We start from the raw sequence: 288358 nt of genomic DNA on the forward strand, positions 1-288358 counted from the left end.
AGCCGTAGGCAAGTCTAAAAAGGCCCCATTATTAAGACCCAAACTTCCGAGGTGTGCACCATATTCCACATAGTGCGCTCAACAAAACAGATAATAGATCCGAATCCTACTTACCCTAATATAATTAACAAAATCAACCATTAATAGGCTAGTTAAGGACCTCTCTTCTTAAGAAAGAAAAGAGAAACCAAATGCTCTGATACCAATGTAATGGGAATGGCCTATGAACTTTGAGAACAACGGAATTAAGAGAATTAAGGTGAGCATTTTTGTGAGGTCACTTTGAGAACATAGAGGGTGAACTTAATTGATGGTTGCAACACAAACATAGTACTTAATTAACTTGGCATGAACAATACTTTTGCAAGAGAGAGAGAATTACAGAACATGAGAATAGTTGAGGACCGGATTTACTTGGGCCAGTCCCCCCTCCAAAAGGTGTTTGTATTATAGATTCTCCCATCAAAAGAGACTTTGTTACACTACAATCTTTGTGTTCCTTGTGACTTTGGTGATGCTATGAAGATAGAAAGCTTCATGCATCACGAGCTTAATATAAACTTTGGAAAAATTTTATGTACACGGGTTCATGTTCTTCCGTATCGATACAAGCCGCACATAGCTCGTGGTGGGAAAAACATCCGTCGTGTTCCTTGATCACACCGCGGCCCGCCGAGTGGGAGCTCACTGTAGTCGGTGCCCCGGCCCTGGACACGGTCCGCCATCACTTATTGCCTATTGAGCCCCGTTGGCCACCCCAAGCGCATTGAGCCCCGCAAGACCCGAAAACGGCTCGAAAGTAGTCAAGCCCGTTGGTGGAAGGTAGCCTTGGCACTCACCCAAGGGGGGGATTGCATCTCAATGTCACAAGAGCGGTGTGGCGAGTTTGTCGTCTCACCTCACCCATCCTTCGCTCCACGGTCCACCCCGTTCTCATCTCAACCGAGCACCACTTTCTTATAGTTGTACCAATTTGGCGCCGGCCGACAAACCCCCCAAGAACCATGACCCACGGGCCGACAAATGTGGGAAACCCCCTTGTTAGGGGAAGGCCCCAAGGAGAAGGTTTCCATGAGAGGATGCGATGACCGAGGGCACAAACAACACGTCCACCAACGACACTCGATGCATTGACGGGATGGCTCATGGTGCGGAGAGGGACCAAGCACACGGACGAGGGATGACAGGTGCTTGAGATGCCACCGTCGACTCCATAATGATGTGGCTGACTACGTCGATGGAGGATAACCAAGGGCATGGACACGATGGGACGGCGTGGACCGACGATTGGGTGGACGCTCCGAGTGTGTCGATGAGAGCTGATAGGTATGTGAAGCACGAAGTGGATGACGTCATTGCAATGACAATGTGACAAGGCCGATTGAGATCGAGTGCACCGACGGGGCCGACTACGTCAAGGGAGGACAATCGAGGGGTCATTCGTGCAAGTCTTTGATGACGGGATGGAGCGAGCCAATAGGGGTGGATAGGCAAACGGGTGCTTAAATCATGGAGCGGACGAAGTCACCGTCGACTGCATTGTGATGGAGTCGATCGAGGCCAGTATCGTCAACGGAGCCGACGAGCCATGCACGTCAAGGGTGATGGGGTCACGTGGGTCAATGTGTGATCCACACGAGGATCGAAGAGTGCGTGAAGGACGGAGCGAACGATGCTACCGTCGACTTCATCGTGATGGGGCCGATAGCATTGGTGAGGCCCATGGACCGTGCACGGGTGCAACAATGGGACATCATGGACAAATGGGTGAGCCAACATGATGGGTGTGTCAACGAGGTTTGACGGGTGCGTGAAGAACGAAGCGGACAATGCCGTGGCAAATGACACCATAAAAGAACCGATAGCATTGACGGGGCCACCTGTGTTGTTATAACTAGAAGGATGGCCATGAGACTTTTTAGGGGTGGAGAAAAGGTGTCGAAACCCACCCGTGCAAAGTCACGTGGCTATCCGATATGGTTTGGGTAGTTTTGAACTATACTATATGCTAAAATGGATCGTACAAGCCATACGATCCATTTTAATGCATAGTATGGGCCTTGACCACCCATAGTATGGATGCCTATACAACTTTGCACGGGTTGATAAATAGCACTCACCTCCACCCGTGAAATTTTTTGTGGCTATCCGATAAAGTTTTGGAGGTCCCAATACATAATATACGTTAAACTTGGCCATATGAGCCATACGAACCATTTTAGCACATAGTATGGTCCTTGATCGCCCAAACCATATTTGATCCTTGTGAAAATTTGCAGGGATGGTCTCACCTCCACACGTGCAAAGTGTCCTGGCCATTCGATATGGTTTGGGTGGTCTCGACTCATACTATGCTCTAAAATGGGTCGTATGAGCCATATATCCCATTTTAACGCATAGTTTGGTCTTTGACGGCTTATACAATACTGGATGGATGTTCAACTTTACACGCATGGGTAATTTGTGCTCAATCCCACCCATGAAAATTTTAAGAGCCATCCAATATGGTTTGGGTAGTCCCGACCCATATGCTACACTAAAATGGGCCATATGTCTCATACATCCCATTTTAGCGCATAGTAAGGGCCTTGATAGCCTATACCATATTAGATGGTTGTGCAACTGCATGGGTAGAGGAATGGCACTCATCCTCACCTGTACAAATTCTTTTATTCATCCGATATAGTTTGTGCGGTCCCGAACCATATTATTTGCTAAAATGAGCCATATGGCTCATACAATCCATTTTAGAACATAGTATGAGCCTTGACCACTCATACCATATCGAATGGTTGTGCAACCTTGTAAGGGTTAGATAATGGTTCTCATCTCCACCCGTGAAAATTCTTGTGGCCATCCAATATGGTTTGGGAAGTCTCGAACCATACTATGCGCTAAAACAGACCGTATGGCTCATACGGCCCATTTTAGCACATAGTATGGGCATTGAACACCAATACCAATTTGGATGGTTGTGCAAATTTGCACAGGTGGGATAATGGTGCTCACCTCCACCCATGAAAACTCTCTTGGCCATCCAATTTAATTTGGGTGATTAAGACCCATACTATGCACTAAAATAGGTCGTATGAGCCATATAGTACATTTTAGCGCATAGTATGGACCTTGATCACCCAAACCATATCAAATGACTTTGAAAAAATGCAAAGGTGGGGAAATGGTGCTCACCCTGACCGGTGAAAAGCCTCGTCGCCATCCAATATAGTTTGAGCGGTCTCGATCCATACTATGCATTGTAAACCCTAAACCCTGAACTCGAAACCGTAATCCCTAAACCATAAACTCAATACCTTTAACCTTGAACTCTAAACCTACATCGTTATCCCTAAACTCTAATCATATATCCTAAATCCTAAACCCTAAACCATAAACCTTAAACTTTGAACCAAAAACCCTAAACCTTAAATCCTAACCCATAAATCCGAAACCCTAAACCATAAACCTTAAACCTTAAACCTTAAACTTTAAACTGGAATCATAAATCCTAAACTTTGATACCCTAAACCCTAATCCCTAAACCCATAAATCCCAACTGGGATGATTGTGAAACTTTGGACAGGTGTGGAAATCGTGCTTCACATCCATTTAATATGGTTTGGGTGGTCCCCATCCATACTATGCGCTAAATGGACCGTATGGCTACCCTAAAGCATGAACCCTAAACCCTAACCCATAAACCCTTAACTTGGATGATTGTGCAACTTTGCACGGGTGAAGAAATGGTGCTCACCCCCACCCATGAAAAGTTTCACAGCCATCCAATATGGTTTGGACGGTTTTGACCCATAGTATGTGCTAAAATGGACTATATGGCTCATACGACCCATTTTAGCGCTTAGTATGGGCCTTAACCACCCATACCATATCTGATGCTTGTGAAACTTTTCACAGGTTGTGAAATGGTGATCACTCCTACCCATGTAAATTTTCCTAGCCATTTGATATGGTATGGGCAATCAAGGCCCATACTATGTGCTAAAATGGGATATATGGCTCTTACTCGAGGGGTACACTATGTAATCATGTTATGTATAATGTGAGTTTGAAAGGAGGGGTTTTAAAATGCAAAAATTCTAGGCAATTTATAGAGATACATCAAAATAAGGGGTTTCAATATTCAATTTTGGAAAAATTTCCTAAAATAAGGGGTCATTTTATTCATTCAGACATGTTAAAGAGGGATTTTTTTAATAATCCGCAAATGCACGTTATATAGGGGGATATTAAACGATGAACCCCCGAGGGCTCTTACAACAAATTGTAGCACATAGTATGGGTCAAGACCTTCCAAACCAAATTGGATGGCCACAAAACTTTGCATGGGAGGGTTTGAGTACTATTTTCTCACTTTTGAAAAGTCTCATGGCCATCCAATATGGTTTGGGTGGTCAAGGCCCATGCTATGCACTAAAATGGGCCGTATGAGCCATACGACCCATTCTAGCACATAGTATGGTTTGAGACCATCGAAACCATATTGGATGGCCACAAGACTTTGTACGGGTGGATATGAGAACTATTCTTCTATCCTTACAAAGTTTCATAGCCATCCGATATGGTATGGGCAATTAGGAACCATAATATGTGCTAAAATGGACCATATGAGACATACGATCCATTTTAGCACATAGTATGGTTAGGGATCATCCAAATCATATCGGATGGCCACAAGACTTTGCACGGATGGGGGTGATCACCATTACTTCACCCTTGCAATATTACACAACCATCCCATATAGTATGGGTAGTCAAGGCCCATATTATGCACTAAAATGGGACGTATGAGCCACACGACCCATTTTAGCGCATAGCGTGGGTCGAGATTGCCCAAACTATATTGGATTGCCACAAGACTTTGCACAAGTGGAAGAGAGTATAATTTTTCCAGGTCTGCAAATTTTCCTAGCCATCCGATATGGTATGGACAGTGAAGGCCCATACTATGTGCTAAAATTAGACATATGGCTCATACAATAAATTTCTGTACATAGTATGGGTCGAGACCTCTCAAACCATATTGTATGGCCATAAGACTTTGCATGGACGGCGTTGAGTACTATTTTCTCACGTGTGCAAAGTCTTAAAGATACTCAATATGATTTGGGTGGTCAAAGCCTATACTATGCGCTAAAATGGACCATATGAGCCATACGACCCATTCTGGAACGTAGTATGGTCAAAGCCTATACTATGCGCTAAAATGGACCATATGAGCCATACGACCCATTCTAGCACATAGTATGGTTTGAGACCACCGAAACCATACTGGATGGCCACAAGACTTTGTACGGGTGGAAATGAGTACTATTATTCCATCCCTGCAAAGTTTCATACATATCGGATAGGGTATGGGCGATTAGGACCCATAATATGTGTTAAAATGGTCTGTATGAGACATATGGTCCATTTTAGCACATAGTATAGTTAGGGATTGCCCAAAACATATTGGATGACCACAAGACTTTGTAGGGATAGGGGTGATCACCATTACTTCACCCCTACAATGCTACACAACCATTTGATATGGTATGGGAAATCAAGCAAGGCCCATATTATGCGCTAAAATGGGACGTATGATCCATACGGCCCATTTTAGCGCATAGTATTGGTTGAGATTGCCCAAACTATATTGGATGGCCACAAGACTTTGCACGAGTGGGGGAGAGTATAATTTTTCCACCCCTGCAAATTTTCCCAGCCATTCGATATGGTATGGGTAATGAAGGTCCATACTATGTGCTAAAATGAGACATATGGCTAATACAAAACATTTTAGCACATAGTATGGGTCGAGACCTCTCAAACCATATTGGATGGCCTTAAGACTTTGCATGGGAAGGGTTGAGTACTATTTTCTCAAATTTTCAAAGTATCACAGCTATTTGATATGGTTTGGGTGGTCAAAGACCATACTATGCGCTAAAATGGACCGTATGAGCCATAAGATCCATTCTTGCACATAATATGGTTTGAGACCACCCAAACCATATTGAATTGCCACAAGACTTTTCACGAATAGGGGTGAGTACTATTGTACCATCCTTACAATGTTTCACAGCCATCCAATATGGAATGGGTGATCAAGGCCCATAATATGTGCTAAAATGGGCCGTATGAGACATGCGGTCCATTTTAGCACATGGTATGGTTCAAGACCGTCCAAACTAGTCACAAGACTTTTCACAGATGGGGGTGAGAACCATTAGTTCACCCATGCAATTTTATACAGCCATCCGATATGATATGGGCAGTTAAGGTCCATACTATGTGCTAAAATGGGATATATGGCTCACACAACTCATTTTAACGCATAGTATGGGACTTGACTGCCCATACCATATCCGATGAATGTGAAACTTTTCACGGGTGGAAGAATAGTACTCACTCCCATCCATACAATTTCTCACAGCCATACAATATGGTTTGGAAGGTTTTGACCCATACTATGCGCTAAAATGGGCCGTATGAGTCATACGACCCATTTTAGCGCATAGTATGAGCCTTGACGGCCCATACCAGTTTGGATGGATATGTAGCTTTGTACAAGTGGAGAAATAGTATTCATCGCATCCTTGAAAATTCTTATAGCCATCCGATATGGTTTCGACGGTCTCGATCCATACTATTTACTAAAATGGGTCGTTTGGCTCATACAACCCATTTTAGCGCATAGTATCGACCTTGATCGCCCATACCATAGCGAATGGCTATGAAAATTTTCACAGGTAGAAAAATGATACTCAACCCCACCCCTGAAAAGTTGCATTACCATCCAAATTGGTATGGGTGGTCACGGCCCATACTATGTGCTAAAATGGGTTGTATGGCCATTTGAGCACATAGTATGGTTAGTGACCACCCAAAACATATTAGATGGCCGCAAGAACTTTCACGGGTGGGGATGAGAATCATTTCACCACCTTGCAAAGTTTCATAGCCATCCAATATGGTATGGGTGGTCAAGTCCCATAATATGTGCTAAATTGTGTCATATGAGCCATATGGCCCATTTTAGCGCATAGTATGGTTTGGGACTCTCCAAACCATATTAGATGGCCATGAGACTTTTCATGGATAGGTGTGAGCACCACTTACCCACCCCTACAAACTTTCACAGCCATCCAATATGGTATGGGCAGTCAAGGCCCATATTATACGCTCAAATGGGACATATGGCTCATATAACCCATTTCAGCGTATAGTATGGATTGGACGGACCAAACCATATCGGATGACTATGAGGCTTTGTACGAGTGGGTGTAAGAACCATTCACACATTCCTAAAAATTCACACAGCCATCCAATATGGTATGGGCAGTCAAGGCCCATATTATGCGCTCAAATGGGACATATGGCTCATATAACCCATTTTAGCGCATAGTATGGATTGGACCAACCAAACCATACCAGATGAGCATGAGGATTTGTACGAGTAGGTGTGAGAACCATTCACACATTCCTAAAAATTCACACAGCCATCCAATATGGTTTGGGCGGTCAAGGGGCATACTATGTGCTAAAATGGGACAGATGGCTCATACAACTCATTTTAGCTCTTCTATAATGTATTAGGATATGATCATTTGGTATTGTTGGATCTTTGTCCATGTGCATGGGTCTTCATATGGTTGTCTATATTTTCATATGTATGATTAGATTGATTGCCACATATGTGGACCTTTTTATGTCCATCTACATTGGTATCCTTTTATAATGGATTAGGACATGCTTGTCTATGTAATTTCTATATGGGTGTTTACATGGTCCTCTAAAAATGCATCTACAATGTTTTCTCTATGGTCATCTATACAATTGTCTGCATGGACATATACACGGTTGACTTTGTAAAGATTGGTTGTCTACATGGATCATCAATATGATCGGCTAATGTCATCAAATGGGCCATCTTCATTGGTATCTTTCTATATGATGGATTAGGATATGATCTTCTTTATATGGCTCTATGGAAATCTATATTGGACTCTTTATGGTTGTCTCTATGACTATCTACATGGGAATTCATATTGTCCTCTACATTGGCATCCATATGGTCATCTAAATATAGGGCTATCCTTTTTCCATATACCACATGTATATGGTAGTCTATATGGTCAGTTTTATGAAAGTCTATATGGTCAGTTCTACGATCTTCTATATAGGGATACATATGGTCATCTATATGGATGATGGTATGATCCTCTATATGGTTTCTTGTAGGATTGCTCCAAGCCCTTTTAAATGGTTCTTTGTATGGTAACTAGATTAGATTATTTTCTATACCATCATATTTATTGTCGCATATATGGTCAACTAGATTGGTGTATACTTAGACAACTAGCTCATCGTCTATATGGACAACTAGATTTTCATCAACTAAAATTTAAAAAACTCTGTGTGTGTGTGTGTGTGTGTGTGTGTGTGTGTTTTTATTTCTGTCGCCAAGGGGATCCAAGGGGGGGCGGAGACAACTATTTATCCCCCCCTTGGCGAGGGAGTTCGGGGGCAGCGTCCCTGACGATTGGAAATAGATGTATTTATGGATATGAATTTGTATATAATTTTACAAAAAATGATATGATAGTTATCATGTGGTAGAGGGACTCTTATACACGTTGTATGAGGAGAGAGAGAGAAAGAGAGGGAAAAAGAGTCTCAATCGAGACAAGGAGTGAAAGAGATTTGATCCAGTCATTCTCTGAGCTAGACACTCAATACAATTCTCGTCAAAAACGTCCATGCACGCATGTTGGTCATGTTCAATCAAATCTGCAAGTCTCATCGGAGTGCCACATAACTCATCGAGTTGCCTGTCATGCAAACAATTGGAGACGTGTCCACGTAACTAACCGAGTTACGTGGACATCTTACGTGTATGCCATGTCTTTGTCGAGAGTTCTTCTAGGAAGGCATCCACGTAACTCGCCAAGTTACGTGGCTTGCCTATGTGATAATCTAGTAGGCTTTGCCATGTAACTTGTTGAGTTACGTGGCTTACCTATGTTGGCATAGCCATGTTACTTGGCAAGTTATGTGACAATGTCGAGTGTGCATGTACGTGGAAATAACATGTCGCCTTTGTGACATGACCACGTCACTCGGCGAGTTATGTGGAGCTTCTTACTAGTAACTCGCCAAGTTCTAGAAGTATGCCACGGGTCGCAAGTTCCTGCTTCGGGAACGAGGGTAACTCGGCAAGTTAGCCGCATTGCCGAGGTCACACTTGGGTGCAGACTGCGAGAAGTGGGTACACTCTATCTTCCATACACCCGAAGCAATTCCTTTTGGAAATTGGAATGCTTATGAATTAGTGCAAATCAATCTAGTGAATGGTTTTCAATTGGCCTTACATACGGTGCATAAAACAATTTGTCTCAAAGTCCATGGGTGCATTTACTCACCACATGCTGAATAAATCCCAAAATTGGTGATGTTCTGTTGAAAAGAAGAAGAGCTTGGTGTCGAGTGTTTTGACTGCCCTAATCGAGATCCCAAACAAATTAATGAATAAATCTAATCTCACAATCCAATGGTTTCACATCTTTACACTTAAAGAAGAGATGCACATACTAGTGTAGTTGAAAAAGCAAAATTGTGACCATTCATATAATCAAGCTTACCAAATAGAATTTCCTATTGACAAAATATATGTGGAACAAAAGACACACATAAATAGAATCTATTGAATGTGCAATTGATACGTCTAAGATGAATGAGTCAAAATATGCCCAAAATATGGAAGGCATCCTATGACTATGAAGAATGTGGTTGATGTATTGAACTCCTATCTTGATCCTTCTTTTTGGTCCAAGGGAAAGGGCAGTCCCTCTTTGTATGTAAATTTGATAAGAGACAAAATACACAAATCCTCTCTCTTAGCTTGTTCAAAATCAATAGGAGGAGATAGAAAACCCCTAAAGCACGCGGTTCTCCTAATAGGTTCTATATTTGTGATGGGAAGTATTTGGTGTAACTCATTTTCCTCTACATCATGGACCAAAGCGTTTTCAATTGTGTCTTCTAGTGTCTTTGGATGCAAATGAATAATTGTAGCCTTGAAGTCAAGATGCAATCCTTGAAGAAAACCTCGAACTTTGTCGAGCTCATATAACTCATCCAACTTAAAGATAATCTCTCTGTACTTGTAGGTATATCAATCATGGAAAATTTTTGTATGTAACAATTATCCCAAGCCTTCTAATTCTTTTTTGCCTATTATTGCATAAAATTTCCATTTAGAATACAACCTTAAATTGTGCCCAATATTTGGGTTTTTGAGTTGCCAAAGGAGACATCCACCACTTGTAGGCCTTGCCTTCCAAGCCTAGACTATTTTCTAAAGGCCAAAAAGCATTTGATGTAGCTTGTAGTAGATGGTGAACATTTGTCCAATTATATGCAAGAATATTGAACATATCTTCATTGTGTTTGGGATCTTTGCCTCTATAGAATGATGGCTTAAGATTTTTCGTCCATGATAAAGTCCTTTGGTTGTTGTTCCCCACAACATCTTGAACATGAGGAGGCTCTAAAGATGGATGAACTCCGACTAGCCTAGCACTAGCCACCAATTGGATCTTTGACTTATCAACAGCTAAATTAGTAGCCAAATCCATGAAGGTAGTTAAATTTTCCTATGAGGTTATGCTCCGTGTGAAATTCGACACATGTAAAAACTTAACCTTTGCCACAATTGCTTTGGAAGAAAAATATTGGATAAGTGAGGCTTGCCAATTCAAGAGCATAAAGCCCTTGGATAATAGTTAGAGAGAATTGCCATGCCTAAGGCTTAGAAACTCAAGCCCGAATTTAAGAAGATTGGGAAAAGAGGAGCCTTGTTCAAAAAATTTCTCAAACTGTGATTGCGTTGCTTAAAATTCTCAACCATGTTTGCTTTGTTTATTTATTAGAGGAATCTACCTTTGAACACATCCTTGCCGCAAGTACTTGAAATCTTTGATGGCTTAAACTTAATGTAGGTGAATGTGTTTTTAATGATGATTCCAAAATAGATTGACCTTGCAAATTGTCTACAACTCACACACAAATTTTTAAGGGCAAAAAAATTTCAGATATTGAATCAACAAAACATGCAATTGTAACAATATTCTCAAAACTTGACTGCTTGAATTTATGGCCGCTTGCTTGTGAAAACCAAGCTTGTCACAATGGATGAGCCTATTTGAACTAGGAAACATTTCCTCCAAGTATTATCTAGTCTAGATAATAGGATATATCTCTCAACTTACCCCTTTTTAAGTCTAGGATATGGAGATTACGAAGTTGGATAAAAACCTAATTTCAACTTTAATTAACCAAATAACCATTTGTAGTGAATTTCTTCCCATGGATTAGTTGTTGCTAATGAATTTTATCGCACAATAATTTGTTGTTTCATCTTCACAATTCTTGGGAATAAACAAATTATCAACAAATATGCTTACAAAAATATTCAACATTCCGTATTTGCATTGCAATCATCATAATCAATGAAACTTGAATATGAATGCGCTCCATATGTGACTAACATCCTCCATTTTCTTCTCTCTTTGCTAAGCCTATTTGGCATTTAGCATTTGACTTTGGCAGTTCAAGACCAACCTATCAATAGTGCAACCCCTTTTTATGCTCAATGCAAGGTAAAGGAATGGAAGACATGGCAATATATACTCTATCAAACCCTCCAAATCCAATAGGATGCAGATAGCTAGTATATTCCTCCCAACCACCCATTTAAAGCTTGCCATATATGCCCATGCATGCTATCCTATGGCAACTCGTAGCCACTAAAGCCCTATTTTGATGGACCCTTCTTTTGAAATTACTCCCCCCTTATGAAAGAGTTTTTGCCCTTGAAAATAAAGGTGGGGTATGTCTTGTAAAGAATACTGATAGTTTCCCAAGTAGCACCTTGTCTCTATGTTTTTCAAGGTTGTCTTCCCATCACTTGACAGAAAACATGATGGTGTGCGCAATCCATGAAAGTCCATAATCCTTCTAGGCTCATGCGATAAACAATATGGTTCAATGAAGACTAAATACCTTTATTGTTTACATAATTGTTTTTTGATGCAGGTATTTCCTTGAAATTCTTACATAAAACACTCGATTTGTAAGCCATTTGTCCTCCTTGGTAGAGTATTTCAAAAAAAACTAGAATAAGCCGGTGAGAACTTAGGGGGTTGATCTTGTTTTCAAGCTACTTGACTTTTCTAGAACTTCTAGAAAAACTTTACACCCTCTTTCAAAGTGACTTAACGATGCTTAGCCGTAGCATCTTTTTGTATCTATCTTATTCTTGTTGAGTATTTTGGCGAGCTAGCTTCAACATGTCCATTTAATCTTAGATATATTCCTTTACTTGCTGAAGTTTTCCAATCACCAACCCTAGTGTACCTAGCAACCTAGGTTGAAATTAATGCATAAGCATAAATGGAATAAACCTTGTAGTCACATGCTTGGCTCTATTGTAAGAAAATTTAAGAATTGATAGATAATATCTCCAACAAGATTACTTCTTGCTTACATATGCTCTCAGCATATCCTCAGGCACTTGCTTGGTCCATTTGATTTGGCCATCTGTCTCTCGACGATCTAATGTAAGATTGAGTTGCATGTCCTATCTCATAAAAATAGCCCTCCAAAAAGTGATTACTCAACTTCAGATTGTTCTCACACTACAAGAGGTTGTGTGCACTTGTGACGCTGTTAGCGACGGAAATACATTGGGTTTTTATACTCCTCGGCGTCGCTAAGACCGTCGCTAACAGCGTCGATACGGGAACGTCGCTATATGTGCCGCTATAGCCGTCGCTATATAGCAACGCCTATAATGCCGATCATAGCGACGTTGAGAGGCCACCTATAACGACGTTTATAGCGACGTTGCAGAGCCTTATATAACGACGCTCATAGCGACGTCCGAGAGGTTTTTTTTCGGTGGCAGGCAGGGCATTCAATGCCCTGCCATCCATCAACCATATTGAATGTTTCAATAATTGAGTAAACCTAAATGAATCCAAGATAAGCACAGATTCACCTTTGAAAGAAAGTGCAACCTTAGATATAGACCCAAAGTAGTCACCCACAAGACAGTATAACCATTAACTCCCTCCATCATCCATAGTATTGTTTGCAGAATAAAGATACAAAACTGACAAAAGTAAATTGATAAAAGTAAATCAATGACAATTATACACATCATAGGCAAAATCACTTGGTTGTTAAACTTTGCAAATGTAATAGTTACAACACCATTGTCATTATTGAAAAAATATACATGGCTTTCCAATAGTTACAAAAAGACGTATAAACATCATCTCATGATACATATGCTATGACAAAAGGAAACTAATGCTATCTAGCTACGGCTAGACTGACGTTGTCTAATCAAACGTCTCATCGCGTCCAAGCGGCGTATCTGTCGGATTCTGAAAAAAAAAAACAATAAGACAGGTTTCTGTAAATATAAACATATAATTTATAAAACAATACAACAAATAGAAAAGAGTAAACCCTAAGACTAACCATGCCGCTGCGAGGGCTCACAATTTCCATCAGGGCGTTTAAGCCCTTCCTGCCTGCGTACTCGCACTTGTACGGTGTGGGGTCACGTCCTGTCATCGACCACTGTCAAAACATACAAATTAGAATCCATTATGTTAGAATTTAAAAACCCCTAAACTCTAAACTATCAAACCTAAAGAGCAATGCGAAAACACTTACAAAATCGACCTCAAATGATGCCCACCCGCCGCTCCCCAAGTGGTGCGAGCTCCCTGCCTCTACTCGCGCTTTGGCTGCCTCCTTTTGTTGCTTCCACTTGTCGGGATTCTCGTGCGCTGCTTTCTTCGCATTCTTCCAATCTTGTTTGGCCAGCCAATCTGGTCTGTTCCACCCATGATTGATTGCTTTTTGCACTTCGGAACGCTTGTGCTTGCAGTATTCACGCATTCGAACCTTCATCGGGTCTTCATTAAAGCGGTCATCCCGTGTTGAAACGAGAAACTCGTCATGTAGCATGATGATGACTCTGTCTTTTAAATCACTTCGTACTTCACTCCATGTGTTTAGTATGTAGTGTCTAAACACCTGAGAGCAAAGACCGCGCATGCTCGAGATCACCTTCTTGCCTTCATCATCCAAGATGATGCCACCGCAGAAGTCGACGGAGTAAGGCAAGCCGTCTCGCAAGTGACGCGTGAACCTTTGTGTCCCAACAGGGGTCTCTAGCGGCGTGTTGATGGGGGTACGGACGTCAGGTGTGTCCACTGGAGTCCGGGCCCCGAAGCGAGGAGTGTTGACTGGAGTGACTCCTAGAGGAGTAGCTAGTGGTGTGTGGCTGCTAAGAACGGCCGTCAGCCGTGCAAAACCTGGTGTATATGGTGATGTCGTGGCTGGTGTGGGGGCGGGCAAAGAAGGGGAGGGTAAAGAGCCTCATCGAACACCAGGCGGTGTCGAGGCATCGACGGCAGCATTCCCACAACAACCGCCACCGCCACCGCCACCGCCACCACTAGAGCGTCGGTGCCTAGACGAGTGTGAAGATCGTCTCATCGACACCAAAGCTTCAGAGCACGTTGAATGCTCCGAAACAGAGAGAGGCTCTAAAGGAGTAGGAACGCATGATGTTGCTCCAGAGCGATGACGCTCGAGGTACCATTGTCTCTGCTAGGGTGACAAAGAAGAAAGAAACTCATCATCATCCATACTTGCATTAAACACACGAACATTTAATCTTAATATTGAAAGAATAGAGAAGAAAACATGGACAAGTAGAGAGACAGAAACAGAGAGAACTCATAAAGGGGGAGGGATTCCTGTGTAGAGAGATTTCGTTGAATTTCTGTGAATTTGTAAAAGCACTACGCTTCGAGTGCGATGGAGACCGAAGCTGCATCGCGAAGGTCTGCTCATAGAAGTTGCTTGCCCATCCACTAAATCTAATTGATCGGGTGAAAGAGACGTTGAGAAGGAGCAGTAGTGCTTCTTAGTGTCTCTTTCACCCGATCAACTAGATCTAGTGGTGGGACAAGCAGCATCTATATTGAGCAGACCTTCGTGATTACAGCTTTAGTCTCCATCGCACTCGGAGCGCAGTGCTTGTCATCCCTGCTTGTGAGAACATACCTAGAGCATATGCATACGTACCTGGAGTGGACGCAAAGACCATTAAATACAATGGCACATATAGATAAAATGGACAAAAAGCCACGTGAATACAATATATATTGTAAAACGGATCAAAATTGTTCAAATACAATATTTATGGCTTTAAGAGGTCTCTCTCTCATCCTCACAAATCTCAGCATAACTTCCTATATCTATATAGAGCTCTCCATTTAAACAGATATCCTCCATTTCATTTTGTAGATCCTCTGCATGCACCCCATAGAGAGTAGCAGCTTGATGCTCATCTGGCACCACCTCAGCGGCTTCGGACTGAGTATCTTCTCCGATCTCCTCCATTGATGCCGTTGTGATTGGCACATGGTAGCCTTCATACGTCCGTGCACTACAAGGGGATACCTCTATGACGTTCCACCAATTTGATGCAGACTTTGTAGGATGAAATATCACCTACCAAAGCCACATAACTTACATGAGAGCTTCCAAGCACATAACTTCTAAAATTGGATGTTAACTATTTACATACTTACTTGTTCACAATGCTCGGGTAGTACGAAAGTGTCTCTTAGGTCAGTCCATTTCTTAGTTCGCCATAGCATGTCCCGGGCTTTATCAAATCCGTCTAGCCACTCTCCAATGTACACTAGGGACTCTGATACCAGCCAATCTTCTACCATGCTACCCTCTGGATGTGCCTTCTGATGCACATAAACCCTTGAGCGTTTTCATGAAACGTTCTAAAAAGAACATCCATCTGGAATGTACTATGCCAGCTATTTTCACCTCATCAACTATGTGAACAAGAAGATGTACCGGAATGGTTAGCATGGTAGTAGGAAAGTGTTTCTCAAACATGCACATAACCTCTGCATCGTTTAGTTTGGCGAATGGTATGGAGTCTATGTTGGTCTCCTTTTGTGAGATCCATTGCACCAACTTTGCAAGTTTGTAGATTGTGTTACGGACGTCAAGAGACAAACATCCCTCAATGGCTATTGGTAAAATAAAATGCAAAACACGTGAAACAATGATATTAAAGTCCACACACAAATTTGTTACACAATTTCCTCTATGATATATTCCACTATGAACATATTTGAAACATTTTATGCCAGTTGTGTGACTTCAAACCGGTAAGCTTTCCTTCTTTAGTAAAACACATTTGGAGCGAGTGCATTACGCTAGTGGAGGTTTGCACAGATCGAATGGTCTCTTTTACTTTGCATTCTTGGGATCCTGTGAAAATCCATGGCGCTTTAGGGAGATTTATCGATCCATCGGATGCTGTCTGCAGCCAATATTGCTCCATATGATCCACATCTCTAAGGTCAACCCTGGCTCCCAAAGTATCTTTCTTGCCGGTCAGATGGTCCCATAGCAGATTACCCACATTCTTGAATATGTGCATTGGATCGAGCAAGTGATTGATGATGAGTCAGGGCCAATATGGTAACTCGTACCATAGAGAGAGTCTCTTCATCCCTGGAGACAAACCGTCATCACACATCTCCTTCTGCTCTAAACATGCTTGTGCAGACATCCTCAGTGGCTCTCTTCCCAAAAATCCATCGCGTAACACATGATTCTCTGGAAGATACGCTTGATGACCTTCGTAGATTTGCTTCTTCAATGAGGACGCCGAACGTGCATTCAGTCTAGGTCCACATGTGACACATGCTCTGTATCCGCTTGTTTGAAACCCTGCATGTATACACATGATAATAGATAATCTTCAGAAAAACCAAGATGTATAGTGTTTGAGTTTGTGTAAGTCACCTGAGCATTCTGTTAATCCGGGATAGTCATGCATGGTCCACATTAGAATGCGTCTGATCAAAGCATTCTGTCGACCTGTGTGTCAACTCATATCCACCACTTTTATGCCAATCCACAATTGTGGTAGCTCTTCCAATAGTGGACGAAGATACACATCCATAATCTTCACTTTATACCACCCCAACACAATCAAGCTTGGTCATAGGTGCCCCTTCTTCATAGTCAACCCACGAGGGAATGTTGTAGTTGACGATGACAACGGGCCATACACTGTAAGATGTTGATCTTTGACCGATTGGATTTATGCCATCCATAGCCCAGGCCTAGGTGCAAACTTTGAGCTTCCCTGGCAAAATCCGACCATGTTTCATCTATATGTTTCCAGGCTGCACAATCTACAGGAATCCATAGCACACCATCCGAAGATTCATTCTCCTCATGCCATGATGCCAGGGCGGCCATGCACTTACATTCGAAGAAATGCTTGATACGAGGAAGCAGAGGAAAATGTTGCAAAACCTTTTGTGAAATTTTTGTTCCATGGAGATCTACTTGATATCTCTCGGAATCACATTTCGGACACTTCTTGATGTCTATGTATTCCCCTCTGAAAAGAATGCAGTGGTTAGGACAAGCGTGGATCGAATTGTAATCCATCCCCAACTTTCGCAAGATCTTTCTTGCTTCCTCTCTGGAATCTGGCATCACATTATCAGCTGGCAGTATGTGCTCTTTGAGCAATCTACATAGAGAAAAAAATGCGATACAATTGTGTAAAAATCTATCAGATCATTATACTTTTAGAGATTTTTATTAAAGTAAACACATTGTAATAGATCACCTGAAAAGCGCTGTGACGCTAGTGTCACTCCATCCAAACTTTGTCTGCATGTTGAGAAGAACTAGGAGTGCCTTCAATCTAGAAACATGTGCTCCATCATACAATGGCGTATCGGCTTCACTTTTCATATCATCATAGATAAGCCTTTCTGAATCCATGATCGTCTTAATCATTTCATCGATCTCGGGCTCAAACATTGCCCTTTTGGGAATGTGGTCTGCATGATCATCCCCCGAGTTGTGAGAGGCTACATCTTGTGGCCTCACATATACTGCTTGACCAAAGCGCCTGCAAACACGTCTATTGGGTTGCAAGATTGCTGCCTGTTGGCCAGTGTTAGAGTATGACGAGTTATAATTGGAAACAACTCGATCTATAATAGATGGAGCGAACTCGCCAAATTCGCGAACATGCTGCAAAGATACGCGTCTTGTCCATCGCACAACATGCTTGCATTGATTACAAGGACATAAGATCCTTGTTGAGAGATAGGCGTTTCGGTTGGACGGCCCCACATCCTCGTCACTACTCATAATGAGGGTGAAAATTCTTTTCTTTTTGGCAAAACTCACAATTGTGAGTGATTGTATTAGAAAGAGAACAAAAAATTACAGATAAATCTCAAGCCCAGGCCGAGCCTTGAGAGGCGGATATTACATCAGACTTTACAACATAAAGGCTTTGATCGAATGGCTTGTGCTGCCCAAATCCAATCATCTGAATTTTACTTTTTGTATATATCAATTCTTTGCTTTATTGAATAGTTACTTAGAAACTGGCCACATAAACTTCATTATTGAAGACACGGGAGTTCCTGACCTTCCAGATATTGTAGAAGAAGCAGAATCTAACAATTTGGGTACAGATTAGAAGGGCAGGACTTCGAAAGCGTTTTCCTCCAAGAGAAAGACCCTTCTTGAAGAAACCAAGCTTCCACGTTCTTTGAATCCATTTGCACACCTTCCCTGCCAAACCTCTTATGGTTGGACATTCCATAAAAAGGTGTGACAGGTCTTCACTAGCCCCCCGGCAGCCAGAGCATCTAGCGGATCCTATACCTCGTGCCTGAATCTTGACGGCGTCAGCAGGGCTCCCCAAAGCACCTTCCATAAAAACACCTTCATGAAGTGGGGCCACTGTGGCTTCCAAATGTTTAAAGTGACCTCAGTCCACCGAGCTTCTGTCCACTGTATCTTCCACTGTTTGTTTAAGGGGGTAAACCAGTCGTCCTTGTGCATGAGCTCCTGATATATGATCTTGGTTTGGGGTTTGAAAAATACCTATCTTTGGGCCATTTCCAGGCTTTCCACTCAAACGTAGAGTCTTGAATTGGCATAAGACCGTTGTTCAGGCCTTCAAGAACTCTACAGACAAGCATCTTCTCCATGCCATTTAGCTGAAGTTGATCGGCTAAATCTTCAGAAGGTTTCTAGTACTTGTTGGTTTCATCCCATAAGTGGATTGGTCATTGGAGGCCTTTATTGTTTAGCTCTCCTTCTATTTCCCTCCAGTAAAGGTTTAGATTAACAGCATTCGCGTTTGACAGCCAAATGGACCAGTGCGTAGTGGAGTTCTGAAAGTACCTGGTTAGTTCCCCCCATTCCAAGACCCTAGTGGCATGGTTGCATTTTTGAACCAGCTCTCCCGTTAACCCCCCCAATTTCAAAGTAGCCCATCCAGGTGCTAAGAGTTTATCGTGCATCTTGATCTCTTTCCACTGTCCTCCTTTAGAGACAAGCTTTGATTTGTCAATCATATCCTTGGTCATGATAGCCCAGGCTTGATCTTGCTTTGCTAAAGCAACCACAAACTTGGCACAGTAGACTTGGACATGCACGACCGGGTAGTGGATTCCGAGGCCGCCTTGGGAAGTCAGACGAGCAATGAATTCCCATTTTGCCCACTGCCCTTGCGATGAGACTTTGGTGTTGTTCTTCCATAAGAATCTCTTAACAGGTTTCAAGAACTCCTTCCAATTGCATCTTGCTATTTTGAGGAGAGGACTGGTGAAGGCAATGTAAGGGAGCATGAATGAGTTGATCACTTTTATTTCGCTTGGGAAGGGCAACAACACAAACTCCCACCGTTTCATTTTTTTTAAAACCTTCTCCAAGACCCACTGAAATCAATGTTTGTGAGAAACATCTACTCCCAAAGGGGCACCCAAATGTTGAAACATCTTTCCTTTAGTGACGACCTCCCCTGACCAGTCTGATGGGTCAAATGTGTCATCTTTCGTAAGAGAGATCAATCTTGGCTTCTCAATATTGCACTTCGAACCTGAAGCCACGACAAAAGTGTGCACGATCTCTAATGCCTTCTTGAGAACCTAGGGGCACGCTTTTAGGAAAAGGAGGGAGTCATCTGCAAACATTTTGGCTAGGAGTTGGTCATTGCCTGGCAAAACAAATCCTTGAATATCACCTTGTGCAGGTAGCTGTTGCTTCGAGCATTGTTAAGAGGGGGTGTGAGCCAATGACAAAAAGGAGCGGGGCCAAGGGACAACCTTGTTTGATCGATCTTTTGGCTTCAAAGGTGCCTACTATTCTTCCATTGAATAGGAGTTCAGAGTGACCACGTGCACCCAGAGTGTGTATAAAACGACAGAGGCGCGGACCAAAACCTAGAGTTTTCATGACTTCTTCAATGAAAGACCATACAATTCTATCATATGCCTTTTCTAAATCAAGCTGAAGGAAGATGCATTCCTGTTTTGAGAAGGCAGCATACTCAATGCCAACCATTGTTGCCAAAATGTTGTCATAAATCGACCTTCCATTAATAAACCCGTACTGATGGGGAGAGATAACCCTGTCCAGTAGGGGAGCCATTCCAAGAGCAACGGCTTTGGTGATGACTTTATAAGCAACTGACATCATTGAGATGGGGCGCCAGTGCTTGACATGAGAACAACATACCTATTTTGGGATGGGTTTAATGAGCCCTCTTTTCAGAGAGGGATCCATCCATCCCTTGATAAGTGCTTGGTTAACCATATACATGATCGGGCCCTTGAGATATTCCCAAAACTCTCTGAAGAATTCAATGGTCAAACCATCCCAGCTAGGGGATTTCTCTTTGCCAAGAGCTTGTAATGCCTGCATGCACTCTTCTTCAGAGAAGGCTAACTCAAGGCGAAAGGCCTCCGGTTGGTCAATTTTCTTTCTCGAGTACGATTGCTCTGGCCGCATCCACTTCTTGAGAACGGGTCTCAGGTTGGCCAATGATTTGACATAAATGATCCAGCATCATTCCGGCCATATCATCCGAGTCTTGCGTGGTGTGCCCCTCCTCGTCTGTGAGTGAGTGAATCGAGCCTCGATTTTTCTTGATTTTACAGGATCTAAAGAAATGTGCTTGATTAGCGCCTTCGGGCTCAAGAAAGATTTCCCTGGATATCAATGTTGCCCTTTTAACCTGATCGAGTTGTTGCTCGAGTGACAAAGCAGCTCGAGGAGGAGGTTAGTCATCTTACTTCAAAAAAAGCCGATGAGGGTGAAAATCTTATAACCTGGGCATAAATTTAATCTTCTATTGGCATCCTCCGTCTTTTATCTCTCTCTCTCTCTCTCTCTCTCTCTCTCTCTCTCTCTCTCTCTCTCTCTCTCTCTCTCTCTTTATTCACACTAAAACCTACCTCAGAGAATCCTCACATTCTCTAGTCATGTCCAATCCCCACACACCTCACTCTAGAGGTGCACGTAGGTCAGAACCACCGGGTTATAATCTCTTCTTTATTGGTCAATGCCTATATTTGTGGGTACAAGAAATCTGCATACCCACGTCTACATGATAGTGCATGTAGTGGACAAAACCCCTTTGCCTCTTTTCTAGCTGTAGCATTTCATAGCATCTTAACATCTTTTCACAGTAGATCTTTGTCTGTAGCATGCAGGTACGCCATTCTTGCAATGTAGTTGATGCCTTCTCAAAGCATTTAATTCTTACTCTAGATTTGACGGGCTGTGTAGTGTGTGTGTGTGTGTGTGTGTGTGACCCTTGGAATCGTCATCTTGCATCACTAATTTCTGTATAGGCTCAATTTGCTCTTCCATTGGAAGATCATGACGCCTTATTGTATGGCAGTAGTAGTCGAACATGCAGGTGGAATTGCTGGTCAGCATGGACTGTCGAGACTGTGAGCGTAGGAAATTTTCTCATGTAGGAAAACGGAGTTTTTTTCAGTGTTTTTCATATGAGAAAGTGTTTTTCATACGATGCTTAACATCATGAGATTTTGCTAGAGAGGCACTCCATATCTAGCTAGGTACGATTGGAGGCAGGGGACCACCAGGCCAATAGTCCCCTGCCCTCAATCGTACCTAGCCCGGTTGTCCCTTGCCCCCAATCGTACCTAGCTCGGTATGCGGTGCCTCACTCATAGAAGCTCATGATGTTAGAGTTAAGTCACAATTAGTACTAGTTCATGCATGACCATGCAGCATGGGGTATAGTATGCATTGCATGATATCCTTAATCCCAACTATTTCTCTAACCGCCAGCATTAAGCCAATCTTTAAGGTTTATTTTGGGCATTAAGGTTTATTTTGGCAAAGCGCACCTTCATTGACGTGCACTAAAATCTAACCTGAATCTAAAAAAAGCTAGTCCATCGAACATGAATCTAAATCTAATTTAATCTTAAACTCAAAATAAACCTAAATCTAATTTAAAAGACCAAAATGTATAAAAATGTATACATACAGAGGGGGGTGGGGGTTTTTTAAATAGGCTCACAGTGTAAGTATAGTATGTATATTAGGGTATTATTAATTACCTCTTGAACACAGGTGATATAGGGGTCTTTTGATAAGTGACTGCCTCGGGGTGGCAAGTGGGAAGGTTGGTCTTCCTTTTAGTATACTAGGAAATGATTTGTTATGGGTAATTGTAGATTGATTGATTAATTTATGTAAGTCTATATGTACCAAGTCAATAGTTAAGACTCCCAAACTAAGTAGCACAATTATTTGTTGAAAACATATAGAGGCTATATGTTTTTCTTAGTAACATAGTTAATGACACTACAAGAGGTACTTCACATTAGCGACGCTTGCAGTGCGACACTTAAAACTGGAAATTCACGGCGTCGCTAGTTTATTTGTAACATAGCGACGCCCATAGCGACGCGACAGGGGTAAAAAATAAAGTGAGAGCGCCCAAAAACTCAGATCTCAGATCTGATTTTTCGACGCTCAAGGAAGCAAAGAGGTAACCCACGCTCTCCCTCTCCCTCTCTCTCTCTCTCTCTCTCTCTCTCTCTCTCTCTCTCTCTCTCTTTCTTCTCCCCCCCCCACACACACACACACACATGCACGAGGAGAGGAAGGAGAGCCAGATATGCTCCTTCCCTCTCCTCTCTCTCATGTTCCCTTCCCCTCTTTCTCTCTCTCTCTCTCTCCCTCTCTCTCTCTCTCTCTCTCTCACACACACACACACACACACACACACACACACACACACATTGTGTTTTAAAGGCACACAACAGAGAGTGTGTTACTTAGTGTGCAATGAAAAGATAGATAGCCCTAGAGTGATGGGCGTATATACAATGCACGGGGGAAAAAACCTCCTAAAGAGGGAAAAAATGCCCCGGCGGTCCTAGTGTGTTCACACACATCACTACCACATGTATATGGTAACAAATCCCCCTTGGAGTAATGCGGTGAACTAGAGCTGGCACATGAGTAAAGGGAAGTGCCATGCCTTAAGGACATGATCAGTCCACAAAGGGGAGTAAGCCCGAAGCTTTGCGGAAAGCTTCAAGCTTATCACGAGACAATGCCTTTGTGAAAAGATCTGCAAGGTTGTCCTGTGTTGGCACATAAGCCAAGCTGATCTCTCCTGCTGAGAGCCTCTCCCTGACATAGTGGTAATGCACCTCAATGTGCTTTGTGCGAGCATGAAAAACTGGGTTCCTCGCAACTGCCAATGCGCTATGACTATCAGTGTAGATAGTGTTGGCAGTGTAGATAGTGTTGGCAGTGTCCTGTCCAACACCCAAATAAGCCATAAGGCATCTGAGCCATACACACTCAACCGTAGCTGTGAAGACTGCCCTGTACTCAGCCTCACAACTCGAAGTGGCCACAGTAGGTTGCTTCTTGCTCAACCATGATATACATGAACTGCCAAGCATGAAAAAAAACCACTTGTGGACACTCTCGTATCAAAACAACCAGCCCAATCCGAGACCGAAAAAGCATGTAAGTCTGGTGGCAATGATCCCCCCTGGGGATAAAACAAGCCAAGATGTAAAGTGCCACTAGGGTAACGGAAAATCCTCTTGACAGCCTGCCAATGCCTAGACCCTCGGCTATGCATAAATCTGCTGACTTGTGAGACTGCAAACTGAATATCCGGCCTCGTGTTGCATACATAAATGAGGCAGCCAACAGCAGTTTGGTCAAGAGTGACATCAGCAGGATCACCAGCATCATGTAGACGCAACTTCAAATCTGTTTCCATGGGAGTGGCAATAGGTTTGCAATCCTCAAGTCCAAACTTACATAGCAATGTCTCTATGTAACTTTTCTGACACAAGGCAATACCACCATCACACTGCTTAAACTGTATACCCAAGTAATGATGCAACAACCCCAAATCATTCATCTTGAATGTAGCATGCAATATGTCTCTCATTTGGTCCAGTGATCAGCAAATCATCAGCATAAAGAACCACAATGACAAGTACATCACCCTCACACTTTACATACAATGTGCTTTCTGTTGGACTGTTACGAAAGCCTTGTTTGACCAAATGAGTGTCACCTTTCTCATACCAAGCACGAGGAGATTGCTTCAACCCATACAAAGCCTTGTTACATTTGCACACTTTGTCCTCTTGTCCTTTTATGACAAAACCGCGAGGCTGCGTTACATAAACTTCCTCAAATATGTCACCATTCAAGAAAGAAGTAACAATGTATGATTGATGTACATCCCAACCAAAATGAGCTGCCAATGCACATAGAAAACGTACAATAGTCATACGACAAGTGGGAGCAAAAGTCTCTTCATAATCTATGCCTTTTTGCTGTGCATAACCTTTTGCAACAAGTCGCCTTATGGTGATCGATCTCACCATTCGGCTTGCGTTTCACCTTGTAAACCCACTTCGTACCAATGGCCTTTTTGCCAGGCACATAAAGTCCATGTGTCATTTTCTATGAGTGCATCATATTCTGATTGCATGGCAGCCATCCAATTTTGTGAATTCTGTGCTTCATCAAAAGACAGAGGCTCCTCAACATCATGTAAGCTAGACACAACCAAAGCATAACAATCTGATGCATAAGATGCATGGCGAGAGCCTGAACGAGTACGACTAGAAAAGGTGCATCCAATTTTCTGTCACGCAAAGTGTGCACCAGCCATTTTGGCATACCTCTAGCCTGCTCATTTTCAGACCTTTCCTCATCAAGTACATCATGTACATCTGCATCAGTAATAGGCTGATCTAAAACATTTTCAGAAACCCCCATAGGCTGTACATTTTCCTCATTGGAACTTACATTCGTATTTCCACCACTGAAAAGAGGCAACAAAGTGTCATAAATGTCCTGTGAGCTTACATTACTGTCTCTAGTACATGACAACAAGGGCTGAACAGAATCTTCCACAAACACTACATCCCGTGAAACCAGAATACGTTTTGTTTGTGGAGGATACAACCTGTAACCTTTGCTTTCAGCACTATAATCTACAAAAATACATTTGACAGCCTTATCATCCAATTTTCTACGTTGCACTTGTGGCACCAAAGCATATGCCAAACATCCAAAAACACGCATGTGCTCAATAGAAGGCTTTCTATCACGCCATGCTTCATATGGAGTAATAGACTACAAAGCTTTCGTAGGACACCTCTTAAGTACATAAGTGGCACACATGATGGCCTCAAGCCAAAAAGAATGCGGCAAAGCTTGACTTTTGACCATACATCGTGCCATTTTTGTCAGTGACCTATTTTTCCTCTCAGCAACACCATTTTGTTGAGGTGTATAAGGCACTGTACATTGGTGTTTTATCCCATGACTAGCCATAAATGCATTAAATTCATGAGACATATACTCCTTCCCTCGATCGGAACGGAGGGTGCCCATAGTACATTTTGAGACATTTTCAGCCATAGCCAAAAATTGTTTGAAGCACATAAAAACTTCGGACTTCCCTTTAAGCGGAAATACCCATGCATGTCTGAAGTAATCATCGATGAATGTCACGAAGCAAAGGTCATTTCCCAAGGACGGAGTTTTCATGGGTCCACAAACATTACTATGCACAAGCTGCAACCTGCATGTGGCCTTAATTGAACCATCCTTTGGAAACTTAGAACGTTGCATTTTTCCCAGAATATAGCCTTCACAAACATGTTTGACAAGTGATTCAAGAGGCGGCAAAGAAGCAACCATATCAGATTTTTGAAAACGCAACAAACTGGAAAAATTCAGATGACCAAAACGTGCATGCCAGAGTTTTGCATCTAAAATAGCCCTTGAATCTGCAACAGCATTTGAAAAATTTTGTCCACACTTGTCATACAAAGTGAGCTTATACAGCCCACGACACAAAAGCCCAGATGCAACAATTTCATCACCAAAACTAAGATCATGAACTGTACATTTGTCATCCACAAATTTGACTACAAGTCCAAGTGTAGCAAGTGCGGATACAGACAAGAGATTCTTCTTGATCCCAGGTACATAAAGTGCATCAACAAGAGTGAAGGAGCCGACACTAGCAGCAGTGAGCACAATCTTTCCAACTCCCTGAACTGGATAAGAGGCGTTGTTGGTACAAGTGACTGAATTCCCATGAGGGACAGACTCGAGAGAGGTAAACAATTCACGATGTGAGGTAATGTGCTTTGTAGCACCATTGTCGAAATACCACACATGTGAATTTGCAGCAACTGACAAGCATGCATCATGGACAACAGGATTGTAAGTGCACTCTGCGCTAAAAGCCCATTCTGCATCAACATCAACATTACAGTCTCCTTTCACAGAAGACTCAACAATGGCTGCATTTGTAGTGGAACCAGCATTTGCAGTGGAACCACCCTCTTTCTTCTTAGCCTCTTTGGCCTTCAACTTAGGACATGACTTGATCAAGTGATCATTGGATTTACAATAATGGCAACGCATTTTCTTTCTACCCTTATCACAAGAATTTCCAAACGAATTGCTGCCAGCAGAAGCATTAGGAACATAATTTTTGCCACTCGCAGCAGAACCATAAGAAGTGGCTACATTGCTGTTACCACCCTTTCTTTGAGAAGCAATAAAAGCCTGTTCAACTGCACGCTGTCTAGTCTTGTTTTTTCTGGAAAGTGACTCTTGCAATAGGAATGTGCATAATGCATCAAACTTGACTACTTCCTGATTTCCTTGGGTCATAAGTCTCCAAGTACTAGCAAAAGTCTGGTAAGAATCTGGTAAGGCATCAAGAACAGTCTGCACAAGGGAACTGTCTGAAATAACTTCACCTGCAGAAATAAGTTGCTCATTGATATCCTTGACACTAGCAAGGAAAGTGTCCATACCATCTTCCTCATGCATAATCTTCGACTCTAGCTCTTTACGCAGCAAAGCAATTTTAGCCTGATTGCGGCTTGCATAAAGACCTGCTAGAATATCCAAGGCCCGTTTTGCAGATTTTGCTGAACGGATGTGAGGAATAATGGTGCGCTTCATAGACAACGCAATCAATGCATCCTTAACATCACAATGAGCTTGTTCTGCTATAGGCAAATCAACTCTAATAGCTGCAATCCTTGCTGCAAGACCTGCAACATCCTCAACATCGCCTACATCCTCAAAACCAGGACGTACATCAATGCCCTGCACAATGTTCCAGACACCCTTTGACACAAGAACATGTTGCATCATATAAGCCCACATAGGGTAGTTGTCCCCATCTAACCTGTCCTCAGCAGCAAACATCTTGAATACATCTGTGTTGTTGTTGTCAGCCATGGTAAATGCTGCACCTGATGTGAAAACTGCCCCAAAATAGGAGAAACCGAGTGGTAACAACCTGTGCTATATAGCACAAACCGTAGAAGACTATAAGGCGCATGTTATGCAGAAAACGGCAGTGACAAAAATTTTGCACAAAATGACAAAATAGCCTGTGCAGTACTGCCTGTAGTGGAAACGGAGGCCGAAATGAGCCCAAATCAAAATGCTGAGCAGACCAATCTCTACGAGCTCTCCCAAAATATTGGGCGACTTGCGAACGCTTGCCAAAGCTCATTGAAATCGGAGAAAGTGAGCAGGCGTGTGCTGGAGAAGCTGGCGACTAAGCCTGGGAGGACGTGACCTGCTCTGATACCAATTGTTGGAATTAGGGTTGTAGAGAAACACACACAGCTTGGAGAAGACGAAGGAAGCTCAAGGCACACAATAGAGAGTGTGTTACTTAGTGTGCAATGGAAAGATTCATAGCCCTAGAGTGATGGGCGTATATACAATGCACGGGGGAAAAAACCTCCTAAAGAGGGAAAAAATGCCCCGGCGATCCTAGTGTGTTCACACACGTCATTACTACATGTATACGGTAACACTTTCTTGGCCATAAAAAATAACAAATTGGGCTCCATACAAATCATGTCTCCATTTTCTTCAAGGATACTCAATTGTGTAGAGTTCACTTTCATAAGTAGAATAATTTTGTTGTTGTCTATGAAGTTCCTTGCTCTGAAAAGAAGTAATTGTTCTACCATCTAGTAGGAGAAATCTCTCCAATAGCCCCATCACTAATATTAGTCTCCAACATGAATGTATTCATTGGAACCATAATGACTGAAATAGGTGTCATTGCTACCTTGAGATGCTCAAAACTTTGATGCTTACAACCCACCTCTCACTTTATGTAAAACAAAAAATTGATTGGGTAATTATGGAGATGCTCTTGGATCCATGCATGGCTCTGTGTGTGTGTGTGTGTGTGTGTGTGTGTGTGTGTGTGTGTGTCTATGTTTACTGATCAAGACTTGATATGGACCTATGCATGCATGTATGCCATACCATGACCTTAGCATCCCATCAAACCCTAAGGATATCAAACCCTTGCTCCTATTGATTTTATAGAGGGCTAATAAGAAAGGGACCAAAGGTGAAGGAGGAAAGTTGGTATTTTGGTGAAATTCATGAACTAACCACCCATGGATGCCCAGTGGATGAACTCTGAGGAGTTGATAGATCATGATGATCTGTTGAAACATTTGTATAAAGAAGCTTGTGGATTAACTTGATTTGTGTAAATTTAGATTAGACATTGTATGGTTGATGGCACGTGTTACTCATATCATGAGGGAAACATCATAGAAACTACATATACTTAGCACTTGAAGAGCTTGAAGCATCATAGAAACATGTTTCAAATCTACTGCTTGGTAATTGAAGAAGAGCCAAAATTGAACCTCAAGTATCCATACAAGGCTATCACGACAAGTATCTCCGTCCAACCCACCCGGTGTTAGTAATGTTTAAATAGATCAATGGAAAAATCTAAATTAGGGGAGTTCCTTCTTACCGATGGATCCAAGTGCTCGCTTTTTTGAATGGATCAGAGTGTTGATTCTCTTCTGTAGCACTCTAGTCTTTATAGTTCAATACAACTTGTGAAGAGATCAATATTTGCAGGCATGTCATGAGGGAGAGAGCGATCCGTAGAGCTGATCTTGTCGCACTTGAGTAAAAACAGGGCATAAACTCTATAGCAAGCCCACGGGTTCTAGCTAGGTGGTGGTCAAGACTTAAGCAGTGCTCACATTCACCTCTAGCTGACCGTGATAAGGTGTAGTTTCCCATCATGTGACCATGAAAGAGAAACTCAGACTAGCTATCATTATTAGGCTCTTTTAGTAAGCCTTAGTTATGCTCTTAGACAAAAACTCTCTCTCTCTCTCTCTCTCTCTCTCTCTCTCTCTCTCTCTCTCTCTCTCTCTCTCTCTCTCTCTCTCGCTCTATCTGTGTCTTGATGATGAAGGGAGGGTTGCGAGGGAGGTAAGTGGACTTGAGCTGATCACTAAGAGTTGTGGGGGGGGGGGGGGGATCAAGGCTTACAGAGATGCTGTTCTAGACAGTTATCACATGAATTCTATTTTGAATTGAAGGAGAAAACTCGATCTTTTAGAGTCACGTGCATGAGGTTCAGTGACACGTCTTCTATCCGCATGTGTGCATTGAAGGTCTAGAGGACGATGAAGGGAGGGTTGCGAGAGAGGTAAATGGACTTGAGCTGATCACTAACAGTTGTAGGGGGGGGGGGGATCAAGGCTTACAGAGACGCTGTTCTAGACATTCATCACATGAATTCTATTTTGAATTGAAGGAGAAAACTCGATATTTTAGAGTCACGTGCATGAGGTTCAGTGACACGTCTTCTCTCAGCATGTGTGCAATGGAGGACTAGAGGACACCAAGCCTAAGGCCTTTCGGTAAACACAATATTTGACATGGGTGAGAATTGACAAGGAAATTGCTAGTCTGTGATCGTTGGAGAAAGCTATCATGCATGGCATTTCTTTGGTCGAAGTGGATTTGTCTTGTTTGGGGGGTGGGTTGGGGGGGGGGGGGCGGGGGCGTTTCAAGGGGGCCAATTAATAATTATGTGACTATCATGTGAGTGTAATAGAAGCGATTATTAAATTGTGTTTTTTTCTCAAATGATTATCACATATAGAAGGGTACCATGACATAGAATTGGGAAGAAAATTTACAGATTAAATAGAAAAAGGGTTTATTTATTTGTAATTCTTTTTTTAGATAAGGAGTTTTAGAAATGGTAATTTGAACGCACACGATATACACAATTTATACATAGTGACCCCCCTCGAGGGGAGCACAAAGGGAGGAGGCTTGGTAGATTGAGAGAAAGAGGGGTGTGCCATGTAGGCTATAGCTTGTAAGTTGGGGGGGGGGGGGGATGTAACATTGTATTGATTTTTTTGTTTTAAAGTACCACTAGTAGTACACTAGTATAGAGCAAAGAGTACAAGGATATGGTTAAATATGCGAGGCTTAGTTTTCAGTAATCCTCGACATATTCTGACCACAATAGGTACGACAACTCTGAGGGTCAAATGAGAAGCGTGTAGTGAGAGGGACTGTGAGGCGCAGATAGGAGAAGAAAATGAGAGCTAACCGGCACATGATTGGCTTAGTTTGACAACTATAACTTTTTCGGCAAAGTAACACTATGAAGCCGGTGGAATGTACTCTCTTGTCAAAGGTTGTCGGGAACTGTAACAGAGAACTAAGCTTCGTGTGACCATGCTCTAAGTAGGAGGAATCTTGGGAGATGCTCCTAGTATTCTCAAAGAAATTGTTGCATGTAGGAATTGTGAACTATTGCATGGCAATTCACGTTACTCCTAAAAATCTGTGCATAATTCTTGAGGTTGAAGAATATCGTCCACGTACTCCTGACAATCCGTGCACAATTCTTGAGGTTGAAGAATATCGTCCATATAGTGGCAACGAAGCTCTCATGTGATCACCTATGCCGTTCTCCAAATACATCACACATCGTGTGACAACTCAATAATCACTAGAGCGAGAGAGTGAGTAGACAAGCTGTGAGCCTACCTTGGATGTGAGACAAAGGGCGAATCTCTCAAGTGAAGGCTCGAGGGTTTGATTTTACTGTGATGAATTCCATAGGAGTATGCTCGGGATTGCCAAGGCTTAGAGAGGGCAGTAAGGTTTGCTTGTAGGATGAAGGTGTAATAGAGGAAGCATGTGTGGTGTTTTGTGGGGGGATGTCTGCGTGGGGGGGGAGGGGGATAGAGATGTTTGTGTGTGATGGGGTGGGGAGTGCACATTGGGAAGGATCTCCTCTAGCAGATACACTTACGAAGAAAGAGGAGTCGCAATGAAGGAAGGATGTTTGTCTATGCTTGCTAATCACAATCTTGAGGGTGTGACCATAAGCAGAGGATGAGGAAGGTAGGAAGGGGGCATTGAGGAGGAAGATAAGGCGAGGGGAATTTTTTAAGTAATTGTTATATTTTTGGAGAGAGTTATTAGGTCTCCGCGATCTCGAAAAATAAAAAATCCTTTCAAAACATCTCCAATGCATAAGTGAAGGGTGAGTTTCGGAAAAGATAAGACCATGGAGGTAGAAAGTCAAAAGACTTTTTCAGTGCATATAAATAGAGATGGTCAAATGCACACAAAAAGTGTTTTTCTTCTTAATTTTTGCCAATAGATGGTCCCAACGTTTTTTCATTAGTATTAACTAGAATATGTGAAGATGCTCATAGGGAAAGTAAAAGGAAATTAAAAGATGAAGCAAATGGTAGGCCTCCCAAATTTTGTTTAGCCTGCTTTATTATAGAGAATATGATGAGATCCTCCCAATCCTTTTGAGGGGAAAAAGGGAGGAGCAGCACGTGGAGAGAGAGAGAGAGAGAGAGAGAGAGAGAGAGAGAAAATTGAATATATTATCATCCATGGAGGTCAAATATGACCTATGGGACCAAAAACGAAACATTACAATAGTCGAGGTATCATATACATCTGAGTTAAAGACTGAGGGTGCAACAAGGGATTATATATATAAAAAGAACAAGAACAAACCTAAGAAGGGACAAGTGAGAGGGAGGTCGACTTAGGAGTTCGAAACTCCTGGCTAATGGCTTTACCTCCTCGATACACTGCCCATTTTTCTGTTCTGCGTGCTTCACGTATCTTTTGTAGTTCTACCTTTTTTTGTTTGAGTTGAGTGGGTGTAAGATCTTCTGCAATCCAAAATCTAGTGTCTTTGAAAAGCCTTGATTGCTGAAGGAGTTTGATTCAATCCGCTTTAGTCTTGTGAGGATGGCATGATTGGTTCCATGCTCCCCTAAGTGTACTTTCGTATTGTGGAAAGAGCTGGCATCAGCCGAAGGACCTGAAGCCAAACCTGCTTTGCCATTGAGCAGTCCCACAAATTAATACAATGATACTGACTCTCCAAAGGATGGTCACAAGCTGCGCATGCTACCAAAAGACCACTATGTACTAGCCAGCTACCCACTGCTGTAGCTCTATGTGCAACTAGCCAATAGAACAGAGTGTCTCACCACGGATGTCTGGCGTCCCACAACCTCGCCCAAAAGGTTGACAGGAACTCAGCTATGAGACCCTCAGCTCCTGCCAATGAGGTGGGAGAGAGAGAGGGAGGGATTTTGTATCAGGCCAATCGAGGAGAGATAGAGATATATTTTTTCTTTTGTCTTGAGCTTATTGGAGCTTTTTCCTCTCCTTGCTGAGGCTTGTCCTCTCGTTGTGCGACTAGCAGGTGGTTGCATGTGTGTGAGGCAGAAGAAGAAGAGAGTTTTAACATCGTAGGAAACTATCTCAAGAGACATTAAAGATCTAGATGACGAGGAGTTGAACTCAAGACCGGTTATTCAAGAAGGAAATGGCATAACATATCTACCACACTTGGGTGATAGAAAGGTTATACCATTTTCCTCTTTTTATTAGCACAAACACACACACATCCACCCACACATGCACCCGAGAAGAAGAGAGTTTTAACGTCGTAGGAAACTATCCCAAGAGACCTTAAAGATCTAGCCGACGAGGAGTTGAACTCAAGACTTGTTATTCAAGAGGGAAATGGCACAACAAATCTACCACACTTGGGTTATAGAAAGGTTATACCATTTTCCTCTTTTTATTAGCAGGCACGCATGCGCGCGCGTGTGCACACACACACACAAGAAGAAGAGAGTTTTAACCAGACATAACCAATCTACCACACTTGGGTGATAAAAAGGTTATACCATTTTCTTCTTTTTATAAACGCACACACACACCCACACACACACCTGAGAAGTTAGAAGCCCAAGAAGCTTCTAACTTCAGAGACGGACATACAAGATGTGAGGAGGCAAGGACATGTTGTGCAAAGCAAATAGATCACTATGAAAATCTCCAAGTGTTTACCGCGCTGTTTTATCACGTTTTGTAGAGAGAAGGTGTAAATTCAATGAGAGAAACAAGAGAGAGGAGGGCGGGGGGGTATTTTGTGTGTTAAAGTATTATCGCGACTGACTGTATCCGCTGTTATTATCGCTATTATTACCGTTGTTATTACCGCTTTCCTTATCGTTGTTATATCCGCTGCCCAAATTTAGTGCCTAAACTTTCAAATCCTGGATTAATCCTCCCCCTCCCCCCCCCCCCCCCCCCCCCCCCCCCCCCCCCCCCCCCTTCAAATTTTTGTGTTTCCCTTCTCTCAATAAAAATTAAAGAGTATTGTATAAAATTTTCAAATATAAAAAAGAAGAGAAAGAAAGAGAGAGAGAGAGAGAGCATTAGGAAGAGAATGGGGTTTAGGAGGGCCTCTTTATTTGGCAGTTTAAGGAAGTCAAAGCTCTAGTATTAAGAAAGCAATCAAAGCAGATCTTTTGAATTCAAATAGGCAAAACAGCTAGTTTATTTGAATTCAAATTTTCCCCCCAAAATGAAATTTATAATTTAGTGGGCAAAACTATATCAAATAACATATCTATAAAAAGAGCTCGGCGTGTAGATTATAGATCTATAATCTCCACTCAAATCGAAGATTGTATGTAGGAGTTATGGAAGACTAAAAATCATAAAGTTATCCCTCCCTCTTTTTTTGGGGGAAAAGTGCATCGTTTGACCATTCTTACACCTCTCATACACCCACCATTCTTGCACACATAGCATGCACCTATTCATCAAAATGTTAATCACCTCCATAATCTCATGGAAAATAAAGAGGCCCTCCTAGACCTCATCCTCTTTCTAATGAAAGAGAAAGAGGGGGGAGAAGGAGGCGGGGATATAATGCCCGGTTTAGACGCTACGGTAGAAATGCTTCCCACAGGGGCGTTTAAGTTGCGTGGCAAAAGCCTATTTGCTGCAGTAGATATCACCTTCCTCCGGGCCCGCCATTTTTCTTCCAGAACTCCCTCCCCCCTCGAAAGATCTGCTGGCCTCTCTCCACCTCTCTCTGTTTTTCGCTCTTCTTCCTCCAACACCGTTTAGACGAGGCGGCGGTAGACCTGCAGAAAGCCTTTCTTCCTCCAGTCTCGTCTGAACCTATCCTAAGATTACTCTTGTTTACAACCAAAATAATCATTGTCGATTGATTAACATAATTGAGCATATTCTCAAATCTAAAGAGAGGAAGAGGAGGGAGAGAGAGGTGAATGGATTGCACGATCAAAAAACTTCAAAATGTTTATGAATCATCTTCCAAAAGATCTCTACATAAAGCATCATCGAATTCTAAGCCCATGGCTCCTAAATCAGTAAAGAGAGAAACGGAATTGTCGTTTGTGGATGCATTGCCGGTTTCATCATCTTCGCGTTCGTCATCCTCCATCTCATCATCGTCATCATCATGACAATCATCCTCGCTAAGACTTGCTGCTGCCAGACTTGATTCATTGACCTCCCTCTCCTCTGTTTCAACCTCATCCAAAGTCGGAGGTGGAAGAGGGTCGAAGATAGTCTCCACTTCATTAGTGGAGAAAATGGTTCTCCCCCGAGGTGTTATGGAATTACGAACCAAAGTTTTGGTTGGTGGATTATTGGGATATAGATGGCCTATAAAATAGAAGCTCAAAGTGGGTAACATTGGTATAAGTAACGCTACAACAAGTAAATAAGAATAAAAAAGGTACATGTCACTCACCTGCTCACAATTGCGCGGTAAAACTAAATTGCCATACCTCCCTGTGTGATGCACACTAGAGTCCACCATGTAGAGGCCATTCTCATGTCATCTAGACACATTTGCAAACCACTTGCATTCGAAGATGAAGCTATGAAAGGTTCTAAAATTAACCTTTAGTATCCTTTCAATAATTCCGCAGTACTTGGCTTCATCACCGTCGGTGTCAAAGTTGCCCATGATGGCACAATCCATGGTGGTTCTACGCTCGTCAATGTGGCGCGTATGAAAGTGACGACCCTTTGACCACATAGAGTTAAAGGAAAGGCACTACAAAATAGAAAAATATATTAATTTATTAAACACATATTAAAGATAATTTTAACAAATAGCGAGACAATATGGTTTAGGTATATGAGTACTCTACCTTTGGTACGTAGCCTTGTGCATACTCCTATTCTTTGTTGGTGATGTCTTCTCCGCGCGCTTTTGCCTCGGTCATTCTCTCATGAATCCACTCTGCAATAATGAGATCTGGAAAACGTGCAAGGTGTCTAGGCTTTGGGGGTGCCCTCCTTCCTCCATGTGCTTGTTTCCATGCTTCCCTCTCTTGCAAACGCCTGGACTTTGCCAATGTCCACAAGTCCACCCACTTGGTCATAATCTTTGCATTGAGAATGGTTATCGACCACTCGGGATAGATTCATATCCATGTCAAGTAGATTCCCCTTTCCACTTGTCAAGTGTGAAGTCATCCTTGAATCTTCCTCGTCTGACCACATGAAAGGCATTGAAGGATCAACTTGTGCCAAATACTCTGATATGTAAACAAATTCCTCTTGAACAATCCACCCTTCGGCCATACATGCCTCTGGTTGAGACCGTAGCCGCACAAAATCTTTGAGAGTCTTTAAAAACCTCTCTATGAAGAACATCCATCGTGCGTGCACTACTCCACATATAGCTATCTTCTCCACCACGTGAACCAAGAGGTGAATTTGAGAGAGAAGGACCGATCGAGAAAATGCATCTTCAATGGCACACACAATTTCTGTTGCAAGTGTTTGAGCAGCAGGGATAGCATCTATTTCGATTTCCTTGGAGCTTACAAATCTGCAAGAAAACACACAAGGATACACTAAGTGATAGTTTAAATTATTGTGTACATAAAAAAGGTGTAGTGGAGTGGAGTCTTGTGGTGTACCTTACTAGCTCTCCTAATTTGAAAATAGCGTCCCTGACTTTCTTGTCCTGACATATACACATACTCACCGTTACAGAATGGACTACAATGTAAATCAGGAAAAGGGAAAGTGAGTGATAGTCATACACACAAACTATAGATAGAATAGGGAGTATGAAGATTACCTGAAGAATCTTGTGCCAATCGTGGGACTTCAACCCATACAATTGAACGCTTCCACCCTTCTTCGCTTTTGTGAAAGCTCCCTTTAGCGACCTCATGTATCATGTTGGTGTGTGAATAGAGGCAATGGTACCCTTCACCTTGTCTAATTCTTCTTTTGCTAGCATCCATGGTGCTTTAGGAAGCACAATCTTTCCATTTGGGGCATGCCGTGGAGTGGCAGAGGCGGAGAGACCTTTTAAAAACCTCAAATCCTCCCTCACACCCAAAGAGTCCTTCTTGCCAATAATGTGGTCCCATAGTGTTTGGGCTACATTCTTGAATATATGCATGGGATCCAAGAGGTGTTGTATTTTTAAGTCCTTCCAATATGGAAGACTTAAAAATATGGAATACCTTGACATACCTTTTGGTGGAGGACATGGAGCCGGATTGTTGTTGTGGTGTTCCTCCCAAATGGTTGCCCAATCTGCCATTGTGAGCTTTAGAGGAGCCTTCCCATTTGTTGGAGCCTTCTGCTTGATATGCCCTTGGGGTAAGAAACGATGGTTGTTTGGATAGGTTACCTTGCTCAAGGAATCTGGCCTCTCCGTCACCAGCGATGGCCCGCAAGTAGGACATGCATTGTGGCCCGATGTGGACAACCCTGCATACATATCATATGGTTAGAGAGATGAGTGAATTAAAGTGAGCTAAAGGGAGCTAAAGGGAGAGAGGGAATGAGGGAAAGAGAGATAGAGGACAGGGGGTTACCAGAAATCTCTCCAAGACCATGATAGTCGTGCATAGTCCACATAAGGATTCCCCTCACTTGAGCCTCTCTCCCCCCCTTTGCAAGTGAGACATCCACAACAACAATGCCTCTCCATAACTCCTCCAGCTCCTCGATGAGGGGCTCGAGGTAAATGTCAATATTTGACACTTTGTACTTCCTTGGCACAAGCAAGGAAAGAAGTATATTGCCCTTCTTGGTTGTCTCCCATGATGGAATATTGTAGTTGATGATCACCACAGGCCAAGTGCTCCATGAAGTAGACTTAGTGCCGAAGGGGTTGACACCATCACTTGCTAACCCAAGCCTCAAGTGTCGAGGCTCCAACCCAAACTCTGGCCATTGAGTTTCGATGTGCCTCCATGCAGGTGAATCGGAAAGGACACTCATCATTCCATCATTTGCGCGATGGTTTGCATGCCACGCGAGAAGCTCCACAATAGACCCGCTTTTAAACATGTGTTGGATGCGAGGAAGGGACATGAGGTAGCATGTGCATGCTCATTGCGGTATAGCATGCAATCATTGGCGCACGCATGCATGCACTCATACTCCATTCCAAGTGCAGTGACATACGATCTAGCTCGTCGACGATCTAGAGGCATGTGGTGATCAACTGGCAACATTTTTTCCATCAAACTACAACAAACATGCGTATCAATATAATTCCTAGAAGACGACACCATAACGAGAGAGGGAGAGAGTATATAAAAGCCACATTCCATACTTACAAAAGTAGTGCATCGACACTTGCATTACTCCAAGCGAATTTTGCTTGCAACTTGAGTACGCAAGGACAAGGTAGTTTTTCCTTGAGCCAACGATCTCGCTCTGGGCCTCCAGGAGGACCACGATCATCCCAGCCAATGTCCTACACACGCAAAAGGTTGTTTATTTAGTCATGTGTCGTAAAAAATAAATAATTAAAAAAAAACTTAATTCCATTAGAAAAATTACATATAGTTAAAGTCAAAGGGAATAAATGACAATGAGTGTTAAAATTATTTTTTAACTAAAAGAGATTTTAAAAATTCAATTAATAAACATTTAAAAATACTACAAAATAAAGTATCCATAAAAAATTAAAAATCTTCATCAAAAAACTCAAAAGGGTAAAAAATGAAATAATGTATGGCTAAGGGTAGGGGGGGTGGTTTGTAACCTCCTCCCCCCTTGCAACCTCGGATTCGCATGTATCCGTTTGAAATGACTGGCCGCGGTAATAAGCGCGGTAATAGTCGCGATAACCGCCGTGGTAATAACTGGTGCCTAAAACAAGAAAGAAGGCAGAGTATGCCGCGTTTTTCCAACATACCTTGCCTTCCCTGCGTTTCTTGCTCTCCGCCATCGCTCCCAAGCTTCCCCCCCTTCCCTCCCCCACTCCCCATCTCTCTCTCCTTCAAAAAGCCCCCTCCCCCCCCCCCACACACACACACCTCTCCCTTCCCCCTCTCTCCTTCTCCAAGATTCTCAAGTTTCGTCGAAGAGGCCGGTTTCGGCAAAGGGGTATTTCGCCATCTTCTTTGGACGCTCAACCTATTCAAAGCTCAACCGTGCTACAAAGAAGAGGTAAACACAAAAGCACATCCTCCCTCTTCCCCTTTTGTTTTCTACTACTACTACACACACACACACATAAATTTAAAAAATAGAGAAAATAGAGAATCCATTATAACATACCTCGTTCATTAGGAAACGGTTGTTTCGCACGGTTTGTTTGAAATGGTTGTTTTGCTAAGCACGTTTGAAAATGGTTGCTTTGCTACGTATGTTTGGAAATGATTGATTTGTCACACATGTTTTGGAAATGATTGTTTGGATCATAGTGTTAGATGAAATAGAGAGAGAGAAAAAGATAAATGAAGGAAGAGAGAGAGAGAGAGAGAGAGAGAGAGAGAGAGAGAGAGAGAGAGAGATTTAAAGAGAGGGAGAAAAATAGATAACGAGAGTGAGAGAGGGAGAGAAATGTTAGATAAAAAGAGGTAAATGTTAAATAGAGAGAGAGAAATAGATAAAGAGAGTGAGAGAGAAAGAGGGATAGAGGTAGATAAATAGAGAGAGAGAGAATTAATGAGAGAGAGAGAGAGAGAGAGAGAGAGAGAGAGAGAGAGAGAGAGAGAGAGAAATGTTAGATAAAGGGAGAGAGATAGAGGGAGAGAGGGAAAGAGGGAGCGATAGAGTGAGAGAGGGAAAGAGGGAGAGTAAATAGAGAGGGAGAGAAAGAGAGGAATATAGATAGACAAAAAGAAAGAGAGGAAGAGATAGAAAGATGGAGAGAGAGAGAGTAGATAGAGAGGGAGAGAAAGAGAGGAATGGAGATAGATAGAAAGAAAGAGAGATAGAGAAAGAGAGGAAGAGAGAGATAGAGAGGGAGAGAAAGAAAGAGAGAGAGATAGAGAGAGAGGGAAAGAGAGAGAGAGTAGATAGATAGGGAGAGAAAGAGAGCAATAGAGATAGAGAGAAAGAAAGAGAGGAAGAGATAGAAAGAGGGAGATAGAGAGGTAGAGAAAGAAAGAGACAGATAGAAAGAGGGAGAGAGATAGGGAAAGAGAGAGAGGAATAGAGATAGAGAGAAACACAGAGAGATAGAGAAAGAGAGGAAGAGATAGAAAGAGGGAGAAAAAGAGAGAGATAGAGAGAGAGATAGAGTGAGAGAGGGAAAGAGGGAGAGAAAGAGAGAGATAGAGGGAAATAGGGATAGGGAAAGAGAGAGAGAGAGTAGATAGAGAGGGAGAGAAAGAAAGAGAGAGAGAGAGAGAAAAAGAGGGAGAGATAGAGGGAGAGAAAGAGAGAGATAGGGATAGGGAAAGAGAGAGAGAGATAGAGAGGGAGAAAGAAAGAGAGAGAGATAGAGTGAGAGAGGGAAAGAAGGAGAGAGATAGAGGGAAATAGGGAGAGAAAGAGACAGAGAGAGAGTGAAAAAGAGGGAGAGAAAGAGAGAGATAGAGGGACAGAGGTAGAGAGAGAAAGCGAAGGGCATCCCATCCCCAAGCTTGGAAGGTGTAGGTAGAAAACAATGGGTTCCACTTGTAAAACATGCTGACCTATGTTTTGCAATAACGCGATGAAGCGGCTACCTCACTTTGTGAGGTCTAGGACATGATGGATGTCCCTGGGGTCGCTCTTGTGGACGTACGCGAAGCCCGAAAAAGTGGTGCCCAAGTCCAAAGCCACCATGACCTTAGCTGAGATCTCCATGCCTCGGCAGAAGATGTCGTCCATGTTTGGCTTCTCATCTCTGAGAGTGCTTGCTTTACATGGAGGCGCAGACATGACTCTAGGATGGAGAGAGAGAGATAGAGTGAGAGAAATAGAATTACTTATTGCATTACATTAGAATTGTAATGTTACGATCAATTGATCACTTAGATGTTGAATTTAGGTGCAGCCAACACAAAATGATGGCTACATTTACAACCTTAACATATATATGTGTGTACATATATATCTGTTTATGCATGTATATAGGCACTAAGTACGGGAGCATAGCATCTGAAGGTTGGATGCTTCCTCTTGGGTATAGTCCTTTTTTAATTGTGGTGTTGCGATCATTGATCCACTCATGCATGGATTACCGCAATGTACCTTTGGTTTTACCACGGTTGAGACTGCAATGATATCTAAAGAGGTGCAATTGACCTTTGGCACTACTAGCCTCTACTTAGGTTTACTAGTATGTGTATGTATCTACGTGTTTGTGTGCTAATATATATATCCTCTGGGAGAGAATTGTAATGTTACGATCAATTGATTACTTAGACGTTGAATTTAGGTGCAGCCAACACAAAACGATGGCTACATTTACCACCTTAATTAACATATATATGTGTGAACATATATATCTGTTTATGCATATATGTAGGCACTAAGTACGGAAGCATAGCATCCAAAGGTTAGACGCTTCCTCTAGGATATAGTCCTTTTTTAATCGTGGCATTGTGGTCATTGATCCACTCATGCATGGATTACCACAACGTACCTTTGGTTTTTCCACGGTTGAGATTGCGATGATATCTAAAGAGGTGCAATTGACCTTTGGCACTACTAGCCTCTACTTAGGTCTACTAGTATGTGTATGTATCTACGTGCTTGTGTGCTAATATATATATCCTCTGGGAGAGAATTGTAATGTTACGATCAATTGATCACTTAGACGTTGAATTTAGGTGCAGCCAACACAAAACGATGGCTACATTTACAACCTTAACATATATATGTGTGAACATATATATTTGTTTATGCACGTCTATAGGCACTAAGTATGGGAGCATAGCATCCGAAGGCTAGACGCTTCCTTTGGGTATAGTCCTTTTTAATCGTGGCGTTGCGGTCATTGATCCACTCATGCATGGATTACCGCAACGTACCTTTGGTTTTACCACGGTTGAGACTGCGATGATATCTAAAGAGGTGCAGTTGACCTTTGGCACTACTAGGCTCTACTTAGGTCTACTAGTATGTATATATATCTACGTGTTTGTGTGGTAATATACTTGTGTACGTATAGTTAGATGAGTGAGTAGGATGGAAAACTTAATCTTATATTGCTCTTTGTAATGTAGATGTCAGACGACAGACCAACTGGTGAGGAGCAGCAAGCTGGCTCTTCTTTTGGTTGGTTCACATCTCCGGTGGGCTCCCACCCGGGGTGCACATTGCCGTGAGAGACGCTCATCTCGAGACAACGAGCGCCGTGAGAGACGAAGCGGTGACGAATCTTGTGGTTTCGCATGTTTTGGTAGTGGCGGGGGAACGAAGTCTCCACTTTCAGAGCGTGCCGCCCCTGACGCAGAGGACGAGGATACTGACGCACACGCATGGGAGCTACTACAGGGTTTAATATGGCGGGGAGGTTGATTTCGGCACAGCACAGCGCAGGGCATTTCAACACCATCTACAAATTCTTATACATTCAACGTTTAAGAATTGTTTTATAAAGTTCAGAGACCAACTGCCCGCTCATGCACGGTAAATTGAGGATGCTCTGTTAGCTAGATTTCCAAACGCCCCCGATCAACGTTTTTCACAACAATGGTTGGAGGGATACATAAAGACATTTCTAAAAAACAAGTAGTCCAATGTGCGGCGCGCAACAGCCAACCAGGTCAGAGATCCATACAGAAGTTACCGCGGTGGGCAACATGGCAGACGCGGAGTGGGAGTGGGCAATTCAAGAGAAAAGCGATCAAGCTGTGAGACGGGCTCATCATATAGACAAGAACGCGAGCCTCGTGCAAGACAAACTCCCACGCACTATGGCTCAGGAGGCAAGGGAGCTTGGAAGGATAAATATGTAAGATTATTTGAATTATAACATCGATTGTTGATTATAAAAATTGTAGTTGATAATTTGGTATTGTTATAACTTATTGCTAACATAGGAAAATGTCACTCTCTCTCGACCAACCTGAGAGATGGTCAAGTATCGGGAGCAACATACAGAATTTGATACTTGGCGATGGTTGTTTGAAAACAACCACATCTCTCGCGAGCAATTCGACGCGGCGGTTGGACCACTACAAGCGGTAAGTTTAAACAAGTGATTTTGTATCAATTGTTTTGAGCTATGGATAATTGTTTAATTTGGTTTGGGTTTATGTAGAGTCAAAAGTGATCCAACATACGTGCCTCTGGACGATGATGGGGATTAGATTAAAAAATGTTTGTCAAAACTTTCTCCCAATGCGGCACAATGTATATACAACTATTTACTTTTTATTATAACTTTTTTAGATAGTTGATCTTCTATATTTTTAATTGTCAAGGTAAAGTAAATTCAATTTCAGTTCTTTGGTATTCTTTATACTCTTCCAAAAAAAAATTGATGTCTTATTGTTTTATGCAGGTCAAAAATAAAGGTGCTCATTTGACCACCCAAATTTGGGTGGCTCAAATGAGCACCTTTATTTTTGAACTTGCGTTTAGCGGTAATATACGCGGTAATATCAGCGGCAAAGGTCGCAATGATAGCAGCGGGTATACCGCGACTATTACCGCCTTTATTTGCTGATAAACCAGTACCGCATTCATAGCCGCCCACACAATTTTTTCTCTCTCCTTTTTCCTTTGTTTTTCCGCGGCAATGTTAGCGGTTATAGACAACTCCTCTTATAGTGGATGGGGCCATTGCCATCACATGAAGGGAAGAGCGAGATGCACGTCAAGAGGGGGGGCAGAGAGAGAGAGAGAGAGAGAGAGAGAGAGAGAGAGAGAGAGAGAGAGAGAGAGAGAGAGAGAGAGAGAGAGAGAGAGACCCCCTGAGGGTCTTGGTTGAGGAGACCTCGATGTATTGCAGGTAGACGGAGATACAAAGGGGTTGAACGAGGACGAATCGCCTGATGATCTTGACAGAGGAGAGCAGGGGGTAATGTAGGCAAAGGGAGATCGAAGGCCACAAGGACCTACAGTACAGACTACGAATGCTTGGTGTCCACCATGCAATGTAAGAGCTGGAGTCGTTGGGGGGTGGGGGGGGGGAGTGTGTAGAGCGTAGGATGGAATCAACATGCAGTCTTTTGCTTCGTAGATGAATGGATGGGGGGGAGAGGGGACTTTGCAAGGTCCAAGCCCATGCAGTGATGGCGAGGTCAGGCGCAAAGCACAAGCCACACGAGGGACTCCCTTGCTTCAAAATTGAGAGATTCCGTTGGAATCCTCGAAGCAAATTAATTGGACTTTGCATTGTAGACGGAGTAGCCATTAGTAAAGCCTTTTATTTCTTTTAGAGCCATTAGGTATACCTTTTGAGCTAGTAGTAAGAAGTAGTGAATTATTAATAACAAAACTCAACTAACTCAATGTGGGACTCGGCTCTAAGCAGCAGTCGAGAATCGCTCAAATTTGAATTGGCTGCGCAAGTGACGCGACGTCTCGACTGTACGTGCAGCGCTTTCTCTGTGCTCGTGGACTCGCGCTTGAATCTGCATGCAGGTACTCTCTCTCTCTCTCTCTCGCTCGCGCGCGCGCGCGCGCATATTTAAAGACGTCAGCGCATGCAGCAAGGAATAGAATTTGACGATAGTGGGGGCCTCCTCCTAAACGATATTGTGCAAATTCTCCTGTCATCTTCAAGATGGTTGATAGATCATGGGAGCTTAACTGGCCACCCCATCCGGCATTCTCATCCACGGGATGCCAGGGCTGAAAGCCTGTTCCAAAGAATTGGGTGGTGCCATGTATTTCGCCGCTTGAATTGGGTCAATGTTCACACATGCATGTGTGCAGGACAAGTGAAGTTTGCTCCGTCAATAAGAAGCTTGGGCGTTGGTTATATCTTAGGGTGCTCGCCATCGTGGCAAGCACATCCCAGCCGGTATCCAGTCGAACTCAGCGGGCAGCAACCGGTTGATCAAAATGATAGTCAACGCGGGGTTAACTTGCATCAAACTCAGCACCTGCACCCTCCCAGCATGCGACTCTACCGTTGCACCGCATGCGGGCAGATGAGGTCTCTGTTTCTCCTGCTGTACACAATGCTGAAAGCGGTGCCAACCCTCCAAAAAGGTGCGTGATCGGCTCAGCCGGTCACCTGCACCTACACGGGGTCAAGCACCCCGATCTTTAACCATTGCCAGAAGCCTGCTTTTACATAAGGAAGGGTTATCTCAAGTTCCAAAGAGGTTCCTTGTTTGAAGAGACACTCACAAGAAAAATGCACCTTCATGCAAATCTTGGTGTTCAGATCTGACATCCAGCCACATTCAGTTGACGATCTAGCATGTGCCCAGATGCCTCTCCTTTGAGAGTTTAAGGCCTTAAGCTGCATTGAACACATCATGTCCAAGATTTTTACAGGACAATGAACTTTTGGAACAATTGCGCACACATGCATAGTGTTTTGTATATTGTTGCATTGGTTCCTTGCCAGATGCATGTGGCTTGAACTCTAACTCACGGCATGGGTTCAAACACCAATAACTTGAACTTCGACACATGGGTCCAAATTATGTATAGGGAGCTCCTTCTTCCCCTCAAGCCTCTCTCTCGCTGAATCATGTTGCGGCTCGGCACACACCACTGAGCTAGAAATCTAGCACCAAGGCCACTATGGCCGCCGCCAAGTGTGCCATGCCGATATCTTGAGTAAAATCACCGTCTCTGTTATACTCGACAAGATTGCCTTTGCCTTTGTCCTTTTCCGTGCTCTTGCAGTTGCCTTTGACTTTATAATCCCAAGACAAATTGATATGGACCTCCCTTGAGGACTTTGTGTGTGCTAAGGCAGCTAATCCAGAACTGGACAAGTCACTTTCCATAGCTTATTGTTGAGCTTGGTTCACTTTAGGATTTAACACAACATCGGGGACATTGTGTCGCTCTTCCCTGGCACAAAGCTGTGCCTTCAAAGCCCCTTTTTGGCATAGCGTTTGAAGAAGCTCACAAGATCCTGCCCAAAAAATTGCTCACCAAGGTTCCCTAACCCATGGCGTTTCAAAACGCTACAGAGAAAGGCCACACCGATGGAGCAACTCTAGACGCAAACGATTTGACAAGCCGAAGGACCCCCCTCCTTTTGTTTGTGTTTTATAATGCAACGAGAGATCTTACACGCCTGCAAAGTTCCTTCTCTGCCCCGTGTTTCAAGATGCCTCGAGGAGCTGCTGTGGCAATTGAAGCCTTCACAACATCTCACAATGCCACCTTTCCTTGCCGACAAAGACCTACCACCGCAGCACAACGTTTCAAAGCGCTTCTGAGAACTCAGCCCAAGACAACGGTGGGCCTTTCATAACGCCATTGCTTTTAGTTCATGAGAGAAATACGCAAACACGAAGAGAGAAGATAGATACTATAAGTGAAGGTTCTCTGAGGTTTTTTTTCCGAGAAAAAGATCCTTCTATTAGCTAATAAAACTGCCCATGGGGCTATAATTACCTCTACTAGAGAGGGCTACATCAACCATAAAGGGGAGACTCGCCCAATGAAAAAACAACATATGCACAATGAGGGCTAAATCAAGAGATGGGAGGAGGGAAAAGCCACACAGGTGGACGGTAGTGCCATCTGAGCTCACCTCGGACCATGGTGAAGAAAGGCCCAGGGTGCCAGAGTCGAAGGAACTCCTCTCTACGCTCCCGCATGCGGTTGGAGCTATCTTGAAGTCTCTCGAACTGTCCCCTGAGAGTATGGATCAACTCCAGCCAAAAATCTCATACAGTCTCCGCTGGTGGCACAAGGCGAGCCTCGAAGATGCGGAACCAACAGGCCCGTCAAACGAACCAGTGTGTCAGGCCACAAACGATCTCCAACACACCTCTCACTGCATCACTCCTGTGGAGTAAGCTCTGTAGCAGGTTGGAGTGTAGGTCAACCCCCCTGTATCACTATCATCCTGCTGGTGGAGGATAGCTCAAATTGTAGTGCAGGGCCTGTGAGAGTGGACCAAGCAGCTGTTGTAGCAAGACGAGCCTCTCTTCGTGCTACCAGTATGTGACGTCCCAGTCGAACAATGTACTGAAAGAAAGGGACCCCTGGATGGTCGGTTGAGGAGAAAGGGTCCCGCCAAAACCACTCTCCAGGATCTCACTGCACTCATGCCAGTGGACAGCTCTCCCAAGCCCAAAGCCTCCAGTGGCCTGTCTCAAGAGCTGTTGGGCCAGGATCGATGACACAAGTCCTCCCGCAAATACCCACTACTCGGATCCTCTGAAAACAGTACTCTGCAACTTGTGGAGCCTCTACTGAGACTCTATGTAGTCGACCCTTGCCCTCTATTTCGAAGAACATGGAGGGTACAGTCTCTGAGCAAGCTCGAACTGCGATGAGGACCTCCAGTCACGTGAAGGCTCCCATCCATGTGGGAGCTGCTGTCTCTAGAGGTGTGAGCCACTCAGCTGGTACTGCCTCTGTGATGTCCTGACACATGCTCTGCACCCCTCTCATGCCCTGCACAGCTGGATGCTCTGTAACTCCTCTGACAAACCTAAGGACTGAAGCTAGTCACCTAGAGTGCGTGCTGGATCCTCTGGCATGGGACCCCAATAAACATGAGGCCTACTACCAACCAAGTGACCTCTCTGAGTGCTGACCATGGGGTTTCAAACAAGGGGTTGTCTCAAGCGCTTCTCCATGCACGTGGGTTGGTGCTACTCCAGGTCTCTCTGTAGTTGCCTTCAAAAGCGAAGCAGGCTCATAGCGAACCGATCCTCCAGCCTCTTGCTCAGACCAACTCTGCACATCTCTGCAAAGATCCATCTGATGGAAGGTCTCCAAGGGCCTCATGCCTGAGGCACTCGAGCTCTAAGTCGCTGAAGCAAAAACTCCTTCCAAGGCTCCCCCCTTGGAAGCAGTCCTTTGACCACAAACTTCCCAAGAAGGGCTCTGCTCTGCTGTGCTGAGTCTATGATCCCGAACCCCCCCTGAGAACAAGGTAGAGTGATAACCTCCCATGCTACTTTGCTTGGGCTATCTGAGTGTCACGCCGTAACCAAAGCAAGTTCTTGATCAGCCTCTCTACCTGGCTGATGCAGGAGCTCGAGAAGATCCAACAAGATGTAACTAACAGGCATATTAATGACCTAGGCCAACATCGGAGCTGCTAAGCATTGAAAGCTAGATTGCATAGATTGCACCCGAGCTCTGAATCTTTTTGCCCGCGATTGTAAAGAGGTAAATAAAATTTGATGAAAGCCACACGGGATGGTGTGGATGAGGCAGTATAGGCCTTCGCAGTGCGAGAATATAGTAGGCACGTCACCCTTGCCCTTGCCCTTGCCGACTTTAGGATCTCTGACCAAAAAGTAATACTTGAAAATGGCCCAGAGATTTTTATTCCTTGCATAATCAGCATGACTCATACTAAGTAGCTCTTTGCATGCCTTGATTGTCGCATCTTTCGAAAGTTGTGAATAGGTTCTCGTAGCTGGTTTGACTGCCGGAAAGGTTGTCATCCCCAAAGCGTTACCAATGCATGTAGCAGTCAGTGTGTGTCCTCTGACTTTGGGAAAAAAATTAAGAACTGTATGCACCATATCCATGGGAATATCAGAAGGCAGATCAGTGTCTGCTAATGCTGACAGACCTAGCGTATGTAGTTGGTCTTTTGATAAGACTTCTCGAAGAGACGGATGAGGCTGCTGCAGATGGAAGTTCAAAGTGAACTTGGTTTGGGTCTTGGAAGAAGGAGGCCGAGGAATTTGATGACTCAGTACCTGCATGCTGGCTTTCCTCTTCTTTTGGTTTTTTACAGCTTCTTCTTCATCCTCTTCCTCTTCCTCTTTGCTAGAAGACTCTGAGTCGGAAGTAGAGCGTGAGTCGGACGCCTTGTAATTCTCATCACTGTGATCAGTGGAGGACACATTGGTGAGGCCATGGCTGGAGGTATCCACATCCTCTTCCTCTGCAGAACTTTGGGATGTCTCAGTTGGCCTCTCTGGAGAGAGCTTTCTTCTTTCTAACTTGTTTTCTTGTACCAGCCATCGTACAGCTAGCTACCTGGTTTGGCAGTGTGCAGGGTGAACTCTGGAACTCCCAGATTCAAGATGTAGCGCTGTACTGGAATAAACAGTTTCCTAGAAAAGCTTGGAAAAGCTGTACTTGGAAAAGCTTAATTACACAGGAGGCTGCACTTTTAAAAAAGCGATGATTTTGCATACTCTCGTAGGCTGCACTTTCAAAAAAACGATGAGCAGGCGGATGGATGCAGGAAGAGTAGGGTGGGCGAGGGGATTTGTGAGGACGAGGGCGAGGGGAGAAAGAGGAGGGTAGGTCGAGGGGTTGGGGTAGGGTAGAGGCGAGGGCTGGAGCAGGTAGGGGCGAGGGAGTAAGGGAGGGTAGGGGCGAGATCCCAAAATAGGAGGGGTAGGGTGCGAGGGTTTGGGGTAGGGTAGGGGCGAGGGGGTTGGGTAGGGTAGGGGCGAGGGGGAGTAAGGGAGGGTAATGGCGAGGGGGTGTGAGAGGGTAGGTAGGGGCGAGCAGTAAGGGGAGGGTAGGTAGGGGCGCGGGGGAGTAAGGGAGGGTAGGGGCGAGGGGGTTGGGATAGGGTAGGGGCGAGGGGGAGTAAGGGTGGGTAGGGGCGAGGGGGTGTGAGGGTAGGTAGGGGCGAGGGGGTTGGGATAGGGTAGGGGTGAGGGGGTGTGGAGAGGGTAGGGGCGAGGGGGTTGGGTAGGGTAGGGGCGAGGGGGAGTAAGGGAGGGTAGGGGCGAGGGGGTGTGATAGGGTAGGTAGGGGCGAGCAGTAAGGGGAGGGTAGGTAGGGGCGAGGGGGTTGGGATAGGGTAGCGGCGAGGGGTAGGGTGAGGGTAGGTGCCTCAGTTAAAATCTTTCAGGAAAGCACCACATACAGGGAAAGCAGGGTAAAAAGCAATATTGGGTAGGGTTGAGTGAAAAAGCAAAGCTAGCAGTAAGCAAGCTGGAAGCAGTAAGCGAAAGCACAAAGCAATATAGTAAGGAGCAACTAGTTGCAGCAGCGGCTTGGAGTCCAAGGTAGAGAGAGAGAGAGAGAGACATAGAGAGGGAGAGGGATAGAGAGTGTAGATGCTGCAGAATTTATAGCCAATGGCCTATCAGGGCTTCCACCTGATATAGTGCTTCTGAGCAGTGTGAGAGAGATGTGCCAGAATATCGAGAAGATCCATATTCTATTTGATTAGAGTTGTACTCGCCAATTTGAAGAAATCCACAAGGAGAGGGAGAGGGGTCAGTAGAGAGAGAGCTGTAAGCTGTAAGGACCAGAGATAGAGATACCCGGGATACAGATAGACACGGAGACAGAGAGAAATAGGAAGCTGATTATCTAATCAATTTGTGAATTCCAATAATTAAAAAGAAAAAATTCGAGAGTAGCTGGAATCCAATTCGAATTATGCCAGTGTGAGGTGAGAAGGAGTTTGATGCATGCATAAAACAAGAGAATTTTTACGATAACACAGATTACAACTGAGATATAAGGTAAATCTGAGAAGAGGGTTAATGGATCGATGGAGAGAGCCGAAAATTGAGACGGGACAGTCATACAGTTGTATGTGGGAGTTATAACACAACCAGATTCTATAGAGTCAGGCAAGTGAGTGATAGCACTTTATTCTTGATCCATTTACCAGTGGCAAAGGAACGCCTTCCAAAGTGACTAATTGCATAGCTCCCTGTGGCAAAATCTCTTGTACCTTGAAAGGCCCTTGCCAGGCTGGGATCAACTTCTTAGCTTTCTTCAGATACTTAGCTTGATAGAGTAGCACCAGTGAGCCTTGTATTATTTTCGGCCGTCGGAGATGGCGATCATGCGACGCTTTGCGACGAATCTGCTCGGCTTGGAGAGCATGTGAATCTAATCTCCTGCTTTCTTCTAACATTGAGAGACGAGAGAGGTTTGCTAAAGCACTCCCAGCTGTGACACGAATGCTTCCCACTCTTGCTGAACCTGAGTTGAACTCATAGGGTGCAATTGCCTCTAAGCCAAAAGCTAGTTGGAATGGGGTGTAGTTAGTGGTTGCCTTGAAGGAGGTGCGATAAGCCCAAATTGTGCCGAGGATAGCCTGATCCCAAGAGGTTGGATGCAGATGACAAGCTTTTTTAAGAAGCGCGATTAGCACTTTGTTAGTGCTTTCAGCCTGCCATTTGCTCTAGAATAGTAAGAGCAAGATTTGCGATGAAAAATCTTGTAATTCGTGAGGAGAGTGGAGATCAAGTCGTTGACAAAATGACTACCTCAATCACTGGTGACTTCCAGAGGACACCCAAACCTGCAAAAATATTTTCATACAAAAATTTTGCGACAGTGGCGACTATGCAGTCGATGGTAGCCACCACTTCGGCCCATTTCGTTGCATAATCTGTTGCTACCAAGAGATACTTACGATTTCCTGGTTGAGCAGATGGAGTAATTGGACCAACAAAGTCCAAACCCCATCTCTCAAAGGGCAACCACGCCATAGATACCTGGAGAGGGCGATTTGATTGCTTGCTAGGCTTAGGCGCACATCGCTAGCAGACATCACAGATCTTGACATGAGCAATAGCATCTCGAAATATATAGGGCCACCACAAGCCCGTCTGTAAGATTTTTTGTGCCGTGATGTGACTAGGGTAGTGTCCACCTGTAGGACCACTGTGTGCATCCTCCAGAATGTGGTCTACTTCATGAGGGGAAACGCACCTGCGCAACACACCATCTGGCCCAGATTTGTAGAGCTGTCCACCAATCAAAGAGAACGGTCTAGACTTCAGCAAGAGTCTTCTTTTTTGCAAGGGAGAAGCATTCTCAGGATATAGGCCAGTAGAGAGCAGATGTAACACATCTCCATACCATTCTGGGGTTGTGTCCACCTTAAAAAGATGACTCTCAGGAAAATCATCATCAACCCCAATATTGGGCTCACCTGTGTGTATGCGAGAGAGATGGTCGGCCATGACGTGCCCCTTGCCTGGACTAAGAACTACTTCGAAGTCGAACTCCAGGAATATGAGTAGCCATCTCCACACTCTTCCTGCAACTTGGGGTTTATTCAGAAGATAGCGTAGCGCATGATGATCTGTGATGATAGTGAAGTGAACCCCTAACAAGTAATGATGAAACTTTTGTAAAGAATACACCATAGCCAAACCTTCCCTTTCTGTGGTGCTGTAGTTGCGCTCTGCTGTGGTGAGCAGGCGACTTGCATAGTAAATAGGGAGATCCAGGTTGTACTCTTTACTAGGCTGAGTCAGCACAGCCCCCATAGCCAGCTGACTGGCATCCGTATGCACATGAAAAGGAAGAGACCAATCTGGAGCCACTAAAATAGGTGCTTCAGTGAGGCGCTTTTTGAGGTATTAAAATGCTTCCGCCTCTGGTTTTGACCATTGAAAAGGTATTGTAGCACTAGTCAGTCGGATCAATGGTTGAGCCACTTTCGGATTGATAGGAGGTGGTAACTTCAAGATTGCCACGATCTTCTCTGGGTCTGGTGCTAAACCTTTGGCAGACACCACATGGCCTAGAAGTGTGCCCTCAGTGACCAAAAAGTGACATTTGTTAGGATTGAGTTTTAGCCGTGCCTCTCTCACCTGAGGAAGACAGTAGAGAGCTGAGCCAGGTGTTCCTCTAAATTTTCCACTAGGGTTGAACACTGAGCACTGAGAAAGTCGAAAAATCGTCCATGAAGATGCGAAGATGATCCGTAAGCAGAGGACAAAAGATGAGATACACCGCTCGATTAAAAGAAGGTGGAGCGTTTTTCAACCCAAAAGACATTCTAGTGTAGATAAAAATACCCCAGGGAGTCACAAAAGCCGTTTTCAGCTGATCACTTGGATGGATGCCCAGCTGATTGTATCCACTAAACCCATCCGTGAAACTGTACAAAACATGCCCTGCTACATCTTCGAGCACACGCTCAGTGAAAGGTGTTGGGAAACCATCTGGGATAGTTACCTTATTCAGAGCACGGTAATCTACGCACAACCGGATTTTGTTGGACTGCTTCTTAGGCGCTATCACCATGGGTGATAACCACTCAGAGTGCTCCACAGGTACAATGATTCCTACCTCTTGCATTTTTTCGAGCTCTGACTTGACAGCCTCTGCATACTTTGGGTTGAGCTTATAAGCTCGGCCTCTGATAGGCTTAGCTCCTTCAACCAGAGGGATTGTGTGGAGACCCAATTCTCGTGGGATCCCTTCCAAATCCTTGTAGGACCAAGCAAAAACATCCTTAAAAGAGTGAATGAAAGAAACGACCTGGTCAAGTAATACGGGATGCTCTCATAACCATGCTGCTAAGAGGACGTGCTGAGGGTTGTCAGGGTCGCCCAGGTTGACTTTTTTGACCGGGTCAGGAGGTGTAACTGTGGAGGGTACTTCAGAGGTTGAAACATGAGCTACCTCTTGGAGCTTCGAGACATTATGTGCTGGCGTTTGATCAATTGGAAACTCCGCATACTCTTCTTGTAACCATCCAGGCGGAAGCTCATCAAAGGGTAAATCTTCAGACACAGACATAACCGGGTGCTTTAGAGTGGGCAGGACCTCCAACCTGGGAGATGTTAGAGGAAGGGGGGAATCACTGGCGAGTTCATGCAGAGGAGATTTTTTCCCGCTCCGGTGATGTGTGATAGGTTCCCTGAGGCCGATGGCTTCCATAGGAGGATCATCTGAATCATGAGAAGTTGGGGCTGACCCACTTACTACTTGGACTGGTCCACTGTCTGCTGTAGGACTACTGTCTAGTGTAGGACTTGTGACATTTGTGTCCGCCTGAGGAGTTAGAAGAGAGAGTGTTACCGGTACATGTGAGTTTTGAATAGAGACCATATAACATGGCATTGAGGCGGTAGCTTCCAACCACTGCAAGCATGTCTTCGTCATACCCGTCAAGAGGGATGGGCTGCTCAGGGTCGGGGTTGGATTGTACTGACAATGAGCTGTGATGAACCACTGGATCCATACCTCCTTTGAGCCGAATTGGTTGCATGGGGGAGCCAGGAGTATGTATCCACATGGAGTCGTTGCCCCAATCATGAAGTGCCTTAGTATGCCTCAACCATGGTCGACCAATCAGCAAAGGAAATCCTCCCTCCACCTGAGGAAGACTGACCACCACAAAATCCAAGCTAAATGTGAAGTCTTGTATCATCAGAGGCACCTTCTCTACCATGCCCACAGGGTAGACTGTCCTCTGGTCTGCCAATGTAACAGTGAATGGAGCAGGGCGGGTAGGCTGCAGGCCTAAGGCCAACATAGTAAATTCTGGCATCAGATTGATCCAGATCCACCATCCACTATGACGCCTGAGAATTGATACCCAAGAATAGACACAGTGAGATGAGGACTTTTATAGTCGGTGAGGAGAGCAATTGGATAAGAAATCATGTATGACTCCAAGGGCTGCACAGGTAGGTGCCCGCCACTAGGCCCTGCACCAGGGTACAGAGACTGGATGATGGAAAGGGCGTCACTTCTAAAATTTGCATCAAGTCGAAGCATGTCGTACAGTGACACTTGTTGAAAAGTGTTCTTCAAGATAGACTTTGCTGTGGGCTTGTTTCCTTTGATTAGAGCTTGCTCTGGTATATTAAGCTTTTGCAAGTCTTCTACTGCTTCGATGAAAGCACCATCAATGTCTGATAGAAGCGAGGTAGGCTGGCTCTTGACACTACCTGCTGGTTTGTCAGCTACTACTGGAGGTTGACTCATTTGTGTGACAGGAGATGGAAAGATTGGACCACCAGAGAGGCTGAGGCCAAGAGCAGCTCTTTGTGCCCGTGTGAGTACCCCAGCCGGCTCTTCCACTTGCTTCAACCTTTCTTGAGAGGCAACTACAAGAGTGGAAGGCGGTGCCTGTGGAATGGAGCTTACTGTGATGAGGTTAAGCTTTGGAAATGTAAACTCCTGTTGGCTTGTGCTTGCAGATGTGGACGCTCGTTGTTTTGGGCAATCCTTACTATAGGGATCCTTAGCTTCAGGGCAATGTCGGCAAGGAGGGGACCCTTCTGGTAAGGGACGTTTTCTCTGATAGTGTCCATACTCCCCGCACCTGTAGGACAAAATTGGCCTATTTGAGGGGCGAGGTGGTCTTTGCCCTTGCTGCATGGGACCGGAGGCTGATGTGTGGAAGCTTTGGGGAACTGAAGGAGTACCGGTATGATAAAAGCTGGGAGATGCAAAGTTATTGTGCATACCTTGCTGCATAGGAGGTGTTGTCAGCAGAGGTGGCAACGGGTTTTGATGGCCATAGGGTGAGACCATGTTCGATGCAGGTGCTAGCCCTTGTTGGAGAGAAGGACCTAGACTTTGTTGTATTTGCCGCAACCCCTTGATATAGTAGCAATGCTTGTCTTCGTGCCTAGATTTTTCGCAGAAGTGGTAATAGGTCCGCAGGGGACAGTCCTGTGGAGGATGCCCTGGAGAGCGATACGAGCTGCACCATACCATAGCCTTAGTCTCTTGTTGAGACCGAAGCTCTTCTAGCTCTCTCTTGATTTGATCCAAAGCCTCAAGATGTGGAGGTTTCTCTTGGCGAAGAGAGATATTTTTCTCCTCTTGAAGAGCGCGTTGTAGTTTTAGGGATTCAAGTTCTCTCGGTAAAGAAGTCAATGGATTAGCAGGACTTTCCGGAAACACAGAGGAGGTCTCTATGTTAAGGGAGTTGTTGAACAGCTTCCTAGTCCCCTCTATCCTAGTAGCAGCTGCGATGAACTCCAAAGTGGCGTCGGGCCGGATACTCTCACGGAGTTTTTGTTGAGAAGTTTTGGGAAGCGCCTTTTCCACCCACTTCTTCACCATGAATTCACCGGGTTGCTGAGGAAGCTTGGCAACCAGAGACTTGGTCTTGGTCATAAGCTCTGCAAAAGTCTCCTCTGGCTGGAGCACCATGTTGGCTAACTCATCCAACACTTTCTCCTGGTAGTCACCGGGCCTGAAAGCTGCATAGAATTTTTGCCTTAAGGCTGCCCATGTTGCAAAATGGTTCTCTGCAAACTGGCTGTACCATTTGTCTGCTAAGCCATCCAAGGTGGATAGAAAGAGTACCAAGTAGGCATCTTCCCTGTTAAGACCACGACCCCTATAGAGAGATACAAATCTCCTTGCATGGTCGTCAGCATCTTCTGAAGAGAGTCCTTTGAATGTAGGAAACTTGATGTTTACCTTAGTCAAAACGCTAGCCAACGGCTCCATGGCCCCTTGCTGAGCCTGTAGCACAGTAGCCTGTAGAGCAGAATAGGAGAGAGCTTTACTGGAGAAGGTGATCTGGAAGATGTGGAAGCGGATGAAGGAATGGGTGATGTATGTGGAGGGATAGGTGATGAGGTTGATGGACTTCTACTCGGTTCCAAAGGTCGTCTTCTGTTGTAGTGCTTTAGAGGGCTCAGTAGTGCACTTTGACGCTCGACTGACCGCCTTGTATGTGTCATGCAGTGACCACCAATCCAACCAACCTTTTGCAAGACAACCTTGAACTGGCTAGCTGAAGACTGGTCTAGACTCTACTAGACCAGGCAAGTGCTAGACCAGGCTAGGCTGGACCAAGGATGGACCAGGGGCGAGGAGGACTAGACCAGGGTCGAGGAGGTCTAGACCAGGGACGAGGACAGGTTGGACTAGGGCGAGAGAGGACTAGACCAGTTGGACCAGGCGATAGGGGACTAGACCAGTTGGACCAGACTATAGGAGAACCGTGCAAGGCAAGGTCGGCGAAGATAGGCAAGGTAGGCGAAGCTAGATAAACCTAACTAGCTTCAAGATTTGCACCTCACAGAGTGAGATTTCAGTTGAGGTCCACCGTGATCGCCAAAATGCCTGTAGCGCGGATAATGTGTCGTGCTCTCTATAGTGGGTGGTCCTCAGTGCAATGTACGTGACAATCTCACTCAAACAGACTGAACAGAAAGGAAATAATAGACATCAACAGAGCTCACAAAGACACAAGAGCAAACCAGAACATATGACTCGACTATCTCAAAGACTGATACAGACTCTGGCTGGCAGCACATACAACTCCAGCCCAGGACTCACAGGTACAATGGGGTTGTCGAGGCTCAGATGTGCAGGGATGGTGAAGCAGTGCTCTGTGCATAGACTCCCTCTAGACGACTACGTACAAGATAATCCCACTGGCTCAAACGACTACTCATATGTACAACCATAAAGAGCCACCAACGGCTCATAAATGTCCAGTGAGCTAAGTCTATCTCCAGACTGAGTGGTGGTGGTGACCTGGCCACGATGTCACCGTCGGTACCCTGCCACGTGTCACCCCCAGCCCAGAGGGTCCGTCCAGTGTGAACCAGACCAATTGTGACTAACTGTCCAACTGGCTGCCTGTCCTGTGAAGTGACACTGTAGCCCTGCTACAAGTGGCTGAATCCTCAAACTCAGAGCCTTAGCTAGAATTTTGTAGGTTGAGTTGAGGATGGTGATGGGCCGCCACTACCGAATCTCATCCAAGGAGCTACTCTCCTTGGGAATGAGGTAGATCAAGCCCTCACTCATGTTGTCAAGCATCTCTCCTGTGTGCAAGATGTACTGAAAAGCGTTGTAAAGGTCTGAGACCAACAAGTCCCAATACTCCAGGAAAAAACTGAGTCAAACCATCCTTACTGGACAAATATCTCGGGGAAGTGCTCTAAGGGCCGCATGGAACTCTTCTAGTTGGAGAGGCAACTGAAGCCTCTGGTGCATCTCCTCAGTCACAAGACAAGGCACTTGTGCCCAAACCTGCTCTCTGTATGCATCTTGACGCTCCGACTGAGGCTCTATTGACAATAGGTCATGATAAAAGTTAGTAGCAATTGCATGCATATCCCTGACTCTAAAGCAACTGACCCGTCTGGTCTCCTCAACTGGCTGACACTGGTGTGCGCATGGCAAGGTCCCACTACCTCAAAGAAAGACCCAGTCACCTTGTCACCCACCTGAGTCCACTGAGATGCGTGTTGATGGAAAGCAAACTCATTACGCCTCTCCTCTATGCTGACAAGCTCCTAGCGAGCCTGCTGCAACTGCTCCTCCAACCAAGGATTGTCTGGATGCTGCTCTTGTATCCTCTTCAAGGAAGCAACGCCCCGCCGGAGACACTGCTCCTCCTCCCTCACTGCAGCCAGGCGGGCCGTAGACTCTTGGAGAAAGAAATGACTAAGCTGAGCAAGTCCAGAGGCCACTCTGTCAGCAGGAGAGACCTGCGTGTCCAAGCCCCTGTTCAAAGAGCCACCACTCGCTCTCTGAGCTTGGAGTCCAACAAGATCCTCTCACGAATGCGTAGCATCGTGCTCCCCCTCCTCTGTCTATCTGTCACCATGAGGATCACTGGTGCATGGTCCGAAAAAGATGTCCCAGACAAGATGCAAACTGACTCACCCAAGTCACAAATGCGGTCACTAGTGTAGAAGCGATCTCTCCTAGATAGATTCACTCCTCCAACTCTACGATCAAAGTGAGAGAAAGCCAAGCTGTCATGAGGTCTCACAGAATGTGATAGCGGCCAAACATCAGAAACCCTCATAGGCATACATAGCCGCTCCCAAGATGAAAGCTCAGCCACGTGCACCGTGACATGGCCACCTCCAATCCAATCAGAGGGTCCTCCAACATGCTGAAGTCCCCCCCGACACACCACTGCCCTGCATGCGGCAAAGACTCCACAATCTGAGACCAGAACTCTGCCCGTGCACTTGCCACATTGGGCGCACATATGTTCAGGAAACCCATGAGGCAACCTTGAACTTGCATAGTAATCCACTGAACTCTGCCTGGTACAATAATACCTCTCACAATGGCCTGTTGCAAAGAATCCGCAATAGTCATACATACCCCTCCCTGGATGCCTCCAGGTCCAAATGCAGTTGACCAAAAACGTCTAATACCACGCAAAATCTGACCACATCATCTAATGCGGCTCTCACACAGAGGATGCTCTTGTAGCATAAGAATATCAATCTCACCACCCACAAGGCATCGCTGAAGCTCTTGACGCAGCCTACTCCTCTGAAGATGAAACTGGGGCCCTCCTAATCCGTGCACATTCCATGAGATGATCCTCATGGAGTTAGTGAGAGAAAACAGATGTTGCAACAGCAGCCAACCTCGCTATCTTTGAGGTCGGTTTGGATGGGGAGTAATCCGCATCCGAACGACCTTTAGACAAGCGCGTCTAGAGTGACTGTCCCACCCAGGCCCAAGCCGAGGGTGCAGCCCGTAGGGCTACATCCTCTGTCCAAGAATCCTCATGTACAAATACATAGCAAGGAGGGCTCTGAGTGTTGGCAAACAAATGACCACAATGTACCTGCAACCCACTGCATTCGGTGGTGTCACGCTGAACTTGGCAAGAGGCCAAAGTGTCTGTACCAGATCTGTCACCCCTAAGTCCCCTGTGTGGTGTGAGAACTCAGCAGCCTGAATCTGGAGCTAGTCAAGAACTGTGTGCAGGGTCCACTTTGTAGGATCCTTGCCGCATAGCGGGAAGGAAAAACCCACCGCTGTGTCCAAATCCTCAATGCCTCGAGCTGCAAGAAAGATGACGTGGACGCGAAAGCAAGCCTCCTCCAGGTCAGGAGAAGAGTCACCCAAGAACCGTGTGAAGCTGTAGTCGAAAAAGTCCGAGCGTCTACGAATGTCAAAGCTAGTCAAACCTCTAGGGACTGCTGCAAAAGGAGAAGTCTGCACCAGAAAAGACGGCCTCAGATGGGGCTGTCCCTCCCGAGCCACTCGGCTCGTATGGAAAGCACTACCAAGAGATTGCCTCAAGGCAGACGTGTGTCCAGTTCCCTGAGTCTGAGGAGGAGTGAGGGAGGGGTCGGGAGATGAGATTGTGGGCCCCACCGGGGAGAGAGGAGGGACGGTAGGCGGGGATGAAGGTGGAGAAGGGGGAGGAGGCGAAGCGGCGGCGTCTGAGGGAGGAGGAGGTGGAGGATCTGAAGTGGATGGGGCAGACTGCAGTAGAGGACGACGAGCTGTCAGAACTCTCTGAAGACCAAGAAAAATTTGGGTCATCCTTTAAATGAACACGCTTCTTGGATCTGCTTACCACCTTGAAAGTCGACTTCCGGTCCAAATTACTTTGGAAATCCGCTGATTTCTTCTTCTTTTGAGAGTGCTTTAAGCTTTCCATCAATCATTTCACCTTCTTTTCAAGAGCTTTGTCAAACTCTTTTTGCAAGTACAGTTTCTACTTCTTTGCACTCTTCTTTTCTTTCTACTTCGTTACCGTCTTGAGAGGAGAATCGACGGCTCCTCTTCATCTGTATAGTGAATCTTATCAATTTGGTAATTCTTCAAGTGATTCACATATTTCGGGTCTTTGCAGTACTCGATCAGTCTTTTCATGCATGTCAACCTGCAATTGACATTTGTACTCTGCTCTATCGAGATTCCACATTGGAAACTTGCCAAAATCTCCATTGGTTTCTTCTGTTCCCACACTGTGACTCAACTTTCCTTCATCTTCTCGGCGACCAACAGTCGAAGGGACGTCGTCTCTATCAGAACCCATAAGTGCTGTAGAAAGGATCGGATCCTCCTTAGAAGAAGAATCGTTTTGAGCTCTGATACCACTGTTACGGGCTTGGACACTCCAAGCAAGAAATCAATAGCAACACCTGAACCAAAAGTGAAAAATTACTGAACTCGAAGAGAAAGAGAGGAGGAGAGTCGACAGTGCATGACGGAGTTCCAAGCCAAGACCCGCGGGCCCCGAAGACTGCCGTCCCTTTCGGTATTTCTTTATTATTACTCTTCACAAAGTACAACTACTGTCACAAACGGGAGCGCATAACAATATAAAATATACTCGGATAAATAGAATTTATCACTTAATACTGAAGCCAAAGGATATAGAGAGAAATAAATAGAGAGAGAGAGAGTGAGAAGATCGACACAGTACTGGGGACCAGAAGATGGGTTGGTCCCCCCCCGTAATAGTATCTTTATTACTGAGGAGAAGTCACTTGAACCGAACGTATTACCACGTTTGTTCTATAATAAGACTTGATGGTTCCTGGAAGCCTCGGCTTCCTATTCCTAGGGCAAAACCCTATTCCAAGGAACTTCCGTTCCTTATTCCAAATCCTTGAGAACCAAGGTTCTCGCCTCTGGATCTCACCTTCCAGACTCAGGGCATGACATCCCTGCAACTCTCTTTTCCAACTGTGTTTCCAGAGTCCTCTTCCCGCAGAGCAACTCTGCTTTCCCAGACACGAAGTCCTTACTTGGGAATCCCAACTTCCGGATCACAACTTGAGAGACTACATCTCTCCGATCCGTGGATCTACTTCCCAAACTTGGGTACGAAACCCTTGGGCTGATCTGGCTCTAGTTCCTCAAAGTGCTTTCTCCTGCAGAGGCTCATGCCTTCCTCTGCTCCTACTCCCTCACGAAGAGGAAGTACACCTGCAATCAAATACTCAGAGATCATAACATGAAAATTGTTACCTTCAAAGTCTCGACGCTCGAAACGCAACTCGGTTCTCGAAAAGCAGTTCCCCGGAAGAGATTTCTACATAGAAAATCCTCTCTTCCAATCCTACACACAAGAGAGGTGTGTTCTCGGGTTCCTTCTCGTAAATCAGCCCCGTCTACGACGTTTATGGGCTGAAAACAGAGAAAAACAGCAACTTGTCGCGGTGGAAACACGCTCCGTAGGCACTTCTTTGCGAGGGAACTTGCGCATTGGATCTTAGCGACATCGGGTACACTTGGAGCAGCCGTGGGTATCACCGGCAAACGTCTTCTTTGCGGGTGAACTCTGCAGCAGCATCTCCTTCTTGCAAAAACTGATCCTCCCCTCTGAATGAGGGCCTGTGATGCTTTTTATAGCTCCTAGCCACGAGCACGAATAGCTGCTTGCGTAGAGATCGCGGCCTTTTTTTTTTCCGCTGTTCTGCCAGAAAAAGAGAGAGAGAAAACACTGGCTGATCTGTTGCCTTATTTATCAGATGGCTGCCCACTTATTAAGTGGGCGGCCGGCATATTTTAAAAATAGTCAGAATCTGCCCAAAAACTCAATAAAACCTTATAAGTTAAAAACAATGCTTTCACAGCACTTCCCAGGCGTCCCTGGATGCAATCACATACACAGTTTCAATGCAGACATAGACTTCCTCGTGAGAAAGCATCTGCTTTCCCGAAAGGCAATCCCGCTTTCTCAAAAAGCATCTGTTTTTCCTCAAAGTTTCCTCTGAACCCATGTTCATTCAAGTGCTTGCTTTTCCACGTGCACAATTCTAACACAGTTCGGAATTTCCTCTCGACTATGGATATCCCCTTTCCGATGCACCCGTCACCCACCTTGTGACGCATCAGGAATACCCGTTCCTGGTGGCCTTACAGATATTTCCGTTCTCAGTGCTCCCGTCATTACTTTGAATGACGCACTAGGAATACTTTGTACTCGGATGTCTACAGTGAGAAAAACCCTCTCACTTAAAATTCCAATAATTCATTTAGAATTATTTTTCCTTGGGGTTCCAAGCGAGAAAACCCTCTCACTTATAAATCCAATAATTCATTTTGAATTATTTTTATTAAGATAAAGCCAATTTAGCAACAACTACCGAGGGTCAAACTCTCTCTGGGACTCTGCGTCCAGATGCTCTCCGGAAGAGTTGCCCCAAGGGTCCTTATTAACTTACAAGGGATGCCCAAAAGCCGAGTCCCCAAAAGCATTAGCTCAAAAGCACAATCACCCAAAAGCATCTGCTCTTAAAAGCTCCACGTGAAAACACCCAACATGTGCCAGCGCAAAACGTGGAAATTCGTACAGCTTGCCATGTCATCATATCACCGCGATATCGTCCAACTCCACTTCCATGATGGGAAAAAGATCAGAAGGATGCACATTGTGCTTAATTGAAGTCTACATGATTGTTGACCAGTGGTCAGGACTTGATAACAAGCTAATTTTATGCTAAATGTATGCCAAATGTGGTTTTAAAGGACCAAACGTTGTCTTGATTAATGCTCAAAGAGAGTATGCTTTAAGTGATCACAGATGGCAGTACAGACTAGAATTGCAGTACTCAAGGTGCTCTACAGGCCTGTCCAAACGGCTCGTCGATTGGAGCTACGCAGAGGAAGTTATGACAGTTTGAAGTTTGAGCAGTTTGTAGATATGTATTGGATTGGACAGATGCAGATAAAGGGTAGTAAAAGCATGGACCTGAAGTGCTCATCTTGGGGAGCGCGTCGGTCTTTTCAGATTGGCAATCGGAGTTCTGGTTGCCAAGATACTGCCAATTTAAGTTTCACAGAGGGCCAGTTCTATATCATATTGATCGCCTTGGTTAATGTGTCATCTGAAGGTTTTGCAGTCTCGCAAGGGATTGTATGGGAAGTATGCGGTATTTGAAGGCCATAAGAATTTACAGCTTGTCAATCGGAGCCCGGGTTGGTGAAATATTGCAGTTCAAAGTCGGCGGCAATTACTCGTCGGATGACGTCAAATGATTTTTCCTAGTCTTTGTCACTAGAGTTGGAGGGCTCGACAATGTCCAAGAGCGGTGGAGTTGGCTTGGTCCGAAGCTGGTTAGTAGGGTTTTCAATAGGATTTGGCGGCTTGGGAAGAGGAGCCCCATGCACTCTGTGGCAAGAGATCAAAGCAGGAGGAAATATAAGCACTTTTTGGAATTTTATGAAGTTGTTGGGGGACATTGGGGACCAAATCAACCACGTGTTGCCACGTGGCAGAGGTCGGGGGGGGGCCAAGGGGGGGATCCCACATGTGAGGGCAAAACGCGAAGACAAAGGCTATAAAGCCTATTCAGTAACATACTATGGGCAAGCAAATGGGAGAGAGACTTGGGCTCTTGTGAGCTATGGCGGTCCTGTTGCCGTCCTCGCCTGGGTGCTGTGTGGCGTTTTTGGGAGGTCGGCGGTGGTGGGCGATGCCGTGCGCATTGGCGGCCGTCTGCTGACGTGGCAGTTGCCTACTGGCTTGTTCCCGTGCGCCCATTCTTTTGAAGGCAAAGAAATTGGGAGGGGGGGGGGGGGGGGGTCCTACCCAGTAGCGTCGGCGCTATTGCTTGCCTAGCAAGGGGGGGGGCCTCCCGTGATGCTCAAGAAAAGCCAAAAATAGGAAGCGGGGTATTACATGCAAAAAGCAAGCCGAAAATAGAAGGTGGGGCTCTCATGCAAAGAGGAAAAAAAGACACGCGCCCATAAGGGAAATTTTTTTTTTGGGAAAGTGACTAGTTCGAGTTTTTTTTTGGAGAACCAACACAGAGAGAGCTTTCGGAGAGCTCTTATGAGGATTTGAAGAGGAGAAGAACGACAAAGAGAGAGTGGAGAGAGCTCTTGTGTTTTGGCAATTGGAGAAGAAGAAGAAAAAGATAGAGCCAGAGGGAGTTTTCGAGAGCTGACGAAGCCGGTTTTGGGGCTCTTCTTTGCGACAAAAGAGGAAAGGAGCTTCATCACCAACACTGGGCGTTCAATTCCATTAACAAATGCTCTTAAACAGTGATTATTACTCTAACTGGGTTTAAACCCTTTGTTATGGAGCATAGCATTTTTTATTCAAACATTAATCCAATTTTAGGTGTAGTTAACGGCACCACTTGGGCAAACAAGTGTCGGTTTTTGTACGTGGTTCCAATTTCAATTGTTTTCGTGCTTCGTTTTCATTGCAAAGAGGTTCTAGTCTTTCGTGCAATGTTGTGCATCTTCTGTCTCACCTTTTTCTTACAGACAGAGGCCCCGTGCCTTCTGGGCTCGCCTTTCGAACCCAATATCCCCCGACAGCGACTTACGGAAGTTCAGCCTAGAGTTCAAGCTTTTGACCTTTTAGGTTGGGCCCCTTGGCCGGTGCTCCATAAGTTCTTCAAGTTGGTAGGGGTTAAGTTCTTAATTCCTAACCCCTTTTAGGCCTCTCGACCACATCTTCAGGGTTCAAAACTTCTTCAGTTCTTCTGAAGGTTCAATTTCTTGTTCTCCCGGCCAATTCCTTCCAGTTGGGCATTGCCACGTCACCAACTTGTGACATTATCCATGCGTATTGTGTATAGGTTTGTGTGATATCCTCATGGATAATGCAATTGCTCTTGTAATGAATGTCACCGGGAGGAATGCTATTTATTATGCTGAGATGGGAAAGCGTCTCCCTGCATGAACCATGCTGAGAGAACCATTGTCGTACCTCAGCATACCATGACTGGTGGGCTTATGCTGCTTTGTGGTTTTGATTGTATTGCCTGCATGGTAAAAATTCAAGAGAAAATAGCCAATTTAATGAGTAATTATCATCTTTATTTGTGGTTTCCATTAGCCTTACAACTCCTCTGTTGATAAAATTGAGAGGCATACATCGAATCTGGTGTGATTATAGTCTCAAAAAGCCAACCCTTTGTGCAAGGCTCATGAAAATGTTTCTGAAGACTGTCTCTCAAGCATAGCCAAGTCTACCTATTCTCCAACCACTCTTTCCTCTACCGTGCAAAGCTGCCCCACTGAGCTATTGAAAGTCACTCTCCAACAAACATAAGATTCGGCCTCCTCCATCCACTGAATAGTATTATTATGTCTATAGTCCTCTCTGATCCTCTCTATGGATGAAAAGACCATTGACGTGGGTTCTCCCAAGGTTTCTCTTTGTGTGCAAAACTCCCCCAATATGTGAATCTCAATCTGTTGCAAACTAGTTGAGTGCTTTGAAAATTGAAAAATGAAACAACACTGTCTTGTGCACATGAGATTCAAGGCTGGTCTTACCTCTCCAAGTTAAGTGTCAGCAAATAATTCATTCCTACAGCTACTTGGAAGTGATTCATTTGCCACATTTTCAAGTTGAAACACCCAGATAGTTAGTTATAGACAGAGCAATGTCAGTGTACCTGACCTTAGCCTTCTAGCCCTTTAACTTAAGCGTTGCAATACAGGAACCCCTGATATGTCAAAGCACCACCTTATTAATGTGAACCCCAGAAATTGCAAAATACTAGCTAAGGGACAATAGAAAACTGCGATTTGTGTTCTTCTCCAATTGGCTTCTTGTAAGTGTTTTATAACATATTCAAAGTCGGTGTTATTTCCGAAAAATTTGTCATTTTATGATTATTTTTCATATTAAAAAACAAAAATTGTCATGCTGCAGGATGTCTTCATAAAAGGCATTTGGCTGATCATACACTATGTCAAATCAGGTGTTAGAAACCAACATTCCGGGCCAATTTCGTGTAAATGGCAAGACTTGGATAGGTAATCAGCAATTGACTCTTGTAAGTGATATTAACATGCGCATGTTCTTCAATGCAAATATTTGAAAATGTACCAAATTTTCCACTTATCCTTTATGGGTAGAACTCATGCTGTGCAGTATTGTTTATGTGGCCCTCATGTGACATTTTCCAAGAATTGAAATACAATCAAAATTGGAAGGCATCAGATGTAAGAGTTGACATTGCACTCTCTTGAAGAGCCGCTTGACATCTGTGGCAAGAACAACAGTAGCAAAGATATTAAGGCTTTTCTTTTAGATTAGGTTTCCATGATCTCAAGGACTAGGTTGAGATGGGTATTCCAAGGATTGTAAGGTAACACCATGGTTCCGAAAGTAGCAACGAATTTGAATTTGAATTGACCCTTGAGAGCAAACTGTCAAAACTTCTTTACAAGATTGAGATGACGAATACAAAGCTTTACATGCACAAGACAATCTTATGAATGCAAATTGCACAATCTTTGTTGTCTTAGAGCATTTTGAAGCAAGCATACCTGCAGTCTTTGCACTGTTGGATGTGGTGATAGTTGATGGACATCTCGTGTTACAAAATGAAGACATGTCATGGCCGTACCTGAGGAGAGCACATCAAGAGCAGACTGGGCAGGCAGGAAGTCTTTGGTCCATAGGGCTTTGCAGATTTTCAGGCTCAGATCGTGCCTTTTATAATTTCACAAGAGAGGGAAAGAAAGAAAGAAATATTTTTAACATATATGTGAGGTCGAAGTCGGGGCTATGAGACAAATCAAATATAGATGTATGTATGTCCTCCATCTATCAGAAAAGACAAAACAATCCAAACTGGTACAAAGTAAGGATATGGATAAAATGGGAACGGAGCTCTAGTACAATTTGCCTCTTGGAAAAATGCAACCATAGTATGTGGCCCAAACCTTTAGGTAAATCTATGAAACTTGTACTGCATAGCCTCAAGAGATGGGAGCGAGAGGCGACAATCATGTAGTGGCCATGAGCACATTGTTGGACAAGGAAGCTCTACAAGAGTGCTGTATAACTGAAGTACTCTCATAAGATTCCTTCCTCTCAAAGGAAGATCAGAGGAGATGATGCCCAAACTCAATTGCACTCCAAGCTTTCAGCAACGGACAACTTTAAGCTGGTTTCTACTTTTAATTCCATCTCTATTTCCGTTGTTTGTTGGTGTGAGCATCTTGATTACTGTGCATCAGCTAATTGATCAGAGGAGTTCTGCTGGTGTGTGTTTCAGTTGGTGAAAGGTACAAACTGCATGCCTTCTTGGGAGCTGGCGCATATGGGGAGGTGGTTAAGGCAACGGATCTTCATCTACGTCAATATATTGCACTGAAAGTAAGACGTGCACTTATTTTCAGCTTATTTAACTTGAGTAGGGCATATATGGTCAGTCATGCCAATTGCATCTTATAAGAACTGCCCCAGATTATAAAATCAGGCTCATCTGAATGCAGAAAATTCCAGACATCATGTTTAATCCATTGCTGGCAAAACGTGTTTTGCGTGAAGTATGTATAATGCGCCGCTTGGTACATCCATATATCATTTCTTGTAAGTGAGAAGTTGATTTACTTCTGTTGATGAATGTCAGTTATGAGAGTATAAATGTACTGTCCATAACTTAAAAACAAATTTGGATTATAATTACGTTGCTTGCTTTGTTTTACTTAAGCCTAGTTCTATGTACAAGTGTCATGTGTGTATGTACGTGACACACCAAATTATATGTGATCATGTGTGAAGTTTGAACCAAAAGTCATGCCTAAAACATGAAACCAACATCTTCTTTTACCTTAAACCTTTAAACTATTTTTACACACTAGATCTATTAAAAATCTTCCATCTCTCATACAGAAAGCTGTGTAAGGTGAAGATTGTTTCGATAGGTGTTCTGGTTATCAGCTGATATAGGTGTGTTTCCGTCGAAGCAATCAGCGGCAATGTTACAAAACAACAGGCTCTTAAACCAAGCAAAAACTAGTGAAAGTGGTTAGGCCTGCCGCCTGAAATTCAGTCTCGCATGAAATTCAGGTCATGCATGAAATATGACCTGTATTATGCATGATAGTTGGGGTCGCAACAATGTCCGGGCTTAGCCCTTCTCCAGGAAAGTCTGTTTTATCTAAATTTGGTACAAAGTATGAAGCCCATGTATACTGATCACGAAAAATAAGCTCAATTGAATAGATGTTTTACGAGATCCATATTGTGTAAAGCCAGCACTGCTGTTAGAGTTGTCTTGCATCATTGAAATTAGATAAACTAGAGTGGTTCATTCTTCAATTAAGGGAGGTAGTTCAATACAAAATTGACAGCGTGCAGAAGATGACTGAATCAAAGAGAGAGAAAGAAAGATATATAAACGTCTCTTAAAGACCAAAAATGGCCCATGAGACCAGAATAAGGTACAACAGATGAAGGCCGCCATAGCCTCGTGACATACCCTCCTCTTGAAATCGCAAACATCCTCGATTGCATGCAAGACATACATGCCATAGATGATTTAGTGTGATTAGCACCCTTTATCATCACATGTATCCGTAGGAAAGGTCATGAAACATAGATACAAATGAATTAATGAGACCTTCATACTTTTGTCATCTCATCTACGATAGGAGTGAGCATAATACCTTTAGCATATACCATCATTCCCTGTTAGCATTCTTAGAAGATCAAAGATAAAATCCAGAGTAATGCTTTCCCATGGCTTATCTGGAATAGGTAGTGGTTGTAATAACCCTGGTGCCTTTTGCCTATCAAACATGACCTTTTGGCAAACCAGCATGCTCGCACAAAGGCATCCACATCTCTTCTCAAAGTAGGCCAATAAAAGAATGTCTCGACCGCTTTTATTGTTGCATCTATACCACGATGCCTTGCATACGGTGGGACATGGCTATCTACCATAACCTTATGTCGCAATGGCTTAGTGACACATAATCTGCCATGCATCATCATAAAACCATCCTTGAGGAGGTAGTGCTCATGGTGTTGCCCATCTTGCAACTGTTCAAAGATCCTTGCAAATTGTCATCAATAGCATACTGTTCCTTCATGTCATCAACCTCATGATGATAAGGAATTGACAGCTGAAATTTGTGGCTTTCTTGATAACACATCAACTAGAACATTCTTCTTGCCTTCCACATGCAGGATCTGAAAGTGAAACATGGAGAGAATGTTTGCCCATTGCATGTTCTTTTCGGATAGCTTTGACTGCGTCAAGAAGTATTGCAAGGTCTGATGATTTGTCTAGACAACAAAATCATCACCTAACAGGTAGTGCTTCTAGTTAGAAAGCTCATGAATCACGGCCAATAGCTCTTTCTTAGAGATTTGCATAGTCTTTTCTTGCCCTTGCAAGATTCTGCTCTCGTAAGCTACTACCCGACCATCTTGCATTAACACTGCCCCAATACTATTTCCACACGCATCACATTGGACGACAAATGACTTCCTGAGGTCTGGTAAGACAATTATTGGATCCGAAGTCATCTTTTCCTTTAAGACATTAAAAGCTGAAATCTCTTTTTGTGTTCACTTGAACGTGACCTCTTTCTTTTGCAAAGCATGTGGGGGTGAAGCAATCTCGGCAAAGTTCCTAATAAACCTTTTGTAGTAAGAGCATAAGCCCAAGAAGCTACGGACATCATGCACATTCTTCAAATCTGGCCATGTATTTTTCCAAAACCCTTTATGGAAGACCGTCGTGGGAAAACGGAGCCACATGCATGCCGATACGCGGTGAAGGAAATCTCGAGTAAAGCAACAATCACACAACAAGTGACAAACATCCTCTTCCGCAGCCGAGCAATGGGCACAGGATGAAAGGCGAATATGGCGCATCCTAAGAAGAGTGCCCACCGGGAGGACACCAAGCAAGCAACGCCAAAGAAACAACTGGTCCTTTAGAGGCAAATGGATTTACCATAAGGTAGATAGAAGCTTCGTCCACCAGGTCTGAGATTTATGCATGTGCTAAAGAGCATTATAATGATCAACAAGCTAGGGTTGAGGGAGAAGAAGAGCATAAACTCGACTGACAGAAAAATCCTGAAAGGGCGTTTCCCAAAGATTCCAGTCAAACACACCATCGGGCAAACGAGAAATGGGTCAAAAGTCAACCAGCATTTGCTGCAATTCTCTCCAAAACTGGCGGTAATGCATGCCCAATCTAAAACGGCGAGCAGTGAAGGGAAACTCCAAAGAGAATCCGACTGTATCCACCAATCCTCAACCACCTGAATGCCACGGCAAGAGAGGAAGTACGCCTGGCGATGCGAGCGGCCAACCAAAGTAAGAGAAAAAGCCCGGCTCCAATGAAGACTCTCGAGACAAAGCGGATTTCCTTACCTTCGAGCATTCCACAAAAGATGAACGTAACCTCTTGCCAGGTAGAGAGCAAGGCGGAAGCAAGCGGACATCCAGGACTATGCCCGTCCATCTCACCAAATACAACCTCCCAAATAGATGATTGCCAGTGACCAAATGATGATGTAACAACATGCTGACTCAAGAGTCCAGGCTTAGATTGTTGCGCATGTGTAGGCAGCAACATAGCTTTTCTAGCAAAAACATGCCTACGCAGGTCCAAGATATTTAGACCACCAAAGTGTTTGGGTGTACAAAGCTTCTCCATCGACATCAAATGCAGGTCTTTTTTGTGTGCATGAGCTCGCCACAAATGAGACAAAATGGATGATATAAGAGAACCAAGACAGTGGCGAGGTCAGTGCAACAAAGGCAAAAAGAACTGAACATATAGCCACCATAATGCTTTGAACGATTCATAGGCGAACATGCACAGGCCAAGTAGAAAGCTGCTCTAGTAATGCAGGTTGACATTCAAACGTTGCATAGCCCAATCCAGTTTTTGAGTGTGAGTGACATTTCATCCAATTGGATCCCAAATACCTGTTGATCACATTTGGAGAAATAATCCCAATCGCGGGAACGAAGTGGCAGAAGCTTCGATTTACAAAAGTTGATAAAACGAGTCGCAATCCCAAACAATTCCAAAGCTTCCATAATCTCTTGGACATCTTTCTACTTCTTGCGAGGCATAAACAACGAGTCATCCGCATAAGCCTGCCCAATAAAGGTATGACCCGAGGGTAGTTGCAAACCATGAAGATGCTCTGCAGAGGTCAAGTGATCAAGATACATCAACAAGGGGTGAGTGGCAATAGCATACATCAAAGCACTAAGGGAAACCTTGCCTAACCAAACAACCAAGTGGCCACGATTTTGTCAATTCACCTTCTAGGATCCTTGAAGACGTACTACAAGCATACAAGAAATAAACCACATTGGCCAATTTAGGACCAAACCCTAGACACCTCATCGTGGCAGCAATAAAGTCCCATTGCACAATGTCAAAGGCCTTTTCAATATCAACTTGCATGACCAACACATCTTGCTGCGTGTACTTAGCATACTCCATGCCAATCATAACATTAGCCAAATTATCCATGATTTGACGACGGGGAATGAAACCATACTGAGCCTCATGAAGTCCCGCACAAAGATGGTCCTTAATGCAATGCACCAACATTTTAGCCAATATGTTGTAAACCACTGGCATCAAAGGAATGGGCTGCCAGTGAAAGAATTGCTCACAAAGCGCTTGCTTAGGCAACAATTTAAGTAAACCCTCTTTCCATGATAGCGGCAAATCCTGTTTCTCCCATGCCGCATTTAACATGAAAAGTAGGGGCTGTTTAAGAGCATCCCAAAAGGAGAGGAAAAATTCCATAGTAAGTCTGTCCCAGCCGGGAAATCGCCAACGGTCCAATGCAAGAAACGCACTATGCAATTCAGAATCAGTAAAAGGATCCTCAAGGCATTGTGCATCTTGTGAAGACAGGATTGGACGAACATAAAAAAGCAAAAGCTGACGCGCATGGCAAACAACCGAAGATGCCTGAGAAGGAGCAACAAAGACCTGTTGATAATGTGAAACCATAACATCAGCAAGTTCCTGCTTCAAAGAAGTTCAAGCACCCGAGGGAAGCATAACCCGCTTAATTGATCGTGAGACCCTTGTATGATGCAGATGCTTAAAAAATTGCTTCGAAGAATAGACTTTATCCATAAAAGCCTGTTGGCGAGCACACGTCTGCCATTTAACAATTTTTGCTTATCATTTTTCTGAATACACACATGAGCTTCACATAGATCTGCCATTTCAGAGTTAGACACGGGCCGCAAATTCGCCAATTCTTGCAATCGTTGGCAAACCTGTTTTACGTCAACAACATTCCCCCGAGTGCACCGCATATAATGCGTGCCATAGTCACAAATAACACTTTTCACCCTCATGATAAAGTGATACCATGCAACATCCAGATCAATATGCAGGTGAGCTAGCAGCGGTGGAATAATGTTGGCAATCATATCTCGAAAAACCTCATGAGTAAGATAGGCATTGTTAACATGCAGCAAATGTTTCCTAGGAAAAGGCCGATCATCATAGAGAGACTGCCCAAAGTACAAAGACGACAAAAGAGGATAATGATCCGATAACTGCATGGTGTAATCTATCCTCATATCAAATACAAATTCTTCATATTGTTGTCCATTAAGCAAGTACCAACGATTGAGCCGTGCTCGATAAGAAGAATGAGCAGCATGCTGAAAGGTAAATCCAAAAACATTTGGATGCAAACAGTGCCATAAATCAATCATCTGAATAAAGGCAAAGAGATGGTCTCATTCTTGCTGTTCTCCAAGTAACATATGCGAATTATGTAACATACTTTTTTTTTTTCCGAAAAAAAGATCCTTCTATTAGTTAATGAAACTGTCCATAGGGCTACAACCACCTCTTCAAGAGAGGGCTACAACAACCATGATGGGGAGACTCTCCCAATGAAAAAATAGCATATGTACAATGAGGCTAAATCAAGAGATGGGAGGAGGGAAAAGCCACACAGGTGGTCGGTAGTGCCATCGGAGTACACCCTGGACCATGGTGTAGAAAGGCCCAGGACGCCAAAGTCGAAGGAAAGCCTCTCTGCGCTCTCGCATGCGGTTGGAGCTGCCCTGTAGTCTCTCGAGCTGTCCTCTGAGAGTGTGGATCAACTCTAGCCAAAGATCGTGAACAGTCTCTGCTGGTGGCACAAGGCGAGCCTCAAAGATGCGGAAGCAACGGGCCTGCCAGATGAACCAGAGTGTCAGGCCACTGATAAGCTCCCAACCTGTGGAGTAAGCTCTGTGGCAGGTTGGAGTGTAGGTCGCCCCTCCTGCATCACTATCATCCTGCTGGTGGAAGATAGCTGAAACTGAAGTGCCGGGCCCGTGAGGGTGGACCAAGCCGCTGCTCCCCAAGTGTACTGTCGAGCCGTGGAGAGAGCAGGCATCAGCCGAAGAACACGAAGCCACACTTGCTGTGCCAAAGGACAGTCCCAAAGACAGTGACACTGACTCTCCACAAGACGGTCACAAGTTGGACGGTCACAAGTTGCACATGCGGCCGAGAGACCACTATGCACTATCCAGCTCCCAACTGTTGTAACTCTGTGTGCGACCAGCCACTGAAACAAGGTGACTTGCGTCGGCTGTCTGGAATCCCACAACCTCTCCCAGAAGGCTGCCAAGAACTAAGCTGTGAGACCCTCCTCCTGCCAATGAGGTGCTGCAGCGGGGCGGGTCTCTCTGTGTGCTGCTAGTATGTGTCGTGCCAGTCGAACAGTGTACTGAAAGAACGGGACACCTGGGTGGTCTGCAGAAGAGAAAGGGTCCCTCCAAAGCACTCCCACTGTACTCGTGCCAGTGGACAGCACTCCCAAGCCCAAAGTCTCCAGTGTCCAGTCTCAAGAGCTGCTGGGTCAGGATCGATGACACAAGTCCTCCCACAGATGCCCACCACTCGGATCCTCTGAAAACAGCACTTTGCCACTTGCGGGGCCTCTACTGCAACTCGCTATAAGCGTCCCTCACCCTGCAACTCGAAAAACAGGGATGGAACAGTCTCTGAGTAGGCCCGGACTGAGATGAGAACCTCCAGTCGTGTGAAGGATCCCATCCACCTGGCTCCCATCCACCTGGGTGCTACTGGCTCGAGAGGTGTGAGCCACTCAGCTGGAACTGCCTCTGAGATGTCCTGGCACATGCTGTGCACCCCTCTCATGCCCTGTAGCTGGAAACCCTGCAACTCCTCTGACAAGCCTTTAAACTCTAACTAGTCACATAAAGAGCGTGCTGGACCCGCTGCCATAGGACCCCAGGAAACATGAGGCCGACTACCAACCAAGTGGCCTCTCTGAGTGCTAACCATGAGGTTCCAAACAAGGGGCTGTCGTAGGCGCTCCTCCGTGCAAGTAGGCTGTCGCTGCTCCAGGCCTCGCCGCAAGTGCTCCCAAGATCGAAGCAAACTCACAGCGAAGCGGTCCTCGAGTCTCCATCTCAAACCAACTCTGCGCATCTCTGTGAAGATCCATCTGGTCGAAGGTCGCCAGGGGCCTCCAACCTGAGGCACCCTAGCACGGAGCCGCTGTAGCAAGAACTCCTTCTAGGGCTCCTCACTTGGAAGAAGTCCTCTGACTATGAACTTCCCAAGAAGGGCTTTGCTCTGCTGTGCTAGGTCAATGATCCCAAGCCCTCTCTGTGAACAAGGAAGAGTGATGACCTGCCAACCCACTTTGGCTCGGGCTAGCTGAGTGTCACGTCCTGACCAAAGGAAGTTCTTGATCAGCCTCTCTACCTGGCTGATACAAGAACTCGAGAAGATCCAACAAGAAGTGATGTACCACATAGTCGCCAACAACACCTGGTTGGCCACTACTACTCTGCCAGCCAAAGAAAGTCGTGCTGAGCTCCAGTGTAACAACTTCCTGCTGATAGACAGGAGGAGGGGAGCAATCTGCTGCTCGGGAGACAAGTCCAAAGGTGGAATCCACCTAAAACCCTCTCTTGGTATCCAATCGGGCACAGGGAGCACTACCAACCGAGAAAGCCACTATCTTTCTCCCGTTGATTAGTGCGCAGATGCACAACAGAAGGTCTCCAAAGCCTGCTCACACCTGTGAAGGTTCGCCTCCTGGCCATCTAAGTACAAGGCTGAGTCGTCAGCACACTCAGCGTCCAGTAGCTCATCTCCCCGAATAGGGAGTGCTAAGCCCCGTAGACCAACCTGCTGCGACACCAAAAACCTGCTCATCGCCTCAACATAGAATAGAAAGAGGAAGGGGGCAAGAGGACATACCTGTTTGATCGAACGTGTGAGCATGAAGCGATCACCTCTACCTCCTGCCAAAAGTACCTGACTGTGTGCTTGTCTGTACAAAGTTGACACCCCTTTGATCCAAGCATCTGAGAAGCCCATCCTGCGTAGAGTACCCTCTATAAAGTCCCAGTCAACTTTGTCGTATGCCTTCTCAAAATCGAGAAGAAGAATCACCAGGTCCTCACCACGGAGCCGCGCTAGGGCAGAAGCCTCCCAAAAAGTAAACATGTTGTCAAGGATATTGCGCTCCTTGACAAAACTTGTCTCAGTCCCATGTATAAGGCTCTCTAGAAGTTGCTGGATCCTCAAACTCAGAGCCTTGGCAAGAATTTTGTAGGCTGAGTTGAGGATGGTGATGGGGCGCCACTGTCGAATCTCATCCAAGGAGCCACCCTCCTTGGGAATGAGGTAAATCAGACCCTCACTCATGCTGTCAGGCATCACTCCTGTGTGCAAGATGTACTGAAAAGCACTACAGAGATCTGGGCCAAGCAAGTGCGAGTACTCCAAGAAAAAACTGGGAGTCAATCCATCCTCACCTGGACAACTATCACGGGGGAGGGCACTAAGAGCCGTGTGCAGCTCCTCAAGCTCAACTGGAAGCTCAAGCCTCTGACGCATCTGCTTAGTCACAAGGCAAGGCATCTGTGCCCACATGTCACGTGACACATCCAACCCTATGTGTCCGTGGACAAGCTAAAGCATGATCAGGGTTCAATCAGTCCAGTCAGTCTAGATTAGAAGTGATCTGGCACTTTCGTGAGTCTATTCGTAGACCGTGCATGCCCAATCACTTAGTATAGATGCATATCCTCTGGTTGCACACAACATGATCATAAGCATTCCCATCAGAATCCTTCAGGGGAATTTTCCAGTGCATTTAGCCTATTTTCCCTATTTTTGACATTTTTCACTTATTATTTTTAAGTGACTTTTTTTGGAAAGTAGGTAGGGCAATTTTGCTAAGTTTGTATATAAGCAAACTAGAGCTAGAACTATTTGGCAGAAGAGGCAACAAGAGCCAGTCTCAGCAGGCAACTTCTCAACAAGACCCCTAGGCGGTTTTCCCCTCCAAGCAAGAAGAACCATCCCCTAGCGTTTTCTCCACAAGCACATCGCCATCACCTGCATCAGCCTGGCGTTTCTCCATCAGAAGATCATCGCCACAGTATCCCCATCAGCTAGCGTTTTTGAAGACCTTCCCTAGCGTTTTTGGAAACACATCAACCTAGCGTTTTTGCATGTCCCAGCGTTTGCAGATTTGCAGCATTTATGACCTCAGCCTGCAGCGTTTTTCAGCCATGAAGTACTTGCAAGATCAGCCCCTAAAGGAGTAGCAGATTCATCCCGGAAAGACCATCAGTTTTCAGCCTAAAGAAACCTCAGTTTTCAGCCCTAAACCTGCAGATTTTCAGCGACAAAGACCCACAGAAACAGCCCCCCAAATCAGCGTTTTTGGATTGTAGCAAATTTCAGCCCATAGCGTTTTTGGACAGCAGATACACGATTGCAGATTTCAGCCCTAGTGTCGGCCTGGTCATTTCCGTCGTAGTCGTCAACATAGTCTAGACTTGCATCAATCTCATGCATCACCATTGTACCAGATTGTGCAATCATAAGTAGACCACTCTCGCCGACGAGAGTGGGGCCTTCGGAGGAGGGTTTTACGTCTCTGGTGTCGTATCTCTCTTCTCTCTCTATCTCTCAGTCTCATACACTTGCACGCACAGTGTCCATTCACTTTGTTTGTGATCATAGCATTCTCTCATTAAGAACGGAAGGCTCTCGCTTCCATAAGAACAAAAGGAACCTTGAGCACAGTTCGGAGCACTCATCTTGAGCAAAGCGCAAACATTCATTCCGTTGCACCTAACATTGGTATCAGAGCGTTGGCAGTGTTCTGTATCACTCAAGGAAAGAACCACAAGAATCACAAGAAATTTTTTTTTGCTTGTTGCGGTCGCACAAACCCAAGTTTGCTTGGGCGTGTAGATTCCTAATCGTGTTTTTGAAGAGTGACAGGAATCCTAAGAAAAAAGGGCTTGTCCAACCTCCCCTTGTGTCTCTTTTCACTCATTGAGAGCGGACCGTGCACTTAGCGGCCAGCCAATCGACGTGAGGTGGGAAAAAGCAACCTTGGTGTGAGCGCAAGGCCGCCAAGGGGTGCGCCCGCAGAAAGGAGTAGAACTCGGGTGAAGAGAAGATCCTTCTCAACGCGGTTTGCAAGCGAAAGAAAACCTGAAGAACCTGAAGAACCTCAAGACCCTCAAGAACCCAAGAACCCAAGACTCTCAAGAATCCAAGTCTCTCGTGGACTTAAGAACCAAAGATCATAGTGCATGGTCGTCACCCGAAGCGGAATGGATACTTCGCATACAGGTGATGAGCATGAGAGAGGCGACGAAGAATTTTCCCCACCAAGAGATTTTTCCGACCCTCCCCTTCGCCATCTACGCCACAAAGTGTACCAAACCCTATGGAGGCAATGGTCAAGCAGATGATGGACATGATGGCCAAACAAGAAGAGGCTCCCATGAACATGATGTCCCGACAACAAGAAGCCTATCGCGAAGCGACTCGCCTTGCGCTGGCACAACAAGAAGCAAATCGAATTACGTTGGCACAACAAGAAGCAAATTGCATTGCTTTAGAACGCGAGCGCGATGAACGAAAAGAAAGAAAAGCACAAAGAAAGGAGGAACGGGAAGCTCAAAGCACGGCCTTGGAGGCTGAGTGTGCAGCTCAAAGAGTGGCCTTGGAGGCCGAGCGTGAAGCTCAAAGAGAGGCCTTGGAGGTCAAGCGTGAGGCTCAAAGAGAACTACGCACTCAAGAATTGATTCGACAAGTACTTGCCTCGAAGTACGAACCAGCCAAAGATCGTGGGAGTTCCTCAAGTGGAGCAAGCCACGATGTGGATTCCAACCATCCAGTCTCACAGAAGCCGACGAATTCACGCCCCCACGCCCCTTTCATTCAATTGGGCTTATTTCCAAGACAAGCTCAAGGCGCGGTTTATGCCACCTCAGTACCTCGCACGATTGAAGGACGATTGGCGCGCTCTCAAGCAAAATGGTATGCCGGTTATGTCTTTTTCTAATCGTGTTTTGCAGCTAGGTACCCAATTATGCAAGTCGGATGATGAACGCAAAGAGGCATTCCTTTATGGATTGGACGAGTATATCAAGTACGATGTCAAGGTGCTCGATCCAATCGATCTCAACAAGACGGTAGCGATTGCTCTCGTGCAAGAGATGAAGCACAACAAGGGAAAGCCTAAGGAGAACAAGACTTCCACAAGTACCTCGTAGACTTCTCAGAACCCTCAAAACGGTAAGAATGGTAACTCTTCTAACCAATCTTCCAACAGTCTCTCAGAAAAGAATTCTTCCAATGAACCTAAGGGTAAGGCTAACACAATTGCTAAACCTAAGCTTACTCCAGATGAAAAGGTAGCACAAGGAATTGTAGGAGGATACATCACGTCGGAAGAGCAAAGCACTTATTCTAAGGAAGGTGGTTGTTTTCATTGTCACATTAAGGGTCACATAAAAAGAACATGTCCTAAGCTTGAATCGAATGAATCTAAAGAATCCACAAAACCCACTTACTCTGTCAATGCAATTAATGATAACACGAGTGTGCCCCAAGTTTTTGTTGACCCTCCCATTGATGATTCTCTCATTAAATGTTATGGTCAGGTGTCGGGGTAGCGTTTTGTCATATTGTTTGACCCAAGTAGTATGCATGATGTGATCAGTCCCTCTCTTGTTGAGAGAGTCCGCCTAGAAGTTAGTCAGAAATCTCCTCTCGAGGCCTCTGGCTTTGTTCCCGGTATAGACTCTCTCATCACGCAGGAGTGTCTTGGTGTTTTGTTTACAATTCAACAACAAGCTGCCTTCACTAGAAGATTTTTTGTCTCTCCTCTCTCAGGATGTGATATGATTTTGGGCATTCAATGGTTTCGTGATCTTAACCCGCTCATTGATTGGGAGGCTAACACTTTCACTCTCTATGCCAAAAGTGATTCTCCCATTGTCATTCGTGGAGAGGACATTGTTCATTCTCCCTCTCTCATTGCTAATATGCAGGACAAGATTGAAAGGATTCATGAGAAGGAGACTCTCTCAGTCTCTTCTTCTCCAAAGCATGAGACACAGGATTTGCATGATTATGAGAAGCATGATGATGATTTGAATGACAATGAGAAGCATGATGATTTGGATAACAATGACAAGTATGATGATTTGCATGATCAAGATGTGATTTCTCACAAGCATGAAGATGATGTGATTGTTCACAAGGATGATGTGTTAGTGGATGCTTTTTCTAGCGAAGCTAACATCGTTACAGATTCGATCAATCACGAAGAATCGATCTTGGCTTTCGAGTCAAGGTCCACAGATCCCCCACAAGAAGATTCGATAGATCCCGAAGAACCAATCTTGGCTCTAGAGCCTAGGTCCAAAGAACCCTCACAGGAAGTATAATGTGTTCGCATGATTGATACGCACGCATTGTTCGAGTGTTTCATTCTTGATCGTTTCCTGTATTTTAGTCAGCGTCTTTATGTGATCCCTTTTACTAGGCATGACATATTGTACGTTGAGCACGTTTCACTCATGGATGAGCATGAAGGAGTACGAGCGGAAGTACGACGCGAGAGAGAGTGCGAGAAGAAGAGCACGACGATATGGTGAACTCGCTCTACTGTAATGTGTAGAGCATAGTGAGTTCTTATTAGGTTTTTACAAAAGAATATGTGTACATACCTGGCGGCCCGCCCACTTACCTGGGCGACCACATTGGGCTTTATACCCCAACAACCTCCCACTTTAAGTCCAATGTGGTACTTTAAGTGTGAGAGAAGCTACTATACAAGCTAATATACAAGAGATGTAGAGAAGTGATGTACTACCCTACACCTAACTGCTTGCGAAAATGCGCAAAGCTCTCTGAGGGAAGTCCTTTTGTAAGTAGATCAGCAGGATTTTCTGTGGTGTGAACTTTGACAAGCTGAAGTTGCTTATCCTCGAGCATTTCCCTGATGAAATGATACTTCACATCCACATGCTTTGTCTTTGAGTGATAAACTGGATTGCGAGCCAATTGTATAGCACTTTGACTATCACAATATAACACAGGCATCTCTTCTTTGATTCCCAAATCTGTTACTAGTCGATTAAGCCAAATTGATTCTTTGCATGCCTCTGATGCTGCAACATATTCAGTCTCTGTAGTAGACTGAGTAACACAATCTTGTAATCTAGAACGCCATGATACTGCTCCACCAGCCAATGTAAAGACATACCCTGACGTAGACCTTCGGTTGTCTAAGTCACCTGTATAATCTGAGTCTGTAAAACCCTTTACTACACTTAGCTCCTGACTCCCATAGCATATACGCATACTCTTTGTAGCTTTCAGGTATCTCAATATTCCTTTCACTGCCTCCCAATGTTTCTTGCCTGTGTTTGACATGTATCGACTTACTACTCCCACTGCAAATGCAATGTCTGGGCGAGTAGCAATCATTGCATACATCAAACTACCCACTGTAGACGCATATGGAATCTTATCCATTTCAGCCTGTTCTTCCTCAGACACAGGACAATCTTGTTTGCTAAGTTTCACATATGGTGGCAATGGAACACTCAATGCCTTTCCCTTCTCCATATTGAAACGTTGCAAAACCTTGTCAATATACTCTGTTTGAGATAACCAAATCAACTTCTTTGATCTGTCTCTCTCAATGCGCATACCAAGTATATGACTTGCCTCACCCATGTCTTTCATGTCAAACGATTTTGCCATCTTTGACTTCAAAGCTGAAATTTCTTCCAAGTGCTTGCCAGCAATCAACATGTCATCCACATACAAAATAAGGATCCGCCAACTACCATCCTTAGCCTTCTTTGTATACAGACAGTGATTGAACTTACTACGTTTGTAGCCTTGAGAAAGCATAAACTTGTGGAATTTATGGTACCATGCCCTTGGTGATTGTTTTAAGCCATAAAGACTCTTTAACAACTGGCATACCCAATCTTCCTTGCCTTTCTCAACAAACCCTTTTGGCTGCTGCATGTAAATTTCCACATCTAAATCACCATGCAAGAACGCTGTCTTGACATCCATTTGGTGCAACACCAAATCTAATATGGCAACCAATGCAAGAAAGCATCTCAATGTAGTCATCTTGACTACCGGAGAGAAGACTTCATTAAAGTCAATGCCTTGTTCTTGCTTAAAGCCCTTGGCAACAAGCCTTGCTTTGTACTTTGGCTGACTATCATGAGCGGTGATCTTATACCTGTAAACCCATTTACAAGGTAGAGCCTTTTTGCCTTGTGGTAATTTAACTAGCTTCCATGTCTTGTTTTTATGCAGAGCTGTCATCTCTGACTGCGTGGCCAATTGCCAATTCCCGGAGTCCTTCATTTGCATTGCTTCCTTGTAACATGAAGGCTCATTGCAATCAGTCAACATGACATAGTTCATAGATGGAACAAACCTATCAGGAGGTCGCGTGACACGTCCAGATCTACGCACAATAGGTGGCTCAGGCTCAACCACAACCTGTGGTTCCACTCTATCCTGTCCTTGCTCCTCTTGAGCCCTGACATTTTGTCTTGCACGTGCAGGTCCATCTTCTTGGAAGACAACTCTTCTAATCTCCTCAACCCTCTCTGGTTTAGAATGATATTTGGATTCATTAAAGTGAACATCATTGCTGCAGACAACCTTTCTGGATTCGGGATCCCAAAGTCTGTACCCCATCTCACCAGAATTACCATAGCCTAGAAAGATGCACTTTCTACTCTTTGGCTCAAGTTTGTTCCTAAATTCCTTTGGAACGTGAGTATATGCCTCACAGCCAAAGACTCTGAGATGCTTGTATGAGGGCACCTTGCCTGACCATACCATCTCTGGCACTGAATCCTTCTGCAAAACCTTGCTAGGAGATCTATTTACAAGATGAACAGCTGTTGATACAGCTTCAGCCCAAAACCCATTTGGCAGCTGTGCATTAGACAACATACTTCTGACCTTCTCTTGTATGGTCCTATTCATCCTCTCAGCAACACCATTTTGAGGAGGATTGTAAGGAGCAGTAAGTTCACGTTTTATACCTTCTGACTCACAAAAGTCCTGAAAGGCCTTTGAAACATACTCTCCACCATTGTCAGTGCGTAAGCATTTAAGCTTCTTGCCACTCTGATTCTCTACAAGTGTCACAAACGTTTTGAAAACACTAAACGCTTCATCCTTGTGCTTGAGAAAGTAAACTCATACTTTCCTCGAGTAATCATCTATAAATGTCATAAAGTAAGAAGCTCCCCCTAGAGATAGATTAGGCATAGGTCCACACAAATCACTATGAACAAGTGCCAACTGTGTATCTCTTCTACTGCTTCGATGCTTATGTGGCTGCTGTGTTTGCTTACCATACAGACAATGTTCACAGAATTCAAAATCATTAAATGAAAAGCCAGGCAAATAACCAGAACGAGACAAGATTTCCATTCCCTTCTTGGACATATGTCCTAACCGGCTATGCCACAAAGAAACGTTCGGCTGCTCGGTGACATTGATTACATTTTTAGAGACATTTGATACATAAATCATGTAAAGTCCTCCAGACTTTACTCCATGTGCTACTGTCATAGAACCCTTGGATATCTTCCACATGTTCTGTCCAAAAATGGTGACGTAGCCAGCATCATCAAGTAAACCTGTGCTGATCAAGCTCTTTGTAATTGCGGGAACATGTCTCACATTCTTCAGTGTGAAAGAAGAGACATTCTGAAACTTCAATTGAACATCTCCAACACCTAAGATCTCACATGTCTGCCCATTGCCTAGCCGAACATGATCTTTAGTGGTCACATAAGAAGTAAACCACTCCTTGTTTGGAGACACATGAAGTGATGCCCCTGAGTCTATAATCCAGTCACTCAGTGCATTTCCATCAGATGCTGTAAGAAGAGCCGAGTCCATTGTATTCTTCAAGAATTAGATGTCTCCTGACACTAGACTGTCATCCTCTGCAACAGTGTTTGTCACATTTATTTCTTGAATCTTCACTAAGGACTTGTTCTTCTCACCATGGTCTTCAGCTTTCTCTTTGCCTTTTTCTGCTTTCCATTCTCTGCAGTCTCTTTTCATGTGACCCTTCTTGCCACAATGGTAGCATTCTATGTCACTCTTGCCTTTAGCACTGCGGGACTTGCTACGAGACTGATTCCTCTTTCCACCTTTGTACTTTTCTTTGGTCCTTCCCCTGACAACTAAGGCTGTTCCTTTGCCTTTGTCCATTGTCTTTCTATTGGTTTCTTCAGTAAGCAGACTTCCTTCTACACCTGCTATGTTCAAACCATCTGGAGGTGCAGAATTACTCAAAGCTGTGCGAAAAGTGTCCCAACTTTCCGGCAATGTGATCAACAGGAACATAGCTCTAACAGGTTCATCAAACTTGACACCTTGAGCTGACAACTGACTGTAGATTGTGTTGAATTCATTGAGATGATTGGACATAGGTGTCCCTTCTTTCATCTTCAAGTCAACAAGCTTCTTAAGCCAGTATACCTGTGAAGCTGCACTCTGCTTCTCATAAAGATCACTCAGCTTTAACCATGCTTGATAAGCCGACATCTCGTCTGCTACATTGAAGTAAACGCTTTCTGCCAAAGTCAGCATAATGGTAGAAAGTGCCAATTCATCCATTTCGCTCCATTCATCTTCGTCCATATCTTCTGGTTTTATCCCCTTGAGATTTATAGGTTTTATCTGCTTCTTTTGTACCAACACGTGCCAAATCTGCTTCTTCCACAATGGGAAATTGGTTCCATCCAGCTTCTTGATATTGTAAAGAGCAGTGTCCTGTGATCCAGCCATAGCTACGCTTCACAGTAGTTTACTTTCCTGGGAAGAATTCGGCAGAGTTTCCCTTGTAAACTGACCTCTCAACCAAAATCAACCTGTCAAATGAACCAAGAAAGCTTCAGATTCTGCAGAAATTTTGACAGAGTCTCCTTTGTAAAATGAATCTGGTGTACTAAAAACAGACCAAAAAACAGCTCCAAAAACCACTGTCTCTCTGACATTGTAAGCTGCGGGTAAACCTGTCCTGCACCTGTACTGTCTCTCACTGTCCTGTCACTGTGCTGTAAGCATAGACTGCGACAATGCCTCAACGGCAGTAAAGCAAAGATGCAATCCCAACTGTCTGACTCACAGTCAATACATCCTAGCTGCCTATCTAAGGGTGCTCGAGGGATCGCTCCAAGACCTGTATCACCGAAAGGATCTCAACATTCGAGAATCCCCCAGCTCAATAAAACCTCACTCGACCCTCAACAAAGGCTGCAGTAAATCTGACAGTACATAGACTTCCCACAAAGTCATACATCCACAAATTTTCCACTAGCCAGCAAACCCTCAACAAACATACATCATCTCTGACAATACATCCCATGTGGAAGTACCTGCAATGTCAGGATGAAATATGGAATATCAAGCAGCAAACACAAGCTACCTGATGAACTAGTGGATGTCGCCTACAGTCTGTGTGTAGATGCGCCCGTATCGTATGTGACACGCCTCCAAGAACTGTGAGCCGTCCTTCGATGTGTAGACAGCCACAAATCAACACTCTGGGAGTGTCGATATCCTCAGCACCTGCAGTCGTAAGCCGAAAACCCCAAATTTGCAGAGTCGGATCTCCACCCGCTGAGACCACGTAGTCGAAAATGGCCTGCGCAGACCTTTGTCGAAGCCGAACGGTGGCCGAGATGACCTCAAGCTCTCCCACAGGATTTGGGGCCGTGTCTTTGCCTGTCGAATTTCACTCCAATCTGAGCTGGTGACTCTAGCCTCCTGCAGTGCTGCCCTGAGCCTCGATCTGAGCTCTGATACCAGTTGAAGGAGTACGAGCGGAAGTGCGACGCGAGAGAGAGTGCGAGAAGAAGAGCACTACGATATGGTGAACTCGCTCTACTGTAATGTGTAGAGCATAGTGAGTTCTTATTAGGTTTTTACAAAAGAATATGTGTATATACCTGGCGGCCCGTCCACTTACCTGGGCGACCACATTGGGCTTTATACCCCAACAGAGCACGAATGTATGCGGATTTTTCATGAAAAGCTGAAAAGTATGTATGTAAGGAAGTCACATTTCATGTCTCTTCCTTGGCATGACACATTTGTAGAAAGAGCACATGAAAGTACGAGCACCAAGCATGGGCATTTCCGTTGTGAATTGCCACAGTTGATTGATTTAGATCAGCACGATAAGATTCGATCTCATTGTTTGCGTGTGTGTGGTGAACGGTTTGGCACTCCGTCTCTATGTTCATCTACATTGCATACACAGTCTTTAGAAAAGACAAGATTTTTTCCACTCACTTTACATGGAATGGATAGGTTCACGGTTTTGTGTTGGAAATGGTTTCAGGAAATGGTTTCAGCCCTGGAGATCCTTGAAAAAGAAAGAAGCATGACTCTCGACGAAGTTGAAGCATTGAAGGAGCCACAAACGACTTTGTGTTGGTTTCAGCGCCGCCCAAAGAAGCAAGCGTTGCTGACCTTTATGAAGTTCAAGTACAGCACGACTCACACATCAGAGTGGGCCGGCGAAGAGTCCCTTCTAGGATTCTGGATGCTATTGATGATCTCCCTCGACGCCATATAGTTCAGTACCAGTACTCGAAGAAAAAACTGGGAGTCAACCCATCCTCACCTGGACAACTACCACGGGGGAGGGCACTAAGAGCCGTGTGCAGCTCCTCAAGCTCAAGTGGCAGCTCAAGCCTCTGACGCATCTCCTCAATCACAAGGCAAGGCATCTATGCCCACATGTCACGTGACACATCCAACCCTATGCGTCTGTGGACAAGCTAAAGCATGATCAGGGTTCTGTCAGTCCAGTCAGTCTAGATTAGAAGTGATCTGGCACTTTCGTGAGTCTATTCGTAGACCGTGCATGCCCAATCACTTAGTATAGATGCATATCCTCTGGTTGCACGCAGCATGATCATAAGCATTCCCATCAGAATCCATCAGAATCCTTCAAGGAAATTTTCCAATGCATTTAGCCTATTTTCCCTATTTTTGACATTTTTCACTTATTATTTTTAAGTGACTTTTGTTGAAAAGTAGGTAGGGCAATTTTGCTAAGTTTGTATATAAGCAAACTAGAGCTAGCACTATTTGGCAGAAGAGGCAACAGGAGCCAAGCTCAGCAGGCAACTTCTCAACAAGACCCCTTGGTGGTTTCCCTCTCGAAGCAAGAAGAACCATCCCCTAGCGTTTTCTCCACAAGAACATTGCCATCACCTGCATCAGCCTGGCGTTTCTTCATCAGAAGATCATCGCCAGAGTACCCCCATCAGCTAGCGTTTTTGAAGACCTTTCCTAGCGTTTTTGGAAACACATCAACCTAGCGTTTTTGCATATCCGAGCGTTTGCAGATTTGCATCATTTATGATCTCAGCCTGCAGCGTTTTTCAGCCATGAAGTACCTGAAAGATCAGCCCCTAAAGGAGCAGTAGATTCAGCCGGAAAGACCATCAGTTTTCAGCCTAAAGAAACCTCAGTTTTCAACCCTAAACTTGTAGATTTTCAGCGACAAAGACCCACAGAAACAGCCCCCCAAATCAGCGTTTTTGGATTGTAGCAAATTTCAGCCCATAGCGTTTTTGGACAGCAGATACACGATTGCAGATTTCAGCCCTAGTGTCGGCCTCATCATTCCTGTCGTAGTCGTCAACATAGTCTAGATTTGGATCAGTCTCAGGCATCACCATTGTACCAAATTGTGCATCATAAGTAGACCACTCTCGCCGACGAGAGTGGGGCCTTCAGAGGAGGGTTTTACAACGTCTCTGGTGTCGTATCTCTCTTCTCTCTCTATCTCTCAGTCTCATACACTTGTATGCACAATGTCCATTCACTTTGTTTGTGATCATAGCATTCTCTCATTGAGAACGGAAGGCTCTCCCTGCCATAAGAACAAAAGGAACCTTGAGCATAGTTCGGAGCACTCATCTTGAGCAAAGCGCAAACATTCATTCTGCTGCACCTAACACCACACCTGCTCCCTGCATGCATCCTGACGCTCTGACTGAGGCTCTGTAGACAATAACTCACAGTAAAAGTCAGTAGCAACTGCACGCATATTCTCGGGATCAGAAGCAATTGAGCCGTCGGGCCTCCTCAAGTGACTGACCTTGGCATGCGAATGCCGAGGTCTTACTGCCTCGAAGAAAGCACCATTCACTCTGTCGCCCACCACCTGTGTCCACTGAGATGCCTGTTGATGGAAAGCAAACTCATGCCGCCGCTCCTCTGTGGTAACAAGCTCCTGGCGAGCTTGCTCTAGCTACTCCTCCAACCAAGGATTGTCTGGATGCTGCTCCTGCATCCTCTGCAATGAAGCAATGCTATGTTTGAGACGTTGCTTCTCCTCTCTCGTTGCAGCCCGCCGTGAACCAAAGACTCCTAGAGAAAGAAACGACTAATCTGAGCTAGTCCTGAGGCCACTCTGTCAGCAGGAGAATCCTGCTTGTCCAAGCTCTCTGCCTAGAGAGCCTCTACTCACTGTCTGAGTGTAGACCCTCTATGGGATGCGAAGCATCGTGCTCCCCTTCCTCTGCCTGTCTGCCACTTTAAGGATCACTGGCGCATGGTCCGAGAAGGAAGTCCCTGCCAGAATGCCGACTGTCCCTTCCAAGTCACTGAAATGGTCACTAGTGTAGAAGCGATCTATCCGCGATAGATTCACTCATCCCACTCTGCTGTCCGAACGAGAGAAGGCAAGGGTGTATGGGGGCCTCACAAAACTAGAATGCTGCCACACATCCGAAACCCTCAGAGCCATACAAAACCTCTCCCAAGCTGCCAGCTCAACTCCATGCACAGTAGCATGGCTACCACCAATCCTGTCAGAAGGGTCCTCCAACATGTTGAAGTCCCCCCCTATGCATGAGTGTTCTGCCTGCGGCGGCAGAGCCTCAACTATCTGTGACCAAAACTCTGCTCGTGTACTCGCCACATTGGGCGCATAGATGTTCAGGAAGCCCACAAGGCAACCCTGAACGTGCATAGTAATCCATAGAACCCTGCCTGGCACAATAATCCCTCTGCCCACAATGGCCTGCTGCAAAGAATCCGCAATAGACATACATACCTCACCCTGGATGCCTCCAGGTCCAAAAGCAGCTGACCAAAAAAGTATCATATCTTCCACGCAAGATCTGACCACAACGTCTAATGCGGCTCTCACACAGATGATGCTCCTGAAGCATAAGGAGATCAATCTCTCCTCCCACAAGGCAGCGCTGAAGCTCCTGACGCAGTCGGCCCCGCTGACGCTGAAATTGGGGCCCAAAGGTCCTTGCACATTCCATGAGACGATCCTCATGGGGAGCGAGAGAGAACAGATGCTGCTGCAACAGCTAAACGTGCTATCTTCGAAGCTGGCTTGGATGGGGAGTAATCCGCATCCGAGCGTGCTCTAGATAGGCGTGACTGCAACGAGTGCCTGGCCCAAGCCCAAGTAGAGCGAGCCGTCCGTAAAGCAATCTCCTCTATCCAGGAGTCCTCATGAATGTGTACATAGCATGGCAAGCGCTGCGTATCGGCAAAGAAGTAGACCACAATGTGTCTACATCTTGTTGTATCTGGAGGGGTCACCGCAAACTTGGCCAGTGGCCACAAAGGTTGAAGCATGTCTGTAACTCCTAGTTCTCCCATGTGGTGAGAGAACTCTAGGACCTGTGTGTGTAACCACCCCAACACTGAGTCGAGAGTCCACTCAGTCTGGTCACTGCTGCAAAGGGGAAAAGAGAAGCCAACCGCTAAGTCCAAGGCCTCTATCCCCCTAGCTGCAAGGAACAGAACATGGACCCTGAAGCAGACTGCCTCATGGTCTGCTGATGGGTCGCCGAGAAAACGAATGAAGTCATAGTCGAAGAAGTCCTATCGGCACCGCAAGTCGATGCTCGTCAGACCACGAGCAATAGCTGCAAAAGGAGACGTCTGTACCTGTAGAGGGGGTTCAAGAAAGGCTGTCCCTCTCTCGCCAAGCGACTCGTGGCAAAGGCGCTGCCAAGAGATCTCCTAGCAGCTGGAGATGGCCCTGTCCCTAAGTCGGCTGTGGAACTGGAGCGGGAAGGAGGGGAGTAGGAGCAGGGATAAGAGGTGGAGAAGAGGGGCGGGGGGAGGAGGCGGGGGAACGATGATGAGGAGGGGAGGAACTCTAGAGGGGGGAGGGGCTGTCGAGGGTGAAGCTGAGGTGGGGGCTGGAGCAAGGACCTCATGCTGGTCAAAAGGACAGAAACGGTTCCCCGTGGGAACCCACTGCTGTTGGACAGGCGCCTAAGTACCACTCTGAGTGCTAGGCTGTCGCTGTGGCCCCTGCCGTCGTCGACCACGGACCTGCAGCCATCCCTCCTCCGCTGGAGCCCCAGGCTCGGAGGGAGGCTTTGCATGTGTGCACTATGTCTCTGCCTGTGGCTGCTGACCAGCCCTTGCAGGCTGGGGCTGAGTCTGTGGTGTATGTCGAGGCCTCCTCCGTCAGGCCTTCGCAAGATGGCCCATCTGTAGATAAATGAAGCACTGGTTCGGGAGACCCGAATACTCCACGCTTTGTCTAAACCAACCCCCACTCACTCGAGGCAGAAGAATGACCATTGGGAGCGTGTGAGTGTCTCTAACCAGAATGCGAACTAAGGGAATGCCGGCCGCCTTGCCAGCAACTGAGGCTGCCGTGCGAGGTGTCTCTAGGACAGTCCCAATCGCTGAGCCTATCCTGGACAAAAGTGGTAAGTACTCCCTCCGCAAACCAGGAAAGCATACGGAAATGGGGATGTCTACCTCCTCTACCAGAACATCCGAAGCAGGGTCAAAACCATGTCTCCACTGTCGAAAGTGGGCTCGAGCTGCTCGAATGGTCAATGGACTCATGGCGATGACCTTGGACGCCATCTCAGAGGTCTCAAACTCGATCTGATAGTAGCCTCGTCCGAGTATCTGTACGTCCAAGATCTTGCCCACCTCTACAAGTAGGCAAGCTTGGAGAAGGTCACGCAGCTCTCCTCTGTTGGGTTGGGTACCGAGAATCTTGCAGATGACAGAAGTTGCCTGCAACAAGCGCTCTACCTCTGTGGCTAGGCTCGCTTGCTCTGTCCGTGAAAGAGCAAGTCGAATGGTGGGCTCAGCGGGGTTTGGCGAGGGGGCTTTGGTAGAGTCTCTCTGTGGTGGAGCTAGAGCCTCCATCTGTGTCTGTTGCTGAGTCGAAGAAGGCGGGAAGGACGCGAAGCTCCCAGCAGGCTGTGGGGACAGACTCTTGTGAGCAAAAAAAAGGGGGGGCGGGGAGGGAGGCAATACAAAACGGGAGAATAAGGGTCGAGCGAGCATCGGGGGGGGGGGCGTCAGGCGGGGGTAGGCAGCGGCGGGGGCCGGCAGGGGCAGCGGGGGGGTAGCGGACGGAGCTGCGGGCAGGAGCAGCGCGTAGGGGGCGGGCTGAGGCTGCACACAAGGGGCGGGCTGAGGCAGTGAGGGCAGGGTGGGAGGGGGCAGTGAAGGCGCGCGAGGGCCGGGGGGGGGGAGGGGGGGGGAAGCGGGGGCAGCGATGGCGAGCGGGTGGGCGCAACAGCAGCAACGAGCGTCGTCTATGCGGGAGGAGTGTTCATCTACGGCTTTATTATGTAACAGACTTCGACACTCCAAGTCCAGATTCTACCACGACACGGGAGGAATTCACTTCAAAACAGTTCACAGTTCACAATTGATTCAACACGGCCCGGCGGAGTTTCGTGCCAAGAGATATTGGCCCCAAAGACTGGCGCCCCTTTCGGTATTCTTTTTGTATTAATCAGTCGCACAAAGTACACAGGAGTGGTTAGGTCTCACTCTCAGACTCTGCGTCCAGATGCTCTGAGAAGTGGGAGCCCAACTACACTTATAAAGGTTCTACAAGGGATGCCAAAAGCAGAGCCCCAAAAGCTTCCATACTTTTAAAAATAGGTTTTAAAATAAAGCAAAACTAAAAGCTCTCTCTTTTCAGCTTGCGTAGGATTTTCCTTGCTCAAAAAGCAGGCTGCCGTACTCCTGCCTGTAAATCACGGAGGTCCGTACGCTCAGCCATGTCAGCATCCTGCCGCAAATGGCACCGCAAATCACGGAAGGCCGTATTGCTGCTGCCACGTGGCAATGCTGGGGAGTGTGTGTAAGCCGCTGCAAGGGCCAACCACGTCACCAGTTTGTGACATACCCCCCTCTTGAAAGCATTGTAATCGCCCTCGATTACGCTTGCAAAACAGACAGAAGCCATAAACTGTCTTAGCAGACACTGACTGTTAGTACCGATGCACTAGAAACACACATCTAGCACATGTACTAGTCGACAGTCACATCACTTGACATCACAGGACATCACATGACAATCACATTCAAAATTCATTCGGATCTCAGACCATGATTTATCGGCAACGTATTTAGCAATCGCATCTAGATCCAGTCGGGACCTCACAGATGCCCGATTGATTAATCCTTATTGCAACCATGTCTATCGAGGTCGTTCAGACCAAAATGCTGCAGTCATTTCGTCTATCAGTTCCTACACTTAGTCAAGTCAAGAACAAATCAGTATCATATTATCGGGAATTCCGGTTCATAAAGTCATACAGCAAAATACTGTCGGCTCACAGTATCCCTGAAACTCAAAGAGACATTAGTGACTTTAATATCAAAAATCGAGGCAATCTGTTGACAAAGGAGTGGAGCGACTCCCCTCTTGTGCATACCCGCTGCACCAGATTCCGCCTGCCTGAGTTCGGGGTTCTATTTGGAATAGACTATGCTAAACCAAAAGCTTCAAGGTGAAGATTCACAAGCTGAGGAGTATCTGCTAGGTCCTCCTCCTCCATCCACTTCACATCCAATGCAGGATAGTTCTTGAATTTAATCAAGAACTGCCTTATCACTTTACCCTTAATCTTTCTGTCTTTATGTGCCAATATCTGTTCTGGAACAAGGATCTCCTCGTTTTCTTCCACTTTGGGTTGCTCATCAGGCTCCCCATCTTTGGGCACATCGCCTTTAAAAGGCTTCAGGAGACACATGAAAAGCATTGTGAATTTTCCAAGTTTTGGGCAGCTTCAGTCTAAAGGAGACATCATTTATCTTTTCCGAAATCTGGAAAGGTCCGCAATATCGCATACTAAGCTTTGGAGAAAGCCTCTCCTTTCCCTTTTTCTTTCTTAGGCGTGCCTTCTCAAAACGTAAGAGCACCCAATCGTTCTCCTTCAATTTCAAATCGCGATGATGGCGATCTGTTGCCTTTTTCTGTCTTTCTTGATATTTCCGCAAAGCCTCGCCGACCTTGGCAAAAGTCGTGTCCAAGTCACGCGTGTACTCATCGGCTTCAAAAATCTTATCTTTTGTGCTTAGGAAGGGTGGAACCTTCGTAGCACCTTCAATAATCTCAAATGGTGTCTTCCCCGTCGAAGAGTGTATCGTGTTATTGTAGGCAAATTCCACCAAAGGTAAATACTTTTCCCATTGAGTCTTTTGATCCGAGATGTAAGACTTCAATAAATCTAGTACCACTGGATTGGCAATCTTTGATTACCCGTCAGTCTGTGGGTGGAACGATGACGAGAACTGCAACTGCGTGCCAATGTTCTACCAAATTGCCTTCCAAAACAAACTCGGAAATTTGGGGTCCCTGTCGTGGACAGTAGTCTCAGGCATGCCATGTAATTTGAAGATCTGGGCCACAAATATTCTCGCTAAGTGATCCGGCTTGACTGTTTTCTTCAGTGAAATGAAATGAGCTTGCTTGCTAAATCTATCAATAACAGTCCAGATACCATCATGACCACTCTGTGTTCTCAGGAGATCAAAAATGAAATCCATTGCAATACTTTCCTAGGAGCGGGTGGGTATGGGTAAAGGCTGTAACAATCCCTGTGCTTTATGCCTGTCAAACTTGACCTTTTGGCATACCAAGTAACTGCATACCTTCTTGAGTCCCGGCCAAAAGAAGTATCTCTCCACACCTTTCAAGGTGGTAGCTATACCGCGGTGACCCGTAAAAGGTGGACAACGGCATTTGGTTAAAACCTTTTCCCTCAATGGCTGTGTAACGTATAGCATGGTTTTCCTCATCAAGTAGCCATCCCGAATGGAATATCCCGCTACTAACTCCCTATTCCGTATTCGAGTGAAATTATCTACAAAATCTGTATCTGTGGCCCTTGAAGCTCCTATGATGAATCGCGGAAATAGCCAGAACCAACGGCTTCCGAGACAAAGCATCCGCCACCAAATTCTTCTGTCTCGTACGTGGAAAATCTGGAAGTGAAACTATGACAAGATGTTCGTCCACCGCATCTGCTTTTCCGATAGCTGCTTCTGTGACCAGAAGTAGCGTAAACTCTGATGGTCTGTGATATGACCCAGACCTCCTTCAAGGAGGTGCATTCACAGTGGCGGAAAACCACAGAACAACCCCTCAAACCGGCGCTCAAGAAACCTCCTACTCCAAGGATGTTTACAGAGCAGGATTAGAAGAGGTGGTTGATACACGGATTTCTCAGCTTTTTGACGCACAAAACAAAGCCGAAAAGGACGACAAAAAGCCGAAGAAAGGAACTGACTTCCCGGGATATTTGGGTTGTCAGTCTACATTTTCCTCGGCAAGAAAGCAGAAGAAGCATGTGGGATTTGAAGGAGTACCCAATTCTTCTTCTTCTTCTGACAGTTCTTCTAGCTCCTCTTACTCGAGCAAAGAAAGCAGAAAAGGAAAAAAACGAACCAAAAAGCAAAGCTTCGGAAATGGCAAGAAAAAGGCAAAGAAGTCTAAGTCTCGCCCAGTTGTTGACAGTTCTAAAGAGGACTCGTCTTCGGATAGTTTGGACTCTGACGACAGCAACTTTTATGCAAAGAAGAAGAATTTCTATAAAGCCAACCAGTATGACTTTCTGGAGGATAAAAGCAAGAAAATTCGAGAGTTTAAAGAAGGTAGACAATCAATTAAATTTGATACGTTTTCTGGATATCGAAATGCTTCGAAGGCTTTGGCCTTCATACAGCAGTTTGACATAGCTTTCTCTGGAGGGCGTTACTCAAAGCACTCCAAGATTCGGAGGGCTACCTCTTACTTCAACGGAAATGCTCGAACTTGGTGGTCCGCGCTTCTATTTAACAAGACAGCGCCAGTTAAACGGCTGAAATTTAAAAGGCTCTTTATTTCTTCTTGGTTGACTCGGGAGTACGAAGCGCGACATACGAAGTGCTTGGAACCATTTTCGGATGACCAAGAAGGATACATTGGACGCATATTGTGAGAGATTCTGGAGATTTTTGTTACCAGCCTCTTCATTTAAGAAGATCTCGTTCAAAGAACAGATTGAGCGGTTTACCTTGGGACTTCCTACAGAGATCCGAGATCAGTGCTTATAGGAAAAGTCAGATTCCATTCAGGAACTGATGAGTCATGCGAAATGGGGTTTTGCCATTCATTCAGGCAGTTTGACCATAGTTACCGGGGAACGCGTTCCGTAGGCCCTAGAAGGCTGAAACGCCGTTCCCTCCCCCTCTACCAAGTTGGAACGCCCCGGAACGTTTTGCCGTTCCGGGTGACCACCTGATCTTGGAACGGCCTCGGAACGGCCAACTCTCAAAAATGGGAAGAAATAGGCAGTTTTTTGCAAATTTGCAGTGAACATTAGGTGTTTTTTTAGTGTGCAAGGACTCAAAAATTAAAAAGAACCCCCTCACACCCATTCCCTTCTCAAGCATTATTTGGGTGTTTTTTATGCCTCCCGTTCCGCGCCGTTCCTGTTCCCGACCCCTGGCCGTTCCCCCGTTTCGCGAGGGTCCCCGTCGTCGTTCCCGTTCCGCGTTCCGGGTAACTCTGAGTTTGACCTACCCCACAGATGAAATCAAGATGCAAAGGACCGAACAAACTTCGAACAATAAAAGTAGAAAGAGGAAGAGCAACCCAGAAAAGAAAGAAAAGGATGCACAACCCAAGCTCACTCTTCAGAGAGAGCTCTCTACATCAAAGAGGGGACGTGCTTTGGATACGGGGCACATCTTTGCGAAGTGCCCTAACAAGGCACCGAAAGAACAGAACAACAAGGATGAAGACAGGCCTGAGGTTTCGAAAGCAGCTGAGAAACGTGGATGAAAAGGCAAGATGAAAGCAGGACTGGTACCAGATTGCATGGATACTGACCCAAGCACGATTGACGAGAGTACAAAACTTTGCTGAGCTTGGGGCAAAGTGAAAGACCAAGAAGCCCTGATCTTCTTTGATGGAGGAGCCAAGGCCAACTTCATTTCACCTGAATTGGCGCAGTGTCCCAAAGAATGCAAAACCTATTGGTGTTCGCATCCAGTTTTGGGGGACAAATCACCTTACCAAGCTGCACAACCAACAACGGCAAGAAATGTCTCCACGTGAAAGGGAAATCAACAATTTCCACCCACACCGAGCATTTGTGATGAATAAGGCTTTGGTAATCTTTAGTGAGTGCCCACGGCAAAACATGCGTCATCTGCGTATTAAAGAAGAGGGGAGACATCTCAAGCAACAGGTTTCTGGCTTTCGTATCTGCGAGCAGAACCTCATAAAATCCACGCGCACCAAAGTAAACGCCGCGGACAGCTTGTCACTAAAGGAGAAAATCAACCCATTGCCCGACATCTTTCTTAGTAGGCATTTTCCCTGGGGAAAAATAGGATCATTGCATTCATAGCATACTGCGCCAATGGGTCCATGAGGTCCTGCACACCTCAAGAATAGGCACCTGACCATTCTAGGCTTTTTGTCGAGCCTCCTCGAAATCCGCATACAAGCAAGCTTCAATCTTCGAAGCTGCCTCCGAAGCAGGTTCCATTGCTTTCCGACGCTTAAACACGCACAGAGTGTCGAACATAAATCAACAAAACCTCGCTAGACAAAAACTAACGTCCATAAAAACTCTGTTGGAAACTGTGGAAAGCTACCAAAGCTCTGTACAAAAACTGCACCCAAAACCACAACAAGAATACATCAACTCAATGCTGTTCCTTTTTCCACTTCTGATCTTGACACACTGTAGACGGTTACCAAACCTCTGAAAAACTGAGAGAGGATACAACATCAGCTGCTCACTAAAATCCACCAAAAACCAGCAGATGAGGTGTGCAGAGAATGAGTGCTGAGTGCGCAGAGGCAAAACCACCATCCTGAGGGGGTACAACTGTGAGGAATTCCGAATCACGCACAGAATGTGCTGGACAGGTCGCGCTCAGAGCGTGTAGGTGAGGTTGCGCAGGATTGGAGCAGGTCAGCTCGTGTAGGGTGCGCAGACAGATAGCTAGTACATGGCGCAAGCAGGCAGAATGCGCAGGTACTCCACAATTTTTCCCCACACACTTTTTTTGGTAAATCAATTTGATTTATCTATCTGTGGGAAATCTCAAAGAGAGGAAAACCCACCAAAAAGATGTACAAGAGAAGGAACACAAAAGTGTTCGGCTGTACAAAATAGCTAAAAGCATTCATAGGAAAGCTGATGTATCTTTGCAGTGATATCACCAACTTCCAAGGCGAACCGTAAAGACTGCCTAAGGGAAAGCTTGAAGAAAGGCAGGGGATCTGCATGAATGCGATGGAACATATAGCCATTACGCCGTCGCCACAGGCTCCGGTAAGCCCAAAACCTGACCCACATGAAGAAGATAGCAAAGCGCTGCAATGCCGGTGAGAAGATACCAAAAACCCAAAATCGTTTATGGAAGACCGTCGTGGAAAAACGGAGCCGCATACACGCAGATACCTGACAAAGGAAATCTCGAGTAACACAACAATCCCACAAGAGGGGACAAACATCCTCTTCGGCAGATGAGCAACGGACACAGGATGAAGGGAGGATATGGTGGATCCTAAGAAAGGTACCCACAAGGAGCACACCAAGTAAACAACGTCAAAGAAACAAACACTCCTTCAACGGCAAATGGCTTTTCCATAATGCAGATAGAATCCTTCTCCACCAAATATCGGATTTATGCATGTGCCAAAGAGCGTTGCAATGATCAGCAAGCCATGGTTAGGCAGAAGAAGAGCATATGCCCGGCCAACAGAAATATCTTGAAAGGGAATTTCCCGAAGATTCCAGTTAGACATGCGATCACCATCAGTTAAAGGTGAAATGGGCAAAAAACCAATCAACATTTGCTGCAATTCTCTCCAGAACTGGCGATAATGCATACCCAATCCAAAACGGCGGAAAATGGAAACTCCAAAGTGAAACCAGCTGCATCCACCACATCCTCAACCACTCGAATGCCACGAGAGGAGAGGAAATACGCTTGGCGAGGCGAGCGGTCAACCAAAGTAAGAGAAAAGGCCCGGCTCTTGTGAAGGCTCTCCAAGCGAAGTGAATTTCCTTCCCTCTGAGCATGCCATGATAGATGAATCGTAACTTGTTTCCAAGCAGAGAGCAAGGTGGAAGCAAGCGGGCATCCAGGAATATGGCCTTCCATCTTACCAAAGACCACACCGCAAATGGATGATTGCTAGTGACCAAATGAGGATGTAACCACATGCTGACTCAAGTGTGCAAACATAAGAGTCCAAGGCTGAGATTGTTGTGTAAGTGTAGGCAAAAGCATAGCCTTCCTAGCAAGGACATGCCTATGCAGGTCCAAAATATTCAGACCACCAAAGTGCTTTGGTGTACAAAGTTTTGCCATTGATATCATACGCATGCCTTTTTTGTGTGCATGAGTTCGCCACAAATGAGACAAAATGGTCGACATGAGAGAATCAAGACATTGGCGAGGCCAGTGCAACAATGGCAAAAAGAATTGAACATATGCCATGATGATACTCTGAACAATTCGCAGGCGAACATGCAGTGGCCAAGTAGAAAGCTTCCAGTAATGCAGTTTAACATTCAAGTGATGCATAACCCAATCCACTTTTTGCGTGTGAGTGACGTTCCATCCAATTGGATAACCCAAATGCCTGGTGATCACATGTGGAGGAACAGTCTCTCCTGGCCACAACAGAGCATGCGAATCACAAGAACGAAGTGGCAAAAGCTTTGATTTACGAAAGTTGACTTTAAGACCAGTCACAATCGCAAACAATTCCAAAGCTTCCATAATCACTTGAACATCGCTCTGCTGATTGCGGGGCATAAACAATGAGTCATCTGCATAAGCCTGCCCAATAAAGGTATGACCTGATGGTAACTACAAACCATGAAGACGCTGCGTAGAGGTCAAGTGATCAAGATACATCAGCAAAGGGTGAGTGGCAATAACATACAACAAAGCGATAAGGAGGCAACCTTGCCTAACCGAACAACCAAGCGGCCACGATTCTGTCAATTCCCCCTCCAGGATCCCCGAAGATGTACTACAAGCATAGAAGAAATAAACCACATTGGCCAATTTAGGACCAAACCCTAGACACCTCATTGTGGCAGCAATGAATCCCATTGCACAATGTCAAAAGGCATTTTCAATATTAACTTGCATGACCAACACATCTTGTCGCATGTACTCAGCATACTCCATGCCAATCATAACATTAGCCAAATTGTCCATGATTTGACGACGAGGAATAAAACCATACTGAGCCTGATGAAGTCCTGTAAACAGATAGTCCTTGATGGGGTGGACCAACATTTTAGCCAAAATCTTGTAAACCACCAGCATCAAAGTTATGGGCCGCCAATGAGAGAACTGCTCACAAAGCGCTTGCTTGGGCAACAATTTAAGTAAGCCCTCTTTCCATGATACTGACAGATCTTGTTTCTCCCATGCCGCATTTAACATGAAAAGAAGGGGCTGTTTAAGAGCATCCCAAAAGGAGAGGAAAAATTCCACAGTAAGTCCGTCCCAACCGGGAGATCTCCAACGGCCCAATGCAAGCAAGGCACCATGCAATTCGGAAGCAGAGAAAGGATCCTCAAGGCATTGTGCCTCCTGTGAAGACAGGATTGGACGAACATAAGAAAGCAACAATTGAGGCGCTCGACAAGCTACCAAAGGTGGTTGAGATGGGGCAGCAAACACGTGACGATAATGTGAAACCATAACCTCAGCAAGTTCCCGCTTCGAAGAAGTCCAACCACCCGAGGGAAGCATAACCCGCTTAATTGATTGTGATACCCTTGAATGATGAAGATGCTTAAAAAATTTCTTCAAAGCACAACCTTTATCCATAAAAGCCTATTGACGTGCACGCGTTTGCCATTTAGCAATTTTCCTCTTATCATTTTGCTGAATACACACATTAGCTTCACATAGCTCCATCATTTTAGAGTCAGACAGGACCCGAAAGTCAGCCAACTGTTGTAGTTGTTGACTAACACGTTGCGCATCAACGACATTCCCCCGGATGAACTGCATATACTGCGTGCCATAGTCACAAATTACACTTTGTACTGTCATGATAAAACGATACCAGGCAACGTCCAAATCAATATGCATATGAGCCAGCAGCAGGGGAATAATATCAGCAATCGTGTGTCGAAAAACTTCATGAGTAAGATAGGCATTATTAACATGCAACAAGTATTTCCTGTGAAGAGGCCAATCACAAAGAGATTGTCCAAAATACAAAGACAGCAAAAGAGGATAATGGTCCGATAGCTGCACGGCATAATCTATCCTCATGTCACATACAAATTCTTTATACTGTTGCCCATCAAGCAAGTACCAACGATCGAATTGTGCTCTATAAGAAGAATGAGCAGCATGCTGAAAGGTAAAACCAGAAGCATCGGGATTCAAACAACGCCATATATCAATCATTTCAGCAGAGGCAAAAAGAAGATCCCATTCGTGTTTCTCTGCAAGCAACATATGTGAATTTCTTGTGGTTCTGTCAAGCAAATCAGGGGTATTATTGAAATCTCCACAAAGAAATGTATTCGAGGTCTAGGGGTGAGACGAAATTTCTCGCCATAAAGCAGCTCTTTGCCTAGAGGCTGTGTATGCATAGGTACCTCCAAATTCATGAACTCGACCATTCAAAAAATACTGTACAACCATCCACCGGCCATGTGGATCGTTGTATAGCAGAATAGGCTGAAGCTCATGGCGAACCAACATCAATAAACTTGCAAGCCAGTGTACGCAATCCAATAACACACACACACACACACTCACTCACTTTTTTTTTGTAAATCTGCTTTGATTAATTATAAGTGGGAAACTTCAAATCAAGGAAAACCCACGAAAAGAAAAGAATACAAGAAGCGGAGCACTAGGAGGCTCCGAAGGCTAAAAACAATCTAAGTAAATCCTATAGGTATCAAGAGTGATGTCTCCACCGTCATAGGCAAAATGCAGCGCTTGACCAAGAGATAATTTGAAATAGGGAAAGGGATCAACAGAAGTGCCTTGGATCATTAAGGAGTTCCTATGGTGCCAGATGGCCCACATAGTCCAAACTCTGATCCAGCTGAAGAACACCGCAAACTGAGATTGCGGTGACTCGAGAAACTCCAAAAAGACAAAAGCGTCTATGAAAAGGGCCGGAAGGAAAACGAAGCCGAAGAGCAGTTGACACTTGGCGAATGGAGGCTTTGGAGTGACGACAACTCCACAGTAAGTGTGGCACGGTCTCCTCAGCTTCAAGGCATCTGGGACAGTTGGAAGACGCAATATGCCGAGCATGTAACACACTGCCAACAGGTAGAGCTCCCACCAAGCAGCACCACAAGAAAACACATTCCTTCAAAGGCAGATGACTCTGCCAAATGCGAGACTCCACACACATACACACGCTTTTTTTTTTTTGTAAATCAATTCGATTTATCTATCTGTGGGAAACCTCAAAGAGAGGAAAACCCACCAAAAAGATGAAGTACAAGCGAAGGAACACAAAAGTGTCCGACTGTACAAAACAGCTAAAAGCATTCATAAGAAAGCTGATGTATCTTTGCAGTGATATCACCAACTTCCAAGGCAAACCGTAACACACACACACACAATTTTTGTTTGTTGTAAATTTATTAGATTAATTACATGTGGGAAACCTCAAAGTGAGGAAAACCCACAAGAAAGATCAGATACAAAAACGCACGCGAACTCTTGGAAGTTGCAATTGTGAGGAAGCACACTTCCAAATCAAAAACAGTCATGGAAAAGTGTCAAAGACATGACATCCATGTCTTTCAGTCTACAACAATCAAAGATTGATTGTCGTAGGGAACCTCTGAAATGAGCATAGAGCTGGAATTGGCGAGATTCAAAGAGAGCCACATTTCTTTGGGACCATATTGACGAAAAGGCCCAATATCTGACCCAATGCATAAACAGCGCATGCAAACAAATCTCTCTGGAGAACCTTCTGAACACCCAAAATTATTTTCCAACAGTGGAAGAAGGAAACCTCGAGCGTAATTGCTTGGAAAGCATGAGCAAGAAATCTCGTGAATCAAGGCAAAACCAAAGAAGGTGAGGAATAGATTCCAATCTGTTCGAGCATCGTCTGCAAGCCCAAGAAGCGATGCGACGAGAGGCCAAAAGTTTGCCCACTTCTAATATGCCGAGCGTACATCTCAATAGAAACAATCTTTTCTTTAAAGGAAACTTGCTCTTTCAATTTTTAGAAAGAACTGATTTCCACCAAGACAATGATTTCTGCATATGCCAAAGCAGATTGCCATGAGATTGTATCCATGGCGCAGATAGAATGGCTCGATAAATCTGCCTTGAAGTCCAGTTTTGTAGAGATATAGATCTAGATCCTGGTGAGTTACTGCTGAGTTCCCAGTCTGTAAGCCGGTCTTCCTCATTCAAAACCGGAATAGGAATAAGAGGAGCAAGCAAAATACCTATATCCCGCCAAGTAGGACGATGATGCATGCCCAAAGTAAATTTCTGACGAGCATGATGAAAAGATAATGTGCAGCCATTATCATCTATCACATCCTTAACACGACTGATACCCAATTTCATCAGATTGTAAGCTTTGGTTGGCTGAGAAATTGCCAAAGGTACTGCAAAAACCGCAGACCAGTGAATACTTTCATTGCGCAATGAGTTACCACTCGAAGAAGATCTTCCAGATCATTTGACCTGAGAAAGTACATGTTTCCAATCCGAGATCAATTTTGTAGAATGAGGGCATGCCGGTATAGTGCCCTCAAAATGGCCCAATATAACCTCTCAATGATCTGTGATCCAATCCCCATATGCTTTGGTACTCATAGAAGTACACATGTTAGCCAGCATATGCGACCAAGGTTGTTCTTGTGCAAAAAAATCAGCAAGCAATGTAGCTTTGCGCACGAAGCGATGAAAATGTATGTTCAAGATGTTAAGCCCACCATGCATTCTTGGTGTACAAATCATTTCCATTTTCAACAGACGTAAAGCTTTGCAATCAGCATGCGTTTTCCATAGCATTTCCATTGCTAATGACATAAAAACCAAAATGTCTTTACGCGTCCAGGATAATAGCGGCAAATAGAACTGAACATCTGCCATAACAATGGACTGCACAATGCGTAAACGTACATGAAGTGGCCATGTAGACAATTTCCAATATCGAAGCTTATGTGTTAGTTTAGTAGTCACCCATTCCATTTGTTGTTTTGACGTAATAAACCAGCCAACTGGATAACCAAGGTGACATATCACATCCCGAGGAGATAGTAATTGTGTAGTGCGGATAATGTGTCGTGCTCTCTATAGTGGGTGGTCCTCAGTGCAATGTGCGTGACAATCTCACTCAAACAGACTGAACAGAAAGGAAACAATAGACATCAACAGAGCTCACAAAGACACAACAGCAGACCCGAACATAGGACTCGACTACCTCAAAGACTGATACAGACTCTGGCGTGGCAGCACACTCAGCTCCAGCCAAGGACTCACAGGTACAATGGGGGTGTCGAGGCTCAGATGTGCAGGGATGGTGAAGACGTGCTCTGTGTATAGACTCACTGCTCTCCACGACAATGCTGGACCAAAGGTGAAGAAGATGATAACGATCACCAACCGCTACTACTCCTATGTACCCCCATAAAGAGCCACCAACGGCTCATAAATGTCAGCCATGTGGTGACCTGGCCACGAGGTCCACTAGACCACCGTCGGTACCTTGCCACATGTCACTCCCTAGGCCAGAGGGTCCAGAGGGTCCGTCCAGTGTGAACCAGCCTAGACCAACTGTACTAACTGTGTCCTGTGAAAGTGACACTGTAGCCTGCTCTACAGGTTGCCCGCCACAAGACCGCTCACCATCTCGATGAGGGGAATACTGAAAAAACTGTGAAAGAAAACCACTAGGTGCTACATCCGTACATTTCTTGAAGCAGGTGCTAGGCCCAACCATGACCTTACATGCCTCAAAAGTGGAGTAAAACACTGTCCTGCTTGCAACGCCTTAAGCCTTTGAATAGGCAAGAACCCAATATGATTGCATAGTCCAAGAATCCCAATCGGCAAAACAGACTGAGGCTCCTTAGCAAAGAGATATGCACGGTTTGGATCCAGCGTATCTTTATCCTCCATAACCATAGTGAGAAGAAAATGACCTGGTCCGCACTTGCAGATGAAATTGTCGAAAAGAGGGATGATCAGAAGCTCGAGTAATAATGCAGGTAAGGTTAAGCTCCCTCTTAATGGCAGAATGAAAAGCATTAACGGCATTGTGATGGCAACCAGGTGAATGCTTGAAAGCCCCAAGGAAACAACCAAAAAGGCTCTCAAGCTGGCTGCTGTGATAAGATTACACAAAATTGCTCTGCCCCTTTGTGTCACTGACCATCGCTCGTGACGAAGGAAACAAGGCCAGAGAGCTGATTGATTATTTATTTCAGGAGGTCTCCATTTCCTTGTAGGAGAGAGAGAAGAGGATAGACAGTGGAGGTGGGGGGCCGAATTGGCACTAGATAGGGGCGAGGGCAGGGAGGGGGTGGGTAGAGGCGAGGGGGTCTGGTTAGGGGCGAGGGGAATGTAGGGGTGGGTAGGGGCGAGGGGAAGGGAGAGGGTGGGTAGGGGCGAGGGGAAGGGAGGGGGAGGGTAGGGGCGAGAGGGAGTGAGGGGGTGGGTAGGGGCGAGGGGAAGGGAGGGTAGGGTAGGGGCGAGAGGGAGTGAGGGGGTGGGTAGGGGCGAGGGTGGGAGGGTGAGGGGGAGGGACTAGGCCGAGGGGGTGAGGGGGAGGGTAGGGCGAGGGCGAGGGGAAGAGGGGGAAGGGAGGGTGAGGGACTAGGGCGAGGGGGAGGGTAGGGCGAGGGGTAGGGGGCGAGGGGGTGAGGGGAGGGTAGGAGTGGGTAGGGGCGAGAGGGAGGGACTAGGGCGAGGGGGTGAGGGGGAGGGTAGGGCGAGGGCGAGGGGAAGAGGGGAAAGGGAGGGTGAGGGACTAGGGCGAGGGGGTGAGGGGGAGGGTAGGATGAGGGCGAGGGGAAGAGGGGGAAGGGAGGGTGAGGGACTAGGGCGAGGGGGAGAGGGGGAGGGTAGGGCGAGGGGTAGGGGGTGAGGGACTAGGGGCGAGGGGGTGAGGGGGAGGGTAGGGCGAGTGGGTATGGGCGAGGGGAAGGGACTAGGACGAGCGGGAGGGTAGGGCGAGGGCGAGGGGGAGAGGGGGAGGGTAGATAGGGGCAAACAAGGAGCACACAGCTATCAGGAGCAATACAGCTAGCATGATCTTAGAATTTATCTTGCAGCATGGGCTCTGTGAAGGGAGTTTGCTATACACAGAGGAGAGCTTTGTTCTGGTCGGAGAAGCAAACACCACAGGGGTTGATGTTTGATGGGTGGTGAACTCATGTAGGGGAGATTTCTTCTCGCTTATAGACTTTTTCATAGGCTTTCCAAATTCAACGGCTTTCATCCAGAGGGCTTTCACCGAGAGCGCATCAGGAGTATCTTCTGTGACCTTCAACTCTTGAGCTGGCACATTAGGTTTAGTGACTGTGGAGACATTTGAGGAGGGTGTATCTTCAGGCCAAGAGTGAATAGAGACTCCATAACAAGGCATAGATTTGGTAGCCTCCAACCACTCGAGCAGATCTTCATCTGACCCTTCAGGTGTAGTAGGCTGTTCTTGTTCAGGTTTGGTTTCCATTGACAAAGAAACTTGCTGCACCACGGGATCCATACCACCTTCGAAGAGAATGAGTTGCATCGAGGAGCCAGAAGTCTGTATCCACATTGCGTTGGTTCCCCAATCATGAAGTGCTTTAGTGTGTCGCAGCCATGGTCTTCCAATGAGCAAAGGAAATCCGCCCTAAACCTGGGGAAGACGAACCACTACAAAATCCAAATTAAAAGTAAAGTCTTGTACCTGCAGAGGCACATTGTCCACTATGCCCACTGGGTAGCCAATGTAACTATGAAGGGAGCATGGCGACTAGGCTGTAGACCTAGAGCTAACATAGTGAACTCGGGCATCAGGTTGATGCCAGATCCACCATCCACTATCACTCCTGAGAATTTCTGACCCAAACGGACACTGTCAGGCGAGGGCTTCTATAATCAGTGAGTGGAGCAGCAGGATTGGATATCATATAGGACTCTGACGGTTGCACTGGGAGGTGCTTGCCACTAGGACCTGCTCCAGGGTAAAGTGACTGAATAACTGCAAGGGTGTCACTTCTGAATCTCGCATCTAGCCGCAACATGTCATAGAGGAACACTTGTTGGAAAGTGTTCTTCAAGACTGTCTCTGCTGTACGCTTCTCTTTTTCTACCTGTTGTTGTTCCTCTGGTACCTTGATCTTCTGAAGATCGGAAACTGCTTCCAAGAAAGCTTCATCAATATCAGAGAGCAAGGATTTGGATTCTTTCATGGCACTGGGGGATGGCTTGTTAACAGCTGCAGGCAGGGTATCCATTGGTGTGAGAATTTGTGGTGTGGTTGAACTTGCTGAAATGCTAAGACCGAGAGCGGCTCTCTGGGCTCGGGTGAGGACGCCCGATGGCTCCTCTGCCAACTGTGGCGGCTTATTTTTAGGGGTAACCACGTGGGTAGAAGGGGGCGGCTGAGAAACAGTGCTAACTGCTATCAAATTGAGCTTGGGAAAGGCAAAATCATTCTGGCTTTGACTTGAGTTCGAAGCCGTGGATGCACGAAGTTTAGGGCAATCCTTACTGTAGTGATCCTTCGATTCAGGGCAATCACGGCAAGGAGGGGACCCTTCTGGCAGGGGGCATTTGCTTTGGTAATGCCCATATTCCCAGCATTTGTAGCACAAAATAGGCCGATTTAAAGGGCGAGTCGACGGACGAGGTGGTCCTTGCTCCTGGTGCATGGAGTTGGAGGTGGAGGCATAGAAGTTTTGAGGGGATGAGGGAGCATGGGTATGATAAAAGCTATGAGACGGAAAAGTACTTTGCATAGCTTGCATAGGAGGGGTTGTCAACAGAGGTGGCATATGGTGTGGATGACCACATGGAGAAACCATGTTGGATGCAGGCGCTGGCGCTTGCTGAAGAGTAGGACCAAGACTTTGTTGTATTTGTCGCAATCCTTTGAGGTAGTAACAATCCTTGTCCTCATGTCCAGATTTTTCACAGAAGTGGCAGTAAACCCGAAGGGGGCATTCCTGTGGAGGGTGCCCTGCAGAGCGGCATGAGCTACACCAAACCGTAGCCTTAGTCTCTTGTTGACACTTGAGCTCTTCTAGCTCACGCTTAATCTGTTCCAATGCCTCGTGATGTGGTGGCTTCTCTCGTCTAAGAGAGCAGGACCTCTCCTCTTGAAGATCTCGCTGTAACTTTAGGGCTTCCAGTTCCCTGCGTAAAGAAGATAAAGGATCAGAAGGACTTTCCAAAAACACAGAGGGGGTCTCTATGTGAGAGGGGTTGGTGAACAGCTTCCTAGTCCCCCTCTATTCGCGTAGCAGCTGCGATGAACTCCTCCAAAGTGGCGTCGGGTTGGAGACTCTCGTAATTTTTGCTGAGAACTTTTGGGAAGCGCCTTCTCTACCCAATTCTTAACCATAAATTCACCTGGTTGCTGGGGAAGCTTGGCAACCAGAGACTTGGTTTTGGTCATAAGTTCTGCAAAAGTCTCCTCTGGCTGGAGCACCATGTTGGCCAACTCATCCAACACCTTCTCCTGGTAGTCACCTGGCCTGAAAGCTGCACAGAACTGTTATCTTAAGGTTGCCCAAGTTGCAAAATGGTTCTCTGCAAACTGGCTGTACCATTTGTCTGCTAAGCCATCCAAGGTAGATGGAAAGAGTACCAAATAAGCATCTTCCTTGTTAAGACCACGACCCCTACAGAGAGATACAAACCTCCTTGCATGGTCGTCAGCATCTTCTGAAGAGAGTCCTTTGAATGTCAGGAACTTGATATGTTTACCTTAGCCAAAATGCTAGCCAACTGCTCCATGGCCCCTTGCTGAACCTGTTGCTCAGTAGCCTGCTGTAGCAGAATAGGAGAGAGCTTTACTTGCGAAGGTGATCTGGAAGATGTGGAACCGGAGGGAGGAATGGGTGAAGTCGTATGTGGAGGTATAGGTGATGAGGTTGATGGACTTCTAACATGTTCCAAGGGTCGTTTCTGTTGTAGTGCTTAAGAGGGCTTAGTAGTGCGCTTTGATGCTTGACTGACCGCCTTGTATGTGTCATGCAGTGACCACCAACCCAACCAAGCTTTGGGTAAGAAGACCTTAAACTGACTGAAGACTGGTCTAGACTCTACTAGACGAGGCAAGTGACTAGACCAGGCTTGACCAGGGACGAGGTCTAGACCAGGGTGGACCAGGGACGAGGTCTAGACTAGGGTCGAGGAGAACTAGACCAGGGACGAGCACAGGTTGGACAAGGTGAGAGGAGGGGAGAGGAGAACAGTGCAAGGCAAGGTCGGCGAAGCTAGATAGACCCAACTAGCTTCAAGATTTGCACCTCACAGTGTGAGATTTCAGTTGAGATTCCATCGTGGTCGCCAAAATGAGAGCACCTGTAGCGCGGATAATGTCTCGTGCTCTCTACAGTGGGTGGTCCTCAGTGCAATGTGCGTGACAATCTCACTCAAACAGACTGAACAGAAAGGAAACAATAGACATCAACAGAGCTCACAAAGACCCAACAGTAGACCCGAACATAGGACTTGACTACCTCAAAGACTGATACAGGCTCTGGCGTGGCAGCACACTCAGCTCCAGCCCAGGACTCACAGGTACAATGGAGGTGTCGAGGCTCAGATGTGCAGGGATGGTGAAGACGTGCTCTGTGTATAGACTCACTGCTCTCCATGACAATGCTGGACCAAAGGTGAAGAAGATGATAACGATCACCAACCGCTACTACTCCTATGTACCCCCATAAAGAGCCACCAATGGCTCATAAATGTCAGCCATGTGGTGACCTGGCCACGAGGTCCACTAGACCACCATCGGTACCTTGCCACGTGTCACTCCCTAGGCCAGAGGGTCCAGAGCGTCCGTCCAGTGTGAACCAGCCTAGACCAACTGTACTAACTTTGTCCTGTGAAAGTGACACTGTAGCCTGCTACAAATTGTCCAGGCCATAAGAGAGTGCCAATCACAACTTTAAAGAGGCGGCAAGGTGGACGTTTTGAAGTGAATACTCAATCCAACTGCCAATCCAAAATCTGATAACATTTTCATCAAGGTTTGAAGATCCTCCCAATCATTTTTAGGCATAAAAGAAGAATCATCTGCATACGCCTGAGCAAGGAAAGAAGGTTTGCTAGCAATTTCCAATCCATGCAGTAGACTAGCATCCACCATTTTCTCGATGTAGAGAAACAATGGATGAGTGGAAATTGCATAAAATAAACCACTGAGCGGACAACCCTGTCTAACAGATCGACCAAGTCCCCAAGTGTTAGTAAGACCATCCGCAATGATTGCGCGAGTGATGGCATCGGAATACAGCCAATAGATAGTGTTGACCCATTTAGGACGAAAACCCAATTTAGAAATGATTTGCGAAATGAAATCCCAGTGAACCGAATCAAAAGCTTTGGCTATATCTACCTGCAATAAAATTACATCCTGAGAAGTTGTAGCGCGGATAGTGTGTCGTGCTCTCTACAGTGGGTGCTCCTCAGTGCAATGTGCGTGACAAAAGATAAACTCTCAAGAGGCATAAATGGTTTCCATGCTTAATTGACTAAGTGCTTGAACTGTCTAATTCAAACCAAATGACTTAAGAAGCATAAAAGACACATGTCAAAATCCTCCACATGTGGCCTTCATGATGTGCTTGAATACTATTGAATAAGCTTTAAAGTGGTTCAATGAGAATTTAGATGTATACAAATAAATAGTTAAGTTCTTTCTCTCAAAGAGGAAAAAGAGGACACATGTCCAAATGATATAATTAAATAATATGAGAGAGAGAGAGAGAGAGAGAGAGAGAGAGAGAGAGAGAGAGAGGTGGGCCAAGCTCGAGAGGGAGTATACTCTCCCACACACAGACACACATTCTCTCATTGTGTGGAGGGCAAAGTGTAAGAGCTCCATCTCCTTCTCCAAGGTTGTTGAGAAGGGGAGAGCTTACATCAACACTCTTGGCTATGGAATGCAAATCCAACCAAGAGCGATGCTTCAATGCTTAAGCTTGCCATCTTCTTCATCTTTGTCACTATGCTATTATGCTATTCTAAGTAAGAAGAGTGATGATAAGTGAGAAACTATTTCTTTCTCCTATGAATGATTCTTCTTCCTCTTCCCTACCCTCATTCTCTGCTAGCTCTCTCCACCTTCGAAGGTGTTTGAGGCCTTGGGACTGAGGCTTGGGATAGTTAAAGCTTTTTGCAAAGTTTATGTGATACTTGGGAGGCATGAATCTTTACATCTTCATAGCATCACCAAGGTTGCAAGGAACACAAAATTGTATTGTACCAAGTCTCTCTTGATAGGAGAATCTATAATACAAATGTCTTTTGGAGGGGGGACGGGGTCCAAGTAAATCCGGTCCTCAACTATTGTCATGTTCTCTAATATTCTCTCTCTTGAAAAATTATTGTTCATGCCAAGTGAATCAAGTACTATGTTTATGTTGCTACCATCAATTAAGTTCACCCTCTATGTTTTCAAAGTGATCTCACAAAAATGCTCACTCTAATTCTCTTAATTCCGCTATTCTCATATCTCACTCAAAACAGTTTGAAAACAAAGGAACAATAGACAACGAACAATAGACAACAACTAAGCTCACAGAGACACAACAATAGACCAGAACATATGACTTGACCATCTCAAAGAACTGATACAGACTCTGGCGTGGTAGCACACTCAACTCCAGCCCAGGACTCACAGGTACAATGGGGTGTCGAGGCTCAGATGTGCAGGGATGGTGAAGACGTGCTGTGTGTATAGACTCCAACTCAAAACGACGAAATTGGACCATATATCAAGTAGATGATAATATGACCCAACAGCTCCTACTTATATGTACAACCATAAACAGCCACCAACGGCTCATAAATATTAGCCATCTAAGTCTATCCCCAAACTGAATGGTGGTGACCTGGCCACGATGTCCACTAGACCATCGTCCGTATGCCTGCCACGTGTCACTGTCCAGCCCAGAGAGTCCGTCTAGTGTGAACCAGACCAGACCAACTGTACTAATTGTGTGTCCTGTGAAAGTGACACTGTAGCCCAGCTACAGGTTGCCCGCCACGAAACCACTCACCGTCTCGGTGAGAGAACCACTGAAACTGCTAAAAGACCGAACTGCAATAATAAATGACTACTGTACTGTCATGGTGAAAGACTGTCAATCATCATCCCAAAGAAAGAGTAGTCGCTATAACTGTACTCGAAGGATCAGTCTCCGGAGGTGGAGCCATTAAATCAATGGTGGAACTTTGTTGTAGGGACTGCTGAGCTTGTAGAGGTTGCTGGGCTCTATTGTCCATAACCTGGCCGCCTGTAAAAGGAGTCGCCAGCTACTGCAGGCAGAGGGTAACACCTTTCCGAAAGTGTACTGAGGATGACGAGTGACACAGCCATGGCGGTGTGCACCAGCAACACCGTAGCAGCAAGGAACGCTATGCATGTGGGACGATGGCGATGATTGATACCCCTGAGGGTACTGTGGACTGTAGTACTGAACTGGAGCCTAAGGCTATGTGTAGAGCCCCATAAAGTGCTGAGAAGGACCTGCAGTATGCAATGGTGGACCATCCAAAGCCTGAGCCTGAGCCTGAGCTTGAGCCTGATGAGCCTGAGCCTGATGAGCCTGAGCCTGATGAGCCTGAGCCTGAGCCTGAGCCTGAGCCTGAGCCTGAGCCTGAGCCTGAGCCTGAGCCTGAGCCTGAGCCTGAGCCTGAGCCTGAGCCTGAGCCTGAGCCTGAGCCTGAGCCTGAGCCTGAGCCTGAGCCTGAGCCTGAGCCTGAGCCTGATGAGCCTGATGAGCTTGAGCTTGATGAGCCTGGGCTTGGGCCTGGGCCGGGGTCTGGGGTCCTGGGGGCCTGGGAGCCTGGGCCTGGGCCTAGGCCTCAACAGACCTATCTCCATGTAGAAGCATTTCCCGAAACATTTGTACTTGTGCTTTAAGGTCTTCAATGATGTCTGACTTTATTTTCAAAGCTTGTTATAGCGCGAAAATCATAGCATCCTGATCAGAGATGGCACTTTCGGCCACCTTCAGAGATCCCTCCATAGCTGCGTATATGGCAGAGTGGCGCTGGTGCGTGGCAGCTGACTGTTCCGCTCCAAGATCTATGGTGGCGATAGCATTCCGGAAGTCTTGTAATACTTTCTCCGAAAGGTGTAACGTAGAAGTAGTGTCGGCCACCCTTGAAGATGATACTAGAGGACTCCCAAGAGGCATAGGTGGCTCACTAGGAGTAGGTATCGCTGGTGGAGTAGGAGCTGGGAAGAGGGCGAGGGGCGAATTGGGAGAGGGGGAGTTGGGAGTGGAAGGGGGACGAATATGGAGAGGGCGGTTAAGTCGAATTGGTATTCGGGGGGGGGGGGGGGGGGGGGGGGGGGGGGGCGAATTTGTGAGAGGGGCGAGTTGGGATTGGGAGGGGGACGAATTGGGGAAAAGGGGGCGAATTGGGAGGGGGAGAGTAGGACGAATTGGGAAGGAGGGAATAGTTCGAATTTGGGAGGGGGGGGGGGGGGGGGGGGGGGGGGGGGTGGGGGGGGGGGCGAATTGGGGGATAGAGAGGGATTGGGAGTAAAACTTATTTCAGAATGCAGAGGCGGATCAAATACCTGGGATCAATTACCTGGTAAAGGACTTTTCCCTTCTTTGAAAAAATTGCAGTAGCTCGGCTCGGACAACTGCAAGCCAAGCCATTGTGATGTTTCTATTGTTTGGTTTAGCCTCTTCCATCGGTGGGGTAGAGTGGCATATGCATAATGAAAGCTCCGACCTTTGCTTGCATAATAAGTAGGAGGAAGACCCAATGGAACTTTCTCTGCTGCTGATTAGAATAGGCCTTGTTGATAGTTCTTAACAGTTGTGTTTCTCTCAATTGGATCTCGTGTGATGCTATAATGACCAACGATGTAACATGCTTATGCAACCTTAAATAAATAGAGTCGTCATTTCACAATAGCCCACCCGAGTCGGCTTCCTGCATTCACAGTGACCTTCGACAAAGTAAATAACATCACATCATAATCACTATAGTCCTCAAGTTGAAACAGAAATCTGCGTCTCTCCATAGTGCTGTACATATTAGAGTAGAGGTAGACTGGGTGATACACTTGCAGTTTCGGTTGTTCTTGTGGGGAGGACAGGAGCCTGCTAGTCGGTTGGGATGAGTCTGCAACTATAGCGCCTTGAAGTAAGTAGAGGTGAAGTTTGTCTTAAAGACAACAGAGGATGTGGTTTGAAAACATCAAGGCCAAGGTGCCGGATTGGGATAGTAGAGAGTAGAGATGGCAAGGGCATACAATAAAGACAGACAACTCCGTGCTACAGAGAGAAGCGTGTGATCTTAGAGGAACTATCACAAAACAAACTAGGTGAGGAGTTCAACTTGAGAGACCTTAGTGAGAACGTCAAATAACACTGATTATAGATATTAGAAACACTTAGAGAAAGAATGATTGGATTTAAGAAGTTCGAGACAATACCCCAATTACTGAGTTTACTGAGTGGAGAAAGGATACCTTAGGAGGAAAGGTGGAAACTTCTACAGGCATAGCAGAGACTGAGAGTATTGCAGAGACAGAGACAGTAACAGAACACCCGTTCTGGTGGAAAGGTAGTGGGGAGGAGAGAGATGAGAGATTAGAACCTATTAGACATGATAATTATAGATGGAGTTGTAGACTATTTACTTACAGAGGAATAATAGCTCTTAATTCTGGAGCCATTTACCAGTGGCAATGGAACACCGTCCAAAGTGACTAACTGGATTGATCCTTGTGGCAAAATTTCTTGTACCATGAATGGCCCTTGTCAGGCTAGGACCACCTTCTTAGCTTTTTTCAGATACTTTGCTTGATAGAGTAGCACCCGTGTTCCCTGCGTTATTTTCGGCTTTTTGAGATGGCGATCATGCCACGCTTTGCGACGAAGTTGCTCGGCTTGGAGAGCATGTGAAGCTAACATCCTGCTTTCTTCTAACATTCAGAGACGAGAGATTTGCGGAAGCAATCCCCGCTGTGACTCGAGCATTTCCCACTCTTGCTGAACTGAGTTGAACTCATATGGGGCAATTGCTTCTAGACCGAAAGCTAGTTGGAATGGGGAGTAGTTAGTGGTTGCCTTGAAGGAGGTGCGATAAGCCCAAACTGTGCCGAGGATAGCTCGAGCCCAAGAAGTTGGATGCAGGTGACGAGCTTTCCTGAGAAGCGCGATTAGCACTTTGTTAGTGCTCTCAGCTTGCCCATTTTCTCTAGGATAGTAAGAGCAAGATTTGCGATGAAAAATCTTGTAGTTCGTGAGGAGTGTGGAGGTCAGCTCGTTGACAAAATGATACCTCGATCACTGGTGATTTCCAGAGGACATCCAAACTTGCAAAACATATTTTCATACAAAAATTTTGCGATGCGGTTGTACAGTCTATGGTAGCTACCACTTCGGCCCACTTTATTGCAAAATCCGTTGCTACCAAGAGATACTTACGATTCCGGGGTTGAGCAGGTGGAGTAACTGGACCAACAAAGTCCAAGCCCCATCGCTCAAAGGGCAACCACGCCATAGATACCTGCAGAGGGCGATTGGATTGCTTGCTAGGCTTGGGTGCACATCGCTGACAGACATCACAAATCTTGACAAGAGCAATAGCATCTCTAAATATATAGGGCCACCATACGCCGGTCTGTAAGATTTTTTGCGTTGTGATGTGACCAGGGTAGTGACCACCTGTAGGACCGCTGTGTGCATCTTCCAGAATGTGTTCTACTTCATGAGGAGAGACGCACCTGCGCAGCACACTATCTGGCCCAGATTTGTAGAGCTGTCCGCCAATCAAAGAGAAGGGTCTAGACTTCAGCAAGAGGCTTCTTTTTTGCAAGGGAGAAGCATTCTCAGGATATAGGGCAGTAGAGAGCAGATGTAACACATCTCCATACCATCTGGGGTCATGTCGACCTTAAAGAGATGACTATCTGGAAAGTCAGCATCAACCCCAGTATCGGGCGCACCTGTATGTATGCGAGAGAGATGGTCGGCCATGACATGCCGCTTTCCTGGACTAACAACTACTTCAAAATCGAATTCCTGGAATATTAGTAGGCACCTCCAAACTCTTCCTGCAACTTGGGGTTTATTCAAAAGATAGCGTAGCGCATGATGATCCGTGATGATAGTGAAGTGAACCCCTAGCAAGTAATGACGAAACTTCTGTAAAGAATACACCATAGCCAAACCTTTCCTTTCTGTGGTGTTGTAGTTGCGCTCTGCTTTGGTGAGCAGACGACTTGCATAGTGAAGAGGGCGATCCAGCTTGTACTCCTTACTAGGCTGAGTCAGCACAACCCCCATAACCAGTTGATTGGCATTAGTATGCACATGAAAAGGGAGAGACCAATCTGGAGCCACTAAATTGGGTGCTTCAGTGAGGCGTTTTTTGAGGTATGCAAATGCTTCAGCCTCAGGTTTTGACCATTTGCAGGGTACAGTAGCACTAGTGAGTCGGGTTAATGGTTGAGCCACCTCTGCATACATTCGTATAAACCTGCGATGATAGCCTGTGTGGCCTACAAAGCTCTGAACACCTTTCGGGTTGATGGGAGGTGGTAACTTCAAGATGGCCGCGATCTTCTCTGGGTCAGGTGCTAAACCTTTGGCAGACACCACATGGCCTAGAAGTGTGCCCTCAGTGACCAAAAAATGACATTTGTTAGGATTGAGCTTTAGGCGTGCCTCTCTGCACTTTAGGAATACAGCAAAGAGCTGAGGAAGGTGCTCCTCTAGATTTTCCACTGGGGTTGAACATTGGGCACCTGAGAAGGTCGAAAAATCGTCCATAAAGATGCGAAGATGATCCGTAAGTAAAGGGCAGAATATATGATATACTGCTCGATTGAAGGAAGGTGGAGCGTTTTTCAACCCAAACGACATCCTAGTGTAGATAAAAATACCCCAGGGAGTCACAAAGGTTGTTTTAAGTTGATCACCTGGATGGATACCCAACTGATTGTATCCACTGAACCCATCCATGAAACTGTACAATACATGCTCTGCTACATCTTCGAGCACACGCTCAGTGAAAGGTGTGGGAAAACCATATGGGATAGTTACCTTGTTCAGAGCGCGGTAATCTACGCACAACCGGATTTTTTTGGACTGCTTCTTAGGCGCTGTCACCATGGGTGATAACCACTCAGAGTGCTCCACAGGTACAATGATCCCTGCCTCTTGCATTTTTTCGAGCTCTGACTTAACAGCCTCTACATACTTTCTGTTGAGCTTGTAAGCTCGGCCTCTGAAACAGGCTTAGCCCCTTCAACCAGAGGGATAGTGTGGACACCCAATTCTGGTGGGATCCCTTCCAACTCCTTGTAGGACCAGGCAAAAACATCTTTAAATGAGTGTATAAAAGAAACTACCTAATCAAGTAATGCGGGATGCTCCCATAACCATGCTGCTAAGAGGACGTGTTGAGGGTTGTCAGTGTCGCCAAGGCTGACTTTTTTGACCGGGTCAGGAGGTGTAGCTGTGGTGGGTACTTCGGAAGTTGATAAGTGAGCTGCCTCTTGGAGCTTCGAGACATCATGGGCTAGTGTTTGATCGATTGGAAACTCTGCATACTCTTCTTGTAACCATCCTGGTGGAAGCTCCTCAAAGGATAAATCTTCAGACACCGACCTAGCAGAGTGCTTTTGAGGGGTCGGGACGTCTGACCTGGGAGATGTTAGAGGAAGAGGGGAATCATTGGCAAGTTCATGCAGAGGAGATTTCTTCCCCCTTTGGTGATGTGTTATAGGTTCACCAAAGCTGACGGCTTCCATCAGAGGAACACTTGAATCATGGGAATCAGGGACTAACACACTTACTTCTTCGACTGGCACACTTTCTGCTGTAGCGCTTGGGACACTTGTGTCCGCCTGAGGAGCTGGGAGAGAGAGTGTTACCAGCATAGGTGAGGTTTGAATAGAGACCATATAGCATGGCACCAAGGTGGTAGCCTCTAACCACTGCAGCAGGTCTTCGTCAGACTCGTCAGGTGGGATGGGCTGCTCGGGGTCGGGGTTGGACTGTACTGACAATGAGCTGTGATGAACCACTGGATTCATACTTCCTTCGAGCCGAATTGGTTGCATGGGGGAGCCAGGAGTATGTATCCACATGGCATCGTTTCCCCAATCATGAAGTGCCTTAGTATGCTGCAACCAAGGTCTACCAATAAGCAAAGGAAATCCTCCCTCCACGTGGGGAAGACTGACCACCACAAAATCCAAGCTAAATGTGAAGTCTTGTACCTTCAGAGGCACCTTATCTACTATGCCCACTGGATAGACTGTCCTCTAGTCGGCCAATGTAATAGTGAATGGAGCAGGGCAGGTAGGCTGCAGACCTAAAGCCAACATAATAAATTTTGGCATCAGATTGATTCCAGATCCACCATCCACTATGACGTCTGTAAATGATGCCCAAGAATAGACACAATGAGACGAGGAATTTTGTAGTCGGTGAGGGGAACAGCTGGATAGGAAATCATGTAGGACTCCAAGGCTGCACAGGTAGGTGCCCGCTACTAGGCCCTCCACCAGGATACAGAGATTGGATGATGGAAAGGGTGTCACTTGGAAAATCTGCATCAAGTCGAAGCATGTCGTACAATGACACTTGTTGAAAGGTGTTTTTCAAGATAGACCCTGCTGTAGGCTTCTCTCTTTTGATCAGATCTTGCTATGGTATCTTAAGCTTCTGCAAGTCCTCTACTGCTTCTATGAAAGCACCATCAATATTTGATAGAAGAGAGGTAGGTTGGCACTTGGCACTACCTGCTGGTTTGTCAGCTACTAAGGGAGTTTGACTTATTTGTGGGACTGGAGACGAAAAAATTAGACCGCCAGGGAGGCTGAGACCAAGAGCGGCTCTCTGTGCCCGTTTGAGCACACCAGCCGGATCTTCCACCTGCTTCAACCCATCTCGAGAGGCAACTACTAGAGTGGAAGGCGGGGCCTGTTGAATGGTGCTTACTGTGATGAGGTTAACCTTTGGGAATGTAAACTCCTGTTGCCTCTGGCTTGTGCTTGCAGATGTCGATGCACGATGTTTTGGGCAGTCCTTAGTATAGTGATCCTTAGCTTCAGGACGGTGTCGGCAAGGAGGGGACCCTTCTGGCAACGGACATTTGCTCTGATAATGTCCATACTCTCCGCACGTGCAACACAAAATTGGCCTATTGGAAGGGCGAGGTGGTCTCTGCCCTTGCTGCATGGGACCGGATGCTGACGTATAGAAGCTTTGGGGAACTGAAGGAGTACTAGCATGATAAAAGCTGGGGGATGCAAAGTTGTGCATACCTTGCATAGGAGTGGTTGTCAGCAGAGGTGGCAACGGGTTTTGATGGCCATAGGGTGAGACCATATTGGATGTAGGTGCTAGCCCTTGTAGGAGAGAAGGACCTAGACTTTGTTGTATTTGCCGCAATCCCTTGATATAGTAGCAATCCTTGTCTTCATGCCCAGACTTTTCGCAGAAGTGGCAATACGCCCAAAGGGGGCAGTCCTGTGGAGGATGTCCTGGAGAGCGACACGAGCTGCACCATACCATAGCTTTAGTCTCCTGCAAAGACCGAAGCTCTTCTAGCTCTCTCTTGATTTGATCCAAAGCCTCAAGATGTGGTAGTTGAAGAGATTGATTTGTCCTCTTGAAGAGCGCTTTGTAGTTTTAGGGCTTCAAGTTCTCTACGTAAAGAAGTCAATGGATCAGCAGAACTTTCCGAAAACACAGAGGGGATCTCTACGTGAGGGGAGTTGTTGAATAGCTTCCTAGACCCCTCTATCCTAGTAGCAGTTGCGATAAACTCCTCCAGAGTGGCGTGGGCTCGGAGACTCTCTCGGAGTTTTTGCTGAGAAGTTTTGGGAAGCGCCTTCTCCACCCACTTCTTAACCATAAATTCACTGGGTTGCTGGGGAAGCGCTTCCAGAGACTTGATTTTAGTCATAAGTTCTGCAAAAGTCTCCTTTGGCTGGAGCACCATGTTGGCCAACTCATCCAAAACCTTCTCCTGGTAGTCCCCTGGCCTGAATGCTGCACAGAACTGTTGTCTTAAGGCTGCCCAAGTTGCAAAATGGTTCTCTGCAAACTGGCTGTACCATTTGTTTGCTAAGCCATCCAAGGTAGATGGAAAGAGTACCAAATAAGCATCTTCTCTATTAAGACCACGACCCCTACAGAGAGATACAAACCTCCTTGCATGGTCGTCAGGATCTTCTGAAGAGAGTCCTTTGAAGGTAGGGAACTTGATGTTTACCTTGGCCAAAACACTAGCCACCGTCTCCATGGCCCCTTGCTCAGGAGCCAGTTGCTCGATAGCCTGCTATAACAGAATAGGAGAGAGCTTTACTAGGGAAGGTGATCTAGAAGATGTGGAACCGGATGGAGGAATGGGTGATGTCGTATGTGGAGGTATGGGTGATGAGGTTGATGGACTTCTACTAGGTACCAAGGGTCGTCTTCTGTTGTAGTACTTCAGAGGACTCAGTAGTGCGCTTTAACGCTCGACTGACCGCCTTATACGTGTCATGCAGCGACATGCTTCGACTTGATGCAAATTTTCCATATAACATTAGTTTCATACATAAATCAGATTCATCTTGGGGAATTTCCAAGATGAATAAACTGAACACGATGTTTCAATAATCCAGTCATCTCATCTGTCGAGAAGTCTTGATGCACCTAGATCCTTGTGTAGCCATCTTATCCCGAAGGAACTCTTGATGCGCTTACCACAGTATCCAGTCATCTCATTCATATGGGAATCTTAATGTACTAGAATCATCATCATTCATTCAAATTTCAAACAAAATTCATGATTTTTATCTTGAATCGATGGATTCATTCCTGAGCTACCGTTGCTCCCATTTGCTTTCAGATGCAAATTATACCACGATTTCACTTGCAGAATAGATTAAACTTTAAGCAAATGGTTCATCTCGTTGCAAAAGAGTCGATGTTCGGCTCCATGCTTCCAAATGCTTGCATGTTCCTCGCTCCTAGTAGTTATTAGCACACAAATAACAAGAGCTTCCAAAAACATTAATTCCACGCATACTGAAATTTTTGGCAAAAATCCTAATTTGCCAAAGTTGTTGGATATAAGATCTGTTCGTGTCAATGCGTAGAGCTTGTTGAGAGGATCAACTTTGCCTTCTATTGCATATCCAAATTTTCAACCATTGAAGAGAGTTTCTTTTGACAAACTTTCTTGCCGAAAATTTGTCGAATTTTTCATTTTTTTCTTCAGCTCCTGCGTTGGATTTCAACTTTTCTTTGTCTTCCCGCCGAGAGATGTTATCTTTGGCAGATTCTCCACGAGAACCCATGTGTAATTTGGGATTCTTTATGGCTTATGCCTTGTAGGACAGAGCGATGAAGACGGGAGTGCGCGTGATACGCGATAAGTAAGGATGGGACCAACTGTACTAATTGTGTGTCCTGTGAAAGTGACATTGTAGCCCGTATATTTTGCATATTCAATAGCTATCGAAGCATTTGCAATATTGTCAATGATGTGATGTCTCAGGATGAACCCATATTGACGTGGATGAAGACCACGATGAAGAATAGCTCTCACTCTAAGCACCAACAATTTGGGAACAAGTTTATAAAGAAGTGGCATGAGAGTGATTGGTCTCCAATCATCAAAATTCTCAGCCAAATGCTTTTTAGGAAGCAATTGCAGCAAACCATGTTTCCATAGGGACGGAAGTTTTGGTTCCTGCCAAGCACTGTTGATGATGAATAACAATGGATCTTTCAATTCGTCCCAAAAGGCATGAAAAAATGCAGCAGTAAGACCATCCCATTCTGGAGTTTTCCATTTCTCTAGTGCTTTTAAAGCATGATATAATTCATCGTGTGTTAAAGGTTGTTCAAGAGCATTCGCTTCATCAGAGTCTATAATCGGGGAAACAAGTTCAAGAAATTGCAATCTGGCATAAGATTCCGATGGGGATAAAGATGTAGGAGTAGCAAATAATCTAGCATAATGCTGAACACATTCATGTGAGAGTTGCAATTTCGTAGAAGTCCAAGAGTTATCTGACATTTTAATGCGAGAAATGGACTCTCTCTTACGAGAAGCAGCAAACTTTCAAATAATTCTTTAGAAGAACACCCTTTATCCATAATCAGCTTTTCTCTAGATCGTACCTGCCATTTATGAAGTTTGCGCATTTGATTGCATGAAATGATATTATTCGCCTCGCACAATGTATCTTGAATAGAGCGATCTAACGGTAGAGTGGATTCGACTCCATAATACATTGCGGCTGATGCTTGGCCAAAGCAAGAGCTTTCCGTTGATCTCCAAGATACCATTTTCCAAAGTCCTCAATGACAGATTGCATGCGTAAGCTAAAAGAGTGCCATGCAAAGTCAATGTCTGCATGTGCATGCATATATAGAGGATGAATTGCCGTCAAAACCATGTGACGAAAAACCTCATGGGAAAGGTAGCTGTTATTGACATGTAACAAATGACGAGGTGGCATAACTTCTTCATCTCGAGGCATGTCGAAAAACAACTCCAACCATACCGGAGCATGATCTGATAAACATAATGAATGATCAATCCGGATTTTATATACGAAAGAGTCGTATTGATTGGCATTAACCAGATACCATCGATCTAATCTTGCTCGATAATGTGGGAAAGCATTATGAGTGTACGTAAAACCTAAGGAACTCGGGTTTGTAGCAAGCCACAAATACACAGCATGCAAAGCATCCAATAAGGAAGACCACTTTTGATGCTCAACTTGACGCAGGTGTGAATTTTGAGAAGTATTATCCCCAGAAAGTGGTGAATTATTTAAATCACCGCAAATAAAGGCATTTGAAAGCCAGGGATAATCGCTCAGAGAAGACCGCATAAGTGCCCGGGATCCAGACGATTGCGAGCATATATACCAGCAAACTCATATACTTCCGCATTTATCGTGCATTGGATAATCATCCATCTGCGAGCAGAATCATTATATGCAACATATGGATTCAAATCATGATGTACAAGCATAACCACACCCGAGTAAGCTGCTGACCCCGCATAAAAGATGTGATAACCCGAAAAGAAACCAGATTGTCCAGCCAATCTATGCTGATTATGTTCTTGCAAGCATACGACATGAGGATGCGTATTGACGTAATCCCAAAAAAGCCTCCATTTATTTACATGTGAGAGGCCTTGGATGTTATAAGTCACACACTTTACATATGTACAAACGATGCGACCAAGTATCAAGTCACCGCCATATATTCATGCTCATCAACATGAGCCTGAGCATCAGTAATATCCATATCATCTGATTCCATCAAAGGCAGCCCCTTCTTAAGTACATCAGTCCAGAGTCTGGATGCTGGAGATGTATCAATGGAAATTTGTCCCAGCATAGGAGCCGACGCACTCCAATTTCGAGATTGAAGAGGCCTTGTCTTTGGAGTAAAAACCTTTTTTGGCTGTTGCCAACCATTGGGATCAACCTTTTTAGCATCTGACATCGGAGCTTTTCCTTTATCTTTGGCTTTCAAGGGTTGAGCAACCGGCAGAGAAGAGGACTTTAAATTATCATTGATGACAACAGAAGCACAAGGTTTAGCTTTTTCTGTCAGCAGGCGAGCAGGAGCAATGTTCGTTTGAGGGATAGCATTTGGCGGTGGTTTATGAACTACCTGCGGACATTCTGATGCAAGATGTCCAAATTTATGACATGTAAAGCATGCTCCTGCAAAAACGCCCCATTTCAAATCAAAGTATGTCTCCCCCATATTTACATCTTCAACCTCGATTGCAATAGAAGGCAGAGTGGGTTTATCAGTGTCCCACAAAATACAGAACCGATTTCTATTCCCTATAGGGCGAGGAGGGCAAAGCACTTTGCCCAAAGAGGCTGCCAGACCAGGAAGTCCTTCTCGCATATAATCTGGGAAATTAACAATCCCCACCCAAACTGGACACGAGTGGCGAATAATATTCTGATTATCTTTACTGGGTGACCAAGGCAAAACATGTACCATTTGTTTACCATAAAACAGTGGGGAAGCTTCAAGCAATTTCTGTTTGTAGATCGAATCTGTCAAGTGAACTTCTTAAATGCACGCGAAGCAAAGTACACACCCTCAATGAAACAACCACCTAGAATTGATCTGATCCACAACGCAACATCATTTGCCGAGGGCAGACGACCAGGAAAGAAAATTATAACTGCCGACTGCATATGTTTTTTAAGAGGGTAAACTATGCTGGGCAGTTTCATTCACCCACATTGTGTGGGTATATTGGCTATCCTTGGGATGAGGAGCAAAGGTCAGAGTAGTGATTGAGACTTGTTCTACTAAAATTATTGAATCTTTGAGCAATATGTATCTTCAAAGTGTGCATATGCCATCACGATGGCTTCTCTTTCCCAGTTTGTTCATTCATGAAAATTTTCATACTCCTCCTTATGTACTTATGTGCGTTGAATAATCATAATACATTATGTAAATTGAACATTGCCTTCTTGAAAATCTCAAAAACAACTATTTATTTATTACTGTTTTGCATGTTGAAGTGACGGATGTTTTTTTAAATCGATCAGAAGACATCACAGATGGAGTGGACCTTTACATAGCTACAGAGTTTGCTGAGAAGTAATTGCTGAAAAGTGTCCTTGTTCAAGTTCCTTCTGTTTAGAATCATTGATGAACTTGATAATACATTGCTTAATGGCTTGCTGTGATTAAGACTATTTGAAATATTGTGCGTTGTAGGGGTGATATGTGCCATTTTAAAGGATCTTTGTCTCCTCATGATGTTAAATCCCTCATGTGGCAGTTGCTTCTTGGAGTCAATTACATGCATTCATGCCGGGTGTGGCATAGGTGACAATATTGCTTTGCTTGTGTAGTAAATTTTGTGCTTCTGCTAGAACTAACACCCAAATTTGTCTTGGAATTTGCATGGATGTTGTGTGCTGGTTTATGTTCAGAGATATGAAAACAGACAACACCCTATTGATGGAGAAGATGCGCGTAAAGCTGTGTGATTTTGGTTTGGCAAGATCGGCTGAAGAGGTAACTTGTCAAATAGGACTGTTGCTACCTAGATGTTTTCACATATAAGCATGTTATGAATTTTGCATTATACTCTAAGGAGAGGGGTTTATGTTTAATAGTTCAAGAAGATTGCTTCATTGTGTGTACAAACATTCATGGTTTCAACATGATGATTACAACATACAAACACGTAATTGCCTAGAAATGATTATGGGGTTAATGTGGCTATTGGGTTTCATTAGGGAAATATGGTTTGAACTTTGAGTTGGCTTCTCAGAGGTTTGGATGCATGGGCTTGCTGCATGATGATATCTTGGGTCACGGAAACTGAGTAGATATATGGAGGGCATTGATGCCATGGAAGTGGACAATTGAGAGTGGCCCCACTTGCATGAGAAAGTGTAGTCCTCTAGTCCACTTTAACCAAGCGGGTGTGTAGCAGGCTACAATGTCATTTTCACAGGACACAGTTAGTACAGTTGGTCCAGGCTGGTTCACACTGGACGGACTCTCTGGGCTGGGCAGTGACACGTGGCAGCAGGGATACGGACGGGGGATACGGACGGTGGTCTAGTGGACATCGTGGCCAGGTCACCACCACTCAGTTTGGGGATAGATTTAGATGGTTGACATTTATGAGCCGTTGGTGGCTCTGTATGGTTGTACATATGAGGAGTAGCTGTTGGGTCATGATTTATCTTCTTCATATATGGTCGAGCGTCGTCGTCTAGGTAGCGAGTCTATACACACAGCACGTCTTTACCATCCCTGCACATCTGAGCCTCGACACCCCCATTGTACCTGTGAGTCCTGGGCCTAGAGCTGAGTGTGCTGCCACGCCAGAGTCTGTATCGGTTCTTTGAGATAGTCGAGTCATATGTCTTGGTCTGCTGTTGTGTCGCTGTGAGCTCAGTTGTTATCTATTGTTCCTTTGTTTTCAGTCTGTTTTGAGTGAGATTATCATGCACATTGCACTGAGGAGCACCCACTGTAGAGAGCACGACACACTATCCGCGCTATAGGTGCTCTCCTTTTGGCGATCACGGTGGGACCTCAACTGAAGTCTCACTCTTTGCTGATGTACAAATCGTGAAGCTAGTTGGTTTTTACCTAGATTCGCCTACTTTGCCTTGCACTGTGTAGTCTGCTGGTCTGGTCCTCTCTCGCCTTGGTCCAACCAGCCCTCGTCCCTGGTCTAGTCCTTCTTCGTCCCTGGTCCAGTCCTCCTCGTCCCTGGTCCAGCCTGGGTCTAGTCACTTGCCTGGAGTTAAAGCAGTTAAAGGTCTTCTTGCCCAAAGCTTGGTTGGATTTGTGGTAGCTGCATGACAAATACAAGGCGGTCATTAGAGCGTCAAAGCGCACTACTGAGTCCTCTGAAGTACTACAACAGAAGACGACCCTTGGTACCTAGTAGAAGTCCATCAACCTCATCACCCATACCTCCACATACGACATCACCCAATTCTCCATCCGGTTCCACATCTTCTAGGTCACCTTCCACAATAAAGATCTCTCCTATTTTGTTACAGCAGGCTATTGAGCGACGGGCTCCTGAGCAAGAGGCCATGGAGGCGTTGGCCAATGTTTTGGCCAAGGTAAACATCAAGTTTCCTACCTTCAAGGGACTCTCTTCAGAAGATGTAGACGACCATGCAAGGAGGTTTGTATCTCTCTGTAGGGGTCGTGGTCTTAATAGAGAAGATGCTTATTTGGTACTCTTTCCATCTACCGTGGATGGCTTAGCAGACAAATGGTACAGCCAGTTTGCAGAGAACCATTTTGCAACTTGGGAAGCTTTAAGACAACAGTTCTGTGCAGCATTCAGGCCAGGTGACTACCAGGAAAAGGTTTTGGATGAGTTGGCCAACATGGTGCTCCAGCCAGAGGAAACTTTTGCAGAACTTATGACTAAAACCAAGTCTCTGGTTGCCAAGCTTCCCCAGCAACCCAGTGAATTTATGGTTAAGAAGTGGGTGGAGAAGGCTCTTCCCAAAACGTCTCAGCAAAAACTCCGAGAGAGTCTCCGACCCGACGCCACTCTGGAGGAGTTCGTCGCAGCTACTACTAGGATAGAGGGGTCTAGGAAGCTGTTCACCAAACCCCCTCACATAGAGACCACCTCTGTGTTTTCGGAAAGTCCTTCTGATCCATTGACTTCTTTACGAAGGGAACTTGAAGCCCTAAAACTACAACACGCTCTTTAAGAGGAAAAATCAATCTCTCTTAGACAGGAGAAACCACCACATCTTGAGGCTTTGGATCAAATCAAGAGAGAGCTAGAAGAGCTTCGGTCTCTGCAGGAGACTAAAGCTATGGTATGGTGCAGCTCGTGTCGCTCTCCAGGACATCCTCCACAGGACTGTCCCCTTCGGGCTTATTGCCACTTCTGCGAAAAGTCTGGGCATGAAGACAAGGATAGTTACTATATCAAGGGATTGCGGCAAATACAACAAAGTCTAGGTCCTTCTCTCCTACAAGGGCTAGCACCTGCATCCAATATGGTCTCGACCTATGGCCATCAAAACCCGTTGCCACCTCTACTGACAACAATTTCTATGCAAGGTATGCACAACAACATTGCATCCCCCTGATTTTATCATGCTAGTACTCCTTCAGTTCCCCAAAGCTTCTACACGTCAGCATCCGGTCCCATGTAGCAAGGACAGAGACCACCTTTCCCCTCCAATAGGCCAATTTTGTGCTACACGTGTGGGGAGTATCGACATTATCAGAGCAAATGTCCGTTGCCAGAAGGGTCCCCTCCTTGCTGACACTGTCCTGAAGCTAAGGATCACTATACTAAGGACTACCCAAAACAACGTGCATCAACATCTGCAAGCACAAGCACCTGGATGGATGCGCAACTGATTGTATCCACTAAATCCATCCATGACACTGTACAATACATGCCCTGCTACATCTTCAAGCACATGCTTAGTGAATGGTGCGGGGAAACCATCTAGGATAGTTACCTTATTCAGAGCGCGGTAATCTACGCACACACGGATTTTATTGGATTGCTTCTTAGGAGCTATCACCATGGGTGATAACCACTCAGAGTGCTCCACAGGTACAATGATCCTTGCCTCTTGCATTTTTTCTAGCTCTAAATTGACCGCCTCAGCATACTTCGGGTTGAGCTTGTAAGCTCGGTCTCTTACAGGCTTAGCCCCTTCAACGAGAGGTATAGTGTGGACACCCAATTCTGGTGGGATCCCCTCCAAATCCTTGTAGGACCAGGCAAAAAAATCTTTAAAAGAGTGTATAAAAGAGACTACCTGATTGAGTAACGCGGGATGCTCCCATAACCAAGTTGCTAAGAGTACGTGTTGAGGGTTGTCAGGATCTCCCAAGTTGACTTCTTTGACCGGGTTAGGAGGTGTAGCTGGAGAGGGTACTTCCGAAGATGAGAAGTGAGCTCCCTCTTGGAGCTTCGAGACATCATGTGCTGGTGTTTGATCGATTGGAAACTCCGCATACTCTTCTTGTAACCATCCTGGTGGAAGCTCCTCCTGCTTTTGAAGGGGTGGGGCGTCCAACCTGGGAGATGTTAGAGGAAGGGGGAGATCTTTGACGAGTTCATGGAGAGGAGATTTCTTCCCCCTTCGGTGATGTGTTATAGGTTCCCCGAGACCGACGGCTTGCATCAGAGGATCATTTGAATCATGAGAATTTAGGGTTGACACACTTAATTCTTCGACTGGTCCACTGTCTGCTGTAGGACTTGGAACATTGGTGTCCGCCTGAGGAGCTGGGAGAGAGAGTGTTACTGGCACAGGTGAGTTTTGAATAGAGATTACATAGCATGATATCGATGTGGTAGCTTCCAACCACTGCAGAGCAGGTCTTCGTCAGACCCGTTTGGTGGGATGGGCTGCTCAGGGTCGGGGTTGGACTGTACTGACAATGAGCTGTGATGAGCCACTGGATCTATCCCTCCTTGGAGCCGAATTGGTTGCATTGGGGAGCTAGGAGTATGTATCCACATGGCATCATTTCCCCAATCATCAAGTGCCTTAGTATGCAGCAATCATGGTCTACCAATCAGCAAAGGAAATCCTCCCTCCACCTGAGGAAGACTGACCACCACAAAATCCAAGCTAAATGTGAAGTCTTGTACCCTCAAAGGCACCTTCTCTACTATGCCCACACGGTAGACTGTCCTCTGGTCTGCCAATGTAATAGTGAATGGAGCAGGGCGAGTAGGCTGCAGACCTAAGGTCGACATAGTAAATTCTGGCATTAGATTGATCCCGGATCCACCATCCACTATGACGCCTATGACGCCTAAGAATTGATGCCCAAGAATAGATACAGTGAGACGAGGACTTTTGTAGTCGGTGAGGGGAGCAACTGGATATGAAATCATGTAGGACTCCAAGGGCTGCACAGGTAAGTGCCCGCCACTAGGCCCTTTACCAGGGTACAGAGACTGAATTATTGAGAGGGTGTCACTTCTGAGGGTTGCATCTAGCCGGAGCATCTCATAAAGGACACTTGTTGAAAGGTGTTCTTCAAGATTGCTTCCGCTGTGGGCTTAGCTCCTACAATCTGGGCCTCCTCGGAAACTTTGACGTGTTGCAAGTCAGCCACTGCTGCTAGGAAGGCTCCATCAATGTCCGAAAGCATAGAGATTGGCCTATTCTTTTCACCACTTAAGGGTTCGACAGTTTGATCAGGTTGCGGAAGTGATGGACGAGATGGTCCTGTTGGCAAGCTTAAACCCAGGGCTGCTCTTTGTGCCCGAGTGAGCACGCAGCGGGCTCTGCCACTTGTTGTGGCTGAACTGTATGAGTAGCAGGTGCTGGCTGAGGGGTGGTGTTCACCGTGATTAGATTGATCTTCGGGAATGTGAACTCTTGTTGGTTTTGAGTCGGGCCTGAAGATGAGGATGCCCTTTGCTTGGGACAATCCTTACTGTAGTGGTCCTTAGACTCCGGACCATGTCTGCAAGGAGGAGACCCTTTAGGTAAAGGACACTTACTTTGGTAATGCCTATATTCACCGCATTTGTAGCATAAGATTGGCTGATTAGACGGACGAAACGGGGGACGAGGTGGTCGCTGCTCTTGTTGCTGCATGGAGTTGGAGGCTGAGGTGTAGAAGCTTTGGGGAACTGAAGGAGTACTAGCATGATAAAAGCTGGGGGCTGCAACGTTGTTGTGCATACCTTGCTGCATAGGGGGTGTTGTCAGCAAAGGTGGCAACGGGTTTTGATGGCCATAGGGTGAGGCCATGTTGGATGCAGGTGCTAGCCCTTGTTGGAGAGGACCTAGACTTTGTTGTATTTGCTGCAATCCCTTGATATAGTAACAATCCTTGTCTTCGTGCCCAGATTTTTCGCAGAAGTGGCAATAAGTCCGATCGGGACAGTCTTGTGGAGGATGTCCTGGAGAGCGACAAGAGCTGCACCATACCATAGCTTTAGTCTCCTTCTGAGACTGAATCTCTTCTAGCTCTCTCTTGATTTGATCCAAAGCCTCAAGATGCGGTGGTTTCTCTTGTCTAAGAGAGATTGATTTCTCTTCTTGGAGAGCGCGTTGTAGTTTTAGGGCTTCAAGTTCTCTGCGCAAAGAAGTCAATGGATTAGCAGTCTCTATGTGAGGGGAGTTTATGAACAGCTTCCTAGCCCCCTCTATCCTAGTAGCAGCTGCGATGAATTCCTCCAGAGTGGTGTCGGGTCAGAGGCTCTCGCGGAGTTTTTGCTGAGAGGTTTTGGGGAGTGCCTTCTCCACCCACTTCTTAACCATGATTACACCGGGTTGTAGGGGAAGCTTGGCAACCAGAGACTTGGTTTTAGTCATAAGCTCTGCAAAAGTCTCCTCTGGCTGGAGTATCATGTTGGCCAACTCATCCAACACCTTCTCTTGGTAGTCACCTGGCCTGAAAGCTACACAAAACTGTTGTCTTAAGGCTGCCCAAGTTGCAAAATGGTTCTCTCCAAACTGGCTGTACCATTTGTCTGCTAAGCCGTCCAAGGTGGATGGAAAGAGTATCAAATAAGCATCTTCTCTGGTAAGACCACGACCCCTACAGAGAGATACGAACCTCCTTGCATGGTGGTCAGCATCTTCTGAAGAGAGTCCTTTGAAGGTGGGGAACTTGATGTTTACCTTGGCCAACACACTAGCCAACGCCTCCATGGCCCCTTGCTGAGCCTCTTGCTCAAGAGCCTGCTGTAGCAGAATAGGAGAGAGCTTTACTGGAGAAAGTGATCTGGAAGATGTGGAACCGGATGAAGGAATGGGGGATATCGTATGTGGAGGTATGGGTGATGAGGTTAATGGACTTCTTCTAGATACTGTTATAGTACTTCAGAGGGCTCAGTAGTGCGCTTTGACGCTCGACTGACCGCCTTGTATGTGTCATGCAGTGACTACCAATCCAACCAAGCTTTGGGCAAGAAGACCCTCAACTGTGGGCTGAACAACATAGGTCTAGACCAGGACAAGTGAGGATAGTGACTAGACCACCTGCAAGTGAGGGTAGTGACTAGACAACCTAGCTGGCCCGGGACGAGGAGGACTGGACTAGGGCGAGGAGGACTGGACGAGGACTAGGACTAGACTAGGACCCAGGACGAGGACGAGGACGAGGACTGGTTGGACCAAGGCGAGAGAGGACTAGACCAGCAGACTATCTACACAATGCAAGCAAGTGTGCGAAGCTAGGTAACAACCAACTAGCTTCACGATTTGTATCTCAACAAAGAGTGAGACTTCATTTGAGGTCCTACCGTGATCGCCAAAATGAGAGCACCTGGAGCGCGGATAATGTGTCATGCTCTCTGCAGTGGGTGGTCTTGAGTGCAATGTGCGTGACAATCTCACTCAAACAGACTGAAAGGAAAGGAAACAATAGACATCAACTGAGCTCACAAAGACACAACAGCAGACCAGAACATATGACTCGACTATCTCAAAGAACCGATACAGACTCTGGCGTGGCAGTACACTCAGCTCCAGCCCAGGACTCATAGGTACAATAGGGGTGTCGAGGCTCAGATGTGCCGGGATGGTGAAGACGTGCTCTGTGTATAGACGCACTCTAGACGACTACGTAAAAGATAATCCTGACGAAAACGCTACTACTCATATATACAACCATAAAGAGCCACCAACGGCTCATAAATGACAACACCTAAGTCTATCCCCACTGGGTGGCGATGGTGATCTGGCCACGATGTCCACTAAACCACCATATCCCTGCCACGTGTCACTGCCCAGCGAGTCCGTCTAGTGTGAACCGACCAGACCAAAGACCAACTGTAAAGTCCAAACTGTACTATTTGTCCTGTGAAAGTGACACTGTAGCGTTCTACAGCTTTAAGGTATTTTTCTGCTAGGGTCTCCCTGAGGTTCTCTGGCCCACGTTTAGGCGCACGCCCTAGAACTACTAGTTCTATTCTGGTGTGCACACAACTATTTAAATAATTTTTTTCGAGTAAATAAACTAATTATTTACAAAAACTTACACAGTTACATCCCTCTTGGTTCTAAACAGATGACCTTGAGGGTTTCAGATGTTTGGCAGCATGTAGGCTTTGTGCGGCGTCTCCGACGAGGCATTGCTTCCTTGGAGCGGATGTAGGAGCACCACCCAAACGGTCCTTGGTTGGAGTAGCAGTTGCAGCAGGCTCGACAGGAGTTGACTAGCATTGAGGAGCGGCATCATGAGTTTTCCTTTCATTGGTAGGCATCTCAGTGGACCCAGGTGGGGACAAAGTTATTGGGGAGTTCTTTGAGACAGTGGGGCCCTGGCATGCGCACACCATTGTTAGCCAGTTGGAGACCCGACGGGTCAGTTGCTTCAGAGCCTGAGGATTTGCGGGCAGTTGCTATTGAATTTTACCGTGATTTGTTGTCAGCTGAGCCAGCGCCAGGATTGCCTTGTGATGGAGGAGACGTGTTAGAGGCTAGAGCTTCCTCCCCAGCTAGAGGAGCTCCATTAGACTCAGCCATTAGTGTGGCTATTTCCTCCTCCCATCTCGTGATTTAGCCCTCATTATACATACTTTGTTTCCTCAATGGGAGAGTCTCCCCATGTTTCTGATGTAGCCGTCTTTTGTAGAGGTGGTTTGTACCCCATGGGCAGTTTTATTAACTAATGGAACAATCTTTTTCTCGCAAGAAAAAAAAAGTCCCATCTACCTCAGCTAATTGAAGTTGTTGAGATCGTCGTGTAGTGCTGGTTTCACGCCAATCGGGTGGAAAATCTGAAGTTGCTGAATCTAGCAAAGTCTCCAATAGCCACTTCGGCAACTTGTTTGTCTTGCTCCCTAGAGGAGGAGCTACTGGTATTTTTGGCTCTAACTTTGCCCTATTATGAGGACCATTGTTATCTGCATCATCGGGAATGGTGCATTCTCCTTCGAAGCCTGAGGTACAGGGGTAGGAGAAGAGGGTTCATGAAGAGGGAAAATCGAAATCAGGGTCTCTAAGTATCGTTAAATCAGGTATCATCGTGGAAGACTTGGGAGCGGAAGCCTCATCTGAAGGTTAGAACATTCACGACTCAGTAGAACATTCTTCTTCTCTCGATCAAAAGTCGATATCAGCTGGAAAGAGAGTTGTAGCGGACAAAAATCATTCTCTTGGACTTGAGATCAACTTCCCCCTTTGCTCCTTCGGTACATGGACACATGCATCGCTCCCAAAAATCCGAAAGTGGGAGGCGTCGGGCTTCTTACCAAAATGGGCTTCAAAGGGGGTCTTACCAGGTACTGAAGAGATTGGAGATCCGTTTATGGTGTGAATTGCCGTCGCAACTACCTCTGCTCATAAAGACTTCGGCAAGTCCCGATGCTCAAGCATGGTTCGTGCCATTTCTACCACTGTCCTATTCTTCCGCTCCACGACTCCATTCTCTGAAGGTGATCCAGTATTCGCAAGGTTTTGGCTTGATGCCATTGTCTGCACAAAACTGAATGAATGCATTGGAGTACTCCCCACCTTTGCCCGATCGAATAGTCTTCAACACTTGATTGCTTTCCTTCTCCACAAGAGAACGACAATTCTTGAAGAAGACAAATGCCTCGTACTTGTGCTATAGAAAGTATACCCAAGTAAAGCGGCTGAAATCATCCACCAACAACATGAAATAAAGAGTCTTGCCGAGGGAAGGGGTCTACATAGGTCCACAAAGGTTGGAGTGAACCAACTCCAGAACGGCAATGGCTCGGCGTGTAGCAAGCCTTTGAATAGATTTTTGATGTTGTTTCCCACGAATGCAAGTAATGCATTTTCCATGCTTACTCCCAACATTTGATAAGCCTGTAAGCATCTGCTCACGAAAAGCAATTTGAAGAGCATCATTGTTCAAATGACCAAATCTGTAATGCCAAAGATCACCTGTGGGTATCCCTATCATTGAAGAAAGAGCATGGAGCTTGTAGAGTCTGTTCCCCACTGAGCCCCCTTTGGCCTCTTTGCCGGGTTACTGATCCCGATTAGATATTGCATCCTCTATAAAGATCACCTCCATACCAAGCTTGCGCACCTTGTGCATAGACATAAGATGAAAACCCAGCTTCGGGGCATAAAGTACCTTGGAGGTATGCATTCCTCCTCTAGCATCGGGTATCAACTCAATAGATCCCGCTCTGTGAATAGGAATTTCAGATGTATCTCCAATGAAGATGGTACCATAGTGTTGTCGCATGTTGGACAAAAGATCCTTCGAAGGTGTCATGTGCCATGAGACACCACTATCAAGAATCTAATCACGATCATCTCGATCCGCAAGAGTCACCCCAACCTCCGATGTTTTTGTAGAGTCCTTTGAGGGGAGAATCTCCAAATGAGCAAAGGCTGGTGATTGCACCACTGCCGTTGAAGAAGTCAAAGCATTCTCCAACCGGCTTTGGACACTTCCTCCAATAATGTCCCTTCTCACCGCAATTGTTGCAATGCCATTCCGCCTTCAATGCTTCCCACTCAGCATCACTCTTCTTGTCTTTGGTGTCGTTGCTTTTCTTCTTACCATTCTGCTTCTTGTTGTTGGAAGAACCGATCAAGGCTTCGGAGCCTGACTTCTTCCCCGTATTGAATTGCTTTTCTTGGTCCAATACCATTGGAACAATCTCGTCCCAAGAGATAGTGTTCAGCTGGCCACTTGTAATCAATGAAGAATAAAAGTTGGTGTACCGAAGAGGCAATTGGGCCAAAAGCTGGATGGCCATATCCTCTGAACTAATAAGCCTTCCCATATGAAGTATCTCTTGTTGATGCGATCCCACATGGAAGGGTTTTTTGCATCGAGCGTCCTCAACTACACCTCAAGGGCTATCCACTTCATTGGAGAAACTCAATCATAAGTGAAGAAAGCCAATCCCAAATCAACTTCGCATCTTTCATCAATCGTATGTGGCTAATAACTAATGGTGTACTGTTGAGGATAATGAAAGACCGGATTCGAGCATTGACACGCTCCCATAACTTCGCTCCCGCAAGGTCCTTTGGCTTTTGAAAGTTGCTCAAGAGAAAACCTCCAAGTTTGTAAGAATCGAAGATCCGCCATCATGGTAGCTTTCCAAATGGCATAGTTTTCTCCATTCAATTGCGGATCCGAGGGAAAGGTAGGGAAGGTAGGTATCTTGATTGGTTGATCACCTACGCCTGAGTAGAACTGGGACCAATCTCCCCACTCCTCATTGACGAGTGGTTCACCACCACCGCATGTAGCATCCCCATGATGTACTTCTTCATCACGGAATGAATTCATGTCGGAATCATCACTCCTCTCCATAGTGTTGGAGAACTTGGGCATCTGACGAGGCTAGGTTGAGGCAGAAGTGAGAAAATATGCAAAATTTCCCACTCTAACCGAAATCAGCCCCAAATGAGTGAAAAACACATAAAAAACAGCAAACCGTCTCTTTTCATTTGTGAAAATTCAGCACCAAAAACTCGCACAAATCATTGATCCAATTCAAGAGCACGTCGTGGCTCTGATACCATGCCAAAGGTGCAGCGGAAAAGGGTGAATTGGATGATGATCTCGTCTGCAATTGCGAGCAAAAACACCTCTAGGGACCGGGCAACCAATGGATCTCCGATCAATCGTGACAAATCTCCTCGTAGTCGAACTCCTATCGCGTACCGTCCACCGAATGGGCATGGATAGCCAAGCACACATGTAACCACACGTGTAGGGACTCACGGTAGAGGGGAAAGGAAGCGCTAGCAGAAAGCCATGAGATCAATGGGCAAACCACTGAGAGCAAGAGAGATCGATGGTGCCAGAAACCGCTAGAGAGAGGAAACACGTGCGCACACATAGAGAGTGCTTCATAATGAAAATGCTAGAGAGAGAGTGTGATGCTCAAAACGTTGGCTATTGTAGTACCCAACACATGCCAAAAGTACAAGAGGGGGGGGGGGGGTGCTGCCTATATAGGGCAATTGGTAAATTGCCCTACCAGCCTAGCAAAAAACTGCATGATCCCACAAATTGGAAAAATGCTATTAAATATGTAAACTCATTGAAAGTGATATGACACACATATTTAGTAGCAGAACTACAGAGAACTGGAGACTCTGACCTCGGGAAACCCTAAGAATGGGGGTCCCGCCTCATGCAAGCCTACCGGGGGAGCAACACCTTGGAGTGCAACGCGGAGATCTTTATCACACTTAATAATTGGAGTCCACATGGGCCGGCGTAGTTCTGTGCCCAGAGGTATTGGCCCCAAAACCTGGTGCCCCTTTCGGTATTTCTTTTTATATTAATGCTTGAGCAAAGTACAACTCCCAAGGGTCCTCTGCTCTCAGACGCTGCGTCCAGATGCTTTGCAAAGTGAGGCCCCTAGGGTCTATTTATTCTTACAAGGGATGCCCCAAAAGCAGAGCCCCAAAAGCAGTTAAACTCAAAAGCAAATTGTCCCAAAAGCATCTGGTCCTAAAAACTGCCAACAAGAAATTAGTGCAATTTGCGGAAATTTGTACAACAGCCACGTCAGCATGTCAGCGCATAATGCGGAAATCCGTAGTGCTGCCACGTGGCACCTGCCAATGGGAATCGCGGGTCTGTCCTTCATCTTGCCACGTCATTTGTTCGTACAATTGTCCATACCTGTCTGTACAGCTGTCCATCAATTGCGTTCATGTCCATAGATTTCTCAAGATTGAAATGGTGCAGTCATTTCGTCAATCATTCCATCTACACTCAAACACAATCATGTGTGAGTAATCATTTCCGGGAATTCCAATCCATCAATCAGACACTGAGCTCATACTAAACGGAGTGTTTCAATCTCGATTTTCACCTGTTACCTGTTCACAAATAGTAGGATCTTCCATATAACATTAGTTTCATACATAAATCAGATTCATCTTGGGGAATTTCCAAGATGAATAAACTGAACACGATGTTTCAATAATCCAGTCATCTCATCTGTCGAGAAGTCTTGATGCACCTAGATCCTTGTGTAGCCATCTTATCCCGAAGGAAATCTTGATGCGCTTACCGCAGTATCCAGTCATCTCATTCATATGGGAATCTTAATGTACTAGAATCATCATCATTCATTCAAATTTCAAACAAAATTCATGATTTTTATCTTGAATCAATGGATTCATTCCTGAGCTACCGTTGCTCCCATTTGCTTTCAGATGCAAATTATACCACGATTTCACTTGCAGAATAGATTAAACTTTAAGCAAATGGTTCATCTCGTTGCAAAAGAGTCGATGTTCGGCTCCATGCTTCCAAATGCTTGCATGTTCCTCGCTCCTAGTAGTTATTAGCACACAAATAACAAGAGCTTCCAAAAACATTAATTCCACGCATACTGAAATTTTTGGCAAAAATCCTAATTTGTCAAAGTTGTTGGATATAAGATCTGTTCGTGTCAATGCGTAGAGCTTGTTGAGAGGATCAACTTTGCCTTCTATTGCATATCCAAATTTTCAACCATTGAAGAGAGTTTCTTTTGACAAACTTTCTTGCCGAAAATTTGTCGAATTTTTCATTTTTTTCTTCAGCTCCTGCGTTGGATTTCAACTTTTCTTTGTCTTCCCGCCGAGAGATGTTATCTTTGGCAGATTCTCCACGAGAACCCATGTGTAATTTGGGATTCTTTATGGCTTATGCCTTGTAGGACAGAGCGATGAAGACGGGAGTGCGCGTGATACGCGATAAGTAAGGATGGGAGTGGCTAATCAATTCGGGGTCGGAACACGAAGATTCTTTGGAAAACAATTTGGAAGCGTCATCTTGCTCTGTTTTCTCTTTGGTAGGATCGGTATGCTTTGAGAAAAGCGCACGCCTGATGCTCTGATACTACTGTTACAGGCTTGGGCAACCCAAGTCGTTAATCTGATATGAGACACGAGAGAATCACTTAAAATACTTCATAACTTTATCACACTTAATAATTGGAGTCGACACGGCCCGGCATACTTCCGTGCCCAAAGGTATTGGCCCCAAAATCTTACGCCCTTTTCGGTATTTCTTTTTATATTAATGCTTGAGCAAAGTACGACTCGTGAGGGTCGTCTTCTCTCAGACTCTGCGGCCAGATGCTCTGTAGAGTGAGGCCCCAAGGGTCTATTTATTCTTACAAGGGATGCCCCAAAAGCAGTGAAACTCAAAAGCAAATTGTCCCAAAATCATTTGGTCCCAAAAACTGCCAAAAAGCAATTTGCAAAAATCTGTACAGCTGCCACATCAGCATGCTAGCGCATAATGTGGAAATCCATAGTGCTACCACGTGGCACCTGTCAGTGCGAATCCTTGGTCTGCCTTATAGCTTGCTGCGTCATTTGTCCATACAACTGTCCACACCTGTCCGTACAGCTATCCATGTAGTCCTACCAGGTCATCAATTTGTGACATATAGACTCTGGTTGGCAGCAGACACCGCTCGAGGCCAAGTGCTCATAGGGTTCAATGGCGGTGTCGAGGCTGAGACTTTGCAGGGAGAGTACTGTGGGCAAAGACTACTCAAGAACAAAAGACTCACACCCAACTCCCAAACTGATTATATATACAATGGCTATAGATCATTCATAACTCTAGCAATTATCTCTGAGGACTGTAGTCTGGCCATGGTGTCCAGCTGACTACCACTCCTTGGCGTCCCGCCAAGCGCCTGTGGTCCACTAGACCATCGACATGGCCCATGTCCATGAGTCGAGAGTGTCTGCCCGAGTCTGAACCCAAGACCAACTGTAAACTGCCTATCCATTGCGAGTGACATTGTAGCCCTGTTACACTTTTGAAAAGAGTGTGACTGAATATATATCAGATTCTGATTCTAGGGAGTAGCGTCGGCCTACTTGCACAGAGGAGTGCCTGAGACAGCCCCTTGTTTGGAACCCCATGGTTAGCACTCAAAGAGGCCACCTGGCTGGTAGTCGCCCTCATGTTTCCTGGGGTCCCATGGCAGCGGGTCTAGCACGCTCTTGAGGTGACTGGCTATAGTTTTCAGGCTTGTCAGAGGAGTTGGAGGGCTTTCAGCTTCAGGGCATGAGAGGGGTGCAGAGCATGTGCCAGGACATCTCAGAGGCAATACTAGCTAAGTGGCTCACGCCTCGAGTCAGCAGCGCCCAGATGGATGGGAGCCTTCACGCTACTGGAGGTTCTCATCTCAGTTCGGGCTTGCTCAGAGACTCTACCCTCCCTGTTTTTCAACTTACGCCGAGTTGCAGTAGAGGCCCCACAGGTGCCAGAGTGCTGTTTTCGGAGGATCCGAGTGGTGGTCATCTGTGGGAGGACTTGTCATCGATTCTGACCCACCAACTCTTGAGACTGGACACTGGAGACTGTGGGCTTGGGAGTGCTGTCCATTGGCACGAGTACAGTGGGATCCTAGAGAGTGGCTTTGGAGGGACCCTTTCTCCTCTGACCACCCAGGTGTCCCGTTCTTTCAGTACACTATTCGAGTGGGGCGTCACATACTAGCAGCATAGAGAGAGACTCGCCCTGCGGTAGCACCTCATTGGCAGGAGGAGGGTCTCACAATTGAGTTCTTGGTAGCTTTTTGGGAGAGGTTGTGGGACTCCAGACAGCCGATGCGAGTCACCTTGTTTCAGTGGCTGGTCGCACACAGAGCTATAGCAGTTGGGAGCTGGCTTGTACATAGTGGTCTCTCGGCTGCATGTGCAGCTTGTGACCATCTTGTGGAGAGTCAGCGCCACTGTCTTTGGGACTGTCCTTTGGCACAACAGGTGTGGCTTCGTGTTCTTCGGCTGATGCCTGCTCTTTCCACTGCTCGGTAGTACACCTGGGGGGCAGCTGCTTGGTCCACTCTCACGGGACCAACACTTCAGTTTGAGCTATCTTCCACCAGCAGGATGATAGTGAAGCAGGGGGGGCGACCTACACTCCAGCCTGCCCCACTGAGCTTACTCCACAGGAGTGGTGCAGTGAGAGAGAGGAGTGCTGGGAGCTCATCAGTGGCCTAACACTCTGGTTCATCTGGCAGGCCCGCTGCTTCCGCATCTTTGAGGGTCGCCTTGTACCACCAGCAAAGACTGCGATCGTTGGCTAGAGCTGATCCATACTCTGAGAGGACAGCTCGAGAGACTCCAGGGCAGCTCCGACCGCATGCGGGAGCGCTGAGAGGCTTTCCTTCGATTTTGGCGTCCTGGGCCTTTTTTCACCATGGTTGAGGGCGACTCAGATGGCACTACTGTCCACCTGTGTGGCTTTTCCCTCCTCCCATTTCCTGATTTAGCCTCATTGTATATATGCTGTTTTTTCATTGGGAGAGTCTCCCCATCATGATTGTTGTAGCACTCTCTTGAACAAGTGGTTGTAGCCCTATGGGCAGTTTCATTAACTAATAGAAGGATCTTTTTCTCGGAAAAAAAATTATTCTTGCTGGTAGGTAAGATTGGCTTGGAGCTCAAGGATTATCGTATTTTTGCCACCTGATGAGTAATTGGAGATAGAACATTGCAGGTATCGGTTTGCTAGGCATTGTGTCAAGACTAGCTGGTTAGCCCTGTTGCATGTCCCCCTTTTTTCCCTTGCCTTTTCTTATGCATATACCTAGCAGTCTTGCTTGGAAGAGAGAATGGCATGCAATGCCAAGATTGAAACAAAGTTGATACAATCGTGCTCCGAAATTTGGCACATTACTCAATGCTTAGCTTTCTAATGAAACGCTCTTACATGAATAACATCAAGTTGTGTGTAATTCTCTTGTCAATTCCATGCCAAATGCACTTTTGATGCTCTGAAATTTATGCTGTTATTATATGCTGGTTATAGACTCCTGATGACGATTTACCAGCACATAAAAAGAAAATTCTATCCAGACAGTACACAAAAACGGTAGGCTAACTTATCCCAAATATGATACTTGATGACAATCAGTGCTAGCTATTGAGCTTGTTGTTGTTTTCACAAGACAGGTGGTTACGCCAAATTACCGTGCACCAGAGGTCGTCATGTCACAAGGGGAGTACAACTCTGCGATCGATATGTGGGGGGCTTCTAAAAATTATATTCCATCCATTGCTTTCATGTTCCTGATTTGATTTAATACAAAGTACCAAGGCATTGAATGCATCTCATGTTTTCCTTTCTGTGACTCCCGAACTGCGATCCGGATGAGTGCAGGTGGTCAGTAGGCTGTATATTTTGGGTAAGGGGTCTGTCTGGGTAACTCTGTTTTTCTACTGGGAAAGGTTATTACTTCGGTTTTTGGTGCCTCCATTGATCTGGCTAATCTGTGGTCTGCGTATGGTGATGAATCAGGAGCTAATTACGAGGGCTATGAAGAAGCAAGGGTACACTAGGCCTTTGTTTTGTGTGCGGTAATCTACTAACCATATATTTCTCAGGCTTCATATTTTTGGCATTCTCATCCTAGCAATATAAATGTGCCTGCTTTTAGGACAATGTGTTTTGTGAATGGGTCACCATCAGCTTTTTGTCACACTAGGGCCTCACTTGGGTTTAAAGGCTTTCATGCATCTCGGTTCCCAGAGTGAATCGGGCACTGTAGATATTGTTGACCCGAGATTAATTTCGCCTTTTGGCCCAAGTTTACTTTCGGTGAACTTAGTACTGGCCGTGCCAAGAGCTCATTTTGGCACTAGGATATCTACGAAAGCATAGTGGTAGAGTAGGTGCCTTTGAAGTTGGGACTCAAGTTCAAATCCCACCGGGGTGTAGAATTGGGCACCCGAGATTCCCCACAACCTGAGTTTGCATATGCAGAGATCTACAACCTAGCTTGTGCGATGTGAAGGCCTGACATTTCTCAGCCTTGATCCTGTCTCAAGGGCAGGATGCCAATTAATGTGGAGGATGGGCCTTGATGAAGTACCTTTTATGGAAAGGAAAATCATTCTTAAAGGGGACAGCCTCCCTTGCAATGCCAACAAATAGTCATGAAGCTGTCACTCAAAGAGGTTGAAAAATTGGGGAAGGTTTCAAGAGAGGTGTTTTGGGTTTCAAGCCCATGTTGTCTTGGTCTAACCCATGGGATCGGGCTCTGTCAACAAATTGATGCACACCACTAGTCTTTGTGGAGTTTTCATGGTAAAGGAATGGCTAATTTTAGTCATAGTTTCCTATATATGTAAGTGTTCTTCAATCAATCAAAATCACGTGTTGAGCCGCCTCAGGAGTTGAGCACGAAGATGGCTTTCTATAGAGAGCATCTTCTCCACCTCACAGGAGATGGGTTTGTGATTCGACCCAGCTACATGGACACACATATGTCTCATGGTTTGCGTTGTGCTACATGGACACACACTGGCACGATTGTATGCATCCATTATTGAGCAGCAGTTGAGTAACTGGGCAGAGGGTGAGGGTGTACGGGCAAAGGGACAGGCAGGTTTCAGGAGGGGTTTCTCCACTCTTGACCATATTCTGACACTCAGAGCTATCATTGAGGAGGGCAGGTCACATGGGAGACGGATTTATTGTAGCTTTGTGGATTTCCGCAAAGCATTTGACATGGTACCGAGAGCTCGACTGATGCGCAGACTGCAGGAGATGGGGGTGCCCACAGTGTTGATTTGGGGGATTATGGCTTTATACAGATCAGTGATGGGACATGTACGCACCCCAGAGGGGATATCTGACTTAGTTCACTCCACTATCGGGGTGAAACAGGGTTGCCCATTGTCTCCTACTCTAGTTGGTATGTATGTTGATGAGGTGTCTGATTACATTGACAGAGAGGGTGATAGAGGTGCCCAGCTGGCAGGGACGTGGATCCCATTGTTGTTATATGCTGATGATATTGTCTTGATCTCTGACTCACCAGAGGGTATGCAGCGACAGTTGGATGCATTACACAGTTTTGCAGAGGATAGTGGATTGTTTGTAAACCTTGGTAAAACCAAGGTCATGGTGTTTAACACCACACCGCAGTGGATCAGGAGATCGGCACCGACCTTCACGTATGGTCAAGAGATTGTGGAGTATACAGATGCATACACTTACCTTGGGATAGTCTTCACTGGGCCGAGGTTTTCTTTGGGGAGAGCAGCAAAGACTAGACTAACCAGAGCTTATGCGGCCTTGGGAGGCTTGGAGAGGATGTGTTCGCAGGTTCAGTTCCAGGAACCTCGGACAAAGTTATGGCTCTTTGATACTTTAGTAGCCTCAGCTATGATGTATGGGGTACAGGTATGGGGACCTTCTGTAGGCCAGGATGGTTGGAGACGTATGGAGAGACCCTTGGTATCTATGATCTCCCGATTGATTAGAGCCAAGGCCTCCGTACCTCACGCGATCATTCGAGCAGAGCTAGCTGCCCCCCCCATGGAGATTGAGGCGCTTACCAGATCAGTGTCCTTTGTGCACAGCCTATGGGATACTACTAGAGACAGATATGCTAGACTGGCCCTTGAGTCTTCCAGACAGTTAGCTCTACAGGGGGACACTTCATGCTGGTATGCACAGATGACTTCATGGTTTCAGACGCATGGCTTCACCATGGACAGGTTGCCCCCTTTCTAGTATTCTCTTCAGGCACCCTCGCTGTCTCTTACACGGGTGGAGATCACTAGACTCATTCGTCAGGACCTGATCCAGCTCGACACCAGGAGGACATGGATAGAGCCGCCTCAGGAGTTGAGCACGAAGATGGCTTTCTATAGAGAGCATCTTCTCCACCTCACAGGAGATGGGTTTGTGATTCGACCCAGCTACATGGACACACATATGTCTCATGGTTTGCGTTGTGCCATTGGTCAGATACGCACATCCTCACATCAGCTCGAGATTGAGACTGGTAGATTCAGAGGGATACCAGCAGACAGCAGGATATACCGATTATGCCAGAGAGAGCCAGAGACAGAGTTGCACTACATATGTCATTGCACAGTGTTCTATGAGATACAGGGGCGTTTCCACTGCTTATTCAGAGAGGGTTTTGGTCCTCTATCTAGGGTCATGAGTTATGAGGATCAGAGATGTCTTGGACTATATCTACTTGAGTTACACAGGTATAGAGACACTTTACTGGGGAGAGCTAGAGAAATGAAATGAAATGAAATGTTATATTAACGTCTTCAAAAGGCCAAAATGACCTATGAGACCAATCAGTTACAAAATAGTGAATCTAATACCATGTCTGGGTACAAAAGAACTAGAAGAGAGGCAGTCCCAGAGACACATTACAGATTTCTTTTCACTAGATATGGGACAGCCAGAGGAGCATCCACCACTGCAGAGCTCGTCCCACACTCATTCGACCACTACTGGCACTCTCATCGACCGAGCATTGGAGCTACAGAGATACAAACGACCGCGACTGAGGAGAGGAGCTACACAGCATCGACGGAGACTACAACAGAAGATTCGAGCCATACTCTCTCGACATCCAGAGTGCAGATGAGGATGGATCCTCACCATTTCTTCCATCTTTGTTTCACACACTGTTACATCCAGTTTACCGGGTACCTATTGTATCAGCTGCTACACCCACGTAGTTTTAGATTGTAGTAGTAGTAGTAGTATTTTGTTCCACTTCTAGTTCTTTTCTAGTTCTTTTGTACCCAGACATGGTATTAGATTCACTATTTTGTAACTGATTGGTCTCATAGGTCATTTTGGCCTTTTGAAGACGTTAATATAACATTTCATTTCATTTCATTTCTCTCTCTCTCTCTCTCTCTCTTAGTTCTTTTGTACCCAGACATGGTATTAGATTCACTATTTTGTAACTGATTGGTCTCATAGGTCATTTATGCCTTTTGAAGACGTTAATATAACATTTCATTTCATTTCATTTCTCTCTCTCTCTCTCTCTCTCTCATAGGAGTCGGTAGCACTCCTATCTCAGTTTTTAGTTTGTAGTTTTCTTTGTTTGTACCCAGACTTGGTACTAGACTCATCATTGTAATCAGTTGGTCTCATAGGTCTTTTTTTTTGGCCTTTTGTAGACGTTAATATATCATTTCATTTCATCTCTCTCTCTCTCTCTCTCTCTCTCTCTCTCTCTCTCTCTCTCTCTGTGCATGCTCCATCTCCGTCCTGTCATGCCCTTCCACGGTATCACCCTCCATAGCAGGCTGCACCCAACAGTGGTATCAGAGCATCTAGGTGGTGCTGGGATGGCATCTCAAGACGCCGTCGTTAGCAGGCATAGGCGCTAGCTGCAGAGTTGCAAGCAATTCTGAAGTTGTGTTCTAAAACAATGCTAGGCCAAGGCAGTGAAGAAGGCGTAGTTCGAACAGTTGATACAAAACGACAAGCAGTTCTGCTGCTGCGTTCTAAAACGTAGGTGAAGTTAGCTGGCCCACTAGGTGTTTCAAAACGTTGTGTGTTGTAGAGGTTGAAGCAGTTTTTGCTCTCTCTCTCTCTCTCTCTCTCTCTCTCTCTCTCTCTCTGTGCATGCTCCATCTCCGTCCTGTCATGCCCTTCCACGGTATCACCCTCCATAGCAGGCTGCACCCAACAGTGGTATCAGAGCATCTAGGTGGTGCTGGGATGGCATCTCAAGACGCCGTCGTTAGCAGGCATAGGCGCTAGCTGCAGAGTTGCAAGCAATTCTGAAGTTGTGTTCTAAAACAATGCTAGGCCAAGGCAGTGAAGAAGGTGTAGTTCGAACAGTTGATACAAAACGACAAGCAGTTCTGCTGCTGCGTTCTAAAACGTAGGTGAAGTTAGCTGGCCCACTAGGTGTTTCAAAACGTTGTGTGTTGTAGAGGTTGAAGCAGTTTTTGCTAGCATTTCAAAATGCCTACTGCTATGCTGTTTTGCAAGCATATTGAAACGCTGCCTCAGGCCTTGGCGGTGATAGTCCCAAGCAAAGGTTGTAGGAGTGGGCAACTTTGGGGTTGCTTGATAAGAAAACTCAGGAACTGTTTGCTGCTAAGTATATTGAGAGTGGTTCCAAGATTGATGCAAACGTTCAAAGGGAGATTATGAACCATCGGTCCTTACAACATCCTAACATCATAAAATTCAAAGAGGTTTTCTTGACCTCCACGCATTTAGCAATTCGGATGGAATATGTGAGTTATTTCCGTGCATCTGCAATGCTTAGCGCTTCTATGAAGATGAGACGAGGTTCTTTTTTGAGCAACTCATTGTAGGAGTGAGCTATTGCCATGATATGAAAATCTTCCATAGTGATGCCGAAGAAGAGCAAAAGGGAGACTCCAAAATCAAAGCTCATTAGGAAAGAAAGCAAGTGATGACTCATTGGACGATTTGTTTCGAGCACTCGATACATCAACACAGATTTTAAAAATTGTTTTTACCTATCCCGTGTCATAGGTTTGTTATGGTTTTGTCTGCTGCCAACACCATCTCTATTTTCTGTCAAAGCCTTGTTTTAGTTTGTCAATTGTCACTTATTGTCGTGTCAAAATTGTACAGGTATAAACACTGCCAAACAAAAAGGTGGTAAGAACCTCCCAAATTGTCTGTTTGGTTAAGTTCTCGTTGTCCCCAGTCTAATTGCTGTCCGAGGGAAGTACTGACACCTTGATGTTGTTGTCGGGGGGGGGTCTACTCATTGTTTTCAAGTGGTTGAGCTCTTCCTTGGATTGCACTGAGCCCATTGTAAGTGGTTTGGGCTTGAGGGGGGGACTTGTTGGGGGTCAAGCCCATGTTATCTTGGTCTAACCGATGGGATTGGTCTCAATTGGTCTTTTTGGAGTTTGCATGGTAAAGGAATGGCTAAGGTTGTGCGTACGTAACTTCACAGGGATTTGTAACACATCGTGCGGCAGAGTGCCAACTTGAAAGAAGCGCTGAAATTCGTTAATCCTAAGGTTGAAGCGAGTGACGTGGCCAACCAAAACGTATGGCAGCAAGTTACTTGCAAGATGGTGAAGCGGCTGCGTATAAGGTGAGTACTTGCAAGCAGGCGAGAAGGTCAGGTCAGCAGATTGTCAGCCAAAACCAAACAGCAAGATCAGGTTACAGATCTTCAGACCTATCAGATTTTCAACAGGCATAGAATTTCCAGTATTGCCTCTCTCTCAGCAGACAGATTTTCAGCTATAGTATGTATGCATAATTGAGGACAACAAAGATATTCACATGGTGCAGGTATCGTGAATAAACCAAAATGGGGCTGAGCCTCTGGATATTTGGCAGATCAAACTGAGTGTCCCGCAGTGGGCTGTGGTAGTACATATACCCGCATTCGGGTTGTGGTTATTACTTCTCCGCCTGGACTCAGCCGAGCGAGAGCGTCGAGCTATACCCGCATCGCCAATGGAGGCCATGAGCGCTTCGCCAGTGGAGCCCATGATCGTTTCGCCAGTATGTAAGCCCCATACGAAGGCAACCTTTGTGCTTACAAACAAGCGGATAACACAAATGGAAAGGGAGATGAAAGAATGGAAAGCAGAGACGGAGGGATGGTGGAAAGAAAAGGCCAACCTTCTTCAAATGTTCCTTAACGAAGGGGCGCAATGGAAGAAGGAGAAAGAGGAATTGCACGCAGAGCTACAAGCACTTAAGGCGGATTCACAAGCACTTAGAGAAGAGGTCACAGCCCTCAAGCGAGAGCTTGCAGATAGAGTAAGTAGTGCACTGGAAGAAGGGGAATTCCAGCCCTCGGTGATAGAGGAGATCAAGGTCATCAAGGAGCAGGTACGGATGATCACTGAGGAGGAGAAACAGAAGGTGGTAAAGACTTCTTCGTGGATGGATGTGATCACGAAGACGCAGAAGAAAGCGGATGAGGCCGAGAAATGGATAGAAGTCGCTAAGAGAGGGAAAGGGAAAGAAACCACATCCGTCCCGACTCCTACAATCATCAACATGACTCTAGAAGAAGATCAGCGAAGGAAAACTAGAGCCTTGCATATAAGAGTAACCGGTCTAAAAGACCGAGATGATGTGGAAGGGGAAGTCGAAGAACTTCTCCGCATGATGGGTAGTGAGGCTACTCATACAAAGGCATAGAGGGTAGGGAAGAAGACACAAGGCAATGGAGAGACTTCAAAAGGGAGAGCTTTAATCATCCGTTTCCCATCCATGGAGGCAAAGAAGGACTTCTTGAAGAAGCGTCCTACACTAAAGAAAACGGGCATATTCCTTGGAGATGACCTCACTCTCACACAGCTTGCGCATATGAGGGAGGTAATGCCAGAGATTCAAGCGGCAAGGGACAAGGGAAAGACGTCCTTCTACAGAGATGGCCGGGTGGTGATTGTAGAGCGGCGCTCCACATGACAGTGCGAGACCTATGGGACCACACTCAAAGTTGCCACCTGTAATTGTAATGGATCTATGCGCCTTGATGTGGGTGCTTTTGAGGATAGTTTACGGGAAGAGACATCGTCTTCTACTCTGAGACACATCAGGCCCCGGGGCAATCTATGCCTCACATTAGTGGATATAGATGGGAGACAGCCTGTAGACAGGAGACACGATCAGAGCACAGAGGGCGGGGCTCAGGAGGAGTGGCAGTGTTATTCACGGAGGAGTTGCAGCCATTGATACATATAGCCTGCAGGGATGAGCAAGCTAGGTACATGTGGGTGAGATTGAGAGCAGAGACATGCTGATATCTTTAGATTGCTATTTGCTACTTTCCCCCGAATACGTCAGTTTATGCACCACCCAGAGGACAGTCCCCCTTCTCTATTTTGGATGATGACATATAGGAGTTCTCTAGAGATGGTGACATCATCATTCTAGGGGATTTCAATGCTAGGACTGCCCATCATCAGCAGACAATATTTTATGATACTTCAGAGGAGATGCTGAGAGAGTTGGATGTTGCAGAGACGGGCCTATTTAGACTATCACAGGATGGCGAATACACTGAGTATGGACGACACTTGATACACACGGGGACTGCACATGGATTGGCCATCTTGATTGGCCTACAGAGATTTCCCGCTGGCGGGGGGTTTTATATGCTTTCCACACGGACATGGAGCCAGCACAGTGGATTATGTCATGGCACAGCCGAGCCTCATCTCTAGTCTCCAGGATCTCAGGTTGGACCCAGACATGTTGGTGTGGCAGTGGACCATGCTCTTGTGTCGTTGACCATCTCTTTTCAGTTTAGTGTAGCACATAGGCTACGGGCAGCAGCCCCTACTCGCTACACCTTCACGTGGGAGACGGACTCTGTATACATAGATGGGATCTACAGACGCTTGTGCACAGAGGAGCCAGGGCGACCTCTGGAGGAGCTTACTACTATACTGACACAGACACTACATGATGCAGCAGCAGAGGCATACCCACATACCTAGCCTGAGTAGAGACGCCATTCGGGGAGCATGCCCCAGAACAGTTGGTATGATGAGGAATGCCGGGACACTAGAGCTAGACTTCAGAGGGAGGTGCTTTTGGGGGACATCACTCACAGACAGCTCACAGATTGACTTCCGACGCCTAGTGCGGCGGAAGAAGAGGGCATTTTTGGCTTGCCTAGAGCAGGATCTATACCATCTATTCTTGAGTTAGGACTCACGTGAGGCATGGCGGCTCTTTCATGAGCACTCCCCCCCCCTGCCATCACTTCTACAGAGGCCTCGGGCCAGTATGCATCATCTCTGTACACAGTTCCTGAGCAGCCCCCCCTTCCCGACCCCCCCGATCCATGCCCACATACATGTGCTTTTTTCACCGCTGAGATGGTGACGAGGCCATTGACAGGATGAGGACTGGGAGAGCATATGATCATGATGGCTTAGTGGCTGAGCATTTCACGCATGCCAGAGATTTACTAGCAGAGCTTCTAGCAGTTATGTTTAACCGTGCCATGTGTGAGGGCTTGCATGATACTTGGAGACTATCTACTATTGTACCTATCTTCAAGCCGGGAGACCCTATGGAGCCTGGGAATTATCGCACTATCATGATTGGACACACATTGGCACGGTTGTACGCATCTATTCTTGAGCAGTAGCTGAATAGATGGGCAGAGAGGGAGGGGATACGCGCAGCCGGGTAGGCAGGTTTCAGGAGGGTTTTTCTACTCTTGACCATATCTTAACACTCAGAGCCATCATTGAGGAGGGCAGATCGTGTGGGAGACGGATCTATTGTAGCTTTGTGGATTTCCACAAAGCATTTGACACAGTGCCCAGAGCTAGATTGATGCGCAGATTACAGCAAATGGGAGTACCCACCACATAGCTGATTTGGGGGGTCATGGAATTATACAGGTCAGTAGTACGGCATGTACGCACCCCAGAGGGTGTATCCACACCGGTTTACTCCACTATTGGGGTGAAGCAGGGCTGCCCGCCCTCTCCTACTCTATTTGGTATGTATGTGGATGAGGTTTCTGACTACATTGAGAGAGATGGTGATAGAGGTGCACAGCTCGCAGGGACATGGATTCCACTATTGTTATATGCTGATGATATTGTGTTGATCTCCGACTCTCCGGAGGGGATGCAACGTCACTTGGATGCTTTGCTTAGGTTTGACTAGGAAAGTGGTTTGTCCGTCAACCTTGGTAAAACCAAGGTCATGGTATTTAATACCACCCCACAGTGGATCAGGAGTTCAGCGCCAGCATTCACATACGGCCAGGAGAAGGTGGAGTATATAGATGCTTATACTTACCTTCGAGTGGTTTTTAGTGGGCCAGCATTTTCATTGAGGAGGGCAGCAGAGACTAGATTGACTAGAGCCCATGCAGCATTGGGTAGATTGGAAAGGATGTGTTCACAGGTTCGGTTTCAGGAGCCTCGGACGAAGCTATGGCTCTTTGACACTTTGGTGGCTTCTGCATTGCTTTATGGAGCTGAGATTTGAGGACCTTCACTGGATCATCACGGGAGGACAAGCCGCAGTGATGGATGGGGGGACATGGAGAAGCCTCTGGTCTCTATGATCTCGCGGCTCATTAGAGCCAAGGCTTCAGTACCACGTGCTATTGTACGAGCAGATCTAGTTGCCTCCCCACTAGTGGTTGAGGTGCTCACCAGATCTGTCTCCTTCATACACCGCATGTGGGAACTTCCCAGAGACAGATATGCACTCCTTGCACTTGAGTCCTCTCGACAGTTAGCCATGCCGGGAGATACAACATGCTGGTATGGGGAGATGACATCATGGTTTCAAGCGCAGGGGTTCAGCATAGACAGATTGCCTCCCTTCCAGTACTCACTGGATGCGCCCTCTCTGACTCTTACACAGTCCGAGATCACCAGGCTCATTCGCCAGGACTTGACTCAGCTAGACACCAAGAGGAGATGGATACAGCCAGCACAGGAGTTGGGCACGAAGATGGCTTTCTACAGAGAGCATCTCCTCCAGCTTACGGAGGATAGTTTTGTGATGAGGCCCAGATACATGGACACCCACTTGTCTCATGGGATACGATGTGCTATTGGCCAGATATGCACATCCTCACACCAGTTGCGGATCAAGACTGGGAGATATAGTGGAGTACCAGCAGAGGCCAGGACATGCCTCCTGTGTGACATCGAGCCTGAGACAGAGTTGCACTACACATGCCACTGCCCCGTCTACTATGAGATACGAGACCGCTTCCATTGCTTGTTTAGAGAGGGCTTTGGACTATTCTCTATAGTCATGCTGTACGAGGATCAGAGATGCCTGGGTTTGTTTTTGCTCCAGCTAAGTAGACACAGAGAGAGCCTGATGAGAGGAGAGGCTAGGCAGTCTCAGAGACAGATTTCTTTAGAGCTGCCACTGGACACCCGGAGAAGTTACTACCACAGCAGAGCTCGTCGCCTCACTCCAGAGGCACACTGATCGATCGAGCGACTGACCTGGGGAGATCCAGACGCCCACGACTGCGGAGGACTACACAGCATCGATGGAGGCTGCATCAGAGGATCCAGATCACTTTGGCTCGACATGCACGACGCCCGGTCAGACTACTTACCATGGAGGAGATGGATGAGATCTGCCAGCAGCGACCGATGCTGGATCTCTTGTGGCCTAGCTATCCCAGCTAGCTGTTTAGCTGCTTAGTTCACACCTAGTAGTTTAGGATTCCATAGTATTTTATTTTTTCATTTTGTCATCTTGTTACTCTGACTTTGTATCAGATCCACCACAATAGTATGCATGATGAATGTAATGTATTGTCACTAGAAAGTCTTGTGGATGAGTACTTTTGAGTTTACAACTTTTTTTTTCCTGTGAAGGCAAGTTTGGGCACATTCTTGGATCACCCTGCATGCATCTACAATAATGTGTATGTATGTAGAGTGCCCAAGTATAACGATAATGTTTTTTTACATGCATCTGCCGTTATTTAACCTACGTCTGCCATTAATTTTTATGTATGTAGAGTGTCGGAGTATAAAGATAATGTTTTTAATGTGTATCTGCCATTAAACTTGCATTCGGACTTGCACAACCTCTATTGCAATTTAATGTTTAATAGAGGTGGCTAAGTAAGTAAGAAAGAAAGATATATAAATGACTCTTAAAGGCCAAAATGACCCATGAGACTAGAACAATGCACAATTGATAATAATGATGATATCTCTCATCAACATCATGGAAAGGGAAGAAGAATTCTAATTAAATCCCTAGCTAAATAGAAAAGAAAGATCTCTTGAAAGACAATGAAGCTGTAGGTTGCATCTGGCAACTCGTAGGAGTAGTCTCTCCTCCACCTAGTCTCTCTGTGAAGGGCTGTCTCAAGGGGAAGAATCCATTGGGTCGCCGTGCAATACTCCTTTGATGACAAACAATGATGGCTTGAACCTACTATTGTGAGGAATCTGTAAGCGAGGTCCTCGTGGTCGTGGATGTCTCTCTCTTGAAATGGCAACGGCCTTTGTTGCAAGAAAACTATTTGTGCTCTCTAGTGTGGGTGCTCCTTAGTGCAATACAGAGAGAAATCTCACTCAACAACACATAGCAAGACAACTGAAAGATTATGGCTGTCACAAACGAGAGCGCATAATAATATAAAATATACTCGGATAAATAGAATTTATCACTTAATACTGAAGCTGGAGAATATAGAGAGAAATAGAGAGAGCGAGATAGATAGAGAGTGAGAAGATCGACACTGTATTTGGACCAAAAGATGGGCTGGTCCCCCCCCCCCCCCCCCCCAATAGTATCTTTATTACTGAGGAGAGTCTATACAAGCACTTGAACCAAACATATTACCACGTTCGTTCTAGAATAAGACTTGATGGTTCCTGGAAGCCTCAGCTTCCTATTCCTAGGGCGAAACCCTATTCCAAGGAACTTCCGTTCCTTATTTCGAATCCTTGAGAATCAAGGTTCTCGCCTCTGGATCTCACCTTCCAAGAATCCCTGCAACTCTCTTCCGACTTTGTTCCCAGAGTACTCTTCTTGCAGAATAGCTCTGCTTTTCTGGACGCAATGTCCTTCCTTGGAATCTCAACTTCAAGATCACAACTCAAGAGTTCACCACTCTCAGATCCGTGGATCTACTCCCAAAGTCGGGTACAAAACCCTTGGGCTGATCTGGCTCTAGTTCCTCAGAGCGCTTTTCTGCTGTAGAGGCTTATGCCTTCCTCTGCTCCTACTCCCTCACGAAGAGGAAGTACACCTGCAAACAAACACTCAGAGGTCATAACATGAAAAACGTTACTTTTGAAGTCTCGATAATCGAAACGCAATTCAATTCTCGAACAACAATTTCCGAGAAGAGTTCTTACAGAGAATCCTCCTTGCCAATCCTACACACAAAGGAGGTTTGCTCTTGGGTTCCTTCTCGTAAATCAGCCCCATCTACGACGTTTATGGGCTGAAAAATAGAGAAAAACAGAAGCTTGTGGCGATGGAAACATGCTCCTTAGGCACTTCGTCGTGATGGAACTCGCCTACTTGGTCTTGGCGCCATCAGGTACATTCGGGGGCCAAGGGCATCACCGGTGGCGGCATCTCCAAGGCTGAAATTGCAGCAGCACCTCCTCCTTGCTAGCACTGGGTTTTTCTATTGTTTGAGAGTGAGAGAGACTTTGCTTTTTATCGCTCCTGGTAGCCGGCAAGAATAGGGGCATCTTTCAACAAAAATAAAGCAGGTTGGGGGGCGCCTAGGGCTGAAGAGAGAGATCGCTTTTTGGCTCTGCCAGAATAGGGAGAGAAAGGGGGCGCTGCTGTTTTTTATAATAGATGGCTGCCCACTTATTAAGTGGGCGGCCGGCCCGTCTTTTAAAAATGGTGTGAACCTGCTAAAAAACTGAGTGAAACCATATAAGCTGAAAACAATGCTTACACTGCACTTCCCAGGCATCCCGGGATGCAACCACATGCACAAATGCAATGCAGACATAGACTTCCTCACGGGAAAGCATGTGCTTTCTCGAAAATCAACCTGCTTTCTCAGAAAGCAACTATTATTATCTCAAAGTTTCCTCTCAACCCATCTTCATTCAAGTGCTTGCTCATCCTTCTGCATAATTCTAACACAGTTCAGAATTTCTTCCCGACTATGGAATATTCCCTTTTCAATACCCTGCCACCCACCATGTGACACATCAAGAATACCCATCACCTAGTCCTTTCCTACCGAACTTACGATACAATCTCCTTTGCGATGCTCTATGTCACCCATCCTATGACGCATCAGAGATGTCCATTCCCGTACGGTCAAATACTTCTTCCCGACCTCCCTGTTCCTATATACATGTGGTAGTGATGTGTGTGAGCACAGTTAGGACCGCCGGGGCATTTTTTTCTCACTAGGAGGGTTTTCACCTGTCTATTGTATATGCGTCCATCACTCTAGGGCTATCTTATCTTTCCATTGCACACTAAGTAATATACTCTTGGTTGTGTGCGTTGAGCGTCCTTTGTCTTCTCCAAGCTGTGTGCATTTACCTATAACCCTAATTCCAACAATTGGTATCATAGCAGGTTGCATCCTCCCGGGCTTAGTCGTCAACGTCGCCAGCACGTCCCTGCTCACTTTCTCAGATTTCTTTGAGCTTTGGTTAGCGTCAACACGTCGACAAATTGTAAGGGTAAGCTTGAAGAGCTTGGTCTGCTCAAAATTTCCGTTTGGGCTCATTTTAGTCTCCGTTTCCACTACAGGTGGTACTGCATAGGCTATTTTGTCATTTTGTGCAAAATTTTTGCTAGTTCCGTTTTTTGTATAATAGGTCTCTTACAATCTTCTATGATTTGTGCTATATAGCACGTGTTGTTCCCGCTCCGTTTTTCCTCTTTTTGGGCAGTTTTCACATGGTGGATGCATTCGCCATGGCTAACAACAACACATATGTGTTCAAGATATTTTTTGTTGAGGACACATTGGATGGGGACAATTACCCTATGTGGGCTTACATGATGCAACATGTCCTTGTGTCAAAGGGCTTTTGTAACATTGTGCAGGGCATTGATGTACGCCTTGGTTCTGTAGATACATGTGATGTTGAGGATGCTGCAGGTTTTGCTGGCAGGATTGCTGTTGTTAGGACTGTTTTGCCTACGGTTGAGCAAGCTCGTTGGGATGTGAGAGATGGACACTATTACTCCTAACATTCGTTCAGTAAAATCTGCAAAGCAGGCTAGCTTGTCTTTATGCAAGTCGCAATGAGGCTAAAATTGCATTGCTACGTAAAGAGCTAAAGTCGAAGATTATGTATGAGGAAGATGAAATAGACACTTACTTGCTGGTGTCAAGGATATAAATGAGCAACTTATTTCTGCAGGTGAAATCTTTTCTGACAGATCCCTTGTGCAGAGTGTTCTTGATGCTTTGCCAGATTTCTACCAAACTTTTGCCAGTATTTGGAAATTTATGACCTAAGGAAATCCAGAAGTTGTCAAGTTTGATGCATTATGCCCGTTGCTGTTGCAAGAGTCACTTTCCAAAAAAAACAGGGCTAAATAGCGTATAGTTGAATATGCCTTTATTGTTGCTCAAAGAAAAGGTGGTTATAGCAATATAGCCACTTCTCATGGTTCTTTGGCAAGTGGCAAATCACCTGTTTCCAATGCTTTTGTTGGCAATACCTCATTTGGGAATTCTGATGAAAAGCGCAAAAAGAAGATGCGTTGCCATTATTGTAAAGCTAATGATCACTCGATCAAGCAGTGTACAAAATTGAAGGCTAAAGAGGCTAAGAAGAAAGAGGCTGGTTCCACTACACATATTGTTGAGTCTTTTGTGAAAGGAGATTGTGCTGTTGATGTTGATGTAGAATGGTCTTTTAGTGCAGAGTGCACTTATGATCCTTCTGTCTATGATGCATGTATATCAGTGGCTGCAAATGCTCATGTGTGGTACATTGACAGTGGTGCCACAAAGCACATTACGTCTCATTGCGACTTGTTTACCTCTCTCGAGGATGTTCCTAACGGGAATACAGTCACTTGTGCAAACAATGCCTTTTATCCTGTTAAGGGAATTGGAAAGATTGTGCTTACTGCTGAAAATGGCTGTTCTTTCACACTTGTTGATGCATTGTATATACCTTGGATCAAGAAGAATCTTTTGTCTATACCTGCACTTGCTAGACTTGGTCTTGTAGTCAAATTTGTGGATGACAGAAGTACAGTAGATGATCTCAGTTTCGGTGATGAAATTGTTGCATATGGCATTTTAAGCCATGGACTGTATAAGGTCACTTTGTATGACAAGTGTGGGCAGAATTTTGCAAATGCAATTGTGGATTCAAAGGCTGTTTGAGATGAAAAACTTTGGCATGCACATTTTGGCCTTCTGAATTTTGCCAGTTTGCTGTGTTTGCAGAAATTTGCTATGGTTCTTCTTGAAGCACCTCTCAAACATGTTTGTGAAGGTTGTCTTTTGGGTAAGATGCAGCGTTTAGCATGGTTGGCCATTCTCATTTTCACATTGGACTTGGCTACCACCTTGACCCTGGTCTCCTTCATGGCTGGATGGTTCAGTTAGGGCCACATGTAGTTTGCAGCTTGTGCATAGTGATGTTTGTGGGCCCATGCAAACTCCGTTCTTGGGAAATTACATTTTCTTCGTGACTTTCATTGATGATTACTCCAGGAAGTCCGAAGTGTTTATATGCTTCAAACAATTTCTGGCTATGGTTGAAAATGTCTCAAAATGTTCAATGGGCACCCTTCGTTCATATCAAGGGGGGGAGTACAGGTCTCATGAATTTAATGAATTTTTGGCTAATTGTGAGATAAAACACTAATTTACAGTGCTGTATACGTCTCAACAAAATGGTGTTTCTGAGAGGAAAAACATGTCACTTACGGAAATGGCACGATGTATGGTCAAAACTCAAGCTTTGCCGCATTTGTTTTGGCTTGAGGCCATCACGTGTGCCACTTATGTACTTAACAGGTGTCCTACAAAAGCTTTGCAGTCGATGACTCCATACGAAGCATGGCATAATAGAATGTCTACTATTGAGCACATGCGCGTTTTTGGTTGTTTGGCTTCTGCTTTGGTGCCACAAACGTAGTGCAAAAGATTGGATGATAAGGCTGTGAAATGTATTTTTGTTGGTGATAGTACTGAAAGCAAAGGTTACATGTTGTACCATACGCAAACAAAGTGTATCTTGGTTTCACAGGATGTTGTGTCTTTGGAAGATTTTGTTCAGCCCTTACTGTCATGGACTAGAGACATTAATGTGAGCTCACAGGACATTTATTAGAGTTTGTTGCCTCTTTCAGTGGTGAAAGTTCGAATGTAAATTCTAGTGAGACAAATGTACAGCCTATGGGGGTTTTTGAAAATGTTACTGATGTAGATGTACATGATGTACTTGATGAGGAAAGGGCTGAGAATGAGCAGGCTAGAGGTATGCCAAAAGGGCTGGTGCATACTTTGCGTGACAGTAAATTGGATGCACCTTTGTCTAGTCGTACTCGTTCAGGTTCGCACCATGCATCTTATGCTTCAGATTGTTATGCTTTGGCTGAGTTTAGCTTATGTGATGTTGAGGAACCTTTGTCTTTTGATGAAGCACACAATTCAGAAAATTGGATGGCTGCCATGCAATCTAAATATGATGCACTTATCAAAAATGACACATGGACATTATGTGATTTGCCTCCTGGCAAAAAGGCCATTGGTATGAAGTGGGTTTACAAGTTGAAACGGAAGCCGGACAGTGAGATTGATCGCTATAAGGCTCGACTTGTTGCAAAGGGTTATGCACAACAAAAAGGCATAGATTATGAAGAGACTTTTTCTCTCACTTGTCCTATGACCATTGTGCATTTTCTATGTGCATTGGCAGCTCATTTTGGTTGGGATATACATTAGTCAGACATTGTTACTGCTTTCTTGAATGATGACATATTTGAGGAAGTTTATATAACGCAGCCTTGCGGTTTTGTCAAGAAAGGACAAGAGGATAAAGTGTGCAGGTGTAAAACAGCTTTGTATGGCTTGAAGCAATCTCCTCGTGCTTGGTATGAGAAAGCTGATACTCATTTGGTCAAAAGAGGCTTTCGTAACAGTCTAACAGAAAGCACATTGTATGTAAAGCGTGAGGGTGATATACTTCTCATTGTCGTTCTCTATGTGGATAATTTGCTGATCACTGGACCAAATGAGAGACATATTGTTGAATTTAAGGATGATTTGAATGCTACTTTCAAGATGAAAGATTTGGGCCTGTTGCATCATTACTTGGGTATACAATTTAAGCAGTGTGATGGTGGTATTTCCTTGTGTTAGACAAGCTACATAGAGACATTTCTATGTAAGTTTGGACTTGAGGATTGCAAACCTATTGCCTCTCCCATGGAAACAGGTTTTAAATTGAGTCTTCATGATGCTGGTGATCCTGCCGATGTCACTCTTTACCAAACTGATGTTGGATGGCTTATTTATGTATGCAATACAAAGCCGGATATTCAGTTTGCAATCTCATAGGTCAATAGATTTATGCATAGCCCAAGGTCTAAGCATTGACAGGTTGTCAAGAGGCTTTTTCGCTACTTGAGTGACACTTTACATCTTGTTTTATCCCATGGGGGGATCATTGCCGCCAAATTTACATGCTTTTTTGGACTCAAATTGGGCTGGTTGTTTTGACACACGAGTGTCCACAAGTGGTTTTTGTTTCATGCTCGGCAGTTCATGTATCTCATGCAATTAGAGTGCATTGGTAGTTGCAAGGAACCTAGTTTTTCATGCTCGCACAAAGCACATTGAGGTGCATTACCACTATGTCAGGGAGAGGCTCTCAGCAGGAGAGGTCAGCTTGGCTTATGTGCCAACATAGGACAACCTTACAGACCTTTTCACAAAGGCATTGTCTCGTGAGAAGTTCGAAGCTTTCCGCAAAGCTTTGGGCTTACTGCCCTTTGTGGATTGATCATGTCCTCACAGGGCATGGCACTTCCTTATACTCTATGTGCCAGCTCTCGTTGACCACATCACTCCCGGGGATATTTGTTACTATATACATGTGGTAGTGACGTGTGTGAACACACTTAGGACCGCCGGGGCATTTTTTCCCTTACTAGGAGGTTTTTCCCCCGCTGCATTGTATATACGCCCATCACTCTAGGGCTATCTTATCTTTCCATTGCACACTAAGTAATATACTCTCGGTGTGTTTTTTAAGTTTGCTTGTTCCATTTTTCTCTATAGTGTTTTCATTCTGTTGGAGTAAGGTTTCATGGATATTGCACTGAGGACGATACACTTTCCCTACTGAAGGTGCTCTCATTTTTGGCACACCCGGTGGGACCTCAACTAAAGTCTCACTCCACTAAGCATACATGGTCAAGGAACTAGTTGATCCAGTCCCTTGCCTGGTCTAGTCTGCTGATTTGGTCCAGCTTGGTCTAGTCCACCTTCTCTCTCGTCTAGCTTGGTCTAGTTGTTCTAGTCTCTCGTCCCTGTTTAGCTGGAGTGGTCTAGCCGTGTCTAGCTTGATCTAGTTGAGTTTGGTCCAGTGTCTCTAATCCAGCAAGTTCAAGGGTCTTCGTGCCCAGAGCTTGGGTGGGTCTGTTGCTACTGCATGACGGATACGAGACAGTCTGAAGATTGAACGAGCCCCCTAAGGAGTCCTTTGCAGTACTACCACAGGAAACGTCGGCCTTCATTCCGAGTAGAATTCCTCCATCCCCACTACCGCTATCCTCTTAGGCATCTCCCTCAACCAACTACTCATCACCCAGGTCACCTTCCCCAATACACTTTTCACCAACAATGTTACAGTAGGCTCCTGAGCAGGCAACAATGGAGGAGCTGACAAGGAGTCTAGCTAAGGTGAACATAAAGTTTCCGAATTTCAAAGTACTTTCCATAGAGGATGCAGACGACCATGGTAGGAGATTTTTATCCCTCTGCAAGGGTCATGGCCTCAACCGAAAGGACGCCGACCTAGTGCTCTTCCAATCAACCTTGGATAGCTGAACAGATAAATGGTACTGTGAGTTTGTTGAGAACCACTTTACAACTTGGGCCACTATAAGGAAACAGTTTTGTAAAGCTTTCAAACCACGTGATTTTCAAGAGAAAGTCTCGGATGAGTTGGAAAACTTGGTGCTCCGACTCGATGAGACATTTGCAGAACTCATGACGAGAACAAGTCTCTAGTTGCTAAGCTTGCCCAGCAACCAGCTAATTCATGGTCAAGAAGTGGGTGGAGAAGGCTCTCCTCAAGACGTCTCTATAGAAGCTATGGGAGACTCTTCGACCTGAAGCCACTCTCGAGGAGTTTCTTGGTGCCGCTATGAGGATAAAGGGAGCAAGGCAATTATTCAAGGACCCCCCTCAGGCAGAGCCCACCTCAGTCCTCATGGAAAGTGCCTCTGACCCCTTGATTTTTTTACGTAGGGCACTCGAAGCACTAAAATTACAAAATGAGCTCTTCAGGAGGAGAGTTCCGTCTCTGTTTGATAGGACAAGTCCCCACATCAAGAAGCTTTGGACAAAATCAAGAGAGTGCTAGAAGAGCTTCGGGCTCAATAGGAGTCTAAGTCTTGGTCTGGTGTACCTCATGTCCCTCTCCATATCATCCTCCACACGAATGCACCCTCGGGCTTATTGCCACCTCTGTCAAAAAACTGGACATGAAGACACGGATTGCTACTACCAAAAGGGATTGCGGCAAGTACAACAAAACCTTGCCTCTACTCTTCAACAAGGGTTGGCACTTGCATCCAACATGGTTCTCCCTATGGCCATCCAAACTACATGCCACCTTTGCTGACCACACCTCCTATGCAAACACTTTTCCATCTCAGAGCTTTTATCATGCTAATTCTCCCTCCGCCCCTCAGAGCTTCTACACCTTAGTCTTCACCTCATAGAGCAGGAGCAGAGACCACCTCGTCCCCTGATTCGCCCATCTAGTCGGCCCATTTTGTGCTACAGATGCGGGGAATATGGGCATTACCAAAGCAAACGCCCACTGCTAGACGGGTCTCCTTGCTGTAACTGCCTTGAGGCTGAGGATCAATACAGTAAGAATTTTCGTCCTTGCTTGTTTATTTGTCTTTATTCCAGGAGTGGCTTATTTTTTGTAGGGGCTTGATGTAGTTATACTGCATGGAAAATTATATGTTACGTAATTATGTAGCACCCCTGTCAGGCTGTTCGTAAACTCTTCTAGCGGGCCCTCAAGATCTAGTGTGTTCAAACCATCAAAGAACGCATCATAGTATACGCGAAAAATCTCTTGTACAAAGTGATGTTTAGAGGAGAACGGGCCAGGCAAAGACAATATTTGTCTGATCCCTACATGCTACAATACAGTGTAAATATGCATGTTTTTCAGCAACACCAATTACCTGGTCAGAGATTGTGAAATTTTGTGCATTATGTATAAATACAAGCAAGGCTATAAGGTAGTCCACGGTAATAGGAGCTCTTGCCATGTAACATGTGATTGAATTAGATTCTGGCCATTGTGTCATCCCCTTGTAGATAAGCAGTCCATTCACACTTCTCAAAGCTATGAGATGTTTCCCATGATTTTGTGTATCATCCATATCGTGGATGTCCTTTCCCATAGGAAGAGGAGGAAAAAAGCATGAAAGGAAGAGGCTCTGAGGGTGGTTTTCTCAGAGGTGTAAGACCACGTTAAATTTTTGTTTCCTCTTCTATGGTTCACTGTTCGACATCCACAAACCTATGGAGGTGGATTTATGGGGCATGAATCAGGATTTTGCTATTGGTAGCAGCTTTGAACGGATTTTTGGCCTATGAAAATCACTTTCAACCAATTACTGAAGCTGTTAAAGGAAAGGGCTTCTTTAGAGCTCGAAAACCTTCTATACTTAAATAGAAACCTTAGCCTTGAAGCAAGGCAGTTCCATTGAAGGCTACAAGGCTGTGCGTGCACTGTTCTCTTGCTGGTTTTTATTTCAGCAATAGATTTTGGCTACTTGCTTTCGTCAGGTACATACCTTTTGTAATTTTTCTCACAGATTTCTAATAGAATGACTACCCTTTGCAGAGGAAGGCTTGCCCATTTTGTATCACATCTCTCAACTGATATGTCTGTGCTGTTACCATTCAAGTGTGGAGCCCCTCTTTGAGCTCATTTGATGAACTTGCAAGTGCTCCCTCTCCTTAGAATTACTGTAATCATGCAAGAAGTGGCATTGGCTGCTGCTTGTTAAAAACTCCCCTGGGTGCTTGATATATTCATTCCTTGGGTGCTTTGAATGGCTTAGAAGATCTTCTGCTTAGCACTTTGACATTTGGCTTTTATATTTACTCTCATTCTTTACTTCTTTGGGTGATTGTACTTTGTGATGAGACATCAACTATCTGGATGTAGGTACTAGTTACCTTGATTGCATAATGCATACGTCAACCATTTTTTTTATTATAGAGGACAATTTGGATACGCTATTCAATATTATATACTAAAGCATTTCAAGGATGGAAATAGTCATTTGATGAAAACTTTCCAGATTATAACATGTCAGTCGTGCAATACAAGGCTGATTGTTAACCAAGCAGTCCAAGTTTCAATACGTGCAAATAATTTTACATTTAAAATGAAGTTTTGAATGCTGTAAACCATGCTTCTTCACGTTGAATAGAATCACTTGTTTTAATACATTCAAAAGATGCATTTGAGAGAGATTAATGTTGGGATCTCAGCAGTGAAGATCCTGTAACCCCAAGGGAAGGAGAGCGTTACGCAGATGATGGTCCATCTCTCTTGACTAATCAAGTACTGCAGAATTTTTTTTGAGATGCTTCAAGCAAATTTGTTGTGTGTAGATTAGGTTGTGTGCACCATAGCAAGGTGCTGACAAAAGGATGTTTTGTGGCAGTTGAACATCATTTTTGATGTGATTGGCACACCCTGTTGGAAGGATATTGAAAGTGTACCTGGTGCAAATTGGCGGAACTATCTCAAGCGCTTATCTGGAAGAGTAATTGTTTTCCTTCAACTCTGAATGCATGGCACACCAAAGATTTTTCTTTTTCTTTTCAATTTTTTAGTGGTACAAACTTGAGAACATCTTTCTATCAAAGTTAGGTTAGATCGCTAACCTTTGAACAATGTTACCTTCGTCTTGAGTACCCACTAGCAACCTAATTGCTTCCTTTCTTTTGGGAGGGATGGAAATGGAGCACCATTTCTATATGGTAGTCTTTCACTGTACAGCCTCTTCTGAAACAAACGGTTATACGTTATGAACATTCCTATCTTCACGGTGCTCTTTATGAACTATCTTCACGGTGGGGAAGAAATCTCTTTTTCTTTACATCACTATTTCAGCTTGCCATATGACTTTCTCAGATTTGCATGCGGAATTTGCTACTTTCATGTCCCTCATAGGCTGCCCATGCTCCACTGAAACCTTGGTTGTTTAGAGCAGGAATATCAAACTTGAGCATCTACTGAGCCACTAGACTCACCATCTTATGACCACATTTCCTTGATAACATGTTCTAGAGTGGTGCAATTGCTCTCATTTGTCGTACCCTGCAGCGAGTCCTTGGGACGGGCAACTTCCTCTGCACCAGACAGTCATATATGATTTGTTACCCTGCTGCTCCTCTTACTGATTACCATAGGCCACATCTCACAATCTCCATTTTTAGATGGCTTCTCACTAGAATAGTTGTTGACGGATAAATTTCATGCTGGTCCTCAGTCTGTAGCACAGTTTACTGTCACCTTGGCAGACAATAGAACACTGTACCCTACAGGCATTGTAGAGCAAGTACCTCTGCAGGTTCAAGACTACATGTCACAAGTCTAACACCACTGAGCTGGTAATTCTTTCCATTATTTTTTGGATGAAATGAAGACCATGAAGAAGCTCGAAGATGAAACACTTTCACTCGTATCAAATTGCCTCCCTATAGCTCTAAATTCATAGTAGTTTACCGCACACAACTCTTTTAGTGTATATATCTCATAAGACCCTTAGCAAATAAGAGCTTAATGATTTAATATTTACCTCAAGGTTACAAAGATAAGCCAATAAAGCTTATGTTTGTAACCTTGAGGTGAATATATTAAAGGCTAAGTGTTTCGTGTATGCCCAACTCCGGTCTAGTAGGTAGTGTCTCCTCTCTGTCGTGGTATTGCTGAGTAGGGGCTCCAAAGAAATCCGTTATTTACCTCTGTGTAGACCCTCTCTCAATGGGGTGTCCACCTCTAAGGAGAGTCGATGAAAGACTTTCTAGCTAGTCAGCAGTGTCGAGATCAACTCGTTGACAAAGTGACTGCTGCGATCACTGGGCAAGCACAGAGCACTAACAAGGTTCTCATCGCACTCCTCCGGAAAGAATGCCATTTGCATCCAGCGTCATGGGCTCAGGCAATCCTCGGCACTCTCTAGGTATATTGTTCTTCTCTCAAAGCAACGACTACTTACACCCCTTTTCAGCTAGCCTAAACCATTGCCCCTTTCGAATACAACTCAGGCTCTCCTAGGGTAGGCAGTTTTCATGTTGATTGTGGTGTGGAGTCTGTCCATATTTCTCGTCTTTCCATGCTTGAAGAAAGTAGATTGTTGCTCTCCTAGCAGAGCAACTCTATCGCGAAGCGTGGCATGATCTTCATCTTCGCACTCCGAAAATCGTGCAAGGGTCCTTGTTGCTGCTCGATCAGCTGCGCTATCACAAAAAGCAAAGAAGCTGGTCCTTGCCTGGCAAGGGCCATACAGAGTGCAAGAAAATTTACCGCAGGGGGTGGTGCAATTAGCCACTCTAGACGGTGTTCCTTTGCCGCTTGTAAATGGCTCTAGAGTAAAGTGCTACTATCACTCAAACTGAGGCATCTGTCAATATATTAAGCTATTCTCTCCCTAGAATCTACATATTCCCATCCTCTCCTTTCTTCTCCTTCAGCTAATCATTGTCCCTCTTTTCATAACCAAGACTTCCTATCTTCGCTTTCATCTATGCTTTAGTATGATTTGATTCAGCGCAACTTCATTTTTGTCCTATCTGATTTCCACTGCTCGGTTGATAATGTCAGTTGGTTTACAAAAATCTTGTATTTACCTTTCGCTTTTCCTACACAATCCTCCTTAACCATCGGATTGTGTGAGCCATTCAACCTTCCTATTTCGTGTGTTTCATTTTCACTCTTCCTAATTTTTATCTATAGCAGCTAGATTGTGACTGACTACCTCTGCACACAGTCAGCTTCGTTTTGGTGATTAGTTCTTCAAACCTCCAATTCCAATTTCCCTTGTCCCTTTCCTCTGACCTTGCTGTATGAACATATTTTCCTCTTTTTACTCTTGAGAAGTGAATAATTTCTACAACTATCACCACCTCTACCCATTGCACTCACCCCTCGCCCCTAACCTGTGTTGGCTGATTTTCAGCGCCAGCTATTGAGCCAGTTGCTTTTGAGTTTGAAGTTTTTACTGTAACTGCCTTTAATGGCCAAGGGCCTTTAAATATGAGACTAGGGCTCATTCTCTGGCACTCTTCTGGGAGAAGGTGCACAGCGTGGAGTACCGGCTTGTATTGTGTTGATGCAATATAAAGAAATACCAAAAGGGGCGGCAAGGTTTGGGGCCAATACTCTCTGGGGTAAAATTTTTCCACTGTGTAGCGTGTCGTCTCTCTCTTTTAGTTTAGTTGAAGTGCTAAAAGTCTGTTCATTCTGTTCTTTTCTATTGGCACACGGTGCCTGTCTTGTGACAGTGGTATCAGAGCATTAGGCGTGTGCTTTTCTATAAGCATACCGATCCTACAAAAGAGCAGACAGAGCAAACTAGAGGCTACTAGAATTTTATTTGAAGTATCTTCGGATCGTGACCCCAAACTTATTAGCCACTCCCACCCTTACTTCATCGCACATCGGGCGCGCTCCCGTCTTCACCGCTCTGTCTTACAGGACATAAGCCATAAAGAACCCAAGACATGGCGTTCATGGATTCAGCAGAATATTTGCAATTTCTTCTCGACAAGCTTCCCGACATTCTTTCGCGGCATCCTCAACAGAATCTTCCGATGGTGCAAAGTTTTCAACAATTTTTGAACTACATGTTACCCCCTTTGATGCCCAAGGTGGTACCTCCTGCTCAGGCACCAAAAAGTACGAGAATTTCCTGTTGAGATGTCGAGCTCTACATCTTGATCCGGCATCCACTACGGGTCTTGGCCGCTTACGGCATTTACTCACTGGCACGTTAGGTGACCAACATGGAGGATCTTTGCCAGTGATTCTACGGCTGGACTACGCTTATAGTGCCAGCCTAGTATGCTTCTAGCAAGTTCACACTTAGTGACCGCATGTACATATGTGCTACTTTTCAGCTTTAGCACTAAGTCATTTTGTACTCTCTTTTCTTAGCGAAGAAGCAGAAGAAGCTTTCTATCTCTGTGTGTTTTGTGCTTGTCTTGTGTAGCTCTCTTGCATCCTCATTCTTTACACTTCCATCCGGCAACCTGCTCAACCGTCTGTTCCAATCGGGGAAGTATTCAGGAATATGGTGCAACCATCTGACCCTGATCCAGTGCAGCGGCCATTGAGCCCCACCTCCCTCACCACCACCGCCACCAGGCTACAATGGTTGGAGCCCATATTATCCATACCCGGGATACGTGCCTAACCAACCCAAAGATCTAGGATGGCGGCACGACAGTCAAATTTTTCACTTTTTCTGGGTGAAAAATCAGAAGAAAGCATTGCAGTTCCTACAACAATTCGACAACATCTGTACTTTGGGGAACTATAAAGAAGAATCCAAGATTTCTCGAGCAACGGGATTTCGTAAAGATAAATCTATGCAATGGTGGAGTTCAATCGCGACACAACCGCATGCTCCAAGGACCTAGCAAGCTTTCAAGACAGTTTTTGCACGCAGTTACATGACTTCTATGTTTAAAGTCCAGATTTTGGCAGAGTGGGGTAACTTGAAAATGCTTGCCACCGAAACCATGATGACTATAACCAAAGGTTTCTCGACGTGTACCTGCCGGTGTCCTTCTTTAGGTTCATTCCCTTGGAGGCCCAATGCGAGTGATACACCTTTGGACTACAATCACCATTGCAGGAATATTGTCTCTCCAAGAAAGTCTCTACCATGCAAGAACTTACGGACCATGCTGCGGTCGGCTACAAATTGGTGAAGGGAAAGCTAGAGTTTACCACAGAAGAACCTCCAGCCACTAACCACAACTCTTGCCAACAAAGAACAAACTCTCGAGAGTCTCGTGAAACTCAACCGCAAAGGCCTCATTTGGCGCCTCAACAACGAGACACCTTACTACAAGAAAGCCGATGTTTTGGATGCTTTCAAGCAAGACATAACTATTTTGGTTGTCCCCAACGTACTAACAGACGAGCGGAGCCGACGCTCGTGCCGACGGTTGATAGAAACCCAGGACCATCTCCAGCCAAACGAGCTAAACTGGCCATTGGATTAGTACCTGACATCTGTGGCGTACGCCTTGAAAGTACAAATGAATTGTGTTGAGCATATGGCAAAGTCAACAGTTAGAAAGCCCTAATTTTCTTTGACCCAGGAGCTATAGAGAACTTCATCCATCCAGAATTCTTGAAGCAGATGCACTTTGATTATGGTGCAGAGGGTGGAGAAATTGAAGTTGAGCTAGCCACGGGGAAAACTCTGAAAGTGGTACCGCTCATTGGTGCTCTTCCAGTGACTATTCAAGATTATTATGGAAAAGCCGATTTCCACATTATGTGAAGTTGGGAAATTGTGACATTCTCTTGGGCATGCCTTGGCATGACAAGAATGATGCGACTCTCGAGGTTCCGAACCGAACCATTGCCGTGATGCAAAAGGGCAAGCCAGTTATCCTCAAAGTTTGGTTGTCCGAACAACCCTGAATGAACTCTCTTGTTGTTTTATAGTTAGTGGTGGTTCGACTTCAGAGGTTGAGGGAGGCTTTCCCTTGCTCATTGGCAGACCATGGTTGCGGCACACTAAAGCACTCCATGACTGGGGCAATGATGCTATGTGGATAAAATTTAAATACTCCAGGTGCCCCAAGGAAACCCATTCGCCTTGAAGGTGGTATAGATCCAGTAGTTCATCATAGTTCGCTGTAAGTAGAGTCAAATCCCGAATTGGAGCAGCCTACACTACCCGAGTCTGACAACGACATCTTGCAGCGGTTGGAGGCTACTGCTGCAATGCCCTGCTTTCGGGCCTCTGTTCAATGTTTCCTTGAGGATACACCCTCTTTCATAGTTCCTACACTACCTATGCCCAAGTGAGCCACCTGAGCCAACAACACGTGTGGAGGATTTACAAGAGTTCAAACTTCAGAGAGAAAAGTCAAGCACTGATGATTTTGCAAGCGGTCACCTTCACTACGGGACACACGCCCCCTTCAACTTGCTCCACATCCTTTCCATCCTTTTGTGCATCTTCTGCTTAGCTTCACCCAGACTTTTGCTCCTATTTACCCCCTTTAGCCCTACCCACCCCCCTCTCTCTCTTTTTCTCTCCCTCGCCCTCACCACCCCTCACCACCCTCTCTGCCCCTTGTCCCTACCTACCGTCTCTAGACCCTATCCACCTCCCCCTAGAACCTACCTACCGCCCCCTCGTCCCGACCTACCCTCCCTAGACCCTACCCACCTAACTCGCCCCTACCCACCCCCTCTCTTCCCCTAGTCCCTACCTACCCTCCCCCTAGACCCTACTCACCTCCCCTAGACCCTACCTACCCTCCCTCGTCCCTACCCACCCCCCTAGACCCTCCCTACCCCCTCGGCCCTACCTACTCCCCCTAGACCCTACCCACCCCCCTAGACCCTCTCTACCCCCTCGTCCCTACCTATCCTTCCCCTAGACCCTACCCACCTCCCCCTAGACCCTACCTACCCTCCCTCGTCTCTACCCACCCCCCTAGACCCTCCCTACCCCCTTGGCCCTACCTACTCCCCCTAGACCCTATCCACCCCCCTAGATCCTTGCTACCCCCTCGTACCTACCTACTGTCCCTCGACCCTACCCACCTCCCCCTAGACCTACCCACCCTCCATCCCCCCTCGCCCCTACCCAACCCCCTCTTGCTCTCGCCCCTACCTAGCCCCCTCGCCCCTACCCAACCCCCCCTTACTCTCGCCCCTACCTATCCCCTCACCCCTTGCCCCTACCCAACCCCCTAATGCCCTTGCCCCTACCCAACCCCTCTTGCCCTGGCCCGTACCCACCCCTCCCCCTCTCGCCCTACCCACCCCCTCTCTTGCCCTCGTCCATACCTCTCCCTCTTGCTCCTATCATCCCCCCTACCACCCCTTCTCTCTCCCCTCGCCCTATTCACCCCCTAGACCCCTACCCACCCCCTCAACCCTCCAATGTTAGCAGCAAATTTTACAGGCCTCATTAAAGTCAGAGTTTGAGCATTGCCTTGAAGGAAACCGGGAAATTTTCACAGTTTAATTGCGGCGGAGGCTCCATGTGCCGACCTAAAACTGGGATTATTTCAAGTTTGCCCTTATTGTCTTCTGTTCGGACAAATACAAATTGTGGTAGCCAACTCCTCACTCTTTTGGCTGCATTTACACTAGCATCGTGACTCACTTGGATTTGTTCATCCTCGTCAGTGTTCAGTTTCGACTCTCTGGACAGCTTACCACATTGAGGCGGGGCGGGGTTATTGCTTCTTCGGCATATCTTGCAAATATCTACATTGCTTCATTGGTACCTTCCTCCAAGGAACTCAAAATATTCTCCAAACATCACCTTCTTCACTCAGAGTGCACTGTGTTTTTTTTGCTTGTTTCACTATTCTCTTTGATTTCAGTGTTCTCTCTCACCGGGACGGTGAGTGGCCTTGTGGCGAGCAACCTGTAGCAGGGCTACAGTGCCATTGGTGCAGGCCAGATAGTTAGTTCAGTTAGTCACAATTGGTCAGGAGTTCACACTGGACGGACTCTCACCTAGGCAGTGACACGTGGCAAGTGATACGGATGGTGGTCTAGTGGACACCAAGGCCAGATCACCACCACCTCAGTTTGGAGATAGGCTTAGCTGGATTGGATATCTGCTAGCCATTGGTGGCTCCTTACATATGAGTGGTTGGGTCCAAGGTCGGGGCCGCTATCATTATTATCCACTTTTGTATGGTCTAGCGTCTAGTCTCAAGTCTTGAGTCGAGAGTTATACAAAGCACGTTTGCACAGTTGAGCATGCACACCCCCACTGTACCTATGAGATCTAGGTTGGAGCTGTGTGTGCTGCCATGCTAGAGTCTGTATTGGTCTCTTTTGACTTAGTCGATGTTCATGCTGTTCATGTTCAGGTTCACCGTTGAGTCGTGTTGTTGTTGCTCTATTGTTCATTGTCTTCTGTGTTTGCATTGTGTGGAGCAAGATCTCACGCACACTGCACTGAGGAGCACCCACTATCGAGGGCACGACACATTATCACCGCTACACCTCTCCACTGACACGATTGCAGTGAGATCATGGAGAGTGGTTTTGGAGGGACCCTTTCTCCTCAGTCGACCATCCAGTCATCCCTTTCTTTCATCACACTGTTCGACTGGGACGTCACATATTGGCAGCACGGAGAGAGGCTGGTCTTGCTGGCAGCACCTTATTGGCAAGAGGAGGGTGTCACAGCTAAGTTCTTGACAGCTTTTTGGGCAAGGTTGTGGGACTCCAGACAGCCGCGGCGAGTCACATTGTTCTAGTGGCTGGTTTCACATAGAGCTACAGCAGTGGGGAGTTGGCTTGTACATAGTGGCCTCTCGGCAGCATGTGCAGCTTGTGACCATCCTTTGGAGAGTCAACGTCACTGTCCTTGGGACTTCCCTATGGCACAAGAGGTTTGGCTTCGGGTCCTTCGGCTGATGCCAGCTCTTTCCCTAGCACGGCAGTACACTTGGGGGGCAGCTGCTTGTTCACTCTCACGGGTCCTGCATTATAGTTTGAGCTATCCTCCACCAACATGATGGTAGTGATACAAGGGGGTCGACCTACAATCCAGCTTGCTACAGAGCTTACTCCACAAGAGTGGTGCAGTGAGAGAGAGGAGTGTTGAGAGCTCGTCTATGGCCTGACACTCTGGTTTATCTGGCGGGCCTGTTGCTTCGACATCTTTGAGGCTCGCCTTGTGCCACCAGCAGAGATTGTTCAAGATTTTGGCTAGAGCTGATCCATACTCTCAGGGGACAGTTCATGAGACTCCATGGCAGCTCCGACCGCATGCGAGAGCATAGAGAGGCATTCCTTCGACTCTGGTGCCCTCGGCCTTTCTTCACCATGGTTCAGGGTGTGCTCAGATGGCACTATCGTCCACTTGTGTGGCTTTTCCCTCCTCCCATCTCTTGATTTAGCCTCATTGCACATATGCTGTTTTTTCATTGGGAGAGTCTCCCCTTATGATTCTTGTAGCCCTCTGTAGTAGAGGTGGTTGTAGCCCTATGGGACGTTTCATTAACTAATAGAAGGATCTCTTTCTCGGAAAAAAAAAAGTGCGTTGGTAGCTTTTTCACGCCAATTTTTGGGACCGAATGCTTTTGAGTTTGAAGCTTTCCATGTAATTGCTTTTCATAGGCCAAGTGCCTTGTGTCATGGCTCATTCTCTGGCACGCTTCCAGGAGAAGATGCAGAGCGTGGAGTACCGTTGTACTGATTTTAAGCAATATAAAGAAATACCGAAAGGGGCGCCAAGGTTTGGGGCGAGTGCTCTCTTGGGGTGGAGCACTGCCACTCCCCGTCTCGTGTGTCGTGCATCTCTTTCAGTTCAGTTGTTATTTGAAGTGCTTAAAGTTGTTCAGTTTGCTCTTTTCCATTGGCACGTGGTGCCCATCCCCGTGACAGTGGTATCAGAGCTTCGAACGTGTACTTTTCTAAAAGCATACCGGTCCTACCAAAGAGCCGACAAAGCAAGACATCACTTCCAAGTTTCATAGAGAAATTTATCAAAGAATCTTTGTGTCCCGACCCCGGACTTATTAGCCACTCCCACCCTGACTTCATTGTACATCAGGAACTCTCCCGTCTTCATCGCTCCGTCCTGTAGGGAATAAGCCATAAAGATCACTTGCAAGTGAAGGATCAACGATTTTTTTCCGAGACGCCGTTTTTCTCAAAAGCAATGCCATACAGTGGTGGATGTCTGTAGCTATACCAAGCTGCACAGTCCAAGGACTTGGCAAGCTTTCAAGAAATTTTTTGCCTGAAGTTACATGCCTTCTGACATCTTCCTTTGGAGTGTAGCTTCTGGCAAAGTGGATCTGTAGTGTGGATAATGTGTCGTGCTCTCTACAGTGGGTGGTCCTCAGTGCAATGTGCATGATAATCTCACTCAAACAGACTGAAAAGAAGGGAAACAATAGACAAAAACTGAGCTCACAGAGACACAACAGCAACACACAACAGCAATAGTAGACCACAACAAATGACTCGACTATCTCAAAGAACTGATCCAGACCCTGGCGTGTCAGCACACTCAGCTCCAACCCAGGACTCAGGCACAATGGGGTGTCGAGGCTCAGATGTGCAGGGATGGTGAAGACGTGCTCTGTGTATAGACTCCCTCTAGATGACTACGTACCAGGACCAGAGGTCAAGAAGATGATGATCCTGCCCTAACAACTGCTACTCACATGTACCATCATAAAGAGCACCAACGGCTCATAAATGTCCAGTTAGCTAAGTCTATCTCCAAACTGAGTGGTGGTGATGACCTGGCCACGATGTCCACTAGACCACCGTTGGTACCCTGCCACGTGTCACTCCCCAACCCAGAGGGTCCGTCCAGTGTGAACCAGAACAACTGTAACAACTGTCCAATTGTCTGTCCTGTGAAGGACACTGTACTGTGAAGGACATTGTAGCCTTGCCACAGGTTGCCCGCCACAAGACCGCTCACCGTCTTGGTGAGAGGAATACTGAAAAAAGTGTGCAAGAAAACCACTAGGCACCGCCTCCGTACATCTTTCGTGAAGCAGTGTGAGGCCCAACCATGACCTTACATGCCTCAAAAATGGTGTTAAAAACATTGCACTGCTTGCAAATGCCTTAAGCCTTTGAATAGGCGGGATCCCAGTATGATTGCATAGTCCAAGAATCCCAACTGGCACAACAAAATGAGGCTCCACCACAGCAAAGTGATATGCTCACTAGGTAGGGGTGAGGTAGGAGGGAGGAGAGACTAGGTAGGGACGAGGGGGAAAGGGGTGGTTGGGGGGCTAGATAGGGGCGAGGGCAGAGAGCGGGTGAGTAGGGTCGAGTAGGGGGTGGCTAGGAGTGGGTAGGGGTGAGTAGGGGGAGGGTAGTGTCACCAGTGTGTGACTACTATCTATCCTTTTTGTTGATTTCTTTCTTATTATCTATTTACTTTCACTTTTTGGAAACACCCCTCGGGAAATCTAACTGCCTTGCATTGCATAGCTAGTGTAGAACTGTCCAGAGGGAGTCCAGGCCTGAGGGCAAGAGAGCACTAAGGTTGGACAAATACTATGGTTAGCCAAAGTGGGGTCATTGACTAGCCAAACTGGAATCCTTTGTTACAGAGGCTACATTTCAGTTTCGGGTGTGGCTGCAGTGTACAAAGAGGGTCGGATGACCCAGAAAGATACAATGGCAGCATCTCCTAAAATTTAGGAAACTGCTATTTTGGGACCTGAAAATGTGTTTGCGTCATTACCTCGGGAATGACAAGGGGAACATTTTCTTACTATGCTGTGAAGTCAACTGGGCAACCGGTTGGGAGATTTTTAGGCGGCAACCCCGAAACGGGAAAATGCTTATAAATATGCCAAGTGGCACCTTCTGGTGCACTTTCCTCATGCAAGAGAAGGGGGCGCTGATTTTAGAGAGGAGAAGGGCTCATTTTCAGCCTGTCACAGGTTAAGAGCTATGGAGTGCTTGCTTTCCCTCCTATGTACAATGCGGTGCCAGGAGTGATGCCCTGCACGCTACGCACTGCCCTCTCTCTCCCCTATGGCAGTATGTTATGCCCCACTAGTGGGCTTTTCAATTGACCAATGTACAGTTGTGTGGGTTCATGCGCGATTGCCGAGGCAAGAGCCTCTTGCACAGGTACTGGATTAGCTAGCGGCTAATCCCCCGCAGGTACAGGTGAATTCGGAGAGGTTTTACTCCAGAAATCTCGTCCGATTCAAAGGGCAAGTAGCCCTACAGGTGCGGGAGCTCGAGGACTTGCTACGGATGCGACCGGCACGTGAAACGGAGCCCAAAACAGTAAATTACAGCCTGCTGTGTATTTTTGCAGGTTTAGGGTTTTGGCCCTAAACGGTCCCAAATACCCCCAAGGAAGTTCGGGGACGCGAGGGGACCGTTGTACAGGTGATCTAGCGCATTTTCGGGGCTGAAAACAGAGAATTCAGCGTGCTGCAGATTCTCGCCAGGTTTTGCAAAGTGCCCGTATGCGTCGGGAAAGTCAGTCAATGCGTGGGAATACTGACTGTGAAGGGTCCTAGTACAGTTATGCTGCCGAAATCGGGGCGGAACAGTTGAAATTCAGCCAAGTTGGTGCGGGGTAGCTTGTAGGGATCCTCAACGTTTATTCCCTCGTTTAAACAATAAAGAAATACCGAAAGGGGCGCCTAAGTTAGGGGCCAATGTGGTGTCGGTCTACTCATACAGGTGCAATCTAGCAGCCTGTATCCCTCTCCCCTTTGTTGTCTCTTGAAAGTACAGGTAAAGTGGACGACAAATTAAATGGGTGAAAGCTAAATCAAGGTTTAAAGTAAAGTCTACCGCCCTTTTTGGATTGAACGGGCCGGTTTCATGGTTCCATCCCTGGGATTTGAATCACTTTTTCCCATAGAAGTGAGCTTTGGTCAGTTTGGGCTTGAAGACACAGGGGATCATAGACCAGACACAGGGAATTGTAATTATGGCTGACAGACCAGATGATGTGACTGAAGAGGTTTCCTCTTCACAGGGTCAACAGACATATGAAGTGGGTGAGTCCTCAAGACCACCACAGACAGATGATGATATATTGAGGACCCAGTTGGCTACTGCTGTGGCTATGTTCACACAAGTAATGCAGAATCCGAGGTTTTTAGCCTTTCTGCAACCTCGTGTTCTGTCTCAGCAAGTTGGGTCACTAGATCATATTCAAAAGCCTGCTAAGGCTCGAGCACAGGTGATTCATACTGCACAGTCAATGGAAACACCTGTACACTTAACGGAGAACATGCAGTCTCCACAACCTGTGCCTAAGGTGCAAGAACAGGTGGCTGAGATGCCAGTCTTTCAAGCTGTACCAGTTCAGCCCGCCACCTTTTAGCAGCCTATAGCTGGTTCTAATAGGCAAGGAAGCAACCCACAGGCTATGCAACAGGTCTTCCCACCTCCTTCAGTACACCCTGGCTATTTTGGAGGTGGATCGGTATTCAAGAGCATGGCTGGTCATGCACCTGGAAATCAGTTTTACACTCCAGGAACGGTATTCGGGGGTGCTCAAACGATGATGCCTAACCCCATGTATGGTGTCACGGGCATGCTACCAGGGTTTCAGAGCACTCAGGGCCAATTTGGGATGCCACATGCAAATTTTGGTATGGCTGGAATTACAAATCAGCAGCCAAATATAGCGTTTCCAGGTCAACTTAATTGCGGTCAGGGAACACAAATGAACCCTAATAGTGTTCCCATGTTTCAGTCACTTCCATATGACAATTTAACGCCGCTGGAGAGGCCAACTCCGTACAAAGAAGGTGGCAAAGGTGTGTCATTCACGACCTTTACAGGGTTTGATGACAGGAAGAAGGCTCTCTCATTCCTCCAACAGTTTGACAAGGCCCATGCAGGGGGAAACTTTACAGAGGCTTCAAAGGTCCGCAAGGCAACCACTTTGTTGACAGGGAAAGCGGGACAATGGTGGACAACTTTATTGCTTCAAGGGCAAGCTCCCTCCACATGGATTTACTTCAAGCAGATTTTTACAACAGCATGGTTATCTGATGACTTTGAAGCAGATGTCATGACAGAATGGCATCAGCTTAATGCTGCTACTTGCAAGAATCTGGATGACTACAATCGGAAGTTTTGGAAAGCTCTACTTCCAGTAACTTCCTATAGGTTTGTGCCATTGACAGAACAGATTGAAAAATACTGTTGTGGCCTACCCAAAGGATTGAGAAAATACTGCACGAAGACCAAAGTCACTACTTTGACGTAGCTCATCGAGGTAGCAAACACTGGCAATGGTTTGCTCAAGGGAGAAGATTGTGAATTTAACATTGGCGTCAAGGCAGAATCAGGCAAGAAAAATTCAGCCAAGAAGCACGTTCCCAATGAGGCTCCTAAAGGGACTCAGGAGTCAGCCAATGCAGGGAAAGACAAAGCTACGGCTGAATCAGAAAAGGGACCAGCGAAGCAATGGAAAAGACGTTTTCCTCGCAAGTCGGAAGAGCAAAAGAAGGTCCTGAGGTTAGAGAACAAATGCTTTATTTGTGAGCAGCCTGGCCACATTGCTTACAATTGTCCTGCAAAGAAAAGGCCAGCTGATTCTGAAGACAAAGAGGACAGGAAAGGAAAGAATCCCATGGCTGGTCTAGTGCCAGATATGGTGGGCGACAAGCGAAATTCAGATGCAAGTGAGCTTTGCAGAGCATGGGGAAAGGTCAGGGATCAAACAGTGCTTATCTTCTTTGATCTAGGTGCCAAAGCCAACTTCATTTCCCCAGAATTGGCTGCAAAGTTGGGAATCAGACCTGAAGAGATGGGGAATACAGCAGAGGCAGGTTTGGCATGTCCTGGCCATACAGAGGCTGTGACACCCATCATCGGAAAGTTGCGCCTACATATCCAGTCCTATGTAGATGCTGAAGAATTTAATCATGCCACTGGACGGATGTGATGTGTTGTTAGGTATTCCTTGGTTGTTTCGTGTACAGGGAATCATGGATGCCTACAACAAAAAGATCACTGTACAGAGTAGGGGAAAGACTCACATTCTGGATGTAAAGCTTAAAGAGGAGTCTATTCCCACTGTATCAGCTTCTGCTATTACTTCTGTAATGAAAAAGCATCTTTCTGCGTACTTGAGTTTTGCACGTGAAGTGTCAGATTGTGATGAATCAAATTTATCTGTGTTAGATAAGGAAAGGACAATGTTTTTACAACAGTATAGTGACTGTTTTTCCGATTCATTACCGTCTCAATTACCGCCAGAGAGAGCCGAGGACTATGCGATAGATTTGGTGCCAGGCAGTAGCCCACCAAATAAGCCTCCGTACAGGGTTAGTGCGGCTCAGCAGAAAGAGATAATGGGCCAAGTACAGGAGCTGTTAGAAAAGGGGTTGATTCAGCCCAGTTCATCTCCATTCTGTTCTCCAGTGTTGTTGGTGCAGAAAAAGGATGGCTCATGGCGTATGTGCATAGACTACCGTGCACTGAACAAGAATACCATCAAGAATAGGTTCCCTATACCTAGAATTGATGATATTATGGACAAATTAGAAGGAGCAGCTATGTTTAGCAGGATAGATGTAAAGAGTGGGTACCATCAGATCCGCATTAGATCAGAGGATGTGCACAAGACTACTTTTAGAACAACTTTTGGCCTTTACGAATTTTTAGTGATTCCCTTTGGTCTCACAAATGCTCTTGCTACGTTCAATACAATGATGGACAGAATTTTCCGTCCACACCAGCAGTTTGTTGGTACATTCTTTGATGATATGATAGTCTACTCAAAGAATGAAGAGGAGCATAGGCATCACTTGGCCATTGTGTTCGAAGAGCTACATAGTCATAGGTTGCTCATCAATGCAAAGAAAAGTGAGTTTTTTCTGGAAGAGATTCACTTTCTAGGACACATTTTCTCAAAGGATGGTGTCAGAATGGATCCTGCAAAAGTTGAAGCGATCAAGTCATGGCCAGATTTGAAGACGGTGCACGATGTCCGAAGTTTCTTGGGACTATGCTCCTATTACAGAAGGTTTATCTGAAATTTCGTTGAGATTGCTTCACCTTTACATGCTCTTCAAAAGAAGGCAGTCACTTTTAGATGGACACAGAAAGAGATTTCAGCTTTTAATCTCTTAAAGGAAAAGATGACTTCAGATCCAGTCATTGTGTTGCTAGATGTTAGGAAGTCATTTGTGGTCCAGTGTGATACCTGTGGTAGTAGCATTGGTGCAGTGCTAATGCAAGATGGCAGGGTAGTAGCCTATGAGAGCAGAATTTTGCGAGGTCCAGAGATGACCATGCAGGTCTATGAGAAAGAGTTACTGGCTGTGATTCATGCGCTCTTAAGTTGGAAACACTACCTGCTAGGTGCAGATTTCGTTGTCCAAACGGACCATTAGACCTTGCGATTTTCTTGACACAAACAAAGTTATCTGAGAAGCATATGCTATGGGCTTTAGTGTGTCGCAGCCATGGTCTTCCAATAAGCAAGGGAAATCCGCCCTCTACCTGGGGAAGACGAACCACCACATAATCCAAGTTAAATAAAAGTAAATTTTTGTGCTTGCAGAGGCACATTGTCCACGATGCCCACTGGGTATACTGTCCGTTGGTCGGCCAATGTAACTGTGAAGGGAGCAGGGCGAGTAGGCTGTAGACCTAGAGCTAACATAGTGAACTCGGGCATCAAGTTGATGCCAGATCCACCATCCACTATCACTCCCGAGAATTGCCAACCCAAAACCGAAACTGTCAGGCGAGGGTTTCTATAATCAGTGAGTGGAGCAGCAGGATTGGATATCATAGAGGACTCTGACGGTGGCACTGGGAGGTGCCCGCCACTAAGACTTGCTCTAGGGTAAAGTGACTGAATAACTGCAAGGGTGTCACTTCTGAAACTCGCATCTAGTCGCAACATGTCATAGAGGGACACTTGTTGGAAAGTGTTCTTCAAGACTGTCTCTGCTATAAGCTTCTCTTTTTCTACCTGTTGTTCCTCTGGTACCTTGATCTTCTGTAGGTCGGAAACTGCTTCCAAGAAAGCTTCATCTATATCGGAGAGCAAAGATTTGGATTCTTTCATGGCACCGGGGGATGGCTCGTTAACAGCTGCAGGCAGGGTATCCACTGGTGTGAGAATGTGTGGGGGAGTTGAACTTGATGGAATGCTAAGACCGAGAGCGGCTCTCTGGGCCCAAGTGAGGACGCCGGATGGCTCCTCTGCCAACTGCGGCGTCTTATTTTTAGGGGTAACCACGTGGATAGAAGGGGGCGGCTGAGAAACGGTGCTCACCGCTATCAAATTGAGCTTGGGAAAGGCAAACTCATTCTAGCTTTGACTTGAGTTCGAAGCCGTGGATGCACAAAGTTTAGGGCAATCCTTACTGTAGTGATCCTTCCTTTTAGGGCAATGACGGCAAGGAGGGGACCCTTCTGCTAGGGGGCTTTTGCTTTGGTAATGCCCATATTCCCCGCATTTGTAGCACAAAATGGGTCGATTCAAAGGACGAGGTGGTCCTTGCTTCTGGTGGATTGGGTTGGAGGTGGAGGCATAGAGGCTTTGAGGTGATGAGGGAGCAAGGGTATGATAAAATCTCTGAGACGGAAAAGTACTTGGCATACCTTGCATAGGAGGGGCTGTCAGCAAAGGTGGCATATGGTGTGGATGGCTACACAGAGAAACCATGTTGGATGCAGGTGCTGCCCTTGTTGAAGAGTAGGACCAAGACTTTGTTGTATTTGTCGCAATCCCTTGAGGTAGTAACAGTCCTTGTCCTCATGTCCAAATTTTTCACAGAAGTGGCAGTAAACAAAACGGGGGAGAGCCTTACCAGAGAAGGTGACCTGGAGAGTGTAGAACCGGTCGAAGGAATGGAGGTAGCCGTATGAGTAGGTATGGGTGATGGGGTTTATATGCTTCTACTAGGCACCAAGGGTTGACGCCTTCTGTGGTAGTACTTCAGAGGACTCAGTAGTGCACTTTGACGCTCCAATGACCTCCTTGTATGTGTCATGCAGCAACCGTCAACCCCACCGAGCTTTGGGCAAGAAGACCTTCACTTGGGTAAGACAACCTTTACTTGGATGAACATTGGGCTGGACTCTACTAGACCAGGGCAAGTGACTAGATCACCTGGCTGGACCAGGACGAGAAGGACTAGACCAGTACGAGTATTGGGTGGACTAGGGAGAGAGAGGACGAGACTAACAAGGCGAGAGACTAGACCAACTAGATTAAGCTGTCAAGGGTGAAACTGGACCAGACCAACAGGCTGCACAGGCGAAGCGAAGAAACCAGATACTCAACAGAGTGAGACTTCAATTGAGGTCCCACCGTGATCGCCGAAATGTGAGCACCTGTAGCGCGGATAATGTGTCGTGCTCTCAACAGTGTGGGTGCCCCTCAGTGCAATGTGCGTGACAATCTCACTCAAACAAATGGAAACTCTCTCAAACAGAATGAAACACAGGAACAATGGATAACAACAGAGACACAATAGTGGATCAGAACATGTGGACTCGACTAGCTCAAAGAACCATGTACAGACTCTGGTGTGGCAGCACACTCGGCTCTAGCCCAGGACTCACAGGTACAAATGGGGCGTCGAGGCTCAGATGTGCAGGGATGGTGAAGCAGTGCTCTGTGTAAGACTCGCTACCTAGCCGATGAACCGACCATCTATATAAGATAATGATAATGACCCAACGGCTACTACTCATAGATACACTCATAAAGAGCCACCAACGGCTCATAAATGTCGTCCAGCTAAGTGTGACCTGGCCACATGTCCACTAGGCCACCATCCGTATCCTTGCCACATGTCACTGCCCAGAGTGTCCGTCCAGTGTGAGCAGACCAGACCAACTGTACTAGCTGTAACTGTGTCCTGTGAAAGTGACATTGTAGCCTGCTTAACAGGTTGTCCGCCACAAGACTGGTCATTGTCTTGGTGAGCCAAAACTGAATGAAACTGCAAAAGTAACTATATGTACAATGAAAGGTGGGACAAGAGCACAGTCCTGTCACCCAAGGGAAAGTGTCGTCGCCACTGCTGGTCCAGAAGTATCCGGATCGGGAGGAGCCATTAGATCGATTGTGTAACTATGCGGTTGCTGTACTGTGCTCTGCATAACCTGGCTTCCTGTGGTTGTAGCAGCCATCTGCTGCACAGCGGATGGAAGCACCTGCCCTGAAGTGAACTCCGGACGCCTAGTAACACAACCATGGCGGTGTGCACCAGCAACACTGTCACCGCAAGGAACACTCTGGCTCTGCATGTGTGGCATCTGGACCTGAGACCCGTGCTGAGTAAAGTACTGGAACTGGGGCTGTGGGTAGTGTCCCATGAACTGCTGAGAGGGCTGAGAGAGACTTGCTGGTGCTGCAAAGCCTGCTGGATTCTGGACCTGTATCCGTGGCCCAGCCCATCCATATCCCACAGGGGCCTGGGTAGGCCTGTTACCATACATAAGCATTTCTTGAAATCCCTGCACCTGTGCTTTTAGGTCATCAATAATCCTCGACTTTATCTTCAATGCCTGCTGTAGTGCAAAAATCGTTGCATCTCGATCTGCGATGGCACTCTCGGTAACTCGCAGAGATCCCTCCATAGCTGCGTATGTGGCGGAGTGATACTGGTGGGTTGCATCTAGCTGCTCCGCGCCTAGCTCGATGGTGGCAATAGCAGCTCTAGAGTCCTAAAGTAACTTCTCTGAAAGCTGAAACAGAGAAGTGGAGTCGGTCCTACCTGAAGATCCCTCAGATGGATGTGATGCTGAAGGGCGCACAGGTGGCACAGCCGGCGAGCTAGAAGTAGGTACAGTTGGTGTAGTAGGTGCCTCGGAGATTGGTGTTGTAGGTGGAGCGAGAGATATTTTGACCGGTGTATGAGTGAAGATGGGAGAAGAAGGAAGAGGATCCTGTATGGGTGAAGTGACCATCCTGTCCTGAGGAGCGGCAGTAGACACTGGTGCCGGCACAGCAGAACTAGGGGTAGAAGTAGATGTGTGACGCTAAGATGTACCCTAGTCTGCTGGCTCTCAGAAACTGGCAAGGAGAGTAGAGACTTCACTGTATCCTTCACCACTTTCGCCTTGATCTTCTTTTTCTTGGTGACTGTGGGGTCAACCTGCATGCTCACGGTTTTCCTTTTCCCTTTCGAGGTTCCCTGCTCTTCATCCACTTCATTGATGTTAATAGGTATGTTTATGATCCATGCCAAGAGAGGTGCCGCAAAACATTTAAAACTTAACTGCACAGACTGCACTTGGGCGCGAAATCTTTTAGCCCTAGACTGCAAAGAGCTGAAGAGAATTTGGTGGAATCCACATGGGATAGTGTGGATTAAACAGTATAGCCCGTCGCAGTGGGAGAATGTAGTGAGAAGATCAGTTTTTTCCTTGTCTTCTTTGGCATCTCGAGCCAGAAAGTAATACCTGAAAATTGCGAGAAGCCGTCTGTTTCGCTCATAATTTGGGTGATCCGAACTCAATAGCTCTTGACATGCTTGAATTGTCGCATCCTTGGACAACAAAGAGAAAGTGCGAGTAGTAGACTTCACAGCAGGAAAGTTGGTCATACCCATGGCATGGCCAATCGTTGTAGCTGTTAGCTTGTGGCCCTGAACCTTTGGAAAGTCTTTCAACAGTTGATGTATCAGCTCTGCTGGAACCGTATCAGGTAAATTTGCATCAGCCAATGCTGTGAGGCCCAGAGTCCGTAGCTGAGCAGTCGAAAGCACCTCACTGAGAGATGGTCGAGGTTGCTGCATATGAAAATTTAATGAGAATGCTGTGCGATTTTTCGAAGAAGTAGGCCTCTTGATTTCATGAGTGATGATTGGCTGCTTGTCTTTTTTCTGAGCCACTTTTGAATGTTCCTCCTGATCACTGGAAGCGCCTGACTCGGAATTTACATCTGAATCATCAGATGCTGCTGAGTCTGCTTTGTAGCTCTCATCACTTGGGTCACTAGAGGTAAAGTCATCTATGTCATAGTTGCTGCTGCTTGCAGATACTTCCTCTGCTTCACTCTCTGATTCTGCAACCAGAGCTTTCCTCTTCTTCAACTGTACCTTTTTCTTGCTACTTCCTTCTGGCTGTTTCTGCTGTTGCTTGCTACCTCCTGCCATGGTGAGGTCGGGTGGATGACAAACAGTGAGCAGTTGAGTGGACCAAGTGATGAAAAGCACCACGATCAGACGCAGACCAAGGTGGAGTTTCTGCAAAACGATTTGGGATTGGGCTAGGCAGAGGCTGGACAGAAGGGAGCTGGGGCGATTTTGTGGGGTTGGGCGAGAGGAGTTGATTGAGAATTGGGTATAGGGGCGAATCAAGAGCTAATAGGCGAAGGGAGTTAGGCTGGGGCGAGTAAGTTAGGGTAGGGGCGAATGAAGAGTGCAAACGCTAGAAAGTTATCTGGGGCGAATTAATAAGGGTTGGGCTAATTTGGGCCAGTTAGGGTAGGGGCGAATGAAGTTAGGTATAGGGGCGAATCTAATTGTGCTGAGGGGGTATGGGCAAATTTTGAGAGGGGGCGAATTGAAAATAGGCAGGGCGAATCCAATTGTGCTGAGAGGGTAGGGGCGAATTGCTGAGAGAAAATGGGTAGGGGCAAATCCAAACAAAAATAGGGCAGGGGCAAGTCCAAACAAATAGGGTAGGGGCAAATTTTACCAGCTGGGGCGAATTTTTTGTGCTTGGTAGGCTGGGGCGAATATTGAAGGATGGGGCGAACTTTGCAGGGCTGAGGCGAGGGGTCGATAGGGAGGGGACGAGGGCGAAGGCGGGATAGGTAAGGGCGAGGGCGAGGCTGGAGAGGGGAGGGCGAGGGCTGGATAGGGAGGGGACGAGGGCGAGGGCTGAAGAGGGGTGGTCTAGGGGTTCAATAGGTGGAAAAAGGGCGGGGGAATTTAATGGCTAGGATGAGGTGTAGATAAGGGAAAAAGTGAGGGGAATTAAGAATCTGGGCCGATTCTTACCGCAGGGGTTTATGTGGTACTCATTTAAGCCAAGGAACACAGTTGAGGAGAGAACATGGGGAAGGTTAAGAGATGCTAAGATACTTATTGAGCAAGGGAACAACGCGGTAGAAAAGGAAGGAACAAGGAGGAGAGAAAGAGCTAGATATAAATGCTGTGAGAGATAGAGAATTAAGTTAGAGACGAAAAAGGGAGATGCAGTTGAGTTGCTTTAATCTTCGAACACTATCCCATAATCAAACTGGCTATTAAATGAGACTTGAATTCGAAAATTACAAGAACAGAATGTAGCAGAGACAGAGTCAGAACAATAAATGATGCATCAGTGAAACAAGGGGAGTTTTCCAAGATAAGAACTGCCATGATGAAGTTTGGAGAAGAGATGAAGATGGTAATCCCTAGAGAAATACCGAGCTGGGGAGTTGATAACCATATGGTGGTGAGATGGCTATCATCATTAGCTTTGTATATGATTAGGGCTAGTGATAGCACTTAATCCTGGATCCGTTGACCAGTGGCAAAGGAACTCCTGTCAGGGTGACTAACTGGACAGCCCCCTGTGGCAGAATCTCTTCCACCACGAAGGGCCCTTGCCAAGCTGGAACCAGCTTCTTTGCTTTTTTCAAATATTTTGCCTGATAGAGTAGCACCAATGTGCCTTGCGTTATTTTTGGCTTTCTGAGGTGGCAATCATGCCACGCTTTGCGGCGGAGTTGCTCCGCTTGGCAGAGCATGAGAAGCTAAAAGGCGGCTTTCATCCAATAAGGTAAGACGGGATATAGAAGCAGCTTCCATGCCCCAACTTGCACGCAGACTCCCCACCCTAGGGGATCCGGAGTTGAACTCAAATGGAGATATGGATTCCAAACCGAAAGCGAGTTGAAAAGGCGTGTGATTCGTTGTTGCTTTGAAAGATGTGTAGTATGCCCAAAGAGTGCCGTGCACAGCCTGAGCCCACGATGCTGGATGGAGATGACATGCTTTCCTCAGGAATGCGATCAGAACCTTGTTGGTTCTTTCGGCCTGCCCATTGGCTCTAGGGTAATAAGAGCACGACTTGCGATGAAAAATCTTGTAATTGGCCAGCAAAGTTGAGATCAGGTCATTGACAAAATGACTGCCCCTATCACTGGTGATCTCTAAGGGACATCCAAATCTGCATAAAATATTTTCATATAAAAATTTGGCTACTGTATTGCTAGTGCAATCTACTGTCGCCACTACCTCTGCCCACTTTGTTGCATAGTCTGTAGCCACTAGCAGATATTTGCGACTACTTAGTTGAGCCGGGGGATATATTGGACCCACAAAGTCCAAGCCCCATCTCTCAAAAGGTAGCCACGCCATCGAGACCTGCATAGAACGGTTGGATTGCTTACTTGGCTTCGGCCCACAGCGCTGGCACACATCACAAACCTTAGAATATGCTATTGCATCCTTAAAAACGTAGGGCCACCATAGACCACTCTGTAGAATCTTCTGGGCGGTGATGTGACCAGGGTAATGGCCACCAGTGGGACCATTGTGGGCATCCTCCAGAATATGCTCCACCTCATGAGGCGAGACACAACGCTTCAGAACACCATCTGGTCCCGATTTGTAGAGCTGGCCCCCAATCAGAGTGAAAGGCCTGGACTTCAACAGCAATCTCCTCTTCTGCAGTGGAGATGCCTTCTCTAGGTACAGCCCAGTAGAGAGAAAATGTAGGACCTCGCCGTACCATTCCGGTGTTGTATCGATTTTAAAAAGACTGCTATCTGGAAAGTCATCCGCAATCCCCGTAGCTTCTTCACCTGTGTGAATGCGAGAGAGGTGGTCAGCCATTACATGCTGCTTACCAGGACGGAGTACCACTTCAAAATCAAACTCTTGGAATAGGAGGAGCCATCGCCATACTCAACCTGTGACCTGTGGCTTATTAAGCAGATAGCGCAAGGCATGGTGATCAGTAATAATTGTGAAGTGGACCCCAAGCAAATAGTGACGAAATTTTTGTAGAGCATACACTATAGCCAAACCTTCCCTCTCTGTGGTGCTATAGTTGCGCTCTGCTTTGGTGAGCAGGCGACTTGCATAATGTACAGGGCAATCCAAGTTGAACTCTTTGCTAGGCTGAGTCAGCACAACACCCACAGCCAGCAGACTGGCAGCTGTATGCACATGAAAAGGTAGGTCCCAATCCGGGGCAACTAGAATAGGCGCTTCAGTAAGGCGTTTTTTGAGGTATGCAAATGCTTCGGTCTCAGGTGTTGACCACTGGAAGGGAACAGCAGCATTGGTGAGCCGGGTCAATGGTTGAGCCACCTGTGCATACATACGTATAAACCTGCGATGATGGCCGGTGTGGCCCACAAAGCTCTGAACACCTTTGGGATTTATGGGAGGAGGTAACTTCAAGATGGCCACTATCTTCTATGGGTCAGGGGCTAAACCTTGAGCAGACACCACATGGCCCAACAGTGTGCCCTCTGTGACCAAAAGATGACACTTGTTCGGATTGAGCTTCAAACGTGCCTCTCTGCACCTGAGGAAGACTGCAGATAGCTGAGCAAGATGCTCCTTTAGATTTTCTACTAGGGTCGAACATTGAGCACCCGAGAAGGTGGAAAAGTCGTCCATGAATATGCGAAGGTGATCAGTAAGCAGAGGACAGAAGATGAGATATACTATGCGATTGAAAGAAGGCGGTGCATTTTTAAGCCCAAAAGACATTCTAGTGTAGATGAAAATACCCCCGGGAGTCACAAAAGCTGTTTAGATTTGGTCGTCAGGATGTATTCCTAACTGATTGTAGCCGCTGAACCCGTCCATAAAACTATACAGTACATGGCCAGCGACATCTTTGAGGACTCTCTCAGTGAAAGGTGTCGGAAATCCATCCGGGATTGTGACCTTATTCAGAGCCCGGTAGTCGACGCAAACTCGAATTTTGATGGACTGCTTCTTTGGGACAATAACCATAGGGGACAACCATTCTGAGTGCTCTACTGGTACAATAATACCTGCTTCTTGCATTTTTTCCAACTCGATTTTGACAGCTTCTGCATACTTGGGATTCAGTTTGTAAGCCCGTCCTCTGATCGGCTTAGCCCCCTCAACCAGAGGAATTGTGTGGACTCCTAGCTCTGCTGGGATTCCTTCCAAATCGTGGTAAGACCAGGCAAACACATCCTTGAAAGAGCGCACGAAAGAGATTACCAGGTCGAGTAGAGCGGGGTGATCCCATAACCAAGTGGCTAACAAGATGGGCTGATGGTTGTCAGGGCCGCCTAGGTTGACCTCTCTGACTGGGTCAGGCGGTGCAGTGGGCGAGGCTGCGTCAGGGAGAGAAGATCGTGCCGCCTCTGTTAGCTTCTGGACATTATGAGCTGGCGTCTGATCAATGTTAAAATGAGCATACTCTTCCTGCAACCATCCTGATGGAAGCTCTGCAAATGGTAAATCCTCAGAAATCTCAAAGTACTCCGGCATGGGTGGAGAGTCAGATGGAGTAGAGGCTAAGGAAGGAGCTGGGGTGTTGGCCAACTCTTGCAAGGGAGACTTTTTCCCCCTTCTATGGTGGGTTATAGGCTCACCCAGGCCGACGGTTTCCATCAAGGGACCCTCTGAAGGATGGGCACCAGAGATCGGTCCACTTGATTCTGGCTCACTTGGCTGACTGGGATTACTGGCTTCAGGTGTAGGATTAGGGGGAGAGGGTGAATCTGTTGGCAAAGGTTGAAGAGAGACTACATAGCATGGCATCGAAGAGGTAGCTTCTAACCACTGCAGTAAGTCTTCATCGGACCCATCAGGAGGGACAGGCTCCTCCAAGTCAGGGTTGGACTCTACTGACAAAGAGCTATGCTGACCGACCGGATCCATACCTCCTTCGAGACAAATTTGTTGCATTGGAGAGCCAGGAGTATGTATCCACATGGCGTCGGTTCCCCAGTCGTGAAGTGCTTTCGTATGTCGCAACCATGGCCTACCAATTAGCAAGGGATAACCTCCCTCTACCCGGGGAAGATTAACTACCACAAAATCCAATTTAAAAGTGAAATCTTGTACCTTTAGAGGCACCTTGTCGACTATGCCCACTGGGTAGACTGTTCTCTGATCGGCCAATGTAACAGTGAAAGGAGCAGGTCGGGTAGGCTTTAGACCTAAGGCCATCATAGTGAATTCGGGCATCAAATTGATTCCAGATCCTCCATCAACGATGACGCCGGATAGCTGGTGCCCAAGAATAGATACAGTGAGGCGAGGACTTTTATAATCAGTGAGGGGAGCAGATGGACAGGAAATCAAATAAGACTCTGAGGGCTATACAGGGAGGTGCCCGCCCCACTAGGCCCAGCCCCCGGGTACAGAGACTGAATGACTGACAGGGTGTCACTTCTAAGTGTTGCGTCGAGCCTTAGCATGTCGTATAGTGACACCTGCTGAAAAGTATTTTTCAAGATGGCTTCTGCTGTGGGCTTGGCGCCTTCGAACTGGGATCCCTTTGGGACCTTAATCTGTTCCAAGTCAGCCACTGCTTCCAAGAAGGATCCATCAATGCTAGATAACAGGGAAGCTGGTTTGCTTTGAGCAATTTTGAAGGACTCGTCCTTTGGGTCAAATAGACCAGCTTGAGGAAGTGGGGATTGGCGAGGTGGACCTGTGGGCAGACTAAGACCAAGAGCTTCTCTTTGTGCCCGAGTAAGGACACCAGCAGGCTCCTCCACTTGCAGTGGCTTAACCACATGAGTAGCAGGTGATGGTTGAGGCACTGTGTTCACAGTAATCAAGTTTATCTTCGGGAAGGTGAATTCTTGCTGGTTCTGAGTCGAGCTTGACGACGTGGATGCCCTTTGCGTGGGACAATCCTTACTGTAGTGATCCTTCGAATCAGGGCAATGACGACAAGGAGGAGACCCCTCAGGTAAAGGACACTTGCTCTGATAATGCCCATATTCTCCGCATCTGTAGCAGAGTATGGGCCGATTTGAAGGACGAAACTAGGGACGAGATGGTTGCTGCATGGAGTTGGAGGCTGAAGTGTAGAATCTCTGAGGGGTTGAGGTGGCATTAGCATTATAAAAACTTTGAGTCGTGAAAGTACTTGACATACCTTGGACAGTAGGGTATTGAGCAAAGGTGGCATGTAGTTGGGATGGCCGTAGTGGGAAACCATGTTGGATGCTGGTGCTAACCCCTGTTGGAGAGTAGGACCAAGACTTTGCTGTATTTTGTGCAATCCCTTTATATAGTAGCAATCCTTATCTTCATGACCCGATTTTTCGCAGAAGTGACAATAAGAGCGAAGGGGACAGTCCTGTGGAGGGTGTCCTGGAGAGCGGCATGAACTATACCATACCATAGCCTTAGTCTCCTGTTGAGACCTGAGCTCTTCTAACTCTCTTTTAAGTTGATCATAAGCCTCTTGATGTGGAGGCTTCTCCTGTCTGAGAGAGAAGGATCTCTCTTCGTGAAGGGCCCGCTGTAACTTTAGGGCTTCCAGTTCCCTTCTTAAAGAAGTCAAGGGGTCTGATGGACTGTCCATGAGTACAGGGGCAGTATCTTATTGAGGAGAGTCAGTGAACTGCCTTCTTGCTCCCTCTATTCTAGTAGCAGTAGCAACAAATTCCTCCAGACTGGCTTCAGGACGAAGACTTTCTCTGAGCTTTTGTTGAGAAGTCTTAGGCAGAGCCTTCTCTGCCCACTTCTTCACCATTAATTCCCCTGGTTGCTGAGGCAGCTTGGCGACCAGGGACTTTGTTCTGGTCATGAGCTCTGCAAATGTCTCCTTGGGCTGGAGCAACAGGTTGGCCAACTCATCTAGAATCTTCTCTTGACAATCCCCTGGTCGGAAAGCTTCACAGAACTGTTGTCTTAACATGGTCCAAGTAGTAAAGTGGTTTTCAGCAAACTGATTGTACCATTTATCTGCAAGACCATCCAAGGTGGACGGGAAGAGCACCAGGTATGCGTCTTCTCTGTTGAGGCCACGACCCCTGCAAAGAGAGACAAACCTCCGAGCATGGTCGTCTGCATCTTCTGCGGAGAGACCTTTAAAGGTAGGGAACTTGATGTTCGCCTTTGCCAGAACATTTGTGAGCTCCTCCATGGCCTCTTGCGCCTGAGTCTGTTGCTCCCTAGCTTGCTGTAACAAAATGGGGGAGAGCCTTACCGGAGAAGGTGACCTGGAGGATGTAGAACCGGTCGAAGGAATGGAGGTAGCCATATGAGTAGGTATGGGTGATGGGGTTAATATGCTTCTACTGGGCACCAAGGGTTGACGCCTTCTGTGGTAGTACTTTAGAGGACTCAGTAGTGCACTTTGACGCTCCAATGACCTCCTTGTATGTGTCATGCAGCAACCGCCAACCCCACCGAGCTTTGGGCAAGAAGACCTTCACTTGGGCAAGACAACCTTCACTTGGCTGAACATTGGGCTAGACTCTACTAGACCAGGGCGAGTGACTAGACCACCTGGTTGGACCAGGACGAGGAAGGACTAGACCAGGGACGAGAAGGACTAGACCAAGACTAGTACTGGGTGGACTAGGGCGAGAGAGGACCAAACCAACAAGGCGAGAGACTAGACCAGCTAGATTAAGCTATCAAGGGTGAAACTGGACCAGACCAACAGGTTGCACAGGCGAAGCGAAGAAACCAGATACTCAACAGAGTGAGACTTCAGTTGAGGTCCCACCGTGATCGCCGATGAACCAACCATCTATATAAGATAATGATAATGACCCAACGGCTACTACTCATAGATACACTCATAAAGAGCCACCAACGGCTCATAAATGTCGGCCAGATAAGTGTGACCTGGCCACATGTCCACTAGGCCACCATCCGTATCCCTGCCACGTGTCACTGCCCAGAGTGTCCGTCCAGTGTGAACAGACCAGAACAACTGTACTAGCTGTAACTGTGTCCTGTGAAAGTGACACTGTAGCCAACTACAAGTAGGGGGAGGGTAGGGGCGAGAGTGTGTGAGGGGGTGGGTAGGGGAGAGTAGGGGGAGGGCAGGGGTGAGGGCAAGAGAGGGGGTGGGTAGGGGCGAGAGTGTGTGAGGGTTGTGAAGCTGACACCCAATCATCTCTTCAAATTTGTCGTCTACAAGAGCGAGAAGCAGACATGGTTATGGAAACCCTGCGCAATTCGAAAAGTGATTTTAGTGGCACAGAGGCCCACTCTAAGCGATGTAAGAGGCGCACAATTGATTCCAAAACCTCTCTCTGCACACTTTGAGCATATTCCTTGAATGTTTTCTCATCAACGTTGTTCTTTTCAACGCCAATGGACAGAGAGCTGTAACCTAGCAACAACAATGAAGCATCCAAGTACCTCAACAAAACCTTGCTTATGTGTTTATTGTCAATGCAACGGGTTTGCAGCGCCATGACCACACTCCCCATCATATACATCGACAGGAAGACATGTCTTCACACCACCAATTATGCTTGGCATTGCCATGGTTGCCTTGGGGTGACGGTAGGGCTAGGGCGAGGAGGTGAGTGCAAGGGGGACTAGGGCGAGGGCGAGGGGGTGAGGGTAGGGGCGAGGGGGAGGGACTAGGCGAGAGGGTGAGGGGGAGGGTAGGGCGAGGGGCTAGGGGGCAAGGGGGAGGGTAGGGCGGGGGCGAGGGCGAGGGCGAGTGGGTAGGGGCCAAGGGGTGAGGGGAAGAGGAGCTAGGGCGAGGGCGTGAGGGGAGGGTAAGGCGAGGGCGAGGGGGTGAGGGGAAGAGGGGCTAGGGCGAGGGCATGAGGGGGAGGGTAGGGCGAGGGCGAGGGGGAGGGTAGGGCGAGGGCAAGTGGGTAGGGGCGAGGGGGAGGGACTAGGGTGGGGGATGAGGAGAAGGGTAGGGCGAGGGCGAGGGTGAGGGGGAGAGGGGGAGGGTAGATAGGGGCAAATAAGGAGCTCACAGCTATCATGAGCAATACAGCTACTATCATGATCTTGGAATTCATCTTGCAGGACGGGCTCTGTGAAGGGAGTTTGCTACACACAGAGGAGAGCTTTGTTCTAGTCGGAGGAGATTTCTTACTGCTTCTATGCTTCTTCATAGGCTCAGGTGGCTCATTGGGTTTAGTTACTGTGGAACCATTTGAAGAGGGTGTACCTTCAGGCAAAGAGTGAATAGAGACCCTATAACAAGGCATAGATTTGGTAGCCTCCAACCACTCCAGCAGATCTTCGTCTAACCCTTCAGGTGTAGTAGGCTTTTCATGTTCAGGGTTGGTTTCCATTGACAAAGAAACTGGCTGCACCACTGGATCCATACCTCCTTCTAAGAGGATGGGTTGCATCGGGGAGCCAGAAGTATGTATCCACATTGCGTCGTTTCCCCAATCATGAAGTGCTTTAGTGTGTCGCAACCATGGTCTTCCAATAAGCAAGGGAAATCCGCCCTCAACCTGGGGAAGACGAACCACCACATAATCCAAGTTAAATAAAAGTAAATTTTTGTGCTTGCAGAGGCACATTGTCCACGATGCCCACTGGGTATACTGTCCGTTGGTCGGCCAATGTAACTGTGAAGGGAGCAGGGCGAGTAGGCTGTAGACCTAGAGCTAACATAGTGAACTCGGGCATCAGGTTGATGCCAGATCCACCATCCACTATCACTCCCGAGAATTGCCGACCCAAAACCGACACTGTGAGGCGAGGGCTTCTATAATCAGTGAGTGGAGCAGCAGGATTGGATATCATAGAGGACTCTGACGGTCGCACTGGGAGGTGCCCGCCACTAGGACTTGCTCCAGGGTAAAGTGACTGAATAATTGCAAGGGTGTCAATTCTGAAACTCGCGCAAAGATTTGGATTCTTTCATGGCACCGGGGGATGGCTTGTTAACAGCTACAGGCAGGGTATCCATTGGTGTGAGAATGTGTGGGGGAGTTGAACTTGATGGAATGCTAAGACCGAGAGTGGTTCTCTGGGCCCGGGTGAGGACGCCCGACGGCTCCTCTGCCAACTGCGGCGTCTTATTTTGAGGGGTAACCACGTGGGTAGAAGGGGGCGGCTGAGAAACGGTGCTCACCGCTATCAAATTGAGCTTGGGAAAGGCAAACTCATTCTGGCTTTGACTTGAGTTCGAAGCTGTGGATGCACGAAGTTTAGGGCAATCCTTACTGTAGTGATCCTTCCTTTCAGGGCAATGACGGCAAGGAGGGGACCCTTCTGGCAGGGGGCTTTTGCTTTGGTAATGCCCATATTCCCCGCATTTGTAGCACAAAATGGGCCGATTCAAAGGGCGAGTCGAAGGCGAGGTGGTCCTTGCTTCTGGTGGATTGGGTTGGAGGTGGAGGCATAGAAGCTTTGAGGTGATGAGGGAGCAAGGGTATGATAAAAGCTCTGAGACGGAAAAGTACTTGGCATACCTTGCATAGGAGGGGCTGTCAGCAAAGGTGGCATATAATGTGGATGGCCACACAGAGAAACCATGTTGGATGCAAGTGCTGGCCCGTGTTGAAGAGTAGGACCAAGACTTTGTTGTATTTGTCGCAATCCCTTGAGGTAGTAACAGTCCTTGTCCTCACGTCCAGATTTTTCACAGAAGTGGCAGTAAACCCGAAGGGGGCATTCCTGTGGAGGGTGCCCTGGAGAGAGGCATGAGCTACACCAAACCGTAGCCTTAGTCTCTTGCTGACCCTTGAGCTCTTCTAGCTCGCGCTTGATCTGTTCCAATGCCTCGTGATGTGGAGACTTCTCCTGTCTAAGAGAGAAGGACCTCTCCTCTTGAAGAGCTCGCTGCAACATTAGGGCTTCCAGTTCCCTGCATAAAGAAGTTAAAGGATCAAAAGGACTTTCCGAAAACACAGAGGGGGTCTCTATTCGAGGGGGGTTGGTGAACAGCTTCCTAGCCCCCTCTATCCTCGTAGCAGCTGCGATGAACTCCTTTAGAGTGGCGTCAGGTCGGAGACTCTCTCGTAGTTTTTGCTGAGAAGTTTTGGGAAGCGCCTTCTCTACCCACTTCTTAACCATAAATTCACTTGGTTGCTGGGGAAGCTTGGCAACTAGAGACTTGGTTTTCGTCATAAGTTCTGCAAAAGTCTCCTCTGGCTGGAGCACCATGTTGGCCAACTCATCCAACACCTTCTCCTGGTAGTCACCTGGCTTGAAAGCTGCACAGAACTGTTGTCTTAAGGCTTCCCAAGTTGCAAAATGGTTCTCTGCAAACTGGCTGTACCATTTGTCTGCTAAGCCATCCAAGGTGGATGGAAAGAGTACCAAATAGGCATCTTCCCTGTTAAGACCACGACCCCTACAGAGAGATAGAAACCTCCTTGCATGGTCGTCAGCATCTTTTGAAGAGAGTCCTTTGAATGTAGGGAACTTGATGTTGACCTTAGCCAAAACGCTAGCTAACGGCTCCATGGCCCCTTGCTGAGCCTGTTGCTCAGTAGCCTGCTGTAGCAGAATAGGAGAGAGCTTTACTGGAGAAGGTGATCTGGAAGATGTGGAACCGGAGGGAGAAATGGGTGATGTCATATGTGGAGGTATGGGTGATGAGGTTGATGGACTTCTAACAGGTTCCAAGGGTCGTCTTCTATTGTTGTACTTCAGAGGACTCAAGAGTGCGCTTTGACGCTCGACTGACCGCCTTGTATGGGTCATGCAGGGACCACCAAACCAACCAAGCTTTGGGCAAGAAAACCTTGAACTGGCTGAAGACTGGTCTAGACTCTACTAGACTAGGCAAGTGACTAGACTACGCTGGACCAGGACGAGGAGGACTAGACCAAGGACGAGGAGGACTAGACAAGGGTCGAGGAGCTCTAGACGAGGGACGAGGACAAGTTGGACGAGGGCGAGAGATGACTAGGGTGAAGGAGGACTAGACCAGTTGGACCAGGCGAGAGGAGAACAGTGCAAGGCAAGGTAGGCGAAGCTAGATAGACCCAACTAGCTTCAAGATTTGTACCTCACAGAGTGAGATGTCAGTTGAGGTCCGACCGTGATTGCAAAATGAGAGAACCTGTAGCGCAGATAATGTGTCGTGCTCTCTACAGTGGGTGGTCCTCAGTGCAATGTGCGTGACAATCTCACTCAAACAAATTGAAAAGAAGGGAAACAATAGACAACAACTGAGCTCACAGAGACACATGAGCAACAGTAGACCACAACAAATGACTCGACTATCTCAAAGAACTGATCCAGACCCTGGCGTGTCAGCACACTCAGCTCCAGCCCAAGACTCTCAGGCACAATGGGGTCTCGAGGCTCAAATGTGCAGGGATGGTGAAGACGTGCTCTGTATATAGACTCCCTCTAGATGACTACGTACCAGGACCAGAGGTTAAGAAGATGATGATCCTGCCCCAACAGCTACTACTCACATGTACCATCATAAGAGCCACCAACGGCTCATAAATGTCCAGTCAGCTAAGTCTATCTCCAAACTGAGTGGTGGTGGTGACCTGGCCACGATGTCCACTAGACCACCGTCGGTACCCTACCATGTGTCACTCCCCAGCCCAGAGGGTCCGTCCAGTGTGAACGAGACCAACTGTAACAACTGTCCAATTGTCTGTCTTGTGAAGGACACTGTAGCCTTGCTACAGGATCATCTTGAAATGCTTGCCACGGAAACCCTAGCAGATTACAACTTGCAGTCTTTAGACATCTTTCAATAAATGTCTCTTCTTGAGCAGATAACCTTGGAGGTCCAGTGTGATTGCTATGTTTTGGGACTACCATCATTGCCATAGGGATATTATTTGTTCAAAAGCTTATGGACCATGCTGCGGTCGGCTGTAACCTTATGGAAGAAACCTAACCCTAATTTTTGGTGCAAGTTTGAGGAGGGAAAGTAAGACGTCTTTTCGAGCTCGACTGATGTCGTGATTGCTTTTTATGTTTGAATCTATTCTCGGAAAATTGTTTGGTGATCCTGTTTGGAATTTGTTTGAAATGAATGGTATCTGGTCTCGGTACCGATTTGAAATTATTGGCTCTGGATTTAATACTAGTTTCAATGATTGGTGAATTACTCCCGGGTGGAGTACTAAAGAGAATTGATGTTTGAGAATGCTTGTTCATACTCATGGCCCGGACCCTTGTGGTTCTTTGCGCGGGGGGGGGGGCGCGGGGTGGCGGGGGGGTTTATTGAATGTTTGAAAAATGTTGTTTTTCACTCATGGCACGAACCCTTTTGGTTATTTACAGGGAGAGTATTAAGAATTCTGAGAAGTGGTTACTCTCAACACCTCCAAACAATGCAGGCTGTGGTCTGGGGGGCGTTTGGTTGTAAAAGGCCTCTATATCTTATGGCCTGGACCTTTTAGGTTATTTGCGGGAGGAGTGACAAGGGAGCATGGCCCAGATCTAGATAGTTATTTGCGAGGGGAGTGTTTATCGGCAACTTTATATTTCTATGTCTTGTAACATGAATATGTGAGCATTTGTGTTGCATTGTGATGTGCCAACCACTGGATACTCTTTATTGGATGAAATTTTTCTAGGAAGCCAATGATCTAGGATATCAAGAGCTCCAATCTGAAATGAGAATCCTTATTACATGAGATTTTTCAAGGAAGCCAATGACCCAGGATATCAAGAGCTCCAATTTAGAATGAGAAAACTGATTGTCCCTAGGAAATTTTTGAGCTAACTTGCGTTGTTATGCAGATATACCATAATTGCGACGATTACTTTCTTTCAAGCAGGGAGGATGTCACAAACTGCTGATGTGTCAACCCGCTGAAGAACGGAGCCAACCTGCAGATCTCGGCCGAGGGGCCTAAACCCTAGAAGCCCCAGAAGAAGTATCACCAACTTGCAAAGTTTTGTTGAGTGGCCTATTTTTAGAGACGAGTTCCCACAAACGTGCAGGACCCTGTCTGATGGGGCCCAACTGACCTAAAGAGATTAAAAGCAGGACCCACACACACAGAATTGCATGGTGATGTTGCAGCTGTACAGACGCCCGCGTTTTGCATTGGTAGTGCCACTTGACAGACAATAAAGATATCCGTATTTTGTGTTGTTGATGTGGCAGTTGTACAAATTTGCGTGAAATGTGCTGGCAGCTTTTTCATGCCAGTTTTTGGGACCAAATGCTTTGGAGTTTGAAGCTTTTCATGTAATTTCTTTTCATAGGCCAAGGGCCTTTAAATTTGTGCCATGGGCTCATTCTTTCGCACGCATCTAGGAGAAGGTGCAAAGCGTGGAGTGCCGCCTTGTACTGAGTTGAAGCAATATAAAGAAATACCGAAAGGGGCATCAAGGTTTGGGGCGAGTGCTCTCTTTGGGTGGAACACGGCCACTCCTCGTCTCGTGTGTCGTGCATCTCTTTCAGTTCAGCTGGTATTTGAAGTGCTTAAAGTTGTTCAGTTTGTTCTTTTCCATTGGCACGTGGTGCTCGTCCGCGCGACATAAGTGGACTGTGAAGTCTATTGTGAGGCATGCTCATCTAGCTACTAAGTCCCTGCTCTAAAGAAGTCAGTGATCTCCCTCTATGAATGTCTCCCACTACTTGGTCTCCTCGAGAGACTCTCTGTGTCTGCGTAGCTCTAGCAAGAACAACCCGAGGCATCTCTGATCCTGATATCTCATGACTCTAGCCAATGGTCCAAACCCCTCTCTGAATAGACAGTGAAAGCGCTCTCGTATCTCATAGTATACCGGACGATGACAAATGTGATGTAACTCTGTCTCTGGCTCTATATGACACAACAGGCATATTTTGGCCTCTGTTGATACTCTCCTTAATCCGCCAATCTCAATCTCTAGCTGATGCGATGATGTGCGCATCTGACCAATAGCACATCGTATCCCATAGTATAAATGAGTGTCCATATAGGCCGGTCTGATCACATATCCATCCTCTCTTACTTGGAGAAGATGCTCTCTATAGAAAGCAATCGTCGTGCCCAGCTCTTGTGTCGGGTGTATCCATGTGCTTCTGGTGGAGAAATGAAATGTGAAATGTTATATTAACGTCTTCAAAAGGCCAAAATGGCCTATGAGACCAATCTGTTACAAAATGGTGAATCTAATACCATGTCTGGGTACAAAAGAACTAGATACTACTACTAGAATTCATCCTCATCTAAACTCTGTATATCGAGAGAGTATGGCTCGAATCCTCTACTGTAGTCTCCGCCCATGCTGTGTAGCCCCTCTCCTCAATCGTGGCCGTTTAGATCTCCATAGCTCCAGTGCTCGGTCGATGAGAGTGCCGGTAGTGGTTGAATGAGTGTGGGCTGAGCTCTGCAATGATGACTGCTCCTCTGGCTGTCCCATATCTAGGGAAAAGAAATCTGTAATCCATTTCTGGGACTGTCTCTCTCTATCTCTCCCTACTCAAGACATCTCTGATCCTCATAACTCATGACCCTAGAGAAAGGACCGAAACCCTCTCTGAATAAGCAGTGGAAACGGCCCCGTATCTCATAGTACATTGTGCAATGACATATGTAATGTAGCTCTGTCTCTGGCTCTAACTGGCATAAGCGGCATATCCTGTTGTCTGCTGGTATCCCTCTAAATCTACCAGTCTCAATCTCCAGCTGATGTGAGGATGTGCGTATCTGACCAATGGCACATCGCAAACCATGAGACATATGTGTGCCCATGTAGCTAAGTCAAATCACAAACCCATCTCCTGTGAGGTGGAGAAGTTGCTCTCTATAGAAAGCAATCTTCGTGCCCAACTCCTGTGGTGGCTCTATCCATGTCCTGGTAACCAACTGGATCGGGTCCTGACAAATGAGTCTAGTAATCTCCACCCGTGTAAGAGACATCGAGGGTGCCTGAAGAGAGTACTGGAAAGGGGGCAGCCTATCCATGGTGAAACTATGATGTCCATACCAGCATGAAGTGTCCCCCTGAAGAGCTAACTGTCTGGAAGACTCAAGGGCCAGTCTAGCATATCTGTCTCTAGTAGTATCCCACAAGCTGTGCACAAAGGAGACTAATCTGGTAAGCGCCTCAATCTCCATAGGAGGGGTAGCTAGCTCTGCTCGAATGATAGTGTGGGATACGGAGGCTTTGGCTCTGATGAGTCGAGAGATCATAGATACCAAGGGCCTCTCCATACGTCTCCAACCATCCTGGACTACAGAAGGTCCCTATGTCTGCACCCATACAACATAGTTGAGGCTACTAAGGTATCAAAGAGCCATAACTTGAGAGAGAGAGAGAGAGAGAGAGAGAGAGAGATGAAAAGAAATGTTATATTAACGTCTTCAAAAGGCCAAAATGACCTATGAGACCAATCTGTTACAAAATGGTGGATCTAATACCATGTCTGGGTACAAAAGAACTAGAACAAAGATACTACTACTAGAATCCAGAGAGAGAGAGAGAGAGAGAGAGAGAGAGAGAGAGAGAGAGAGAGAGAGAGAGAAAGAAATGAAATGAAATGATATATTAATGTCTTCAAAAGGCCAAAATGACCTATGAGACCAAGCCGTTACAACATAGTGAATCTGATACCATGTCCGGAATAAAAAAGAACTGAAACAAAATACAATGTGTAGAATCCACAGAGAGAGAGAGAGAGAGAGAGAGAGAGAGAGAGAGAGAGAGAGAGAGAGAGAGAGAGAGATGAAATGTTATATTAATGTCTTCGAAAGGCCAAAGGGACCTATGAGACCAGAAAGTTACAATGCGGTGTATCTGATACAAAGTTAGATTAACAAAATAAATTAAACTAGGATAACAAAATATAAATACTGCGTAATCCTAAACTAAGCTAATAGGTGTGAAAGATGAAAGGCGTGAAATGTGTGAACTAAGCAGTACAATGTGTAGACAATATGGGAGGGAAGTAGAGGCCCGTCTTCGTAGAGATCCATCTTCATCTGCACTCTGGACGACGAAAAAGTATGGCTCGAATCCTTTGTTGTAGCCTCCTTCGAAATTGTGTAGCTCCTCTTCTCCATCGGGGTTGTCTAGATCTCCCTAGTTCCAATGCTCGGTCTATGAGAATGTCAGTAGTGCGGGCAGACCTCTCCACTGTTGGCTGCTCGTCTGTCTGTTCTTCTGGGTGTACAATATCTAGTGTAAAGAAATCTGTGATCTGTCTTTGGGGTTGACTCTCTTCAACTCTCCTCAGTAAAGTTTCTCTATGCTTGTGTAACTCAAGTAGATATAGCCCAAGACATCTCTGATCCTCATAACTCATGACCCTAGATAGAGGCCCAAAACCTTCTTTGAATAGACAATGAAACGGCCTCGTATCTCATAATACACTGTGCAATGATATATGTAATGTACCTCTGTCTCTTGCTCTAGATGGCATAAGCGGCATATCCTGCTATTTGTTGGTGTCCCTCTAAATCTGCTAGTCTCAATCTCGAGTTGATGTGAGGACGTGCGTATCTGTCCAATGGCACAACACAAACCATAAGAAAGATGCGTGTCCATATAGCTAGGTCGAATCACAAACCCATCCCCCGTGAGATGGACAAGATGCTCTTTTTAGAAAGCCATCTTTGTGCCCAGTTCCTGTATCGGCTCTATCCAAGTCCTCCTCGTGTCCAGTTGGATAAGATCCTGACGAATGAGTCTATTAATCTCTACCCGCGTCAGAGACCTCAAGGGTGCCTGTAGAGAGTATTGAAAAGGAGGCAGCCTGCCCATAGTGAAACCATGTGTCTGAAACCATGATGCCATCTGTGCATACCAGCATGATGTATCCCCATTAAGAGCTAATTGGCTGGAGGACTCTAGAGCCACCCTGGCATATCTGTCTCTGGTAGTATCCCACAGACTGTGTACAAAGGAGACTGATCTGGTAAGCGCCTCAATCTCCATAGGGGGGGAAGCTAATTCCGCTCGAATGATATCATGCGGTACGGAAGCCTTGGCTCTAATCAGCCGAGAGATCATAAATACCAGGGGCTTCTCCATCCGCCTCCAACTGTCCTGGCCTACAGAAGGTCCCCAAACCTGCACCCCATATAACATAGTAGAGGCAACCAAAGTATCAAAGAGCCATAACTTTGTCCTAGGTTCTTGGAACTGAACCTGCAAACACATCCTCTCCATTCCTCCCAGAGCCGCACCAGCTCTAGTTAGTCCAGTCTCTGCTGCTCTTCTCAAAGAAAATCTCGGCCCAGTAAAGACTACCCCCAGGTAAGTGTATGCATCCGTATACTCCACAATCTTCTGACCATATTTGAAAGTAGGTACTGATCTCTTGACCCATTGCGGTGTGGTGTTAAACACCACAACCTTGGTTTTACCTAGGTTTACACACAATCCACTATCCTCTGCAAAACTGCGTAGTGCATCCAAATGTCGTTGCATACCTTCTGGTGAGTCAGATATCAGCACAATATCATCAGCATATAGCAACAATGGGATCCACGTCCCTGCCAGCTGGGCACCCCTGTCACCCTCTGTGTCAATGTAATCAGACACCTCATCAACATACATACCAAATAGAGTAGGAGACAATGGGCAGCCCTGTTTCACTCCAATAGTAGAGTGAACTAAATCAGATACCCCTTCCGGAGTGCGTACATGTCCCATCACTGATCTGTACAAAGCCATAATCCCCCAAATCACCTCTATGGGCACCCCCATCTCCTGTAGTCTACGCATCAATCGAGCTCTTGGTACCATGTCAAATTCTTTGCGAAAATCTACAAAGCTACAATAGATCCGTCTCCCATGTGCTCTGCCCTCCTCAATGATGGCCCTGAGTGTCAGAATATGATCAAGAGTGGAGAACCCCCTCCTATGAGAGAGAGAGAAATGAAATGATATTTTAACATCTTCAAAAGGCCAAAATGACCTATTAGACCATCAGATACAAAGTGGTGAATCTAATACAACGTCTGAAGTACAAGTACAAAAAGTACTCAAAGTAAAAATGAAAACTGAAAATGAGTGTGAAATGTGAAATGTGAAAATGTAAAATAGGCCCTCAATGACAATCTGGGTGTCGTGCTAGAATGCCTATGATCCTCTGTTGGAGTCTCCGTCGATGGAGTGTGCTCCTGTGTCTCAGTCGTGGTCGTCTCGATCTCCCGAGCTCAGTCGCCCTGTCAATGAGGGTGCCTCTCGTATGTATGCAGGTACAACCCTGTGCTGGTGGTTGGTCTCTTGGCTCCCTCGATCCAAAGAAGTCTGTAATCTGTCTCTGCGACCGTCGTGCTCCATGTCTCCTCAACAGACTATCTCTATGTCGGTGTAGCTCAAGTAGATATAAGCGAAGGCATCTCTGATCCTGATACCTCATGACTCTATCTAGGGGTCCAAAACCCTCCCTGAATAAGCAATGGAAGCACCCTCGTATCTCATAATACACAGTGCAGTGGCATATGTAGTGTAGCTCTGTCTCTGGCTCTCTACCGCATAGTTGACATATCCTAGACTCCGGCGGTATCCCTCTGAATCTACCCGTCTCAGTCTCCAGCTGGTGTGAGGATGTGCGAATCTGACCAATAGCACATCGCAGACCATGAGACAAATGAGTGTCCATGTAGCTTGGACGAGTCACAAACCCATCTCCCGAAAGTTGGAGAAGGTGCTCTTTGTAAAAAGCCATCTTCCTGCCCAACTCCTGCATCGGCTCTACTCATGTCCTCCTGGTGTCCAACTGTATTAGATCCTGCTGAATGAGTCTAGTGATCTGCGTCCGTGTGACTGGCAGGGAGGGTGCATCTAGGGAATACTGAAAAGGAAGCAATCTATCCATGCTGAGACCATGCCTCTGAAACCATGAGGTCATTTGCGCATACCAACATGATGCATCTCCTTGCATCGCTAACTGTCTAGAAGACTCAAGAGCCAATCTAGTATATCTGCCTCTATGTGTATCCCATAGACTGTGCATAAAGGACACTGATCTAGTCAGAGCCTCAATCTCAATAGGAGGGGCGGCTACCTCCGCTCGAATAATCGCATGCGGTACGGAGGCCTTGGCTCTAATCATCCGGGATATCATAAATACCAAGGGTCTCTCCATGTTCCTCCAACTGTCATGATTCACAGATGGTCCCCAAACTTGGACCCCTTAAAGCATAGCTGAAGCAACCAAAGTATCAAAGAGCCATAGCTTTGTTCATGGTTCTTGAAACTGAACCTGCGAACACATTCTCTCTAGCCCTCCCAATGCCACATAGGCTCTGGACAGTCTAGTCTCAGCTGCTCTCCTCAGAGTAAACCTCGGTCCCGTGATTACCACCCCCAGATATGTATATTCATTTGTGTACTCCACAGTGTCCTGACCATATACGAGTGTAGGTGCTGATCTCTTGACCCACTGTGGTGTGGTGTTAAACACCATAACCTTGGTTTTACCAAGGTTCCCAGACAGTCCACTATCCTCTGCAAAGTTGTGCAATGCATCTAATTGTCTCTGCATGCCCTCTGGTGACTCTGATATCAACACAATATCATCAGCATTTAATAATAAAGGAATCCATGTCCCTGCTAGCTGAGCGCCTCTGTCACCCTCTCTGTCAATGTAGTCAGAGACCTCATCTACATACATACCAAAAAGTGTAGGGGACAAAGGACACCCCTGCTTCACTCCAATAGTGGAATGAAAAATGTCAGAGATCCCCTCAAGAGTGCGTACCTGACCAGTCACTGAGCCGTATAAAGCCATGATCCCCCATATGATCTCTCTGGGTACTCGCAACTTCAGTACCCTGCGCATCAATCTGGCCCTCGGCACTGGGTCAAATGCTTTGCGGAAGTCCACAAAGCAACAGTACATCCGTCTCCCATGTGCCCGACCCTCCTCAATAATGGCTCTGAGTGTAAGAATATGGTCCAAAGTGGAGAAACCCCTCCTGAATCCAGGTTGTCCTGCTGCTCGTATGTCCTCATTTTCTGCCCATTTACTCAGTTGTTGTTCAAGAATGGATGCATACAACCATGCCAATGTGTGCCCTATCATAATAGTACGGTAGTTCCATGGCACAGTGGGGTCCCCTGCCTTGAAGAGAGGTACAATAGTAGATAATCTCCAAGACTCGGGTAGTCCCTCACACATGACACGGTTATACAACCGCGCAAGAACCTCTGACAGTAAATCTCTAGCATGTATCAAGTGCTCTGCCACCAAACCATCATGATCATATGCTCTCCTAGTCCTCATCCTGTCAATGGCATTCTCCACCATCTCAGTGGTAAAGAAGGTACTAGTGGCTGGACATGGTTCTAGAGGGTCTCGTAATGGTGGTTGCCCAGGTACTGTATATAATGATGCTGCATACTGACCCCAAATCTCGGGAGAGGTAATCACTGGAGGAGGTGAGTGCTCATGGAAGAGACGCCAGGCCTCACCTAAATCTCGGCTCAAAAAGAGCTGATACAAATCACGTTCCATCTGGGCTAAAAAGGCCCGCTTCTTCCGTCGCACTAAACGCCGGAGGGCAATCCGAGACTGTCTATATGTAATGACTCCCAAGTATAAGCTCGCTCTGAATTTGAACTCTCATCTCTCTGCACTCCTCATCATACCAACTATTCTGAGGCATGTTCCCAGAACGTCTTCTTTGATCTGGTTGAGTGTGTGGGTATGCCTCTGCTGCTGCCCGATGCAAGATCTCCGTCAATAGAGTGGTGATGTCCTCCACGGTATATACAGGCTCGGCTGCCCTCATCCGCCTGTAAATCTCCTCCACATAAACTGAGTCCGTCTCTGGTGTAAAAGTATACCGTGTGTGTGCAATCCTCTGTGGTGTCTGAGAGGCACTATACTGGAAAGAGACTGAAAAAGTCAGGAGAGCATGGTCCACTGCTACTCCAACAGGCCTAAGACCCACACTGAGATCCTGAATATTAGAGATGAAGCTCGGTGAAGTCATGACATAGTCCACCGTACTGGCCCCATGTCTGTGTGGAAAGCATGTGAATCCCCTAGACGAAGGAAAAATCTCTAGACCATTAAGTATGGCCAGACCATGCGTAGTCGTCATCTCCATGAGGTATCTCCCATACTCTGTGTCCTCTCTATCCTGTGAGTGTCTATCAAGTCCCATCTCCGATATATCCATCTCTCTAAGCATCTCCTCCAAGGTATCATAAAATACCGTTTGGGAGTTGGCCGTCCTGGCATTAAAGTCTCCCAACAGAATGATATCTCCATCTCTAGAGAACTCCCATATGTCATCATCAAGTATAAAGGGGATTGCCCTCTAGGTGAGGTATAGACTGATGTGCTAGGGGGAAAGTAACATATAGCAATGTATAAGAATCTGCTTGTCTCAGCTCTCAGTCTCACCCACATGTATCTCTCTCCGGACAATCTGTAATAGCGGCTGCAACTCCTCCTTGAATAAGACTGCTACCCCTCCTGAACCTCGACTCCCATGCTGGGATCTAGCGTCTGGCTGATAAGCTGTCTCCCATAAATAACCAGTCACATTTGGCATCGATTGTCCAGATTTTTGATGTGTCTCTGAGTAAAAGACAATGTCTCTATCTCTGAAGCTATCCTCAAAGGCACCCACATCCAGCCTATATGATCCATTACAATTCCATACCGCCATCCGGAGTGTGGTCCCATATGTCTCGCACCGTCATGCTGTGCGTTTTTCCAAAACCACTATTTTCCCTCCTCTATAAAAGGCAATTTTTCCCTTCTCCCTTGCTGCCTTGATCTCTAGCATCAACTCTTGCATATGTGCTATTTGTGCTAAAGTAAGGTCATCCCCCATAAATATTCCAGTTTTCTTAAGTGCTGGTCTCTTCTTCAGGAATTCCTTCCTTGTTTCCAAAGTCGGGAAACGCAAAATAAGTGCTTTCTCTTTGACGTTTCCCTTCTCATCCACTCCCTTCTTTCCTACTCTCCAAGCACCTGTGTGTATAGGTTCCGGGATGCCCATGCGCTGCAAGAGTTCCTTCACTTCGTCTTCTACATTCTCGGTGTCTTTGATACCAGTAATACGCACATGGAGGGCTCTAGTCCTCCTCTTCTGTTCCTCCTCAATGGTCATATTGATGATGGTAGAAGTCTGTGCGGCTTCTGGCATCCGGGCCTTCCCTTTCTTTGCACCTTCAATCCATTTTTCTGCTTCGTCAACTTTATCCTGTGTTTTAGAAAGGCGCTCCGCCCATGAGGAAGCCTCTTTCGAGTTTAGTTCTTCCCCTTCGCGCAGAGTTTTCACCTGCTCCTTAATATCTTCGAGATTCTTTAACATCGCGGGCTGATTTCCCCCTTCCATTTGGGCATAATTTTGCACGTTGCAAGATCCCCTTTAAGCTCGTCAATCACTACATCTTTTTCCTTCATGCACTTTTCTACATTGGTTTTCCAAGATTCAAAGCTTGGAATTGCCTCATCCAACTTTTTCTGCATAATACATTCCATTACATTCACTTCTGCCCGCATTAGAGCCTGCATCTCCCCTTTCACAAATAGATACATCTCATCATGCTTACCAAGCATCGCTTTATCGAAATTCTTTCCTCATATCTGCATACATAGAATTCTTATAACTCTCTGCGTTTGCGTACATCTCTTTCCTGATGTCATCTCTCATAAAGCTGAGCTCAGATTTAATCATCACTTGAACCCTCTCCATCATTAAATCATCTTGGATTCTGACGGTTTTCCCTGCCCGTAATGAGCTTGGCGAGAGTATGCTATCTCTGTTCCTCCGCTTGAATGTCTCTTTCATTTTTTGTGGGGTGGTGAAGCCACTTGCATCACCATCCTCGACTGGTTGGTCCATCCGAGAGAGAAGAACATAGCGAGCACTGAGTCAAGGCCCTCACCAACGGAGGTCTGGCCTCCGCCCTGGTTGGCCTTGCCCTCGTCACCAAGTCCTCGCCCTCGTCCTGGCTAACTTGACTGCTCTCGTCCTCGCCCTGGCACTGGTCTCGTCTGGTCGCCCTTGGCTCTTCTAGCCCTCTCCCTTGGTAGGCAGCTAGCTCTCGCCCTTGGCATAGCTCGCCTCGTCCTTCAGAGGTTAGGGCCCTCGTCCTCGTCCTTGGCAAGCTGCTCGCCCTCTTGACACAGGACCAGCAGCTCGACCAGGTCCACCTGCTCACCCTCGACCAGGACCAGCAGCTTGCCCCTCGCCTTCGACCAGCAGCTCGCCCTCGTCCCTCGTCCAGCAGAGAGAGAGCTTGTCCCTCGTCCTTCGTCCAGCAAGTTGGCAGAGAGAGAAATGAAATGAAATGAAATGAAATGAAATGAAATGATATATTAACGTCTACAAGAGGCCAAAATGACTATGAGACCAACTGATTACAATGATGAGTCTAGTACCAAGTCTGGGTACAAACAAGAAAACTACAAACAAAGAATTGATAGGAGTGCTACCGACTCCTATGGGTGGCTGGTAGGCTGAGCAAAGGTATCATGCCATAAAGGTACAAAGTGGGGATAAGTGTCACCATAAGCCTATCCCGATCGACATTCTGGGTGTTGTGCTAGAATCCTGTGGATCCTCTGCCGCAATCTCCGCCGGTGCTGCGTGGCTCCCCTCCTCAGTCGCGGTCGTCTCGATCTCCCTAACTCTATAGCTCGATCAATGAGAGTACCGCTGATGTGTGTATGGGTGGGAACCGAGCTCTCTGGTGGTGGTGTCCCCTCTGACTCTGTGGTACTCAGACTGAAGAAATCTGAGATGCGTCTCTGGGACTGTCTCTGTCTTTGCCCATTCAATAGAGCGTCTCTATGTCTCTGAATCTCAAGTAGGAATAATCCGAGACATCTTTGATCGTGATATCTCATGACTCTGTCTAACGAGTCAAAACCATCTCTGAATAGACAATGAAAGCGTCCCCGTATCTCATAGTAGACTGTGCAGCAACATATGTAGTGAAACTCTGTCTCTGGCTCTGCATGGCATAACTGACATATCCTACTGTCTGCTGGTATGCCTCTGAATCTACCTGTCTCAATCCCAAGCTGGTGTGAAGATGTGCGAATCTGGCCAATAGCACATCGTAACCTATGAGATAGATGTGTGTCCATGTAATTGGGCCGTGTGACAAATCCGTCTGTCGTGAGTTGAAGAAGATGTTCTCTACAGAAAACCCTCTTCGTACCCAACTCCCGTGATGGTTCTATCCATGTCCTCTTGCTATCAAGCTGGATAAGATCCTGCCGAATGAGTCTAGTAGTCTCCATCCGTGTAAGAGCCAAGGATGGTGCATCAAGAGAATATTGGAAAGGGGGCAGCTTGTCCATGCTGAAACCATGCCTCTGAAACCATGAGTTCATCTGTGCATACCAACATGATGTATCTCCCTGTAATGCCAGCTGTCTGGATGACTCGAGAGCAAGCCTGGCATACCTGTCCCTGGTGGTGTCCCATAAGCTGTGTACAAATGATACTGATCTGGTGAGTGCCTCAACCTCCATAGGTGGGGCAGCCAGCTCCGCTCGTATGATGTCATGTGGGACTGAGGCCTTGGCTCTAATCAGCCTAGAAATCATAGATATCAGGGGTCTCTCCATATTAGTCCATCCAGCACTGTCAATAGACGGTCCCCAAACCTGAACCGCGTAGTGCATAACTGAAGCGACCAAAGTATCGAAAAGCCAGAGCTTTGTTCGAGGTTCCTCGAACTGAACTTGCGAGCAAATCCTCTCTAAACCACCTAGGGCTGCATAGGCACGAGAGAGAGAGAGAGAGAGAGAGAGAGAGAGAGAGAGAGAGAGAGAGAGAGAGAGAGAGAGAGAGAAATGAAATGATATATTAACGTCTTCAAAAGGCCAAAATGACCTATGAGACCATCAGATACAAAGTGGTGAATCTAATACAATGTCTGAAGTACAAGTACAAAAAGTACTGAATGTAAAAATGAAAACTGAAAATGAAGTGTGAAATGTGAAAATGTAGAATAGGCCCTCAATGACACTCTAGGTGTCGTACTAGAATGCCTCTGATCCTCTGCTGGAGTCTCTGTCGATGGAGTGTGCTCCTGTGTCTCCGTCGTGGTCGTCTCGATCTCCCGAGCTCAGTCGGCCTGTCAATGAGGGTGCCTCTGGTATGAATGTGGGTACAACCCTGTGCTGGTGGTTGGTCTCCTGGCTCCCTCGATCCAAAGAAGTCTGTGATCTGTCTCTGTGACTGTCGTACTCAATTTCTCCTCAGCAGACTATCTCTATGTCGGTGTAGCTCAAGTAGATATAAGCCAAGGTATCTCTGATCCTGATACCTCATGACTCTATCTAGGGGTCCAAAACCCTCCCTGAATAAGCAATGGAAGCGCCCTCGTATCTCATAATACACAGTGCAGTGGCATAGGTAGTGTAGCTCTGTCTCTGGCTCTCTATCGCATAGTTGGCATATCCTAGACTCCGGTGGTATCCCTCTGAATCTACCTGTCTCAATCTCCAGCTGGTGTGAGGATGTGCGAATCTGACCAATAGCACATCGCAGACCATGAGACAAATGAGTGTCCATGTAGCTTGGACGAATCACAAACCCATCTCCCGAAAGTTGGAGAAGATGCTCATTGTAGAAAGCCATCTTCGTGCCCAACTCCTGCATCATCTCTACCCATTTCCTCCTGACTGTATAAGATCCTGACGAATGAGTCTAGTGATCTCCGTCCGTGTGACTGGCAGGGAGGGTGCATCCAGGGAATACTAAAGAGGAGGCAATCTATCCATGCTGAAACCATGCCTCTGAAACCATGAGGTCTCTGCGCATACCAACATGATGCATCTCCTTGCATCCCTAACTGTCTAGAGGACTCGAGAGCCAATCTAGTATATCTGCCTCTATGTGTATCGCATAGACTGTGCATAAAGGACATTGATCTGGTAAGAGCCTCAATCTCTATAGGAGGGGCGGCTACCTCCGCTCGAATAATCACATGTGGTACGGAGGCCTTGGCTCTAACCATTCAGGATATCATAAATACCAAGGTGTCTCTCCATGCTCCTCCAACTGTCATGATTCACAGATGATCCCCAAACCTGGACCCCATAAAGCATAGCTGAAGCAACCAAAGTATCAAAGAGCCATAGCTTTGTTCGTGGTTCTTGAAACTGAACCTGCAAACACATCCTCTCTAGCCCTCCCAATGCCGCATAGGCTCTGGACAGTCTAGTCTCTGCTGCTCTCCTCAGAGTAAACCTCGGTCCCGTGAATACCACCCCCAGATATGTATATTCATTTGTGTACTCCACAGTGTCCTGACCATATACGAGTGTAGGTGCCGATCTCTTGACCCACTGCGGTTTTGTGTTAAACACCATAACCTTGGATTTACCAAGGTTCACAGACAATCCACTATCCTCTGCAAAGCTGTGCAATGCATCCAACTGTCTCTGCATGCCCTCTGATGACTCTAATATCAACACAATATCATCAGCATATAATAATAAAGGGATACATGTCCCTGCTAGCTGAGCGCCTCTGTCGCTCTCTTTGTCAATGTAGTCAGAGACCTCATCTACATACATACCAAAAAGTGTAGGGGACAAAGGTCACCCCTGTTTCACTCCAATAGTGGAATGAAAAATGTCAGAGATCCCCTCAAGAGTGCATACCTGACCAGTCACTGAGCCGTATAAAGCCATGATCCCCCATATGATCTCTCTGGGTACTCGCAACTTCAGTACCCTGCGCATCAATCTGGCCCTCGGCACTGGGTCAAATGCTTTGCGGAAGTCCACAAAGCAACAGTACATCCGTCTCCCATGTGCCCGACCCTCCTCAATAATGGCTCTGAGTGTAAGAATATGGTCCAAAGTGGAGAAACCCCTCCTGAATCCAGCCTGTCCTGCTGCTCGTATGTCCTCATTTTCTGCCCATTTACTCAGTTGCTGTTCAAGAATGGATGCATACAACCATGCCAATGTGTGCCCTATCATAATAGTACGGTAGTTCCCTGGCACCGTGGGGTCCCCTGCCTTGAAGAGAGGTACAATAGTAGATAATCTCCAAGACTTGGGTAGTCCCTCACACACGACACGGTTAAACAACTGCGGAAGAACCTCTGACAGTAAATCTCTAGCATGTATCAAGTGCTCTGCCACCAAACCATCATGATCATATGCTCTCCTAGTCCTCTTCCTGTCAATGGCGTCCTTCACCATCTCAGTGGTAAAGAAGGTACTAGTGGCTGGACATGGCTCTAGAGGGTCTGGTAGTGGTGGTTGCCTAGGTACTGTATATAATGATGCTGCATACTGACCCCTAATCTTGGGAGAGGTAGTCACTGGAGGAGGTGAGTGCTCATGGAAAGGACGCCAGGCCTCACCAGAATCTCGACTCAAAAAGAGCTGATACAAATCACGTTCCATCTGGGCTAAAAAGGCCCGCTTCTTCCGTCGCACTAAACGCCGGAGGGCAATCCGAGACTGTCTATATGTAATGACTCCCAAGTATAAGCTCGCTCTGAATTTGAACTCTCATCTCTCTGCACTCCTCATCATACCAACTATTCTGAGGCATGTTCCCAGAACGTCTTCTTTGATCTGGTTGAGTGTGTGGGTATGCCTCTGCTGCTGCCCGATGCAAGATCTCCGTCAATAGAGTGGTGATGTCCTCCACGGTATATACAGGCTCGGCTGCCCTCATCCGCCTGTAAATCTCCTCCACATAAACTGAGTCCGTCTCTGGTGTAAAAGTATACCGTGTGTGTGCAATCCTCTGTGGTGTCTGAGAGGCACTATACTGGAAAGAGACTGAAAAAGTCAGGAGAGCATGGTCCACTGCTACTCCAACAGGCCTAAGACCCACACTGAGATCCTGAATATTAGAGATGAAGCTCGGTGAAGTCATGACATAGTCCACCGTACTGGCCCCATGTCTGTGTGGAAAGCATGTGAATCCCCTAGACGAAGGAAAAATCTCTAGACCATTAAGTATGGCCAGACCATGCGTAGTCGTCATCTCCATGAGGTATCTCCCATACTCTGTGTCCTCTCTATCCTGTGAGTGTCTATCAAGTCCCATCTCCGATATATCCATCTCTCTAAGCATCTCCTCCGAGGTATCATAAAATACCGTTTGGGAGTTGGCCGTCCTGGCATTAAAGTCTCCCAACAGAATGATATCTCCATATCTAGAGAACTCCCATATGTCATCATCAAGTATAGAGAAAGGGGATTGCCCTCTAGGTGAGGTATAGACTGATGTGCTAGGGGGAAAGTAACATATAGCAATGCATAAGAATCTGCCCGTCTCAGCTCGAGAGAGAGAACTTGTGCAGGCTGGAAACCTGGCAAGAGAGACAGAAATGAAATGAAATGTTATATTAACGTCTTCAAAAGGCCAAAGTGACCTATGAGACTAGAGAGAGAGAGAGAGAGAGAGAAATGAAATGAAATGAAATGAAATGTTATATTAACGTCTTCAAAAGGCCAAAATGACCTATGAGACCAATCAGTTACAAAATAGTGAATCTAATACCATGTCTGGGTACAAAAGAACTAGAAAAGAACTAGAAGTGGAACAAAATACTACTACTACTACTACAATCTAAAACTACGTGGGTGTAGCAGCTGATACAATAGGTACCCGGTAAACTGGATGTAACAGTGTGTGAAACAAAGATGGAAGAAATGGTGAGGATCCATCCTCATCTGCACTCTGGATGTCGAGAGAGTATGGCTCGAATCTTCTGTTGTAGTCTCCGTCGATGCTGTGTAGCTCCTCTCCTCAGTCGCGGTCGTCTGTATCTCTGTAGCTCCAATGCTCGGTCGATGAGAGTGCCAGTAGTGGTCGAATGAGTGTGGGACGAGCTCTGCAGTGGTGGCTGCTCCTCTGGCTGTCCCATATCTAGTGAAAAGAAATCTGTAATGTGTCTCTGGGACTGCCTCTCTCTAGCTCTCCCCAGTAAAGTGTCTCTATACCTGTGTAACTCAAGTAGATATAGTCCAAGACATCTCTGATCCTCATAACTCATGACCCTAGATAGAGGACCAAAACCCTCTCTGAATAAGCAGTGGAAACGCCCCCATATCTCATAGAACACTGTGCAATGACATATGTAGTGCAACTCTGTCTCTGGCTCTCTTTGGCATAATCGGCATATCCTGCTGTCTGCTGGTATCCCTCTGAATCTACCAGTCTCAATCTCGAGCTGATGTGAGGATGTGCGTATCTGACCAATGGCACAACGCAAACCATGAGACATATGTGTGTCCATGTAGCTGGGTCGAATCACAAACCCATCTCCTGTGAGGTGGAGAAGATGCTCTCTATAGAAAGCCATCTTCGTGCTCAACTCCTGAGGCGGCTCTATCCATGTCCTCCTGGTGTCGAGCTGGATCAGGTCCTGACGAATGAGTCTAGTGATCTCCACCCGTGTAAGAGACAGCGAGGGTGCCTGAAGAGAATACTGGAAAGGGGGCAACCTGTCCATGGTGAAGCCATGCGTCTGAAACCATGAAGTCATTTGTGCATACCAGCATGAAGTGTCCCCCTGTAGAGCTAACTGTCTGGAAGACTCAAGGGCCAATCTAGCATATCTGTCTCTAGTAGTATCCCATAGGCTGTGCACAAAGGACACTGATCTGGTAAGCGCCTCAATCTCCATGGGGGGGGCAGCTAGCTCTGCTCGAATGATCGCGTGAGGTACGGAGGCCTTGGCTCTAATCAATTGGGAGATCATAGATACCAAGGGCCTCTCCATACGTCTCCAACCATCCTGGCCTACAGAAGGTCCCCATACCTGTACCCCATACATCATAGCTGAGGCTACTAAAGTATCAAAGAGCCATAACTTTGTCCGAGGTTCCTGGAACTGAACCTGCGAACACATCCTCTCCAAGCCTCCCAAGGCCGCATAAGCTCTGGTTAGTCTAGTCTTTGCTGCTCTCCCCAAAGAAAACCTCGGCCCAGTGAAGACTATCCCAAGGTAAGTGTATGCATCTGTATACTCCACAATCTCTTGACCATACGTGAAGGTTGGTGCCGATCTCCTGATCCACTGCGGTGTGGTGTTAAACACCATGACCTTGGTTTTACCAAGGTTTACAGACAATCCACTATCCTCTGCAAAACTGTGTAATGCATCCAACTGTCGCTGCATACCCTCTGGTGAGTCAGAGATCAAGACAATATCATCAGCATATAACAACAATGGGATCCACGTCCCTGCCAGCTGGGCACCTCTATCACCCTCTCTGTCAATGTAATCAGACACCTCATCAACATACATACCAAATAGAGTAGGAGACAATGGGCAACCCTGTTTCACCCCGATAGTGGAGTGAACTAAGTCAGATATCCCCTCTGGGGTGCGTACATGTCCCATCACTGATCTGTATAAAGCCATAATCCCCCAAATCAACACTGTGGGCACCCCCATCTCCTGCAGTCTGCGCATCAGTCGAGCTCTCGGTACCATGTCAAATGCTTTGCGGAAATCCACAAAGCTACAATAAATCCGTCTCCCATGTGACCTGCCCTCCTCAATGATAGCTCTGAGTGTCAGAATATGGTCAAGAGTGGAGAAACCCCTCCTGAAACCTGCCTGTCCCTTTGCCCGTACACCCTCACCCTCTGCCCAGTTACTCAACTGCTGCTCAATAATGGATGCATACAATCGTGCCAGTGTGTGTCCAACCATAATAGTGCGGTAATTTCCAGGCTCTGTAGGATCACCTGCCTTGAATATAGGCACAATAGTAGACAACCTCCAAGTCTCAGGTAATCCCTCACACATGGCACGATTGAACAACACTGCAAGAACCTCCATCAGCATATCCCTAGCATGTATAAAGTGCTCCGCTACTAGACCGTCATGATCGTAAGCCCTCCTGGTCCTCATCCTGTCAATGGCTCTCTTTACCATCTCAGTGGTAAAGAAGGTGCTCGTAGGTGGACATGGCTCTGTAGGATCTGGAAGGGGATCCTGCCCAGGAACCGTATATAACGATGTCGCATACTGGCCCCACACATCAGGAGAAGTAATCACTGGGGGAGGGGAGTGCTCATGGAAGAGTCGCCATGCCTCGCCTGAGTCTCTACTCAAGAACAACTGATACAAGTCTCGCTCCATCTGGGCCAGGTAAGCTCGTTTCTTCTTTCGCACAAGGCGCCGGAAAGCAATCCGCGACTGTCTGTAGGTGATGACTCCTAAATGAAGATCCCTCTGAAGCTGGGCTCTCATCTCTCTGCACTCCTCATCATACCAACTATTCTGGGGCATGCTCCCAGAATGTCGCCTCCGATCCGGTTGAGTGTGTGGGTATGCCTCTGATGCTGCATCATGTAGTGTCTCAGTCAATAAAGTAGTGCACTCCTCTACTGAGAGGCCTTGAGCAACTGTGCATAGACGATCCCAGATCGCCTCTGTATAAACCGAGTCAGTCTCTGGTGTAAATGTATAACGGGTGTGTGACCTGCCTCCTGATTTCTGGGCTGTACTAAACTGAAAAGATACGGACAGTGTCAAGAGAGCATGATCCACTGCTACGCCCACTGGTCTGGCTCCCACTGTGAAATCCTGAATACAAGGAATAAAGCTCGGCTGTGTCATAACATAGTCCACTGTACTGGCCCCATGTCTGTGTGGAAAGCATGTGAAGCCTGCTGCTCCAGGAAACCGCTGTAAGCCATTAAGTATGGCTAGCCCATGTGTAGTCGTCATCTCCGTGAGGTATCTCCCATACTCAGTCTGCTCTCTGTCATGTGAGCATCTGTCAAACCCCAGCTCACCCACATCCAACTCTCTAAGCATCTCATCTGAGGTGTCGTAGAAGACTGTCTGACAGTTGCCCGTTCGAGCATTGAAGTCTCCTAGGAGGATGATATCACCATCCCTAGAAAACTCCCATATATCATCATCTAGAATTGAGAAAGGCGACAGCCCTCTGGATACAGCATATACTGACGTACTGGGGGGGAAGTAACATATAGCAATATATAGAAATCGACCTGTGTCAGCTCTCAGCCTCACCCACATGTATCTAGCCTGATCATCTCTCCGTACAATATGTAGTAGTGGCTGTAGCTCCTCCCTAAACAACACCGCTACTCCTCCTGAACCTCTACTCCCATGCTCAGATCTCGTGACTGTTCTGTGGGCTGTCTCCCATTTGTATCCCACCACATGTGGCAACAGTTGGCCAGGGGCTTGGTGAGTCTCTGAAAAGAAAACAATGTCCTTGTCTCTGAAACTGTCCTCAAAGGCACCAACATCCAACCTCATAGACCCATTACAATTCCAAGTCGCCATCCTCAATGTGGTCCCATAGGTCTCGCACCGTCATGTAGAGCGCCGCTCTACAATCACCACCCGACCATCTCTGTAAAAGGCCATCTTCCCCTTCTCCCTTGCCGCTTGAATCTCGGGCATTACTTCTCTCATATGCGCAAGTTGTGAGAGAGTGAGGTCATCGCCTAAGAAAATACCTGTCTTCTTGAGAGTAGGTCTCTTCCTCAAGAATTCCTTCTTCTCTTCCAATGAAGGGAAGCGTAGTATGAGAGCTCTTTCCTTTGAAGATTCTCCGGGGCCCTCACTCTTCTTGCCCACTCTCCATGCCTTTGTGTGTGAAGGCTTCTCCACCCCCATCATTGATGTGAGGCTTGTGACCTCTTTTTCCACATTGTTTATGTCCTTGAGGCCGGTTACCCTCACATGTAGAGCCCGCACCCTCCTTCTTTGTTCCTCTTCGAGGGTCATGTTGATAAGAGTGGGTGTACAAGGAGCTTCCTTACCTTTCCCTTTCTTGGCAACCTCAATCCATTTTTCGGCCTCCTCTACTTTCTTTTGCGTTTCGGATATGACCGCGGCCCATGACTTCTTCTCCTCATTGATGTTGTCAATTTCTTCCCTCAAAGAGGGCTGAAATTCCCCCTCTTCAAGCCCATTTTTTGACCGTGTTTCCAACACTTCTTTGTGGAGGTCCAAAATGCTATTCTCCAACGTGGCGATCTTGTTGAGAAGATGATCCTTCTCGTCCTGCCACCTCTTCTCCTTTTCTTCATTTTCTCGGAGGAAAATGGTCTTCACGTTCCTCCAATCTTCCATCTCTTTTCTCCATGCTTTCATTTCCAATTCAATGATGGAAATTCGTTTGGAGTGAAGCATATATTTGAGTTTGCTTGTTGCCATAGGTGAGGTTGGGGATGACATGAGAGAGAGAGAGAGAGAGAGAGAGAGAGAGAGAGAGAGAACTTGTGCAGGCTGGAAACCTGGCAACCAATCTGAAAGAGTATGCTGACCAGCAAGCTGTTGACCTTCTGATACGGATGCTTGAATTCAACCCTTCACGTCGATGCTCGTCCGATGAAGCATTAGGGCATGCGTATGTGAGTATCTTGTCAATGTTATTAGTAGTTACCTTGCTTAATTCTCTGATGCCGGAGATCCTCATCTGCTTCAAGTGCATTCTTCTCATATATGTGTCACTTTCTCACCATCTTAAAGATAGTACAAATCTTAATGTTACATCATTTCTAGATCTTTTTTCTTTGAATCTACATAATTGCATTCCTTTGCTGTTGCGTCCTTGTCAAAGTGGAATAACCTTCACGTGCCATGCATAAAGAACAATCCAGCATTAAGAGATTCTCACAACATAGCATTTACCGTAGACTTGCTTTCAGCTTCATAGCTTTTATATTTTAGCTTCAGATCTAGTCTATCATGTTTTGTTGTAGTCAATGTTAGTTGCTTTGCCTTGAGTTTTCTCTGGAGCTCTAATGGATTATTATACAGATAGTAATTGAAACTTCCCTGACATACTTTTCAGTTCAAGGACATGAAGAGGCCAGCGGATACAAGGCAGTTAATATCAGATGATCCCTTATCTGCAATTAGTACCGGTGCCTTATGGAAAATAAAGGATCCATCTCTTGTTCTTGCACATCTTGAGGTACTGAGCATACACATCCATGAAAGTTCGTTTAGTCAGAACTTGCATCAGCTAGGAATTTCAGAATATGTTTTCTATTTGTACACACACGCACAATGTGTGCGGTGGTGGGATGTGTCAATGTGTGTCAGTATATGCACACATGTCAGCTTCAGTTGGTGCAAGACGAGAGGTCAAGACAAGTTGACGGGACAAGAGCACAAGTAGAAAGGATGAGAGGAAGGGGTGAGTGGAAAGGACGAGTGGACACAACAAGAGGACAAGATGAGTAGAAAATATACACTTAAGCTGTGGTGATCTTGAGCGAGACTTCAGTTGAGGTCCTACCGGGCGTGCCAAAAATAAGAGCACTCGTAGAATGAAAAGTGTGACGTGATGTGTACTCTGTGTGAGTGCCTGTTTGTGAAGTGTACGCAAAGTCTTACTCCCTGTGACCTACACAAACACAATGGCAAAGACAAGTACACAAATGACCATGAAATGAAGAATACCACTAAGACCAAACACAATGGTACATTCTCCACTGTAAGATATTATCACATCTTAGTGTACCTAATACCTATGGGTCTTAAGGTATGGTAGTTGAAAGAAGGATTGCCAATGTGCCCTTTTTCAACTAGCACAGTTGCATGTTGAAAGAGGGACAACAACATAACCTCTCCCAGCTGTATCAAAACTGAGATCCAACAAGATTTCTCATCTTAATAAGTTCACACAAGTTAGTGGAGAAATAGTGTATGGATTCTCTGCTTTCACTCTGTGCAAGGACACACCAAGTGCATTTGCAAATTGCCTCCTCAGATAGATGAACAATGTGTGATCTGTCCCCCTTGCCACATGCATGTGGCATAAGCACCTCTTTTTTTTTTTTTTTTGGGGGTACCTCTCATGCATACTTTCTTTTTCCGCATGCATTTTTTGAATGGTGGCTAATTCACCAGGTAAGGTATCCAGACAACCCACCCCCAATTATGTGTGTGCTGCCTTGAGAAAATGCCACATATAAATGTCCATTTAGCTAACAATGGATGCTTAAGCTAATAATATTTTGTGCTATTAACCCAGTTTCAGTTTGAGGCGGCTGAACACAATGCTGATGGTGGTAGACGAGTATTGATGAGTCTTTTGCTCGATGAGATATATCAGCACAGGCAGCAGGACCTCATAAGGCAGTCTTTTCTAGGCTCCTTTGCAGCTGTAAAGCGCCAATTTATCGGACATTGGATGCCTCATTCTGAAGCTGTACAAGTTGTGGAACAAGTAAACAAAAAACTGCAGGCAGGGCCGAAGGTGACCAGATATGCCGGAGTGAACGTAAGGAATACTGAGGTTATTCATCAATTAATACTCTTGCTTTCTCTGATTGAAAGTAATTCAAGTTCTTAGCATGAATCACCTGCAACTGGGTACTTAAGTGTTCACCTTTTGCTATGCACAGGACACTCAGCCAATGAAAATTGGTTCAATTCAGAGCACGAGAAAAGGTACAGCTGTTGAACCTGACTTTTTCCCTGTCATCGACACTGATGGCACCATGTCAGATGAGTTTTTACATATGGGTCTGATAACTCAAGTAGATGAAGTCTTAAGGAGACCATCTAGGCGTAACTGATGTATACAACTGGGTCTGGCCACTCTTTACGATTAAATTGCAGATTTGTCTTTTATATCTTTTGAAGAACTAGGTCGCATGAGCAGATTTTAAGTGTGTTGACACTACAATGAAGTAGCTCTGGTCAATTGCTTGCTTGTTTTTTGTCTTTGTTTTTCCAGTATCATGGTAAGTGCTAATTTTAGGAGGGAAGCATTTGTTTTTTTTGTTAGGTCTTGCTTGTTTCTCTATTGTTTACCTCTGGCAACCTGTTTTTCTCTGTGTACGTGTTAGTCGATGCATTTTAGTTTTCTTTCTCACAAATAGGTGGTTGAGATCTTTATGGATTTATCAGTATAATGTGTAAAACGAGAAAATTCTAGCCACTATACTGTGCCATTCTGTTAGAAGTCACATGCACAAGACATCTGTTATTAACATGTGAGGCCCAAATACTTAAATCTAACGGTAGACTATTAAGGCACTTGTTTCATACCTACCATGTCATCAGTTCAAATTGCCTTTCCACTTCATTCTACGGGGTTGGAAATACCAGAGCTTAAGCTAGTCATTAGTTTGTAGCAGACTTTGTACTTTGATATACTGATTACTTGCAGAGCCTTTTGGCTATTGTATTTCTCATGTGATATCAATCAAGCTCCAGTCTTCTATCTCATTGTCCTTGTCTCCTTTGAGGCCTCCCTAATTAATAATCTGAACACAAAGTTCCCAAGTAAATTGCATATTTAAAGGCCTGCTTGCTTGTTTGATAGGTTCTTAAAGTAGTCTCGATTGCTCACATTAATGACTCTGGTCCATTGTTAAATAACTTTGGTGAATATTAATAGTGTGTGTACTTGTTGGAAGATTTTTTGAAAAACTTTATGATGGCTTATGCGATGTTGAATTTTTTCTTTTAGCTCCACCCAAAAGAAGAGCAAAAAGAGGACGCAAAAAACCGAATAGAATGTTTTTTGAACGATAATGTTTTGGAGTGGACTGACATTGCAGTATATCAGTAGAAAAAATTGTCAGCTTTGTTTGCCATTTATGCCCATAGTGCATGGATGTGAAGGAGATGCAATTTTGGTGTGTTTTCACACTACCCTAAACTTATTTCCTTTTCAACTTCACTAAAGTTTACATGAATTGTTGCCATTGAACTTTACTTTTGTGTATTCTTTTTGTTGTGGTAAAATTTGCTTAATGATTAAAGGCTTTATGAATTTTTATCATGGACTACGTAACCAACATATCTATCATTGTCACATATAGGCCACTATTGAGAGGCACAAAGTAGCTCCTACAAGGTTCTTCATAGAGGAGGAGATTGACGACATGCTGTTGTGCCCATGAGAGAGTTCATGTGATGGTGCTTACAGGGAAAGCCCACTAAGGATAGTAGTCTTTCAGTAGATAGGCCACCAGCTGGCTCTCTCTCTTTGGCCCACTTATTTCTTCACATTTGAGACTTGGTTACTTTAGTCTTTTGTATATTCTATACTAGGCATGTGGATCACATGACAATGATGTAATTTTATGGTCTCATAGGTCTTTTAGGACTTTTGTAGATGTAAATAAACATCTCTCTCTCTCTCTCTCTCTCTCTCTCTCTCTCTCTCTCTCTCTCTCTCTCTCTCTAGGATTCCATAATATTTTATTTTGTCATTTTGTCATTTTGTTACTCTGACTTTGTATTGGATCCACCACATTGTAACTTTCTGGTCTCATAGGTCACTTTGGCCTTTTGAAGACGTTAATATAACATTTCATTTCATTTTCATTTTCTCTCTCTCAATGTGTATGTGCGTGCATGTGTGTGGGTGGGGGGGGGGGTGGTGTGTGTGTGTGTGTGTGGGGGGGGGGGGGGGGGGGGGGGGGGGGAGCTCTCCTTGTCGGCAGTGTGTTACATGCTCGGCATATTGCGTCTTCTCGCTGCCCAGATGCCTTGAAGCTGAGGAGAGTGTGCCACACTTACTATGGCGTTGTCGCCACTCCCGAGCCTTCATTCGGCGAGTGTCGACTGTTCTTCGACTGCGTTTTCCTTCCGGCTCTTTTCACAGACGCTTTTGTCTTTTTGGGGTCCTCCAGTCACCGCAACCTCAGTTTGCGATGTTCTTCACTTGGGATAGATTTTGGACTCTGTGGGCCATCTGGCACCTTAGGAACTCCTTCATGTTCCAAGGCACTAATGCTGACCCCTTTCCCAATTTCAAATTATCTCTTGGTCAAGCGTTGCATTTTTCTCATGACGCTGGAGACATCACTCTCTTGATGCCTACAGGATTTACTTTGACTGTTTCTAGCCTTCGGAGCCTCATAGTTCTTCGCTTTTTGTATCCGTTTCTTTTCGTGGGTTTTCCTCGCTTTAGGGTAATGCAAAAGTAGGGCCTTTACCCTTAGCATTACTCGAAGAAATATGAGAAAAACATTGAAAGATATACAATGATATCATGGGGGAAAACACCCATACAACCATAGGATATATCAGTGATAGGATACAATCAATTATGGGGATGGTATAGAAGCTCATATTGACCTTGGGAAGCCTACACAAATCTACCAAAAGCTCTATCCACCTTCGGTGGTATAATGAAAGTATATGTTGTAAGAAACCTCATGTAGCAACGGTGCGTGATTTGTTGCACCACAAGAACTTGTAACATCTTTTTACTTTTTATTTTCCATGTGTGTAAGGCCATGCGATGAACTATGTGAATCCATGTGATGCTCTAAAAGCTATGTGAAGGGCCATGTGAAAGGGTGATCTTGTTAGAGTATCTTGCCCTTTAGAGATGTGTAAACACCACTTGCGATGGTTATACAAAAAGGATCTGTGTACTCACAATGTTGATCTAACGCATGAATTCTCTTTGTCATCATGAACACTATCCACCATAATCCGACAATTGGTGTTAGAGCCATAGAATGATTAGCACTTCCTAATCACATTATAATTTTCTCGAATCACTAAGCTCTCTCTCATTCACAAATCCCACCCTGATCATTTCTTAATTAAGACAAGCTTTGAGCATGTCTTCGGGTTATTCCTTGAGCCACTACTTTTCTTCGTTTTGATTATCTTTGGGAAGAGGTATTGTGTGTATTCTTTGATAATGTTTTTTTAATTAAATCACGTAATTAGTGATTCCATTAGTGTATGTGTGTGTGTGTGTGTGTGTAGGCTTTCATTTACTTAAGTGTCCTCATAATTCCTCCTCCAATCTTTGCTTTAGCCATTTCTAAGAAACTCTCTAATTGAGCATTGCTTAAATCCATCATTAGTGTGTGTACTGCATTACTTACTCTTTGCTTTGCTTTTGTGTGTAATGCCCAAAGCGTTGAGAGCTTTCCATTAATGCTAAGATTTCCTATTTGGTTTTATTAGCCATATAGCTATGCATTGAAGGAATCTTAATCACCCTTTGTGTGTTTTGAGGGGAGGTAGTTTATGTGAGTGCTACATTGTACAACAATCCCCACAAAGGGAGGGTTGTTTGAGCATGGGATTTGTTGCACCACAAGAACTTGTAAACACCTTGTAACCAAGTAAACTCTCATGTTTGCAAGGCCATATGATGAGGCATGTGGATGCATATGATACTCTAAAAGCTATGTGAAGGTTGGTGTGAAAGGGTCAAGGGTCAAAGAGTATCTTTCATTTGGAGATGTGTAAACACCACTTGTGATCATAAGAAGGCTCTTTGTACTCAAAATGATGGATTAATGCATGAATTCTCTATTTCATCATGAACGTGTCTCTTGTCTATCTCAACAAGAAACTCATGAAAGCCATGGCACTAAAAAGCTCCTATGTTGTGTCACCACAAGCATTCAGATCCATTCACATCTATTATGCGGTATCCCAAGATAGAATGTAGATATTGTGCACAACCAAAGTGTAAGAGAGGTAGGAGGAATCCACCTCTTGTACACTTGAAAGCCAATGGTAGGAACCATGATGAAGATCTCTAACCAAACCAATTGTCACTTAATAAGCGTCTGCTCTTATAAGGTATTATAGACACTCTGGTCCGTCCAAGATAACTCATGAAGCATCTACAATCATAGGAGGTCTCTTGAACCAAGAACACTGTGCACTGTCTTTTATCTTGTTTGGTTGCATGTCTTGGGCCATGTCCTTACATTTCCTCTGTTGTCACTACTTTGACCCCTCTGAAAACTATCATATTTTCATGGAGGATCCTGCTACTAGGTCTCCTATGGTTGAGAGGTTTGTCCCGGTCTACAACCAATCTCTCTCTATTGTTCCCCTCTAGGGTAGTCACTCCCTAGATGAACCCATCAAACACCTAAGTCGCAACAAATGTAAAGTCTTTGTTTCACATTACCAAAAAAAAAATAAAAATCAGAGCGGGCAAACAGTGTAGAGGATAGCTCATGTGTTGAAAGAATGAGAATGAAAGTACAAAATATTGTCCTCCACTTGACCTTGATCTGTGGCAACTAATGACGTCGTTAGCCACTCATGAATTCTAACCCGGGTGCAGGAATATCCCACAAGTCTGCCAATATGCTTTTGTGAGAGAGAATGTCAATACGGTCACTAATCTTCTCTAAAAGATCTATTGACATGGTCATAGATGGTGCCGCATCACACTAGAGAGAAGGAGAGCAGATACTCCTATCCTCACCCTACTAACCCATATGAATGCACATTGACCCAAAGTAAGCCATGAAAATCTTTATAGCTTCATCATACCCTGGTGCAGCTCTATTAAGTCCAAAATTCTCAAGTTTTGCACATATATGCTCTCTTTAGCACTTTAGAGAATCTTTTTGGCCATTAATTGTTATTTTTTCTTGTAACACCCCAAACAATGATCTGATATTCTACCCATGTTCTCTATCATCTAATGATCGTAGTAATTAAGTTTCATTAGATTTCGGAAAGTTTTTGTTTCCATGATGCAAAATGATTCTTTTTAGGATGTCTTATCGAATCAACATTGGTGAACCAAAAATGTATCCCTATTCCCATAGTTCATCTAGAGCTATTGGTGAAGTTAGAAGTAAACTCCGAGTCGTTGATCACTAGAGCAATTTTTTATTTCCACTTGACTAATATTGGATTTTGGCATCATAACCTCGTCCTACACTATGTCTTGAGCTTGTGGTTTAGTTTTGGTAAGAATTGATGCCTGGATCCAACCCCTATAGCCTTTATCTAACCTATCTTTTATCTTTTGCATGTGAAGTTTCCAAATCCTCGTGGTAGTCTACGTGATAAAAGCATGAATTAAAAGCTTCATTTTTGTACTAGGATCATAAATCTCATGGCTAATTTTGTTGTGTCTGTCCCTGAATGGTGTATAAACTCGTAGATGTGTGGTAGCAAAAATCTCTCTCTCTCTCTCTCTCTCTCTCTCTCTCTCTCTCTCTCTCTCTCTCTCTCTCTCTCACACACACACACACACAACTCATCTAGTACAAATGACCTACTATATGAGCTATCGATTTTCGGAACACCCTTTTCCTTGGCCAACTTGTTGGTCAGATTAAGTCATTTTATCTGCAAACTACTCAAAATTTAATTTGAATATTGTTTGTCTTGTTTATCTCATGATTTAGCAAATGTGGCTTCATTATCCAATTAGGCTTTCCATCAACATATCCCATAATTCTCTAGATTTTTGCGAGTAATAGATTCCCTATTGGACACTCATATCCATTTATTGTTAGCTTTATTTTTCAAATTTTAAAATCAAAGAAAAATAAATAAATTCAAAAGAAGGATACCAAACCCACTTTAAAATATTACAAACTAACCAAAAAACAGCATACATTCATATTTTTTTATGAATTGCTTTATTTTTTGATGTTTTTGCTAAAAATAACAAAACTTAAGCACAAAAACACTTTTATATACATATTTTACACACTTCAAGACTCATATTATCATGTGTCCTTTTATCTCTATATTGGACTTAATCTTATGTGCATAAATGAAAAATTAGAAAAACTAATTTAAGCCAAAAAGTGTTGCAATTTAGCTCAGAAAACATTACCTATATTTATCTTTCCTAATCTAGTTGTGCAAAAGGCTAAAAACTTAAGTCTATGCATAGCATTGATAGGCTCTACAATGCAATTGATGTCAATGGAATTTAAAGCAATGAGTTGGATGGCCAAGGTTTTTCAATGATGAGGCTTTTTTGTCATCTTATTTTGAAGTTTCAAAGATCAAATTTTGTAGTTTAATTGCTCCCTCTTTGATGGGCATCCACGGTTACACTATTGCTGAAGCTTAAATTTTTGGCTTCTATTCCCATTTCTATTGTTGAAGATGCGGATTTGAAAATGGTCTAGCCTTGTTTTTCCTTGAATCTTCTGCTTTAGGTTGTTTCATTAGTTGCAGATTTTCTTTTTGTCTCCACACCATCTTGGCTCTTTGTAGATGTTGAGTTCCAATCCCTTGTTGAACTTGATGTTGGGGTTGCAGTTTGTGTTTGGGTACCAAATAGACTTTGGTTTTGCTTCAAGAACCTTCTTTAGTATCCAAAATTACCTAGGTCCTTGCATGCCTTTTGCTTGTAGGTTTTGTACTTTACTTATTCATGTGGGGTGCCTAGATGTAACTAGTCCTTAGGGAAGTCAATATTTGGGAACCGTCAAGGATTTTTACCATTAGAATGTTAGTATCCCAATCTAGAGCTACCTTATAGGTCCTGATCCAAGGTGTTCCTAGTACTTATCACTTTCTCTGTGAGGTCTTCATCTAATAGCATAGAAAACAAATGTGAACAAGCTATCCTTTGTTGGGTACTATGTGACACTTCTATGAGTCAAAGTAGATGGTTCAAGAGTATCTCTCAGGGGTTGGTCTAGTATAGGACTATTGTCCTATACTAGACTTAGTGGGTGATATATAGGAGTGACTCTCTATCCTTAAATCTAAAATAGAAAGTGGCCCAATTGTACATTGTCTCGCACATTAACATCTCTACAAGTGTAAGTTATTTTGAAAACAGAGTGGAGAATTGCTCCGTATTTCCTCACAATATGAGCTCTATGTGTCATGTAGACATTCATATATCCTTGCCTCTTGATGAATTTGTCCCCTAAAGTAGTCAAGAAATGGTCGTTTCTACATCATCTTTGAAGGAAGAGGTTGTCTAGATGTGATCCAACTCCCTCTATTGTATAGTTGCCAGATATCATGTTGAAGGACAAGCAAAAAATTAAGGTCATAGGGTAAGGGCAAAAAACAATCTTTTGTAGCATTGAACCATTGTCATGTGTGTGTATGTACTATGATCTACTAAGGTCAAAGTGTAAGGGCCAAACCACATCTTTTTTAGCATTAAACCATTGTGTCCTAGTGTAAGGGAAAAAAACCATCCCTTTTAGCATTGAGCCATTGTGTCATGTGTATGTACTAGGATTTACTAGGATATAGCATTGAGCCATTGTGTCATGTGTATGTACTAGGATTTACTCTCTCTAGCCTTTGCTAGCTATATGGATACTTGCAAAGCACTATATTAAAGTTTCTCCTATGGTAACTCTTTAATCCGCTAGATGAATCATACTTTCTACAAAAGATCCTCTACTAGCATGGGTGTTGTATCCATCTCTACTTTGGCAATATCATGTGGGACTAAGGGTTTGTCACACATGACGTGTGATATCATTATAGTATGTGGTCTCTCAATATATGGCTAGCATCAGGTCATGACTCCAAGAACCCAAGAAAACTCCTACATACATCATAGTAGTAGTAGTGAATAAGAATGAAATAGCCTCACATTTGGGTTGGGCTCCTTAAAGTGGGCTTGTTGACACTAGCACGCTCTAGAATCACTATTGTTTCATATCCTCTAGTAAATCTGTAGCGCAGATAGTGTGTCGTGCTCTCTATAGTGGGTGCTCCTCAGTGCAATGTGCATGACAATCTCACTCAAAACAGATTGAAAATAGGAAACAATAGACAACAACTGAACTCACAGAGACACAACAGCAACAATAGACCACAACAAATGACTCGACTATCTCAAAGAACTGATACAGACTCTGGGGTGGCAGCACACTCAGCTCCAGCCCAGGACTCTCAGGTACAATGGGGTGTCGAGGCTCAAATGTGCACGGATGGTGAATAAGTGCTCTGTGTATGGACTCCCTCCAAACGACTACAATGGACCATATATGAAGATGATGATCCTAATGACCCAAAACGACTACTCATATGTACAATCATAAAGAGCCACCAACGGCTCATAAATGTCGAGACAGCTAAGTCTATCTCCAAACTGAGTGGTGTGGTGACCTGGCCACGATGTCCACTAGACCACTGTCGGTACCCTGCCACGTGTCACTCCCCAGCCCAGAGGGTCCATCCAGTGTGAACCAGACCAACTGTAACCAACTCTCCAATTGTCTGTCCTTTGAAGTGACACTGTAGCCTTGCTACAATTTGCCCGCCACAAGACTGGTCATTGTCTTGGTGAGCAAAACACTGAAAAACTGCAAAAAGTAACCATATGTACAATGAAAGGAGTAGCAAGCAGTGCGGTCCTGTCACCCAAGAGAAAGTGTCGTCGCCACAGCTGCACCAAAAGTCTCGACGTCAAGGGGAGCCATCAAATCGATTGTGTAACGTTGTGGCTGCTGGACTATGTTCTGAAAAAACTGGCTCCCTGTGGTGGTTGGAGCAGCCACTTGCTGCACAGCGGATGGAAGCACCTGCCCTGAAGTGTACTCAGGACGCCTAGTGACACAACCATGGCGGTGTGCACCAACAACACCATCACAGCAAGGAACGCTCTGCACTTGTGGTACCTGACCTTGAGTCCCCTACGAAGTATAGTAATGGAATGGGTCCTGTGTGTACGATCCCAAGAACTGCTGAGAGGGACCTGCTGATGCTCCTGCATACCCTGTAGGAGTCTGGACCTGTGTGCCTGGCCCAGTCTATCCGTATCCCACAGGACCCTGTGTAGACCTATTACTATACAAAAGCATCTCTTGAAATCCTTGTAGCTGTGCTCTTAGGTCGTCAATGATCTTTGACTTAATCTTCAATGCTTGTTGTAATGCAAAAATAGTAGCATCTCAATCTGCGATGGCACTCTCGGGGACTCTGAGAGATCCCTCCATAGCTGCATATGTGGCGGAGTGACGTTGGTGCGTGGCAACTAGCTGCTCTGTACCTAGTTCTATGGTGGCAGTAGCAGCCCTTGATTCCTGAAGTAACTTCTCAGAAAGCTGAAACAGAGAAGTAGAGTCGGGCATCCCTGAAGATCCCACAGATGCATGAGATGTTGGAGGACATGTAAGTGGCACAGCCGGTGAGCTAGGAGTCGGTACAATGGGTGTAGTAGGTATATCTGAGATGGTTGTTGTAGATGGAGAGTGAGATATGTTGACTAAAGTATGAGTGAAGATGGAAGAAGAAGTGAGAGGATCCTGTAAGGGCGAAGCGGTCATCCTGTCCTGAGGAGCGGAAATAGAAATTGGCGTGGGCATAGTAGAACGAGGGGTAGAAGTAGATGGAGTGTGACTCGGAAGATGCATCACCCTAATCTGGTGGCTCTCTGAAACTGGCAAGGAGAGTAAAGTCTGGATTGTATCCTTCGCCACTTTTGCTTTGATCTTCTTTTTCTTGGTAACTGTAGGGTCAGCCTGAATACTTACAGATTTTCTTTTCCCTTTTGATATTCCCTGTGGATCCTCATCCACTTCGTCGGGGCTAACATATATATTTATGACCCATGCTAAGATAGGTGTTGCAAAACATTTGAAGCTTAACTGCACAGATTGCACTTGGGCCCGAAATCGTTTAGCCCTAGACTGTAAAGAGGTAAAGAGAATCTGGTGGAATCCACAGGGTATGGTGTGGATCAAACAATAGAGGCCATCGCAGTGGGAGAAGATAGTGGGAAGATCACCTTTTCTTTATCTTCTTTGGCTTCTCTAGAGAAAAAGTAATACCTGAGGACTGGGAGAAGCCATTTGTTCCTTTCATAGTTTGGGTGATCCGAACTTAGTAGTTCTTGACATGCTTGAATTGTTGCATCCTTGGACAGCTTAGAAAAAGTTCGTGTAGCTGGCTTCACAGATGGAAAGCTGGTCATACCCATGGCATGGCCAAGCCTTGTAGCTGTCAACTTGTGGCCCCTTACCTTTGGAAAATCTTTTAACAGTTAATGTATCATCTCCACAGGAACAGTGGTAGGTAAATCGGCATTGGCCAATGCTGTGAGACCCAGAGTCTGTAGCTGAGCATTGGAAAAGACCTCCCTCAGAGATGGTCGAGGCTGCTATAAATAAAAATCCAAAGAGAATGCGGTGCGATTTTTGGATGTTGCAGGCCTCTTGATTCCATGACTCATGATTGGCTGTTTACCTTTCTTTTGAGCTGATTTTGTATGGTCCTCTTGATCACTCGAAGCATCTGACTCGGAGTGTGCTTCTGAATCAGACGGCGAGTCTTCTTTGTAACTTTCATCGTTGGGGTCTTTGGAGTTATGTCATCCAAGCCGTGGTTATTTCTTGCTGACATCTCCTCGCTCTCTGATTTTGTAGCCACAGCTTTCTTTTTTCTCAACAATTCTTTTTGCTTGCTACCACCTTCTGTTTGTTTCTTGCTACCTTCTGCCATAGTGAGTAGAGTAAGTGCAGTTGGAAGAATGTATCAGACACAAGACACGACACTAGCAGGACTAGTATATGATGTTGAGGTAGAGAGCAGTAGGTTCGATAGCTGCGGTTTTTATTTTTAGGATAGGGTCGAGTGGTGTTAGCTTGGGGCGATCGCAGTAGGGGCGAGGCACAGAGTGGTAGGAGCGATGCAAGAGGTAGGGGCGAGCCTAAGGGTAGGGCGAGGGGTGAGGCAAGCTAGGGGCAAGCCAATAGGAGACACAGGGCGAGGGGTGAGGTAAGTGTAGGGGGGAGCCAATAGGAGACACAAGGGAAAGGGGTGAGGGTGTGGGTAGGGGCGAGAGGTGGGGGGGTGGGATCGGATAGGGGCGAGGGGTTGAGTAGGGGCGAGGGAGGGAGAGGGTAGGGGCAAGAGATATAGGGTAGGGACGAGGGGTTGAGTAGGGGCAAGGGAGAGAGAGGGTAGGGGTGAGAGGTGAGGGGGTGGGATTGGGTAGGGGCGAGGGAGAGAGAGGGAAGGGGCGAGGAAGAGAGGGTAGAGGCGAGAGGTGAGGGGTGGATAGGGGCAAGGGAAAGAAGTTAGATTAAGGTAGGGGCGAGGAAGAGAGGGTAGGCGTGGGGGGTGGGTAGGGACAAGAGGTGAAGTGGTTCCTAGGGCGGTTGAAGCATAAGAAATCCGAGGGAGCAGAGAGAAAGTGAGTTTTAATGTTCAAAAGGAAAAGCAGCCGAAGAAAAGAGAATTTAACGTCCATGAAGCACTAAAAGCAAAAGCAGAATAAAAGAGAGTTTAAATGCCTTGAAGCTATCCAAGAAACCTCAGAGATCTATGAAACGAGAGTTGAACTCAAGACCTGACCTAATCTACCACAATGAGGGAGAGAGATGCTAATTGTTGAGGAACAAGGTAAATTGATTTCCAGAATATTTAACTAGAGTGAATGTATGAAGGAGGGAGGGAGATTCGGATGGGGAAGAGGATTTGAAGCGTAACAATATAATCATAGTGTGCAGATTGGAGACAAGAGAGTAGAAACGATGAAATGAAAAAAGGTGATGAGTGTAGTGACTTATGAAAGAGAGGAAGAGAAGTGGGACGGGAGAATTATAGATTCCATAAAATTGGAGATGAAAAGGCGAAGTTAAACTCGGAACAGCTGAGAATGCAATTACATCAAAAGTGATACACTTGAAAAGAAGATTAGAGATTTAAGATTGGTTGGTGGGTTGGTGGACACAGAGCAAGAGAGATACATCTGAAATCTTGAAATCTGATTGAGGTTACAGACAGAAGACAGAAGGTTGTACTGAAGATAACATAGCTGAGAACTCCTTAAACTGAGTTAGAGGATTGGTGATAGCATTTCACCCTGGATCCATTTACTAGTGGCAGGGGCACACCTTCGAGAGTGACTAATTGGACAGCCCTCTGTGGAAAAATCTTTTCCACCACGAATGCCCCATGCCAGGCTGGGACTAGCTTCTTAGCTTTCTTCAGATACTTAGCTTGGTAGAGTAGCACAAGGGAACCCTGCGTTATTTTCGGCTTTTGGAGATGGCGATCATACTACGCTTTGCGACGAAGTTGCTCGGCTTGGAGAGCATGTGAAGCTAACCTCCTGCTTTCTTCTAACATTGAGAGATGAGAGAGGTTTGCTAAAGCAATCCCCGTTGTGACACAAACACTTCCCACTCTTGCTGAAGCTGAGTTGAACTCATATGGTGCAATTGCTTCTAGGCCAAAAGCTAGCTGGAATGGGGTGTAGTTAGTGGCTGCCTTGAAGGAGGTGCGATAAGCCCAAACTATGCCGAGGATAGCCTGAGCCCAAGATGTTGGATGCAGATGACAAGCTTTCTTGAGAAGCGCGATTAGCACTTTGTTAGTGCTTTCAGCCTGCCCATTTTCTCTAGGATAGTAAGAGCAAGACTTGCGATGAAAAATCTTGTAATTCGTAAGGAGAGTGGAGATCAGGTCGTTGACAATGACTACCTCGATCACTGGTGACTTCCAGAGGGCACCCAAACCTGTAAAAAACATTTTCATACAAAATTTTTATGACAGTGGTGGTTGTACAGTCGATGGTAGCCACCACTTTGGCCCATTTTATTGCATAATCTGTTGCTACCAGGAGATACTTACGATTTCCTGATTGAGCAGATGAAGTAATTGGACCAACAGAGTCCAAGCCCCATCGCTCAAAGGGCAACCACGCCATGGAGACTTGCAGAGGACGTTTTGACTGCTTGCTTGGTTAGGGCCACAGCGCTGACACACATCACATACTTTTACATAGGCAATTGCATCCCCAAAAATATAGGGCCACCATAAGCCATACTGGAGAATCTTCTGGGCAGTGATATGACCAGGGTAATGGCCACCAGTGGGACCACTGTGGGCATCCTCCAGAATATACTCCACTTCATGAGGGGAGACACACCGCCTCAGAACACCATCCTGTCCTAACTTGTATAGCTAGCCCCCAATCAGATTGAATGGCCTAGACTTCAACAATAGTCGGTGTTGATTGTCATGAGGTTAAGCTTTGGGAATGTAAACTCCTGCTGGTTTTGGTTTGTGCTTGCAGATGTGGATGCTCCTTGTTTTGGGCAGTCCTTACTATAGTGATCCTTAGCTTTAGTACAATGTCGGGAAGGAGGGGACCCTTCTGGCAACGAACATTTGCTCTTATAATGTCCATACTCTCTGCACCTATAGCACAAAATTGGCCTATTTGAGGGGCAAGGTGGTCTCTGCCCTTGCTGCATGGGACTTGATGCTGACGTGTAGAAGCTTTGGGGGACTGAAGGAGTACTAGCATGATAAAATCTGGGAGATACAAAGTTGTTGTACATACCTTGCTGCATAGGAGGTGTTGTCAGCAGAGGTGGCAACGGGTTTGGATGGCCATAGGGTGAGACCATGTTGGATGCAGGTGCTAGCCCTTGTTGGAGAGAAGGACCTAGACTTTGCTGAATTTTCCGCAATCCCTTGATATAGTAGCAATCCTTGTCTTCGTGCCCTGATTTTTCGTAGAAGTGGCAATGAGCCCGAAGGGGACAGTCCTGTGGAGGATGCCCTGGAGAGCGACAAGAGCTGCACCAGACCATAGCTTTAGTCTCCTGCTGAGACCGAAGCTCTTCTAGCTCTCTCCTTATTTGATCCAAAGCCTCAAGATGTGGTGATTTCTCTTGTCTAAGAGAGATTGATTTCTCTTCTTGGAGAGCGTGTTGTAGTTTAAGGGCTTCAATTTCTCTGCGCAAAGAAGTCAATGGATCAACAGGACTTTCCAAAAACATAGAGGGAGTCTCTATGTGAGGGGGGTTGGTGAACAACTTCCTAGCCCCCTCTATCCTAGTAGCAGCTGCGATGAACTCCTCCAGAGTGGCATCGGGTCGGAGACTCTCTTGGAGTTTTTGCTGAGAAGTTTTGGGAAGCGCCTTCTCTACCCACTTCTTAACCATAAATTCACCGGGTTGCTGGGGAGCTTGGCAACCGGAGACTTGGTTTTCGTCATAAGTTCTGCAAACATCTCCTCTGGCTGGAGCACCATGTTTGCCAACTCATCCAAAACCTTTTCTTGATAGTCACCTGGCTTGAATGCTGCACAAAACTGTTGTCTAAAGGTTGCCTACGTTGCAAAATGGTTTTCTGCAAATTGGCTGTACCATTTGTCTGCTAAGCCATCCAAGGTAGATGGAAATAGTACCAAATAAGCATCCTCTCTATTAAGACCACGACCTCTACAGAGAGATACAAACCTCCTTGCATGGTCATCGGCATCTTCTGAAGAGAGTCCTTTGAAGGTGGGGAACTTGATGTTCACCTTGGCCAAAACACTTGCCAAAGCCTCCATGGCCCCTTGCTGAGCCTGATGCTCAATAGCCTGCTATAGCAGAATAGAGAGAGCTTTACTGGAGAAGGTGATCTGGAAGATGTGGAACCTGATGAAGGAATGGGTGATGTATGTGGAGGTATGGGTGATGAGGTTGATGGACTTGTACTAGGTACCAAAGGTCGTCTTCCGTTATAGTACTTCAGAGGGCTCAGTAGTGCGCTTTGAGGCTCGATTGACCGCCTTGTATGTGTCATGCAATGACCACCAATCCAACCAAGCTTTGGGCAAGAAAACGTTGAACTGGCTAAAGACTGGTCTAGACTCTACTCTACCAGGCATGTGACTAGACCAGGCTGGACCAGGGACGAGGAGGACTAGACCAGGCTCGAGGAGAACTAGACCAGGGACGAGAACTGGTTGGACCAGGGCGAGAGATGACTAGGGTGAGGGAGGACTAGACCAGTTGGACCAGGGCGAGAGATGACTAGGGTGAGGGAGGACTAGACCAGTTGGACCAGGCAAGAGGAGAACAGTGCAAGGCAAGGTAGGCGAAGCTAGGTGAAGCTAGATAGACCCAACTAGCTTCAAGATTTGTACCTCACAGAGTGAGATTTCAGTTGAGGTCACATCGTGATCACCAAAATGAAAGCACCTGTAGCGCAGATAGTGTGTCATGCTCTCTACAGTTGGTGCTCCTCAGTGCAATATGCGTGACAATCTCACTCAAAACAGACTGAAAACAGGAAACAATAGACAACAACTGAACTCACAGAGACACAGCAGCAACAATAGACCACAACAAATGACTCGACTATCTCAAAGAACTGATACAGACTCTGGCGTGGCAGCATACTCAGCTCCAGCCCAGAACTCTCAGGTACAATGGGGTGTCGAGGCTCAGATGTGCAGGGATGGTGAATAAGTGCTCTGTGTATGGACTCCCTTCAAACGACTACGTTGGACCATATATGAAGATGATGATCCTAATGACCCAAAACGACTACTCATATGTACAATCATAAAGAGCCACCAACGGCTCATAAATGTCCAGTCAGCTAAGTCTATCTCCAAACTGAGTGGTGGTGCTGACCTGGCCACGATTTCCACTAGACCACCGTCGGTACCCTGCCACGTGTCACTCCCCAGCCCAGAGGGTCCGTCCGGTGTGAACCAGACCAACTGTCCAACTGTTTGTACTGTGAAGTGACATTGTAGCCCTGCTACAAAATCTATCTCAAGCTATACTCACCATGGAGAATTGGACTAGTGTGCATGCGAGGGTACCATTAAGTACACATACGATTCTACTAGCTCGACACAGTATCCTTTCACTATTGCAAGATACAAAAAACTAGTACCTTGGTTTTGCAAGGTTGACTATGAGGCCTCTTTGTGTACAAAACTATTGAAGATATTAATGAAGGCCCTTTTTTTACTAAGATACCAAGATAATACTACTAGCATAGAGTGTGCTATGAGTAGGAGTACGTACTAGATCCATGCCTTCATCACCAATGCAGAAGAACGTTCTCTAGTACCTCATATGTTTAGAGATAAAATAGCTTCAAGGAGAGTGGGTACCCTTGATTTACATAGATGGTGCTAGAAATTGGCTATGCGATACCATATGAACACCAAACTTGGTAACTCACCTACTCATATTGAGAATAAATATTTCAAACTATCTTTGAAGGCACACCAACAAGAGTCTAAAAACATTAGAAGAGTCTATCATGCGGTATGGTGTCAAAGGCTTTTAGATAATCCATAAAGAAACAATTCTTTTTCCTTATGAGTCAGACTAGGTAGAGTGAAAATGTGATCAATAGTGTAAAAATATTGTATGAAGCCTTGTCTAAATCGAATGACTTGTCCCTATGCTTGTAGACCATTTCTTTATTACATCAAGCTCAAATCTACCTCCAACTGTAATCAATAGTGTAAAAATATTGTATGAATCCTTCTCTGAATCGAATGACTTTTCCCTATGCTTGTAGACCCTTTCTTTATACCCTCAAGCTCAAATCTACCTCCAACAACACTACTCCATAGATAGTCAACTTGAGGGCCCCTTCGTAATATATATATGGGCTATAAATATTGTCATTTTGTGAAACTTTGATAGTTTCCTTTGTACATTGACACTTATTTCAAAATTTTGATAGTTTCTTGGTAAATTGACACTAATTTCAAAATATTGTTACTTTTAGAAAGTGTGGTAGTTTCACGGGAGGTTCACCTCTTAGACATGTAGGTTACAATGTGAGTTTAAATGAATGCGTTTTTTTATTTGCCAAAGTTTTGAAATTTTTAACAGGACTATATTAATAGAAGGGTTTTTTAAATTGAATTTAGAGAAAAACCCGTTAGTTTTTAAAGAAAAATGGTCATTTTCTTACCTTAAGCATGTAAGTAAAGGGGTTCTTAATACCCTATGAACACATGTTATATCAATAGTTTCTTATAGGTGCACCCCCTGAGGGTAGTTTCCTTTGTACATTTTTAGAAATTTTGATAGTTTCCTTTGTACATTGACACTACTTTTCAAAATATCATGTAGTACGATGGGGAGCAACAACAAGAGAGAGGGGAAGAGTGATGTTGTTTCAAAGGAGATTTTGAGTTCTTCATGCCTCCTAAATAGCTAAAAGGGTGAAATGGTCCCCTTGTGGCTAGAACAATTTTTTTGCTTTTTTGGTTAGTCTGTGACTATTTCTCCTAAAGCTTGTAACAAATGTTCTCTATAGATAACATTGCAGTAGTTTTTGAAATCTCATCATTGCAACCAAAATCCAATCTAGCGAGCAACATTTTATATAAATAAGTCTCCAAAGGAAACTCAATAGTATTCATTCCCAACTTGCCCTAGAGCTGTGCAACAGGCAATGATTCTGCGGTTGGATAGGCTAGGAAGCCAAGGAAGATGCGTCTTGCTGATAGATTGAATCTGTGTTTTGTTGCCCATGTGCAGCCTGTCAAAACACTACCATAGGCTTGATATTCACCATATCAATCTCTCATTATTGTTGGTATCATCATGAGAAAATATTGAGGCTAAGAAAGTTAGCAGCTGCAACATGCAACTGCAGAACGCTTCCTAGCTAGTCAAAGACGAAATTGATGCACCCAAAAAGATTGCGTTGTTGCTACTAGTTTAAAAGGAAATGAGAATATCATATCAAATATAGATGAGGGTCTACCATTGTCTCTGACTTAGTGGGTAGGATAGTCCTATGTGCATGTGTACTTTGCCGCTTGCGACCTATCAATTAGGAGATGCGATTGATCTTGGAGTGCAATGTGAATATATTGGTGTGATGAGTCCCTAGAGAAATGTTGGGACCTTTGACTCGTAAGAAATAGCCAAAATTTGATGGCTAAATGAATAGATCAAGAGTCTGAGAGAGGGAGTGGATGGTTACTTGACTGTAAGAAAGGACCTTCTTTGTCATTATGGATGTACTAGTACCTTGGAAACTATAAGTGCTAACAAGATCACTCTTCTTTCTTTCAAGCATTATTATTTGACAAGAGAGATAAAGAAGGGGCATGGGATGTCACTTTTTTGGGCCCCACATGTAGTGTCATTTTCAAATCTCTTGGGAATGTCCCTTTTCCAAAACTTGTCCCTCTCAATACGCCATTTTTCTCTTTGGTCTAGATTTCAAATTTACCTCTGCTCATTTTGTCCTTTCTCTACATCATGTCCAACTCGTCTTCCCCAAATCATCTCCATGAATCTTTTAAAAGAGGTATCTATCATCTCCATGTCAAGTTGGAAGATGAATATTCCTATAAAGAAATAGGCTTTGTGAAACTCCTCCTTCTGCCATGGATGCATTGATATTAGAAAAAAAAGAGAACATTGATCTATGAACAGATGATAGATTGTATCCCATAGACCCCATCACCGAATTCACCCCGTCATTTTTCATTGATGATATTTGTAGGAGATGGTATGAAAGGGCTATTAGGCTATACACAAAACCTTGCAGCACAAAGGGGCACTCTTAAGCTAGAAAAACATTTGCTACTATAGTTGAAGGATTCTCTTCATCACATCAGCTTCAAGAAAGCAAGGAGAAGGTAAATAACCTCCAATCATTGTTGAATACAGTGAGAAGAAAGAGGATAGAGCTTGGGCTTAGTCAAAGACAAAGGAAGTTGAAGAATATAGAGAGTCTCAAGCGAGGAGGTGGAGGCTGCAGTAGAAGAATCAAAGCAATGCGGTAAAAAATGCTTTTAAAAAAAATCAAATTGATATTTTTTTGACAAGTTGGTATCTTTGGGTGATAATATAGTCTTTGTTTGGGTTTGGGCCTCAGGTCCTTAGTTCAGCCAAAATACTCACAAGGAAACATGAGAGGTGCATCACAATCATTTTGTGAAGTGATTCCACCTCTTGTTGCTGACAAGCTATTGAATGAAATAAGATTTAGGGTTTCTAGGCAGAAATGCATCAATGGATTTTTGCAAAGTTCTACTTTGGACAAAGATGAAGTTCAAGGCACTTTGGACAAAGTTGGAATTAGTAGGGCAGGTGATCAAAATATATTCAAGCTCACCAATAGAAACCTAAAGCAATCAAGAGTAAAGGGGTCCTTATTGCCAAAGCCATGAGTTGCTCAACAAGCCACGCTCAAAATTAATTCCAAGTTCATGGAGATGCTTGGAAAGCCTTTTCACATCAATGACATATATCTTGGTAGGAAGAAAGACCTCAAGTTTAACTCTTTCAACAATCTATTCTTTGAGTTGTGAACTTTGCAAAGGAAAATGATAAAATTTAATGATCCTCAACATAGTGAGGTGAATAGGAAAGCCATTTTTGTCATCAAATTAGATTGTGAAGGGTAGAAAGCTTGAGAGAGTATCAATAACCTTGATGAATACAGCTCTTCATACCATAGAGGGAAAAAAACCCCTAAACATTTTAGTGTGCAACCCGAGAAGAACATTTTGTGGTTGGGTTCTTTTGAGGTTGATAATGAATATTTCAATGTGCTGAATTATGTATTCCACCACACTACTATCCGTGCAATAATCGAAGCTCAACAGAATGGGGAGGAGATATATGTTGAGGTCTTTGGAAGGTACAAGGTGGAATGGCACGTTGGGGGGGGGGGCTTAAGACACTAAAGTGTATGTACAATGTGTTAAGGGGTGCCAATGCCAAAATCCCTTGTATCGACTACATGGGTGTAGCAAAGGAGTTGAATCCTGCTAATTGGAACAAAGCCCAAGATAGAAACTCTAAATATTCAAACTTTTAAGTTGTTTTAGATATTCCTCTTTCAGATGTTCACCTCTACACACTGCATACACTTTTCTTACTGTGATAAAAGTCATCAGGTAAAGAATGACCTCTCCAACTTTAAGAAAGAGTTGAACAGATTGAAGAAAGCTATGTCAAGTGCTTAGAGCTTAGAGAACTTCACACTACATAGTAATACATATGAATGTTGATTCCACTAATTAGAATCTAACAATTGGTGTTGCAATGAGTAGCTCCTAGCTTTAAGAACCTTCCCTCCCAAGAACATATCATTTTTATAGAAGCCTATCTTCCAGGTCCTTTGCACCCATTTGCATATCTTACCCACAATGCCGCTAATCGTAGAGAATGCCTTAAAAAGGTGGGAGAGGTCTTCACATTAGGGAAAATTTGGACTCACAAAGGGGCCTTATAAGGAGTTTGACTTCCTCTCTCATGTTCAAAACGGACGTGCGGTAAAATTTTTGCAAATCAACTCTAAACTTGGCAAAGATTTGACAGTTAGAATCTACTGTTCAAGCTCTTTTGATTGATATATAGAACGCCACAAGATTCCTCATATTTTGAAAGATTCTATTTTTTATTCTCATATGATGTGACAACTTCGTATGAGAATAAAAACTAGAATCTTTTAAAATATGAGGAATCTCATGGCATGCTATATATCAATAGAAAGGGCTTGAAGAGTAGATTCTAACTGTCAAATCTCCGCCAAGTTTAGAGCTGATTTGCAAAAAAATTATAGTACGCCCGTTTTGGAGATGAGAGAGGAAGTCAAACTCCTTATAAGGCCCCTTTGTGAGTCCAAATTTTTCGTAATGCTAGCCATTCTGTATTGAGAGCATCTATCCGTGCCAATGCCCCTAGCAAGAGACTTTACCCCAGTCATCAAGGCTCCCCACAATACCTTATAAGAGAGAGAAAGTCAAACTCCTTATAAGGCCCCTTTGTGAGTCAAAATTTTCCGTAATGCTAGCCATTCTGTATTGAGATCATCTATCCGTGCCAATTCCCCTAGCAAGAGACTTTACCCCAATCAGCAAGGCTCCCCACAATACCTTCCAGAGAAATACCTTCATATTAAGTGGCCGCTATGGACACCAGATGTTCTTGGTGACTTCCTCCCATCTTTAACTTTGGCCACTTCATTCCCCACTATCTGTTCAGTGGAGAAAACCAATTCAATCAAAGCCATAAGTGTGTGGTATACTTATTTGGTTTGAGGCGTAAAGAAGTGTCTCTCCTTAGGCCATTGCCATGCTTTCCACTCAAACTCAGACTCACGACGACTAGGAAGGCACTGGCTATCCATCCGTTCTAGGGCTGTGCTGATCACTAGCCTTTCAGTCCCATCCAGGTTTTACTAGATAGCCATTTGGTTTTCTCTTTTCCATTGATTTTTGTATAATTCTATAGTTGATCTAGACATCAAATGCCTTTGTTATTGGTCTTTCTAGCAGCTTCCCTCCATAGCTGGTTCAGAGAGATGCTTACCACCTTAGCCACCCGTGGGGACCAAGGAGATGCAGAGTAGTGAAAATACCTTGTAAGTTCTCCCCACCCCAAGCTCTTCACCACTCTTTTGCATTTCCTAACAACCTCATTCGTTGCATCCTAGAGCTTTAGGCTAGCCCACCATGGGGCACGCAGTTTGTCGTGTACCTCGAGGCCTTTCCATTGACCACCTTGCGAGTAAAGCTTGGTAGTCTCCATCATGGAATTGGTCATAGTAGCCCAAGATTGGTCTTACTTTACAAGTGCAACCACAAATTTAGTAGATTGGGCCTCCGCAAGGATATTAGGGTTAAGAATCCCTAGACCGCCTTGCTCAATTGATCTCACAACTCTTTCCCAGGTAGCGTACTGCCAGGGCATCAAGTCTTTGGTATTGTTCTTCCATAGGAATCTTTTTACCCGTTTAAGGAACTCTTTCTAGTGCATTTGGTCAGTTTTTCAGTAGTGGACCATTGAAAGCTATATACAAGAGCATAAATGAGTTGATCACTTTCACTCTGGTCTGAAAGAGAAGAATCACATACTTCCATCTACGCATCTTGCTTATTATCTTGTCCATGACCCAAGTGAATTTTTGCTTGTGATTAACATCCACCCCTAGCGGGTGGCTCCAAGGTGTCAAAATATCTTCTGTCTTGCCACTATCTCCCCAGACCACATTGATGGTTCGAATGAGTTGCTCTCCAAGAGAGAGATCAATCTTGATTTTTCAATGCTACACTTTGACCTTGATGCTCAGGCATACATTTGAACAATCTCAAGAGCCTTAGTGATCACTCAAGGGCAAGTTTTGAGGTATAATAACGAGTCATCGGCAAAAAGTATAGCTATAAGTTGGTTGTTGTTAGGGAGAGATAGCTCTTGAACTAATTGGTTGTTGTAAGGTCACAAGAGGGTGAGATCCAATGGCAAATAAGAGAGGGGCAAGAGGGCACTCACAATTCTCACATTGAATAGTAGCTCCAATTGGCCACAATAGGTTGCTTCTTGCTCAACCATGATATACATGAACTTCCAAGCATGAAACAAAAACCACTAGTGGACACTCACATGTTAAAACAACCACCCCAATCTGAGTCCGAAAAAGCATGTAAGTCTGGCAGCAATGATCCCCCCTTGGGATAAAACAAGCCAAGATGTAAAGTGCCACTAAGGTAGCGGAAAATCCTCTTGACAGCCTGCCAATGCTTAGACCCTGGGCTATGCATAAATTTGTTGACCTGTGAGACTGCAAACTAAATATCCGGCCTTGTGTTGCATACATAAATGAGGCATCCAACAGTAGTTTGGTAAAGAGTGAAATCTACAGGATCACAAGCATCATGAAGACTCAATTTTAAACCTGTTTCCACGGGAGTGGCAATAGGTTTGCAATCCTCAAGTCCAAACTTACATAGTAATGTCTCTATGTAACTTTTTTGACACAAGGCAATACCACCATCACATTGCTTAAACTGTATACCCAAGTAATGGTGCAACAACCCCAAATCTTTCATCTTGAAAGTAGCATTCAAATCAGCCTTAAATTCAGCAATATGTCTCTCATTCGGTCCAGTGATCAGCAAATCATCTACATAAAGAACCACAATGAGAAGTACATCACCCTCACGCTTTGCATATAATGTGCTTTCTGTTGGACTGTTACGAAAGCCTTGTTTGACTAAATGAGTGTCATATTTCTCATACCAAGCACAAGGAGATTACTTCAACCCATACAAAGCCTTCCTACATCTGCACACTTTGTCCTCTTGTCCTTTCTTGACAAAACCGCAAGGTTGCGTTACATAAACTTCCTCAAATATGTCACCATACAAGAAAGCAGTAACAATGTCTGACTGATGTACATCCCAACCAAAAATAAGCTTCCAATGCACATAAAAAACACACAGCAGTCATAAGACAAGTGGGAGCAAAAGCCCCTTCATAATCTATGTCTTTTTGCTGTGCATAACCCTTTGCAACAAGTCGAGCCTTATGGCGATCGATCTCACCATCCGGCTTGCGTTTCAGCTTGTAAACCCACTTCGTACCAATGGATTTTTTTCCAGGAGGTGTAGGAAGGCGTTGTAGCACAACCCAATTGCAACCCACAAAATTGTCAAATCATGGATTGGCAACCCGGATAGGGCATGGAAGCACGAGCCTAGGATGTATAGACATAGAGGATTCAAGGGATCCTTCTTCTCATCATAGAGAAAAGACATGGAAACGTGCTTCTTCTAATCAACAACACATTCCTACTTAATAATTACTTGCACACAATCATGTGGTTGAAATTAACCTCTCACATCAATCACTCTATTCACAACTCTTAATCACACAACTACACAAGAATGCAATTAACATACCTACTCCGCATTAATGTGTCCATTCTGGCACAACCCCTCAACGTGACTACGTATGCACACACACTAACGGCACACCTTGTAGAGAGAGATGAAGAGAAGGAAGGCATAGCCCTCACACACCATGGCCAATGGTGTGGATATAATAGATTAACTCAAAAAAGGGATTAGGAGAGCATCACACTAGTACAATCTTACTCCACATAATCAAATGAAGAAGACTAATAAGAAAGAAAGTGTAATTGATTATTAGAAATCAAGAGCTACATGGGCATGGAAAGTGCATGAGCCTCATTACCATCCACTCTACAAAGAGGAGAACTCATCCAAGAATGACCTCTCATTAAGCATAGGGCTTTTTTATAGCTTTGGGCCTCAAACCCTTCAACTATGGGATAAAGTTGAAGTCTTTAGCCTAGACTCATACAACTTTGGAACTCCTAAATGAGCCCAAGGCCCTATACAATGAAAAGGAAATATTGTGCACTATAGCACATCTACAGTTTGGTGTATAATTGGTGTAGCCTGTGTTAGCCACTGCTAATATTCCCCCCTTCCTAATTTGGCGCACATCCTCGTGTGCCGGTGAAGCAAGACACAATGACATGGTAGAAAGCAAGTCCATGGAAATAATGTTGAGTTGCAAAACATAAGAACAAGTAATGATCATCAAAGGCCACCAAGAATGAATAAAACATGAAGCACAAATGAACAATCATGCAAAGTGTTTTTTTGCTTCAAAAAGATGGGTCAATCCTAGTGAAAAACTAGACAACATAAAGCAAAAAAGACACCTAAACTATCGTGAAGATTAAACCACTTGAAATTTCAGTTTTATACATGAAACACAAGCAATCAATTATGACCCTAGGCTAATGAAAGTTCATGAACCTACTACCTTAAAAACTATGTGAACAATTTTAATAAATCATTCAAGTCTATCATGTCTACGGGCTATAAAAGAGCTCCTAATCTATTAGTACATAGTCACAACTTTTTGAAGGTCATGGAAGTTTTTTTCTTTCAATCATAGGAAAAAGTAAATCACAACACAGGGTTACCACCCCAAGGCAAGTCTAGGTGTGACTCTTGGCTCCTTGAACCCTCAAGAAGGTGTTCCGAAAGCCTACTAGCCTACCAAGGCGACAGCTAACCCTTATCAGCCCAGGGCATTGGTTTTAAGCCTTGACCAAGCGAGTCAAGGTGATTCCTTTCGCCTGCCAAGTGCCAATAAGGCACTAGGCCTCACATAGACACAACATAACATATAAATTTTCTTTTCATGTGTCTAGTAGCATTTTTGCTACTTTTTCTTGACACTTTTTTGCTTCATTGATTCATTTTTTAGCACATTTTTAATGCTTCCAATTCGATATGCTAATGGCAATTGGACTAAAGGACTAAAGCCTAATCATAGCCCTAGGTCATGTTAAAAAAGAATGGAGTATTAAGACTATCACTAGGAGTCTAGGACTAATGAGAAATGAACCTGCATTAACTTAAGGTCAAGGCCAATTACCTATGATTAGCACACATAAAACCTACTTTTTTGATGAATTAATTTTCACAAAGAAAAGTGTTGAAACTTTAAGATGCTTAGCTTTAGAACATGAAAAAACCATAGCTTAGAAGCAAAATTTCACTTAAGCCAAGCAAGAGAAAGAGATGAAGAAAAGAGCAAAAACATGGAAGGATTACACCCATTCATGCTCTTTTGAGCATCCTTGAGCAAGCATCCCCTTCGTGGCATGAAATTGGGTTTTCATCATTTCAAGAGAGCTACGGTTCATCTCATCATACGTTTTTGCTCTCTTGCTATGATTGATTTTGGTTCTTTATAAGCAAGGGAGTGAGGCTTCGATTGAGTGTTTGATTTGATTGTGTGATCATTCCCATTGCATCAAAATTCTTTGCTTGTGCATGGTTTGGTACTCGATTTCATTGACATTCTCATGGAACTACATGACCAACTCTTTTTAAAATGCATGTGAGCTTCATGTGAGAGTTACACTAGATGATAAGTTTTGCATGCTTGACCGAGACATGTTGTGCTTGGACTTGATTTGATTGTATCTTTTAGTGCTTGCTTTAAATGCAAAACCCCTACATAGCACTAAAATTTGAGCTTCTTGAATGAACGAGAGTGAGCATTAAAATTTTGGGCTTATTGTGAATTCCGTTAGTGCTTGTATTGGATGTTCAAAAGCTAAAGAGCACTAATCATTTGAGTCTTTTGTGACGGGATGCGGCAAGAGTGTGATTTCAAATGATCCAAGAAGGGGTCATCATTGCAAAATATTCAAATTTGGCTACTTAGAGCCATTCCAATTGTTTGGATTAAAAGTTGTATATATGCTAGCTCATAGCTTGCAAATGTTTTCATTTGAGCTAGTGTTTTGTCAACTTTTTATGAGATCTTTCAAGTACAAACTTGTCTATCAAGAGCCATTCATTTTCATTTCATCAAGTTGCAGTCATCTCTAGCTCATAGATTGCTTCTAAAAAAAATGTAAAATTTCATGTGAGCTAGTTGTTAGAGCCAACTTTTTGGAAAGCTTTAAAATGTAAAATTTGGCTATCGAGAACCACTGCATTTCATTCAAAAGTTGCATTATTTTCAGCTCTTTGCTTGTTTTTCTATATTTCATTGAGCTAGAAATTAATCAAACTTTTGAATCATGCATGAGAAGTTGTACAAATTGCAAAATTTGCTTTTGTAGAAGCATTTTACCCCTTCAAACAAGCTCAATTTTAGTGCTTTGCAAATATTTTGCATTCAAATTAGACAATAGGAGCAATTAATCAAGACACCTTTTGAAATGAAGCTCATATGCCAAGCCAAAATGAGCTTGCCTTCTAGTGCAATTCATTTATGCAATGAAGGTCATTGATGCATAGAAGTGTTTCAAAAATCAATGCTTTTCCCGCTTGCTCTCATGTAGGGAGTATGGCATACATAACAAAAGAGACTTGGATTGGCCATGCAAGGATACGATCAAGGTAAAAATGCTACTATGGTGATGGCCATCCTTGATAAGGATAATACCTAACAACAAGGGAGAGAATGCCCAAAATTTTATCATTTTTATGTCACACACCGAGGCGGTTCTCATTCTCTCTAATGATTTAATTTGGTCAAGTAAAGCTAGAGATAAATCATTTGAAATGATGGAATCATTTTTTTTTTTCATTTTTGTAGTTTAGTCTCAAAGGGGGAAAAGGGTGGGAACAACCTCTCACGTTTTTGTTTAAAATCCAAGAGCAATGATGCTAATCAAGCTCCACAATGTCTCAAATGCCATTTGTAAGGATTATAAAAAACACATTTACATCACATTAAGAATGCCTTAGCCGATTAAGGTTAGAGAGGTGCAATTTGCATTACAATTACAACCTTCACCTCACGATCCCGTCGTCTTAGTGCCCACAACTAGCATCCTCATCGCACATAGTTGCCTCTACATATGCCCTTGTAGCCCATAGCCAAGCACTGCCATGATTACTACATGAATGCAATTCCTACTGTATATGCAACAAATAGCTAGATCTATATGTAACTCACACATGACGATCAAATATAGATGAGGGAGAGGGAAAGGGTGGGAACAACCTCTCACGTTTTTGTTTTTGTTTTTTTCTCTCTCTCTTATCGGTGGCGACAACGACAGAGCCAATACAGAGGCCAAAAGCGGCGGAATAGTCTACAAGTGTGATTCCTCAAGAGCGCGTGTGTGCGCACGTGTGCGTTGTGAGCTCTTGAAGGCATGCCAAGGGAGTTCATGAGGCTACGGTAGGACTTAGGAGGAAGCTTATGCATCGATGTGCAGACTAGGGAAAGTAGGCATAGGGTAACAGGGGGTGATTCCAAGGGGTGTTCGCTAGAGTATGTGGAACTCACTGCACGGGCCAAACCAAGAAAGCGAGAGTAGTTTGAGCATACTGTGTGAACAAGGGGCACCATGACCCTAGTGGTGACGAGCCTACAATGGATTGCAGGTTACTGCATCAGCAAGTCAATAATAAGCGGATTGCGCATGATTGGTGAATGTGGCTAGTAGCAAACAAGGTGAAGACTCAGAGGTCATGCTGTAAGTGTTTCTGGAAGCGTGCATGTTTGTGTACGTGTCGCAGTATGTGTGATTGGGGTCCACTCGGCCAAGGCAAAAAATAGCATGGCATGGCAATATGTGTGAGTAGAGCAAATCAGCGAGTAGAGATTGTATGTGTGCACTGTGAGGTGTTTGATGCGCCATGAAGGCAGGATGGCCCTACCAACCAATGTGTGTGTGTGTGTGTTTGCTCACTAGCACCAGGCTAGCCGTGATACGTGGCCTTTATAGCCTGTATGTGGACGAAGCTGGGTGTGGGTCGTGGCGAAAAATGTGACCAGTGCTGCAGAGGTGGATCTTGTGGGCTTTGAGGCCTCCGAAGGCACCACTCCGCGTGCAGTGGGGGACAGCGCGCGTGTGTGTGTGTTACTGAGTAAAGCCAACGCGAATAGCAGACGGACTCAGCAGGCTGCAATGGACTTACGGGATCCGGGGTAAGTGGGGTGTACCGTGCTGCTATGGCAGCGAAAAGCTCGGCAAGAGGCAAGAGAGCCCCGCAACTTGCAAGTGTAGTGTTTGTGTGTGAGATGTGGCAAGCCAAAGCGGCCAGCTAGTCAGCGCCAAGCCAACGGATCCCGAACTGAGTGTGTGTGTGTGGGCCTCTGCGAGTACCAAAGCTGCCAGGCTGCTTATGTCATTTTTTTTTTTTTTTTGAAAACCCTTCTCAAGAGGGTGTTCCCATGAGGAGCAATGAGAGAAGGAAAAAAACTCTGCTCGAGATCGGGTCCATCGATATCCTTTAAAGAGGGGTAAAAAACATCCTCTCAATGAATTTTAGTTGAGCATGCACCTTCGCATTAATCCTCATTTTCCATTGATAACTCGAACCATCCATTCCATGCATGCATACAAAATGCACAATTTGAAAATTTCAACCTTGTTCGATTTTATTTTCCATAAAATCGATGAGCTTGCACATGATAAATTGAGTGAAAAATTTTTCAATGCCGGACTCGATTAACTACAATCAATTAGGTTCGAATGCACTATGAAATTAATCTCAACTTTTGAGCACGATTGAATAGTCATAGTACCATATCTTCATTTAAAAGGGAATGGAATTACACACATGAAAAATTAGGTCAGCCAATTCATGCATAAAAACTTCGCATTTATGAAAAAATTGAATCATTTGTTGGGAGACGCATACATTCTTTATTGTTGCACAATTGTTCCTCAATTGCCAACTAAATCCCACCAGGGATTTAATATTTACGTAATTACCAAAACATTTGTGTGATCACGAGGTCTTGTTGACATATTTCCATAATCATAGTTAACATGATCACAAACACGTTGGTTTAGAGCAACCTAGAAACCCACAAAAAGCCCACCGGGCTTTTGCGTTTTCCCGCCGGGCTTATGAATTTTCTCTATGGGCCCGCCGGGAAAACCCTAAAGCCCGACGGGCTGCAGCTGAATATCATAGAGGGCCCTAATCGGACAAGTTGGGTGTTTTTTGTTGAGCAACACACACACACACACACACACACACACACACACACATAGAGAGAGAGAGAGAGAGAGAGAGATGACCATCTTTGTAGGTACGTCGAGAGGAGAGAGGGGGTCGTGAGAGAGAGATCAATGACTATCTTTGTTGTGGAGCTACCTAGTGTCACCACAATTATAATGACTACTTCCACGCAAAAAACAGACATCATTTGATACAATTACAACCACAAATAGCTCGTAGATGCGTTAGCACACGTGCTTCGGTTTGCAAGGAATGCTTGGCATTGTTGTGTAGCTCTCTTCGAGCCAATTGTGATGGTGCAGTTGAATCTCCAATGCGGTGAGGAGGCAAGAAGTACCGTTAGGATGAAGCTCACACACTCTCTCTTTCTCTTTCACACACGGTCAATGACAGCTTAAAACTTTGATTATGATTAAGTTTTCTTTACAAAATGACCTAGGTGCCGTATATACTAAGGCTACCATAGGTTAAATCAAAATAGAGTTCAAGGGGTCAAATGGATTTGTATTTACAATCTAGAAGTGCCATTGCACCCCGGCTTCTACAACTAGAATAACTACTCATCATAAATGATGCTTTTAACCATAATCGCATCATATCATAACTATCAAAAAATAAGACTTTGGTATGGAAATTGAGTTATGTCGTGTTGTTGACCCAAGGGTCAACACTCCCCTCCTCCGAATTCATGTCCTCTCGGACATGACCTCATTGTCAATGTCAGTGCGGTCTTTGTTGCTGTTTTGCTTTCTTGTCATTTATGTCCTTCACATCCAAACTCCGAGTTGCAATATCTGTTGTTGTCATTATAGGGCTATTGCTAGATCTAAATTAAAAAAGAAGCCAATCTCGTTCAACTGGACTCTTATCATCATGGATAGATAAAGCTGCAAATTCATCCATTGGAAGTTGTCTAGTAACTTGATCACAACCTCTTTTTGTTTCCATAAATATGATCACTTTACTTCCATCCATCATTCGCTTCAGTAAATCTGGAAATTCTGAGTATTTCTCATTCTCAAAAACAACTTCTACAATCTTTTTGATTTGAGATTCAAAACCCATGTTTGCTAGGGTCTTTTTAATTCTTTGCCTTCTTCGTATCACTTGTGCCGACATTTTTCTCCATTGCTTTCAATTTAATACTGCAGACATAAGGATTAGATGTTCAATTAAAATAAATAAAAATACTTTTGAATATATATTAGAAAAACAATCACTAAGAAAGCAATCAAATCCATACAATATGAGATTTGCAATGCACTCTAGTCAATTCCACATATCGACCACATATATTCTGAGAGAACATACACATTGCAATGCACTCTCTACATGGCATTATGGATGCAAAAATAATAAGAAATTGTTAATGCAATTATAAATATAATGATTAGTTATATATCCTCTGCGATCTGAAAACAATAAGACACAACTATTTTCACATGCTACAAAGAATCATCAACTTTTACATTGAAATGATGATAATTATTTGCAAAACACACATGAAGGAAATAATGTCGATGATTGACCATCTCATGCACTAACAATCTTTTAATTATAATACATAATTCACTCCCTATATAAACCAATGCATAAAACAAGGCAATGAAATCTTCAATACAACTACACAATTGAGGACTACTTGTACCCAATCAAGGATTGTAGCCCCCTTATGCATCCAATTCAATATATAAAAGCTAATTTCACCCAAATAAGGATTATAGCTCTCAAATTGTGCAGTGGAAATGTATATCAATTCAAATTTATAATGGTAAAAAATGGAAGACTTCAAGGATCTTTATATACCTAGTACACTAGTACAGGGCATCCGACCCTTGACTATCAACTCGTTATTTAAATATGTTCATCTTCTAAAACCAACTACAACCCTTTTATGGATCAATGGCTTTGTCACGATGAGCATGACTCTCCAAATTCTCAATTGTTTTGGTTTAGTACCTTTATGTTCGGTGACAGATTTAAATATTTTTAGAAGTGGTTACCAAATTAAGAATCACGTTCGGCCCAAAAAAAGGACCTGTGACTCTGTAACCTTAGGTCAATTCACAAGGAGATGACTATACCCGGCGCTCGGATATACTCCCCAGGGATTTTCCTAGTTAAAATGCCAAAGTAAGAAGAGGTTTACTATATACAGTCGGGCTCGTCGTGCTTTTTCATTTTCTCGGCGGGCCCGCCAGGAACATGGGAAAGCTCGGCGGGCCCCGCCGAGAAAATGAAAAAGCCCGACGGGCCTACCGGCTCTATTGGTTTCTGTAGGTCACCATCAAGATCACGTTAACAATTAACGTGATCACGTGATTTTCTTGTGTAAATACTAGAGTTATTAAGGTAATCATACGATCCTGATTACGTCAATGAAATCCCTGAATCCCACTTATCAATCATTGCAAAATCAATTGCTCACTTCCAATGGACCTCATCCTTCAAATTCAATTGAGTTTGTATGTCTACTCATGAATGAAAAATATCCACAATTGAGCATTAACTAAGTGATGAATCTCAATTCTCGAAGCCAATTTGTGATCCATACATTAACTATTTTGTCAAATTAATCATCATAATTGGTAAAAAATACCAATTATTCATTCAAGCACCGGATCGCACATGCCATTGAGTAGGCACACACACCCAAATTTAAGAAAAAAATTTATGTAAAAATTACATCAATTCCACATTGCAATGCTCAAATTGCAAACTCGATCAAGCATAAGTGAATGCATGCATACTCAATTTCTAAAAAATTAGCACCATTTTGACACAATCAAGCCATACACACACTCAAAAATTAAGCACAAAAATTCAAGTTTGGCTCAATTGCCAATGCATTTCGGCTTACACCTAATGATTACACATACTTTTTATGAATATTTCACAATCAAAAATCATTTAGGTGTCCCAATTGACCATCAATCATTGAAAATCAAGTGGTCATGGATGGGCATACACACTCAATTTTTGCCCAATTTTTTTGGCAATTAGGCTTATCCAATGATTGAATTAGCCTAACATATACATCATTTACATGATTGCATACTCATGTATCATCAATTCCATCAATTTTTATGTATGCACACAGTCAAGATTAGGTGCACACACACTTGAAATTTTTGACAGTTTTTTTTCCTCTTTGGTGTGTGCACACACACAACGATGTTTATGCACACACATGAATTCTTGATGATAATTAAGCATTATTTGGATACAAACAAAGTTCATTAGTCACAATTTGACTATCTGTGAGGGCCATACCCAGACTCGACCCTACTCACCTCCCTCAGTCCTCCATACCGTTCCAGGGAATGACGTAGATCTATTTGCAGGTATCCCTCCCACTTGGGACCGACACTCAGACAGGACTCCGGTCTATCTCAAATGCCAACCCAAGGGGGTACATCCCTTCATTCAACAATTCTATCTGCTTCTCATAATCAATCTATCCTTGACAACTTTTCGCACCCAAAAACGTGGTCCTTAGTTTTGATTCTCTTGATCTTTAACTTGAGAATCTGCTCTTGGTTTCTTGTTCTCCCTTGGTTCATGGCGATAACCCCTTTTTCCTGACAAGCATGCACGGCAGTTATCACTTTCCCCTAAGAAGAGGGATCTTGCAATCCTACTTGATCTCGCTCGTCCGCGATTACCCATTTTTATCCCACGTAGTCCTAGCGTTTAACATAAAAATTTTAATCAACATCTATCCATCTGACCCTCCAGATCTGCCCACACACCGAACCATTTCATGAAAATCCCTTCCCGAGGTAGTACTTAACTACTACAAAATCAGGAAGACATCAGTCTATCAGACATCATCAAACAACAAGCAGCATGCAATCTGTTGCATACCCTCGTTCAGGGAAATTCATCTGGTTGTTCCCACCATATCTTTATTTAGAAACTTTTAATTCATTTTCTTTCCTTTATCTGCTATAATTAGCTTGTAGCTAGTTTCCTAACTAATCAGGCAACACATTTAGTTTCAACCAATTCGTCTTGCCTCCCCATTCATGCCAAGATAATCGGTTACAAGCCATCAAAATGGCAACACCTTCACAATATTTCCCAGGATTAAGTGTTTGGGAAAGACTCATCAAGTAATTTAATCATCCCTTCCTAAGTATTTTATTTCGAGAGGTATAGCACCATCTGATGACAGATGCAGAGGATAGCCCCTATATTCCTAGCCTTTCCAGTTCCTTTTTAAGCAACCAAGTCGAACAAATTTCCTTAATTAAATTCACATCATCCTCCTTGAGTATGACCTTCTCATCCAACTATTGGCATCAGGCCATACCCGGATTATGGCCAATTTCCAATAAGATATCGCGGGTACTTCACCCGACGGGGGAAAAAAAAAAACAAACCCATTCATCCCTTATCCCTTGGGCATGAATGACCTAGGTATAACAACTTGCCGGTTACGCTGCCCTAGCCGAAAAGGGCCAATCTCCGTCAAGTTCCCCAAGATAATCCTCTCAATGGGCCGGCCTTTCAATCAATTTGACCCCAAGAAGATCCATCTTGGTTTCCCATCATTTCCAGACAATCTTAGAAACTCCTAGTTAAATCTATGTTTTGCAATGGGCTATCCCTATCACCTCTCGAGATTCCTTTTTAACTCCTAGTTGGTAATTTTTAGGTTCATTCATTTATCAAACTTAATTCCTACTTTCATTAATTATCTACCAGCCAAGTTTATTTAGAAAATACATGCGAGTTTTTGCCATAGGTATTTGATGGTTAATGTCTCTTCGAAAATCCCAACTTTTTAAGTTCAATCCCTGTTTTGTACGATTCCTAGGTTTTTGCAATCATTTGCCATCCATGGGACATCTCCATGGAAGCTTGTAGAGTTTTCAGTTCAAAACAACACGGAGGTTAATTCCGCGAAGTTATCCCCTATCTCCCCCATTGCGTATTTGCAAACAAACTTGAAATTGACAACTTTTAGAAATACTCTTCAATACCAAAAATTGAACTACTTCTATCAATCTTAGACAACTACTTTTTTCTTATGGTGCCTAGCTTTCCATTTACGAAGCTAGAAGGTCGTCCTATAATTTATGAGTTTTTGAGCTTTCCATTAAAGCTTAAACCTAAAATACACGATAGTTACTAAAGCTTACACCTAAGTGCAAAGTTACCATTAATACTTACCTTAAGAGTGCAAATCTACCTTTGAAGCTTAACTTAATGATGCACAAATACTCTTAGCACTCAACCCTAATTGCGAGGTTTCCATTAAAGCTTAAACCTAAAATACAAAGTAGTCACTGAAGCTTACACCTAAGTGCAAAGTTACCATTAAAGCTTAGCTTAAGAGTGAAAATCTACCTTTGAAGCTTACCTTAATGATGCATAGATACTCTTAGCACTTAACCCTAATTGCGAGGTTTCCATTAAAGCTTAAACCTAAAATACAAGGTAGTCACTTAAACTTACACTTAAGTGAAAAGTTACCATTAAAGCTTAACTTACGAGTGCAAATCTACCTTTGAAGCTTAACTTTATGATGCATAGATGCTCTTATCACTTGACCATAATTGCGAGGTTTCCATTAAAGCTTAAACCTAAAATACAAGGTAGGCACTAAAGCTTATACCTAAGTGCAAAGTTACTATTAAAGCTTAGCTTACGAGTGCAAATCTACCTTTAAAGCTTATCTTTATGATGTATAGATACTCTTATCACTTAACCCTAATTGTGAGGTTTCCATTAAAGCTTAAACCTAAAAATACAAGGTAGTCACTAAAGCTTATATCTAAGTGAAAAGTTACCATTAAAGCTTAGCTTAAGAGTGAAAATCTACCTTGAAATCTTAGCTTAATGTTGCATAGATACTCTTAGCACTTAACCTTAATTGCGAGGTTTCCATTAAAGCTTAGACCTAAAATACAAGGTAGTCACTAAAGATTACATCTAAGTGCAAAGTTACCATTAAAGCTTAGCTTACGAGAGAAATCTACCTTTGAAGCTTAACTTTATGATGCATAGATACTCTTATCACTTGACCCTAATTGCGACGTTTCCATTAAAGCTTACACCTAAAAATGCAAGGTAGTCACTAAAGCTTACATCTAAGTGCAAAGCTACCATTAAAGCTTAGCTTATGAGTGCAAATCTACCTTTTAAGCTTAACTTAATGATGCATAGATACTCTTATCACTTGAACCTAATTGCGAGGTTTCCATCAAAGCTTAAACCTAAAAATGCAAGGTAGTCACTAAAACTTACATCTAAGTGTAAAGTTACCATTAAAGCTTAGCTTATGAGTGCAAATCTACCTTTGAAGCTTAACTTAATGATGCATAACTACCATTTATACTTAACCCTAATTCCAAGGTTACCATTAAAGCTTAAACCTAAAATAATGCACGTAAACCTTCTTAGTATTAAAACACATGGATAAATTAATCCTACTAGAAATGAAGATTACCTCCTCTAAACAAGAGGGAAGTGGAGTTGAAGTCCTTCTTGAAGAGATGTGAGGCTCAAGGAGGAAGGGAAGGGATTTATGATGAAGAGGAAGGAGAGAGGAGCTTCTTCACAAAACCCTCAAGGGTTTGGCCTTCTAGAGAGGGAGAGAGCAAGAGCAAGGTTTAATGGAGACCTTGATTTACTTAAGCATAATATTGAGCATGGCAAGTATGCAAGTAGCTTATCAATAATGTGTGTGAAATTACAAAGGTGAGGGGGTGCTTATATAGGAAATGGTGGGTATTCTTTTCTCAATTCCTATTGGACCCCAATTCTCTTCTCAATTTCTATTGGACCCCAATTCTCTTCTCAAATACTATTGGACCCCAATTCTCTTCCCAATTGCTATTGGACCCCATTTCTCTTCTCAAATGCTATTGGACCCCAATTCTCTTCCCAATTGCTATTGAACCCCATTTCTCTTCTCAAATGCTATTGGACCCCAATTCTCTTCTTAATTCCTATTGGATCCCAATTCTCTTCTCAAATGCTATTGGACCCCAATTCTGTTCTCAAATGCTATTGGACCCCAATTTTCTTCTTAATTCTTATCTCTTAACTTTATCTTTCAATCAAGTTAGTCCCTTTTTCTCCGAGTTCTCAATCTAGATCAGTTCCCACGCAGCTTTTGACGAAGAAGTATAAAAATAATTTTAATCTTTTTGGAAAAATATAGGGATGATGTAATTTCTTATCCGAAATATCCTTGTCTTTTCATTTTGGAGTAAAGTCTCGTTGTCCGCATGACTTCTTTGCCGGTCTTGCCTTTTCTAAATTATTTTCTAGGCTGAAAAAGTTTTGAATGGCTCTAGGGTTTAGGGAGGGACCTTACAAACTCCCCAACAAAAAGAAAGAGTTGTCCTCAGCTCGGGACATGCTTTAGAGAGTAGTCAGACTCAATCTTCGGTCAACTTATGATTGAAGATGGTCCGTAACTTTAGGGTATTTAGATTAAAGGACACTAAAGCTGGTATGGACCTATTTTTAGTGTTGTCTCAAAAGTCTTAATCATAAAGAAGTCTTAATGACTCGGGGTGACTTTAATTACTGAATGTGATCTTACTCAAATATGTATATTTCCTTTGGTGTGACCGGACTGTGTTTCTCTTGTGAGGTCTGAAGATCATTTCTTCACTTCGCTCTCTATCTACCCTCAATACGCTTTGTAAAAATCTTACCATTCTTACCTAAACTTTAACTTTTTCCATTTTGAGCGTTGACTCTACTGATGAAAAGTTGTTGCATTGTCCTACTAGGGATCTCTCCATGTTAGCATGATGATTTTTGGTGTAGTGGGAGCCACATTGCCATTGAGGAGAGCTTTGTGCCACCATAAAAGCTTCATGTTATGCCAGTTCCTTGAGCCATTCTTGCAAACAACTCCACTCAACTAGCATAGTAAGAGGTCACCTTGTAACAAAAACATGTATGAATTCAACATTTTCAAGTTGTATAATAAAGATACTTGTTAAGTATATGTTGTAGAAATTTGCAAGTATTTCCATCCAACTGGGAATAAACAATCCTAAAATATACATTAAGATGAGATTATCCACCTCTAATAAGCATGGATTTGAAGCACCTACCTGCAAGATGTAGCAAACAAGATTGTTTTAGAGGAAAAGTGGTGACACTTGGCCTCTCTAACCTACAGCCTTTCACTATTTGCGCACAAAATCAACCTTTGTGCTAAGCACTACAAAACAAGTAGAGGCAACACCTTAGACTTCAAAGTCTATGATAAGAAGAACACAACCAAAAGTAAGAAGTATATTGTTACCATGCACAAAGGGGTGTTTTATTCAAATATGTGATGGTATTGGCACGCTTCATAATGTACATATCCTTTTCCTGTAATTGTTGTTGGAGAGTTTCAACCTCCATCTTCGAAGATGCAATACTTTTTTGTAATGCCACTGTTTTGAGCTGAAGAGCTTGACATTCATGCATCCACGAATGCAAAGAAGCACCTGCACCCATATACAACCAATTGCAATAGACCAAGAAGCCTACTTCTCCCCTCCCAAGATACTAAAGAACCATCAACATTCGTCTCATCGATGGTACGATGTTCTTGAGATGACCTCTGCTCACCCTCACGTGCGGTCTTTAGTGAAAACGCCGCGGACAAGCAAACATGTATGCATACAATTTGTGATGTCCGTGAGCACCATGGCAGTTGTTGCGTGAGGAAGCAAATGATGAAAAGAGAGAGGGGGGAGGGAGAGGGAGGAACATGGGAGGAGAGAAGGGGGCAGTGGGGGAGAGGGAGAGAGAGGGGAGGAGGAGGAGAGAAGGGGGCAAGGAGGAAGAGGAACATGGGAGGAGAGAAGGGGACAGTGGGGGAGAGGGAGAGAGAGGGGGGAGGAGAAGGAGAGAAGGGGCAGGGAGGGAGAGGAGAGGGACAAAGGAAAGAGGAGGAAGAGAGAACAAAGGTTTTTTTTTGGGAGGGAGGGAGATTTTTTTGAAAAATTGGACTTTTAGTGTTAGTAGGTTTAACACTAGGTTGGTAACCTAACAGGACATAAAAGTGTCCTTTCAAGGTTTTGAAAAAAACCTCCAAAACCATAGTAGATCCACTTATTTTGTAAAATCCTTTCATGAGGTTATAGTTCAAGGCCTACTACACATATAAAAAATAAGAAACTTGTAAAATTTCTCATTTTTTGGTCACACCAAGCCTCCAAAGTTGATGGACCAATACATTTTCATCAAAACAGTCATTTCTTACGTTTTGTTGCATAAAAATAAGATTAGGGATTTTTATACGACCTGAGATAAATTCCCTAGTTACCTTCAATGGGTTGGTGATCAGCACATATGATTGCTTCTCACTCACTATTTGTTTTTTGGCCAAAAGAAATAGGTATAAAAAAGTTGAATTTTTACCATTCTGCAAACCTAACATCAAAGTTTCTATAGCCACGCTCAGTGCTAAATATAGCAAACATGATAAAACTGGGTTCAACATTATGAGTTGTAGAATCCCATAGAAACTATTCAATATCTAGGCAAATTTGATCCTTATGACTAGATATGGTTACTACCTACAAAATGCATGTAGTTGTCACAAGAAACTAACAATATTGAAAAAGCTATACTTGATATACTAGAATGTTTCGTTTTCTTCTATAATTGAAAAAATCAACCATCGTTGTCTACTATGCAAAATAGGGTATTAGGTGCCCCAAAACTCAAGGAATATTAGCTTTATGTTACAATATGCGACATAGAAAATCAAAACTACATTTGGATATCATGAAAGCCACCAAAAAAATCATAGAAGAGCTAAAATTGGCTAAAAAATAGGATTTAACAATTTTTGTAATTTGGTCGTAACTTACAACTTTAACATTTATTTCTCCCTAGAAGCATCAGTACATGTTGAGGACTACTAAAGATAGTTCTCTAGCATTATAGACCTCACAAACATGAATTCTAGAGTGGTATAGTTGCAAAAAGTTGAAAAAAGCCAAAAACAGGACCCATTTTTTCACATAATTTAGGTTGTGAAATGTTGTGCAAGGACAAGGTTAAAGATGGAATTGATATTCCAAAAAAATGTCGAGTTTTTTTCAGCTCATGAGACAACTTTCTAGACAGATAGCACCTCAAAATCCATTTTGAAACTCTTGACATAATTCAAGGAAAATGGTCACTTACCAGGACATAAAAGTGTCCAAATTAGACATAAATTGGTACAATTAACTTGATTAGAGTGATGATTCCACCTCTTACAAGGGGATTTCACATACTTTACACTTCAAATGTTGTGGTTAGGTTAGCAAGGTTAGTAAAAATTAGCATGAAATTAGTAAAATTAGCATGGAAAGAAGCAAAGTTAGTAAGGGTTAGCATGAAATTAGTGAAATTGGGGGTTTGGGGTATTCATAACTCAGCATTAGCATCAATTTCTTAAACAAACATCATCAAATCAAACCAAAAATTGAGTCACACACTCAAAAACCAACAAATTAGTAATGAAATTACTCTATCCTACACATCATAAGCTCACTAGCTTAGGTTATTGATCCCCGACAACGGCGTCAAATGTAGGGAGGTGTTGTAGCACGACCTAATCGCAACCCACAAATTGTCAAATCGCGGATCGGCAACCTGGCTAGAGCATGGAAGCACGAGTCTATGATATATAGACATAGAGGATTCAAGGGATCCTTCTTCTCATCATAGAGAGAAGCCATGGAAAGGGCTTCCTTTAATCAACAACACATTCCTTCTTACTAATCACTTGCACACAATCATGTGGTTGAAATTAACCTCTCACATCAATCACTCTATTCACAAATCTTAATCACACAACTACACAAGCATGCAATTAACATACCTACTCCGCATTAGTGTGTCCATTCCGGCACAATGTGAGGTCCCCACCCCGTCATCTCAAACGACGGATCTGATGGTAAACCTGGTGGCCACTAGATCTACAGCGGAAGCAAACAAAGTGGTTTATGGTTCATCTAGCGGACGATCTCTCATCACAAAGTGAATCGAGTTTGAGCCTACTAGCAGCGAGATCTAGTTCCACCTCGCAGGGAAAGCATGATTAACTTATCTAGCGATTCTAAGACCCACCTTCCAAGAGGAGAGAAGTCCCGAGTGCCTTTTTCCCCATGTTTCAGAGGCACGTACACTTGAGGCTTCGTCGCTCTTGGGGCAATGAGTAATACTAGCGTCGATTTATAACACTATGGGGACGGAGAGTTCCCGATCAATCGGGACCACCCTTCTCATAGGCATTGGCAACCTGAGTCAAGCCCCCACTTTCCACTCCATACTCACACTTCCTTTGTTACCTAATTACTACCACACATGGTTGTTCAACACATAAGTTCATTGATTAGTTTCCGATTCACAAGTTCCTTAATATAGCCCTTCAAGTAGTATTACAAAGCGGCACCAAGACATTAATTCTAGTAAAAATTCTACTCAAACTTATTCATATAATTTCCAATGTTCTGGAGGTACAACATCCCCCCTCCAACGAGAGTTTACTCCTCCCGTTGTCGCCTAGCTGTCCATACAACTAGGTATGTCCACCGCTTAACCAGCAGACGTAGACATTCCCACCGCATAGAACGCAAGACGTGGATTCCCATCGCTTAACTAGTAGACGTGGATTCAAGAGCCCTTAACCAGGAACTTTGTCCCCTATTGATCAGGAGGGGGTTCGGACTAGTATCAACATTGGAAATAGAAATGAACAGGCCAAGCTAAATTTCCCTAGCAAACATTCTTTCCTATCTCAAACAGTATATCCAACAATCATTCTTTCCTACTTGGAAATTAAAATATATTTCAATTCAAATGCCGTGATCTCCGCTGGATTTCTCCAACATGTTTAGGGGTATGTTCTTTCCTAACTTATCGAATGCAATGTTAAATTGAGCAAAACTTGAATTAAAAATGTGACCTACCTCCACAATTTCCTCGTCATTGCTCCGTGAGTTGGCCAGTACTTGGTCGACCATGGGAGCTTTTCCCTTCCCATGTGTGTTGCTTGTCCTAGCCTCGCGGTTGTGGGAACCACTGAAACGAGTTCTCTTTACCCGGGCCATATTATACTCACTACTTAAATTGACAACTTGAAAAAAAAGAGCTAATATTCAAGAGCACATACGACCAAAATGACGGATTAGTTTCAATAAGAAAACTCCTTTATACGAGAGGTTTGATTACTTCAAGACATAGAGATTTCTGATAGCCCCTTACTTGTTCTATGGGAATTGGCCCTAAGGTTAATTATTTGGCCTAGGTAATTAAGAATTACAGATTTCTACTTGATCTATTTACTAGAGATGAATTAGGCATGCTTAATCACTTCCTAATGCAAGTAGAGATTTGTAGATTTATCGCATGCATAGGTGAGAGGATTCCTTTTTCAATTGTGGAATTAATTACACTAATTACATCCTAATATTTGAATAAATTGAATCTAAACATAGCTATATAAACATTGTGTGGTAATAGAATGAAATAGACTAACCTTATCACATTGCTGGCTTGATTCTATCATTCATTAAATATAATGACTCAGTGGATAACTCTCTTATTGCTAATTATACATTAATCTATGATAAGGAGAGGTTAATTGTTTGCATAATTGACAATTAGAATTAAGAATGTGCAATGGAATAATCATATAGAAATTTAGAGAGTGTCTAATGAGAATTTTAACTGTGATTATGCATACTAGCAGCGGAATTATGAGAACCATAGAAGGAATTATAACATAACGTGAAATTAGCTTTATGTTACCGTAGTTTGGGCTGAATTTGAATCAATTTGCTGATCCAAAGGAGCTTCTTGTGGCGAGAATTGGGTAACACTTCCGTCTTTTGCTCCTTCTCCAAAGGCTATGTGTGCCGGCATCACCTCCTCAAGGTGTGTGTGTGTGTACTTAGTGTGTGTGTGAGCATATATGTGTGCTTGTGTGTGTGTGAGCATGCTCTTATACAGACTCACAAGCTGAAAAATCAAACCAGGATGCTAATTACATATGAGGGAGTACTCACCTCATGCAAGGCAACTCAGTTACATGCTTACCAAGTGTCCAGTTAACTTAGTCTAACTAACTCTCACACTCTCTCTCAAGCATGGCAAGTATCCCACAAGCCCCTAGAGGTGTGAGGGAAGCCCCTAGTTGCTAAAGCAAGCTCCCAGTGGCCTGGGACCTGTTCCCACACAGCCCCCGAGCCCCGGTGCTCCCCGCACAGCCTTAGGAAATTTTGACTTTAGGCTAAAACGGGCAATACGAATTGGAATTTAATGTCGTAAATTGCTATACTAAGCTCTAACTAAGGTGTACTTGTCCGAAACGATTAAAACTAAACGGGTTGGGTGACCAAAAACTTACTATTTTTAAACAATTTCCACAAAAATTATTTTAATTCACTTTTGGAAGCTTTATGACATTCTAAACATCATGGCATCGACAGATTTTGGAAAACTGCTAAAACTAGTAACTTTTTTCCATTATGATTGTTTCATGGTACAATGGTGTTCTTTTAGCTCGGGGTTGGAGACCTTACATCCTCCCCATCGTGAAAAATTTGAGATGTCCTCATCTCAAGAATACATCTCGAGAAACTCTATGCTAACTACTTAGGTACATATATCTTTTGTCTAAAGTAAAGACATCCTTTAATAATAGAATAGTATTTAGCTTTATGCGTCTTATTCTGCTGAACTTTGATGAGATCCTGGTGCTTGAATTATTGCTCACTAGGATTAGCAGTTGTAGCATATAGAGTTGCTCTCTCATCAGCTTCATCACCCACAGTTGGTTGTCTCACTACGGCATTAGCGAAAGCTCCGCTTCCTTGTCCTATGTTTCCTCTTCCTCGGCCTCCTTTTCCGTTTGGTTGACCTCGCCTATTGACGTTCAAAGGTACATTATTAGCACCAGATGTTTGTGAAATCCTTTTTGGACATCGGCTTTTGTAATGTCCATACTCCTGGCATTCAAAGCATCTTATATTGGGAAACTCGGTAGCTGCCGTAGTAGCTACTACCGGACGATGGTCGTATGCAGGGTTGATTGGTTTGTTACTCCAGTTGTCTGGCCTGGTCCTCTTTGACAAATAGTATTGACTATCTTGGGTAGTCATCTGAATCTCTTTAGCTAACGGTTTGGTCCTTAGCAAGGCATCTTGCAGAGCTGCTGGCCTGAGAGCTTCTAGTCGGTTGTTGAATGGGTCGATGAGTCCTTGGCAGAACCGTGCTACTTGCTGTTCCAATGTCATCCTAGGAGCATATCTCCGAAGTGTGACGAACTTCGAGAAGTATTCTTCGACGAAAGAAGTCAGCTGTCGAAGTGAGAAAAACTCATTGATCTTCAAGGCTTTGTGAGCGGGTGGTAAGTATCGCTCCATCATAGCAGCCTTGATGTCTTACCATGACTAGGAAGATCCCTTGATATCCAAGTCCCTGCAATGTTGTTTCCACCAGATCTTGGCATCGCAAGACAAGCGAAACATCGCAGGCATGGTTTGGTTCTCGGGTTGAGTTCCCGCAGCTTCGAAATAGTCGTCCATTGCTTCCATCCATACTTTCACATCTCTCTCCACATTAACCCCTTCGCCTTTAAAGGTTGGAGGTTGAGCTTGCTTAAGGAGAAGCTTTTTCTCCTAAACGGAGGTATATAGCGCAATAGACGGTACCTATCCAATGGTATGAAACTCATTACTATAGCACTCTTCTCAAATGAAACTAGGCTTTTCCATACTCAAGAAGAAATTTATTTTTCTGGGCTTAACCAGCCTACTTAATCTGTTCTGGGAAATATCATGCTCAAGATTTGAGTATGAGCTATCCTACTATCCCTTATTTTTTTTAAAATTTCAAACAACATCATTTTCCAGTTCGTAAACCTATAGCTCTGATACTAGGTGTGAGGTCCCCACCCCGTCATCTCAAACGATGGATCTGATGGTAAACCTAGTGGCCACTAGATCTACAACAGAAGCAAACAAAGTGGTTTATGGCTCATCTAGCGGACTATCTCTCATCACAAAGTGAATCGAGTTCGAGCCTACTAGCATCGAGATCTAGTTCCACACTGCAGGGAAAGCGTGATTAACTTATCTAGCGATCCTAAGACCCACCTTCCAAGAGGAGAGAAGTCCCGAGTGCCTTCTTCCCCATGTTTCAGAGGCACGTACACTTGAGGCTTCGCCGCTCTTGGGGCAATGAGTAATAATAGCGTCGATTTATAACACTATGGGGACGGAGAGTTCCTGACCAAGCGGGACCATCCTTCTCATAGGCATTGGCAACCCGAGCCAAGACCCCACTTTCCACCCCATACTCACACTTCCTTTGTTACCTAATTACTACCACACATGGTTGCTCAACACATAAGTTCATTGATTAGTTTCCGATTCACAAGTTCCTTAATACATCCCTTCAACCAGTATTGCAAAGCGGCACCAAGACAGTAATTCTAGTAAAAATTATACTCAAACTTATTCATTTAAATTCCAATGTTCTGGAGGTACAACATCCCCCCTCCAGCGAGAGTTTACTCCTCCCGTTGTCGCCTAGCTGTCCATACAACTAGGTATGTCTACCGCTTAACCAACAGACATTGACATTCCCACCGCATAGAACGCAAGACATGGGTTCCCACCGCTTAACCAGCAGACGTGGGTATCCACCACTTAACCAGCAGACGTGGGTATCGAATGCAATGTTAAATTGAGCAAAAATTGAATTAAAAATGTGACCTACCTCCACAATTTCCTCGTCATTGCTCCGTGAGTTGGTCGGTACTTGGTCGACCATGAGAGCTTTTCCCTTCCCATGTGTGTTGATTGTCCCAGCCTTGCAGTCGTGGGAACCACCGAAACAAGTTCTCTTTACCGGGGCCATATTATACTCACTACTTAAATTGACAACTTGGAAAAAGAGATCTAATATTCGAGAGCACATACGACCAAAATGATGGATTATTTTCAATAAGCAAACTCCTTTATACGAGAGGTTTGATTACTTCAAGACATAGAGATTTCTGATAGCCCCTTACTTGTTCTATGGGAATTGGCCCTAAGGTTAATTATTTGGCCTAGGTAATTAAGAATTACAGATTTCTACTTGATCTATTTACAAGAGATGAACTAGGCATGCTTAATCACTTCCTAATGCAAGTAGAGATTTGCAGATTTATCGCATGCATAGGTGAGAGGATTCCTTTTTCAATTGTGGAATTAATTACACTAATTACATCCTAATATTTGAATAAATTGAATCTAAACATAGCTATATAAACATTTTGTGGTAATAGAATGAAATAAACTAACCTTATCACATTGCTGGCTTGATTATGATTGGAAAACTGCTAAAAATAGTAACTTTTTTCTATTATGATTGTTTCATGGTACAATGGTGTTCTTTTAGCTCGGGGTCACAGACCTTACACACAACCCCTCAATGCGACTACGTATGTACACACACTAACCGCACACCTTGTAGAGAGAGATGAAGAGAAGGAAGGCATAGCCCTCACACACCATGGCCAATGGTGTGGATAGAATAGACTAACTCAAAAAAGGGATTAGGAGATCTACCATCACACTAATACAATCTCACTCCACATAATCAAACGAAGAAGACTAGTAAGAAAGAAAGTGTAATTGATTATTAGAAATCAAGAGCTACATGGGCATGGAAAGCCCATGAGCCTCATGACCATCCACTCTACAAAGAGGAAAACTCACCCAAGAATGACCTCTCATTAAGCATAGGACGCTTTTATAGATTTGGGCCTCAAATCATTCAACTATGGGATAAAGTTGAGCTCTTTTTAGCTTACTCATACAACTTTGGAACTCCTAAATGAGCCTAAGGCCCTATACAATGAAAAGGAAATATTGTGCACTATAGTACATCTACAGCTTGGTGCATAATTGGTGTAGCTTGTGTAGCCGCTGTTAACAGGAGGCAAATCACATAAATTCCATGTGTCATTTTCTATAAGTGCATCATATTTTGACTGCATGGTAGCCATCCAATTTTTTGAATTCTGTGCTTCATCAAAAGATAGAGGTTCATCAACATCATGTAAGCTAGAAACAGCCAAAGCATAACAATCTAATGCATAAGATGCATGGCCAGAGCTTGAACGAGTACGACTAGACAAAGGTGCATCCAATTTATTGTCACGCAATGTATACACCAACCATTTCGGTATATCTCTAGCCTGCTCATTTTCAGCGCTTTCCTCATCAAGTACATCATGTACATTTGCATCAGTAATAGGATAATCTGTAACATTTTGGGAAACCCCCATAGGCTGTACATTTGCCTCATTGGAATTTACATTCGAACTTCTACCACTGAAAAGAGGCAACAAAGTGTCATAAATGTCCTGTGAGCTTACATTATTGTCTTTAGTATATGACAACAAGGGTTGAACATAATTTCCACAAACACTACATCCTGTGAAACCAGAATACGCTTTGTTTGCAGATGATACAACCTGTAACCTTTTCTTTCAGCACTATAACCAACAAAAATACATTTGATAGCCTTATCATCCAATTTTTTGCACTGTGTTTGTGGCACCAAAGCATATGCCAAACAGCTAAAAACACGCATGTGCTCAATAGAAGGCTTTCTATCATGCCATGATTCATATGGAGTAATAGATTGCAAAGATTTTGTAGGACACCTGTTAAGTACATAAGTGGCACACATGATGGCCTCAAGCCAAAAAGAATGTGGCAAAGCTTGACTTTTGACCATACATCATGCCATTTTTGTAAGTGACCTATTTTCCTCTCAGCTACACCATTTTACTAAGGCGTATAAGGCACTATCCATTGGTGTTTTATCCCACAACTAGCTAGAAATGCATTAAATTCATGAGACATATACTCCCCCCCTCGATCGGAACGGAGGGTACCCATAGTACATTTCGATACATTTTCAACCATAGCCAGAAATTGTTTGAAGCACATAAAAAATTTGGACTTCACTTTAAGCGGAAATACCCATGCATGCATGGAGTAATCATCAATGAAAGTCACGAAGTATAGGTAATTGCCCAAGGATGGAGTTTGCATAAGTCCACAAACATCAATATGCACAAGCTGCAACCTGCATGTGGCCTTAATTGAACCATCCTTTGGAATCTTAGAACGCTGAATTTTACCCAAAATACAGCCTTCGCAACATTTTTGACAGGTGCTTCAAGAGGCGGTAAAGAAGCAACCATATCAGATTTCTGCAAACACAGCAAACCAACAAAATTCAGATGCCAAAAACGTGCATACCACAATTTTGCATCTGAAATAGCTCTTGAATCTGCAATTGCATTTGAAAAATTTTGTCCACACTTGTCATACAAAGTGAGCTTATACAGCCCACGACACAAAAGGCCAGATGCAACAATTTCATCACCAAAACTAAGATCATGAACTGTACATCTGTCATCCACAAATTTGACTACAAGTCCAAGTCTAGCAAGTGCGGATACAGACAAAGGATTCTTCTTGATTTGAGGTATATAAAGTGCATCAACAAGTGTGAAAGAACTGCCATTTGCAGGCACAATCTTTCCAACTCTCTAAACTGGATAAGAAGCATTGTTGGCACAAGTGACTGAATTCCCATGAGGGATAGACTCGAGAGAGGCGAACAATTCATGATGTGAGGTAATGTGCTTTGTAGCACCACTATTGAAATAACACACATGTGAATCTGCAGCAACTGACATGCATGCATCATGGACAACATGATTATAGGTACACTGCACTGAAAGCCCATTCTGCATCAACATCAGCATCACAGTCTCCTTTCAAAGAAGACTCAACAATGGCTGCATTCGTAGTGGAACTAGCATTTGCAGTGGAACCACCCTCTTTCTTCTTAGCCTCTTTGGCCTTCAACTTAGGACACTGCTTGATTAAGTGATCATTAGCTTTACAATAATGGAAACGCATCTTCTTTTTGCCCTTATCACCAGAATTTCCAGACAAATTGTTGTCAGCAGAAGCATTAGGAACAGAAGTTTTACCACTCGCACCAAAAACATAAGAAATGGATGCATTGCTATTACCACCCTTTCTTTGAGAGGCAATAAAAGCCTGTTCAACTGCACGCTGCCTAGTCCTGTTTTTTTGGAAAGTGACTCTTACAACAACAATGTGCATAATACATCAAACTTGAAAACTTTAGGATTTTCTTGGGTCATAAGTCTCCAAGTACTAGCAAAAGTCTAGTAAGAACCTGGTAAGGCATCAAGAACAGTCTGCACAAGGGAACTGTCTGTATAGGACATGTTATGTACTATTTGACACTGACAAAAATTCTGTACAAAATGACAAAATTGCCTGCACAGACCTGGCTGTAGTTCCAAAATGAAGGCCGAAATGAGCCCCAATAAGAAATCGGAGCAGACTAAGCTCTATGAGTGCACCCAAAATATTTATCGACCGTGAACGCTCACCAAACCTCATTGAAATCGGAGAAAGTGAGAAGGCGTGTGCTGGAGCAGCTGGCGACTAAGCCCGAGAGGATGCAACTTGCTCTGATACCAATTGTTGGAATTAGGGTTGCAGAAAAATGCACACAGCTTGGAGAAGACGAAGGAAGCTCAAGGCACACAACAGAGAGTTTATTACTTAGTGTGAAATGGAAAGATAGATAGCCCTAGAGTAATGGGCATATATACAATGCACGAGGGGAAAAACCTCCTAAAGAGGAAAAAAATACCCCGGTGGTCCTAGTGTGTTCACACACATCACTACCACATGTATATGGTAACACCACCCAAGGAATCTCTCTTTGCCCAAGGCTTGGAGCGCAAGGGAGCATTACTCCTCGGTGAACTCCTTCTTCGAGAGGTTGGATTTTGAAATGAAAACCATTTTTTGGACACTTCTCAAATAATAGCTCTGGCTTGATCCACTTCTGGGGAACGAGTCTCAGTCATTTTGTCTGGGTCTTGAACCTCGTTATCTTCTCCATCAGTCCTGAACCTCATTATCTTCTCCATTTTGTCTGGGTCCTGAACCTCGTTATCTTCTCCATCGGTGCGCATGTGGACTATACCTCGATTTCTCTTGACTTTGAGGGCTCTGTAAAAGTGAGTTTGATTAGACTCCTCCAACCGGAGAAAAGTTTATCTGGACAATATTGTGGCCTTTCTCACCTCCTCTAGTTGGTAGTCGGCCAAGTCTCCCTTAGCTTCCAACCACCTTCTATGCTCCGCTTTTGATGCAGACCCTTCTCATTTTTTAATATTTCGTAGCTTAACTTTGTCCCTGAGTTTCTTCAGGTACCCCTCGTGATATTTCTTTCTTTTGGGGCCTAAAATTTTGATTGCTTTCTGAATATTCTTGGAAAAGATTTCCCAAGTCCTAGGGCTTGCAACATGCACATATTTACAAAGCTTTCTCATCGCTTTCAAGGACAGGCTTCTAAACAGGGAGTCTTTGAACAGGTGGGCCCCTATTGAAAGCAGCTTCTTAAAGCCTTGTGGACAATGAGCTTCTCCTTTTTTTAAAAAAAAATTCACGCATTGTGGTAGGTGATCGGACATGCACTATGAGGTTACCACCTTCATCTCGAGCAATGATGGCAGTCAATCATCTTGATGAGAGCAGTAGCAATGATCCAATTGGGATGCCTTATCCGCATACTGCAGACTGGTATGCGTGAACCTAGCCATGTCATTCCATGGCCCCACCTCCCACATGTCTACCAGAGCCCACTTCTCACACAGGCTTGTCCATTTGGATGCATGTTTTTTCCTTTCGCTTATCCACCATATTGAAGTCTCCCACTAGAATCCATTCCCCTTCAACATGAATCTCTTCATACTCGAACAATCACATTGCTTACAAAGTAAGTGCCTCATCTTTTTTATTTTGGTAAAAGTCACAATTGTGACTTTGAGTAGATTGTATAGCAAAATCAAAAAATTTACATAATAGGCCCTGCTCATGATCACGTGCCAAGGCTCCCAGCTTTACAGCCACAAAATCCTAAGGAAATGCAGACCAGTTCTACATCAACCAGATCTAGATGTGCAACAAAAAAAAATAAATCCACCATACACATAAAAAAGAAATAACCCATACTCGAGCATAAAGAAAGGGAGCCACTCTACATACCAATCAAAAGAAGAATCTAACCCCAGTTGCCATGAAAGTAATCGCATTTGCCACTTGGGAAGCACTTCCTCTGAAGAAAGCCGCCACTAGAGCCGCAAAGTGGGTGGGGCACGAGGTCTCCATCACCGGCCCACATGCGCCAAAGGCCCAAAGAGTAAGAAATGAGCTTGCGGTAGGGGAAAGACAATAGGAAAATCTCACAAATCCCCATGTACCGGGACATACAAAAGCAAGGGTGCCAGTGTGCCACCAGCTGACGAAGCCATGCCACAGCCCAACAATTGCCCATGCCCTTCAGCACGCAGCGAGCGAGTACCTGGCAAAGTGCCGACTATTGTACCCCACTACCTTTGAAAAACCATGGGAGAACTTCAGAGTCAAAAACATCTACCCAGAACGATGGGCCATGTACCTCCCAATAGAGCTAGTAGGTCCATCGAGGCTACCACGATGGAGACTGATGTTGCCACCGTCGAACCCTGTCTCCTCCGGCCCACTTTTGCAAACGAGCCATTTGCTAGATCCGAGCCGTTATTTTTGCTCTCCTCATCACTATATCACATGGGCATGGTCAAATGGAATCAATGGTGGAGGAGGAAAAGGTGACATGCGTCAATTATGGATCGTCAGATCTGAGGTTGCCCCAAATTTACCAATTTGCCCCGAATTGACTAATCGGCCCACATTTACAATATGACATACTCGAATCACCTATACTTCAACATACTCATGAGGGAGTAGTGGTGAGTGCACATGGCTCGTGGTGGGGAGGTCGGGGGTTCGAGACATGGGGTGCGGATCGACCCGAATTTACAAGCCAACCCGAATTTACTTTTCTTCTCGAATTTACCAAACGCCCTAAACTTACCAAATGCACATCCGATGGCCCATATCACCTCAACCGTCGATCCCATTTGAGCATGCCCGTGCGAGATAGTGTGGAGGCTAAGCAGAGCTAGGAGGGGCAGCCTTTACCTATTCCAAAAAGAGAGGGAGTCAACAATGGGAGATCAAGGGACAACTCCTCCTAGATATCGGACTCTCTGCCGACGTGGGAGGGAGGTCCATCCACCGGCAAACTGGCCCCTTTTAAAATGGATTAACCCCCCCCCCCCCCCCCCCCCCTTTTCCCACACACACACACACACACACACACACACACCCCTTTCTTGGTTTAAACCACATATCCTTTTGAACACGGGCTGGGAACAAACCATGGTGGCTATGCTAGTGGTTGAGCATCACGCCTCTCACCGCGGGCGCCCAAGTTCAAACCTCGTTGGTGTTCAATCACCTTTTTGGATTGGGCACCAGGCCTTTTGTGCAAACCAAGGTTCTTGGGAAAAAAACTAAGTGTCAAAATTGACCTGTAGAACTAGCCCAGCAAGTCAACACGCACGCCACTTGGACGACTCTCAAGGGTGCCACATCCTTGAGAGTCCGATATCTAGAGAGAGCCTCAAGGGATAGAGGCATGATGATGCCTAGTAGCTCACCCCAAAGCCACCTCAAGGGACAGAGGCATGATGATGCCTAGTAGCTCACCCCAAAGCCACCGTTGCCACAAACCCCCCACCCTCAACCACCAGCAAATCGCTTTAACACCTCACCCAGCCACAGAACCACCCTGAGCTCCTCCTGGCTTTGTGGCCTCGCAGGCTAGAGAGAACGCGAAGCAGTTGCTGCATCAAACGATCAACTAATCTCATGCTTTGGACAAAATTGACTACTTGATTCAGTAATTGATTTTAAAGTTGATCCACTACAACAAAAAAAAGGTGCTTTCGTTTCGACACTATACGTCGAAATACTCGTCCTTGTAAAATTGTTGAAATATCCATTGATATACGTGTCGAAAGGCATTGTTTTCGATGCGTATTTTGACGTCCCTATTGATGCGTATTTTGACGACCATATCAGAAAAAAAAAATCTTGGATAGAGGACAGGTAGCCTGGCCTATGCCCAGTGAAAAGATGGACACAGCCACAGCCAGATTGCCTGTCCTCTGCCCAAGAAAGCGAGCAACACCAAAATCAACCGTGCTCCCGCAGAAATTTCGGCAGAGTTCCCTTCGTTTTAACATAAACGCCTCCTACATGATATCCATGTAGGATCTCACATGAGATTTAAGGCAAATGAAAGAAATGAAACAAACTTTGTGCAACACCATAACCATAACCATAACCATATTTATCAAAACCATAATGATAACCATAACCATAAACAAAACAATAACCATAACCATAACCATAAAGTTAAACATAACCATAAACAAAACAATAACCATAACCATGTCTATACAAAAAAGAGACACAGAGATGTGTTTGTGTCTCACAAAACATATAGAAATCCACTGATGACTCCGCGTCACAACCTGTACATAAAAGGACAAGTCACAAAATTAGTATTGATATTACTTCACATATACTTAATTAATTAGATCAACTCACACATATTAACGTCTCACCTCAATCGATCAGTGAGACTCTAAGGCCTCCCAGTCTAGAGGCTCTCCTGTCGGCAGCAAGATCATTCAATACTTCATAAATGCCTCTCCGATATCCATCTGTCTCCTCTTGGCGTGTCGGGGCTCGATGCATTGCAAGATTCTGCGTTTATACAAAAACCAAAGTAATTAAGAATACATGATTCATCGCGTTTTAAAAAAAAACGCCATAGCTAGGATTGGATTGGAAACTCACAAACTCATAGCGAAAGGTGTCAAAGCCTCCGTTGCCTCTGTCGTACCTCCGCGGCCTGACGTTGCTGTCTGAACTGCGTGTCCACTGCCAGCTCTTCCTCTTCTAGAGATATGGGTTCTCGGATCTGTCGAGCTGCTCTCAGTGTCTTGTCCAACCATGACATTGTAGGGAATTCAGGTAGTGGAGCGAGACAGTCTGGCAAGGGTAAGCCTCTAGTCGTTCGGCTTCACCTGAAATCGTGTCGCTCCCTATTGCGTCTCTCTTTCTCTTATTCGTACCTTTCAAGACATTTTTGCATCGGCTCTGAATTTAGTATACAGAACTTCATGATCTTTTCTCGCATGGCGTCGTTCATTTTCTTCGGCACCCCTTGCCCCTGCGGCTCCTCTCCCACCAATCTTGCATCCTCCTCATCGCTCCATAGTCGAGGCATTTATGGGTCAGAAACGGATAGAAATTCGATCGTCAAGACAAGAGACTCTTGCACCAGCCATCCTTCTGCCATGCTCCCCTCTGGACGCGCTTTTTGGCGAACAAAACCCTTAAGTATTTTCATGAACCGCTCTAGAAAGAACATCCAACGGCTGTGGACTGTACCTGCCACTGCAACCTCATCTACTACATGGACGAGCAAGTGCATTTGGATCGTTAGGTAGCTCGTGGGTAGATACTTCTGAATCATGTAAAATACCTTAATGGAGTTAGCCCTTGCAATGTAAACTACCTCGCATTCTCTAGCCTTGCCCGATCTCCGCACACCTCGGTCCAGAGGTGTACGGAGATTAGGACCACCGGGTCAAAATCTCATCTTTATTGGTCAAATCCTATATGGGTAGACACGTATGCTCTCCCAAGTGTACATGACAATGCATGTAGCGGGCAAAACCCCTTTGCCTCTTTTAGTTCCATAGTTTCTTCTAGAGGGAGAGAGAGAGATAGAGAGAGTTTCTGTCCTTTTCACACAATTGGTCAGCCAAGCTAACTCTTTCACGCCGAATTTCTCTATCTACTATCTCTCTCTCTCTCTCTCTCTCTCTCTCTCTCTCTATTTCCCTATCTCTCTCTCTCTCTCTCTCAATATCACTCTCTATCTCTCTATTTCTCTCTCTCTCTATGTACCCTATCTCTCTTTCTTTCTCTCTCTCTCGATCTTGCTCTCGCTATCTCTCTCTCTCTCTCTCTCTCTCTCTCTCTCTCTCTCTCTCTCTCTCTCTCTCTCTCTCTCTCTCTCTCTCTCTCTCTTTCTCTTTCTCTCTCTCTCGATCTCGCTCTCGCTCTCGCTATCTCTCTTTCTCTTTCTCTCTCTCTCTCTCTCTCTCTCTCTCTCTCTCTCTCTCTCATCCGTTTTTTGACCTAGTAGACAACAGTTCACTCTTTTGACCATAACTTGCTCATCCAAACTCCGATTTAGGTGATCTATAGCCTCAATCCAAGAGCACGAAGCCCTCTACGTATTGATGTAAAGACAGAATTTTTCTGTGTAATGGAAGGCTTTGCTGTAATAGCATCTCAGAACTAAAAAAACTATCAAAACTTTGCGTTTTTGTTGCCGACTTGAAGGCAATGTCAGACAAAACTCGCAAGGGTGGAAAAGCCACACTCGCCATGGAGAATGATGCAAAATCTCCAAGGAATTTGGATGCTAATCCAACCATATCATCTACAACAACGGAAGCAATGATCATGGCTTACTTGATCTCGTTACAAGAAACCGTCAACAAACAAGGTGAAGAGTTGCGCGCACTTACAATGGAGAATGGTACTTTAAGAGTTCTCGTTGTGGAGAATGAGCACCTCAAGAAGGTTCTTGAAATGCAAACAACACGCTTGATGCATCTTGAGAATGAAGTTCAAGAATGTAAACGCTCTCTTATTGACATGAATGTATTGAAAGAGCGCTTGAGCAAAGTTGAGAGTGATCATGTATTGAAAGAGGAAACAATAGATACAATACGACATGATGTATTTGAGATGAGAAATGCATCCAAATCATGGGCTGATATATGTAAGGATAATGTGGTTTCTACATCTCCTATCACGCAAGCCGTTGTCCAAGCAAAGAATGTAGAGAATGTGGAAACTCAAGAATTGCACGAACGACAAAAACGCTCAAAGAACATCGTCATTCGTGGAATCAAGGAGGAAAGCATGGAAACACCCCAATCTCTTGCAGTTGCTATTGAAGAGTGTTTTGCTACACACTTTGGAATGTCAGGAATCATGGCTTATGGTGCACATCGAGTTGGAAAACAAGGAGTCCCTCACTCGGGAGAAAGACCTATTGTATGTACCATGGCTGATGAGGTAAAGAGAAAGATCATCCTTGACAATGGTTGGATCTACCTCAAAGGAACAGGTTGTAATGTATATGAGGATCGCACTCTTATGTAACAAAATGTACGTCGCAAAGCATATGAGGAAAGAAGCAAGAAGGTTAAGGTATCACCTCAAGAAGAAAAGCCACTTGAGGAGGATGCAAGTCCACCCAACAAATAGGGACACATGATCTATGAGACCAACTCACGCTTGCGAATAAGCTTTTGGAATTGTAACGGGTATCCATGGAATGCGGGAATTGGCATTGATGAGCTTACCAATGACTCCGATGTGATACTCTTTGTCGAAACATGGGAGCATGATGCGCAATGAATTCTTGGATTTGACAAATACGATGTGCATTCTTTGATGTGGGCCAAAAATGCAAAGCAACGAAGAGGCCAAGGAGGCGAAGCATGTATGACCAAAAAGGGTTTGAAAGATGTTTCCATTGTCAAAGAAGATAAGTATAAATGCTACTTATGGCTGAAAATCAGCCCACCAAATGGTCAAGTCATGTTTGTGGCCAGTTGCTACATTCCTCACTATGACTCCAACTTTTATGCTTACTTGAATATGGATAGAGATCAGCCCCTTGTTGAACTAGAGGAAGACATTCCTCATTACAAGGATCAAGGTGAAGTCATTGTTTTTGGAGACATGAATGCTCGCACAAATATGTTACAACACGACACACAACAAGTAGACATGCTGCATGTCTCAAGAAGAATGGATGACTTATACATGTATAATCGAAGTTCTAATGATGCAACAGAAGTGGATCACTATGGAAAGTCACTTCTACATATGTGCAACAGTACCGGAATGCTCATTGCAAATGGTGTATCTCTATGGCAAGGCACCAATGACTTTACATGTAGAAAGCACAACGGTGCTAGCGTGATTGACTATATGTTGTTCTCGGAAGCCACTCTAGAATGCATACAAAGCTTTACACTTGGTGAATGGAATCCGGAATCGGATCATAGGATGTTATGTATTGACCTCAAGTGTGGTAAACGGCCCGAGCATGTAGCCTCCAATCATGATGTGAATCAATTGTACCTACGTCTAGACCTCAAACGAGCACTTATATATGCTGATATGGTGGACCAAATGTTAAGCATGATAGAGCATCAAGAGAGCCCAACATTAGAATGCAAGTGGAAAGTTTTCAAAGAAGTAATTTTCTCTTGTGTGAAGGAATGCTTTTCGGTGAAACACATGTCTTGCAAAACGTCTAAGAAGGGTAGCACCAAGAAGAAATGGTTTGACATGGAATGTAGTCAAGCCCGAAAACACTTGCTAAGATTGGATGCAATCAAAGACAAGGAATTTTACTTGGAATTTTCACACACATACAAAGCACTTGTTCAAAAGAAGAGGAGAAGGTGGGAAGTCAAAAAACAATTTCTTTTAGCACAAGAGAAAGCACATGCATGTGGCAAGTTTTGGCAAAATCTAAAAGGCAAGCGCGTTGAGAGCTTTGGTGACTTGACTCTTGAAGATATGTATATGCATTGTAAGAACCTCTCTGAGCAACCCAATGTTGATAAGATGGAGTGTTGTAGATCCCTTCCGTTTATGTATCCCTTCTTTACCATTGAAGATGTATGCCGCGCGCTTGAGAAACTTGCTACTCGCAAGGCAGGTGACCTTCAAGGTGTCAAGGCTGAAATGATTAAATGGACAAGCAAGAAAACACGATATTGGATATGCGATATGTTTAACCTTGCACTTCAGTATGGCATGCCTCATGATTGGAGTGCAAATTGGATCAAACCTTTGCACAAAGGAGGAGATGTAAACAATGTGAACAACTATCGCACTATAATGGTTGGTTCTTTGATGGAAAAGTTATTTGGATGTATCATGGAGATGAAGATAAGTGAATGGGATGAAAAGAATGGCAAACGTGCACTTGGCCAAGCAGGTTTTCGAAAGCATCATAGCACTATTGATCACCTTGTCACTCTTCGAGTTCTTATGGAAGCGTCTCGATTGAAAGGAAAAAAGTTGTATTGTTGCTTTGTGGATTTCAAGAAAGCTTTTGACATGGTACAGCGAGGAAATCTTTGGAGACGTATGCAAAGCCTTCAAGTGTCGAGAGAATTTATGCATGCAGTCTTTCGCATCTACCAAAAAGTGATATGTCGATTACATATGGGAGATGGAATTTCAGAATTTTTTGCAAGCACTATTGGTGTCAAACAAGGATGCCCACTTTCCCCAACCCTCTTTGGGCTACTCATTGATGAATTGGAATGCATGGTTCTTGACTTTATGCAGCAAGAAGGCATAGAAGAGGTTAAGATCGGAAATGCGGTGATCATGCTTTTGCTTTATGCCGATGATGTAGTACTCTTGGCACATACCTTAGAAGATGCACAAAAGCTTATGAGTGTCTTGGAACGCTTTTGCCTACATAGCGGGCTGATCGTGAATGGATCCAAAACCAAGGTTATGCTTGTAAGGACCCTCAAGGATGAAAATCCATGCATTGTATACAACAATGAGAAACTTGAAGTGGTAGATCACTTCAAGTACCTTGGCCTTGAGGTTCCATCCAATCATAAATGGAAGGATTGTGCAATGCGTCGCTTGGAAGCCGGAAAGAGGGCCTATTATGCATTTGAGAACATGTGCAATGCAGGAGAGATCAAGTGTTGGGCTCTCAAAAAGTACCTCTTTGACACATTGGTGACACCGGTGCTTCTTTATGGAGTGGAGGTGTGTGGTGGAAGCATCGGGAAGTCTACTTGGAAAGAGTTTGAGAATGTCCAAAAGCGTTTTCTCACCAACTTTCTCCAAGTCAAGACACAAACACCCTACATGCTCTTACTTCTTGAGTCCGGATTGCTTCCCATTGAGGTCTTGGGCATGCAAAGGGTTGTGGAGTACATGCGTAAGACACAACGTAGCCCTTTGCATGGACTTCCTAGAATCGAATATGAAGGAAGTCAAATGGTTCAAAAGACATGCAAGAGCAAAATACTAAGTTCGGGGTGGATGCTTGATATCAAGAAATGGTTTGGAAGATGGGATGCATGTCACTTGGTCAAGGATGCGTCTAGCGACTCCCAAGTTAATGAGGCCTTCTTACAATGCCAATGTATCACGGCTTGGGAGAAATCCGGAGGTTCTCGCTTCAGCCATTACACCACACACGTTGCCCCAACTAAAAATCTCTCTTCTTCTCGGAACGAGGTAACCGAACCCATTCCTACATCCTTGAGCCCATCCCGTTGAGTGCGATCCGCACCATTGCCTCCATTCGTCTTAGCTCCCATTCTCTACGTTGCGAGACAGGACGTTGGGGCACTGGCGAGGAGTGTCATCAACTTTGCACCTTATGCCCTCGTCAAGTGCGAGAGAGTGAGTACCACACACTACTTGAGTGCTCAGCTTTTGACCACATTAGGTCCTCTTTTCCCCATATATTCAGCCATGATCTCTCCCTACATACCTTCCTCTCCCAACCACGATGTGGACTCTCTATTGCGACGTTCATTTTAGCCATTTTTGAGCATCGAGAGTCACTTATGAACTCCACTCACACCACGTGACATGTTCATTAGGTCCCATAGGTCATATTTGACCTCCCAGGACGATAATAGAACTATCTATCTATCTATCTATCTATCTCTATTTCCCTCTCTCTCTATCTCTCTTTCTCTCTCTATTACCTATCTCTTTCTCTCTCTCTCTCTCTCTTTCCCTCTCTCTCTCTCTCTCTCTCTCTCTCTCTCTCTCTCTCTCTCTATATATATATATATATATATATATATATATATATATATATATATATATATATATATATATATATATATATATATATATATATATATATATATATATATATATCAATATATATCACTCTCTATTTCTCTCTCTCTCTCTCTCTCTCTCTCTCTCTAATTTCTTACACACACACACACACACACACACACACAGAGGTGCTCAACTTGCAGGGTCATGGATCCCTTTGTTGTTGTATGCAGATGATATTGTATTCATAGCAGAATCACCAGATGGAATGCAGAGGCAGCTAGATGCATTACATAAATTTGCGGAGGACAGTGGACTGTCGATAAACTTGGGACTGTCGGTAAACTTGGGTAAAACCAAAGTTATGGTGTTTAACACCACACCGTAGTGGGTTAGGAGATCGGCACCTACATTTGCATATGGCCAGGTTACAGTAGAGTACACATAGTTTACTCTTAAGAAAGCAGCGGATGCTAGATTGTCCAGAACCTCTGCGGCCTTGGGAGGGTTGGAGAGGATGTGTTCACAAGTGCAGTTTTAGGAACCACGAACAAAAATTTGGCTCTTTGATACTGTGGTGGCTTCGGCTATGCTTTATGGGGTCCAGATTTGGGGACCATTTGTGGATCAGGATAATTGGAAGTCAATGGAGAGACCTTTGGTATCTATGATTTCCCGAATGATAAGAGCCAAGGGCTCCGTACCACACGCGATTACCCGAGCGGAACTAGCTGCCCCTCCGATAGAAATTGAAGCTCTTACCATATCAATGTCCTTTATACATGGTTTGTGGGATACAAATAATTGCCGATATACTAGACTGGCCCTTGAATCCTCTCGACAATTAGCAATGCAAGGGGATACATCATGCTGGTATGCACAACTGTCCTCGTGGTTTCAGAGACATGGGTTCAGTATGGAAAGATTAACCCCCTTCCAATACAGTTGGATACTAAGAGGACATGGGTAGACCCTACACAAGAATTGGGCACAAAGATGGCCGACTATAAAGAAAACTTCCTACAGCTATCTGAAGATGGATTTGTGATTCGCCCGAGCTATATGGATACCCACCTATCTCATGGTTTGAGATGTGCTATTGGTCAGATTCGTACATCCTCACACCAACTGGAAATTGAATTTGGCAGATTTAGGGGAATCCCACCTGAGAGCAGAATTTGCAAGTTGTGCGAAATGGAGCCGGAGACAAAATTACACTACATATGCCATTGCACCGTATACTATGAGATACGTGGGCATTTCCATTGCCTATTTAAAGAAGGCTTTGGACCTCTAGATAGAGTCATGCAATACCAAGATCTAATCTTAAACTCAAAATAAACCTAAATCTAATCTAATTTTAAATCTAACTGTAATATAACTTAAATATAAATTTAATCTAATTATTTTTTTATCTTGTCTTAATCTTAATCTAAATCTAATTTAATATTAAACTCAACATAAACCTAAATTTAAGACAGTCTTAAATCCTAAACCTAAATGTAATCTAACTTGAATATAACAGATCTATCTAATCTTTAATACTTTCCTAATTTTAAATCTAACCTAATCTTAATCTAACGTAATCTAAATCTAACATAATTTTAAACTCAACATAAACATAAATCTAAATGTAATCTAACCTAATCTAATTTAAATTTTAACCTAATCTCTCTCTCTCTCTCTCTCTCTTTGTTTTCTCCTCTCTCTCTCTCTCTCTCTCTCTCTCTCTTTTCTCTCTCTCTCTCTCTCTCTCTCTCTCTCTCTCTCTCTCTTTTCCTCTCTTAATGTGTGTGTGTGTATGCATTCTTTGTTTATGAATGTGTGTGTGTGTGTGTGTGTTTTGTTTATGCATGTGCTCTCTCTCTTTCTCTCTCTCTCTCTCTCTCTCTCTCTCTCTCTCTCTCTCTCTCAAAAACACAATGTGTGTGTGTGTGAGAGAGAGAGAGAGAGGGGGAGAGAGAGAGAAAGAGGGGAAGGGAACATGAGAGAGAGGAGAGGGAAGGAGCATACCTGTCTCTCCTTGCTCTCCTCGTGTATGTGTGTGTGTGTGTGTGTGTGGAGAAGAAAGACACTATGAAAATCTCCAAGTGTTTACCGCGTTTTGTAGAGAGAAGGTGTAAATTCAATGAGAGAAACAAGAGAGAGGAGGACAGGGGATTTTTTTGTGTTTAAAGTATTACCACGACTATATCCGCTGTTATTGCCGCTATTATTACCGTTGTTATTACCGCGCTCATTACCGTCGTTATATCCGTGGCCCAAATTTAGCGCCTAAACTTTCAAATTCTGGATTAACTCTCCCCCCCCCCCCCCCCCCAGGTCAAATTTTGGTGTTTCCCTCCTCTCGATAAAAATAAAAGAGTATTGTATATAATTTTCAAATATAAAAAAGAAGAGAAAGAAAGAGAGAGAGAGAGAAAGAGAAAGAGGGGGGAGAAGGAGGCGGGGGATATAAGGCCCGGTTCAGACGCTACGATAGAAATGCTTCCCACAAGGGCGTTTAAGTTGCGTGGCAAAAGCCTATTTGCTGCAGTAGATATCACCTTCCTCCGGGCCCACCATTTTTCTTCCGGCACCCCCCCCCCCCCGGAAGAGCTGCTGGCCTCTCTCCACCTCTCTCTGTTTTTCGCTCTTCTTCCTCCAACATCGTTTAGACGAGGCGGCGGTAGACTTGTAGAAAGCTTTTCTTCCTCCAGCCTCGTCTGAACCCAGCCTACGATTACCCTTGTTTACAACTAAAATAATCATTGTCAGTTGATTAACATAATTGAGCATATTCTCAAATCTAAAGAGAGGAAGACGAGGGAGAGAGAGGTGAATGGATTACACGATCAAAAACTTCATAACTGCAAAATGTTTATGAATCATCTTTCAAAAGATCTCTACATGAAGCATCATCCAATTCTAAGCCCATGGATCCTAAATCAATAAAGAGAGAAATGGAATTGTCGTTTGTGGATGCATTGCCAGCTTCATCATCTTTAAGCTTGTCATCCTCCATCCCATCATCTTCATCATCATGACAATCATCCTCACTAAGACTTGATGCCGCTGGACTTGATTCATCGACCTCCCTCTCCTCTATTTCCACCTCATCCAAAGTTGGAGGTGTAAGAGGGTCGAAGATAGTCTCCACTTCCTTAGTGGAAAAAATGGTTCTCCCCCGAGGTGTTACGGGAATTATGAACCAAAGTTTTGGTTGGTGGATTGATATAGATTACCTACAAAATAGAATCTCAAAGTGAGTAACATTGGTATAACTAACACTACAACAAGTAAATAAGAATAAAAAAGGTACATGTCACTCACCTGCTCACAATTGCGCGGTAGAGTCCACCATGTAGAGGCCATTCTCATGTCGTCGACACATTTTCAAACCACTTGCACTCGAAGATGAAGTTATGAAAGGTTCTAAAATTAACCTTTAGTATCCTTTCAATAGTTCCGCAGTATCTGGCTTCATCACTGTCTGTGTCAAAGTTGCCCATGATGGAACAATCATGGTGGTTCTACGCTCGTCAATGTGGCGGGTTTGAAAGTGACGACCCTTTGACCACATAAAGTTAAAGGAAAGGCACTACAAAATAGAAAAATATATTAATGTATCAAATACATATTAAAGATAAAAATAGCGAGACAATATGGTTTAGGTATATGAGTACTCTACCTTTGGTACACAACCTTGTGCATACTCCCATTCTTTGTTGGTGATGTCTTCTCCGTGCACTTTTTCCTCGGTCATTCTCTCATGAATCCACTCTGCACTAATGAGATCTGGGAAACATGCAAGGTGTCTAGGCACTCGGGGTGCCCTCCTTCCTCCATGTGCTTGTTTCCATGCTTCCCTCTCTTGCAAATGCCTGGACTTTGCCCCACCGTCCACAAGTCCACCCACTTGGTCATAATCTTTGCATTGAGAATGCAAAAGTTATTGACCACTGGGGATAGATTCATATCCATGTTAAGTAGTTTCCCCTTTCCACTTGTCAAGTGTGTGAAGTCATCCTTGAATCTTCCTCGTCTGACCACATGCGAGGGAGAGAAGGATCAACTTGTGCCAAATACTCTGATATGTAAACAAATGCCTCTTGAAAAACAATGGGTTCCACTTGTAAAACATGCTGATCTATGTTTTGCAATAGCGGGATGAAGCGGCTACCTCACTTTGTGAGGCCATTCTAGGACATGGTGGCTGTCCTTGGGGTTGCTCTTGTGGACGTATGCGAAGCCCGAAAAAGTGGTGCCCAAGTCCAAAGCCACCATGAACTTAGCCGAGACCTCCATGCCTCGGCAGAAGATGTCATCCATGTTTGGCTTCTCATCTCTAAGAGTGCTTGCTTTACATGGAGGCGCAGACATGACTTTGGAATGGAGAGAGAGAGAGAGAGATAGAGTGAGAGAAATAGAATTACTTATTGCATTACATTAGAATTGTAATGTTATGATCAATTGATCAGTTAGATGCTGAATTTAGGTGCAGCCAACACAAAACGATGGCTACATTTACAACCTTAACATATATATGTGTGTACATATATATTTGTTTGTGCATGTATGTAGGCACTAAGTACGGGAGCATAGCATCCGAACATTGATCCACTCATGCATGGATTACCGCAATGTACCTTTGGTTTACCATGGTTGAGACTGCGATGATGTCAGGACAAGGGTCCTACGGGGCAAGGCCCAACCTAGGGGGTGAGGGACCTAGGCCAAGGGCTTGGACTGGACCAGTGTGGACTGGGGATCCGCTTACGGCAAGAGCTAGGAGCTAGGCCTATATATAGGGCGGTAGGGAGGAGGATCCTACATCTCAGTCTCCTAGGTCTTACACTGGTATCAAATCAAGGTGGGAGGAGGAAGAAGGGAGCTATGGAAGAGGGGAGATGGAGATCTATGCTCTCTCTCTCTCTCTCTCTCTCTCTCTCTCTCTCTCTCTCTCTCTCTCTCTCTCTCTCTCTCTCTCTCTCTCTCTCTCTCTCTCTCTCTCTCTCTCGTTCGGGATGATTCGCATGGCGAAGGAGGCAAGCAAGGTGGTCTCTTTCTCATCTTGTCTCGCTCGTCGAGGTCCATGGTAGCAATGCAGGTTATCTCAAAAGGAAAGCAGGGTGTGGAAGTTGTGACTCTCTAGCTCCATAGGAAACTGCCCCTGCAGAACCGAGGAGGAGATCACGTGGGAAGGAGGCTAGCGACAGCCCCGTGGGAAAAAACCCTATCAGGCAGGGAGGTTGTGTTTTCGACATGCATAAAACAGGGAATTCTTCCCCTCTTTGGTTTCGCCTTGGCTTGCTGCCGGTTTCTCGTCACATGGACAACACCTAGATTGGCCTCGGCAGCGTGCTCTGGGCGGTTCTTTTCTGCGCAGCAGTGACAGCAGCCGCCATGGCTGTAGAAGGAAATTCAATTTTTTTTTTTAATTGGACACCCTAATTTTGGGGTACGCACACCTAGTTAAGGGTCAAAGCCCACGGCAGGGCCATACACAATCGTTGAACAACTTGGTTTGGGGTTTTTGGCGGCAAGTTTCCCATCTCCCTCCACTTCCACAACCTGTGAGCACTGCTTGAGACTCGATAGCAGGGAATATTTGCACGGACATGAAAAGTTTAGCATGCATGCTCATGCATCATGCAAAACTTCGACGGCACAGCAAGTCGAGTCGCATGATTAACAAGGTATGCATAGATTTTTTGTTTGATTGGTCAATGTTTCAAATGCTGCATAGTTATATCATGCAACAGAAGTGAGCACACATCAAGCACTCCAAGAAATCACGGCTTGTGACAGTTATTTGAAGCATTCAAATATTGTTTCCCTACATTATTGGCAAGGGCCAATTAATAGTTGCAAGCCCGCATCAAGCACGGCTTGAATACACACAGTCTTGATCAGAAGCATGGCTTCTACTGAGTGCATGGATAGAGCACGCCCATCAACGGTTCAAGTTTTGTTCAAAGACAAGGTATGCCTTCTTGTTTCAGTAAATCATGTTTTTTAAGATATATAAACAATAGTCTGTACAACATAACCTTTCATGGTATAGTTGCTGACATGTACGACATGTTATGCACTTACTTTGATCTTGGAGTACATGCCACTATTTTACGATGATGCGACCTAGACGGTGAGCACGTCGGGCAACATGTAAGACATGTAACGATAGCTTGTCTACATGACACTAGGCTATGAGTCTATGTCTACAACTTTAATACGGAATCAAGTCTACGGATTACATGTTATCCTACAAGGATTACAAACATATTTTTATGTTGCTTGAGTCGATATGACAAGCTCTCTCAAGGAGATTCAAGAATGCATGGCATGTTATTTTGAAGCGCTTGAAGTGACTTACGGTGCAATGATGGTTGTTGCTCATGGTAAACTCACCTAGTGCTTGAGACTATCCTCCTGGCACCTACCCATCTTTATTCTATATGTATATGATGGTTAGGAAGCAGTGGCTTTCATGTTGTGTTATGCTTCTTAGTTATCAAATCGGAGTCATACACAAGAGGTGTATGAGCTGATTGCACATCCTACGAAGTTTGTGAGCAGCTTACGTTCTTTTATCTATCCAGAGTACTTTGAACTTAGTGCCATAGATGCCATGTCTTTGTGCACATATGCACGCTCCCAGTTGCGAGGTCTTATGAAGACTACAAGTAGTTTCTGGCATGTAAAGTATGTTCCGTTTGTATCTACGAGACAAAACCTATGAATTAAAGCATACATACTCTTCGTCACAAGGTGGGTAGAGTGGTCACACAAGGTGTATGCTCTACTGGAGTACTAGTAGATCATCGTATGTAACATGTTGCTTGGGACTTTCTTTCTTGCATGAATTGGTATCCCTCCTACTTGCATGACAAGGCATACTCTATGAATTGGGCATGACCTCGTATGTTGAGAAAGGGTACATCTTTTTTGATGCATGAAGATACTTGCTCACATGTGATTACATATATTATGGTTTACTTGCTCTAGAGCTACATGACACGTTGCTACGAGCATGTGTTAGAAATTTCAACAGGGAATATGCAAGGCATAATTCCAATGGTTGTCCAGTTGAGACTTTTTAATACTTTGGTGAGACACGGTTTCTCCTTTGTAAAAAGAGTTGTGTTCAACTCTCTTGTCTTTGACATAACCTCTCATTAAGAAAAGTTTGTATGCTATGTATGCACCACATATAAGGCATGTAGGGAGTTTTAAGATGCAACACTAGAGCTGCTTGAGTTGTTGTTATTTCTTGACTTGTGCAAGACACAACTAGGATTTGGTAAGCAAGGCTAGGCTAGGAGCCATGAACTTCTCTTGTGAACATCTAGTTGTTTCACTACAGTGTTGGGATTTAAAGAATGTCTACACTCATTATGCACAAAGTTGAAAGTGTAGTATACACTTGAGGTGTTTTGTCCTTACATGCAAGGCATGAGGATCAATTTCAGCAAATGGATGACACTTTGTCTTGGTGGTTCTTTTACCATAGTTTTGACTACGAGCTACACTGATGTACGTCACTTGGATACGAGTCTCATGACTATGAGTCATTCCTGTTTTCTTGTGAGGTGTTTCTCTTCTCAATGACTCAGAGATAGTATCCTTTTTCTATACGATAGTTCAAGGCGAGTACGACTCTTTATTAAGATTTTTTTAATGTGTAAACAATCTATACGGCTTACCACTCTCTTGTAGGTAGTCCTAGTCTACAGATCAAGGTCACGTCATCTTGTCTATAGCATTCTATAGCCTCAGGTGGTTATGATGCTTTGTGGTCACGGTACCACCTACATTCTTAGAAGGATTAGCTTGATTTCCTATTTCTCTGACATGGTGGCACAAATTTGGGTTTGCCATAAGCTAATATTCTGAAAAAGTCCACATGGTTGTTTTCAAAATGTGCAATCATGCACTAAGAGAAGATTATTGTGTTCATCAGTTAAGCAACTTTTGGAACCATATTCTTCCAATGTGTTAACCTACAATGGTTAGTATACGGTTTATTCTTCACTTTTTCCCCGGGTAATATTACCTTCATAAGGGGTGAAGGATATTGTATCCAAACTCAAGATGGTATATACCATTCGTAAATGTTAGGAAAATGGTAGGACTAGTCACGGCCATGGGCCAGGGCCAAGGGCCAGGACGGACATGCAATCAAGGGGGTCCCTATATATAGAAGGCCAAGGGCCTATATGGGGCATGGCTCGGTGGTGATGAGCATGTCCTAGTCCCCTTTTCCTTTCACTAGTATCAGAGCTCAGGGAAGGGAGCGGCTAGGGAAGAGGGAGTTGCATGATCTCTCTCTCTCTCTCTCTCTCTCTCTCTCTCTCTCTCTCTCTCTCTCTCTCTCTCTCTCTCTCTCTCTCTCTCTCTCTCTCTCTCTCTCTCTCTCTCTCTCTCTCTCTCTCTCTCTCTCTCTCTCTCTCTCTCTCTCTCTCTCTCTCGGAGTTCCATGGGGGTGGGTCATGGGAAAGCTCCATGAGGATGTCCTCTTCTCGATTCTACAGGACGAGCATGGCCCCTTGAGTACAAGCAGGGAATCTTGCTACCCGCATGGGAGGTGCCGCTAAAACAGGAGAGTGGGCCGCCAGTCGACATGTGCCAAATCAAGCCAGAGCAGGCTCGTTGGGAGCGCTCCATCAGGGGGAGAGTATTTTGTAACAGGATCTCCTTGAAAGGAGCATCCGTGGGAGCTTCATGTCCTGCATGTTGTGAGCGCGGTGGCCGACTTTGCCATCGTTGTGCAGGCAAGTCTTTAATTTTCTTTTTTTTTTCGTGGTGTTCTCACCCTGGCCGCCCATGATAGGCAGAGCCATTGACTAACATGATTAAGGAGCGGTGCCCCACGGTCGGCCCCCCATCCTCTTGTTCCATGCTTCGATGAGATTGTCAAGGCACAGTATTGGAGAACTTACGCAACCTCAGTAAAATCAACAAAAACAAAAATTAAAAAAATCTTCATCGAGTACGGCAAGGTGCCGCATCTTGGCAAGATTATGACACATAGTCGACAAGTCGCTGATTTTTTATACTCACAAAAATTTGAATGAACACCCTGCACGACAAGGTCATGGATTCAAGGATTTCTGACAGAATTTGTTACATCTCAAAGGATGTTTGGTATATGGGAGATGCGTCATGGTGCATCCAGTAGTATGTAGAGAGGAGCAAGGCTCCATGCCACTGCGACGACATGGACTCGACGATTGTATCCGACAATATCGGTTGTCCAAGGGATAAAGGATTCAAGCGGCATTGGTATATAAAAATCCTCCGGCATATTGCGAGGCACATTAGAAACTCTGACACATTTCCAGGTACTCATGTTTCAGTTTGCGCTTTACTTTTGAATTGGTTACGTCATCATTTGCCTTTTGTTGGGTTTGTGAATGCAAACTTATGCCATGATGGCCGCCCAAGGGGTAGGTTGGATTTTATGAAGCAAGGCTTAATTGTCAGTACAGCACGGCTAGTGTTAACTTTCGTCACTTCCATTTATCGGCATGGAGGATTGATTAACATGACTGATCATTCATGTCTAGAATTGCATGCATACGTCTTCTGCATATGGGACATAATTATCATTGGAAACATTGTTTTATGCATGCCATGTTGTATCTGTTATTGGCATAAGACCCATGCTTACCTTGCTAGCTTGAATCAAGCATGGTTTGCATACCTACCATCCTGATCTGCAGCATGGCTCATCAGTGGTTCACTTTGATACAAAAGCACATTGTTGTTCGACTTGATGAAGAGTGCAAAGTGCTTGGCATGGCTGATTAATTGTCACTGCTTCTAGAAGCCGACAAAGGATGCTTGCCACACAACACTAGCCAATTTTGGTTGAAATTGCTCGACAGGGTCGATTTTTCTTTGCTACTATGACATCTGTCTGTTAGCAGAAGTCTCCATTAGCTAGGAGCACAGAAACTCCATAACTACTTATGTGAAGCAAGGCTTCAATTTCAGCATATGTCATTAACATTTTCAGCGTTTGGAATATGCTATTCGCATACGAACTTAGGAAAATTTGTCAATATGCCTGCAAGTTGTTTTTCATTACGTGCTAGACAAGCGTAAACAATACCTGAGGGTGTTACATCCAAATGACCAGGTTAGAAAATTTTAAGTTTTCCTTGTTTTTCCCTGTTTCACATTTACTTTAGAGAATATTTTTTGCTATGCAAAGCAAAGTGCTTTGACAATCTCACGTGAGGCACGACTTCTCATGCGTGCCACGATAGTGCCCATTGACTTGGAATCAAGACCATTGGCACACAAGTTTGGGGAACTGATAAAATAGGGAATATCACCTCACTGCATCCCTACCAGTCTAGACTATGCAAGGCACTTATGGTTTTGGCTCTCACGTTTGAGGCCATCACCTTTGC

At 44.9% G+C, this 288358-nt stretch overlaps 1 protein-coding gene and 1 pseudogene across 8 annotated transcripts; one reads left to right on the forward strand and one right to left on the reverse strand.

The window, feature by feature from the left end:
* Window positions 1–44368: 44368 nt before the first annotated feature.
* LOC147464996 (mitogen-activated protein kinase HOG1-like) lies at window positions 44369–219946 on the forward strand. 8 transcript variants are annotated; one of them, XM_086510661.1, is made up of 18 exons: window positions 44369–44481; window positions 66044–66147; window positions 67398–67498; window positions 67618–67714; window positions 123535–123613; window positions 123734–123844; window positions 123952–124036; window positions 140237–140299; window positions 140380–140450; window positions 140588–140612; window positions 140726–140784; window positions 162402–162474; window positions 162578–162679; window positions 216581–216706; window positions 217150–217272; window positions 218338–218601; window positions 218711–218756; window positions 219784–219946. In XM_086510661.1, the coding sequence occupies exons 2-18, from the start codon at window positions 66081–66083 to the stop codon at window positions 219846–219848; spliced, it is 1557 nt and encodes a 518-aa protein (XP_086366787.1). In that variant the 5' UTR covers window positions 44369–44481; window positions 66044–66080; the 3' UTR covers window positions 219849–219946. The 8 variants fall into 8 exon arrangements, with proteins under 8 accessions (XP_086366787.1, XP_086366804.1, XP_086366797.1 ...); XM_086510678.1 differs by having other exon boundaries at window positions 218338–218586; XM_086510671.1 differs by having other exon boundaries at window positions 162405–162474.
* Window positions 101769–102617, reverse strand: LOC147464997 (uncharacterized; annotated as a pseudogene).
* Window positions 219947–288358: the final 68412 nt, after the last annotated feature.

Source organism: Adiantum capillus-veneris, chromosome 1 (assembly GCF_014529385.1).
Source record: "Adiantum capillus-veneris isolate H3 chromosome 1, ASM1452938v2, whole genome shotgun sequence".
Lineage (NCBI taxonomy): Eukaryota > Viridiplantae > Streptophyta > Polypodiopsida > Polypodiales > Pteridaceae > Adiantum > Adiantum capillus-veneris.

Bases quoted from the DNA above. Each gene is read 5' to 3' on its own strand.
- LOC147464996 (XM_086510631.1), top strand. From the start codon at position 66,081: ATGTCAAATCAGGTGTTAGAAACCAACATTCCGGGCCAATTTCGTGTA. The intron at 140,300-140,379 runs GTAGGCTAACTT...TTCACAAGACAG, and splicing joins CCAGACAGTACACAAAAACG to GTGGTTACGCCAAATTACCG. The intron at 140,785-162,401 runs GTAATCTACTAA...TTGGGATCTCAG, and splicing joins AGGCCTTTGTTTTGTGTGCG to CAGTGAAGATCCTGTAACCC.